A 288,358-nucleotide genomic window follows, 5' to 3' on the forward strand; every position below is an offset into this window, starting at 1 on the left:
ATGCTTGGTTAAGTTCCTTAAAGAGAGCCTATGAGGACAGTTTTGAATCTGTCAGCTAATGAGCACTTTTGGCATTGAGATGTCAGCATGGCCTCAGGTTAGGAGCCAGCTCTTGGCCGGTAGGCTATAAAGTTACAGGCAGTACTGATGAATCCATACATTTCCCCACATACAGATGGATTCTCAGATGGCTGGCCTTTTTCCCACTTTAAAAAAATAAAAATTTTTAAGTTTTTTTATTTTGAGAGAGAGAGAGAGAGAGGCAGGAAAGTGCAGAGAGAGAATCCTAAACAGGCTCCACACTGTCAGTGCAGAGCAGGATGTGGGGTTCAAACTCAAGAACCGGGACACCATGACCTGAGCTGAGATCAAGAGTCGGATGCTTAACTGACTGAGCTGCCCAGGAGCCCCTGCCCACTTTATATAGTCCCCATGCCACTCCCTCCTTCTCTCTTGGCCCCTGTTGAATGTGAGCAGTCTTCAGTGGACTCCTTCTCACTTTCCCCTTCTTTGGGGCAGGTGGGTGGCCATCACCCCATTTGTACACCCAAAACTGCACCTGTTCCCGTGTGAGCACAACTTCCAGAATTTGCTTTGTAGGGTTTTCACTGTCTTGTCAGCTACTTGATCGTGCTTCTCTACCAGCAAAACTGCACGCTGACAGCGCTTGGAAAATCCCCTGGGTTACAGCCACCTCTGCACCCGTTTTCTTAGGACAGATGGTATTTTGTGACAGCTGCCAGATTTACCAAGACCTTCTGAGTCTAGGAAAAAGATTCAAGTAAAGGCAGAAATCTTACTGGGCGGGGGGTGGAGGGGGGAGGGGTGCTCTTGGGTTTCAATTCTCTTTTCATTTGACTGCAGATTGCCTAGATTTACTGCCTGTTGCCCCTCCCGTGCCCAGTACAATCTATACATATGCTCTTAGGGAAAGGTCTTTGAAAAAGGCCAGTAACAGTTTTTATTGAGAGTAATTTTCTTTCATCATGCTTATTGTACATTTCCTCTGTGGCTACTTGATTTGCTGTTCTCAAGATAGATCCTAGCAGTTTTTGTTTTTGTTTTTGTTTTTTACTTTTGGAAATAAATGGACCACTTCATCTCCATTTTAGCCTTTTTCTGTCCAGGTGGGAAGTATTCTGAAGTATATTCCAGTTTGCAGACTGTCTATCTAAAGTACTGTATTAGAGGTCATGATCATTTTCACTCAGACTATCTATTCTTCTTGGAGAATCTCTGACTGTAACCCTATTTGAGAGTTCAGGTGACCATGTGACATTGTCTCTTCTCTCTTAAGCCACCTGTGATTAGACCAGGATGGACACCTGTCCTAAAGCACGTCATGTATGTTGTGGTCAACTTCTGTTCTTTCACAAAAGTATGGGTGGGACCGATCAGACGTAAATGGGAATATCATAGGCACTAACAGTTGATAGTACAAGCTGCACCTGCCACGTACTATAGACTTGGGAACTGGGAATGCCATGTGGAGTCATATATGAGGCAGGTAGGTAGAGGAAAGGGAAAGTGGAGGTGAAGGTAATTTGTGCCCCATGAGAAAGCATGATAATGAGGAGCCTCAGGCCTTTTTATTTTCATTGCAGACCACATGAAACCAGAGCATGGTATGGTTTCATTCCCACCCATGAGATCGCCTGTAATAGCCTTAAACTAAGTCTTCCTTTTATATGACCTTGTTCTTTTTACCATCAACTTCCCCAAGAACATGTGCTTTTGGACTAAGACCACTAGTTTCATTCTAGTATCTCTTCTCTTCCTCTTCTTGGGTAATAGAACCCTGATTCTTAGCCAGCCTATTGATACTTGGCATATAGGCTGAATTTCCCATTTTCCCTTAGGGCTAGGAGTGGTCAGGTGATTCTCTATCGGTAAAACAAAGACATCATTTTATATAACTTCAGTACAAATATTGCAACCAAGAAGGTAACACGGATACAATGCTATCATCTAGTCTCATCTACAGATATTCTTATTTTGCAAATTGTCATACTAATGTGCTTTATAACAAAGGAAAATTTTAAATCATGTATTACATTCAGTTGTCTGTCTCTTTGGTCTTCTTCAATCTGGAATAGTTCGTTCCTCAGTCTTTGCTTAATTTTTATGACCTTGGCATTTTTGAAGAATGGGCCAGGTATTTTGCAGAATGTCCTTCAGTTTGGGTTTGGTGTTTCCTCACAAGGAAGTTCAGATTGTGCATTTTGGGCAGCAATATCTAAAAAATGATGTTGTGTTCTCGGTGTATTGTATCAAGAGGCACAGGATGTTGATTTATTTCATTATTGGATTTACTTTGATCCCTTGATTAAAGAGGTGTCTTCCAGACTTCTCCTCTATACAGTTACTATTTTTCCACTTTTATCATTTTAGAGCTGCTGCTATCAGGGGTTTGTCTGTGCAGCTGTTCCTTTTTTAATGACCAACAAATAATAAAGAAAAGAACATGCAAAGATAGTTTACTCCGTGAGATCGTTTTGATGAGCTGGTTGAGCAATCATTTAAGGACTTTGGCTACTTTGTTAAATAGTCCTTTTTGATGCGGTGCTGCTGGCAGTAATAAAACAAGCAAGAAGCCAACAGACCTTCACTAAACAACTCTTTATTTTTGCAAAAAGTACTCTGAGCTAACTGTATACTAGGCGAATGCAACATAAATGTGTAGAAATAGAATAGAAGCAATTATGAAAGGATGATTCAATAATCCAAAGGATCAAAATTAATAAGATGGACTGTACCCACTTCTTTATTTTACTGGGTCTTTTAACCATCAAAAAGACACTTGATAGGAGTTTGCCTGGATTGAAAGTGGGTGTAGAAATACTCGAGGATTAACACCATGTCCAGTTATGATTTATTGCTTTTTAAATTCTGACTCTGTCAACTTCGAACCTCTTAAGTCTCAAACCCCATTAGGGTGAAAAGAACCCATTAGAATCTAGCACTTGATTCCTAAAAATGGGTAACTCTTGTGATTAAAATGGGCAGAGCTCATGCAAGAAGCAGTGCCCAGAAGGTATTTTTGTTTTTAAATCCTTCATCTAAGTCAGAGCAGAGACAGAAGCAAATGAGAAATATTACTCCATTTATAATCCAGCAAGTCTGACTCCTGTGGTCCAGCATGGGCTAAAATGATGAGATCTATCAGGCAAGTCCATTTAGCAGACCTCTCTGCCAGTATGACATTCCACAGATCTTTTAGAAGTCTGCAGCAGTTTTTAACCTAGCCAGTTATTTGAAGGTGATGAAAAGTTTAAAAAAATCAGTAAATATGAAATTCACAAATTTCACAAGCCTAACTGATACAAATGCAAAAAAAAATGCATTGTCAGAAATAATAGAGTGACATAATCCAAGTGTAGTAATAACTAGACAAGAAAAGTGATTGTTAAAGTACATTTAGTGTTAGAAAGAAATACATTTTAGGCCATTTTGACAGCGTATTTATCTACCACAATCCAATATATTTATTTCCCTGGTATGATCTTACAAAACTAATGCAGACTTGGGTTAATATATTTAAAAAAATATGCCAGATTGCCCAAAGTGACTTCATTTCTTTATAGTCTCCTCAACATCAGAACCATTTTTTAAATTATCAGATTCATTTCTTGCAATTATTGGATGCAAAATGTGGCTAAAGGAATTAGACAGATACTTTTGTACACTGCTGGTCAAAGTAAGATTTGCCAAAAATATTTTCAGATGACAATTTAGTAATATGAAAAAACAGTCTCTTAGATTTTCATATCTACTAATGCTGTATTTCTGCTTTTTAAATTTTATTCTAATAAGAAAAGGATTCCCACCATCATTGTTATTATTCAACATTGTTCTGGAGCTTCCAGACAATGCAATAAAATAAGAAAAAAATATGAGTTTTAAATACTAGAAAAAAGATACAGAACTTTAGAGGTTTTTTTTCCAGATGGTAAGCCAGTATATTTAAAAAAATCCAAAATAGATGAAGGCAAACTGAAAGAACATTTGAACTAATGAAAGACTTAGCAAAGTAATCACTCATAGGAACAATGTTTAAAAAAATCAGTATATTTTCCATAACAAATAACCAATTGACCATGTAAAGAGAGAGTAATTTACTGTAAGAATAAAAACTATGAAATCTTGAGAAATAAACCTTGTAAGAAACCTTTATCAAGAAAGTATAAAGCTTAATGAAGTACAGAAAAAAATTAACAAATGGAAGGATAGATTATGTTTAAGAGAAGACTCAATATTTTAAAGACAGGTATTTTTCCAAAATCAATATATAAATAATGCAACATCAATTAACATAATGGCAGGATATTTCATGGAAAGTAGTGAGTTGATTTAGAAAATTATCTGAGGAGGTGGTTCAACGTGACAATGTAGGAAGATCCTGAACTCATCTCTTCCCATGGACTCACTGAATCTATAGCTACATGTGGAATAATTGCTTCTGAAAAAGACCTAAAAAGTAGCTGAACAGCTTCTTCACATCAGCAAAAAAGAAAAGGGCCACATTAAGGTGGTAGGAGAGGCTGAGATATGGTCTTACCATAACTGCCCCCCCCCCCCGCCTCCATCTGCATGGCAGCTCACAATTGGGAAAGAACTCACGCATTTGGAGCTTCTCTCTGAGAAGCAAAGTGTTTATACCCCACATCAGGCACCTCAACCTTTAAGACCTGCACCTGACAGATGAGCCCCCAAAACATATAGCTTTAAAAATCAATAGGATTCACATCCACAAGATGCAAATGGATTTAGTGAACAGAGAAACTGCTCTTAAAGGTTTGTGTGCACTTATCCACCCTACAACCCAGTGCAGAGACAGCAGTCTATATGAAAGATATTTCTTTGCTAATCTAAAAACATCCACCAGAGGGGAAATGGGATACCCTCTGGGAATGGAGGCACTGATGGGCAACATTTCTGTGCTCTCCCTCTACTTTGTTAAATCTAGTAAGCACCACTTTTTTCTGGTGGATATCATCTTTACCATCCAACATACAGACACCATTTTTGTACTTTCCTTCTGCCTTGCGTAAGCTGGCAGGTACCACTTTTTTTTTCCCTTGGTGACTGTGAAGTGTGTCATCTTCATGCCCTCCTTTTGCCATGCTCCAGAGTGTCAGTATCCTCTCAGAGGGGCACTTTTACACACATCTGCTGCCTCAGTTTTTGTGGCTGTCACGCAGGGGACATATCTTGATCTCCTAGTTCCAGTGGCCAGAAGGGCTTGTGTTCCTGGGTCCCATGAGATTGTAACAATTCAAGAGAGAGTTCTTGTCAGGCTACAACCCACAAGGCACTACAAAGACAACAGACTGAAACATACCCCCAGTCTTTCTGTGAAATTAAAAAAAAAAACTATTTACTTGGCCTGGAGCTTTGGCATGAGGGGCAGGCTTCAGGTTTGCCTATGGAGCTGCTCTAGGAATCATAGGCTGGGGAATGCCATCTCTGAGTTCCTCTTATGCCTTATTCCAATTTGCTGGTGGATACCAGAAATTTACCAGAAAGTAAATTATACACTCATCTGGAGCCCTGATTTTTGTAGTGGTTGCCAAGAGGATACCTCTAGGTGGCCTGGTCTGGAGGCTGGTAGGGTTTACAATTACTGTCCCACAAGATAGTATATATTTACATACTTTAAAAGTGGCAGCCTGAGGGTCTGGCTTCTTTTCAGCCTAAAACTAAGTGCTGACTGAGATTTCCCCCCCACCCCACTTTGGGACACTGACAGGTTTTGACAAGCACTCAGAACTGGAAGTTATTGAAAATATGATCAGCTGTTTGGACAATCACAAAGTTTTGAGAGACTAAAAACTGAGGCAAAGTTGAATAATAAAGTTTATCTTCTACCCAAGGCCACTCCTTCAAGACTGGGAGAGGTGGCTATTTTATCCAATACATAGAAACAAACACAGAGAGCCAAGCAAAATGAGGAAACAGAGGAATATGTTCCAAACAAAAGGACAAAATAAAACTTCAGAAAAAAAATACTTAATGAAACAGAGGTAAGTAATTTATCTAACAAAGAGTTTAAGAAAATAAAATGGCTTACCAAACTTGGAAGAAGAATGGATGAGAAAAGTATGAACTTCAACAAAGAGGTAGTAAATATAATAAAAAATCAAATAGAAGTCACAGAGCTAAAAAATGTAACTAAACTGGAAAATTTATTAGGGGGTTCCAAAAGCACACTAGATGAAGCAGAAGAAAGGGTCAGTGATTTCAAAGACAAAGCAGTGGAACTCACCCAATCAGAACAGCAAAAAAAAAAAAAAAAAGGTATTTTAAAAAGTGAAGATAGCTTAAAGATTTATAGGACAACATGAAGAATACTAGCACATTACAAGGGTCCCAGAAGAAGAGAGAGAGATAAAGGAAGAAAACTTATTTGAAGAATAATGGTTAAAACCTTCCCTAACCTCAGGAAGGAAACTGACATCCAGATTCAGGAAGCCCAGAGAATTCCAAATAAGATGAAGCTACACAGATCCACACATAGACACATTATAATTGAGGTGTCAAAAGTTGAAGACAAAGAGAGAATCTTAAAAGGAGCAAGAGAAAAACAACTTGTTACGTACAAGGGAACCCTAATAAGACTATCAGCAGGTTTTTCACCAGGAACTTTGGAAGCCAGAAGAGGAAGCATGATATATTCTGTGCTGAAAGGAAAAAAAATAATGTCCAGCAAGGAATACTCTACAAAGCAAAGTTAACATTCAGAATTGAAGGAGAGAGAAAAAGCCTTCCAGCCAAAGAAGAACAAATAATCCTCAAGGTTAGTAGAAGGAGGAAGAAATAAAGATCAGAGAGGAAATAAATGAAATAAAGACTGAAAAGACAATAGAAAAGTTCAGTGAAACTAAGACCTAGTTCTTTGAAAACACAAATAAAATTGACAAATCTTTTGCTAGATTCACGAAGAAAAAAAGAGAGGTCTCAAATAAATAAAACAGAAATGAAAAAAGAGACATTACAATAGATACTCCAGAAATACAAAGGATCATAAGAGACTACTATAAACAATTATACACCAATGCATTTGACAACCTAGAAGAAATGGGTAATTTTCTAGAAACATAGAACCTTCCAAGACTGAGTCATAAAAATAAAAAATCTGAATAGTAATAATACTGCCAAGGAGATTGAATTGTTAATCTAAAACCTCCCAACAAACAAAAGTCCACAACTGAATGGCTTCACTGGTGAATTCTACCAAACATTCAAAGAATTAATAGCAATCTTTCCCAAGCTCTTCCACCCTATGTTTATTGCAGCATTATTTAGAATAACCAAGATATGGAAGCAGCTCAACTGTCCATTGATAGATGAGTGAATAAAGAAAATGTGGTATGCATGTGTATACATATACACATACATACACACACATACATACACACAATGGGATATTATTCAACCATAAAAAAAGAATGAAATCTTGCCATTTGCAACATGGATGGAGCTACAGAATGTAATGCTAAGTGAAAACATCAGTGAGTGAAAGACAAATACCATATAATTTAACTCCTGTGTGGAATTTAAGAAACAAAACAATTAAGCAAAGGGGAAAAAAGAGAGGGAGAGAGAGAGAGAAACCAAGAAACAGACTTTTAACTATAAATAGCAAACTGATGGTTACCAGAAGAGAGGGGGATGGTGGGATGGGTTAAATAGGTAAAGCAGATTAAGAGTATAGTTATCATGATGAGCACTGAATAATGTATAGAATGATTGAATCACAATGTTGTCTACCTGAAACTAATATAACACTGTATGTTATCTATACTGAAATTTTAAAAACAATAATGAATAAGAGCACCTGGGTGGCTCAGTTGATTAAGTCCAACTTTGGCTCAGGTCACAATCTCACAGTTCATGGTTTTGAGCCCCCTGTTAGGCTCTGTGCTGACACCTCAGAGCCTGGAGTCTGCTTAGGATTCTGTGTCTCCTGCTCTCTCTTCCCCTCCCCCACTCGTGCTTTGTCTTTCTCTGTCTCTCAAAAATAAAGAAATGTTAAAAAAAACTCGTAAAAAATAATAATGAATAAATAAATACATAAATAGGATGAGATTTTGCTAATTGTGACAACCTGGATGGACCTAGAAAGTATGATGCTAAGTGAAATAACAAATACCATATGATTTCACTTATATGTGGAAACTAAAAAAAACAAAAGAATAAACAAACAAAAAGCAGAAAGATACCCCAAATTATAGGGAACAAACTGATATTGCCAGAGACAGGAGTGAGGAAATGGACAAAATGGGTGAAGGGAAGTGGAAGATACAGGCTTCCAGTTATGGAATGAATAAGTCATGAGGATAAAAGACACAGCATAGGGAATATAGTCAATGGTGTTGTAATAGCGTTGTATGGTGACAGATGGTAGCTACACTTGTGGTGAGCGTAACGTTATGTGTAGACTTGTTGAATCACTATGCTGTATGCCTGAAACTAATGTAATGTAACATTGTGTATCAACTGTACTCCAATTAAAAAATGCATTACTGAAAAACTGAAAAAAGAAAAAAAAAAACGTTTCCAAAATACAGAAGCAAAGAGAAAGATTTCAGACTTATTTTATGAGGCCAGAATTACCCTGAAACCAAAGCCAAAGACACCACAAGAAAAAAAATTATAATATCCCTGATGACCAGAGATACAAAAATCTTCCACAAAATATTGGCAAACTGTATTCAACAATACAAAGGATCATATACCATGATCAAGTGGGATTTACTCCAAGGATGTGAGGATAGTTCAACATATGCAAACTAATCAATGTGATACACTGCAATAATAAAATGAGGGATAAAAATTATGTTATCATCTCAATAGACAGAGAAAAATCACTTGACAAAATTCAACATCCATTTATAATAAAAAAAATCTCTCAACAAAGTGGGTATACAGGGAACGTACATCAACATAATAATGACCTTGTATGACAAGTCCTCAGCTAACATATTTCAACAGTGAAAAGCTGAGAGCTTTTCCTCTAAGGTCAGGAACAAGACAAAGATGTCCACTCTCACTACTGTTATTAAACATAGTATTGGAAGTCCCAGCCAGAACAATTAGGCAAGAAAAAGAAATTAAAAGCATCTGAATTGCAAAGAAAGATGTAATACTGTCACTTTTGGCACATGACATGATATTTTGTATAGAAAAACCCTGAAGACTCAACCAAAAAAATCTGTTAAAACTAATAAACGAATTAAATAAAATAGGTTATAAGATAAATTTACAAAAATCTGTTGCATTTTACATACTAATAACTATCAGAAAGAAAAATTAAGAAATCAATCTCATTCATGATTGCATCAAAAAGAATACCCAGGAATAAATTTAAGAAGATAAAAAATCTGCACATTGAAAACTAGAAGACATTGATGAAAGAAAATGAAGAAAGCACAAACAAATGCGAAGATAGTTCATGCTGACAGTTTGGAAGAATTAATAGATAAAGTGTCCAATTTACAGATTCAATATAATCTCTATCACAATTTCAATGGCATTTTTCAGAGAAATAGGACACACACACTCCTAAAATGTGTATAAAACCACAAAAGTCCCAGAATAGCCAAAGCAATCTTGAGAAAAGTACACTGGAGACATCACACTCCTTTATTTCAAAAAATATTACAAATCTTTAGTAATCAAAACTATATTTTATTGATATAAAAACAGACACATGGATCAACAGAACAAAATGAAGAGCCCAGAAATAAACTCATACATATACGGCCAATTAATTTATGACAAAGGAGGCAAGAAAATGCTACAGGGACAGGACAATACATGGTGTTGGGAAAATGAGAGACAACCACATGCAAAAGAATGAAACTAGATTACTGTTTGCACTTACACAAAAATTAACCCAAAGTGAAGGCTTGAATGTAAGACCTGAAACCATAAAAATCCTAGAAGAAAACAGGCAGTAAGTATCTTGATATGGGTCTTAGCAATATTTTATATCTGACTCCAAATGAAAAGGCGATAAAGGTAAAAATAAACAAGTAGGACTATATCCACCTAATAACCTCTGTACAGGAAATGAAACCATCAACAAAATGAAAAGGCAACCTACTGAATGGGAGAAAATATTTACTAATCATATATCTGATGAGGGGTTAATAGCCAAAATATATAAAGAACTCATACAACTCAACAGCAAAATCATCATCATCATCATCATCTAATTAAAAATGGTCAGAGGATCTGAATAGACATCTTTCCAAAGAAGACATACAGATGACCAGCAGGCAAATGAAAAGATGCTTACCATCATTAATCATCAGGGAAATGCAAATCAAGACCACAGTGAGATGTCACCCCCCACTTGTTAGAGTGGTTATCTTCAAAAAGACAAGCTATAACAAGTGTTGGCAACAATGTGGAGAAAAAGAACACTTATGCACTATTGGTGGAAATGTAAATTGGTGCAGCCACTATGGAACACTGTATGAAAGTTCCTCAAAAAATTAAAAATAAAACTACCATATGATCCAGCAACTTCATTTCCAGGTATTTATCCAAAGAAAATGGAACGCTACAGTTGATGCTTGAACAACACAGGTTTGAACCGTGTGCATCCGGTTATACACAATACACTATTACAAATGTATTTTCTCTTCCTTATGATTTTAGCTTACTTTATTATAAAAATACAGTGTATAATATTTATAAAAACATGTATTAAGCAACTGTGTTATCAGTGAGGCTTCTGGTCAACAGTAGGTTATTATTAGTTAATGTGGGGGGAGTCAAAGGTTATACATGGGTTTTCAACTGTGCAGGAGATCAGCATCCCTAACCCCTGTATTATTCAAAGATCAACAGTAATTTGAAAAGTTATATACACCCCGTATTCATTGCAGCATTATTTAAAATAGCCAGATATGAATGTAACCTAAGTCTCCATTGATGCATGGATGGATAAGGTATTTGGAATAAGAGAATAAAATCTTGCAATTTTGCAAAAACATGAATGGAACTTGAAGGCATTAAGCTAACTGAAATAGGTCAAACAGAGGAAGATAAATACCATATGATCTCATATGTGCAATCTATAAAAACAAAATAAGCAAAAAAATTAAAAAAAAAAACAAGCTTATAACAAATTTGTGGTTGCTGGGGCAGGGGGTAAAATGGGAAAAAGGAATCAAAAGGTACAAACTTCCAGTTATAAAATAAGTCATGGGATGTAATGCACAGCATGATGACTATAGTTAAAAGTATTGTGTATTCAAATTTGCTAAGGGAATAAATTCTAAAAGTTCTTATCACAAGAAAATATGCAAATATCAAGTCATTATATTGTGTACCTGAAACTAATATGTTATATGTTATCTATACATCACTAAAAATGCATACATACATACATCTTAAAAGCAAAAAAAAAAAAAAAAAAAGGCCATCTGACCTACCCATTGTCCAATGAACTAGATCCTAGGTTTCGTATATCTAAATTCATGTCTTTCCCAATATGCTATGCTGTCTTGTAGTGTCCCTGAGTATTATCTTTTATGTCGCCAGTATAGAAATTGTCAGAACAAAAGAAAGCCTCTGAAATTAGCATCAGGGTATGTGCATCAAACTAGGTGATGAAAGAAAGCAAAACTATATGCAGAAATGTTTTATTTAATTTGTATTTAAAATATTATATCCCTTATAAAAACAAAAAATATAAGACCCAATTTTTAGGTTATAAAAATTACATACAAGGGGCACCTGGGTGGCTCAGTCAGTTGAGCACCAGACTTTGGCTCAGGTCATGAACTCATGGCTTGTGAGTTCTAGCCCCACATCAGGCTCTGGGCTGACAGCTAGAAGCCTGGAGCCTGCTTCGGTTTCTGTGTCTCCCTCTCTCTCTGCCCCTCCCCCACTTGTGCACTCTCTTTCTGTCTCAAAAATAAGTTAAAACAACATTATTTTTTTTTTAAAAATTACATACAGTAATTATTTAAAAACATTGAAAATGTAAATTAGAAATAAAAATCAGCTAGATGCTAAAAAAATCATCTCCAAAAGTAAATGAACAAGAATTGCTATAATAATTTTAAAAGAGAAGAACAATGAGAACTGCTCATATGGCATGAGACAATGTTAATAGATCTGTGGAAAAGTAAAATAGAACTTTGGATAGAAACACAGCCACATGTCTATCTGGAAATTTGGTCTCTGAGAGCAGTCATACAGTCACTGTAAATCAACAGAGAAAGAAGAAAAATTCAACAAATTATGTTGGGACACTGGCTCTATACTTAATGGAAAAAAAAAAAAAAACAACAATTTCTATCCCCCACCAAAGCCAAAGTAAATTTCAGATGCAAGGTCCTAAATATTAAAGGCAAAATTATAAATTAATAGAGAATTATTTTGTAACTGAAATGGAGAATGTCTTTAAGGCAAAACACAAAAGATTTATAGATATGAACCCATAAAATTAATATCTCCTCTATTAAAAAGACACTTAAAAGTTAAATGACAAATTATAATTAGATGAACGTAAGTAACAGTTAAGGAATTAATAACTATAATAAATACAGACTTACAGTGACTAGTAAATAAAATACAAACAACCAATAATAGATGGACAAATGATATGACATATAATTCACAGAAGAAATATTATAGTTTAATTAAATACATTAAAATTTGCTTAGTTTCACTGATGTTGAGAAATTAAAACAATTAGATTTACTTTTATCAAAACAGATATGATTAAAAATCTATTTGAGTTTGATGGTATGTTCTGATGAAACTATAGAGAGACCAGTATTCTCATACCATGCTATTGGAACATAAGTCAGTGTGGTTATTTTCATGGCCATTTTGGAAATAATTTATTAAAGTGAGAAATATTCATTCTCCATGATCCTTCATTTTCTCTTTTCAGTATCTGTTTCAGAAAAAATTGTTTTGTGAGGCAATTTTAAGCACACAGCAGAGCACCTAGCCCATAATGGGCACTCAAAAATGTTGATTGTTTAGGAGGATTTATTTCACTTTTAGACACATGAATGTGAAAATGAAAATGAAATGAATGCAGAAAATGAAACATATTTTTCTCTATTACTGAGCTAATGAGGCTTCAGTTCTTACGAATGGAAGAAAACAATAGTCAATTCAAATTGAGCTTTCCAAAATAAATTCAGCTTATTTTTGGTGAGCACTCAGTGGATTTACATTTTTTTTTCTCTTTCTCTTCACCTTTCTTTCTCCCCATAGATGGAGCTTATTCATCATCTGGGAATCAATTACCTGACCTGCAGTCATGAGCGTATAACATAAGCTTCTGGGAGATGTAGGATTCCTACAGGTCTTTGGTAATTGGCAGCATCTACTGCAGCTACATCCCATAGGACATAATTTCTAGGCAATAGTGATGGCATGGCATCTCTACATGGCTATTCTCCCTTCCATTTTCCCCTGTATGGTTGATGTGGGTTTTTACCTTAAAAAGTATTATAACACTTAGAAACCAAATTAAAATGGGGCCCAGATAAAGGGAAAATGGTATAGAAGCTTAGGCCAGCTGGTTTGGGGAAGAATGGCTTGTTTTCCACCACTGGTTTTGTGTTTTTGTATCCTCCTCTCTCCACAGAAGGAAAGATAAGATCCAGAAGGCAAGCCTAAGGTGTAGTTTCAAGGAGATGGAACAAAGAACGGGCTATTTGGTTGGCTTCCAGTCTGTCTTAGGATGACGGGATAAACATAGTGTTTGAGGCTTACCTATTTTTTTAGCTTAGTTTCCCAGGATAGAAAATCAAATAGGAACTTGAGACCCAAGCCTCAGGTATGCCGAGTATGTGTTTTCATGGATTATTCTTGGTATGATGACTAAGACTCTGGAAATTTCCATCCTATCGCTGCACAGAGACATGAAAAACAACAGGCTCTCACAGTCTCATTGCTATGATCTGAAGATTCCTTGTTTAGTCAGATGTTGAAGCAAATCTCTGCTTTGGACCTCTGTTTCAGGTCTGGAGATAGAGGGTCTTGACTATATGATCTATAAAACTGTCTTTAGTTCTAAATACTGCACATCCGGCTTTTAAATGAAATGAAATAATGGTTAGATAAGAACACTTTAGGTAATCTGTCAGGTTCAGTGGTTTAATTTTATAATTTCTGGAGTAGTCATTCCTAGAGGTATAAATTCCTTTCCATGGAGATTCTGAATTCTTCCTTGCATTGATGAGCAGAAACTTCTCTATAAAGAAGACCAACTACTTGATTTTCAGCAAAATTAAACATGGGTTTAATTATGATTCTTGAAGACTATATGACAGCCAAAAAAAAGGTTTTATAAAAATGACTTGTGAGACGTCTGGGGAAGATAGCAGAGGAGGAGGACCTCCTCTCGTTCCTCGTTCACCTCGTTCCACAGATACAACTAGATAACACCCACATCAGTGTAAATAACCCAGAAAATGACCCAAAGATTGACAGAACAAACTCTCCACAGCTAAATGTACAGAAGAGACGAGGTCAGAGAGGGTAGGAAAAGCAGAGACACAGTTGGGAGCTAAGTGGACCAGTGGAATTGCCCACAGAGGAAGGGATGGCACAGGCACAGAAAGGGGAGAAAAATAGGCTCTCACACCAGAGAGCCCACACAGGGCATCCACCCAGGAGAGGCAAATCCCCATATTTGACTTTGAAAACCGAAGGGGCTGAATTTCATGAGTTCTTACAATCAGTGGAGCTTCACACTTGGAACTTTAAAAAATCAGCAGGCTTGGCTCTGGGAGAGCTAGGAGGGTAAGAGGAAACCTAATCCTCCCCTTATAGAGACAACACAACAAACAGCCCTACAGATATACAGCATAGAAGCAACAGTTTTAAAAATGCCTGGGGTATATGGGAGGGAGATTTGTTTACTAATCTTAGAGCATGTGCTGGAGGGGCAGGGATGTTAGGAGTCTTCTCCATGAACAAGGAGTTGGTGGACACCATTTTCCTCTCCTACCTCTAGCATAAACACATGGATACCTACAGGAATCAGCTCAGTGCCAACACTTGCTACTTAACTTACTAATAGCATGCCCTGTCCCCACATTCTCCTGTGGACCTGCCCCCTCCAGCCAGGCCTCTGTTCCATGTCCCTTCCCACAGCAGATCCACCAAGCCTTATTAGTACTGCTGCCCCACAGCCATCTGCTTCTGCAGATCTTCCCCCTCTAACATGCCCTGCCTGGTTCCCACTGTCTGCAGGTCTCCTCCTGCAGTGGACCAGCAAAAACATTGCTAAGGCCACATGCCCTGACCTAGCCAACACAATCTTGGCTGAACCCTATCTAAAGCAGTGCCATGAGCCTGGTGGTATGTAAGCAGCCCCAGTAGAGGCCAGCACCACTCCAAAGTCCCTGCCCATGGAGAGGGAAAAATAACCACACACAACAATCAGATTAAGGCTCTAACAGTGGGCTGAAGGTAGACAAGTAGTTTGACTGCAGGTCCCACCCACCAACAAAAGTTTTTCAGGGCAGAACATTGTTTGGTGCTACTGCATCTCTGGCAAATGCCTGGTCTGACTCATCTCAAGCCCAGGGTGACCCTAGACTGGACCACTAACAACACAGGGAGTAAACCTTGCCCATAACACACAAAATAAATTATTGCAGATGACTGGACTGAAGGCAAACATGGCTCAGCCACAATAGTAGGGTGCACACAGCATACATAGGAGATACCCCAGAAGGGTCAGGTTCTAATGAACAAGGGATGTTGCACTGCAAGGCACTACTAAACTTCTTCTTTATAAAGCCACTATTTTCAAAAGCAGGAGATAGCTGATTTTCCTAACACATAGAAACAGACACAGAGTATTAGGCAAAATATTGGGACAGAGGAATATGTCCCAAATAAAGGAATAGGACAAAACCACGGCAAGTCACCTCCTGGAAATGGAGATAAACCTTATAGAAAATTTAAAGTAATGGTCCTAAAGATATACATTAGACTGGAGGAAAAAAGTGGAGGATCTCAGTGAGACCCTTAACAAAGAGATGGAAAACATAAAAAAGAACAACCAGAGATGAAGAGCTCAATAACTGAAATTAGAAATACACCAGAGTGAATAAATAATAGACTAGAGAAAGTGGAAGAGCAGATTGGTGACCTGGAGGACAGAGTAATGCAAAATAATCAACTTGAACAGAAGACAGAAAAATAATTTAAAAAAATAGACTTAGGGAACACAGCAACATTATGATAACATTCACATTATAACATTCACATAATAACATTCACATTGTAGGGATACCTGTACAAAAGAGAAAAGGGAGCAGAAAATTTATTTGAATAAATAATAGTTGAAAACTTCCTGAGTCTGGGGAAGGAAACAGAAATCCAGATCCAGGAAGCACAGAGAGCACCCAAAAAAATCAACCCAAGGAAGCCCACACCAAGACACATAGTAACTAAAATGGCCAAGGGTAGTGATGAAGAGAAATTTTTTTAAAGCAGCAAGAATAAATGAAAACAGTTACACCAAGGGAAACCCCATAAAGCTATCAGCTGATTTTTAAGCAGAAACTTTGCAGGCCAGAAGAGAATGGCATGATATACTCAAAGTACTGAAAGAAAAAAACCAGCAGTCAAGAATACTCTACTAGCAAGGTTATTGGTCAGAATAGAAAGATAGATAAAGTCTTTCCCAAACAAAAGTTAAAGGAATTTGTTCACTACATCAGTCTTACAAGAGATATTAAAGGGGTCTCTTTGAGTGGGAAGTAAAGACCATAAGTGACAGTAAGAAAAGTAGAAAGTGCAAAAGCAGTAAACTAAGTAGATCTATAAAATTAGTCCAGGGATTCATAAAATAAAAGGAAGTATGAAACCACATACTTAAAACATGGTGGGGGAGAAGATTATAGAATGGGTTCAAACTTAAATGACCATCAATTTAAAATAGACTGCTACATACAGAAGATATTATATACAGGGGTGCCTGGGTGGCTCAGTCAGTTAAGTGTCTCACTCAGTTTCGGCTTAAGTCATGATCTCACAGCTCATGAGATCAAACTCACACTGGGCTCTGTACTGACAGTGCAGAGCCTGCTTGGGATTCTCTCTCTCTCTCTCTCTCTCTCTCTCTCTCTCTCTCTCCTCCCCACCCCCTGTCCTTTGCACACACACTCTCAAAATAAATAAATAAACATTAAAAAAAAAGATGTTATATACAAACCTAATGGTAATCACAAATCAAAAGCCAGCAACAGATACGTAAAAAATAAATAGAAGGGAATCCATGTTTATCACTATGGAAAGTAGAAAGGAACAGAGAAGAACTAGAAAAACAACCATAAAACAAGTAACAATGGCAATAAATATGTATCTATCAATAATTATTGTGAATATAAATTGACTAAATGCTCCAATCAGAAGATATAGGGTGATGGAATGGATAAAAAAGTGGGACCCATCTATATGCTGCCGACAAGAGCCTCATTTCATGTCTAAAGACACAGGCAGATTGAAAGTCAAGGGATGGAATACCATTTATCGTGGAAATGGAAGTAAAAGAAAGCCAGGGTAGCAATACTTATATCAGACATAATAGGCTTTAAAAGTGACATGATCCCCCATTCATGCTCTGTCTCTCTCTGTCTCAAAAATAAATAAACATAAAAAAAAATTTAAAAGTGACATGAAACAAAGAAGGATACTATATAATCATAAAGGGAACAATCCAGGGGCGCCTGGGTGGCGCAGTCGGTTGAGCGTCCGACTTCAGCCAGGTCACGATCTCGCAGTCCGTGAGTTCGAGCCCCGCATCGGGCTCTGTGCTGACAGCTCAGAGCCTGGAGTCTGTTTCCGATTCTGTGTCTCCCTCTCTCTCTGCCCCTCCCCCGTTCATGCTCTGTCTCTCTCTGTCCCAAAAATAAATAAAAAACGTTGAAAAAAAAAAAAAAAGGGAACAATCCAACAAGAAAACATAACAATTGTAAACATTTATGCACCCAACATAAGGAGGGAAGAATAGGGTAGAAGTAGGGAGATAATAAAAATTAGAGACAAAATAAACAAAATAAATAAAATAGAAACTTAAAAAAACAACAATAGAATATATCAATGAAACCAGGAGCTGGTTCTTTGAAAAATCAACAAAACTCGTAAACCTTTAGCCAGACTCATCAAGAGAGAGACAGAAGACTCAAACAAAATCAGAAATGAGAGAGGAGACATAATAACCAACACTACAGAAAGAAATACAAAGAATTATAAAGGAACAATATGAATACTTGTAACAAATTGGACAACATAGAAGAAATGGATAAATACTTAGAAAAATATAACCTCTCAAAACCGAACCAGGAAAAAACAGAGATTAATTACCAGCAATGGAATTGAATCAGTAATCAAAAAGCTCCCAAAAAACAAAAGTCCAGGATGAGATGGTTTCACAGACAACTTCTACCAAACCTATTCTTCTTACAATATTCCAAAAAATAGAAGAGGAAATAAAGCTTCCAAATTCATTCCATGAGGCAGCATTACCGTGATACCAAAACCAGATAAAGACATCATGTAAAAAGAGAACTACAGGCTAATATCTCTGATGAATATGGATGCAAAATTCCTCAACAAAATATTAGCAAACCAAATCCAGCAATACATTTTAAAATTTCATTCACCATAATCAACTGGGATTTATTCCTAGGATGCAAGCGTGGTTCAATATTTGCAAATCAACCAATGTGATGCATCATATCAATAAGAGAAAGGATAAAAACCATATGATCATTTCAATAGATTCAGAAAAAGCATATGACAAAGTAGAACATCCATTTATGATAAAACCCTTAGTAAAGTAGGCTTAGAGGGAACATACTATAACATAATAAAGGACATATATGAAAAACCCACAGCTAACATCCTACTCATGATGCAAAACTGAGAGCTTCTCCCTTAAGGTCAGGAAAAAGACAAATCCACTCCCATCACTTTTATTCAACATAGTACTGGAAGTCCTAGCCAAAGCAACCAGACAACAAGAAGAAATAAAAGACACCCAAATTGGTAAAGAAGAAATGAAACTGTCACTATTTGCAGATGACATGATACTATATATAGGAAGCCTGAAAACCCCCCACTAAAAAGCTACTAAAACTGATAAATGAATTCTGAAAGGTCGCAGGATATAAAATTAATATACAGATATGCATTTCATTTCTATACACTAATAATGAAGTAGCAGAAAGAGAAATTAAGAAAACAATCTCATTTACAATTGCACGAAATAATAAATAATAATAAAATAATAAAATACCTAGGAATAAACTCAACCACAGAAGTGAAAGACCTGTATTCTGAAAACTATAAAACATTGATAAAAGAAATTGAAAATGACACAAATAAAAAGATATATCATGCTCATGGATTGGAAAGACAAATATTGTTAAAATATCCTCAATACCCAAACTGAACTAAAGATTTAATGCAATCCCTATCAAAATATCAATAGCATTTTTTCACAGAATTAGAAAAACAATACTAAAATTTGTATGAAACCAGAGAAGACCCTGAATAGCCAAAGCGATATTGAAAAAGAAGAACAAAACTGGATGTATCACAATCCAAGATTTCAAGGCATACAACAAAACTGTAGTAATCAAAATAGTATGGTATTGGCACAAAAATAGACACATAGATCAATAGAACAGAATAGAGGACCTAGAAATAAACCCACACTTGTATGGTCAATTACTATTCAAGAAAGGAGGCAAGAATATGCCATGGGGAAAAGACAAGTCTCTTCAACAAATGATGATGGGGAAACTGGACAGCTACATCCAAAAGAATACAGCTGGACCACTTTCTTAAACCATGCACAAAAACAAACTCAAAATGGATTAAGGACCTAAATGTGAGACTTGAAACCATAAAAATACTAGAAGAGGCAGTAATTTCTCTAACATTAACCATAGCAACGTCTTTCTAGCTGTCTTCTGAGACAAAGGAAACAGAAGCAAAAATAAAATATTGGGACCACCTCAAAATAAAAAGCTTCTGGAGTGTCTGGGTAGCTCAGTTGGGTAAGCTTCCAGCTCCTGATTTCCACTCAGGTCATGATCTCATGGGCTTATGAGTTTCAGCCCCATGTTGGGCTCTGCGCTGGCAGTGTGGATCTTGCTTGGGATTCTCTCTCTCCCTATCTCTTTGCCCTTCCCCTCCTTGTGGGCTCTCTCTCTTTCAACAAAATTTTTTTAAAGATAAAAATAAAAAGCTTCTGCCCAGCAAAGGAAACAACCAAGGAACTAGAAGATCTATTGAATGGGAGAAGATATTTACAAATGACATACCTGATAATGATTTAATATCCAAAATATATAAAGAACTTAAATGACTCAACACCCAAAAATCAAATAATCCAATTAAAAATGGGCAGAAGACATGAACAAACATTTCTCCAAAGAGAAATGTGTCTGTATGGCCAACAGACACATGAAAAGATGTTCAACATCACTCATCATCAGAGAAATGCAAATCAAAACCACAATGAACTATCACTTCACACCTGTCAGAATGGCTAAAATCAAAAACACAAGAAACAGCAAGTGTTGATGAGGATGTGAAGGAAAAGGAACCCTTGTGCACTGTTGGTGGGAATGCAGAACTGGTGCATCCACTGTGGAAAACAGTAGGGAGATACCTCAAAAATTAAAAATATAATCTTTATCAAATTAATTAATTAACTAATTAAATTAATTGATTAAATTAAAAAAGAATTACCATAGGATCCAATAATTCCATTACTGGGTATTTACCCAAAGACTATGAAAAAACACCAGTTTGAAAAGATATATATTAACCCCTATGTTTATTGCAGCATTACTTACAATAGACAAAATATGGAAGCAATTCAAGAGTCTATTGATAGATGAATGGATAAAGATGTGGTATACATATACAACAGAATATTACTCAGCCATAGAAAAAAGAATGAAATCTTGGCCATTTGCAACAACATGGTTGGATCTAGAGAGTGTGATGCTAAGTGAAATACTGCAGTCAGAGAAAGACAAATGCCATATGATTTCACTCATATGTGGAATTTAAGAAACAAAACAAATGAACAAAAGAAAAAGAAGACAAACCAAAAAAACAGACTCATATAGAGAACAAACAGATGGTTAGCAGAGGGGAAGTGGGTAGGGGGATGGGTGAAATAGGTGAAGGAGATTAAGAATATACTTATCTTTTTTTAATGTTTATTTTTGAAAGAGAGAGAGCGCAAGTGGGGGAGGGATGGAGAGAGAGGGGGACACAGAATCTGAAGCAGGCTCCAGGCTCTGAGCTGTCAGTACAGAACCCATGAACCCATGAACCGTGAGATCATGACCTGAGCCAAAGTCGGACGCTTAACCGACTGAGCCACCCAGGCGCCCCAAGAGTACACTTATCTTGATGTGTACTGAGTAATGTATAGAATTGTTGAATCATTATATTGTACACCTGAAACTAATTTAATACTATATGTTAACTATACTGGAATTGTGAGCAGATCTCATCTAATATAACTTTATTGCTTATTGAAATCCTACAGCTGGAGACAACAAGGTCATACCTTCTGATTATGTTCAGCTATGTCTGAGGACAACTGTATTGCAGTTGTGAGCATATTACTCTGATCTTTAAAATATGTTACTCCATACTTTCAAGTACTATTACTAACAAAAACTTTAGAACTGTATCTCAAAATGGTCCTTTCTCTTGCAAAAGTTTTTCATCCTCAAATCTCCTAGCAGTGAAATCATCTGAGAAACAAGGAGGAGTTGGTCATGTTTAAACTGGTCTGCAGCTAATCCAGAACATAGATTTCTTTTTTCTGTTAACTTCTTCCTGATAGTGTTCCACCCTGTGTTATGGAGACCAATTATATTAAAGGCTTCTTAATATAGTTTCATTAACCAGAGACTTTTCTTGAAGGTCAAATTTGATTCAGCCCAGAAGTACAAGTCACTGAAGCACAATTTCATCTAAGAAATCTACCAAATGTTGACCTGGTTATAGAACTCAAATATCTATCCAATGATTGTCAGACCTATAGAGACATATACTTTAATAATCTTAACAAATTTATCAACTGCCTTAGTTTTAGAAAACAGAAGAGCTACCAGAAGCTATTATTATTTATCATCATTATCATCATTATTGGAAACCTTTACAAACTGAGGATCTCTTTGTAAATTTCTATTCAGGACCCTCTATTTAGTTAGCTTTAGGATATGATAAAATTCTTTCAGTATATGAATTCCAAAAAAGTGACTGATTGATAGCAATTTCTTCACATGCTTCAAAGAAGCCACTTAAAAAAAAAAGGTTTAGGAATTTCACTTCTTGTAATGGATGAGGAGCTTATGTAGATCAATTCTTCCTCAGGAAAGAAAAACAAAATACAAAATATGAACAATCTGAGATCCCTGCGGAGGGACTAAAGCAAAAACTGTAGGGGAGCCCATGCTTGGAAAAATGATATGGCAGGAAGTTGGTTTCTTGTTTTTCTCACCTAAGTACAGGCCCCAGTCAGTGACCTGGAAGGCAGCTAGAATTAAGATAGGAAGCAGCCATTTTATGATTGAGAAATCAGAAGACCAGAGTTTTGGTTTTACCCTAGCCACCAGAAAGTGAAGGGAGAAATCTTGGAAAGGAAAGAGCCATAGTGGGAAGCTACAAATTCTATAAATAAAATCAGTCCACATCTTCAGCATGCATGCAAAGGGTAGATCCCAAGAAGCCCATAAAAAACTGGAATAACTAGAGATTTCAGCCACTGCCCACTGAAAGGGAGACAGAATTTGGACTTTGAGTTCAGTTAAGTTAACTGACTGCCAAGACAAACAAACAACAAAGCAACGCTGTGTGGAGGAACACAACACAATTCATGGTCTCTACAATACATTATTCATACAATATCCAGTATGTAATCAAGGATTACTACACACATAAAGAAACAAGCAAAGATGATCTATGCTCTAAAGAAAAGAAATTAATGGAGACTAATTTTGAAATGACTCAGATATGGAAATTACTAGACAAGAAGTTTAAAGTAGTTATTATAACCGTGTTCAAAAACATAAAAGAAAGTACGGTCATATCGAATGAACATATAAGATATCTCAACAGAGAAAAGAAACTATTAAAAAAACCTAATGGAAAACTTGTTAAATAAATTTTCTGAAGTAATAAATTCACAGATGGATTAACAATGAATTGGAGATGACATTAAGAAAGAGATCAACAGAAACTAATCCAATCTGAAGATTGGAGAGAAAACAGATTAGGGGGGCAGAAATTAACAGAGCCTAAATGATATAATATCCAAAGTCTTAACATGCATGTAATTGAAATCTCTGAAGGAAAGGAAAGAATGAGTCATAAAAAAAAATATTTGAGGAAAAAGAGACTAAATTTCCTAAATTTGGTTTAAAAAACCCCCACAAAATATGTAAGTATGTTCCATACTGGAAACTATATTCAGTTGCTTCCTAAAAGAACTAAAAAGTGGATTGAAACACTAACTTGTCAGGTTAGACTTCTTTGAAAAAAGGATATTATTCTTAATGCCAGATGACATTTTATTTGGGTAGCATAAAAAACAGGCAAGGTATGTGCAGTCTTGCAAGATACATGATTTGGTGCAATAAATAAAATTTAAACCAGATATAAGTAAACAATTAGAGACACCTAAAACCAGAATAGTAACAACAATAACAATGACAATAACAATAGCAAACTAGTACTATAGAACCATAATGGTCTTTCTGGATATATCATATTTTATTAGGTTAAATTTCAAATTATCGCTGAAGAACTACGGGAATGAAGTCAACTGAGAGAATGTGATTTGTTAGTGAACTTCTATCATATCTAAAGTAGACTCTGAATTTGAGAGATATAAGGGAATTTTAAAGGTCATTGCAGTCAACAAAGTTAGTGAGGATGTTGAGGCCAGTGCAGGTCTTGAAGACATAAATCTCAATTTTACTTCTTGGTTATGTTACCCTGGGAGAGTCAGTTAATTTTTTCTCATTTAGAAAACAGATTTTTAAGGACACTGCATGAAGGATTTTAGCACCTCCCAGTATTTGGCCCATTGTCCACAGTTAGCACCCATCCCTAGAGATTTTTACCAAGGCCACATAACTAGTTGGGTACTGATCTTAGACTCTACCATTCAGTGCTCTTCCTGGCCACATTCCCCACTCTTAAAAGATTCCTTCATTTCTTTATCCTTAGGGCCTAGGAACATAGTGTATTCAGAAGGCTCAAATGAGACATTACCCCTTTCTCTTTGGAATCCAGAAGTGGTTCCTCAAAGAAACTACTACTTAACCTGAGACTACGTTATAATTATCACACTTACATAATTATGATATTTATCATAGTATCAACTCTAATTATCTGGAAAGACAATTGTAAGATCAACAGGAGGCATTACGTGAGAGTTACATCAAGATATAGTGAAAAGAACACTAGAGATCTTCTAATGTTACTCCTTACTAACTGTGTGATCCAGTCAGATTCCTTCACCTTTTTTAGCCCTAGGTTTTCTCATCTGAAAAATGTGGATATGAGTCCTTGGCTCATCTATTTTACAGAGTTCTTGTGAAAGACAAATGAAATAATACAGGTAAAGGGGTTCTGGAGATGATGAAGTGATATGTAAATGTGATTTCGTGTTGCTCATTTATGAAAATTTTTGAAAAGTTAACAGCACAAATCAAAGACTGATTATTGTTGAAACCAAATTTGTTTACAGTGTGCTTCTTTCATGTCGGCACTCTTAGCATCTTTGGTTTATGTATGATAAATCATAAATGTGGCACCAGATGTTCCTTGGTCCCTGAGTTCTGGGAAGCATGTCAGAAAATGTCAGGGGTGACCACTGAGAAGCATTCAGAGTGCCTTAGCCGAGCTGTTGGTATCTAAGACTCACAGCAAAGAAGGCAGATGGTTTACCTATTTAGGGCTTGATTTATAATCCAAATGATGTTTAATCCAATGTGCTTATTTGTAAAAGTCTCTATTATGGTACAAGGCTTTCCAAATGAGTATAAAAATCCTTCAAGGATAATTATCTAAACACACATCTACAAAAATAGCATGGTTTTTAATTCAATTAATACTTGTTATATTCTTTCGTCTTTCTGTCTTGTAAAGTATGGTGGACTGTAGAACAAGCTCATCTTCTCAATCATCTGCCAAGTACAGACTAAGGTCTATGCTACCATATTTTCCTAAGTGATCTAAATTCCAAAGAAGAAACAAAAGTTAAAAGCTAGGAACGGACATGTGACAATGTGTCCATCATTACTAAAAAAATGAAAAGATTTCTTTCAATTCGTGAAAAAACTCATCTCCTGCATAACTCCAAATTGTCTCATAACAGAAAAGGCAAAATTCCAAATTGACCTTTATTGTCTTCAAGCTTTATTTTAAGTTATACGTCCTCTCCATTTAACCATCTCCAAGTGAAATTCAAATTGGCCACCCTCCTTTATTGAGCCACATAGAATAAGGCATGTACTTACTCTTTCCTCCATTAGGGGTGAAGGGTATTTGTGAGATGGCTGGAAAAAGCACAAGCACAGTCTGAAGACATGGCATAGATTCTCATGGTTATGCTACACAACTTCATATGTTAATTTGTCTTATTTTCATAAAAATGTGATTAAATATATATGTCTCCATATACCCATAAGTGGAAGAACCGTAATTGACTGCTCTCTCTGCATTGGGTGAACAGATCAGGAATGTGTCATCAAACTTTCTGGAGTCACAGACTCTTTATTCAGAAAAAAAAAATGCACATATATACAAAATTTTTCATTCCACTGATGAATGGAATGTTATCCATAAGATAGCAATTGATCTCAGAGTCAGAAACCCAAAAGAGTGAGGAAGGCAATATCTTTGCTTCATTTTTAAAAAAAGATCCATTATGTTCTCCTCTTACCCTGTACATGCCGTGTGCATGAAAGATCAATTTCCCATTAGTGTCTGACAGATGGGTGCATGATCAAGACCAGTGGGTCCCAAACACATTCAATAAGGATATCATTTTCCATATTCCTCAACATGTGAGAAAAAATGAGCACAACCAGAGGGTGTACCTTTTGTAGGGTAGAATTTTTATTCTTTCTCATCTTCTCTTTCCTTCTTTTTCCTTTGGGGAAGAACAAGATGTTCTTAATTAACAAAATAACACCTGAAGCTATTCCATAGGAAGTTACCAATATTGGCTAAAAGAGATGGGTTTGATGTGGTTTTTATTTATTTTTTCTGCAGATGCTCCCCTCTAAGGAATCTGAAAGACTTCAGGCCTCCTCCCTCAAAGCGTAGTAAGGACATGGCTTTGGAGCCAAGAGCAATGCTCAGAAATTTGGGAACCCAGTGAGACTCACCTAGGGTGGACCTGGACCCTGGGAAAAGTAAGCAAAGGAGGGGAAGCAGTAAGGAGTGTTTGGGGAAGTGAGGTGAGGGATAAGGGGAAGCAACATCAGAGAGAGGGGGGAGCCCCCAATTAGTTCTTTATGAGCTGAGTAGCAGCTTGAAAGGAATAGCTAGAAAAAAATGCTGTACACCATTATAGAAACTCTCTATATATGTGATTATCACATAGAGAACAGAGTTTCCTTTCTGGTAATGAAATGAACTAGCACACTGTCCCAAACATGGCTTTGTTGGTGAGAAGATGGCAACCTATTTCTTGAGGAAGACCCACTGTTATTTGGGTAGTATGAATGCTTTCTTCACTGGGAAAGACTTCCTATTAAAGCAAAATCATCTGAATTAAATGGTGCAAACAGTTTGCAAACTTGTAGTGGACCTGAACTAGAAAACATCTAAAGTAGTTGAGGTCAAAAACAGGGACTTGTTTGGTCCTAGACACAGGCTTTGGTGCAGACATGGCCAAGGCCAAGAACCACACCACACACCATTGATCATGAAAATGGCACAGAAACAGCATCAAGAAACCCCAATCACAAAGACAGGAATCTGTTAAGGGGGTGGACCCCAAGTTCTTGAGGAATACACACTTTTCCAAGAAGCACAAGAAGGGCCTGAAGAAGAGGCAGACCAACAACACCAAAGCCACGAGTGCATGTGCCGAGGATATAGAAGCCTTTGTCAATCCCAATGGGGTTAAGTCCAAGATCCCAAAAGGCAGCAGCCACCAGCTCAATCAACTTGCTTATATTGCTCACCCCAAGCTCAGGAAACCTGCTTGTACCCACATTGCCAAGGGTCTCAGGCTCTGTCAGCCAAAGGCCAAGAGCAAGGCTCAAACTAAAGCCCAGGCTGTAGCTCAGGCTCTGTCCACCAAAGGCCAAGTGCAAGGTTCAAACTAAAACCCACGCTGCAGCTGCCACTCCAGCCCTGGCTCCTAAAGGTTTCCAGGTTCCCACAAGGGCTCCAGTCCAGAGGTCTCTGTTAGTTGATGTGAGGACAGATGGACTGCAGTGACCCTTGGGCTTCTTTCTGCATTGAGGCTGGTGCTCTCCTGTGCTATTTGTACAAATAAACCTGGAGCAGAAAATAAATAAATAAATAATAAATAAATAAATAAATAAATAAGAACTTAGGCTCTGAAATCAGGCAAGTTGATTGAAATCCTATGAGTGCTCCTGGGCAAGTAACTTAATTTTTCACTTTATTTGATTAGTGGGAATAATCATGGTGGCATGGCATCTGATTGGGATGTGAACATCTAAAAGAAACAATTGCTTTCTGTGTTTTGGCAAGTAGTAAGCACCCAACAAATGTAAGCTGCCAATATTATCTTTTCTTATTCATTCATGACACGTGTATTAATTGCCTACTCCCTTGTTAACTTGTAAGGACACAAAGATGAATGAAATGTAGTTTCTCTGCATTACAAACTCACAGCTTAGGTTCTTTCCACTGCTGAGATTCTAGACCAACTGGACACTGCTGGTGAGTCATTCTTAATACTTCCTCCACAGCGTGCTGCATGAGTACAGAGGAAAGACTAGCATGAATGAATATTTCAAGTACAATGAAATGAAAATTTCAAATGTCTGTCAGTAGGAACCAGAGAGCACCAATTCCAACTGGCTAGCTCCAGTAGGAAATGTGTTGGCTCATGTAACTTTAAGTGCAGAGTAGGGTCAACTTCAGTGCTAACTTTATCCTAGGTTCTGGGTCCATTTTTCCCGGAAGTCCTTTGACTCAGCTTTTCTCAAAATATTGGTGTCACTTCTAGAGTAATAGGGAGATCAGATTTGACATTCTGCACCCAACCAGATCCAGAGAAAGAGAGCAGAAGTTTTCTCAGGAAAACAAGTATAAACTTTCCCAGAACTCTTGATTTTAATGTTCCCAACTTGAGTCACATGCCCATTTCCGAACTGATCACCAGCAAAGGACTCTGATTACTCCTAGATCTGGGGACCTCATAGAAAGGATCCCAGAGGTGAAAGCAATGGTCCTTCCAATAGGTGTAAGGAGAAAATGACAACAAAAGCTTAGAATTCCTAATGGGAAAAACAGCTGCACATAGCCATAGTAAATGTCAGATGTTGAAAAGCATTTAGAGTTAATCTATTTAAATTCCTCAGCTATTGAAAAGGAACTAAGACAAAACAAACTGAATTGTCCAAGGTTGCACAGACAAAGGTGGCCCAACTGTGACTCTAACTTAGGCATTATTATTTCAAATTTAGAGTGCTTTCAACATCAGCCTATTTTTTTCCCACCTTAACTAATAAAAACAAAAACAAAGCAGCAATTCTGATTCTTTTCCCATTGCTTAGGGATTGCAACAGCTGGTGGAAACCATAACTTGGACTGAGGAGAAAAGTAAGTGTAGCTTATGTGTTATAACTTGTTTACAATACCTTTTAGTTTCTTTTGAGAATATAGATTATCTTTCAACAGTCTTGTCTTGTGTAGTTATTTTTCCCTTTATCAGTAAAATCTTAAAAGGACATCCACTGTTCTGAAAAAGAACTATAGTACCTGTGGAGGAAAGCTGTATTAATTTGTGAGGACTACTGTTTTGTATCATAAACTTTTGTATCCTATTGAACCAATTTTATGCTGGCTGGATTCTTTGAGTTTCATTACTTTGTTGTGCAGAATTTTAAGAATGTTAGAAACAAATTTCTTAATTTTAAGCTTTTGTTGAGTGTATTATTTCATTGTATTTGGGATGGATCCCAGGGTAACTCTTATTCTAGTGGTTGACTTCACATACTAAAGGCTTTATCCTTTAATTATTCTAAAAATAGCCACATACAATTCGGTGGACTCTTTAAAATCCCTATCTCTGAAACAGTCTGGGGAGAGGAATCAATGCATGCGGGGAGCCTCACTGGTATTCTGTTTTAGGCCAGCCACTGAACCTTTAATGTAAATCTTTAACCCTAAATCCTTATTGTAAAAAATCAGTCACTGGACCAGCAGACCAAGTGACTGGCCTGTGACCATCAGGCTTCTTCCATCCTATAAAATATTTAAGTGGGATTTTAGTGTTACCACTATAAAGACATATGCAAAACTTATAATATTTTTTGGATACACAGTCCCATTGACTCTGCCTCAAATTCCACTAAGAAGGTTCTTGTTTTCATAGGGGAAAAAAGCCAGTGTTTTAATACAGTTCTAGCTTGTGCATATTTAAACCATAGAACCTAAAAATTCCTTTCTTATCCTTTTAGTTCCTTCCAATGAACATTGTACCATTTCTAAATATTTGATGAAGGCAATAAAGTGGATTAGCCCTTCACACTTCAGTGACTTGTGGATTTACTCCCAGTTGGAAACATTTCTGTCCTAGGAATATCAAAATCAGTGACCTTTTATATGTCAACTTGTTTCTCCATCTGTCCCACAATGTAGATGTGAGAAATTGGGTTAATGCTATTGAACCATGCTTTCCTCCTTTTAGATGTCAATGTGATGATTCCTATATATTGAGCTTTTTTGGCAAGTTTTCATACATGCTGCTTGCCTTCATTCAAGTAAAGATGCTGCCCAAGTGAGGAGTATAAGGATAAACTCTAAGATTTGTGATTCACTCCTAGCTCTTCTTTTCAGTGCATGTTCTCATAGTATCTTCCTTTTTTTAATTTTTAAAAATGTTTTTATTTATTTTTGAGACAGAGAGAGACAGAGCATGAGCAGGGGAGGGGCAGAGAGAGGGGGAGGCACAGAATCAGAAGTGGGCTCCAGGCTCCGAGCTGTCAGCACAGAGCCTGACGCGGGGCTTGAATTTGCACAGAGTGTGAGATCATGATCTGAGCTGAAGTCGGACGCTCAACCAACTGAGCCACCCAGGCGCCCCTCATAGTATCTTCTAATATTCTAGTTCTTTTGTGATATCAAATGAAATTATCTATTTTTTTTCCTAGCAAGGTAATTAATTCAAGTACAGTGCTATGCCTGGAAAAAAAATGTTATAGGAAAATGTGTTTTAATTTTCTGAATTGTCAGCTTTTTCATGCGGGGTGTTGGACCATGTAGCCTATCTTAACCATAGTCTATGAAATACTGTTGTATATTTGTCAATAACCAAACTAGAGACTGAAGGGAGCAGATATATTCCTAATAATTTCTAAGATCATACACTTATTTAAACTAAAGGGGATTTGGACCAAGTAGGTCATTAACTCAAAACTTTGTTAGTAAGTCTTTTGTTAATTATTAATTATTTGTTAACTATTCTTTTAAGTTCATTTACTTATTTTGAGAGAGAGAGAGTGAGAGTGTGCACATGCATGCATGAGTGGGGGGGTTGCAGAGAAAGAGGGAGAGAGAGAATTCCAAGCAGGCTCCACCCTCAGCACAAAGCCTGACGTGGGACTCCATCTCACAGCCAAGAGATCGTGACCTGAGCTGATATGAAGAGTCAGTCACTCAACCAGCTGAGCCACCCAAGCACGCCATGATTTTATGTAATTATTTTTGAGCCTTGTATTTTTGGGTGGGTAGATGGGAAGAATGACTATCAGCTTATCAGTCTGTTTCCTGCATATTTTCCTTCCTGAACTTAACCCTGACTGTGGTACATATTACAGGTTACTTTTTGTCATATATGCTTCAAAAGACTGATGGTTCTGTACACTGTGCACCTTGAACATACACAATATTATATGTCAATTATAGCTCAATGAACCTGGAAAGGAAGAAAAAGACTGATGGTTTACTGTTTGGATTTGAAACTCTAGTTTTGAAAATTAGGTATCTCTGGATCCCAGCTTGGCTGTGTACCTCCTTCCTTTCTATCTAGTACTTGGGTTTTGGTGTCTGATCTGGATCATTCCCTTAGCTCCCATACCTCATACCCAGTTCAAAAGTAACCCTCCCAGATTATAACTCCTGATCCTAATGAGGCATTCCAGTGTCTAAAAGTCAACATGCAGACAGAAATTGTGTTCACCCATCTTACCTTCCTTCCCTTGATTATAAACCCCTTTGCCGCCTGAGCATGTCTGGTCCCAACAATGGAATCTACTATAATCCAAAACAAATGTTGATCAAAATTTACCAGAGGCACCAACTTGTAGCCCAAACATCAGACCAGCTCACCAGTGTGTTTTATTTGGTCAGAAGCATGTTTCAGAAAAAGGTGAGTGTGTTCAGGCCAGGCATGGATTCTCAGGTTTTGAGTATGAGTTCCTGCCTGTCCAGTAGTCTTAAATCACACTGCATTTATACAATTTGCTTGTCCCTGAAGGTATTTGAAATTGAGATTGTGAAGCCTGGCTTTTACCATCCAAATATTTTATGTTAATCCTGTTCTATTTTTTTGTTTGATTATTCTTTTTTTTCTTTTTTAAGAAAACTCATTATTTCTAACCTGAAGCTTTCCTGATATGATGATGTCATCACCGCTTCCACACTTGACATGACGTTATTTTATTCTTGGTGATTACATGAAGACAAACATCAGTGGCTGGATATAATGACCTCTCTTTTATCTTGTGTATATAAGCAGTTCTAACTCATTAAAGACTGTGAGCATGGTGGCAACTCCAAGAAGAAAGCTTTTGGGTCGATTTAGAATGATAAAATATAGAGAAGTCGTGTGTGGCATAAATGTTCTTCCCATCCTTTAAAGAACAATGCAACATTATTCTTTGCTCTTTGATTATTTTGGTGTATGTATCAATTAGAATTGGGTTTGGTTGCCAAGGTTTAGAAAACAATAACAAAAATAACAGTACTTTAAACTGGACGCCTGTTTATTTTACTCTCACCTAAGGGTCTGACAAGGTGGTCCAGGACTAGGAGCCATCAGAGCTCACGCTTTTTCTAATTTGCTGCTTCTTTCACTATCCTTAAGGCTTCTGCCTTATTCATGAGGCTGCTTTAGCTGCAGCCATAGTGTTCACATTCCAGCCAACAAGAAGGAAATTAGAATAACAGAGGATGCACTCCACCTTTAAGGACTCACACCAGACATTTTACACACATTTCCATTTATTTCCTATGGTCCAGGGTTCCATCACCTGGCCATAAGTAGCTTCAAGAGAAGTTGAGAAAAAAAAAATACACATGCCCAAACATACTCAGCATGTCTGAAGTCAAAACTGAAAAAGTCCTACTTTCCAGGTGTATTGTTTATTTTAATAATATCTGTGTTTATTGTAAATGATAAATCTTTGCTATGGAGTTTTTAAATGCTAAAATATTTTACATTGAGTGTTTAGGGCCATTTTAGCTTCCTGAATTAATTTAATTTGTGATGGATTTACCTGTTGAATTTTTCCATTAGTAATGAATTTAAGTGCAGCAAATAAGCAATTCAGAGAAAAAGTGAAAAGATGGCTCAACACATGGGCTTCACTTAGAAAATTTAATTAAGTGCTCACAGCTCACTAGAGATCCTGGGACCACATCAAGAGAGTTTCAGAGAGCAAATGAAAATGGGATAAAGAAACAGGGTTGAGCCACCTGCAGAGCAGAAAGATGGCTAAAAGATTATGGACCATCATCAAGAAGCTGGTCAAGAAACCTGAAGGAAGGACATCTCTGCTGGAAGATATGAATTGGTAGGCCAACTCTGAGGCCAAAGCAGCAGCAGGCAGATGGTGAGAGCAGAGGGTATTCCCGCAAAAGCTCAGCATGATGTCTAGGAACTGCTGCTGTGGAGCCTTTTTAAGTACTTGCCAAAAAAAGAGATGACCTTGCTCAGTTGCTTGGGACCTGCAGGCCTTGTAGGATGTTAGCTTTGGCAACAAAGGATACCAGGCTGAGTTTCCACTTCCCTCCATCAGCAGAGGAACCCGGGCCTGCAGCCACGTGCCTCTAACAAGAATCCGCAGCACTCCCCTCTGTCTGGAGACTTGGAAGCTCCTGCAGAAAGCGCTCAATTGTCCTTTCACATGAGGTCCAGGGGAGAACTGTGACCTTTAGTCCTTGATGCCTCCCCAGAAGGCTTGGCATCTCTGCAGTGATACAGGTCATAGCTTTCACCCAGTGAGCAGCAATGCAGCTCAAAGTTTGGGCTTTACTCAGGGGACCAGCATCTTCTCCCCCAGAAGTTTACTCATTATCTAGCTGAGGGGTTATAGAATACTTAGAACACAGAAGGGGCTCCTCAGTGCTCAGGAAGAAAGAAAAAGAAAGAAAAGGGGGACTCATAAGTCACCAGTGAAGTGGACTGAGGCTACAAGCCCACATTCCCAAAAGATGAATGGAAAAAAAAAATGAAGGGATGGATAACATCAGGAAAACCCACAAAACCCTAAAGTATCCAACTTGAGAGACTGAATATACAAACAGACAATGGCCAGACCATATATAAAAATAGAGTTCTGACCCGTGACCAGCAGCAACCTACCCAGGAGACCAATGTCCTATGTGCAGAACAGGCATACTTTGAAGATACTGCAGGTTTGGTTTCATAGCACTGCAATAAAACAAATGTGGCAATAAAGCAAGTAAAACTCATTCTGTGGTTGCCCAGTGCATAGATAAGTTATGGTTACACTATGGTCTATTAAGTGTTCAATAGCGTTATGTCTAAATATATATATTTTTATATATACACATATATACATACTTTAATTAAAAATACTTTAAAATAAACTAAACTAAAAAATAAACATCATTTCAGCTTTCAGTGAGTCATCATCTTTTTGCTGGTGGAGCGTCTTGTCTCCATGTTGAAGGCTGCTGACGGATCAGGGTGGTGGGTGCTGAAGGGGGAGTGGCACATACAACTTCTGGAATAACACGGCAATGAAGTTTGCCACTCTGACCCTTTCTTTCATGAGCAATTTCTCTGTAGCAGGTGACACTATTTGATAGCATTTTACTCACAGTCGAACTCCTTTTAAAATTAGAGTCAGTCTTCTCAAACCTGCCACTGCTTTATCAACCAAGTTATGTAATATTCTAAATCCTCTGTTGTCATTTCAACAATCTTCACAGCATTGTCACCAGGAGAAGCTTCCATCTCAGGAAACCACTTTCTTTGCTCATCTGTAACAAGCAGCTCCTCATCTGTTCAAGTCTGATCACGAGATGGCAGCAGTTCAGTCACATCCTCAGGCTCCACTTCTAATTCTAGTTCTCTGGCTGTTTCCACCCCATCTGCAGTTACTTCCCCCACTGAAGGAAGTCCTGAACCCCTCAAAGTCATCCACGAGGGTGGGAATCAACTTCTTCCAAACTCCTGCTCATGTTGATATTTTGACCTCTTCCCGTGAGTCACCAATGTTCTGAATGTCATCTAGAAGGGTGAATCCTTTCTAGAAAGTTTTCAATTGACTTTGCCCAGATCCACTAGAGCAATCACTCTCTATGGCAGTTCTAGCCTTACAAGATGTATTTCTTAAATAATAAGACTTGAAAGTTGAAATTACTCCCTGATCCATGGGCTGCAGAATGGATGCTGTGCTAGCAGGCATGGAAACAACATTCATCTCATTGTCCGTCTCCATCAGAGCTCTTGGGTGACCAGGAGCATTGTCAATAAGCAGTAATATTTTGAAAAGATTTTTTTTTTCTGAGCAGTAAGTCTCAACAGTGGGCTTAAAATATTCAGTAAACCATGATGTAAATAGATGTGTTATCATCTAGGTTTTGTTGTTTTCATTTATAGAGCACCCACAGAGTAGATTTAGTATAATTCTTAAAGGCCTAGAATTTCTGGAATGATCAATGGCCACTGCTTCAACTTAAAGTCACCAGCTGCATTAGCCCCTAACAGGAGAGTCAGCTGGTCCTTTGAAGCTTTGAAGGCAGGTGTTGAATTCTCTCCAGCTATGTAAGTCTTAGATGGAATCTTTTTCCAATAGAAGGCTGTCTTGTCTACACTGAAAATCTGTTGTTTTGTGCAGTCACCTTCATTAATGACCTTAGTTACATCTTCTGGATAATTTGCTGCAGCTTCTACATCAGCACCTGCTGCTTTGCCTTGCACTTTGATGTTATGAAGATGGCTTCCTTCCTTAAACCTCATGAACCAACCTCTGCTAGCTTCAAACTTTTCTTCTGCAGCTTTCTAACCTCTCTCAGCCTTCACAAAATTGAAGAGAGTCAGGGCCTTGCTCTGGATTAGGCTCTGGATAATGATGTTGTGGCTGGTTTGATCTTCTATCCAGACCCCTAAAATTTTCTCTATATCAGCAATAGGACTGTTTTACTTTCTTATTATTCATGTATTCATTGGAGTAGCCCTTCTAATTTCCTTCAAAACCTTACCTTTGCATTCACAACTTGGCTAACTGTTTCACGCAAGAAGCCTAAACTTTTTCCTGTCTCGGCATTTGAGACAGGCGTCCCTCATTAAGTTTCATTATTTCCAGCTTTTGCCTTCAAGTGAGAGATGTGACTTTTCCTTATACTTGAACACTCAGGGGCCACTGTACGGTTATTAATTGTCCTAATTTCAATATTGTTATGTCTCAGGAAATAGGGAGGCACGATGAGAACAGCAGTTGGTGGAGCAGTCCGAACACACATTCATAGATTAAATGTCTTATATGGGGTGCGGTTCGTGGTGCCTTCAAATAATCACAACAGCAACATCAAAGATCACTGTTCACAGATCATCATAACAAATATAGTCATAGTGAAAGAGTTTGAAATATTGTGAGAATTACCAAAACATGACCTAGAGTCATAAGGTGAACAAACGCCATTGGAAGAATAGTGCCCAAAGATTTCTTCAATGCAGGATTGCCACATACCTTCAATTTGTAAAAAATCAAATACTTGCCAAGCACAATAGAATGAGGACTGCCTCCAGCCAATCCAGAAAGACAGCCTTCTGTAAGTCGGACTGGCAGGAAACCTGATTGCCATCTTGAGTAACATCCCAGAATACGAAACAACGACTTTAACAATCAGCCCCAAATGGTCAGGACCTAATTAATGACAGCTTCTCTCATTTTTGTCCCTACCCCCAACTTAGGACTAACAAAAGCGAATCAACTATGTATCCCTAACAAATCACACACAATGCCTTATGTTGTTAGCCTGTCTACAGCTTCCCTAAGCCAACAGCCTCCAATCAGGGCACACCTGCTAGCTTCCCTTTATTCCACTAGAAAGCTATCCCCCTCCTCTGCTTGCCTTTGAGTCTCTCCTTGGCTGACTCCCTCAGTATAGCAACATCGGTATAAGTGACATTTTCTTGTTCTTATTTGTTAATCTTTGTTTATTTTCACAGAACTATTGTTAAATAACAAAAATTCAACCAACTTAATTTTAAAGATCTAATTGACCTTATTAATCAGTGTATGAATCAGACAGCATCCTACCTAGCAAGTAAAGGGGAGTTCCAAAGGTCTACAGAAAAGAAAGTGTTGTTAAAGGCAGAGAGGGAGTGGAAAAAAGGAAATTATTAGCAAAGAATCCACTGTTTTAGGCAAGGTCATCCTCTTAGGGGAAATGGAAGGGATCTATCAGTAAATTTCCTGTACTGACCAGGAATTTCCTATGTTGACTGGTCTTTAGTTCCATTTCTGGGGGGTTGTAACTGCAGTTAACTCAGGTAGCAATTCTTAGTTTACTGACTTGGGCCCTTAACCTATGTGATGCCATTTTGGGTTTGTGAATTTCTTTTTAAAAATCCCCACCACGCCCCCCGCCCTTGGATCAGTCTCAGCTTAACTGAGAGACGTGATCAACATTTAAGGCATTAGAGCTACACTCAGCTACACTCAGTGGTTTTGCAGCTCTTGATGCTCCTTTGTGTACTCGTCACAGGTCATGCTTAATTTCTGTGATAATCACAGGTTACAACTCCAGGTTCACATGGTTTGACTTGGTCTTTTCTTTTTCTTTGATGTTCTGTATAAGGAAGATCATTTACTCGATGGTTAGTGGCTGCAAAATGCATTTAAAGCTTTTGAGAGACTATAATGCACCAGGGAGATTATTGTGATTGCTATAAATAGGATAATTCCCAATGTTTGGCATGCACTTTGAAGCCATGGTCCCCAACACCCAAACCAATCAAATCACTTAAGTCAAAGAAAGACTCTACTGAAGGAGTCACCCTTTTAAGCCAAGTGGCTTGCTTGGTGATCTTCTGTAATTGAGTTTTAACTTCCCCAGAAGTGTTAATCCAGGTATAGCAGGTGGTTTGGCCAGAGCAGACACCTCTTTGCTCAACTGAAAAATAATCAAGGGCTTTCTTATTATCAAGAACTATTTTGGCCAGAGTGACTAAGGATCTTTGTTGGGCAGCTATTGCTTTAGCAGCAGGTTGTGCAATAATTTCAAGAATTAAGGAGAAGCTCTTGATCAAAGCCTCATTTATTCCTAACCAGGGAACTAGGGACATACCAAAAGGAGTGAATCCTAAATCATGAAACCTCCTGGTAGATTATTTGTAACTCAGTGATGTAAACTTAGGGGAGTTGACTCATGAGATGTCTTAGTTTCTTATGAAAAGTTAGAGGCACACTTAGATTTTCTCCTAGCATGAAATAAAAGATTGCTCTAAATTCTAGAGGTTACCCTCCTTGGCTATAGCCTGGGAAACACAAATTAAGGTATTATCTTTCCAGGCCAATGCCAGAGTAAAGGAAAGGAAAAGGGGAAAGTTTTCATGTTTAAAGTACGAAGTCTTAATTTGTTACCTTGGGTGGAAGTAGTCTACTCTAACATCAGCTGCTTCTCTTCTCGTCAATTTGATTCAGAGGTTTCCAGTGTCAATACAGGACCAAATTTCTTTAGCTGTGTGATATGTACCCAAGGCTCAATGTCTTCTAGTTTTGCAGCAGTGTTAGACATCAAGAGTACTTGGTAATGTCCTTTTCATCTGGCCTCGAGGGTTGTCTTCCTCTGATGACATTTCCAGAATACTCAGTCAGGCTTTACACTGTGAGTACCAGGATCCTTTGAACTGGAGATCTGGGGAGTCTTCTTTAACCTGTTGATGACATGCTTGAGCATAAGACAGTAGAAACTTACAGTAGCTGGTTAGATTAGCACCAGACAACAAGGAATCAGCAGAAGTTTATATGTTGATAGAATTCCAAGGTGTCTGCAAGGTTTTTGTTAAGGCTGGTGTGATTGAGTGGGTGCTCTATTCACCAAAGGTTATAGAAGGTATATTCCAAGTAGGAAATATATTTTCTAACAGTTTTTTTTTCTTTTGTGAGGGCATGATTACTGTGGCAGGAAAAGGCTTTAACCCATGAAAAAAACATATAAACAGTAACAAAAATATATTGATAACCTATGCTAACTGGCAGTTGAATGAAATCCAGCTGCAAGAGTTCAAAGGGCCCAAAAGGAGGAAGTCTGAAGCCTCTGGGGACAAAAAAAAAAAAGAGTTTTCAGGGATTATGGACCTGACAGGTTAGACATTGATGGTACACTGTTTTTGCAATTTTATGAAAGTCTCCTCACCAATGTTAATTATAATCTGAGTCATCTTAAATGTACCATGGTAGGTGAAGGAAGGTAAAAATTTTTAAATAGGATTTTCCAGGGAGCTGTGAAGAACCAAGTAGCCATCCTGGGCTTCCCATAGCCTGGACTATTCATTAGATTTACAATCATTATTTACCCATCTTAATTTCTCTGATTCAGGAGCAGACTGTTGCCATGTTACAAGGACATAGGATGGCAAAAGTCTGGCAAGGAGGGGCCATTTTTTTGTAGAAGCAGAATAGACTTTATCCACATGTGCCATATTCTTATTATACAACATAAAGAAAACATAGTATTGATTTTTTATTTCAAAATGCTTTCCATGTAATTTAACATATCAAATAAGCCTAACTAGTTTAATTAACAAATCCTTTGGAATATTCCACGTCAAAAAAACTTAACCAGACCCAAAATCCACCCATCCAAAAAAAGAAAAAAAAATGGAAACGTTTGTCTTTCTCTTTTTTTTTTTAATGTTTATTTATTTTTGAGAGAGAGAGACAGATCATGAGCGAGGGAGGGACAGAGATAGAGGGGGACACAGATTCTGAAATGGGCTCCAAGCTCTAAGCAATCAGCACAGAGCCCAAGAAGGGGCTTGAACTCACAAGTTGTGAGATCATGACCTGAGCCAAAGTAAGCTCAACAGACTGAGCCACCAGGGCAACCCCCCCCCTTTGTCTTTCTAATAGAGAAAACATCAAATTCTAATTTTGTACTAGCTTACTTTTGATATTAAAACTTACTCATTTCAATCTTAGTCAGTCCTGATCAGGCATAAAGTTCCTTTCCAAAGATCCCTTTGAGCAAATCTTCTACAACTTTCTTTCTCTCTTTTTCTTTGTTTCTCCCTCCCTCTTTCTTTCTCCCTCTCTGTTTCCCTCTCTTCCTCCCTCCCTCCCTCCTTCCTTCCTTCCTTCTTCCTCCTTCTTTCTCTTTCTTTCTTCTTTCTTTCTTTCTTTCTTTCTTTCTTTCTTTCTTTCTTCCTTCAGATTTTGTCCTGACTTCTCCCTCTTTAAATAACCAGCCCCACTTTAGGACAAAATTACTCTTTCCTTCAAAGAATGTATTTCCATTTCTCACACTATTTCTTACCAAAACACACATCTTACATTCCTTGCATACAGAGTTGTTTCCCTTATTATTTCCAATAGTCTTAATTATATTTACTAGAATTCTTAACTATTAGAAAGCTTAATTTCTACTAAAAAGTAATAAGTAAGCAGTTATGAACTGTCTATTACACCAACATTCTTTCAAATGACAAATTTATGAATACATTTCAAAAGTTCTAGAAACTATAAAGTATAATCTTTTAATAAAGCACAAAATGTGTTTGTTAACAGATGCAAATTTATCTTCACTTACTCCATAATAAGAAAGAGAAAAGTAGATAAATCCATGTTCGGTAATTAATGTTTCAGTATTTTATCTTATTTGGAAATGATCTTGATATTTAATAGATTTAATTTAATTTATCATTTAACCTAACTCAGCAAAACTGTAAGTTTTTAAGTTACCAAATAAATTTGGAAGACTGTTTAAAATTTACCTAAACATTTTAATTTTATACACACCTATTTATTTTACTTGTTCTTAACAGTTATGCTTAAATGACCCAATAAAACCAATATTGCACTGTATGTTAACTAAATAAAATTTAAATAAAAACTAACTAACTAAATAAAAACTTTATGAGACATCAAAGTCAGTTATTCTCCCACGCTATTAAAACAAAAAACATTTTATAACAGAGATCATATCAACTTATTTGACTTTAGTAAACCCAGGTGGAACAGAAGTTTGAACTTCAATGCTGATAATTCTAAAGATGGGTCTATTCAAATTAAACCAACAGCTAAATATTTTCCCAGATCACATGAACTTGAAAAACATTTGAGTTAGTTTCTATCATTTTGAGTTTTAAAATGCTCACTCCTAGGGTTCCTGGGTGGCTCAGTTGGTTAAGTGTCCTACTTTGGCTCAGGTCATGATCTCACGGTTCATGGTTTCAAGCCACACGTTGGGCTCTGTGTTGACAGCTCAGCGGCTGTTGCTGCCACCAAAGCTGTTAAATAACAAAAAATCAACCAAGTGAATTTCAAAGATCTATTTGCCCCTATTAATCGATTCATGAGTCTGGCACCATCCCATCCAGCAAGTAGAGGGGAGCACCAAAGGGCTACAGGAAAGGAAAGGTTTTTACAAGTAGAGAGGGAGTGGAAAAAAAGAAATTATTAACAAAGAATCCATTGTTGTAGGCAAAGCCACCCTCCTAAGGGAAAGGAAAAGGTCTATCAGTAAATTTCCTATGCTGACCAGAAAATTCCCATATTTACTGGTTAAAGGTTCCAATTTGGGTTGGGGGAGTGTGTTGAAACTGCAGTTGGGTTACGTATTAAGTCTTGGTTTACAGACTTGGGCCCTTAACCTAAGTGATGCCATTTGGGATTTGTGGTCTTTTTAACACTGCGTACCTTGAGAAACTAATCTCATCAACTGTCCGTGCAAGCTCCCCATTAAATAATCACTTTTATTACCATTAAATATCATCTTTACTTTCCTGTCCCAGACAGCCTTCCCCTCTTCTCCACTCATCCATGTTATGCCCTTTGTTCAAAACTGCCACCTCCAAACTCCTTCCTCAGGCTACTGGCAACTGACCGGTCTGATGCCTTTGGTCCACATTGTTCTCATCACCTTCTGAAGGCACTTGGCATTGTTTCTCTCTAATGTGCATTTGAGAACTTGGATAATTTGATTCTGAATTATGGGTTGTCTTATTATCTAATGTGAATATGTTTGAATGTCTTCCCACAAAACCCTGCAAATTCATTGAGGAGTCTATCACAGCAATGCTATTCAAAGGAGGGTCCACAGACCACATCAGCATCCCTTGGCACTTTTTAGAAATGCAAATGAATGGGAGCCTACCCCAGAATGAATAGGAGACCTATGTGATCAGAAGCTCTCCAGGTGATTCTCCTTGCGCACACCAGCATTTGAGAAGCACTGCCCTACAGTGCCTTATGGCACTGTTCTTAGGTCATAGGAAGTGTTCAATGAATGCTTGCAGAATTGAATTGATTGCTTCCCTTTGAATGAACCAAAGCTTCTAATGGAAGCACTGCCTTCTGCCTTCAAGGACTGAACAAATGCAGCTGAACAATACTTCTTTGCCCTGAGAACACAGGGTAAAACAGACATTAAAAGGCAGCTCCTCCCCACACATTCAGCTTTCACACACTTGAGAGACTTCAAGGAGCAGGTTTTTATGGTCTGTGATGAGTGAGTTAAATACTAGCAAATTCAGACTTAACAGTGGTGCAGAGGCTGTCTAGTAGATGGGAAGATTTGCAGAAGAAAGGAGGCTAATGACCATGGAGAGTGCGGTTTCTAACTAGGACCCGGATCAAAAGCCAGACACTCCAGTGAATGAAGTCTAGGTAGCTTCGAGCTGCTAGCACACAAGACAGGGGATATCTCCAACACAAATCCAAGATACCCTCGCCATGGGGAGCAGTCAGGAAACTGGGAAAAGTGCCATCAGGGCAAAACTGCCAAAAATGAAATGTTAATGCAAAATCTAGGCTTTATAAAAAGTTGAAAACGATTGGGGAAGTCAAGGATAAGGGATTAAGTTTCAGGGGAGTCTTGCATGCATTCCACCAGGGTGTGTAGCTACAATCACTGTTGGAAGAAAATCAGCTGCAGTAGGCAGATCCTGTACATCTCTGGTAACTTCCCTTTAGGGAAGTAGGGCCAGATGACCACTTTTTTTCTTCTTATTTTTTTAAATGCTTATTTTATTTTTCAGAGAGAGAGAGAGACAGAACATGAGCAGGGAAGGGGCAGAGAGAGAGGGAGACACAGAATCCGAAGCAGGCTCCAGGCTCTGAGCTGTCAGTCCAGAGCCCAACCTGGGGCTTGAACCCATGAACCACGAGATCATGACCTGAGCCAAAGTCGAACACTTAACTGTTTGAGCCACCCAGGCACCCCATCTTCTTATTTTCTGAAAAGCATTTGCAGTTTGGTAGAAAGAGAACATCTGAAGTTAGAAAAAGATATTGGAGTTCGGGCCTTGCATGTAGACCCTTGGTAACCAGCAACTCTCCAGGCCTCTCTTCTCATTTTTACAGGACTGTGTTTTCTAAAAGGGCCCTGAGGTCCTTTGCTAATGGGGGCCACAAAGAAGGTCCAGGGACAGGCTGTGAGAGCCACTAGCTGGATGCACTAAAGGATCCAGAGACAATTTAATACAAAATCAGGCTGCTGCTCTTAAGGGGAGTGAAGATGCCCCCTCGGGCCCAACTGGCCTCACATCATACATCACTAACCACATGAGTGTGTTTTCTACCAAGAGATTGTCTATTCCTTTGAAATAGGCCTTGCTTTTACTGCACAGATTTCATACTCTTCTTAAAAATCAAACTGAAATTAGAAAATAGAGTCTGAGGTTTGTTGTTGGCAATGCTCTGTATGCTATGCCACTGATGTGAAAAATGATAATAAAAAGAAAATCTATAAATAGCCCAATAATTCCTCCTTCTCTCCGCCAAAGGAAAAACGTGATTAACATTCCACACAGAGATGTGAGCTTGCCTGCAGATGGGAAGGCTGGTAAATACATTAAAGCCACCTTAAAATGTGAGCCTTATCATGGAACCATCTCAGCAATTAGACACGACACGCAGAATAAAGAACTAAAAGCCAATTACTGGTCTCCTGGGTCCTAGAGAGATTTCATAAAAAATTAATGCAGAGTAAAATAGAAACCATCTGAACTACAGCTGACGAACACGTGCAATGCACTTTGATCGCCAAGTCCCAGAAACAAAAGCATTTTCCGTTATCATTTGTTAGACTGGAAAGTTCTTCTGTCATATTTCCTGCCTGTGGTGAAAGGCATTTTTATATTAGAGAAGAAGTGAAGGCTGGAGCGAGGATGGTAATGGCTGAAGTACTTGGTGGTTCTAACCTTCTCTGGGGAACCAAGGTGGTACACAATCCAATGAACAAAATGCCATAAGACTGAGCCATGCGAAAGAGCTCTCAAGGGTGGGAATATCAGGGTTGAAGTGTCCAGGATGGATGATAAATGTTGCTCTTTTCCTTCATTGATGAGCATAGGGGCTGACTAGTAAGCCCTGAGGGAAAGGCCAATCTCTCAAGCTTGCTGCTGAATTCCCTACAGCCACCAGCAGAATCCCTGGCCCATACAGATGTCCGATAAAAACTATACTTTATTGCAGTCTCTTGACTGACAAGGGTTGGGTAGAGGTGTGACCAGCTCGGGTCCTTGGGCTCTCTAAGCAATAGAAATTGACTAGAGGCCAAATGGGAGTTCCAGGCAAGGCTTCACTAGGGCTTATGCTCAAGCACAAGGGAGATAGCACAGAAGAAAGAGTCCTTTGGGCTGGTTCTCAGAACAAAGGCTGGGAGAGGTTTTAAAGGGACAGGAAAGAAGAGACATTTGAGGATGTCCAGGTGGAGATTTCCTGGTGCTTGTGCACTTACAGGTCATGCTTCTCTGCATCTCATGTCTCATGTTAATCTCCACCCTTGGGTGTGGTTTTTAGTATAGTGAGGGATAAGGTTGGTTAAAGGTCAGTGCTGGGGTCCACCTTGACGCAGACTTGATTTGGTTCGGTCTTCACCGGTCTTCCTAGTGGAGTCCTTCCTTCAGGTGAGCATCCCGCTCCCGCATTCCTGCAGGATAGGTTACTCAAGAGCCACAGGGTTTCAGTCAAGGAATGCTGGGCTTTGTGGTCAGGGTTGAGGGGACCCAAGCCAGTCCATGCTCTGTCCAAGGGCACTCCACCCACGGAGATGGGGTCCACTAGGTATAGGCTAGCCACCTCATTTCATTGTCTCCTACTTACTCTACTTAAAAAGCCCTGAGCAAGTGCCTACTTGCTGACATCACCACTCAGAGGATTTGGATAGAAGCAATCAATTGTCTTCTGAGAGTAGCATGAGTCCAAACCTACAGGAATCTTGGAACATGTAGGTTTGAAGAGGAATTTTGAGTAAGAAAGTGATGATGGCTTGACAAAAGTATATTTTAGCTGAGACACTGAATTTTACTTAAAAAAAAAAAAACTCAAAACTTTAGTTCAAGTCCCAGATGTATAACTTACCAGCTATGTGATTACAAACAAGTCCTTTTGCCACTTCAAGCCTCAGTTTCCTTGTTTGTATTCAGAGATACCGCAGAGGACTGTTTTGAGGCTTAAATAGCAGTCATAGAAGTGCTTTGTATGATATAAGTTATTACAACTAGAAGGTATTAATACTGAGCAATAAATTATAACTGTGTTTTTTCTAATCAATCCCAACTTAAAGAGTAATAAGTACTTTTTAGTATCTATTGCCTTTTTATTTTATTTTTTAAAGTTTATTTTATTTTTGACAGACAGACAGAGAAAGAGAGAGCACACACTCGTGCCTGTGAGCAGGATTGGGCAGGGAGAGAGGGAGAGAAAACCAAGCAGTCAGGGCACAGCCTCACTTGGGGCTCCATCCCATGAACTGTGAGTTTATGACCTGAGCCAAAATCAAGAGTCAGATGCTTAACCAAATGAGCCACCCAGGCACCCCCCTTTTGCCTTTTTGGTTTAAAACATTTGGAAGGCAAATGTTAAAAATCAAAATAATTTCTAATTTCTATATCTTTCTGTAAGATGTTCAACCCTATGATATCTATTATACATATATATAAATATATATATATATACACACACAGTATATGCTTTATGTATATATAAACATATGCTTTATATGTATGCAAATATATGTAAATATATCATAGAACTCCTACATAATAAAAAGATAATATTCATATGAAAATTTTAAATGTGCACTAATAAATTATATATATGTGTGTGTATTATATATACATATATTAAAATGTGTGGTAATAAATTATGTGTGTGTGTGTGTGTGTGTGTATAAAGAACTTAGTACTATGGAAAGCTATATAAATTAGTATTCTCATAGGACAAAAGACTTGAAAAACATCGGACCATGTTAGTCTCAAGTTGATTTAATTAGCTAGATTGTGTTCATCTGTGACATACTTTATTTTTTCTTTTCCTGTAGCACTAGCTCCCTCTCAAAATGAGATCTTGCCTGAAGTTTCCAAGTTTATACAGTTGATAGTAATGCAAGCAGGGAGGGGAGAGGTTGGCAGAAGTGGCTCAAGGTATTGAGGAGATTTACCACCATTCATGGATACCAAGTGGCTCTGCCAACATTTCCAAACTCGGAACCTATCTGGGACCCCCTCTATTTGTTCTCAGATTCGGGATGGGCAGTTGTCACCCAGGTGTGCATTACAGGTTCCCAGGAGCCTCCTGTGCTTCCCTTTGTACTGGCTCCATGATTAAAACAAGTTTGATTTGATGGACATGAAAGCCATGGGATAAGTGGCCAAAAAAGTGGGGGGGAAAGAGAAACATCATGAATTAGAATGTAAATGGGTAGTTGGTTATTATCTGTGGGGGAAGGGATTGGGCACATAGCACTTAAATAAGGACTCCTATGTTTGAGTAAAGCATTTTAGGAAACACAAATTATTATTTACACTTGTAGTTATTTGATGCTTTCTTTTATGTGGCTCTCAGATTTGGACACCCAGGTTTAAATGAGGGGCTGACTGTTTAAGGCTTTTCATACATAATTTACTAAAAGCCCTCACTTCCCATTTTTTGTCAGCAACCCATATTGCTTTCATCGATCAGATCATCTACTGACTTTAATTCATTAACTAATCAACACGTATTTGAATATATATTATATGGTAGATTAAGTCCACATGACAGATACTTGTCATGGGAGTGAAAAAGAAAAAGTCTATGAAATTTGTAAGTCTATGAAATCATTGAAACAGACTTGTTGACTAAAGTCCAAAAGACTAGCTTTTAATATACTTTCCCACTCTGGACTGTATGCCATAAAGGGGACATTTCTTATTCATTGTGCATTCTACCAATGGTAGGTATTAGGTAAATATTTGTGACTAATGTGTCTCAGTTATCTATTGCTATGTAACAACTATCCCAAAGCTTAGTGGCTTAAAGTAACAGTCATTTTATTTAATTGCTCAAAAGTTTATGATTTGGGAGGGGCTCAGCAGAGTAGGTTGTCTGCTCCATGTGGCATCAGCTGGAATGTCTTGCTTGGGGCCAGAGGATGCATTTTCAAGATGGCTGCTCACACCAGTGGTAAATTGTCAAAGAGGTGAAGGTTGGACTCAGTCGGGACACTGGGACAGCCGGGATCCTCTTTCTGTCCACGTGGCCTTTCCATATGATCCCTCCACATAGTGGCTGAACTGCATGAGTGTGTATATATATAAACTGTTTTTATTTAAGTTAAAAATAAGCTGTGGGAAATATTTTCAGTGGATCATGATATATGTCCATATGGTGCAGCTAATATTTCAGATGCCACCTTAACAACTTCTCCCTACCATTGCGATTGCAGAAATGCACTAACAAGAAACACATTCACAGGAAAGACTCTGCACCTCACTGCAAGCCTCACTCAGAAATTGCTGAGTGATGGTCCTTATTGTCAATGCAGTGCCTGCTTGGGATTTTCTCTCTTCATCTCTCTCTGCCCCTCCCCCCCTCAAAATAAATAAATAAACTAAAAAAAAAAAAAAAGAAATTGCTGAGTGAGCACCAAAGGAAAGAGAACTTGTCCTCTTCTTTGCACCCACACATGATTATGCAATAGCCTTTGGCTTGCTTTGGAAATTCATAGATCCTTATCCAGAAGCTCTGCTGCTAGGAAGAACCTGCAGAACATCACGTTCTCTCCATTTCCGGCCTGCCCTCACTTGAAGGTCCTCTTCCGGTTTCCAACTTTCAGTGTTTGTCTCTGCTTTTGCTCCCCTTCAGAAGAGTCTTGCTTGCCTAGGTCCAGTGCTTTACCTCATCAGCAAGAAGGCAGTGTTGTGTGACAACAGGGAACAAAAGGGCCATGGGCATAGTGCCTGCCATAGACTGGGGCACCCTTGCTGGCTGGCAACCACGGGCCTTGTTAGAAGAGTTTGATGCGATGCCCAGACAGGTCTGACCTTTGACCAACTTGGAAGCCAGCTTCCAAAGAAAGTTGAGGACCTCACAAAAACTGGTCCATTCGCTTGGCGTGCTCTATCCTAAATCCTTCTCTGACCCACTCCCCTGATGGCTTCCTTGTGTTGGAAGGTTTTTCATTCTCTTCAGTTAGAAGTAGACCCACATGTATCCTTACATATGCAGTTGCAACCTGCCAATTACCAATCTCCTGAAACTCCCAAAGAACTTCTGGACTGAAAATTGTTATGATAGGACCTCCTTTCAAATATCTGAAATTATTAGCAAGTTAAACATTCACTTCCCTGATAATGAGAAGGTACAGATGGTATCAATTATTATAAAAAGTTAAAATATTCATCGTGGTTGGGACAGGGTTGTTCAGCTCACACCTGCCATCTTTGGTAACGTTGTGTTGGCTTCCTGCCAATAGTGCAGTGTTTCATGTGCATCCTCTTCTTTGACCTTCATAACCTGTGAGGTAGACACTATTCTGATCACACTCTACAGGTGAGGGAACTCTACAGGTAAGGAAGTAATTTGCCCAAGGTCACACAGGGTGCACGGGAGAAAGCCTAGATTCTAACTCCAGCTGCCATATTACACTTGGGGACACTTGCAAGGTTCCTGCTGAACTTCAGCACACGAACATGCACACATTCTGGCAATTTTAATGGAGCAGGCATTATTTGTAGTGCCTTCCCATTATCCAGAGGTTGTTTGTGGCTTTCAGTTGCTACTGTTCTTTCAATCAATGCATTTGTAACAGATTTGTGGAATTACAGTTGGGTTTCACTTCTGCTGGTCAGTTGGTTTATATGCATTGCTATGTTTCCATTTTAATTGCTATTTTTTTCATAATGCTTTGTTATCACTGAATGCTTTTCCTCCTGAAAAGTGAGGTCGGTGGGATAGGAGGATGTGGGGTCTCTTGCTTTGCTTCTGTGGTCGGTAGGATCTGGCACCAACAGAGTAAGGAGTGGAATCAACAAAACCAAGCAGGCCTTGTCATGTGTCTGTGTGACATGTTGGTAAGGCTGGTGATAGCCTTGTAAGGGCCCCTCTCCCAAGTCTGGATGTCTTTAATTAATCAACATTTTACAAGATCTCCCTTCAACTTTGAAAGCCTTCATCTGTAAGAGATCCAGTTCTAGGTAACTTCTGTCATATTTTATGAAGTCTTTTAAAGTTTAAAAAGCTCTTGGAGTCTCCTTAAGTCCAACCAGAACTCAGGAGGTGTTGTGAAGCCAGGGGAGAGTGTTGACTGAAGCTAAACCCATCTCCAAGAGTCCACATAGCTGAGACAGCCCCTGGGCAATTCTTCTGTCCTCTCTTGTCCCTGTGCACACACTCACAAACACCCTTACATACACACTCAGACTCATACCCACTTACACAGACAGGCACACACTCACAAATACCCTTACACACACACACACACACACACACACACACACACACACACACCTACAATTATTTAATGGGTATAGAGTGTCACTGTTGCAAGATGAAGAAATTCTGAAGGTTAGTTGCACAGCACTGAGTATACTTAACACTGTTGAACTGTACACTTAAAAATGGTTGTGGTGGTAAATTTTCTGTTATTCGTGTTTTCCCAAAAAGAAAAATAACAATAATAATAAAGACAGAGATGTTCACTGTGAGCTCATGAGTGCATTAGTCAAATCTTGCTTTCCTCCATTTGTTTTCCTGGAGGACCCTGCCATGAGGAGATTGAGCCCAGCAATGTGCTGCTCCAGGGAAAGTAGATTAAGGAAGATGGCAGAACACTGGCAAGGTGGGGGGGTCATGCCTAGGGAAGCTTGAGCAACAAGAAGGATCTGCCATCTGGAACTGTCACTGGTGTGGATTTACATCTCTCCTAAAAGAGGAGGGAAGAGAGCCATTTGAGGAACGATCCTCTCTCAGGATCCAAGCCCTATTGCAGAGGTGCTTTATAAATTCCTTCTTGATGTTTTAAATGTCATTGTCAGACTTCGTGAAACTCCCCTGAGGCTTCTACAAGACATGAATGGATGCAGAAGGCCACTCTCTACCAACTGCTCACTCCGGTGACTGGAACGTGATTATACACTTTCCACCCAGCCTCCCTCCCATCCTCTCCCCAACCCCACATCCTCTGGAGTGGAAAGTTCCCCCCAATTCCTAAGGCTCAAGGTCACTGGAGGAGAAAGTCTTCCCCAAGAGATAGACTTGGATCAACTTCTGTTGGAGGGTATGGCATCTTTGTAGGAGGTCAGTTGTTATTTATATCCACTCCCTGTGCTACTACATCTATAACCAACAAACTCCAGGTCCTGTTTCAACTGGAAAAACCCACTGGGTCCAGACGTGACTGAGGTTTTTGTTTGTTTGAGACGTGATGTTGTGCATGTAAATCAAATAGAGTTTGCTGGAAAAGTCATCCCCTGAGCAAATACCGTCTGCTTTTGGGAATTGCCAAGAAGGAGAGAAATGGTAGTTTATCTGAAGAGGGGAGTGTCCATACTATAGAAATGAAAACTCAGAAAGAGTCAGAGAACTTGGAATCCTTCCTCCCAGGCATCTTCTGTTTACCTACAGCTCCCAAAGCTCCTACATATTTCTGGCAGGGGCCAGGATCCCTAAGTGATGGGTTTAGGCATCCTTGCCCTGCCCTTTGAGTAGGCAATGAAGGGTTTCTGTTTCAATCAACAGTACCCTGGGATCATGGCCCCTCCAGCTGTAGAGAAGTGAGAATATGTGTCTGGGGCCATGCACTCTGAGAGAATGCACATGTCCTCAGGTCCCATCCTGAGCCAGTGAGGTCAGGGAAAGTGGGGGGCAGACCTGTATCACCCCAGTCTGGGACCTTCTCCTTAGAGTTTCCTATTGCTCAGGCCACTGCTATGGCCCCAAGAGCAACATCTGCAAGAGAGAGTGAGATACTGGCCTCACTGGAACTGTTTGCCCTGAGACCCACTCTTCACTTTGTCCCTGCTCCCCTCTGTCTGGGATGACAGAGGGGTGAGAAGCAGGGAGGGTACAGAGAAAGGAGTCAACCCAACGGACCTGAGACTGCCCTCCTCAGAAAGACTTCTTTGCATGGCTGGCCCTTGGCTGGCATCTGGGAACTTGGACTTCAGGAGTCCCACTGTTCCCTAAGTGATGAGCATGGCTCTGCTGTGTCCACTTTGTACAGATGGTTTATGCTGAGCACCTGCATTCCTTCTGCAAGGCTGGAGTCTGGTACGTGCTCAGCACAGTGCCTGTGTGACCAGCCTCCAATAAAAACCCTGGACACTGGGTCCTTCATGAGCCTTACTGGTGGACAACATTTCACAGGCATTGTCACATTCATAGCTGGGAACTTTGCATGTGTCTGACTCCACTGGGAGGGGACTGTTGGAGGTTTGCTCCTGGCTTTCTTTGGACTTCACTCCATGAGCCTTTTCCTTTGTGGATTTTGATTTTTATCTTTTTGCTGTGATAAATCACAGCTGTGAGGATGACAGCCTGGTGAATCATTCAACCTGGGGCTGGTCTTGGGAACCCCTTCTTGACACAGGTGTGGTAGTGCCAGCTTTGTGGACAGTGTTGCCCTGACTCCTTTGTCAGCTGATTTTCACTAAATTGGACAAATGCGAGACAATGGAGGGAGAGTGAAAAGAGAAGGAAGAGATGAGCAAGGGTCATTCTTCTCTCTCTCTCCTGACCTCAGACAGGCAGTGTTTCTGGTGATGATCAAATCTCAAGCTGTTCCAGTCCCGGCCACATAACCCCAGCCCTTGTGCTGTGATGACACCACTCCTCCCTGCTGCCGCTAATTGCTGAGTTGACTTGCTTTCCCCTTTTTGGCTTCCAATCTCTTCCATCACCTGTGTAACCAATCCCCTGTGCTATATTCCCCCTTTTAAAAATATCCAACCTGGTTCTTGTTTTACCAGCTGGAAACATTCCTTACATACATATGTTGTGTCACCTCCATGCCAAGCAAGAAACATTCAGAGACCAAAGACACCACAAAGTTCAGAGTCTATTCATCCTGCTGCTTCTATAGCAGTCACATTTTCTGGCATGGCTCAAGGTTCATTGTATGGCCAGAAAACTTCCTTCTGACTTCTAAGCCTCAGAACTGTGAGGAAAGTCTCTGTAACATGGCTAGGCTTTAACCATGTGCTAGGAATTGGTGCCTTCAGACATTCTCTTATGGACACTATCTTTTAGGTACAAGGAAAGCTATTGCATTTTCTTTAATTGAAAAATTTTTTTTGATGTTTATTTATTTTTGAAGGAATGAGAGACACAGCACGAGTGGGGGAGGGACAGAGAGAGAGGGACACACAGAATCGGAAGCAGGCTCCAGGCTTCGACCTGTCAGCAGAGAGCCCAACGCGGGGCTCAAACTCATGAACAGCATGACCTGAGCCGACTTTGGAGGCTTAACCAACTGAGCCACCCAGCCTCCCCTAAAATTTTTTTTAAGTTTATTTATTTTAAGAGAAACAGAGAGAGCCTGAGCAGGGGAGGGGCAGAGAGAGAAGGAGAGAGAGAATCCTAAGCAGGTTCCACATGAGAGCAGAGCCTAATGTGGGACTGGAACTCAGGAAACTGTGAGATCATGACCTGAGCCAAAACCAAGAGTCAGACACTTAACCTACTAAACCACCTAAGTGCCCAGCCATTGTGTTTTTAATGCTTCTGGGTTGGTGATTTGGAGAAGTTAGGAAACTAACCAATATGTCTGCATGTGCACACAATACTTAGTGAGTCCAAAAGTGGCACTGAAGTGGTGGTTGTGAGGCTGACAAGCCTGTTCTGAATGCATAACACAACCAGGAATCACAGGACCTGGCAGCTGTGCAGCTGAATCTGGAAGGCTCTTCTCCAGACCCACACAGGCAAGGATATCTCTAGGAATCCGGAACACCAGGCTTGATTTTTGCCAGGACAACTAATCAGAGTAGGATGGTCCTTCTCTAGCACTCAACAAAGAATATGGAAAGGATGGACATTTTTTAATGTTTATTTATGTTTGAGAGAGAGAGACAGAGAGACAGTGTGAGCAACGGAGGGGCAGAGAGAGACGGAAACAGAATCTGAAGCAGGCTCCAGGTTCTGAGTTGTCAGCACAGAGCCCAACACGGGACTCAAAGCCACAAACCATGAGATCATGACCTGAGCCGAAGTCGGACACCGAACCAACTGAACCACACAGGTGCCCCAGGATGGACTTTTGAGTAATTGAATGGTCAGCAGACTCTCCCTGGGAACTCCAGTTGGGGTCTCTACCCTCATGTAGTCTAGCAGTGGTACAAGTGTGAAAGTCACTGGGCTGGAGCATAGCACAGGGGGTGGGGGCAGGGTTCAGGTGGAGGGGGGGTCCCCGGCAGCATGCAAGAGAGAGTAAAGAGATAAGAATGGAGAGAAAAGCAGGGCCAACATGACAGAGGCCAGTCAACTGAGGTTTAGAATTTATTCAAAGAATTTGATCTCAGATTTGAGCCCCACTGAGCTGCTTCTCACTGCAGTGTGGAGAATGGATTAGAGGAGTCAGGATCAGAAGCAGTAGGTGGCTCTTGTGATTTTGACAAGAGACGATGATGTGGAGGTCTGAGCCTCCACAGTGGGAGTGGGAGAGAATGGGTAGATTCAACAGACATTTAAGAGGAAGAATAGAGAGTATTTGTTGAGGGATTGGATTTAGGGATGGGGTGGGGGGAAGGAAGTGTCAAGAACAACACCACAAGTCTGGCTTGGCAAAGGAAGGCGGGGTGGTGGCATTCACTGGGACGGGGAACTTCTGACATGGACCAAGTTTCCAGGGGGAAATTATACATGCCATTTTAGATATGATGAGTATGAGTTATCCCTGGGACATGACAAGTGAAGATGGCTGGGAAGCAGTTAAACTGGGGAGTCTGAGGTTATAGAAAAGATCATGGCTAAAGACGTAGATTTGGGACATGTCAGGACACAGATGTGTCCTGAGACACATGGGAAATGAGGGCAATGAGAGCCCTCAGATGGGAAATGAGAGCAAGGGGGACATAGAGTTTATCCAAGGGGGTGTGTGCAGCACTGGAGGAACCCCCCCCCCCAGAGTGTCTCAGAGGTGGGAGGGGGGAGGGGAAGACCTTTCAGGCAAGAGTGGGCAAGTTCAATGTCTCCAAAGGTCAAGTAAATAACTGAATCCTGTCCTTTGGATTTGGTGCGGGCCATTGGTGAGCTTGGGCTGGTTTCAGTAGAATGATGGGGGCAGATGCCAGAAGCTTGCAATGGTGATGAGAGAGAGGAACAATAGCTGGTGACAGGGGGGTGCTGGGCTGAGGGAGAGTTGTAAAAAGTATTGAAGAGACTTGCCTTGAAGTTGTGTAAATGCTGTTGGGAAGCAGCTGCAGGACAGTGAGAGCTTGAAGACAGAAGAGAGAGAACAGATACACAGCAAGGCCCTGGAGAAGAAGGTGGCATGGACCACAGGCAAAACAGCAAGGCCCAGGGCACTTTGCCATGAACAAGGGATTAGGTAGGAACCTTCCCCACTTGAATGAGAGGAAGAAAGGGAAAAGATGGGTAAGTTTGCAGGCAAGTTCATAGATCAGTAGCAGAAAATGTAGAGAATCCCTAACCAATGGCATTTTTTTTTTACCGTGCTCTCTATGAAATTAGATCAAGGGGCAAGGTCAGAAATTTGAAGACAGTAAAGAAGGTTAAAAATAGGTTGTTTGAAAATAGGACTATTTAGAGATACAAAGACTCAGAAAAAAATATATACATAGAAGACAAATTTTCTATTTCTCCTGTTATTTGAAGATAAACCAGAATGGTTTTCAGGGGGGAAAAAAAGATGTTATTTTCTAATTTTTTTGACACTCTAAGTTATTTACTCGTCCCCTCCTGTGGGAAGTCTTGCAGTAAGGTGGTAGCTGAAGTCCCCATGGATGTTTCCAGCACTTAGACCAGGCTCCTCAGCCTTATTTACACAAGAAGGGGATGCTTCATGCATGGTCACGTTTGTCTGTGACCTGTCTGCAAGAGGGCAGAGGCACCCTTCATCCGAGCCGCACCAGTGGCCCTCAGAATTCCGGAGGGCAGAGACATTGCCCTGTGCAGAAAGACATTTCCAGCCTCTCTGACCAAATGGCAGAGGCAGGGTCAGCTTGGCACTAGAGAGGGGCTGCAGAACCGGAGGTGGGGATGGCGAGGAGAAGCAGGGCTGGACACTTGGGAGTCAGGGGGGTTGTGGGTTGGAGGAGGGGCTCACTCCGGAATAACACAGCAGGGTGGCAGAAGTAAATAGGAAGTCCTAGAAGCTGCTTGGTTTGCTCCAGCTGTCAAGAAGGGGGAGGAGAAAACCCTGTGGGACGGGGGAAGAGGGTGGGGGCTGTTAGGAGGTTATTTAAGAGCCAACTTTCTTGTCCTTTTAACTGCGTCCTTTTGAGGAAGTGTCCCTGAGCAGCACAGCGCCAGCCTGAGGCTAGGCCACCTCGGGAGGGGACCGCAGGTAAGCAGCCCGGCAGCTGCAAGCCTGCAACCAGGAGCCAAGGGGCCCCCGCTCGGTCTGCCCCCTGCCTGGGGTTTCCGGAAATCCTTCAGAGGGCTGCTCCGGGTGTAGGGGGCGGGGGAGGGGCAGCCTCCTTGTCCAGTTCTGTTCCTAGTCCTTATCTCCGGGCCTACCCAGCGCCACTTCCATCAGAGGGGGCTCCTCAGGTTCTCTTCCAAGTAGCCCTGAAGGCACTGCTTGCAAGAAGGCCACTAGCTGGGAATGAGGGACTTGGGAGTGCTCCCCCAAGGGAGGACTCTGGAGGGGTGAGACAGAAGGATGGAGAGAGATAGGGAGATAGAGCTAGGTAAGAACACCTACTTGGCTAGGCTTTCTGTCCCTGTGCATCCTCTGTTCCCCTCCCCAATTCGAGAGCTGAACTTGAGCGCCTGCCTAGCCCCCTACCCCCCTCTCACCTGTGAGAAGGGAGTGCTTCTGCCCACCCAGCCAGGCCTGCACAAGATCCTCTTACTGGCCAAGCACCTGGGGATCCCCAGCTCTCTGCTTTCTGGGTTCTCTCTCCCAACAGGCCAGTGCCCCGCTGGGCTCTGCTCTGTGCTACCCCCAAACCCTCTCTCCCCTAGTGATCCTAAGCCCACCCTTGTTATTCCCTTGCAGAGGACTGCTTTTTCCCCTGCGTTCCCTCCATCATTAACCCTTTCTCCTTGTCCCCTGAATTCACTGGAGACTTTGTGTAAATATGTCTGTAGGTATTTATGGAAACCTATTCAGACTTTATACTTGGAAACATTGCTATCTCCGTCCCAGACCAAATACCCTAGTAAGTGATTATCTTGTCTCCAGCTGTGTTGCCTTTGCTTCTAGAACAGTCTACTCTGGTTTGCCTCTATAGTGGAGGCTCTTCATCTTTGGAGGGTGTGCTTGGTTTTGAAAAAAAAAAAAAAAGCCAAATAGCCAAGAGTCATGACTGGGTGATCCAGGTGATCAAGGTGAAAGCTTCATTTGGGTCAGAAACAAGGGCTCCCTTTATTTGGTCAGTCGGTCAACAAGTACAGACTGGGGAGTGACAGTGAGGTGTGTGGTATTTGAGCTGGCTCCTTGCCTGCACAAACTCCGGAGGAAAGGGAAGTAGGCTTGGAGCTAAGGCACTGTTAGCACCACTGACCAAGTGTACATTTAGAGAAAGGCTATTTATAGCCTTATTTAAAATTGCCAGTGTACCCCCCACCCACCCCCACCCACCCCCACCCACACACACACAGACTCCATCTGCCTTCTCCTCTGTGTGGTCCTGGCTCCAAAGTAATGGCCACCTTCTTATACCCCTTTGTGTTTACTTCTGGAAAGTGTGGGCTCCACCCTAACCCTCACTAGACTCTAGGTCAACAATCCTCGGTTTCGTTCTCCGATGTATCCCAAGTGCCCACATCACAGCCTGACACATAGTAGGCCCTCATTAAACATAGGTTGAATTACACTGCAAACATGCTTTAGAGGATGCTGCTTATCTAAACACGGCTGGATGAGGTTGTTCTTAAAAGTAACTTAGGCTTCCTAAGCCTGTATGAAATGGACATACATACAGGCATATGACAGTAAACATTTCTCACAAAGATATAGCCTTTAGAGGTAATGAGGGGATTAAAAAAAAACCTGCTTTCTAAAATCGTTTACATTTTTCATTTCTTCAAATAACCCCCTTTTCTTCTGCTTTCCATATGTTTTGACAAACAAGAAATCTCCCCAAGATCCTTGGGGAGCTATACTCCGTCATTAGACTAATCCTTACTGCCACTTCGCAAGTTTTATTTATGAGAAACTCAAAATGTGTTGCTCCAGTGCTATCTCACACAGATATGTCTGTTTCTCTATTTTTGAATCCTTGTCTCCAATGTAATTCACCTCACATTCCTTTTCTGTGTCTCCCTTCCCCCCCACCCCCCATCCCTCCTCCCAAGGAGCTTGTGAAGCTAAGAATGTCGGAGACCTCCGCACCTGCACTTGGAGGCAGGCGAGCCCTGCCCCGAAACGCCTCCAATGCGGCAGAGGATGACCTCCCCACTGTGGAGCTGCAGGGGCTGACCCCCCGGGGCTTCAACCTGCAAGGTACAGGCACAGCCACCTGCTTCTCCCTGCAGGTGCTGGCTGGGTCAGCACCCTTTGTCTCCACTAAGCTCCCACAAAAGAGGTGCCCCTGCCAGTGTCTGGTATTAAAGAAAAGACTCCCAGGCCTTCTTTGGAGTGGTCAAAGGACCAAAGACTCAGATTCTTGTCCCAGTTCTGCCACTTAATAGCTTTGTGATCCCAGGGAAGTCACTTTGTCTTTCTACCTCTTGGCTATTTCCTCTATAAAACAAGGGCGCTGACTTAGCGGGTGCCTCTTCCAGGGCTACCGTTCTGTTTTAAAAATACTCTCTAGCTGGAAGTTTCCACTTCCAAAATATTGTGGCTGTTTTGATTGTCTGGCTTTTGCCTCCTTCCTTCTCCCTCCTCCCTCCTCTCTCCATCACTGTGAATTTCAGAGCTGGAGAAAGATGCCAGACTCTGACAGTAATGGAGATGGAAACCCTCTATTTGTCTCCAGAGCAGCCTGCTGAGCAGGTGAGGCAAGCTGCTTCCCCTGCTCTTGCCTCCACTGATCCCCAGGGACCTGCTCTGGGAGTAGCAGCCAGAAGCTGACCTCCGCTCAGCCCTGTCAGCTGTGATGGGACCCAGGTGCCAGCAGTGGCTTGGTGACACAGGTGCCATTCCCTTGGGCCATGGCAGGGACATTCAGACTCATGTCCCTGAATGGCATCTAGCAGGGAGCACTTTTTGTCAGTAGCACACATGCACCAAGCCCATTTTTGCTCCTGAGGGGGCTCTGTGCTAAGTTTCATTGGGTGTGAACACCCACTTGCTTGGGTAGGTGCCCACCATCACCTTGGGGTGTGTGGCTAATTTGCCTCATCAGAAAGAGGTCAGCAGTTGAAAGCAAAGAAAAAGAACAATGCCGATCACTAACAAGTCCAGCAAATCAGAACTTCTCGACATTGTGGACAGATTTGATTGTGTTACTATCACATCTAGCCGGTTGATATTCAATTGTGAAAACAGAGAGAGATCTAGTACCATCCATTAAGGTACCATCCAAATTTGGAGGAGAGAACTCACAGAAGGCCATCTTCAGTTTAATAGAAGGGTCCAGACAAACTTGTGAACTTGTAGTTCTGAGCTATCTCTCCCAGCTGGGTGCCACATTCTCTACAACTTCATCAGTAGAGCCACAGAACAGAGTTAAAAAGGACTTGCTAATCCTCATGTTATAGGTGAGGAAGATTCAATCATCTAAATTCCCATGTTACAGGTGAGGAAACTGAGGCCAAAGCAAGTAATTAATGTCCACTCCTTCACGGACCAATCTAAGATAGGATGCTTTCTTCCTTCCTTTCTTCCTTCCTTCCTTCCTTCCTTCCTTCCTTCCTTCCATCTTTTGAATGTAAATAAAATTGGAAAGCATGAGCATGTAAAATTATCAAGCAGATTACCTTGGTGTATTCAGTTTTCTAGAAAAATTCCCCTCTGGCAGAGAAGACTCTGGGCCCTGGGGAATGGTGGCCAAGGTGCTAAAAGAAGAGGGCAGGAAGAACAGAAAGAGAGAGGGGCACAGGATCAGTGAAGAGAAATGTGCACAGAGACAGTGAGATGTAGCAAAGAACACCCCGGTCCGAGACTCAGAAGACCTGGGTTCTGTTTCCAGATTTGCCACTTGCTTACTTTGTCACCCAGGGGAGCTTCATTTTCTCCATCAGGAAAATGGAAGCAATACCTACTTTACAGTTGCCATTGTGATCAAATGACCAGTGCCCATGAGACGCCTGATCCATAGGACGTGACCTACAAATGCTCCTTGATTCAGAAGCAGATTATCATACCCTACTAGGTTAGGGGCCCACCACAGTGAAAGGGGCCCACCACTTCCAAGGGGAATGTGTAACCACCTGCAGGGTCTGTCTACCTGAAATCTGAACAAAATGTTGCTAATAAGAAATCAAAACTTCCAGAAAACTTGAGCAGGTGGGTTGATTTAAAAAACAAACAAATCTGGGTTTACTGTTTTTTGTTTATTTTTGGAGGCACAGGTGGGGAATTATATTGAAGAGAATTATTTGGAAAAATCAGTCATCATGTATCCACAGCCCAAGTGACATTCTGGGATACCTATTACAGACCTTGGCAGACGTGTGTGAGTGTCCAATGACTATTTGTACAATGAATGAACAGTCAGTCACTGGAGAATTGAATGACTCATCAGTCCTAGAGTCATTATAATCTTATTATTAATAGCATGTTCCAGATTTCATAAACATGCATGCATTTAATGTGAACTAATTGCTACTCACTATGAGAAAAGGGTCTCAGAACCCAGGGAGCATAGAGGAAAGTCCTAGATGAGAACAGAAGAAAAATACCAGCATATAAACCACCTGATCAAGGAGGACTGTCTCCTACTTATCCTTTATATTTCAAATTTCTCTGACACGAAATACATCAACTTGTTCCAAGTTATCCCCTGCTAAAGCAGTCACGGTATTTAACTTCTGTCTTCTTGCAGCTTATGCAGTGACCACTAGGGGCGTCCAAGAGGGCTTGGATCTCCCTGAGCCCCTGCCTGAGGACGCTTTGGCTCTCAAAGTCGTAAGGCAAACTCTCCTTTTTTCCAAAAGCGTCCCTTTAACAAGCTACTTGTACCAAGCTGACTGAAAAGGCAGAAAAGCAAGAGGAGGAAAGGGGGAAATGGCAGATTTTTCGCTTCAAACAGCCTTGTGGCAGTCGATGTATATAATATACACTGAATGTATACCCTTAATTCATAGCTTTTGTGAGAATTTGGTTAAGAATGACTTTAGCCGGCATTTCAGATTGTATAAACTCACATAAAGTTCCTCCCATCCAGCAGCACACTATTTACAAAAAATTGAAATATTTGAGGCGACAGTGAAACCCCAGAGATAGGACCAGCTAGTCTCACTGGTGATGTTTGACATCTTCATGTGTTTTTAGGGGTCCTTAACGCCCTCTTCCAAACTCAGTTGTAGCTGAGAATGGTATGTGAAAATCTCCTCAGATTTCTAGATTTGCATCTCTTCCTATTAGACTGTTCTGCATGCTCAGTGGTTATTTCTGAAAATCTCTTTACAGCTTTCCTGGTCTCAAAGGTTATTTTAGGAGATGTAATGTTCGGGAAGATAACCTTATATTCTTGCTCTGGTTTGACTCTGCATTGTTAACCATAGTGATCATTTACAGTGATGATTATAATCTTTATTGGATACATCTAATGTGATGAATTCAACTGGAAAGCAAGTCTGGATTTCTAAAAAAAAAAAAAAAAATCAAATGCAGGAGAGATCTCGAATCTTTCAAGCTAATGGAGTCTTGTACCTTTCTGAGCATCTCCTCCTTCCCACCCCATTCCCTGTCAGAACCAGATCAACTAGTTAACTAATTAATTATAAATCTCTCCTTTGTGCAGAATAAACCTCTCTGGGTTGAAGATTTTTAAAAGAATAAGAAAGACATTTAATGTATGATTCAGAAATGAGGTTGTATAGAATCAATTCATTCTTTCATTCGGTTTGTGTAAAAGCATTTAATGACTGCCACCTGTGTGTCAGGAACTATGCTAAGTTCTCTCTGGGGACACAAAGATGAGTAAGCCAATCCCTGGCTTCAAGTGGCTCTCCATTTAGTAGATGATATAGACACAGAAAAGATCATTGAAATTCCATGCAAAAATAGTGTAACAGAAATTATGCCTATTGCAGCAAAAGAACAGAGAAAGGGATAACTTGGTGTGGGTACAGTGAGAAAGAGGACAACTGAGTTGGGTCTCAGAGGATGAATAGGAGTCTTCCAGACAGGCAATGCATGGGAACTGCATTTCTAGCAGAGAGAACAGTATTTATCAAGTAATGGGGATATGGTGGGGGATAAGCCTGGGGAAAGTAGGCAGGGACCTATTGTACACTGAGGTACACTGAGACCTTACCTTTCCTCCTTGCAAAGGATTCTAAATAGCAAAATTAAATCATCAGAATTATGTTTCATGAAGGCAATTCTAATGGTGAGGGGAAAATGGAGAGAAGGAAATATACTTGGAGGCTGCTGTTGAGATACTTCCAGCAAGAGGAGAGGTAGGCCAGACAGATTTCAGTGTCTGGAGAAGATGCTGGTCTCACTTCTTACTCCACCTTGCTCTGGGCAGCTAAGCATTTCTTATACAGTTTACAGTACAGGACATTTGAATAGCAACAGTTGAAAAACAATAAGCTTCTTTTTAAGAAAATGTTTTTAATCATTCTAATTAATGATACTTTAAAACTTGAGGTTTCCAAAGGAAATATGAGAAAGGAACTTTTATCCTGTTGTTTCAACAATAAACAGACCTACTTCCCCATGGACAGTACTTATGCCTACATTTTGGTAATAATATTACCGAAGATTGCATGGAGATTTCATTTCACTAGGGAATTCCTAGGATATGAACCTAAACATTTAACTTATCTCAAGATTCCATCTGTGACAGGTATAATCATTCTCCAAAGAATATTTTTACAACCTAAGGAGAAAATAATCTACTTTTTTTCATATTAGGGAAAGGGTAGGAGGACCAGGAAGCAGCTGGCTCATGAGGAGAGATTTTTTTTTTTTTAACCAGTCCATTTTCTGATGTGTTTGGAATTAGGCTAAATTGTGTTAGGTAGACTTTTTGAAAGCTGTCACTTTGAAAGAGCAAGCTGCCAACTTTCCAGCTACAATATCTCTCTAAAACAAAAACAAAAACAAAAACAAAGTAGCTTAGCAATGAGTGGCTCTATTTTGCCAGGAACCCGGCTTGGACAGGGAAAAGCAAATTCATTTCCTGTTTATGGCGAATGGAGCCTAGATGAGAAGTCTCCTTCAGTCTAAACTATGTCTCATTAATCCAATAAGCAAAGCAGAAATCAATATGCCAGCTTAATGAGTGTTTACTGTTTACTACATGAAGAGGGACAGCGCTGACCAAAATGGACAAGAGAAAGAACTATGATGTTTTTATATCTATGCTCAGATTTTACAACCAACATCTATAGACCCCTTGCTATTGCTAGGTATTGTAAACACCAAATACAAAGCTTGATCTGTGGTGACTGTCCATGAGCAATGAAAGAAGTGTTGTTTAATCAGTGGTTTGAGGACCTCACCTTATTCCCCAGTGCTCAGGCCAACCCCTAGCAAATCCATAGAGCTATGCTGTCCTTTCCTTCTCCCTCTAAGGATAAACAACTCTGCTGGTTACCCTTCCATATGTCTTGTCCATTTGACTAAAGTCTACAACATTAGTTCTTTAAACTCTTACTTTTAATGTCGCTTTTAATCTTCCGTGTCTTGGTCAAGTTTTATTTTTTAAATGAAATGTTTTCATTGGTTTAAATTATTTTAATATGCAGTTTTATTTTAAGAGATTACAAAGGGAAATCTTACTAATCATTGCCTTGGTTTTTCCCCACATAGAGTACAACCGTAGTTTTCCATGATTTTTTTTTTCCTTTTTTCCTGTAGGCACTGACCTGTTGGAGGATTGTTGCAGTAAAGAATGAAAAGATCATTTAGAAAAAAATAGAATTTTTTAAAACTCCATACTTAGAAAAAGCATTATCAAAATTATAACTTTGCAGACTACATTATTTTAAAACAAATTCTTCATGTATATGCTAACATATGTTTATTTCATATATTATTATTTAATTTATATAAATATATTTAATATATATTTATGTGACAAATATAAACATATTATATATATTTTTGCTTTCACTATGAAACCGTAGTGGTTTTTTTGGCTTATGTTTTATAGACTCAAAAGAATCTATTAGTACTCTTATTTACCTTTTGTTATAAGTAATATATGAATTATGCACTATCAAGGCATGGAATCTTTATTCCTGTCTGAAATGAAAGTGCTACTCTGGGGGCCTCATATTATGAAACCACAGATCACTACCTTCAACGCTGTACAATATATAATATACTATACACACATATATACAATATACTATATATAGTCCTGAAATTGGTATCTGTTAAGAATGAAATTGTCTGATAAATAACATTTAAAGGACTCCCGTGATTAATCTTCTGATAAATAGAATATCCATTTTATGATGAATAACCAACTCTAAGTTCCAAATTTTCAGGCATTACATTTGTTTAAAGTAAAAAGTGGCATATTTCCCATGGCGTCTTTTCACGTCTTCCCAGGTACAGTGAAGATGAGATCTTGTCCGCAAAGGCTTATAGTTTCATAGATAAATGGCCTATATTAAGATGACACAAAGTGCTTCATGATAATAAATTTTTATTAAAAAAAGGAAAAACATATTCTGGGAATATGGAGGGGAATAAGGAGGGGAAATTTATTTCATCCACTTGTGGAAATGCAAGAAAAGAAAAGCAAGCCTGTCTTCTCAGAATACACCTCCCCATTTTGCAGATGATAAAACGGAGGCACAGGAAGTTTGTATAACTGGTCCAAAGTCATGGTGATAGTGCCAGAACTGGGATTTGAGTCCAGAAAATCTGCCTCGAAAATCTATACTCTTATCCACTATGCTATTCTCCTCTCTTAATAATAACAATGATAATACAATGAAAATAATTTGTGAGAATTTGCTAGGGCCAGACACTGTGCTAAAGCAGTTTACATACATTTTTTCATTTAATCTCTACACGAACCCTGTAAAGCAAACATTCCATTATCTTTTTAAAGGAAAGAAAACTGAAGCTCAGAGAGATTAAATAACTTCTCTGAGGTTGCACAATTAGTAAGTAGTGAAGCATCACCCGGAACATATTCTGCAAAACACTGAACTCCACAGAAAATAGTCCCCATGAGCATTTAAGTTTGGAAATCATGGCACCTATAGGATATTTACAACGCACATCAATATATTAAAGTCTCCCATAAATCCTGCAAGAATCCTGATTGACTTTGGTTAAGCAGCATTTTCCCAAACTGGTTTAACCGTGGAACTCTTATTCTTCCAATAGATATCAGTACCCCACAGAAGTAGTACTGTGTTTCACTACTTCAGGGATAGACTGACTTTAACCAGACTCACTAGACATTAACCAAATTCATTAGACAAGCTCATGGAACTAGAAAGCCAGAGTTTTCATTTGCAATAAGAATAAAACCAGTGAGAGCCAGATACTAAAACAAAACAAACAAACAAACAAGAAACCTTGAATTTGTCTTTCTAGCTTTATATTTCCCTTTGGTGAGGCTGCTTGGGAAGCCAAGGCATAAAGCCAATATACTTATTTTCAGGGGCACATTATCATGGAAGAGGTGGTGGGATGAGATGAGGCAAGTCCTGGCAGTGCTCCAGAACCAGTGCTTTCATCACCTGGAGGCAGATTAGACTCATCCCATCCTTCACCTGGAGTGCCACAGCAGACTCTCAGCCAACCCTCCTGCCTCCAACACTGCCACCATCCATTCCTTTTCTTACTCTGTCACCAGAAGCAGTTGAAGCTTATATACATAAATCTAATCATGTCATTTTGCTGTATCAGATTTTTCACTGGATCCCCAGTGCCATTAAAATCCAAATTACTCACATGGTCTACAGGACTGGCATGAGTGGCTCCGGCTTACTTTTCCTCTGTGGTCCCACTAGCACATTCCAGCCAACCAATCATGCTTCAATTTCTTAAGTAAACTACGCACTCTCTTGCCTCAGTCTTCACTCATCCTCCTCTCTCCCTGAAACATCCTTCCCCACCCCTTTTTCTACCTGGAAAACTTGCTCACCTTTCTGACCATTGTTTATATACCTCCCTTCCTCCAAGGAGCTTCCTTAATCCCCCCTGCCAAATCTTGGTTACAGGTTCCCTATACCTTCCAGATACCCTCCTCCATCAAATACCCTGTACCACTTTATCAGAATATTTATGGTGCCATGTCATAACTATCTTTTCAATTTTTAGTATCTACCACTGTTCATTTATCTAGGTTGTATTTACTAGGCAGTGACCTAAATCAGCATTTATATTCATGTCTTGAATGGCAACATAAAATGACACACATAAAATTCCTGGAGGACAGCAAGTTGGGGAGAGTATTAAATACACTGAATATATGCTTAGGGTCTAAAATTACATTAAAAGCTTGGACCAATTAACCAAATGCAGTAAGATGAAATTCAACATAGATACATGTAAAACCTTAACACTGAGCTACAAAGAAGAAAATCTTTGCATAGATATGGCTAAATAGCAACATGAGTGAGTGGTTTCTAAGGGTCTAGATTGAATCCTAATCATAGAAATGACATCAGAATGTGTTTTTAAGGGTTTCTCTTTATCAGGTGCTTCACGTTGATCAATAATAAGATAGAACTATTTAAAATACTAATGATATCTTAGACTGAAATAACAGAAATATACTTTTTATTTGGAAAGATGTAGTGGTCTCATTGTTTTTCATTGGGAATTTATAAAATGGAATATATTCCAGAACAAAGTAGTGGGTAAAACGTCTGGAAAAGAACAGTGGAAGAAATGGTGAATGTTTTAGTCAAAGGAATAGAAGCTTTTACATACCTAAGGAGTACCAGATGAAATGAATAGAATGCATTCTATATTTATCCAGAAGTCAGAACCAGGATCCATTGTTAGAAAAATTGCAAGGAAGCAAATGTCAGTTCATCTTACAGGAGTTTTTCAAATAATTAAAATTGTTTAAAAATGGACTGTTTGCCTTGCGAGATAGTGGGTTTCCCATTCAGATGAAGACAAAAAGCCTAAGCATTTGGGCTTTCAAGATGTTTCATGCAGTACATAGGTCTGTCAGATGCTCTAGAAAGTGCCTTTGCCCTCGGAGATTCTGTGAGGCTCTATCAGTGCATTCCTTCCAATCATGCTGATGGAGACCTGATTAAACCCATTTCTGAGGATTAAGTTTTTAGACATTTAAACAAAATGAAACGTTATGGAAAGGTACAGTGTGAAGAAAGATGACCAGATGAGTTGATTACTAAGTTCCTTTTCAACTAAGACATTTATGATTCTCTAGCTCTTTCTGAAGTTGGCTTAACACTGGGGACTGTAACCTTAATAAGGTCAGAGAACTTAGGGGGGAAAGGCAGCTTAGAAGAGAGAGGTCTAGAGAATTAAACATCTTCCACCCACAGCATAATGGAAGGAAAGTGCCCTTCAGGGGACCATGTTCAGGGTTCTGCGATGGGGTAAAAATAAAACTGTATCTTGCACTTTCTATGTGCTGTAATATCACAGTCACAGTAACCCACTGAGCATCACACCGACCATCAGAGTTTATATTTAAGCTCTCCACAAGTAAGACTATGGCCCCACTATATGCCAGGCATAGTATGAGAGCCGTCGTCATGTTATGTCATTGAATCTTTGTAGAAATTCTCAAAGTATTAGTATCCTCATTTGAAAGGTGAGAAAAAACTCAGCTGCTATGAGGCAACATCCCTTACCTAAGTAATTAAGATGCCTGAGATTCAAACTCAGGATTACCTGGACTTTGAATTAATGAAGAATGTTTCAGGAACTCCTAGACTTTTGAACTGGAGAGTATCTTAATGAGTCCAACTTCTTGATTTCACCTATGAGACAAAAATGGGTTCAGAGGGGACCAGGTGTCCTTTTACACAGGATTCCTGTGTCAAAGCAAAGGAAGGCACTGGAGTCTTTGAGAGTGATGCTCCAGCATGATACAGACTCAGCAGCTGTGCACCCTGTGTTCACAGCCGTGAGGGCAAAGCATGCAACAGGTGGGTTCAGGGAAAGGGTGGGTGGGCAGGAGGCTAGTGTACCCCCACCAGCCTCTCTCATGAATTCCCCTTTAGAACTCCAAGTGTGCACACAGAAATCTGTCTCTAGACTAGATCTTGCAAACTACAATGTAGATGGGTAGAGTGACCTCCACATTGAGTGATCATTTGCAGAGGGAACGGGAGAAAGGTGGGAGGGGATCTAACTGTTACCTGGTGCTATCATGTCTCAAATAAGTGTATAACTGACATATACTCTCCCAATTCCAAAAACCAAAGGAAAAACCTATAGATTTTTTCAGCATACCATGGTTTGACTTCCAGACTGGTCATTTAGGAGCTAGGGAAATGTGAAGCTTGTTCCTGCATGTTCAAAGTGGAAACCGTTATATGTATCTCAATGAAATGTCAGTATCCTTTTTCCACACTTGTTCTTTTCTTTCTTGCCTTTGAGGAATCAGATCTACTTTTAGAAATAACAAAAGGAGGGGTTTTTGACCCTTTCTAAAGTAAGAGGAGAATTTTGGATTAAAGGTTAACTTTGTCCTTGTAACATCTCTTTGAGGGTTTATCATATTTGATTCTTCCCTTTTTAAAGATAAGAAAATTGAAGTGGCTATACTCTGCTTATCCCTAGTTAGTGACATAGTGAGTTGGTAGTCATGATGGTGACCACCTGCCATCATGAAAGAAGTGTGAGTGTAGGAATGTGAAGACTTGAACTCTGGTCCTAGTTTCTCTGTACCTAGACATGTATGGGAGGCATCATCAACACTGCTCTGTCTATCCTACAAAAGTGCCCTGTGGTATAAAATGAGATTAGAGGGGGGAAAGCTTTTAAAGTCATCGTTAGAACAAGAATGTCACAAGAGACTGACCCCCAAATCCACAAGCCCCCTGTAGAGGGTTCTATCTAACAGGCCTCATTAACTTGCTTCTTCAAGAAAAAACAATCTATTTTTTTTTGAGTTTTGGTTAAACCAAAGTTACTCAATGGTTTCCCTTAATTGTTTTCTATGTGTGTAGACTACCTTAATGTCACAAATGTTCACCTGTTCAAGGAGAGATGGGACACCAACAAAGTGGACCACCACACTGACAAGTATGAAAACAACCACCTGATTGTACGTAGAGGACAGTCTTTCTTCATTCAGATTGACTTCAATCGTCCATACGACCCCAGAAGGGATTTCTTCAGAGTGGAATATGTCATTGGTAAGTGCCACACACAAGTCATGTCATGATAGTCCATCTATGTCATCACATCATAATTGTCATGATACCATGGGTTGCATAGTAGAAAGGGATACAGGTGCAATTGTGTTATTTCCTAGAATTATACTGTGACAATTGGCTGGACCTGGGACCATATCCAGCTCCAGGACCACCTTATATTCTAAGATGGGTCTGTATAATGCCAATAATACCACCAATAATTTGGGCCTACCCTGGTAAAATTCTTACATACTAAAAGTGAGTATAATTAATACAAAATGTTAGTTAATTAAATTATTTTTCACAAATGGTTTTGCAATCCTATAATGTGGCTTTTAGTTTATCAGCTCTACTCTTATGATTTATTTGGTTTTATGTACCAAAATTATTTGCAATTCTTAGTATTATTTGAAATTCTTAGTATATAATCTCCATACAAGCATTTCCCAAAGTTTGCTTTGCTCTAAACTGCTCCCGTGTAATGGCTCATAAAATATAGACCATCAAATAAAGTTCACTAAACATTTATACTCTAATCTCCTTTTGTAGGTTGACAATACACATTAGCTTAACAGTTCAGGAAGGTACCATTTAAGTCTGTTTGGTTCAGTGTTTCCCCAATTAATTTTATCCTGGAATCCTTTATGTTATAGCTATTAACATTTGACACATTTTAGTAAATATTTATCTAGACATTTACAAATATAGCAAGTAAACACATGCACAAAAAAGCAAAAATGGTTCAATATCAAAAAAGCTGTCCATATAATCCTATATATAAATAAAATAAAAACCAAGCAATCAAATTAATACTCACTGAAAGGAACATATTAAACTCAGCAGCTGTTTTTTTTTTTTTAAAGACTTTAAATAAGATAAAAGTAAAAGAAATCTCCTCAATGATAATAAAGATTATTTACCCCAAACCAACAACTTTTGGTATCCTAAGTGGCAAAAAATTCATTTAATTATAATCAGAAATTAGGCAGAGATACCTGTGATTGTCATTCTTTTGTTGTTGTTGTTGTTGTTGTTGTTGTTAAGCATTGCTTTAAGGATTCAGCAAATGAACAATTTAAGAGAAATATCCTATAAATACTGGGAAAGAATAAAATTACATATTTTGCTAATGCTATGATAGTATATCTATCTATCTATATATATATATATACCCAACAGATTCAAGAAAAAAAGCACAGTATTAAGAAAACTGGTAAAATGGCTGGATATAAAATAAATTTTAAAAAGTTAGTAGCCTTTCTCTTTAGCAGTGAGGACCTAGAAATAGAAATAAGAAAAAATATTCCACATATAAAAGTTACTAAAACTATGAAATGTAAAAACAAATTTTAAAAACCAAGACACACAGTGCAAATAAAGCAGCTATTAAATCTTAAAAAAAGACATGAAAAACCAATGAAAAGACAAATATGGTTTTGGATGTGATATCTCCATTTTTTTAAGTCTCCCCAAATTAGTATATAAACATAGTGCATTTCCAATTGGAATCCCAACAGAAGATTTTTTTTGTCTTGAATAAAATAACAGAGTTCATTTGTAAGAGTAATTACTTGGCAATAATCAAGAAAATGATACAAAGAAAGAATGAATAGTAGAGCACTTTCTATAAGAAGTATCTATTAGAACATACTATCAGAAGTGTTTCGTGGAACAGAATAGAGAATCCAGAAATAGATCTCAGTATGTAAGATTATTTAATATAGTTGTTGGTTTCATGGAGTAAGAAAAGTACATGGGCTTTTTGTTTTTTTGTTTGTTTTTTTAATAACGTATTTTACATCTCGGTATTTTAGTATATATGTATATTTATATTGGGTGTATATATTTGTTACATGTAAGTATATGCACTTGACATATTTTTGTATTTAATATATTTATCTATACATGTGTAATTATATATATTATTTTACATGTATATATATTTGGTTTATACATACCAAAATACCATAAGTGACCATATATATGAACAAATGACCAATCAATGGATAAAAGATAGAGCTGGAAAAATATTCAGAACACACATATGAGATAAAAGGTTAATGTAGAAAAAAATCTCTTACAAATTGACAATCTGAAGACAAGCAATAGAAAAATAGACAAAGTATATGAAGAGACAATTCAAAACAGAGAAAATCCAGATAACCTGTAATCATATGAAAACATGCTCAAATTCATTAGGATTGGGAAAGCCAAAGTCATTTGTATCCAACAGGCAAAAATTTAGAAAAACTGTAATATCTGTTGCTGACATGTATGTCTAGAAAAACACACATTGCTGATATAAATGTACAATTTCATAACCTCCTTAGAATGCAATTCGGCAGGATCAGTTTTAGGATTATCAGTTTCAGGATATTAAGAGGACATATGCCTTTGAGCTAACAACTCCACTCTTAGAAATCTATACCATAGGTATTTAAAATCTAGTTTATAAAGATGGCTATTATTTACTGCAGCATTATTTATAGTGGCAAAAAATTTAAAAAAATCTCTTAATAATGGAATGGCGGATATATTCACACAATGAATTGTTACTTTTAAAAAAATAATGAATTAGACCTATGCCAGATGATTTCAACAGAGGTGGTATTGAGGAAGCGAAATATGGAGGAGTACCTATGATCTTCTCTACATGCAACTGTGTTCATGCATAGGTCAATAGAGTGTTGTGAGTGCAGAAAACAGTAAGAAGCACACACATAGGTGATGATATGCATTCCTTGGTGGGAGGGTAGGAAGGAGGGAGAAGCAAAAGGAAAGGGGAAACTAGTGAGGAAGAGAGAAAAAAAGCAAGCATGATATCATTATATGTACGCATCTAGATAAAATTATTGATCTATGTGGAGATATACATATGTGTATATATGTATATGTGTAATTTATATACACATCTATATTTATACATATACATTATATATATAAAGAAATTACAAATAATACAATCAGAACTAAAAATAAACAGCACTTCCTTAGAAAAAAAGTCTCTGGCCCCTAACTACTCAAGGTATATGGTTTGTACTCACTTTCATTTACAGTGCAAATTCACACATAAATGTGGGGAAATTGGTTGAAGCCAGAGTGGAAATGGGAAAGGGGGAAAAGAGATCCCTGAGTCAGAATGAACATCATCAGTATGACGTGTGGGTTCTGGGCAGAACTGTTTATTATCCCAATTGTGGGGTAAGAGAAAGAAAAACTAAATCACTATTTCTCTATGTTAAGTGAAATGTAATAACCACAATTTCATTACATTTAGGGAGCAGACTATTATTGTTCATATTTTTTAATACAATTACTTCAGGTGAGAAAAGACTCCACAGCTAATATTTTTCACAGTATTTTTAAATCTGATGAAAATTTATTTTTATTTCTTTCCCTAAGTGCATTTATCTCTTTCAAGTGTGGGGTGTGTGTGTGTGTGTGTGTGTGTGTGTATGCACATTTGTTTGGAGTAGAGTCGATTAAAATGCCCTTCACACCTTTATAATGTAATGATCACTCCATGCGAGTCAACAAACACACTTTTGAAGTTCCGTCCCCAGTTTTGCTCCAACTACACAGGAATTTTATCTCCTTCACAGCCAAATGTTTAGTGCAGCAAGGAGGGAGGAAGACTTTGTCCCTGAAGTGGACTTGACTGAGGTCTGAGGCTCTTTCCACAGACCGTTCAGAAAATAGCTACGATAATGGAAGTTTTAGGAAAACTGACACGATGAGTGTGAGGTCGGGTTCCCAGTGAGAGCTGGGAGCCACCGGGACAGCATGCCTTGTCCTTAGGGAGGTCTGGGCACTACCACAGCATCCCCCCAGCGAGCATGTGAACTCTTTTACAAAGGACTTTTTTCCTTCAGTAAAAAGGTGGGATGGGGGAAGCATAGCAAATTTGCCTTTGAGATAAAAATCTATATATTTTAAAAACCAACACGTATTCTAAATCCTTCTTAGAGCCCATGATGTGTACTTTCAGAGTTAAGCTGTATTCCAATGCGTGTAGCCCATAACAGGCATCATTACATTTGAGGATTTTGTATTTCCAAAATTATTGCAGAAACAAGGAAAGAAAACTAGCAAAATTCCAGAGTCTACTATTTAGTGCATGAGAATTCAAACACATTTCTAAAGGGCTGTAAAAGACCAATGATAGAGGATTTATCCAAGGCAGTCTCCTTTCTGCGTCCCGGGTCATTCAGAGAGTGCCGTGACTGCCCAAGGTTTCACCACCAGTGGTAGGACCAAGAGTGAAGAAAAGCACATTGTGGGACGCTCATGGAGCTCAGAGATTTTTCTCTTAAACTGCAGTATTTCTTTCAATAGGATTGAATAAAACCATGAAAATTGGATTTTAAAAGTGATTACTGTAATGAGAAGAAATGTGTCAAATGTGCACTGGAAATGAAATTAAGAGCAAAGTCTTATACATGTGGGTGCACCTCCATTTCAGGAAACATAGAAAGTGGAAGTAGTGATTTAAAAAACAGAAAAGAGATGGGCGCCTGGGAGGCTCAGTCATTTAAGCATCCGACTTCAGCTCAGGTCATGATCTCACGGTCTGTGAGTTCAAGCCCCACGTCCGGCTCTGAGCTGACAGCTCAGAGCCTGGAACCTGCTTCAGATTCTGTGTCTCCATCTCTCTGCCCCTGCCCCACTCACGCTCTGCCTCTCACTGTCTCAAAAATAAATAAACATTTAAAAAATTAAAAAAAAACAGAAAAGAGAATACTTTGTAAAAAAATAAACAACACATAACAAATCTCAAATATTTATTTTAAAGTGTTTATAACACGATTAGATTTATCAGCACAGATCAATTTATGCACTACTTTCAAAGAATATAACCATGGCCTAGAGCTAGCTATTATTATGTTAAAAACACATAAAAAAAGTAACTTTACACTTAATTGTTTCCAGTTTGCATTCAGTTCCTTATTATTGTTCCCTTCTCTTCCCCCGCCCCCCCCCCCCCCCGTAACTTTATGTAAAATGAACTGGGGTGTGTAAACTCACGGGAGTTTCCTTTTTAAATGTTTATTTTTTGAGAGAGAGAAAGCTCAAGCAGGGTAGGGGCAGAGAGAGAGGGGGACAGAGGAGCCAAAGGCTCTGAGATGTCAGCACAGAGCCCAATGTGGGGTTAGAACTCACAAACCATGAGATCATGACCTGAGCTGAAGTCAGATGCTCAACCAACTGAGCCACCCCTGTGCCACTGAAGTTTCCTTTTGTTACTGTCTTCAGAACCTAAGGCATATGATTTATTTATAAGTGATTCTGCCTTTAAATCAAGTTTTTTTCTTTCTTTATATTTATTTTTATTTTTTTAAACATCTATTCATTTTTGAGAGACAGAGAGAGAGACAGAGCATGAGCAGGGGATGGGCAGAAAGGGAGGGAGACACAGAATCTGAAGCAGGCTCCAGGCTCTGAGCTGTCAGCACAGAGCCCGATGCGGGGCTTGAACCCATAAACCGCAAGATCACGTCCTGAGCCAAAGTCGGATGCTTAAACGACTGAGGCACCCCTTTCTTTATATTTAAATATTTAAATAAATAGACTCTGTCAGATGGTCCCAGCTTAATCCTTTGCTGGATCCTCTGGTTAGAGAAAGTGAACAGGGGAATTAGTGCATCTTCTTGGCTAGGGCTTTCCATGCATGAGCTACAGATGGTCTCCATGCTTTGATAACTGTGTCCATTAGTTGCTGGAGGAGCACAGCCATCTCTGTGAGTTTGGTGGGATGTGTTAATGGATTTGAGGAGGTGGGGTGTGGCTGAAAAATGTTCCCAGTAAGGTCTATGGAACCTTTTCTTTCTTTCCACCTCTGAGCCTAAAGCCATGACATATCATGAAAGGAATGCAGCAGGATTAATTATAGATTTTGCTAACCTGTAGCTGCAGCCATGAAAATTTAGGAATAGCTGATGGTGACACTTTGTTATACTTTAACATAGGGTCTCCTTCTTGTTTGATACTCTGTTGAGAGAAAGTCATTCTGAGGAAAGAATTCTGAGCTGGATTCCTTACCAGCCACCCGCCTCAAAGCAGCCCTACCCAATTAGCCCTCCAAGGAGAAGACAGGGTTCATGAGCAAGTTCCTTCCTCCCTGGGCCCAATCACACAGCCCAAGGTGTGCAGGCCAGCACCTGGCAGATCTTCTTGCCTTTTCCTCAGTCCTGCGGTGGCTCCCCCAGCTCCAAGCTTCATTTTTCTGGTGATGACAGAAAGAAGAGGGGAGGCATGGCCTCAGCAAAGCCTGTTCCTCCCATCAGGACAATGAAAGTAAACTGGTTCAGCAAACTATTCATGTCTCATTTGCCACCGTTATCTGTAAGAGAAACCAGTAGATTATTTCATTTTTTCAGTCTCTTCAGAGGAGAGGGAGAGGGAGTGCTAAGAGCGGATACTGGTGGACACCCAGTGGTGTGTGTTAGCAAGCCCCTTCCAGCTTCCCCATCCCGTGAGTCTGAGAGTGCAGCTCACTGATAGCACACTGAGGGTATTCATCCTGAGCCCAGGTGTTTACAGGACAATATCAATTGCACATATTCTGAATTTTTTTTTCTTTTTTAATATTTTTTATTCATTTTTGAGAGAGAAAAAGAGAGATAAAGAGAGAGAATGAGCATGGGAGGGGCAAAGGGGGGGAGAGCAAGGAAACAGCTGCAAGCCCGATGTGTGACTCAAACTCACAAACCGTGAGGTCATGACCTGAGCCTAAGTTGGATGGTCAACTGGCTTAGCCACCCGAAGCCCCTATATTCTGCATTCTTAATCACATAAACCATTGAAATATCCTCAATGCTTCAATATTTCTCTTCCACTCATTTCTTGAATAGCATTCATGGAAAGCCAGTCTGGGGTGTCAGACTCTGATGCATCTTAAGGATGGGTGTGACATCAAAATTTCTCAGTGGGGGGTTCAGGATTGGAGAGAGGGTTAGAACCTGGATTAGGGCAGCCATTGTAGCAATGGAGAGGTTGGATGGGATTTGAGCAACATTTGGGTGGCAAAATCCACAGGACTTGTGATTGGCAGTCTGTACAGGCAGAGGGGTAGAAAGAGTCAGGTACAACTCCCAGGTTGCTGGGTTGTGTGACTATGACAATAGAGGCTGGCAACTCCAAATGAGATAAAGAATGCAGGGAAATTGGGAGAAAAGGGTGAGTGTGGGAAACGGTAATGATGATAGTGGTTCCCACTGATAATTCACTCACCAGCACTGGGAACTGTGCAGAGGTTCTGTGTACTTTCCATTTAATGCTTTAGGCACCCCTGTGGGCATGGGACTAAGGTCATCCGCATTTGTCAGATGCGATGAGTGTTGGAGGAGTATAAGTAACTTACTCAAGGTCACATCTGGAGAATGCTGGGGCTACAATTCAATCCCAGACATTCTCTCCTAATCACAATGCAGACTACCTCCACCAATGAAACAGTGGAGGCATAAATGGGATTCGGTTTGAACCTGCTGAGTTTGCAGTACTTGAGGGACTACCAGATAAACATGTCCAATAGACAGTCGCTGAAGCTTAGGGACTTGGTTTGGATTTCATACATTATAGATGAGTGGCAAGATCATTCAGACAAAGTAAATCAGGTAAGAAGCAGACTGAGGCTCAAATCCTGAGAGCAAACAACTCTTAAGGAATCAGTCCAGGAACTAGAGCCCCTGGAGGAGACAAAGACCACATGAACAGATAAGTAGAAGGGAAAATCAGGGAGTGCCGTGTCACCAAATCCAAGAGAGTTGGGTAGAAAGCATGACCAGCTTTATCAAATACAACAAGGAGATGCAGAGACATAAGAACTTCCAAATGGACTCAGCAATTATGGGGGCACTGGTTACTCAGGGAGAAACCAAATTTTAATGGTTTGAAAGTAAATGAGATGTGAAAAGTGGGCATAGAAAATGTGGACTTATCCTTTTGGATGAGAAGAAAAGACAATTTGGATAGTAACTGGAGAAGAATGTAGGTTAGATAAGGTGGTGTTTTGGTTTGGGTGTTTACGATTGGAGGTACTTGAACATGAAGGGAGCCGTGGGTACAGAGCCAATAGATGAGGAATCCTCAAGAATCAAGAGAAACTCTGGTGGCTGATGGAGAATGCTGGAAGAAGTGAAGAGACATGGATGAGGGATTGTCTAGGAAGAAGAATCTGTTTCCTCTGAGGGTGTTGAGAAAAAGATATGGGAGAATGTGACTGCATTAGGCAGAAAGATAGGAAACTGATCATGCCTGATAACCTCAAGTTTCTCAAAGATGTAGGAGGTGAGCCCGTATAGCAGGAGCTGAGGAGTGCAAAGAACCACGTCTTATATCTGAAAGCATCATCCAGACCGTTTAAGACTTCTGGTTGCCTTTAGATTTTTGGCTCAGAGAATCCAGATAAAGTCACCATCCATTGGGCACCTGGGTGGCTCAGTCGGTTGAGCATCCTACTCTTGATTTCTGCTTGGGTCATGATCCCAGGGTCGTGGGATTGGGCCCCTTGTCAGGCTCCATGCTAAGTATAGAGCTTGGGATTCTCTCTCTCTCTCTCTCTCTCTCTCTCTCTCTCAATCTCTCTCAATCTCTCTCTCTCCCCCTCCCCCACTCATACTCTCTCTTTCAAAATAAATAAATAAACATTAAAAAAAATCACCATCTGTGGTTTTCATAGACATAGCGCAGTTTCTCTGCCAAGATATTTCTTGCCCCAAATCATGTAGCTGGTAAGATCTAGAGAATTATTTCTTAGCCTATGCTCTCTCTACTATCTCATGCTGTGTTTTAATAAAAATAGGACACCCATTCCATCATTTTGAAGCAGCATTTATATGGGATGTCATTTCAAATTTTTCCTTCTGTGTGTTTCTGCATTGACGATAAGTATGTTCATTTTTAAGCCTTTGTGAAGTGACGAATAATGGCATCTAAGAAACTAGGACAATGTTTCCCAGAGTGTGTTCTCTATGAACACGTGTCATGTGAAAGACTCCTTAAAAAAGTGGTCAAATGCATTTAGGTCATGCTGTGTTTCATACCTTTTCTTGGAGAGTCCCAGCACACATTAGTATTTTAAAGTCTCTGGGGATACACAGCATTAAAAAGCAAATCTTCTTTAGCCTTTAGCTTCCCCAAATTGTCTTCCTATAAACACTACTCTACCATGTTTTTATTTTCATAACACCCTTCAGTAAAAATGCACAACTCAGTCTAGGAGAGGCTGAACTACTGTTACAAATTACCTTAATTCTACAAAATACTGTAGTTTATGGGTTATGGTAAGTTAATATACTATCTGCTTTTTTTTCTCTCTTTGATACTTTAGATTTTGTGCCAACATTAAAATAACTAATAAATTTGGCACTTCTGTTCACCAACTTTTCTTTTCATAAAGGATTACTTTACTTTTCTTTTTACATTTGTATATATTTATTTGCCAGATTTTTGTTTGGCTTCTGTTACCATAAAGTCAATTTACTTTCCTTTTTAATGTGTTTATTGGACTCTTACTGAACACCTTTCATGTGCAAAGCACTATATTGGGGTTGGAGTAGTAATATATGTTCATTTTCTGCTCCCAAAGAGTCTGGAGGGGACAGCCAGCACACTAAGAGTTGAGCTGAACGCCAGTATCTTGAGCACAATGGTTGGAAAGCATCTTGGAGAGAGAGATTGACCGTGTGACTAGTTGGAAGAGTCCCCCGGAAAGTGCTGGATCTCAAAGGATGAGTAGGAGTTAATGCCATGAAATGGGAAAGTATATATTCTAGAAAAAATAATGTGAAGTTCAGTGGGGAAAGAAAAGTTGGAAACATATTGATGACCTCCTATGCCTTGACTTGAAGTTTAGATATTATTCTATAAACAGTCTCTGTGGAAGATTTTTTTAAAGGAGTATATTAAAAAGCTGTAAGTGTCTTCTTTTTAGATTACTGTAGAAGAGCATGAAAGATAAATTGGAGGGCTGAGATTGTTGTCAGGGACAGCAGTAAGAGACTTGGGCAGGGTGGGAGAAAGACTGTTACTATTGGATGACAGAGTAAATGTGCAATACATCATTCTATATGATTTTTTCCTCTTTAAAAATTTACCTTATAACAAGAAGTAGTAAAATTGTGGGTTTGTTTGTTTTTCTTTTTCTTTTTCTTTTTTTTTCATGGTCAAGTAAGACTCACCTGTAGTAAAGTAATATACTATGGTCTGAGGTAAAAGAGTGTGCTACAGCGACTGATACTTTGCCAAGCATGGAGTCACATCAGGGATGATAGCTCCTCTGATAAAGGGGGTGGGAACCAGCACAGTGGATGGGGAGGCTTTGGGGTCAGGCAGACCCAGTGAGAGTCCCAGTTCACCACTTAGAACAATGACAAAATCACTGAACCCCCAAGTGACTGTTTTCTTACCTGAAAATATTTACTTCTGGCAGCTATTTATGGATTAAAGGAAATAATGTATATGAAAGCATTCTTCTTACTCTCACAACAACACTGGGAAGCAGGAAGGGTAGGAGTAAGCCTCACTGAAAAATCTGGAAACTTAAGTGCACAAGAATTGAGGGATTGACCCAGGGTTAAGCAGGGGAGGGGAGATCCCCTGTCCCTAGCTTCCCCTCAAATGATCAGAATCTTAGCTCAGTGGTCTGTCCACTTCAGCCCCTTTAGAAGGCAGATGCATGGCCAAGATTGTAATCAAATAGTAAAATTAATCCTAGTTATGTTGTTTGGTATATTAATCCATTTATTCTCCTCTAAATTCCGTGATTGTCTACCTGTAAATGGATACTTTTGCTGAGGCACTAGCTTAGCTTGACTCTAGATTCAGGTGACTCTTCTGCAGCTTTCTATGGGATCAATTTCCCACTATTCTGTATTCCGCTGGTAATGCCCCACCCTCACCCTGGGTCTGAAAAGAGGGCAGTGAGAGAGAAGACGGTAGGGTGAGCCCTCAGAGACTATGTAGTCAGGACCAGTGGCACTGAGTGAGGTTCTCCAATGAAGGACTATTACCAAATAAGAACATGCTGTCAAAAAGGCAATAGGAGGCCATTGCTCTCTCTTTTCTTTCCTGGTAGCAAAGCAAAGGTAATGACCATTGAACCTCCAAACAAAAATATCCAGTATTTACAACATCCATGCTGACAGCTTAATTAATCAAATAGAAAGCCTGACAACCCACAGGCCAAGTTCTGCCGGGAATTATTTGCCTACAGTTCCAGCTGAAGTGACAGAGGTCGTTTAGTCTCAAAGTAGGAGGAATCTATATCCATATTCTAGTGCAAGAGACCTGCAGGGAGGCCCCTCGGCCCTGCCTTGTGACCCACATCCCATCCTGCAGAGCTGGAGATTCTAAGTGAAGCTTGGGATCCTTAGGGCAATAGAGTTGCCAGTGCGTTTCATAATATCAAGTGTGCTGTGTGGCACAGTCGTAAGGGACTGTGGAGTTTAGAACGAGAATCCCACACAGATGCCTGGCTTCTTCCTCCTCTTTCTCCCTCTTTTTTATTCCCCTAATTTTCCATTGCCCTCACTCTCCTCTGTTTCTGTCTTCATGCTGTGTCTTACATTGACCTCTTTCACTTATGAGAATTCATAACCTTGACTAATTAGCACCCACATAATTGAAACTGTACATGACCAGAAACCCATGGTCTGAACTCAGGGATGATTCAGTGTGAGCACTGCCGGGCTTTTCCATATAATTCTAAGTCTTTCTTGCAGTATGTGAAGTTAGGGGTGAAAAGGGAGAGGGGAAAACATTTAATGAAAACTAATGTGCCCACTGTTAGACTTTGCTCTTAAGTCTCCGGTTAAAAGAGAGACAGTGTCCAAGTGGAATGAAAATCCACTGAGGAAAGGGTAAAACTGAGCTAATTGTTCATAATCAGTGCCCTCTCATTACTCCACAAGTGTGTTACATGGACTGATGAGGGACTGACTGGAAAGCTCTTGGAACTCCTTAGTGATAGTTGCTTGCTAATAAGATGACCCAATTACCAGCCTTATTTTGAATATTGCAACTGTATAGGAAAGCTAAATCCTTATTGTATTCCTTAAGGCAGTATAACCTTCATACAACATTACTGTAACAGCAGCCAGAGCCAGACAGGTGTTAGATGACCACAAGGCAAGCTATAAATAGCTCTACCTCTCTTTTGCTTTCCTTTTCACCTTTTGTTTCTTCTCGGTATCTCAGCCCTTGTGAATTTCTACCTTTTCTTGTGATTTCTCTTAACTCTCCGTCTCTTTCTCTGTTTTTCTCTTGCTTTGACTCTTGTTCTGTCTCTCCTACACACATACACACTGTCCTGTGGGTGAATGTTTTGGCATTTACCCATCAGTTAGGGGAGTTGCAAGAGTTATAGCAATTTGTGCATGCGTTCACAGGTTTTCTTCAGCCTTCAGGAAGCCAGGTTGGATTCTCTGAATGCCCTGGACTGTCTCTGGCTAAAGTGTATCTTAGTCCCCTAAAGCCTCCTTTGCTGTACTGTTGGAGTTTCTTCAGGGGGTCTTGATGTAGCTTCTTTCATTTCCCTACTTCTTTTCCATTTCTGTGTAGGTGACTTTATAATATCTCATCTCATCACTGGTTCAGTGAGTTTTTGATGCATAAACTTTGCTGTGTCTGGCACTGTGTGAGATACCACAGAGAATTTAAGACACCATTCCTGTCTTTAAAGAGCTTGCTATAGTTGAGGTGGGAAGAATTCCACAACTGATAAACACAAACCATATAGTATAAAATCAAGGGCTGAACTGACACAGTTCTCTACCAGAAATGTGTCACAGAGGCAGGCAGGCATTGCACTTGTCAGGCAGGAGGGACCTAAGCTAGAGTGGAAGGGTGAAGTCTTGGACAAAGCAAACAGGTCTTGAGATAGACCTTAAGGAATTGGGAGTGTCACAAGAGGGACAGGAAGTGTATACCCTCCAGGTTGAGAGAAAAGCATTCTTTGAAGTCCAAGAGCATAGTTTTTGCTGATGTACACATGTTTCTAATGAAAAAGAAATCCTGAATGGAATCAGATCTCATGGCTATATCTAGTTTGGGTGCCGCTGGTTCTAGAGGACCCTGGAGCTTCATGGAGCTTGCAGGGTAGTATGGAGACCCAGCTTGACAAGCCCATAAGGAATGTGTTCACCCTATGGAGTCAGCCTCCACTTATTGTTTGCTTAGTGAATGTTTACACTAAATAGAATTCAGAGCCCTTCTACTGGGTTTGTAGAGGTGAGGCTTGTAGAGGCTTCTCAACACAGCAGAATCATTATCGTCCCTAAGCAGTCCACTTCATCATGTCAGATTAAAACATGAGCCCTGAAAAACTATCTTTTGTCAAAGATCAGAATCTCATTAACGTGATCGAATGCAATTAAGTCACCATCAGCTTTCAAGAGCATTTTAAAGGGGGCTCAATAAGTGGTGTAAGTCTCGGGTCATAAGAGACTTGAATGATATCCACATCCTTTTTACTTACTCACCCAGTATGCCTGTAGGGGGAGGAGAGACAGGGATATCTACAATCCGTGCTTCCTTGATAATCTAGAGGTGCTCACTATCTCACACTTCAAACTGGTAAACCAAATATGCTTTAAAAATAAAGGCTTCTGGGGAGGAATGTGTAGAATGAAAATAAAATGGATTATAATAAAAACAGATTTTCAATCACATTCACTCATTCATACATTATGTTCACCAACATACGAATGCCACCTGCCAAATCTGCCACTTGCCAAATCTATAGCCAGGTAGAGAGACAGCTGCCTATATGATGAGACATGAAAAGTGTTCCAGTAACAGCATATTGAATTCCTCTATTATAGTTACTCCTTCAAATTAATGCATAATATCTGAAGCTCCCCTAACGAAATGAAAATGCTCTGTGAGGATAGATAATACTATCCAACTGACCCGTTTATAAATTTGCACAAATTGGCTTTGCAGAATAACTAGCTGACACTCTGCAGAGAGCAATGTCTTGAGGACATAAGATATTCCAACAATAAATATTGAAAGAAAAGATGAAAAGCATGGGGAGTCAGGCACAAAGAGATGCAGAAAAATAGGGTGCAATAAGTTGAAAGTATGTGGAATTAAAAAGGCTGAGGGTTGAGCTTATATTCAAGGCAGAAACAGGGAGCTGAAGGAGGAGAATTGCCCAGGACTAGTGCCCACCAAGCAGTTAGGATTGGCTTCTCTGAAGAGCATACCTGCTCCGCTCATTGTTAAAGGTAAAGCAGTCCAAAGCTTTGTTCTTTTCATAAAATCACAGACTCATAAATATTTGGGCACTGGAAAATATCATAGCCATCTTGGGCCAACTCATTTGTCTTACAGGTCTTGAAACTGTTCATCCCTATAAAAACGTTCAAATGCATTCTTGCACAAGGTCAACCAGGACTTAATAGAGCTCAGTGGATCACAGCTAGGGTGACCTATAATGCATCCTCCAAGCTAGGACACTTTTGGGAGAGAGGGAGGGAGTGACTAAATAGAGGATGTGCTAAGAAAACAGGCATAAGCTGGACTGTCCTTAGCAAACCTTGGATATATGATTGCCAAATCAGAGCTGAAGCAAGAGGAAGCTACTAGAAAATAGGAGGAATGTAGAGGGAGAAGGGGAGCAATCTCATGATGTTAAAAAATGGAATAAGTGTCCAAACAGGGCACAGAAAAACCATTTCAGATGGGGAAGACATGATGAGTCAAGAGCATTGGATTGAGTGGGGTGCCAGGTTGACCTGGCTTTGGAAGTGCAGATGTGGGATGATGACTTCCTCCAGCATAGGTGAGGTCAAGCAGAGACATCCATTCAAGATGAGGGAGAGCAAAGGGAGAAAGACCCAGAGGCAGGAAATCAGCAAATAGGCACAGAGCTGGAAGCAAGCCCCAGTGTGCCATCTGAGGCATAGTTTGGGCTCCTTTGTACTTCCTCACTGCAGCAGCAAAGAGACCCGAGCTACCCATGGGGGCTGAGAGGGAAGGCAGCCACCTTTGCCCTCTACCAGATAAGAACTAAGCCTCTCTCCAGATCTCTTTTGGGAGTGTGCAAGATACTGCTACAATCCTCTATAACCTCTCAGGATTCTGAGTGGCAGTGACAGCCTTGAGTTCTATGGATGTTTAATCAGATTACCAGGGAGCATATTAGGACTGGACATTAACAGATACTGGGAACAAATAGTGGAATAAATGGGCCAAAGTCCATGTGTGGCTTAACCAATGTGGAATCCCAAGTCAGGTCTATGATCATTCTCTGTGCACGTGGTCTAGCTCCAGGAGGTAGTTACAATTACAGTCTACCTTTTGCATATGAAGAAACTGAGGCAGTGGTCTTCCAAATGTATCAAGAATTTTGCACTGCCCATCAAGCAGCTCAGAAGTTCTCATGCTGACATGCTGACACTTCCTTTGCACCTGCCTTCCCTGGCAGCAGCTGATCACTAAACATCTCCATACTGTGTCCCATGAAATCAGCCTTTGAAAACTCATTCTAAGGGAACTGGTCCCAGCTAACAGCTAATGGCAAGATTCTAATAAACCCATTCTTGCTAAATTTGAAATATCTGATAAGACTAATTATGCTTCCCCTCACCTCCATATTTACTCTTCATAGAAATAATACCCTAATGTTTTAAATTAACAAATTGCCATATTTTAATTTCATTAATTGCACACAATTTAGAGAGGAGAATGGGTTTCTGTCTTTGTTTCCCATTCAATGAACCTTTTATCCTTCCAAGACCTTTCTAGATCCCAGGTCCAGCATCAGGTGAGAAATGCTAGGACAAGCTAGTATTCAGAATCTGATAAATTCTACTGATTCTTCCTTGAGGGAAGAGACCAAGTATGAGGAGCTCGGCTAAAAAAAAAAAAAAAAAAAAAAAAAAGTCCTGGAAGGACAACCCTAAGGTCTTTAGTAAGGGAGAGGGGACAGACATTGCTATGGGCTGAATGTTTGTGTCACCCCATCTATCCACCAAATTCCTATATTGAAGCCCTAGCCCCCATTGAAATGATCTTTGGAGCTGGGGCCTGTGGGAAATAGGATTAAATGAGGTCACGACCGCGGGGCTCCATGATGGGATTTGTACCCTTTTAAGACGAAGAGCAATCAGAGCTATGTCTCCCCACCACCAAGTGAGGACACAGCTGCCATCTGCAAGTTAAGAGAGTTCTCACCAGGAACCAAGTCTGTGCCCTGATCTTAGACTTCTCAGCCTCCAGGACTGTGAAAAATGAACGTCTGTTGTTTAAGCCAGCCAGTCTATGGCATTTTGTTAGCTGCCCCAGCAGACTGAGACAGACACCATAGAATGAGAATCTGTGGGGTTGACCCTTCTTGCAGTCCAGCAGCTAATCAAGTGTGTGCAACACTGTGCGCTGTGGTGTTTCCAGGGAGAAACATATGTGCAGGAATTTCTTTTGGAAAGTAGCAGTCAGCACAATGATATCAACTCTTCCATTAAAGGTGTTATGCTTTCCATTTGGACTTATAAGAATGAATGCTATCTCAAGTCCTGTTTCCTTGACTGGGAAAATACAAAGGCAAAATATCTTTCCCTCTCAATCCCCTAAGTGGCTCCCAAAGAGACAAGCCACATTTGATGTCCAGCATCTCAAAGTTAGGTTCACATATATGCAGTAAAGTGCACCAGAAAATTAGCACACAGGGTAGACAAGAGCCCTTAGTATTCTGAGGCAGTTAATTCCACAGGAAGAGACAAAAACAAAGTTCTTATGACTAAAATGATGGAAACGAAGCAGTGGAAACAGCTAGATTGGCATTTTCCATCAAACAACTTTTTTATTTGTGCAACATATTTCTAAGTGATAGAAAATGACACACTGTCTCCATTACTTCATTTCCGTCATTTCAATTTTTTCTAACTTTCATATTTGTGAAACAAATTGCTTTAAACATGTCAAAGACACTTGAGTGGAGTGTTAGCCAAATTTTAAAAATAAAGATGATTCATAAAGACAGCATTTGTGTTTATAACCACCAAGATAAAACTTCAAGAAAAAGAATTGCAGTCCTGATTATTTAGGGCACAACTCTAAGGTAATCATCTTCAGAAGTTAGAAAGAAGTCTGTTATTGCTCTCTGCTTCATTTCCCCTAGATTTATATGACACAGTATACCTGGCTTTATGGGTGCTCCATCATCCCTATTTCATTGATTTACTGAGTAACCACCCCCAGATTGATTGTTTTGGACTTGGACTCTGGTTGCATTATTATGCAATGGGCTGAGCCCGTCATTGATATTTTGCTCCCAATCACTCAGTTCTGTATTCTCCTAGAGCCGATGCTTCTTGAGGGAAAGGCTGTATTTTGCCTGTTGCTAAAGATAGGCTTTAACAGGGTATAAGGCAGCCAGGAGGGTATTCCTTCAGCGCATACTTTTGGAGAATGAATATTGGTGTTCCAGAGAAAGAAAGCTTCACAAATATTGCTCAGTATAGCAAACTGGAAGATCTATATCACTGATGGCAAAAAAAGAATAAGAAGGAGACGGAGAAGGAGAAGGAAAAGGAGAAGGAGGAGCAGAAGGAAAAGGAGAAGGAAAGGAAGAGGATGAGGAGGATAAGGAGGAGAAGATGGAGAAGGAGAAGGAAAGGAGAAGGAGGAGAAGCAGGAGGAAAGGAGAGGGAGGAGGAGAAGAAGGAGAAGAAGGAGAAGAAGGAGAAGGAGGAGGAGAAGGAGGAGAAGGAGAAGGAGGAGGAGAAGAAGGAGAGGAGGAGAAAAAGGAGAAGGAGGAGGAAAGCAGAGGAAGAGAAGGAGGAGGAGGAGAAGGAGAAGGAAAGGAGAAGGAGGAGGAGAAGAAGGAGAAGGAGGAGAAGAAGGAGAAGGAGGAGGAAAGCAGAAAGAGGAAGAGAAGGAGGAGGAGGAGGAGAAGAAGGAAAGGAGAAGGAGGAGGAGGAGGAGGAGAAGGAGGAGAAGAAGGAGAAGTAGGGGAAGGAGGAGGAGAAAGAGAAGGAAAGGAGAAGGAGGAGGAGGAGGAGGAGGAGGAGGAGAAGGAGAAGGAGAAGAAGGAAAGGAGAAGGAGGAGGAGAAAGAAAGGAAGAATGTGTATAATTGTGCAAACAGTGGATACAACATGTTCTGTTGTTGCAATTTTTTTTTAATTTGGAAACAAACACTGCACAGAAAATTTACAATAACACTACAAAGCACTTTTTTTCAGAACCATTAGAGAGGTGTCAATCTGATGTCCCATGAACAAAGACGTTCTCCTATATAGCTATCAAAATCAGGAAATTAACATTATTAAATTGTGATCATCTATTCTTCAGAACCCATTTGAGTTTCACCAGTTGTCACAATAATGTCCTTTATAGCAAGAGGATCCAATGCAGAATCACATATTGAATTTTGTTGTCATGTCATGTTTTTTTTCAGTTTGAAACACTTTCTTGGACTTCCAAGGCAGTAATTTTGTAGAACCCTTCTCAATTTGGGTTTGTCTAGTGTTTCCTCGTGATTACAATCTGGTTATGCATCTTTGGCAGTAATACACAGAAGCATTTTGTGTTCTTCTCAGTGAATCCTATCTGGTTGCATGTAATGTTTTTACACGTCCCATTACTGATGATGTTAACTTTGATCACTTGATTAAGGCACTGTCATAGGTTGGTGTTTTAGTCTATTTGGGCTGCTCTACAGAATGCCATAGGCTGGGTGGCTTATAAACAACAGACATTTATTTCTTACAGTTCTGGAGGCTGAAAAGTCCAAAATCAAGATGATGACAGATTTAGTGTCTGATAAGAACCTACTTCCTGGTTCATAGACAGCTGTGTTCTCACTGTGTCCTCACATGGTGGAATGGGTAAGGGAGCTCTCCAGGATCTTTTATAGGGGCACTGTTCCCATCCATGAGGGTTCCACCCTCACGGACTAGTCACTTCCCAAAGGCCTCCCTCTAGATACCATTACATTGGGGTTTAGATTTCAACATAAGAGTTTGGGGGTTGGGAATACCAGCATTCATTCTATAGCAGTTGGGTTCCACAAGAAGTAGACTTTGGAATCAGTATGAAAGAAATTAGGGAGTGCTCTTGGGTATACTTAGACAGAGGGAGAGGTTGAGCTGTGAGCAATCCTAACAAAGGCCACAGCTGATCCCATGGAGAGATATGGAGCTGAAACAGGTCTTCATAGGCAGTTTTTCTCAACTTAGGCAATTCCCAAAGAGACCTGACCCACCAAGGATCATTTTCTGGCATCACTCCCAGCAACTGAAGATATGTCTGTCATTTCTGAAGGGACTCTGGGCAGCACATCTCAGAACCCAACACTGTGGTGTCTGTCAGGGTTCCCTGCTGCAAAGTTCTTGTTTTTTCTCTTTGTAGTTAACAAGTAATTTACAATAAAGTACCTTGAGACTACGAAATGTTTTCTATTCATCACAATTTCTATTGATACAATGATTGATTGATGTATGTATGAATTCATGATTTCCTCTTTTAACTAAACAGGTTACTTAAATCTGTTACTATCATTAATTAATTTGATGTTCAAATTGTCCTAGATTTTGCCAGTTGGAAGCTCTTCCAACTGGCTTCAGTATCCTTTCTTCCTTCTTTTCTGGCACAACAAGATGTCTCAAGCTCATCTCATATTTTCCCTGCCCCAGCCCTGAAATCAACCATTTCTTCAAAGAGCTCTGCTTCCTTTTAATAGAAAATAGTATTTAAAAATCACAGCCTGGGTCCTGTGTATGCTCACTGCTATTTTACCTCCTGTCAATATTTTCCAATTGAATCTAGGTTTATCTCACTTATTGTTTTTGCTTCTATGATATACCTATGATGACCCCTGGCCCCTGACCCCTGCGACCTTCATAGTGTTTCTCATCTTTGAGGTTTCTCCTATTTCATACCCAAGGATACCTGAGTAAGTATGGTGTAATACAGATAATAATACCACTCATAAAATGAAGCTCAGTGAATCTTCACAAAATGCCAGCTGTGTACTTTGTGTTTCTTTTAGCTTTCTATTGCTGATTCAAAACATTATTATAATTTTAGTGGCTTAAAACAACACAAATATATTATTTTGACATTAGGCATAATGACAATGACTGAATAAGGTGTATTAATATCTTAACCAAGCTCCTTTTGCCTAATCTCTTCCCTCAGGGAGGAATCAGTAGAATTCAGATGACAGGCATAGATTCTGGAAAGGTCTTGGAAGGACACAGGATCCACTGATTGGGAGGTGAAGACAGATAACCATTCCCTCTCCAAATTGTGTGCAGTGAATGGATTTCAACCAAGGGAATTATTTCCATAAAGAGTGATTATGGAGGTGGGAGGGAGTGTAATTAGTTTTATCAGATATTAAAATTTTAGCAAGAGTAGATTTATTAGGCTCTTGCTATTTACTGTTAGCTGAGACCAGATGCCCCAGGATGAATGGCCAAATGGCTATTTATTGGGTATAGCATGGAGATGTTTGGCCACTAGGAGCTGCTGGGGAGGCAGGCTCAGAGGAAGTCCCAAAGTGAGGATTTCTTGGCCATTCAGAAGACAGTGTGAAACTTCAGAGCACATGCCCTGAGTTTCGGGTTAAACTTTGGAGTTCGAGAGCAGACAGATGTTTTAGACAAAATTCCCTCATTGCGCCATTTTCCAAAGGATGGGTGTCATTCATGGAAGACCAACATGTACACCTTCAGTCCACAAATGAAGAGATACTTGACAATTACCTCTATTTAAAAATTTTTAGGTAAATCAGTAGGTGACAAATTGCCAGAGGAAATGAGAGAAGACTGGTGTATCTTGGGCCATGGGGAGATGTCAAGAACAATTGCCTTCTTCCACAGGCATCTCTAGGCGGGGCTCCAGTATTCCAACCTGGAATGTGGTTCCTTTACATCCTTGTGTTTAAACATGGTTTTCTTCACAGTCACTTATGTAGTTGATTTATGTCATTGTCATAAACACCAGGCTTGAGTGCAATTGTTTTTATGATGCTTTTTTGTAAATAATTTTTTAAGTTTATTTATTTATTTTGAGAGAGAGAGAGAGAGAGAGAGAGAGAGAGAGAGCACAGGAGGAGGGGAAGGGCAGAGAGAGGGAGAGAGAGGATCCAAAGCAGGCTCTGCTCTGTCAGCACAGAACCTGATGCGGGACTGGAACTCACGAACCATGAGATCATGACCTAAATGAAACCAAGAGTCAGATGCCTAACCGACTGAGCCACCTAGGCACCCCACTTTTATGATGCTTTTAAATGTAAGCAGTGATTAACTCGTTACACAACTATGAACATCTCTAGTAAGCAAATGATCATCCACCTCTAAATGTACATATGAACTAATAATTATGCAACGTGCATGTCATTCTTTTTGCCCATCCCTCAACTTCTATTTTTGTTGTTATGTCTTTAATAAAGTCGTTCCTGACTCCACCATTGATCCACTCCTCTAGGTCTGTTACCATCATGTGGCATTAGTTTTCTGACTTAAATTACAGCCTAAACTTGGACGTTTGATTATGAACTCACTGAGCGCAGGAAATGTATCATATACATCTCATATACCTACCTTTGTCACTCCAGTAAAATGATATTACTTTGCTCATAGTAAGCAATTTATAAATATCTGTTTGAATAAACATTTATTGAGTATGTACATCCACCTGCAGACTAATACCAAATGGACTGCATCTTATTGCCTAGAATATTTTTCTATGCTGATTTTTGCTCTATCAGCAATTGGTTTAATTTCTGGTAATGCAAACTCATCTAACACTTGCTGTTATGAATTGCATTCATATATTTGCATTCCAAAGACAGGCAAATATTTTGTTAGATTACCAATGATTTGTCCTTATTCCCATCATTTTTGATATTAAATTATTAGCAAGAATTGACTGTTTTAGTGGAAATTTCTTCAGAGGTCTGCTTTCCTTGGAAGATATTCAGCTAAACTTTTGATCTTATCCTTGTTGGCTAATGACAACTGCTTTTTAAGCCAGTTGCCATTATTGTAAATAAGTAAGTCTTTCTGATAAGGCTCACAAGTCTCAGTCCGCTTACATGATGGATACAACTCAAACAAAGGGAGCTTTGGCTCCATGCAATTGCCATTTGCTAGGGAGATTTAGTTCTTATAAGAGAGAATTCCTTCTGGCCTGCTTCCTGAAGTTGATTGAGAATGTGAAGGAGGTTGGCACTGGAACTGCTAGCTGTCATAAATCTGGTTAGTGATCCCCACTTTCAGGTCAAAGTGTGTTTTCTGCCCCCTCCAAACCTGTACTGGGCTTCCAGAGCCCAGCTTGAGGGTGGCAGAACCCTAAGAAATGTGGAAACATCCTTTTTCCCCTGAAAGTGTTGCTAACAGAGTGAGGACAAAAACTGGTATGCAGTTTGGTTTATAAACCCTGAAATCCAGCACAGTACAATCAATTAAACATTGTGACATCAACATCCTATCTCTGTCCTTGACATCACTAGAATCTGAAGGATTTAAACCTCGATGAATTGGTAGAGCAACAGAGCCTTGTTTAAACTCATGCCAGGGAAGGACTAGAAATTGCCCTAGAAACAGTTGTTATGTAGACAGACTTTGTACTTCAAGTACTTCCACATTTTTATACCATCTTCTATGAGCAAGTTTCCCTATTCTTAACATCCGGTTCTCTTCCAGCTGTGAAACTAGTTTTTAGGAAAGGTACTTTAATCAGGTTTCATATCATACAGTCATGAATTTAAGCAAATGTCCCAGGGATATAAACATTTTTAGCATTATCTCTAATTTGTCCTCTCTTGGAAGTATTTTCATGATCAAAAAGCAAAGTGGGAATATTTTGAGAAGTCAAGAGGTCTTTCTATCATCTTGATTGCTCTCCTACAGTCTTCACAGAGCAGCCAATGTGATTTTTAGGAATAACTTAAGGCAGACCATGTGTCTTTTCTAGTGATTTCTTTTCTCAGTCAGAGTCAGTTCTAGAGTCCTGACAACAGCCTTCAAGGCTCTATTTGATCTTCTGGCTCGCTCTCTCTCTCACCCCATTTCCTATGATTCTCTCCAATGTTCCGTCTGCTCCAGGCACATAGTCTCCTCAAACATGCTGAGTATCACGTTCCTCAGGACCTTTGCACTTAAGGTAATTCTCTTCTCCAGATGTTTGCTCGGCTCATTTCCTCACTTCTGCATCTCTGCTCAAATGTCACCTTACCAGAGAGTCCTACCTGGTCACTTTCTCCAAATCAGCACCACCACCCCATTACACTCTGTCTCCTTTAATTGCTTTATGTTACTTTTTCATGGCATTTACCTCCATTGATGTAGTATATATTGATTTGCTTATTGTCTGTTTATTCCTACTAAACTGTATGCCCCATGAACCTGTGTTGACATCACTGTTCTCAGTATCTACTATCTAGTACCTGGTACCTAAATGGTGCTTGGTAAATGCCTGTGAATAAATCTCTGAACCATGCCACATCAGCAGTCACCTTCTTCACTACCCATGTGGTCATGCTCAGAAATAAAAATAAAATATAAGTTTAATGAACTTCATTTTCTGTTGTGGCCATCAGACACTATAGAATAATGAGAAAAATAATAATTTGTTCAACCCATGGCATGCCCTTCACACACATTATTATTTAAACCTCATCCTGTATAAAGCTAGTTTACCAATGGAAATTGATTGAGAGGCTGATTAGCTTCCCCGGGCCTGAGTGCTAGACCAAACAGACCTGGGTTCAAATCATTGTTCTGCAATTGATAGCTAGTTACTTAAGTTCTCTGAGCCCCAGTTTCCCCAGATATTACATGGACATAACTGTTAAAGCCCATACAGAGTGTTAGTGCAATATCTCACACAAAGCAGAGTCAGGGTTCAGAGTGCACAAGAGAAACTTCTCTAGATTTTATAAGCAATGGAAGTTTAGTCAAAGGAATTGGTGACAGTAAAGTCACAGTGAGGCATCTTGGAAATTAGTGACAGCAGAAACCTCCCCCAACACCTGGGGCTGGAGGCACATGGAGGAGGAGGAGGTCTTACCAGAACCCAGAAGTCATCCCTGAGAACTGGAACCATGGCAGTGCCCAATGGGAGCTGAGAGCCTTTGAGGGGATTCAGCAACTCCAGAAGCAGAGAGAGAAGGGGGGACAGACCTACTTAAAAGCCAGAGGGCAAAGGAGCCTGGGAATAAGATTTTCTGTAGAACCAGAATGAGGTGGGGTGGCATTGGGTCTGAGAACAAACAGGTGGTCAACAGCACAGTAGATAAGAACAAACAGTAGTTCTCTTTCCCACGTGGACAACCTGGAACTCAAATCCAAGTTCTCTGATTTCTAATCCTCCTGTTCCTTAGAAATTGGATCAGCAATATGAACAAATCTTACAAAGTGTTATGTTCTATAACCTACCTCATTTAAATTGTAGAGATTTTATGTTCATGATTTTTTTTTCTCAAAGACTAAAAATATTCTGTCTTCTCTCAGATGAGGCAACACATCCATGTGGTTAAGGGAATTTCCGGAAAACTAGTTATTGAGTAAGTCTATATGGCAGTTAACCACACCAGGCCTGATTTTTGGAGCAGACCCTTATAAAGCATCATGCTCATCAAGTCTTGCAGCTTAGTCATGAGTCAGGGTTAGAGGGGATGATGTTTTACTCGTAGCTGTATGCCCAGCAATGAAAACAGTGCCTGGCACCCAGTAGCAGTCAGAAGCTCTTGAGTGAAGAATAACCAAAACCTAGGGTCACCTTTCACTCCACCCATCTCACTCTTGGCTAAGCCTCTGTTGCTTTCTCCTGCTTCTACCTTACATCCATCCACTTATCCTCCCTCTTTAGGTCATTAGCCAGAGCTAGACATTATCACCCTGAGGACACCATCATGTTTTACCTAAATACTTCAGCAGCCCTCTGCATGCTTTTCCTCCATGCTTGTCCCCTCCAAACCATTCTCCATCTGCAGCCAAACTGATCTTCCTACTGTGAATATCTCATGAGGCCACTTAGAGCTTCTCAATGGCTCCTGCCCCATCTCCTGGGACACAGCCTAATGTTTTTGCACAGCATCAAAGGTCCCTTTGGCTCTTACCCTGCCCAAGTCAACTGCTTCTACTGCCACAGGGGTTTCATCATTCCCTTATGCCTCGCATTTTCCTTATTCCCTCTGCCAAGAAGGCTCCTCCCCACCTTGTCCATCTTTAAGATTCCATCCCAAAGCCACCTTCTTTGAGGGATCCTCTCTTACTTCCATAGCACCTTCAGCCCCTTCCTCTTCTGGGTTTCCAATGCACCCAACAGCTGTGAAGATTATGTTTCAGAAGCTCTGCCACTCACTGTTCCTTATGGCTAACAATCCTAGATAAAGCCTGGCGTACTGTAGGCACGTTTACAGTGAGTGTCAATACTTTGTTGCAGGACCCCTGGAGTCTTATTTCATAGATGAGGAAATCCTTATATTTCAATACAATTGAGTTTTCTCTGATTTTTTCCTCATGTTTTTTGGCTCCTCTCTGTGTTGTTGGCAGACCCCTGGGCCAGGCTCTGGCCTTGCTGGACCATCTAAGATATGTACTTCTTAATGCTGGTGGTCTGCATCAAGAGGTAGCTTTTATTATTATTATTATTATTATTATTATTATTACCATTATAATTATCATTATTTTAGTCACTCAAAGATCCTAACACAGTCCTGGTTATTTCACAAAATTTTATCTTACTCCCAAAAAGATTGTAAAAGATGTAGGAAATAGTGAAAAAAACGTAAAATAAAATTAAGGTAAACAAGCCTCCTTGAAGAGTGTATCTATCTTCAATTTACCAAATATTTATTGAGCACCTACTATATTCCAAGCGTCTTGCATGCCAGTCAGTATATGACATTAAGTATAACTCAGTCTCTGTCCTCAAGAAGTTTCCTCTTCCTTCCCCAGTTTACTGGAGCCACAGAATAAACATTGCCAGGAAGCTTCCTTTCTTTAGGAAATATCTGAAAATATATGTATAAACTCTCCCACTGACAAGATATGAAATAGGGCAAATTCCTGAGGTCCTTGATGAAATGATTTGATTTTGAACAAAAGAATCTGTGCCATTTTTGATTGTTTCTTTCTTTCTTTCTTTCTTTCTTTCTTTCTTTCTTCTTTCTTTCTTTATTTCTTTTTTCTTTCTTTCTTTTTTTTTTTTTTTTTTGTGGTGGTGTTTTGTTTTTTTAGTTGGTAACCTGATGTTTCTAAAAGTACATCCCAGCCCTGTGTGCTCCTGTTCCATCCCAAGACTGATAAAACAAGGTTTGCTTCCCTCTGCAAGGCTACTGTATTCTTGCTTCCAGCTCTGCCACATACACCATGTTGCCACAGCAACACTTCCAGGGCCCATTTGGAAATAGATTGATTATTTTGAGCATGAAAGGTGCGTCTTGGGAAAAACAAATGAATCAAATGGAAAAATGAATTAACATCATGAAATTTACCTTCCCAGCTGGAGACATGATATATTCATATGTTCCCTGGAGATAATCCTCTTCTAAGAATTCACTATTAAAGAAAGTCTGCAGTTAGGTGGAGTCAGAGCTCAGCTTAAAACATATTTGTATGTGAATGGAAAACACCCTTTGAAGGAAAAGGTTTTGGACTAGAAATTTTTATTTTTTGTGAAGGATGCTTGAAATTGACACCTGGCTTGCTACAGGAGTCTCATTCCAGAGCTTCTAAAGTCTCTGTGATGTCCTTAATGGGACCTGACATTTGTGAAAATGTTCAATTCAGTCCCAGGGACATTTATTGGGCACCTATTTGGTGCATGGCATTGTGGCATTCTATGGGAGCTTTAAAGACAAGTAAGATAATATTTTAGTTGCATAAGAAAAATAGATATCTAAGTGAATATGAATAAAAAGGTTTTTCTGGGGTTTTCAGGTGATTAATTAAGCCTTGAACGACCAGAAGTGTCTTACTATTTGCTACTACTAAGTCTAGCATAGATGGAGCACAACTATGGTCACTTGACTCACAGATGAGCTTCCCAAGAGATGAGAGAAACAGGGGTGTCCTGAGATATGAGCTTCATTTCAGAGCGTCAAGGGCAAATAGCTGACAGGCATGTCTTCTTCAGTGAAAGGTGCCTACTCCTCCTCCTGGCTGATTATGTTCTTCCCGGTTCTAGATCTGAGCAAAGTGAAATCAGAATAATTCTATTAGCAATAATTTTCAACCATACTGACCATACTATATGCTGATTAGTGGCCTTCCTGGACTACCTGGGAATCTAATTACCACATAGTACATTGTGTTTCAATATAAAATATTCCACACCATTAACTTACTAAAAAATGAATTTCTAAAATGCAACTTGTTCCTCCTTGGAATTTTCCCTATGCAGTGCTTTGCATGAAGAGGGTTCTCTGGTCTGTGCAATGACTAGTTGAGAGCAAATTTTCCCCAAGGGCACATAGGACTGAGTCTGAGCTGGAGGTGGATTTCTCTTTGTCTTTTATGTGAATAACACAAATATGACAAATCCATGCAAAAAACTCAGAACCAACAAGCCAACGTTAGTAAAAAATGAAATCTTAAGGAACTAAATATGTTCACCCTCTTCCTCCTGGCTTCAGAATGGGGGTGTTAAGTTAGGTGCATCTCTCTGTGTTCACTCATGTATATGTAAGGAGAGAGTGAGGTTAAAGAATCCACAGGGACATTTAAATCTAGACATATGGTCCAAGTGAATTTTGCCTTACAAATAGTATTGCTGTGGCCTCAAAAACAATTTACAAATGAAAACAAGCACTTAAACTAAGAGCATGTGTTAATTTCTAGATCATTTGGGAAGATGGCACCAATTTTAGGTAAGTGTGAAAAAATGCAATTGGTAATTGTATTTTTCATGGTTGGGTAGTCCAATTCCAAAGATTATGTTATTAGAAGAAAAATTAGAATAGTGCCTGTGATATTTTATTTCCACTTCTATTTTTCTTGCTCAGGTATTTTTCAACAGAGAAGTCACAATTTGGAGGGGTGTGGGAACCAACTCTCTGAGCATTACACACTTTCAACAAATGTGCATGGGGATCACCTGTGTAAGGCTGAGGTTCACATCCAGATTTAGCCAAGGATAGTTGATGGGCAGTCATGGATGTTGATGGATGGGTGTTCCGGATTGTAGCCTGATTGTGGTCTCTTAAACATGCTACCTCCTGGGGGTGAGAAGGGCTATTTAGTGAAATGAAATACTACTCTGTCACAACTTCCTCACTCACAACTCAATCATAGAAAATTCTCCCCCAGAGCTGTCATCGAAATCATTACATTTAGAATTAAACATGTTGTATAGAGCAGCCGACAAGACCCTGCGGTACTATTGACATGTCAGGTCTCACATTAATAATCAGCTCTCCCATACAGTGAATAGGAAAACGTCTGTGAATCTGGGCTCTTTTTTCCTTCCTTTGGGATGAATGTACTCACTACCTGTTCCAGGTTTGCTTCCATACACTGGTCCGGTGCCACCTGGCCTGACTGTATCAGCAGTATTGTTTACCCTTTGTCTTTCAGTCGCTAACACCACTGACTCAAATCCATTATAGCCTGCAGCCCCTCTTTGCAAGCAGGTCTTCTTTCTAATGATCAGTTGGTTGTTAAGCCCTTGGATCCATGTTTCGGTCTCACGTCCCTTCTCTACACCATGGCATATTCCCTCACTGTCCTTTGACCTCATATCTCTTCAGATGTTCCAATTTATTCTTATCTTTCTTTCATCTTTGTTTTTAAGCAGTTTATTTTAGAATACTCTTGGGATTAAAGAAAAACTATGAGGATAGTACAGAGAGTTCTTATAAACCCTGCATCTAGTTTTCCTTTGTATTCACGTGGTACATTAATATGGTGCATTTGTCACAACTGATGAGCAATAGTGATACATTGCTATTATTATTATTTTGTAAGACCTTCAGTATCCTCCCCCTTAGCTCCATGTAGGCGACATGATGCAGAGAAAAGAGAATGGGTTTAATGGTGCAAATATCTTGGTCTGAGCCCCATGTCTACCTCCGCCTAGTTATATGGATGTCTTCCAAGTGACAACCTCATAGAGCCTCAGTTTCCCATCTGCAAAAATTCCCTCACAGGAAAGGACCCCAGGAAATAAACCTTCTTTCCTGTTACTTTATTTTCATCATTATATGAACTGCCTTAACAACTCTAAACAACTGGTACAGTAATAAAATTGGACTTTAGCTATGTCTAGTGAAATCAATAAAAAATCACAACCAGCTTCCTATGTCTTCAGCACCCTATAAGACTGTGAGGAATTTAACTACGAGGTGTTAAGGAAACTAAATGTTGACCTAATAGTAGTTCAGATGCTTATTATTGGTTTAGTGATATATTTCTCTTTGGAAGGAAAAACTAGGTGATATTTTTTTCTTCTTAGATCCCAGTATTAGACACTGAGTGTCTATAATAAATCACTCCTTAAATAAATAAAATGTAAAATTCTCTAAGTCACAGGTTGGCAACCATTTACTGTAAAGGCCAGATAGTAAATATTTCAGGCATTGCAGACCATATGGTCCCTGTCACAGCTACCCTACTCTACTGTTTTAGCACACTAATACTCAAATGAGTGAGAGTGTGACAGTGAAACTTTATTTATACAAATAGGCCATAAGCTACCTTTGACCTGTAGACCATCGCTTGCCAGCTCCTGATCAAGGCATGAATGAATGAAGATGACAGTGACCATAAATGATTTGGAAAATCACGAGTTAGGAGTGAGGGACAAGGTTCAGGTGATTCTTATATGATGATTCTGGAATTATTAAGGCTTTTTGGTTAATAATGAATGATGCTACTTTTTTTTAATTGATTGTGAGAGTGAGCTGTATGTATTCCCCTGACAGAAAAATTACTCAGCTCAATGTATTTTACTCAGGAATGAACTGGCCTTTGAAAGTAGATTTGGGTTCTATAGGTTGACTGTCCATGAACCCAATCCTGGCTTCCTGCTCCTGGAGCAAAGGAAGGATCACTTATAGGAATAAGAAAGCCTGAGGCAATGGGGGAGAGTATAACAATAGCTGCCATTTATTGAGCTGCCTTCCCCATCACAAACGATGACCACTGTTATCCCATTTTACAGAACAAATGAGAGACAACAAGTAAGTGCCATGATCACACAGCCAGGGTCTAAGCCAGCTGCATTGCTCTCCTTGGCCACAACACTTCCCTCCACAAAAATAACTGGCATTCCCTGGAACATTCACATTTCTTCACATTTAGAACTAGACAGGGAAGGAGGGTGGGAATCACCTCTTCTTCTTTCTAGCTTTACTCTCCAGTAGCTGTTATATTTAAACACAAACAATAAATGTCTCCTGAGCCACCCCCTACCGTGCGCCAAGCGTAAAGCTTTCACTATGTTGTAAAATCTATTTTTTTTTTCCATTTCCAGAACTGCAGAGACAAGGAGGTGGAGGCTCACAATTAAGCAATTGGCCCAAAGGGATGTCTATAGTGAATTGTGGTGTCAGAATCTGAACATAGTTCTCACCAGCTCCAAAGCATTTTCTTTTTTTTTTTTTTTTTTTTTTTTTCAACTTTTTTTTTATTTATTTTTGGGATAGAGAGAGACAGAGCATGAACGGGGGAGGGGCAGAGAGAGAGGGAGACACAGAATCGGAAACAGGCTCTAGGCTCCGAGCCATCAGCTCAGAGCCTGACGCGGGGCTCGAACTCACAGACCGCGAGATCGTGACCTGGCTGAAGTCGGACGCTTAACCGACTGCGCCACCCAGGCGCCCCTCCAAAGCATTTTCTACGCATACAACTGCCGTACAGCTTAGTGATTAAACTCCCAGGCTCTAAAGCCAGACTGGTTGAGTTCAGATCTCAGCCTGCTACTTGCCAGCCACATCACCTGGACAGATTGCTTAATGGCCCTGTTTCTTGATTTGTCAAGTTAGGATGATGATCATAATTTCCTTCTCATAGTCTGATATAAGGAATAAAGCAGTAACAGGCATATAATAAACAGCGCGTTGGCTTTTTCCATAGACTACAAGCTCTAAGAGCAAAGGAGTCTGTTTGGTTCACTGTTGTATTCCTAGTACTGAGAATAATGTCTAGCACATGGTAGGGGATATGGTTGCATGAATGAAAAATGTTGAAACAAATTAGTCTTTACATTAGGTTGTGACTGCATTCAAAGCCAGGAAGAATAAACATGGCTCCTCTTTTTCTTTACTTTTTTTTTTATGCCGTGAATTTGATAGGTAAAATTTAATATGAGTCTTAGGGCACCTGGGTGGCTCAGTGGGTTAATATCCAACTCTTGATTTCAGCTGGAGTCATGGTCTCGTGGTTCATGAGTTTGAGCCTTTCATTGTGCTCTGTGCTGACCGTGCATAGCCTGCTTGGGATTCTCTCTCTCTCTCTGTCCCTCCCCTACTCACATGCACTCTCTGTCTCTCTCAAAATAAAATAAACCTTAAAAAATTAATATGAGTCTTCAAAATCATAATTTCAAGTGTAATAATGGAAATAGTGATCGTCTTAGTTATTTCAATGTTCCTAACAGAAGTGTGTGTTAGCGCAAAGTTGAGGCTCACAGCACACAGTACATGGCTTCAGAGACATTCTCCTACTTCGTTGCTATACTCCTAAAGGAGCATTCTTATGTAATACATTTTAAAGTTCCTTTTATCATTTTTGTTTGTTTGTTTGTTTGTTTGTTTGTTTGTTTTTACAAAACTTAAGTCTGTCATTGTCATATAGATTTTATCTCTGAACATTTATTTTTAGTGAGCTTGTATGGTATTTGATACTGTGTATTCTAAATCCAAGCCAGTATTTAGTGACAACAGCTTCCAGGAGCCCCTGTAATGAATGAATTATGGTTCCACTTAGCTGGTGAAATTGTGTTTGATGTTTGCTCTTCAGTAGTGATGGGGTCTCTAGGGAGCAACAACGCCTTCAGAGAAAAGGGCAGCCTCAGCCTCCCCACCACCCCAGTTTGAGCAGGCACAAAGAGGAACCTACCCAGGAAATACAGAGATGGAGGTGCCTTTGGAACAAGCAGCTCTGGCAGGATTTATGAGCAGGATTCCCATAGACTAAGCTCCATATATTCCCAAGAACACCACCTCGACACTGTTACATCTTGGCAGCAAACCATGTTTAAGACTTTATTGAATTTATGATAATATCCATCCTGAGTGGTGATTAACTGATAACCCCTAACACATAGCAAAGCACTGGGGTTCTAATCTTTCTCCCTGGCTTGCACTGGGTAGAATATTATTTTCATTAAGATTAAGTATCTCACAAAATTACACTGCAATTAACTTATGCAACCTCCTCCTTAGAATGCTCTGTCTTTGACAATATGCCTACCAAAGAATCCTTTAAGACCTCAGTAGCTGGAGAGGCCCAAATGAAGCGTTGGTTTTGTTCATTTTAATGTAGAATCCTCTGCATGTTTTCTATAAAGCAAAGTAAATAGGTTTTTCTCTTAAAGATTCTTCTGCTTGCAATCAAAAAAAAATTACAGACTTAGTAGCCTGATTTGTATTTTTCTTCAAGTCATGAAGAATTATATATCTAACACATTTTGGAAAAGTTTGTAAATGAAAGATTTGCTCTAGTTTAAAATATCTATATGTTTGATTATCTTGTAAACTAAACTATAAATTAAACTATAAGCTAAAAAGCTAAAAAATGCTGTCACCTCCATGTTTTTCAGGAGCCCATGGTGAAATTTAGTTTTGAGGTTAACACCATGAAATAACAATTTGGTCTAAAATGACAGCAATAAAGAGAAATAACATTTATGCTGAGATAACTTATATATAAAGTGTGATGAGCCTCAAAATATGGTAAAATGCCCCGATGCTTAGTCTTCTATTTATTTTTTAATATAAAATTTATTGTCAAATTGGTTTCCATACAACACCCAGTGCTCATCCCTAAAGGTGCCCTCCTCAATACCCATCACCCACCCTCCCCTCCCTCCCACCCCCCATCAACCCTCAGTTTGTTCTCAGTTTTTAACAGTCTCTTATGCTTTGGCTCTCTTCCTCTCTAACCTCTTTTTTTTTTCCTTCCCCTCCCCCATGGACTTCTGTTAAGTTTCTCAGGATCTACATAAGAGTGAAAACATATGGTATCTGTCTTTCTCTGTATGACTTATTTCACTTAGCATAACACTCTCCAGTTCCATCCATGTTGCTACAAAAGGTCATATTTCATTCTTTCCCCTTGCCACATAGTATTCCATTGTGTATATAAACCACAATTTCTTTATCCATTCATCAGTTGATGGACATTTAGTCTCTTTCCATAATTTGGCTATTGTTGAGAGTGCTGCTATAAACATTGGGGTACAAGTGCTCCTATGCATCAGCACTCCTGTATCCCTTGGGTAAATTCCTAGCAGTGCTATTGCTCTATTTTTAATTTTTTGAGGAACCTCCACACTGTTTTCCAGAGCGGCTGCATCAGTTTGCATTCCCACCAACAGTGCAAGAGGGTTCCTGTTTCTCCACATCCTCTCCAGCATCTAGAGTCTCCTAATTTGCTCATTTTAGCCACTCTGACTGGCATGAGGTGATATTTGAGTGTGGTTTTGATTTGTATTTCCCTGATGAGGAGAGACGTTGAGCATCTTTTCATGTGCCTGTTGGCCATCTGGATGTCTTCTATAGAGAAGTGTCTGTTCATGTCTTCTGCCCATTTCTTCACTGGATTATTTGCTTTTCGGGTGTGGAGTTTGGTGAGCTCTTTATAGATTTTGGATACTAGCCCTTTGTCTGATATGTCATTTGCAAATATCTTTTCCCATTCCATTGGTTGCCTTTTAGTTTTGTTGATTGTTTCCTTTGCTGTGCAGAAGCTTTTTATCTTCATGAGTTCCCAATAGTTCATTTTTGCTTTTAATTCCCTTGCTTTTGGGGATCTTAGTTTTCTATTTAAGTAACAGCTGAGATTGGTTATGCATGAGAAATTATGGGCAAAGCATCATACATGGGTTATTTTATTTCATCCTTAGGTAATATTGTTCTCCTCATGTACCAATGAAGAAACAGAGAAGGAAATAGGGATTTGTAAAGGCCAAGTAACTTGCCAGAAATTGCCAGGGTAAGGAAGTAGCAGAGCCAAGAGTCAAATCTAGACAATTTGCCTCTGGAGCCTGAATTCTTGCCCATGACATAAGCCTAAATCACTAATGAGACTGGCAATAAACACATGTTTCATTTGAATGTGAAAATGGCTACATGTGCAACCTATAAATATAATCCTGTTATAGGTAATATAACAAATTGTATTGAGAATAAACCCAAAAACATTTGCCTATCTCCCTAAAATAGCAATTCTGACTTTTTAGAGGGTAGCATTTTAGGCAATGGTAACTTCACAGTACCCTATAAGCTCTGTTATGTTTTTGCATCCCAAATTACTATTGCTACATCTTATTTGAATTCATCAACTAGCCAACGAGCAAAAATTCCTGTAATTATCATTATTCTTTTTTTTTTTTATCTAGACATGACAAATCATAGCGTCAAAGAAGTTCAGAAAATCAACTAACATCACATAGCAACTTGGTAGCAGAAATGAAATTCATACCCAAGTCTTATGATTTCAACTCTAATTAATTATTTTAGCCTTCAGCCATAATATGACAGAGTCAGAACAAAAATGGTTTGTGAAATTATCTCAATGCTTCTTCCCACAGGTCGCTACCCTCAGGAGAATAAGGGAACTTACATCCCAGTTCCTGTCGTCTCACAGCTGCAGAAAGGCAAGTGGGGGGCCAAAGTTGTCATGAGAGAGGACAGGTCTGTCCGGCTGTCCATCCAGTCTTCTCCAGAGTGCATTGTGGGGAAATTCCGCATGTATGTTGCTGTCTGGACCCCCTACGGCATTCTCCGCACCAGCCGAAACCCAGAAACAGACACATACATTCTCTTCAATCCTTGGTGTGAAGGTAAGGAAGGGGCAAGCATTTTTCTCATAAAAAAAATAGTTCGTATTTTTCCAGTATATCTCTTTTTGGAAGGAGAGCAGAATTATTCTACAAGATATGTCCCTTTGCTATACACACAGTTTCGCATTGTTGAAAGACAGAAAAAACTATGAAATTTGTCCTTAATGTATATAAGGACAAAACCTGTGTATATGAAGTTAATGCTGCTACACATTTATTCCAGGACATAATTGAGGAGTGCCTGAAGTTGCACAATTAGTTAAATTGTGGAGTGATGTGTCGATGGTGTCACTTCTGTGTATATGCTATTACTCTGTAAACAAAATAGGCTTATTGATCTTGACTTTCAAAACTCTTAGGATCTGTGTAATCTGGCTTCAGAAAAATAGGATAAAGTTGATCTTGCCTATAGTAAAACTAACTTCTTTCTCTTCCTAATTTAAGAACAGAAAGCCTGAATGTTAAAAGAATCCCATAAATTTGTATATATTAAGAGTGGGTGCAGATTTCATAAGCCATAACTTTGGATGTACAAACATGTAACTTTAGTTTAATATAATACAACTTAATCTCTACTACTATTTGGAGTATTCCTTTCTGTCTGTTACAGAAGCTTAATCCAGTTATATTCAAATAAAATAGGTCAAAGTCCAAGGATTTCTCCCAATTCCATTTAAAAAACTTAGTTACACACAGTATTTTCCCCCCATGACCATCTCTGCCCTTCTGTATCTGCCCCCTGCTTCATATTTGGTATGGAGCTGATTTTCAGTTCCAGAGGCAAAAGCAAACATTGCAACAGCATTAAGGAGAGAAAGTGCACTTTTAGATCTTAAGAAATAAGGTAATGAAACTTATAAAAGCTGATATAGGACAGATTATCACATTATCTTACTTCATGTGTATTGCTCTCCAATGTCTTCCCAAATAAGTCTACATTTTTTGCTGATTTTGAATGACCATTGTTTGTGAGAGTTGCATTTGAATAAGGGTTGAGCTGCATTTACGGGTAGATAATAAGTGAACAGCAATGTTGTCTACTCGTATATAACATAAATCTGGATCCTACTGCCCTTTTCTTTGAATTCTCAGTTCCAGTGTCGTTGGCAGATGGCACTGAGCTAATCCTATACTCCCTGCTCACCACCCCCATCATCTTGTCCCTGATAATCCTATCTATGAGACAGATGTCCAAGGTTGATGGTAATAGGAGATGTTACTGGGGCCATGTGCCATTCAGAGGTGCACTCCTATTTACAGTAATCTAGTCAACCAGATATAAAACATTCTGTGATGGAGGGGATGCGGTGCTATTTATAGAGATGAGGGGAGTGAGGTTGTAGAGACAAACTAAGATTTTGAAAATGTTGAGTTGGACATAACTGTAGATGCCTGAGCAGAAATGGCAAGTAGGTATTTCAATATGTGAATCTGAAGATGAGAATCAGAGATGCAAATCTGGGAGATGTAAATCTGAACATAGGGAGGAAATACAGGGAGGAAAGAAGATATAGCATCTAGCCCTAAAGGACACCAGCATTTGGGGGTGTCTAATAGGCAAGGAATTAGCAAAGGAGACTGAAATGGAGGAGTATGTGGGAGATGGCCAATTGTAAAAAAAAATTGCATTTGAAAACTTCATATTTGTAAAACAAATAAACTAGGAATTTGATATTGACTTTCTTTGCATTACGAAAAGAAAATCATATAACTTCATGTAACTATCCAGCACCCTAAGGGGTTTATAAAATGATACGATTTACCCCAAATTTGGTATGTTTGCAGATTTTCTGGATTATAACACCTGTGTATCAGAGGGTACGTATTTACATGCATTTCAACTTATGTTGCCAGTTTTCCAGAGATAAAAAGGGTTAGTCATATGCCTGATGTATTGAGTTTATAGGAGAATTATTCAGGAGGTGTAGAGTCTAATAACTTTCTACTGCCTGATCACTGCCTTGGTCTTCAGTTGTATCCCTGGTGAGCAACTTCCAGGTTTCCCTGTTCAGAAGGAGTCACCTAGTCCAGAGATAATGTAGCTCCAGAACTCGATGCTGCATTACAGAAAAGGAGCAGAGGGACTTTCCCTAGGTATCACTGATTTGAGGCAGGTGAGAATAAAACTAGACAGATCAATTTGGAAGCTGTGACCCAGGACAAAGATGATGATGGATGGACTGGACTATGGTGGTGGCAGTGGAGATGAGGAGGAAGGGATAGGTTGGAGATCTACTTTAGATTTAGAACAGAAATTGCAGAAGGGTTATCATGAGAGGTGAAGGAAAGGGAGAAGTCCAAAATAGCTCTAGGTGGCTGGTATATGACCAGCTAGGTTGGTGGTGGTGCCATTTTCAGAGCTGGGAAGACTGAGGGAAGTGGAGAGGAAGATCTAGGGATGAAACTAGGAATTATATTTAGAAATGTTAATTTTGTGATATCTGTGGAATATCTAAGTGAAAACATCAAGTAGGCACTTGAATAAGTGAATCTAGAGCTCTAAGGAAATGAGTGAGGTTGGTATGTAAATATGGGCACTATCAGGAGCTAGCAGGGAAATTTAAAGAAAGAACAAACATGGATTTAGTATCATCCACAATTAGAGTCTAGACAAAGGAGAAGGAGACCAAGAAGGAGTAGCCAGGGGGTTAAAGGAAATCAGAAGAGCCTGGTGTCACAGAGCTGGATGATTGATTAATTCAAGAAAACAGTAATTGGTTCTTTGGAATACGGCTGATGAGTTAAATAGGATAAGGACAGAAAGTGGCCATACATTGTGGAAATATGGAAGTCGCTGGGGAACTTGGAAAGATTTCTTTACCACAGTGATGGGGACAGAAGCCAGAGAGATGGGTGCTGGCTACAGTATAATGGGAGGTAAGAAAGTGGAGATAACAGGTGTTGCCATTTTCTGCAAAACTCTGCAAAACAGAGGTGGGATATGAAGGTCAATGAAGAATTGTTTTAAGCATAGAGTAGGCACAATTTTCTGGAGATGGAGACAAATCAGGAAAAGATGAGTTTACTGCCCAGAGAGAGGATAGTGGTCCACAACCTTGGCTGCATATTGGAATCACCTGAAGATGTCTCAGACTTCCTGGTTGGTCTGCACATAGCATGGGCTTTAGGGTTTTTGAAAAAGTCTGCAAGTGATTTTTAATTTTTTTAAGTTTATTTTCTTATTTTGAGAAAGACTGAGAATGAGCATGAAGCGGGGAGGGTCAGAGAGAGAGAGGGGAAGAGAGAGAATTCCAAGAAAGCTCCATCCTGTCAGCACAGAGCACAATGTGGGGTTTGATCTCACAAACTATGAAATCATGACTTGGGCTGAAATCAAGAGTCGGATGCTTAATCAACTGAGCCACCCAGGTGCCCCTGCAGGTGATTTTTAAAGCCAAGGTTGAGAAGCACTGACTTAAGGAATGAAATCCTTGAATGGGTAGGAGCCAGGGAACAGGTGAAGAGCCCTTGATAGGTAGAGCTGTCCATCCTCCACTGTGACAAGAACAACGTGGAAGATGGATGAAGTGTGCCACTTTTCTAGATTCAGTGGAAGGAGGATGAGGTTGTTCACATTTTGTGATTCTGTTTTTCCTGGCAATGTGAAAAGCAAAGTCATCTGCTGAGAACCAAAAGCAAGGAGGGGAGCATTGGAGGCTTGATAGAGAAAGTCTGAGAGTTTGGAGGTGAGAAGCGGGCTTATTCCAGGGACAAGACAGGTGGGTCCTCCCTGCTCCCCAGAACACAGGGAAAACCACCACGGTTGCCTTAGTTCCTTGGCCTGTGAATGTCCAAACATGTCTGCAAATTACTTGGGGATATCCTTGTTGGTATCTCCACCTCCCAGAATCTGATTTCTCCCAGTGCCAACATCTGTGCTGCCTCTGAAACATCAAAAAAGGTCACATAGGACATTTGTGTGTCTACACATTGGCTGCAGTTTGGTGTGGAGGATGAGAGGAGGGAAGACTGACTGCTTCTCAAACTTGGAGCCCATTGGAATGGCCTGGAGGGCGTGTCAAAGCATTTCTGCCCAGTACCCACAGATTGAGTATGTCTGGTGGGGCCTGAGAATTGCATTTCTAACCAATTCCCAAGGGATGCTCGTGCTGCTGGGCAAGGACCACACTTAGAGAACCATGGGTTTACAGACCAATCACAAAACAGTAATGACAAAATGTAGGAGAGTGTACTTACTCCGCCTAAAATTTCACCAACTCCTCCCCAAACCCAATCCCAGTCTCTCCTCGCCTTACTGCCTCTTCTCTTTCCCCTCCCATTCCTCCTTGTTTCCAAATTCCTCTTGCATCCTCTCTTGGGAGCAGATTGTCTTTCTTCTCTCATGCAGAGCGGTTCAGCAGGCTTTTTAAATTTTGTTGTTTGGGCTCCACCAACGATGAGACTTTTGGGAACTACACACTTTCCCAAGACCATTCCCTCCAGAAAAATTCCGGTGCCAGTTTTTAAAATAATACCTTTTACATTCTTATATTAATACTCACAGAGGTCTCCAAGGGAATTTTTATGGAATGGGAGAAAGACGTCACCTCCTCACGTCACTCGCTGGGTGGTTTTCCCAGCCTGGAAGCGGAGGCATAAAATCCAAAAAAGGAATCCAGTGATGGACCTCACGCACAACCAAATGCACTGTAACCTGACAACCAACCAGTTCTGTGCTTGCATGTGCTAATTCACAACAAGGGACTCACAGAAATATTGTCTGGTAATTGGGTAGTAGGTAAAAAGAGAGCCATTGCCTAAGTGGAAAAGATAAGAAAAGAGGAAATCAGAAGTTGACAAAATAGAGCATGGTGAGCAAGATGCTGAAAACACAGCGCATTTGATGTGGAAGTGACGTCCCAAGGTGGCTTAGGACACTGGGTTGAAAATTACAGGCACATACAGTACTTACTGATAAAAGAATGTTCAGCTGGGTTCCTGGGGGCCTTTCAGCTTGCTTTGCATTCATAGGCAATTTATTCTCCTTAATCACTAAATCATTAATGGGGATCAATAGCAATACCACACTAGTGAGGGCAGGGGCGGATGCAGGGAGAGTTATTGGTCAGTTTTTTTTTTTTAATTTAATAGTGGTAACCAGGCTTCAGATCCATTCCATGAGGAACCCTTCTCCAGGCTGTTGGAGAGAAAACTGTACTCACAAAGGCAGCAGGAATGAGTTGGGCATTTATTGTGAACTCATCTTATTTTTCTAATTGCTCAAGAGCTCTGGATAATGGAATGTATTTCCTTATTTAAATTCAGGGTGTTCCAGATTGGTAGTCTAGCATTAGTGCCACATAGTGTGTTCTAAAAGATTTAGGTGTCCCATACCTGTTCTTAGTGCTCAGGGTCAGTATTTGATTGCTCTGTTTGGTTGGACACCAATCATTTCCAGTGAGTCTTCCTTCTTTTAGTAACTTGTTTCTCCCCACATTCCCCACTGCTTATTTTCCCTTCCCTCATTCAACCTTGTATCCCAGCACCTAGCATAGTGCCTGGTACATACCTAATGTTTAATAAAAGTTTACTGCACTGATATAATAATTCTAACTAAATGCTTTTTTAGGTTCACTGAACCTACCATCAGATAAGTTGTAAATGTAATCTCACACCTTACCATCTTGAAGAAAGTCAAAAACATATATGGTGTGTGTGGGAGTGAATTTGTGGGCAAAGTGTATGTATATTTCTCTCTCTCTCTCTCTCTCTCTCTCTCTCAGCATCTGACACCAAATTAGCATCTGGTATTTCTGACCTTTTATTCAATATGACTTTTCTATTTTCCTTTAAACAAAGAAATCAATTAAATTTGGTGTAAAGATATCAATAAGTTTCTAATATCTGGATATGTTTAACACACAGTAAATAAATATGACCAGCTTCTATTTTATTATGACATTCCTTTTTACACTATATACTTTGTAATTATACATGGTCTTTTAGACCCTTGAGTACAGAATGTAGTAATGGACCAGATCTGGTATTCCTAGAGTAAGAAAGAGCAACACCCCTTTATTTGGAGTCCTTTGTGCTCAGGGTCTCAGAATTTATGCCCTCAGACTAGAGCCATTATCCATCAATCCACAAATATTGATGGTATATTTTTCTCCCATGACAACAGAAGTACTCATAGGTAGCACAACAATATTAATTATTCATCCACAAATATTAAGGGTCAATGTTGAATTAGGCAGTGGGAATATGGCAGTGAAAAAGATGACAATCTTTGACCTTATAGAGCTTCCACAAATATTTCACAAATGAATTACTAATAAACATGAATTACAATTGTGAAAAAATACTAAAATAAGTCATGGCACAACAAATCATATCATGGGGCACTTGGCCTAGTCGGAAAATGGGAAGAGACGGGTCAGTAGCTTATCTTTGTGCCCTCCCAGCCTCTTCAATAGTATTTGCATCAAATAGCAATCAGATAGTTGCTTAACTGACTCCTTATGAAGTTTTATTAAAGCTTATGTGAAAATTTTAAGCCTTTATTTATTCAAAACCTCTATTTAATAAAATAGCATACATCACTCTTGCAAGTGTCTGAAACATCGGAGGCTTATTCATCCTTTCTCCACCAAGTGAGTATTACTCCGTATGGCATTGTGGTCAGAAGGGAATTTGCAGTAGACATTTTTTATGATGACATTCAGATGACTCCAGAATCAAGGTCCAAAGGTGTTTATGAGATGCTTCTGGAAGGAGCAGAGTCAAGAGGGTCTAATCCAGAATCACACACATCTGCCAGTCTTTCTGTGCATAGTTGTTTCTACTCTTCAAAGCTGGTATCTCTCTGCCTCGTGTAGCAAAGAAAATAGGATTCTTCTCTCATTCAGCCCAGCATGGTGCCAGGCACCAAGTTCATGCTCAATGAATGTGTGCTGAATTGAATTGATAACAACCACTCTGGGAATAAGGAAGAGAATTATGAGCCTCACATTTCAAGAGAGAAAATAGACTCTGTGGCGTTAGATAAATTTCTCAAGGTCCTGTAGAAAATTAGGAAACACACTTGGGGCTAAAACTTGGATATTCTGATGTGGTCAGGATAAGCTCTTTTATTTTGAAAACCAGAACCATTGGTATCCCATCTTGTGTAACAAGAAGTAAGTGCCAGCTGGGAAGCTTCTATGATGTTCAACACTGGAAAGTCCTGCTGTGAAAAATAAATAAATAAATAAATAAATAAATAAATAAATAAATAAAAATAAAACCAGGATGATAGCTATAAGATCAAACGACAGTTTTCTTTGCAAAAAAAAAAAGTAAGCATGCCAACAAGGGCACAGACTCCCTTTGAGGATATGTGCTAAGTAACAAAACTCTGACATTTTCTTTGTAGAACTGCTTTATGAATAATAGTCTACCTTCTGAAGATATTTAAGTACCCTGAAAAGTCCTTAACCAGCAAAACTAGCAAATTAGCACAAATCAAGTAAACTTCCCAAGCTGGTCTGAGCTGTAATGTAATGCAACATATTTGCAAGGAACGAAATGGACCCAATTGTTGAGGAACTACTTGCCTGTGTTTCATGGATTCTTTTTATTCCAGACTTAATGGGTACAAAGGCAGGTCTTGAAATCGTCTATATTGAATCATTTTAGGAAGACAGTGGCTTTGGAGCCTTCCCCGGGAAGAAAAACAAAAGCACAGGCTCTGGAAATGCTGTTCTTTCATGTGATTTACTATTTCCTGACGGGAAGTGATTCCTTAACATGCCTATAGAGCGCAGAGCCTGCTGGAGTTCACCACCCCTTCTGATCTACTTTGAGATGGAAAAGGTATCATGATGACACCAACCCAGAGTCACATTTGCTCTGCAGATGAAGTCAGTCCTTTGAAGAGTGATTACCCTCACCCAATATGGCTTCCCTCTTCCTTCAGTGATGCTCAGCTTTTATAGAAAGAGGAGGCAAGTAAAAGTTATTCCTAATCCCCTCACTTAAAATTACTCTCTTCTCTAAAAAGGTGACACATTTTGCCCTTTTGAAGGGACTGAGCTATTATTTCTTCCGAAGGGTCAGAAACAAAACCAAACTCTGATTTAAGCTGGTAGGTAGTCTTTTGGGAGAGAACTTGTATGATAGCATTCCTGGCACTGTAGTTTTCTTTGATCCGTGAGTTCGCTTTGTGGAGCTTGACTTTAATGACTTTGGAAATGGGACTTGCTTAAACTTTAAAATAGCATGTAAATAAGCAAAAGAAATTTTCAGCTCAGGCAGTGATGAATAGCCCTCCTTCTCCCAAAGAAGTTACACAGATACTAAAATCAATAGGCTTAGCATTCATTTTTACCTGTTTGTTATAAATTCCTACTTTCTTTGGGTATGGGGAGGTGAGTGGTAATTTCCAAGGGGGCCTGAAATCAGCCCTATAAATGAATACCAAAATTTCTCAGCCCACAGTATTTGTTTTTTTTTTTTAATTGCTCCATTATTCCCATCAAAGGAATAGTAAAATAAATGAGATCATTCTTCTTTACTACTTGCTTCACATTAGTCACCCTGGAAAGTTATTTACAAAGCATGTTGAAGGTCTGGTCTGGTGGCAGAGCTATGGATAAGGCAGATGGAGGTATCATGCCACATTCACCAATGACACCATGTGGAATCTGTTTTCTTCTTGAGTTTTATTTGCCAGAGGTCACTTAGGATCAAGAGGTTGTCAGTAAGTCCTTGGTGCTGCTGCTAACTCTACAAGCTATTTAGACCTACTTCCTCCTACCTGGGAGATATAGCTCTAATCCCTACACTTATATACAAACATACACACACACACGTGCTTTCTAACAGTTCAAACTGATGGGTTTCTAGAATAGTGAGTTATTTGTCACTGTTTTTACTTTTAGTAGCATTCTCTATTTTACTAAGGTAGAGAACCAATTTTCACCCCAGGATCTGGTAAAACCTCCTATGCCTCTAAAGCATATTAAAATTTCTTTAAAAAAGTAAATATAACTCCCCCCAAAACAACAACAGAAATCTCCAGAGACAAATGATTAAGTTTTCCTATTTTTGTTAGCCTATCAAACATAGGGAGTTTTTTGGAGTATCCATGGTGATGTATTTTTTTTTTATCCTAGCTTTGGACAACTATATTTTAAAGTGACAGATCTGAATAAAAACGGGGGAAAGAAAGCACCGCTTTCCACCTTCAATCTTCTTTTAAAATCATAAATAAATTTAAAATTAAAATCAAGGCTTCCCACTTGACTTCCTTGCCTTGCTGTGGATTCATGATTATGCCTTCCGGTTGTGAGGTGAGATTTAATTCACCTGCTGGAAGGAAAAGGGTAGCCTAATCTTGAGCTCAGAACTCCTCCTTATTCATAGTTTGCCATTTAAATTTATAAGTGCCCATCAATAATAACCCAAAGCCCAAAACTAAATCCTTCACTTTCTTCTTCTCTCACTCTCTAAGCTCCAGATATCTGTCCCCACCTCTCAATCTTACAGGGCGTATTCATTGTGCCACATTCCCAGGCACTCTGTGCTGGGGATACAGAGACCTGATGCCTTGGACCCAAGAGTCACAGTCTACCTGGGAGACAGCTTAGTATTCCTGACTTCACTTCTTACCAGCACTATGGTCCTGGGAAAGATACTTTACTTACTCTTCCTTAGTTTCCTCACCTGTAAAATGATGCTTTCCTCTCAGAGACATTATGAGTTTTAATGAGTTCATTGGTTTCTATACCACACTCAGTAAGTTCCTAGCACATGGTAAATACTAAAAACATACATTTTCATTTAATAACTAAATCACAGAATAATCTCCATATGAATGGATGTTAACTACAGCATCCACAGGAAACTGAGCAAACAAGGCTTAATCTAGCTTGTGCTGGGAAGAAAAGGGTGCAGGGACACTTAAAGGGGGAAAAAGTGTGGTTATATGATGGTTATTTAATAAGAAGAAAAATTGGTACTTGAAAGTTGATCTTAACCTCTTATTAAATAGCTTCACTTAAATGCAACATTTAAAACTAACTTTTTAAAAACTTTCTTTAAATGTTTATTTTTGAAAGTGTGAGCAGGAGAGGGGTGGGAGGGTTGGTGGTGGGGGGGGGGGGACAGAGGATCCAAAGCAGGCTCTGCACGGACAGCAGCAAGCCCAAAGTACAGCTTGAACTCACAAACCGCAAGATAATGACCTGAGCCGAAGTTAGATGCTCAAGCAACTTAGCCACCCAGGCACCCCAAACTTAAAAAAAAAAAATTTTAGGTTTCAAAACTAACTCTTTTCTGATGATTAAAGCCTTATAGAAATTAAAATAATGAAAGCATAAAAGGAACTCAGAGATCTACATATCACAAACATTTTTGATTTTTGAGTGGCATTTTTGAGTGGATTTAATTTTAATTGACAATTAATTGAATACATTACCCTTTTCAAATATATACATGTAGTCATATATATGGTAAAACATTAACTTTCCTTTTCACCTACTCTCTGATCCTTGAGAACCTCCACAGAAAACCCAACTTTAACTGTGTGTATTGTCTGGATACTTTGCTATAAGTATATATTTCTATAGAGTTTGGATTTTTCTAAAACACAAGTGGAATTGTTTGTGCATGTTACTCTATATTTTACTTCCTTGCATAATATATCTTGGAGAATTTTCTATATCAGTACATACATATTCTTTTTAATAACCATTGGGTGTGGTTGTACCATAATTGATTTGGTCTCCTGCTTACAAATATTTAGATTGCTTCCTATTTTCACTATAGCATACCATGCTGTATTGAATGTTTCACATAGATGTTAAACAAATGTATTTCTGTAGAATAAATACATAGAAATGTCGTTGCTTGGTCAAAATCAATTCACATTTTAAATTTGCCTTGATGGGGCGCTTGGGTGGCTCAGTCGGTTAAGCAGCCAACTTCGGCTCAGGTCATGATCTCGCGGTCTGTGAGTTCGAGTCCCGCGTCAGGCTCTGTGCTGACAGCTCAGAGCCTGGAGCCTGTTTCAGATTCTGTGTCTCCCTCTCTCTCTGCCCCTCCCCTGTTCATGCTCTGTCTCCCTCTGTCTCAAAAATAAATAAATGTTAACAAAAATTAAAAAAAAATAAATTTGCCTAGATACAGCCAAATTACTCTTTAAAAAGACTGCTGTAGTTTATAATAAAGCCCTAGTACAAGAGAATATCCTTGTCTTCATACCTGCATCGACTCCAGGTGTTATCAATTGTTTTAATATTTGCTAATATTATAGGCAAAATATGGTATTACATTGACATCTCATGGTTTAGTTCGTATGTCTCTAATTATTAGTGAAGTTGAACTTTTTAAAATACATTTATTGATTGAGTATTGCATTTCTGGACCTGTTCATATCTGGGACAATTTAGGTGAGTTAAGGGATGGCAGGAAGAGATGTACATGAATCTTTTAAATCTATCGACAAATTTTCTATTAGTTCGAAAAAAGGTCTTACTGAAATTTTTTTCCCACAGGAAGAGCCAGTTGTCAAAATATCATTTATTGATCAGATGTATCATTACCTGTTGATTTTAATGCCATGTTTACCATCTACTAAGATCTAATATACATCTAGCTCTATGCATATGTTTTTCTATTACTGCGTCCAAATCCGTTTTCATTCTAACTTTGCTTTAGTAATCATAGTAATGCATAGTAATGCTATATATATATGTATGTATATATATGTGTGTGTGTATATATATATATATATATATATATACACACACACACATATACACACACACACACACACACATATATATATATATATATATATATATATATATATATATGGCTGTTATATAAGAAAGAACCAGAAAGAGGCACCTGGATGGCTCAGATGTTTAGCCATCCTACTCTTGGTTTTGGCTCAGGTCATGATCTCATGGTTTATGAGCCCTGCGTGGAGCTCCATACTGACAGAGCAGAGCCTGCTTGGGATTCTCTCTCTCTCCCTGTCTCTCTGCCCCTTCCCCACTCGTGTACACACGTGTGCTCTCTCTGTCTCAAAATAAATAAAATCGACTTAAAAGAAAAGAAGATTGCAATAAGTTTTAAATGTAGACCAGAAAATGTCATTGGTCTATAACAACAAGCATTTTGTCTCATGGATCCTGGACTTGTCTGTGGTTGAGCTGGGCTGAACTGGCCAGCTCTGCTTCAGATGAGAATAGCCAGAAAGGTCCCACTCCTCACCACACAGCTATATAGATGTTCTGCTCCATGTGTCCCTCATCCTTCTGTGACTAGTGGGCTTGCTAGGACAGTTTTTTTCTCATGATGATGGCAGAAATGCAAGAGCATATGGTCAAGTGTGCAAGCACATTTCAAACCCCTGCCTGCATCACTTTGACTAACACCCTTTAGCCAAAGTAACCTCCAAGGTCCAAAGGGGGGTATTCTAATGGAAGCTGAGTGGCTCAGTCGGCTAAGCGTCTGACTTCAGGTCAGGTCATGATCTCACTGTTCATGGGTTTGAGCCCACATCAGGGTCTGTGATGACAGCTCAGACCCTGGAGCTTGCTTCAGATTTTGTGTCTTCCTCTCTTTCTGCCCCTCCCCAATACATACTCTGTCTCTCAAAAGTAAATAAATGTTAAAAAAAATTAATATAAATAAATAAATAAATAAATAAATAAATAAATAAATATTTTAAAAAGGGAGATGTTCTACCTTTAGATAGGATGACTGGTTACATGGCAAAGGGCATGGATATCAAAATGGATAAATTAGAGCCAAAGTGAGAAAAGTTTCTCAATATTTCTTCATTTGCAACATTTTATTTTTTGACTATTTTTTCACATTGCTTTTTTAGATGAACTTTTAAAATGCGGAATTCTCAAAAAATCTGAGTAGAATTTTCATTGGGTTTTCATTGACTATATCAACTAATTTGAGTAGAATTTATATCTTTACAATATTGAATCTTTACAGGAATTAGAAACATTTTGAAATTTTTTTCTTATTTATTCAAGTTTTATTTTATGCCCTCTGGCAAGGTTTATTTTTATTATTAAAGTTTTCAAACAAGCTCAAAAATAGAAAGAATAGTACAGTGAATATCTATTTATATATCTCCCAGATTCAATGATTATCAAGATTTTGCCACATCTTAGGCTATCTCCTGATGTCATGTAACATTTCTGTAGCCCCTGTATTTTCTGTTAAGCAGTTAGCTTGATCTGAGACTCAATCAAATTTATCTTAAAGAGAAACATTTTCTTTTTGTGGCAGGGGCGGGGGTTGGGGAGGTAGAGCAAGAATACTATGTAAGTCATGCTGTATGCTTCTCAGGGCATCCATCCCATCAGGAGATACATAATGATTGGTTGTCACTTTTTTAGTGATATTTAGATTTATCAATAGGATTAGGTTTTGTCAATCTTATCCATCCATTATGAAGTTCCCCACTAGCCATTTAACAAAGCCTAGATTCATTATTTCATTAGCGATTGCAAAAATGGTGATATTCTAATCTTACCATTCCTTCTGCATTTATTAGCATCATTTATTTTGTTGCCTTGAGGTAGTTTTCATATAAGAAGTCTAGATATGTGTCTCTTTCCTTATTTCTAAGTTATCAGAATAATGAGTTGGTTTTTAGCACCCTGCAAAGATAACCAATTTGTTTAAATTACTATAAATTTATGAATATTGAAATTTTTTGTGTTTTAATCCTTTGCAGTGACTTCTTTTTCATATTCGAATTGTCTTCTTTTTGGACAGTGAATGCCCCTTCAAATTTATTTCTGATTCCTTGTCGTGACTCTTAGAATCTTTAATAGCCTCTTTATTTTCTGGTAGGAGGAAGTATTTCAAAATGGTCTTGTACAATTCTTGACCCAGATTTGTTATGAGTCATGTCTCTTAAGGAACCTGGGTACTTTCTAGTAAGGAGAGGGGAGAGAAAAGAATGATACTTAGAGACCATAATCTAGGCTCAAGAGACTCACTGCTACTGCAATGGTTGTTTCTTCCAGTTCTTTTCAGTGGACAGAAGTTGAAAACGTAGTTTTTAAAGAGAAAATGCATTATGAGCTATTAAGGATATTTTCAACTTAAATTTATTTTTTATAAATTCCTTTTATTTGATATTTTATTATAATGGAATTAGATTTCTGACTATCATAGTATGCTTTGATTGAAACACTTCATAGTATTGCAGGGACTAGTAGAAAGAGAAAAAAAATATCTTAATAATATTTGTTGATGAAAAATCATGGTGAAAGCAAATCTCCAAAAATGTGTTTGAAGGCCATAAAAGAATAAATACAAAAATATGGGAAAAGATAAGCAGTATCTCCCTTCATATATATATTTTTTTAATTTTCTTGTTATGTCTTCCTAAAACAGAGATATTTGACAGCAGTTAGAATGTCCACCTTTCAACATTAAAAAAAAATCACACTCCCCAGTGGGTGAACAAAGTGAAGAGTAGTCACCTATAATTTAGCTGAATAAGCCACTTGGAGTCTTAAGTGAGGAGTTCTTCCAACTCCAGAGAGTGCCATCAACTTGTATCATCATTTTAGTGCAAATACAATTTAATTTTGGTGAAATGAGATTCATCCCCCCCAATAAGATTAGTAACTGCATTCACTGAATTTCACATTCTTCATTTGTGAACTGTGAGGAAATGAATGGTAGCTAGAAGATCAATGGGATCCCAGCTATAGCAGCAGGTGGAATGATGATGTACTAGGACAAAATTACCTATACTTTGAATTACAAAACTAACAGTGGTTTTAGATTTGCAATTTAATTACAGACCAACTACCTTTCATATGGAACAAATACCAAAACAAGTTAATTATTACAAAATATTTCAGAAAAAATACATAATCTAATAAAATAAAAGCACTGAAAAATATCTTGCTAGAGCAGGGTCAGCTTGGAAAAGTTATTACCAAAGCTAAATATTTTTCCTTCACACAAACTATACTCAAAAATAGCTTTATGAAACTAATTTCTGGCTTAAAACATCAAAGGATTTCTTAGAAACAAATATCTTAACTGACACGGATGGACAGAGAAGAAACAAAGAAGCCGCCTAACCCCAAAGTTCATACTCTTTAAGACTTCTGAAGTATTACTGCACTGATTTACATCTCTTTTTTTTTTTTTTTTTAAGATATTCTCTGCCTAGTTTTTTATTTTTATTTTTTTTTTCAATGTTTTTTATTTATTTTTGGGACAGAGAGAGACAGAGCATGAAAGGGGGAGGGGCAGAGAGAGAGGGAGACACAGAATCGGAAACAGGCTCCAGGCTCTGAGCCATCAGCCCAGAGCCCGACGCGGGGCTCGAACTCACGGACCGCGAGATCGTGACCTGGCTGAAGTCGGACGCTTAACCGACTGCGCCACCCAGGCGCCCCACTGATTTACATCTCTTAATGGAAGAATGTGGTAATCATGGAATGAATCAATGCTAAAGTCATTTTCAAATGAAAAACAAAACAAATTAAACCTGATGCAATCCGACCAAACACGTGTCAATATATAGTTTCAAGATTATTTTACAAAACACCTGCATTTACACAGTAGGCTCCAGGCAGCATTTTCAGACAAGTTCTTTGGCTTTATCCTTGACATGATTAAGTTACACTTTTAAAAGAATTATTTAATAATTTTATGTATTAAATTTCTTTATTCAATACATTTTTCTTTCTCTGGAGTCAAAAAAAAAAAAGACTGTGCATATAAGATTGAGAGAGGATGCACAAGCAGATAGGGAACTTCTAGAAATGGATGGCACTGGGAGGGTCAGCAAGCATGTGAACCTCACTCAGTTATGATGCTTTCCAAGGATGAGTCAGTCTTGTAGCCATTTTACAAAGATTTTGAAGAAAAATTTCTTTTTGAAGTCATATTTTTTTTAATCCTTTCATTCTTATTCAAAATCGGTCCAGCTCTTAGTCTGCAACAGCAGGAGTTATGATACCCATTTCTGGAGGCTGCAGTACCGTCAGAGCATGCCTGTAAGTCACTAAAAAAAAAAAAAGAGAGAGAGAAAGAAAAGAATGCCCTTCCCTCCAGATTAAAAAAAAATTAATAAAACAATTGAGGAAAGATAGCACTAAATCTAAAATGATTTGCAAAAGAATACTAGGTAAGAAGTGGCTTGAAATTAAAATATGAGGTTTCAAATTCCATTTCTTTGATTTTACATATGTATTTTTTCTCTTATCCTGCAAATCTTGGCTTCTAATGCCATTAACATGATTGCTTATATCATATTCATTTCAAAATAACAATATCAATATTATCAGTAACAACATGGTTACTAAAACAGTTTACTTTCTCTTTTTTTTGTTTGTTTATTTTACAGTTTTTCTTGTCTTTATGTTATATTCTACTGCAGATATATAGTAAAATTACTCTGTTTTAAAGTGACTTGAGGGGTGCCTGGATGGCTCAGTCAGTTAAGCATCCGACTCTTGATTTCAGCTCAGGTCATGATCTCAAGGTTCATGAATTCGAGCCGTGCCTAGGGCTCTGTGTTGACAATGCAGAGCCTACTTGGGATTCTCTCGCCGCCGCCCCCCCCTCTATCTCTGCCCCTTCTCTGCTCATTTGTGTGCACTTTCTCTCTCAAAATAATTTTTTTTTTAAATAAAGTAACTTGAAACATGGGGCACCTGGGTGGCCTCACTGGGTTTAGTGTCCAACTCTTGATTTCGGCTCAGGTCATGATCTCACCATGGGAAGATTGAGCCCCAAGTTATGGGGCTCTGCACTGGGCATGAAGCCTTATTAAGATTCTCCCTCTGCCCCTCCCCAACTCATGCACAAATGCCCACTCTCTTTTGTGCTATCTTGCTCACTCTCTCAAAAAAATACATAAATAGGGGCACCTGGGTGGCTCAGTTGGTTAAGCATCCTACTTCAGCTCAGGTCATGGTCTTGCAGACCATGAGTTCGAGGCTTGCAGCAGGCTCTGTGCTGACAGCTCAGAGCCTGGAGCCTGCTTTGGATTCTTTGTCTCCTCTTTCTGCCCTTCCCCCACTCACACTCTGCCTCTCTTTTTCTCTCTCAAAAATAAATAAATAATTAATTAATTAATTGAAAAATAAAACCAAAGTAACTTGAAATAGTTCTCTTTGTTAAAGCCACTAATCTATTAGAGCCATATTCATTTGTTTCATGTTGGCTTCATTTATTTAGAAACTGCTTTGTCTTTTATTTCTATTTAGTTTTGTTTTATAACTTTACAAAACATTTACATAACCTCAAAGTCAAATTAAAAAACAATAAAGATACTTCAGAAAGAAAGTCTAACTCCTACCCCTCCCTCCTACACTTTAGATAATAACTTTGTTAATTTTTGGCTTATCTCTACATTTAAAAATGTAAGTACATATGTGTATTTATATAAATATGTATCTACCTACTTACCTATTTATCTCCCTTCTTTCTTAGATAAAAAGTAGCAAACTATATACATATTTTTCCACTTTTTTTATCTAACAAGAGATCCTGGATATCCTTCTGTAGTAGTATATAGAGATCTTCCCAATGCCTTACTATAGTTGCCCATTACATGGATAATCAAACTTCATCCAACCATTTTTTATTCCAGGAATTCCCCAATTCTTCTGGAGATGGTATTCTTTCTTGCTCCTACCCCTAATACTGTAAAATATATGGAATAAAATATATTCATATTCTATGCACCTTATCATACTTTCTTATATACTGCATACATATTTTTGTGTACACACACACACACACACACACATAGATATAGATAGATATAGATATAGATATATAGATATACAGATATATATATATGTATATATACGTATATATATATACGTATATATACATATATATATATACGTATATATACATATATATATATGTATATATACATATATATGTAGAGAGAGAGAGAGAGAGAGAGGAAAGTATGATAAGAGGCATGGAAGACATCGGGAAAATTTAATATCTGCCTAAAGGTCACTTTATTATAAGAAAATGCAGAAAAATAAAAAGAATAAAATAGTCAAAGATAAAAGGGAAAGAAATTCCCAAAGCTGAAGAAAGACTTACATTGTCAAACTTTAAAGGATCATAGTGCATCAAACCTGGTAAATGAAAAAAAAAAAAAAAAAAAAAAGACCCACACCTAGATGCAAACTGTTTAAATGTCAAAACTTCAAAGAAAAATCCAAACTTTAAAGTCAAGTTAAAAAATATTATCTGTAGAAGAATGAAAATAGATTGAAATTATATTTTTTGTGGATAAAAATTTATTTGTAAACCTTTGCAGTCCTTGGGTTACTACTCAGTTAAAATTGCTTTTATACATTTGTTTTCTATGTGCATTTTCTCTTCTGTGAACTGGTTTTCCTTTTGCTGACTTTAAATGCACTTTATGACTTTCTCATCAATTTATTGAAATTCTTTACATATAAGGAAAATATGCTAACATTTTCTGTTGTTGGACATATTTCTCTAGTTTTTTATGTACTTTAAATTCTATTGTATCTGAAATTCAAGTTTTATATTTATACTAAAAAACCACATTAGTTATGTCCTTTTTTACCTTTTCTATTATTTTTGCTTGTATAAAACTTTTTCATCTAGAGACCAAATATTCAATTTATTTTTTTCTTTTTGTAAGTTTTTATTTACTTATTGTTTAATAATTTAATTTTTTATTTTAAATTTCCTATGCATTCTATTTTTTAATTCAGATTTTAAATTAATTTTCAATTTATTTTGATGTACAGAAAATTTACCTTTCCCACACAGCCAATTTTCTCAGCTGAATTTAATAAACACTCCAGTCATCTTCTTTGATTTATAATATTTTCTTTACCACATATTAATTTCATAGAAACATGCATATAGTAACATCTATTTCTAAGCTCTCTATTTTGGCCCATTAATCTATTTTTATATCAATCGTTTAAATTACAGTGGCTCTATAATACAATCCAGTTTCTAATAGCTTATAGGACAAGGCCATAAACATCTCATATTGTAATGACATATTAAAAAAGCATTCCCAAATGGCACTTCTAGACCTCAGTGATCTTAAGAGATTTCTATCTCAGTAATAGGCATTTGAAACCCATCTGACTACAATGTTATCATTACAATGGTCACAACAGTTAAACCACTATCATAAAAGAATGAAAACAAACGTGGCCTTTACTTTTCAGGATATTTTGATTGCATTTGGTGGAGGACTTCGCATGTAAATGATCATTGCCCCTTCAAGCACACCCTCACATTATTTTCCTTTAAAAATGTTCTTTTGTGCTTCTCTACTCAGAAACATTGACCTCAGACTCCGTTGGCACTCCTTTATGTACTGTCCCTGGTTTGTTCCACTTGGAAATGAAGCTCTCATTTCAGTTTAGGGGCCTTTGCCTAATTGGAGATTGCTGTAAAACCATGGCATTCTGCCTCCAGACCTGGGAAGGCCTGTGTGAAGCATCAGAGCTCACATCTGCCAGGGTGGAGGGAAGCCCGTAGCACATTTGTCATGTGACTCTGATTGTTCTGGAAACATGAAATGGCTTTGGGATGCATGAGCCATTGATACATACGACATGGATGAATTTCATATAACTAGCCTAAGTGAAAGAAGCCAGAACCCCCAAAAAGTAGACACTGGATTCTTTTTGTATAAAATCTTAGGAAATGCAAATGAATTTACAATGACCAAAAGCATATTCGGGGTTCTCTGGCAGGAGTGGTAGGTCAGAGAGAGAATCCAGAGGGCAGGATTACAAAGGGACATAAGGACATTTTTGTGGTGATGGGTGTGTTTACTATTTTGATTGTGAAATTGTACACTTTAAATGTGTGCAGTTTATGGGATATTAGTATCCACATAAATATGTGTGTGTGTGCATATTTGTTTACAGTTGCATGAAACCAGGCAAATAGTAGGCAAAAGGGAGAAGAAAGAGGAAGATAGAACAAAGTATTGGAGATAAGACAAGAACAAGGATTCTCCAAAGAATCAAGCAAAGTTATAATGTAGCCCAGAACGGGGATCTAAGCTGGTTGGACTGAACAGTGCTTTGCAAACCTTAATGCATAGGTAAATCCCCTACAGGTGTTGTTACTATGCAGATTCTGATTCAGTAGGTCTTGAGCTGGGGCCTGAGACTGGATTTCTCATGAACTTCCAGGTGCCACTGATGCCACTGGTCTTTCAACAATTTTTTTGATAACAAAGGGCTAGAGCATTTGTTTTCAGTTTGGGTTGCATATCAGAATCACTGACGCGTGAAATTAATTAATTAATTAAATAAATTAAAAAAAAAACACCTGATGCCTGGATCTCCCCTACCCCCAGAGATTCTGATTTAATTAATTTAGAGTTCTAAGAGGAACCAGAAGTTTTTGAATCTACCCAGATGATTCTAATGTGCAGCCAAGCTGACAGCCACTCCAAAGAGAGTGGTAAAAGTCTTATCATGGAATGAGGAGGAAAGAGTCCCCAAAAGGTAATAGGGGTGGCAGGTATGACCTGGGCTAGAGAAACATAATAAGTCATGTCCCCAATCAGAATCAAACATGCCCCTGTTCCAGACATGCAAATTGACTTGAGTATAACTTATATCTGCATTGCCCTGCCTTTATTAATGATGCTTTTGCCGCTTTCATACCTGGCCTGGGAATAAGTACCAGGCTGATTACTAAGTATGCAGATGGGGAGCATGGCCTTTCTGAGATTATAGCCACAGGGAAGAAAAGTCCTTGCGATGGAAGAAGCTGACTCAGCAGGCCAATCAGGCATACACACTTACCAACACATTCACAAAGGATTGTTCATTGATAGGAGATGACCCCCAGCCTGCCTCCTGTTAGTGATGGGCCACACACACCAGGCATGACAGACCATGCTGTATTCTAATATGCCCCACACTTGTTTTAAAAATCATTTCAGTTCGGCTAGTTTTCTATTAACGTTAATAGCTTGGAAATTATTCTTCGCTCTGTGTTATAGATTCATATCTGCATCATGGAATTTTGATTCTGAAACTACTGATGTCCCAGAATCTTAAAAATGTTTAATGAGACATGTCAATTTAATTGTGCTGCTTGGAACTTAAAGCCAGAGTTTGTCAGCATTTTGCTGACAAATGCCATCCTTTACATGCTGATCTCGGCCACTGATTAGGTTCACCATTGCTGAAATTACATATTGGGAAATGAGCTCTCTTTAGTGGAAACAAAAGACATTTTTTTTTTCATTTAGTTGATTAAATTGCAGTTTAGGACCAGAACACACTTACAAGTCTATAAAAACAGTCTGGTTTGGTAATTATCATTATGTTTAAATTCTGACACAGAGGATGCTGTGTATCTGGATGATGATAAAGAAAGAGAAGAGTATGTCCTGAATGACATCGGGGTTATATTTTATGGAGACTTCAATGACATCAAGACTAGAAGCTGGAGCTATGGTCAGGTGAGGCATTTACAATTTGTCACTGTCAAGGACATTTTTCCTCAATATTTTTTGTCACATGTTTCACTGCAAGGCACCATATGTGGATATTAGACATGAATTTCCTGCTTTTCAGGATCTGAGGCTCCAAGCAGCCTAGGAGCAGAGACTTACAAAGGCAACTGCATAATTTAGCCACTGCAATCACGTCTCTTCAGGTATTACAACATTCCAGAGATCAGAGATTCTATGGATAACATGGCATTCTAGTGAGAAATGCTTGTCATCCAGTACAGAGAAGTCTCATTAGCTCAGACATCATTCTTCAACATCGAATAGACTAAATTTCTCTTTTTCTTATAAGGAAAAGTGTTTTGATAATGATAACTGCAAGGTGTGTGCTCAACTCAAAGAAATCACCTTTTTTAAATGTTAGTATAAGATACTAGAAAATTGGAAATTAGAATTAGAAAAGACGGTCACCATTTCATCAAAGGAGGGCCCACTGGACTTTTGCCTTGAGACATTTTATCAACTGCCATCTCACATGACTGCCTGGATATAAAATAGCAAATGATATTCCATTTTAGATATTCAATAATTCAAACTATTTCAGCTTGGTATCTTTAACAGTGGAACAAGTGACTGATATTTCTACCATATTACCATAAATGAATGCATTGTCCTGTGGTTCAGCAAAGGTTCCTTCTTAGCAACATGAGAAAAGGTGAATGTGTTATTTCGTAGAGAGTTTTGGCTGAGCTGATGGGAATTGTGCACCATTGTTCTGGGTATCTAGGGGGCACATTTCACGGAACCCGGCCTCACCAGGTCCCATGATACTTTCTTGGCTTCTCATGTCTTCTTTTGACTTCCATGTGGGCTCCCCTTGCATCCCCTACCCCTGCTCCAGCTTGGCCACTGGGACCTGTGTCATCACTAGTTCTTGCCTTGTCTGCCTGACTTTATGTCCTGCTCATTCACCCGGACTCCTGAGAAATCACGTGCCCACCTGCATTTCTGATGTCCTGCCAAGAGGATCATCTGTGTGTTCTTCTGCTTTTGCAGCCCCACCTTGCTCCCTGGTTACAAGCCCTCCCTTCCTGAGTGACATACAATCCATGATATTGCCTATTGTCTAGTGTTCTAAATCCTAATGTGTAGGTGTGATTCTATTTATGTCCCCAAAGTGACATTATGTAGAGAACTAATAAGAAAAAATTCACCAAGGTGGGTAACAAGTAGGACTAGGAAAGAGTCCCAAGCATGATCAGGACACTCCTCAGCCAACATGCCGAGTAGTTTTTGGGTATACCCCCTTGAGCACAGCCACCATCTGTCTGTTGTCACCAGAGTCCCATGAATATGGGTCTTTCAGTCCAAGTAACCAGCCAAGCCAGTAGTTTGCTGTGATGCAGAGAAACAACTAGTCCTATAACTATTTCTTTACCTCTTCAATTCACTGCTTCATGTCCCACAGACAGAGAAATGGTGCTTAATAAGAACCAGAATAATGAGTTCTTTATTATATACCTGAAGAACTAGTGCCCTTACTTTACTGCATCCATCCCATCAGTTCAGGGTGCACACAAAGTTGGTATGCTAACTGGATTTAATAAAGAACTACATGGTTATTAGCCATTAAGACTATGGTTTCTGTCACAGGTATGTGGGTGGATAATATGCAAGGTGTTTATATTCAGGGAAGTCTCTTGTACAGTGAGGTGCAGTATAGGTGAAATATCCCCATTTTGCCATTTTATTACTATTTTGTCCTTGTCCCCCTCCTTTTCTTTTAAAAGAAAATCGTGGTGTTTCATGGGGTCAGTAGTTCTTTCTAAGGAAATCAACTATGAACAGCCTCCCGTGCTGCTCTCTGTAGGGGATCCTGAAACATCTTGAAGAACACAGAGATTCTGCAATGGAGCAGACTACCAGGCTGTTCCCTTGATAATATAAACTTTCTCCAGGCCTTCTTGCCTGCCCTTTGACCCTAGAGTCCACTTTGTTTTAAAAGAAGGGAGACCTTGGGCAGACATTTGTGACACGAGGTCTCCTACTACTTCCAGTGCAAGGTATACAGGCCCAAAGTACCTCCCTGTGATGTACCTGAGAGCCATTTGTTTTCAAAAAGCACAAGGATTCATGTTACTTTTGAGGTCTCGAGGCTTTGGCCTTACTTTGGTAAATCATTCATTCCTTTGCCTTGGTAGCTGGAGCCCACATGCTGGAGAAATCTTCTAAATTAACTTGTACAGTTTTCTGAAGAGCTTCAAGTTGGTTCATGGTCCTTGAGTATACCAGCTCTTTAGTAGTCCTGTTTTATGTTCCTAGCTTGCTTGTATGTTTTTATCCATTTTACTGAAAAACAAAAGAGGATGTCTTCTTCCTTCTACTTTAGTATTTCATACTAAGGATTATGGATAATGACTATATAGGAAATACACATTCCTGAACATTTTGTTGTGCTTTCTTTTAATTTTTTTTTTGGCATAAAATATCAGCTTTGCAAAGTGGATATTAAGAAGTTTCTCTTTTTCTTTTTTTTTCATTTTATTTTTTAATTTTTCCCAAATAGTTTGAGGATGGCATCCTTGATGCTTGCCTGTATGTGATGGATAGAGCAGAAATGGACCTTTCTGGTAGAGGGAATCCCATCAAGGTCAGCCGTGTTGGATCTGCAATGGTAAGCGAGTACTGATTACTAATATTGACTACACATGTCATTAGCCTCAGCCTAGATGTCGGTTCATTAAGAGCTATTGAAATGATGACTGACACTTTAACTTTTATTTCTTAGAGTCTTAAATTCCCTGAATTTGTTCAGTGCTATAGAACAAAATCTTATCTCAGTACTGTATGTTTCTTTGGCTTCACACGAATGGTGATAGATGAAATGATACTATAGACCACTTATTCTTAAGAATCTCTTGCTTAGGGACTGAGGAGTGACTGTGACAAAATGTCAGTGACTATTATCTATTAATCAAACAAACAAACATCAAGAAGCACCAAAAAGTAAAAAAAAAAAAATGTGCAAGACACTGCTTTTCTCCATTTTCACACCCATAGTGAGAGTAAAGAAATAAATGACTCTAAATCCTAGCTTCTGTTATAATGATACCTCACCATAGGGCTTTATAGTTTACAAAAGGTAGTTTAGCTTACAGTTTATAGTTAATTCTTCACATTAACTGCATGAGATAAGTAGGGTGGGCATTACACATACCATTTTACAAGTTAGAAAACAGGATGATAACAGTTTGTCAGCGATTAAAGCCTCAGCTGGAACCCAGGTCTGCTAACTCCAAATCTAGACACTTTCTACCTCCCATGCTGCTCTCTGTAGGAGATCCTGAAGCATCTTCAAGAATATAGAGATCCTGCAATGGAACAGCTTCCTGGAGAAGAGATAGAATCACCATGAATGGGAAGGTTGGGGGTCAGGCGTGGAAGGCAGATTAAATGTGTTGCTCAGGTTCTGTGCAGTCCTAGACTGTCCTGATAAAGACAGTACATACATCCTGCCCTTGATGCATTAAAGCATACCAAATCTGGTTCATGCGTGGAATATTCCTGAGAAACATTCAGCTAGGTGCTATTTCTTTTACTCAAAGACTGAGCCCTTCCCCCTCAAAATCCTTTATTATCAATTTCCTTAAGTTTTCTAAAAAAACCAAAATTCTCTCTTTGGAAAAATTTTGTCTTTGAGTTTGGTTTGAGTTAAATAAAATCAATATTGTTCATGTAAACATATTAGAATGAAAGTGATATGAAATTTAATTTCTGGTTAGCTTTTAAGAAGCTGCTTTTTTTTTCTAGAGAGAGAAACAGAGAGAGTGAGGGGGAGGGGCAGAGAGAGGGAGCGAGAGAAAGAATCTCAAGCAGACTCCACACTCAGTGCTAAGCCCAACTTGGGGCTCAATCCCACAACCCTGTGAACATGAGCTGAGCCAAAATCAAGAGTCAGATGCCCAACTAACTGAGCCACCTAGTAACCCCCAAAGGTTGTTTTTTTTATTAGTACTTAAGCTACATGTAAATTTAGAAGATCATGGACATAAAAAGAAGGTAACAGCCAGTATCTAAAGGCAGTTTTGTTTTCTGTTGTTAGTTTACGTATGACACAATGAAAAGATGATGAATTCTAAAGAATTTAGGAATTTCTTTATAACTATTTATAACAACATACATAAGACCTGTAGTTGATCACTGTTTTTCCTGCTTCCTAGACAAGATTCCCATTTTTCTTTTCCTTTGAAGTTACCATGGCAGGTTTGCAGGGAGAAGGAGGCAACAGCTCTCATGGTTGAATATGAACTAATGCCTTCTTAAGCATTCTGAAATGGCATGTTCACCAGCCTAAGCTTACCTCATACGTTGTGTGTATTTTTACTAATCTAGAAACCACTGTCTAACACAAGCAATGCGAGAGGGAAGCAAACATGGAGGTAGATGCACCTGGCCAATGGAAGCAGTGTAGTCTTGTTTTAAGCACACAATCCTAACGCAAATTGCTCTGAATGTTATTAATCACAAAAAGCCTCCATAGAGAACTCCATAGAGTTCTAATTTTGAAAGCCTATAACCCAATGATAAGATTTAGAACTAAACAGAATCTATGGGTGGGCAGGGAGGGATAGTTTGGTTTGGGTTGCCTTTATTTGTAGAGGGGGATGTCTTTCTTGGATGTTAGGGGGCAAAGGCCCCACTGTGGGCCATTTTGGACCATATTTCTGTTTCCACCCCCACCATTGTTTACATATACAGAATATATGTTTGATAGCTTTCAAAACCCTTTCATAACTGTTTTCTCTTTTAATCCTTAGAAGAGTTCTGCAAATCTTTCTAAAATCTATTCTGTTAAAATGATTTTAGAAACTGAAATATTGAGCCTCTGAAAAATCAATAAAAAACATGATCCTTCAAAAAAAAAAAGTCAACTGTTCTCTGGTCATTCAGACAGTTCCTCTCCTGTTCACAAATTCTGGATATCTATCCTGAAATTGCTGAGTGAAGTTAAACAGAGACTGAAAGAAAAGCAAAACAAAGACCCCCCCAAATTTCTCAAAAATTTGCCTTAAAATAGGAGAAGATGCATTTATTTATTTTTTGAGAGACCCTACGTGTACATGCGCATGAGTAGGGGAGGGGCAGAGGGAGAGAGAGAAGCATAAGCAGGCTTCATGCCCAGCATGGAACCTCATACAGGACTCCATCTCAGGACTGTGAGATCATGACCCGAGCCAAAATCAGGAGTCAGCCACTTAACCAACTGAGACACCCACATGCTCCAAGGTGTACTTAGAAAGCCCAAAAAGAAAATGTTCTGCAGTTGCACGAGTCCAGCCAGAATGTTGATTCCCAGGCAAAGGAGTCTGTGCCCATTTTCTCAGGGGCTGGCCCAGTCTGTTGGAAAACAGAAACTGCTGGGGGGCTGTTTTAGGAATTCTTCCTAAGCATCTCCCCAGCCTGGTCACTGAGGCTGGAAATCCCTTACAGTGGATACAATACTAAGACAGGCATACACCATGACATGCAAATTCTCTGGGAGGGGCAACAACAATGATTTCCTGAGATCAACTGCTACCAGGAAGGAGTGGAGATGAACAGCCTGGTCCTGGCTGGACACCTGGAGAGGGCCAGGTAGGATACAAGAGGCAAGAGAAGATGATTGGGGCCTCAAAGACAAATTTGCCTACTTTGTCATGGCAAAGTCTAGCACTGAAGATTGGCAGGGAATTTGCAAGGAGTTGGTGAGTGCACCATGCTAAGTGAGTACAGACAATAACTCAGGTTGTGCAAACTTTCTAATGATAACTATGATAATATAAATCTGGGTGTTAAGTGCGCAATCCCCAGATAAAAATCCTTTATTGTCCAGTGTCAATGATCTTGGCATGTTCTTTGTCATGGGGGCTGGTCTGTGCACAAGAGGATTCTAGCAGCATCGCTGACTTCTACCCTAGAGATGACAGTAGCACCTTCTACCCTCCAGTTGTGATAACCAGGATTGTCTTCAGATATTTCCAAATGTCCCCTGGGGGTCAAAAATCACCCCCAAAGAGGCCACAGCACTAACCTCCTTTGTGGTTCAGTTTCCCAGTCCATGCAATGGACACATAACCCTCTCTTCTCACCCGCATAGACGATCTGTCTTCTTAGCTCATTCAAAACTTGCTGGTTTTCATTCCTCTACTGAAGCAAAAGTGGAGGCAGCATTGTGTGGGAAGGGCCCTGGCCCTTGTCAGATCAGACCTCTCAGCTCTGACTCTACCACTAACTTACTGTGTGACCCAGAATAAATCACTCAACCTCTGCAGGTCTCACTTCATCCTTAAAATAAAATTTTGTGTCTCTGCTCAAACCACGTTAGTTATTCCCAGTGGTAACATGGATATCCTTTTATTCTTCAAACCAATGCTTTTCTTTCTTCTATTTTTTTTTCCTTATAAATTCAGTATCTTATTTTCTTCTTATTTGGAGTTGCTGTTACTTCACTTTGATGTGAAAACTGGAAAAGTTTATGACAATCTGGACAGCCTTGAGCTGCTGGATTTTCCCTAGAGAAAGAAAGTCTAAAAATCCTGTAATCTCGTTGTTGGGGGATTGGGTCTGAGATGTTATAACCTTACATAAGATAACTTTTATTCAGGCTCTTCTAAACACTGAGGGGTACATTTTACCAAAGCGACACTGCAGAACAATTTGAGAGACAAAAATTTAAATAGAGGAAATTAGAAAAAAAGAAGAATGTTGCCCAAAGTTACACTTTCTCCTTTAAATTACATTGTTTGATTGCTGTTTTCTTTCTACATTATATCTGATGTGACAGTCCCCATCAGGACAACTGCCAAGTTCTGGGCCAGGGAAAATTGTAGAAGGATGCTTTGTACCACCTGAAAATTTATTTTGCTCACAGGACATTAATAAAGCATTCCATTACTGGCCTTGAATTACTGGGAAGAAACCAGACGTGGACTCTGAGCCGCTGTCAGACTATCAAAACAGTTGTGCTATGCCATCTGTGACAAAAACAACACGGTTCCGGGAAAGAGGAAAGGCACTGACAATATAGCCTAGCATTACTGCTGGGTGGCTACCTGTCCTCTGACTGATTGGATCTGGCAGCAACTATGGGCAGAGAGGTTCTCCAGGGAGACACACTGCTGCTTCAGTGGCCACTGTTGCGGATGCAACTTGCTTATTCACTGAGAAACCCCTGAAATCTCACCTCCATGGCAGGTTTTCTCCTTTAGGTTGAGACTTTATCAACAGAAAGTCTATGTTGAAATGCACACAAAACCGATTCATGAAATCTGCAAGACCCTCGGGGATCTTCTAGGTGAAGAAGCCCTTGGAAATGATGTCACTCAATGTCACATAGCAAATGAGGGGCTGAGTTGGAACTAGATAGTATTTTTGCTGTCAGATCATATTTCCTAGGAAGGTCACTACCCACACATTAGTACGAATAACACAATTACTACATCAAATTACATAGCTGTCTCCTAAAGAAAACAAACACACACACACACAAAGGAATGGCATCCAGAATAAGTGTACTTTGAAATAGGGGATAAGCGAAAGAAGATGGATATAAAAGAATTCTGACTAGCTAGAGGCATTGGATCCCTGAGGAAAGAGTTCCAAAAGAGGGTGAGGTACTAAATATGGCTTGATGGTGGTATTGGTGGTAGTGACTGCTATAATGACACCGATGGTGGTAAACCACCCAATATTAACTCATGCATTCAACAAGTATTTGTTGAGAATCTACCAGTCTAGATAGTGGGATACAGGGGCGCCTGGGTGGCTTGATCGGTTAAGCGTCCGACTTCGGCTCAGGTCATGATCTCACGGTCCGTGAGTTCAAGCCCCGCGTCGGGCTCGTGCTGACAGCTCAGAGCCTGGAGCCTGTTTCAGATTCTGTGTCTCCCTCTCTCTCTGCCCCTCCCCTGTCCATGCTCTGTCTCTCTCTGTCTCAAAAATAAATAAACATTAAAAAAATTTTAAAAAAAGATAGTGGGATACATCTGTAGGCAAAACATAATTTCTGCCTTCCAAGAGCTTATGGTTTAGTAGAAAAGACAGACTGATGAATAGAAAATTTCAACACAGCATGGCATATTCTCTGATGAAATAAGCATGGGGTTGTATGGGAAACCAAATCTCTTGAGCTTTGCTTGGAGTTTTCCCAGGACTAACCACTGGCCTGACAAGTGTTGGGATATTGGATAAAGAAGTAAAAGCATGGCTGACAAGGGCCCATAGCAATAGTAAACCATGCTATTATTCATGGAAACCCTTCTCCATGGTGGAAATTATGCTCAAAGAGCCAGTTGCCAAAAGCAGTGCAGGAAAATGTAGTTGGAGCTAATTTACTCTTTTAGGGGCTTAATTCAATGATGATGATTATGATGATGATGATGATAATGATGATGATGATAATAAAATTGTGACATTTTTGGGAAATTTTAGAAGGAAGGAGAGGAAAAAAATTCAATATAGTTATATATTTTAAAATTCCAGTCTTTATATGATGCCAGCCTGGACTTTCCTGCTTCCCTTGAGGTATGCACATTTATTTTTAGCCCTGGTCTTTTGCTAATATCGAACCACAGTGCCATCATTAATCCCCATTAATACCCTGTTCTGATGGTGCCTTTTGGGAACTAACTCAACACTGAACTTTTTTTAACCAATCGATGTTTGGTATACTCCTTTGTGTTATAAAAAAATACCTTGAACTCCAGTTAGTAAATCAAACTGACCACAACTGGAGGGAGGTCCTAGAGTTTCATAGGGCCCAGTACAAGATGAATGACTGCAGGCCTTGTGGACGAGACGGACTTCAGGGCTTCTGATGCCTCAGTATACATGATCTCATGGATAAACTGAAAATAGAGTTATTTTTTACCTTACCCATTTTGCGTCCACTCCTCTTTGTCCTGGTATTTAGAAAGTTTTTTTTTTCTTTCCATGTATGTAAAAAACAGTAGTGACATCACTACTCCTTTCATATTTTTCCAAGGAGTTCCACAGGAGGCTTACTACAAAACCACATTTTAATTTTTCTCTAGTTGTTAACTTTGGCATCTTACTGGAAACTTCATGTTGAGCAAACCTCTTCAAGCAACAAACTAGCATGATTACTCAGTACATTTAAAAAATTCACTTAGGTTAGAAATTCCACCCCTCAGTCATCCCAGCTAAACTATAAAGTCATAGATGAAAACATGAGGTCTATTCCCCTAATCATTCAGACCAACCACAGCACAGTTCCCTAACAGTTTTACTTACTTATTTTTTTTAAATAAGATATAGGGGCACCTGGGTGGCTCTGTTGGTTAAGGGCCTGATTCTTAATCTTGGCTCAGGTCATGATCTCACGATTCATGAGTTCAAGCCCTGTGTGCTGTCAGCACAGAACCTGCTTGGAATTCTCTCTCCCTCTGTGTCTGCCCCTACCCCACTCGTGCTTGCTCTCTCTCTTTCAAAATAAATAAATAAGCTTAAATATTTTTTTAATAAATAACAAATAAAAATAAATAAAATACAAATTTAAAAAACACCATCTAGCTGAGTCTTTGGCTTATAAGCAACTAAAACCCTCTTTATTGGAGTGAACTGAGGACCCATGTACTCAATGGCTTATTGTCCCCATCTTGCCACCACTGTGGAGCTTTTTCACATTTCCCTAGGTGGATCTTATTCTTGAAAAAAATTCATCTATCAAAAAAGCATGATTATGTAGTAATAATTAGTTTCCCCCATTTCGGTGTCAAAGATTTATATAATTGCAAATCAGAACTTCTAATGGCAGTAGAGGTAATCAGTGAGAGCACACTGAATGTTATTTGCTGCCATCTTTGCAAAAGTAAAGATATCACTTCCTTTTGATGTTTTGGAAGAGTGGCAATGACACACACACACACACCTGCATTACTAACTCTACAGATGCCTAGGAGTTAAAATTTCCAGGCTGTTGACCATTGCCAGAGGTAGGCTTCATGATGGATTTGAGTCCCCACCCAGAGTTTTTAGGTTGAAAATCTATTTGGATTTTGTATTTTAATTCTTTCTCTATGATTCAGGCCCAGGAATGTCAGAAATAACATTCTTCACTTTGGGATAGCAGGAAAAGTTAAGAGCCTTCTGTGCCTCTTTATAACTTTTCTAATGGTGATGCACCTCAGTCAGTAAGAGCCCCCAGTGATGGCAACTTTCCAGAATCTATAGGTTAGAATTAATGAAAAATGTGATTGTAGTCCAAAAGCATAAAATACTAAAATACCAATTCTAAAAAGATTGTTTTAAACCCTTAAATTTGGAGTTGAGGGTTCCCTAAGCATAGGAGGCATTTCTATACTTCAGGAATGAGGGAGGCAATCCAACAATGATTTTAAGCCAAACATGCTACCTTAATGTCACCTTATTCACTAGGGATTTTCATTTTCGCTTTTTGAAGAATTTTGACAGTTAACAAATACATTGGAAACCAGTAGGAAAGTGGAATTTACCCAACAGAATTGTTTTCATAGCCACTTTTAAGAAATTGTATTCATTCTATGAACAAGCAACATGCAGATGAAGAAATGAGGTATCAGGAAGTTAAATGACTTGCCCAAGATGACTGGTAGTACTGCAAATGGATCTCCAGGTTGCCTGACCCCAGCTTTCCATACACAATGTTATATTTCCCTAGGTTTGTCCTTTCCATCTGTCTGCTTTCCATATCACATGAGCTCCTTGGATACAAATATAATACCTTTTACAAGCCCTGTCTGATTCAATCCTTCCCTTTTAGGTGAAGGGGTGGTGGGGAGAGGACAGTAAACCGACATCATTTTTTTCTCTTATAAGTCAGCAATGTAATGAAGTTTCCATTTGTGGGCAAACAGCTTGATTTCTCAATTATTAAGATTACATTTCTTATGCCCGTTCTCCCCATATTTTTGGAGAAAAACAGACATTTATTACAAACCATCTCTCGAATGTGATAATCATAGTCCATCTAAATGTCTGCTGTCCCTGAATTGCTTCCTGGAATGAGGTTTCAATGCTGCATCTATTTTGTAATCACATAGGCAATTTCTGAAACACAGGGATGCTTTTCAGAGCTCCCACCAACTTGTGCAGTCGGGGCTGCTCTGGTCTCCTGGGACAACCACCGCCAGGATGGACAGATAAAATGCAGGAAAGCCTTTAGGATACACCACACACTATTATGCACTTTGCGTTCTTTTCTAACCCTTTCCTTCTCCTCTCTCCTCCATGACAGCTTTCTCCTTTCCTGTTTCTACTGATTTTTTGCCTTTCTGGTTCATCTATTCCTTTCATTCAGATGTTTTTGGAGGCTTATCTATACCAGCTCTACACCATACAGCAGTGGGATAACAATGTAAAAAGCAGACACTTGAAGAGTTTAAAATCCCAATCTCTCTCTTTGCCCACATTTGGTTATTTCTCTCATGATTATCAATTAGTAAAATATGTTTTGGCCAAAGAAGAATCCTCAGTTACTAAGGGAGACAAGGTTAATAATCTCTAGTTGTAAAAGATTTCATGAAAAATGAAACTAATTACCCACCCCTGTCAGAGCTTGTGTTGAGTAAATATACCAAAGGCCATTTGCATAAGAGTGATTATATGCTTCACAATATAGGGTAGGGTTGATTTATTTTTTTTCTTTCTTGAAGTAAAATTTACGTACAGTGAAATGCATTGATACTAAATGCAAATTTCAGTGAGTTTGGATTGAGGTAATCTCTAACACCAAAATATAGACATTATCTTCATCCCAGAAATTTCCCTTGTGCTTTCTTCTAGTCAATCCACACCCTCATAGGCAATGGCCATTCTGTTTTTTTGCAATAGGTTAGATTTGCCTGTTCTTAAACTTCACATAAATGGATTTATACAGTATATACTTTTGGGGACTGGCTTATTGTATTCAATTGGTTTTTGCACGTGTCTTTAATGTATCCTTTCTTATTGCTAAGTGGCATTTCATTGTATTCTGTGTCATAATTTGTCTGTCCATTCACCTGTTGATGGCCATTTGAGATATTTCCAATTTGGGTCCATTATGAATAAAGCTGCTATGAACATTCTTGTACAAGTCTTGTACTTAATCTTTCATATCTCTGGGGCAAGTAGTTATAGGTGGCATGCCTATGTCATAGGGTCTGTATAAGTTTAACTTTATAATAATCTGCCAGTTCTCCAAAGTGATTGGTCCATTTACATGCCTGGCAGCAATACAGGAGAGTTCCAGTTTTTCCACAGCTCCACCTTTTCTTGGTGTTTCAGCTTTCTTAATTTTTAACCATTCTAGTGGGTGCATAGTGGTATTTCATTGGGATTTTAATTTTTATTTCTCTGATAACTAATGATTGAGCATTTTTCCATGCATTTATTAGCCATTCATATATCTTTTTCAGTGTAGTATCTTTTCAAGTCTTTGCCCACTTCTTCATTGGATTGGTTGTCTTTTTATTATTGAGCTGTAGTTCTCTATATATTCTGAATACATGTCCTTGTCAGATGTGTGTAGAAGATATTTTTCCCAGAATATGGTTTTCCATTAAATTTTCTCAATAATATGTTTTAAGAAACAAAAGTTTAAAGTTATAGGTAAAGATTTCCAGAATGAAACCAACTGAGTTGCAAAGAATTAGTAGACATGCGCTATGTAAAGAAAGGGTTTGAGAATGGAAGGGCATTCCAAGAAAAGAGTATGACATTTCTAATAGTACTGAGTCAAAAAAAAAGCTTATTAAGCCCACCACTATGAAAAGCCAAGGAGATAATTGACGGCTTTCTCACTCAAAATCCCAGCTGTTAGAGATGTTATGAAAGCCCCAAAAGGATCAGAGATGAAAATCCAGGCAAGGGAAGAAAGAGAGTTCTCACTACCCTGTTTCTTTCATGTATTTGCTCATCTCCCTTTTTACACTCACCACATGACTTGACAAACAACAGGACAAATACAAGTAACAGATCTCTACATTACAAGATGAATGAATTTTCAAAGTTTACTTTTTGGAATGATTTTTTAAGCAAATATCACTTGAACCCAAGTACAGGAAGGAAGGAAGGAAGGAAGGAAGGAAGGAAGGAAGGAGAAAAAGAAAGAAAGAAGAAAGAAAGAAAGAAAGAAAGAAAGAAAGAAAGAAAGAAAGAAAAAGAAAGAAATAGAGAGAAAGAGAGAAAGGCAGAGCTGTTGTCATTGCAGAGAGATGGTGCCTGAAGCCACCACCACTACCACTCAATCATCTCCTTCTCCACTCCCCCCAACACAGTGACCGCTGAGCTACTTTTGCAAATCCCTAGAATGTCATGGGTACTATTTGACATCCACTATACCACTTCCACCTACAGCTAAGATTGATCACCACCAGATTGTAGCTGGGGGCTGTGGTTCACAAAAATCTGGAAAGAATTTTACTCAAGGAATAATTATTTTCCTGCCCAAATTTAACTCTCTATCTTTGAAGCTAGTTCATGTAACCCAGATTTTATATCCAGAGGTCTTCCAGAAACCGTCATAAACAGGATTAGGTATAAAACTGTATTCTACAAGATTTACAGAAATCCTAGCCTTTATGAGAACATAACTTTTAACAATGAAATTTAACAAAATATAATAGGTTTACAACAAACAAAAGTCATTTCAGCATAGCCATATACAGTGTGCACACAGGGTAGGAAAAATACCTTTATATAATTAAAAAGAAGCAGAAAAAAAACTGTAATTATACAAAATGTAAAAGTATAGTTTTTGGAAATTGGAGAATCAAGAAATGTCACTTCTCTTTATTGTTCAATATCAGTTAAAAATCTGTCCAATTCTCCAAGACCAAAATTACAGAGAAGTCCAGTATTGGTTATGCTTTAAGTCCCTCCCTGCCCTTTGAATTGTACAGGAACCCAGGACTTATTCTGACCCTGGAGTGGAGGTCTACTGTGCAATGCCAGCACCAGGCCCTAACATCACAGTAGCTGATCTACTGGCAATCTCACTTCAGAACAAAGCATAGGCCAGTCCTGCTGCAGCCACACCATTCAAAGGGCCTCTCACCCAAAAAGCACTATTTCCTGACTGGATTTCCCACAGTCTCCAGTCCCCGATGGCTCAACTCCTGAAATGTTGGCCTCAAAGAGCACTGTCTTTGCCCTTTGCCATATATGAACAAACCCAGTGTAACCACACCCCATGGGCCTAAGCCTGGGATTCAGATACACACACACACACACACACACACACACACACACACACATATATATATATATATTTATATATATATATACCCAAGTACAGAAAATGCCTTCCTTAATACCCATCACCCATCTAGCCCATCTCCCACTCACCACCCTCCATCAACATCTCAGAGCCTGGAGCCTGCTTTGGATTCTGTGTCTCCCTCTCTCTCTGCCCCTCCCCTGCTCACACTCTGTCTGTCTCTCAAAAATAAATAAACATTAAAAACAATATAAAACAATAAATGGCACTATACTGTAGATGGTAGTTTAAAAAGTAGTACACTTACTTTTTATAGCCTTGTTAAGATATAGTTAACTTACAATAAAATGCACATATTTAAGGAATGCATTTTGATAATTTTGACGCACCCATGAAATCATCTCTAAAATGAAAATAATGAGAATATCTATTGCTCCTCAGACATTTACTTTCTAATTTCTCATTTTGATGATTCTCTGCTTGGTCATCCATCCCCAAGCAATCACTGTTGTGCTTTCTGTCATTACACATTGATTTATATTTTCTAGAATTTTACATGAGTGGAATCATGCAGTTATCACTCTTTTTTTTGTCTAGCTCAGGCTTCTTTATCTCATTCTGAGATTCATTCATGCTATTGTTTGTATTCCTTTATAATGCCGAGTAGTGCTCCATTCTATAGAAGAACCACAGTTTGTTTATCTACTTTCTTGTTGATGGACATTTGGGCTGTTTCCAGTTTTTTCCTCTTACAAATAAAGCTAGGATTGTTCATGCAAAAGTCTTTGTATAGACATAAGCTTTTATTTTTCTTAAATACCTAGGAGAGGGATGTCAGGTCATATGATAGGTGTATGTTTAATTTTTAAGAAACTGCCAAAGTGGTTGTACCATTTTACATCACCACCAACAGGGTATGAGAGTCCCGGGCATTCACATCTTCCCCAACACTTGATATCATCAGCCTTTTTTTATTTATTTTAATTTTAGTTAGCTAACATATAGTGCAATATTGGTCTCAGAAGTAGAATTCAGTGACTCATCACTTACATACACACCCAGTGCTTATGACAAGTGCCCTCCTTAATACCTATCATCCGTCTAGTGCATCTCCCACCCACCACCCTCCATCAATTCTCAGTTGTTCTCTATTGTCAAGAGTCTCAGATATCACCTCATGCCAGTCAGAGTGGCTAAAATGAACCAATCAGGAGACTATAGATGCTGGAGAGGATGTGGAGAAACGGGAAACCTCTTGCACTGTTGGTGGGAATGCAAACTGGTGCAGCCACTCTGGAACAGTATGGAGGTTCCTCAAAAAATTAAAATAGATCTACCCTATGGCCCAGCAGTATCACTGCTAGGAATTTACCCAAGGGATACAGGAGTGCTGATGCATAGGGGCACTTGTACCCCAATGTTTATAGTAGCACTTTCAACAATAGCCAAATTATGGAAAGAGTCTAAATGTCCATCAACTGATGAATGGCTAAAGAAATTGTGGGTTATATACACAATGGAATACTACATGGCAATGAGAAAGAATGAAATCTGGCCTTTTGTAGCAACATGGATGGAACTGAAGAGTGTTATGCTAAGTGAAATAAGTAATACAGAGAAAGACAGATGCCATATGTTTTCACTCTTATGTGGATCCTGAGAAACTTAACAGAAGTCCATGGGGGAGGGGAAAAAAGGAGGTTAGAGAGGGAAGGAGTCAAAGCATAAGAGACTCTTAAAAACTGAGAACAAACTGAGGGTTGATGGGGGGTAGGAGGGAGGGGAGGGTGGGTGATGGGTATTGAGGAAGGCACATTTTGGGATGAGCACTGGGTATTGTATAGAAACCAATTTGACAATAAATTTCATATTTAAAAAAATAAAAAATAAAAAAATAAAAATAAAGGGATAAAAGAGTCTCTTGTACTTTATTTCCCTCTCTTTGTTGAACCCTTTCCCATGTGCTCATCTGTTTTGTTTCTTAAATTCCATATTTGAGTGAAATCATATGATATTTGTCTTTCTCTGATTGACTTATTTCACTTATCATAATACATTCTAGCTCCATCCACATCATGTCAAATGGTAAGATTTCACTCATTTTTATGGCTAAGTAATATTCCATTGTGTGTGTATACCACATCTTCTTCTTCTTCCATTCATCAGTTGATGAACATTTGGACTCTCTCCAGAGTTTGGCTACTGTTGATAATGCTACTATAGAAATCAGGGTGCATGTTCCCCTTTGAATCTCTATTTTTGTATCCTTTGGGTAAATACCTAATAGTGCAATTGTTGGATCATAGGGTAGTTCTATTTCTAGTTTTTTGAGGAACCTCCATACTATTCTCCAGAATGGCTGCACCAGTTTGCATTCCCACCAGAAGTGCAAAAGGGTTCCCCTTTCTCCCATCCTCACCAACACCTGTTGTTTATTGTGTTGTTAATTTTAGCCTTTCTGACAGGTGTGAGGTGGTATCTTATCATGGTTTTTATTTGTATTTCCTTGATGATGACTGATGTTGAGCATCTTTTCATGTGCCTGTTAGTCATCTGGAGGTGTTCTTTGGAAAAGTGTCTATTCATGTCTTCTGCCCATTTCTTAACTGCATTGTTTTTTCGGTGTTGAGTTTGATAAGTTCTTTATAGATTTTGGATACTAACCCTTTATCAGATATGTTATTTGCCAATATCTTCTCTCATTCTATAGGCTGCCTTTTAGTTTTGTTGATTGTTTCCTTTGTTGTGAAGAAGCTTTTTATCTTGATGAACTCCCAATTGTTCATGTTTGCTTTTGTTTCCCTTGCCTTCAGTGATGTGTCTAGTAAGAAGTTGCTGCAGCCAAGGTCAAAGAGGTTGCTGCATGTGTTCTCCTCTAGGATTTTGATTGTTTCCTGTCTCACATTTAGGTCTTTCATCCATTTTGAATTTATTTTTGTGTATGGTGTAAGAAAGTGGTTCAGTTTCAATTTTAGACTTTCTAATAGGTGTATAATGTTATCTCATTGTGGGTTTAATTTGCATTTCCCTCTGACTAATGATGTTGAGCATCTTTGGTTGTGTTTGTTTGCCATCCATGTATCTTCTTTGATGTGGTATCTGTTCAAATATTTTCCCCATGGTTTTAAATTTTGTTCTTTTTCTTATTATTGAGTTTATAGTGTTCTTTACATATTCAGAATACAAGTCCTTTACCACATATGTGATTTGCAAATATTTTCCCTCACTCTGGACATACCTTTTCATTCTCTTAATGATATCTTTCAATGAGCAAAAGTTCATAATTTGATGAATTCCAGTTAATTTGTAAGTATACCCTTATGAATCATTTTTCTTTTCTCTCTTTCTTTCTTCTTCCTTTCTTTCTTTCTTTCTTTCTTTCTTTCTTTCTTTCTTTCTTTTTTGTATTATATCAAAGAGATCGTTGCTTAACCAAAGGGTATAAATTATTTTTCCTGTTTTCTTCTGGAAGTTTATAGTTTTAGGCTTTATATTTAGGTATATGATCCACTTTGAGATAATTTTTTATATGGGACAAAGTATGCATCAAAGTTCATTTTTGCATATGAATATCCAATTTTTCCAGCACCATTTGTTGTAAAGATTATACTTTGATCATGAAATTATCTTTGCAACTTTGTCAAAAATTAGTTAACTATATTGCTGGAGTCTATTTCTGTGTTCTATATTGTGTTCCATTAATCTGTTTGCTTCCCTTTATGCCAAATAGTGTTGTGCTATTTTATTTAAAAAAGCATTACATTTAAGTGTACTCAAATTCTATTTAATTTTAAGTCTTATTTAATCATTAAGTTTTGCTTTCACAGAAAGAAAACTCTGAATTGCAACAGAAGACATTGTTAAACTTCAAATAAATGTTTCTTCACTACAAGAAATACTGTTTTTAACAGATCCCTCTAAGATTATTTAAAAACTATTAAAACCATTAAAAGAATAATTATATATTTTTAGATTATGTTTTAATTTTAGATGATGTTAATTATCTAAGAGAGACCAACACATTAAAACATCAATACTTCCATTCTCCCTCTCCTCTTTCCTCCCTCATGTCTAATCTTTTTAATATTGTTATCATTATATTATCAAATTTTAAAATTCATATTCATTCTGATACCATAATTCCCAAAGGTTTTTAAACATACATGAGTTTTTCTCATCACTAGATCTCTTACCACAGTGTCTCTGTTCCTGGGTTCTTTGTTTGATTCAGCCTTTAATTATCTTGATATCATTTTTCAAGTAGTTTGGTTATAATGGATGGTGTATTCCCTGAGATTCTTCATGTTTGAAAATGAGTGCTGGCTGCCTTTATACTTACAGAAACTCTTAGCTGTGCATAACATTCTTGGGTCAACCTTTCTTTCTCTCAGGACTGTGTAAATATTGATTGACTGTGTTTTGCCAGTGAATGGTGTTGTGGAGAAGTCTAAAGACAGCCTAATTTCCTCCCTTGTTGCTAGTTTGCATTTTCTGTCTATATGACTGAACAATTATTTCTTTATTCTTGAGTTCAAATAGCTTAATTAATTAAAGTTCCTAAGCAGTGAGAATTCTACATCAAGTCACCTCAGAGCACAGATTGTCCTTTTATTTATTTATTTTTAAATTTTTTAATGTTTATTTATTTTTGAAAGACAGAGACAGAGCATGAACAGGGGAGAGGCAGAGAGAGAGGGGGGCACAGAATCCAAAGCAGACTCCAGGCTCTGGGCTGTCAGTACTGACCCTGACATGGGACTTGAACTCACTGGCCATGAGATCATGACCTGAGCCGAAGTCAGACTCTCAAACGACTGATTCACCCATGCACTCCTCAGATTGTCCTTTTAAAGTATAAATTCAATTTTTCCTCAATTAGGTAAAATTTTCTTATGTCATAAATACATATTATGCTTCATTTATTGGGTTCTCTGTTTTAAAGATAATTATTCTTATGTTGTATCATCCTTTTTTCAATAACTATTACCTCATCTCCAAATAACTTAATCTTATTATATTTTTCATAGTATTTCCTTTATCTCAAGCTTTTTTCTATATCATTAATTTTATTTTTTAACAATATCTACTCTGTTCCTTATAGTTTATACTTTATTTTTAGTTCCATGATGATGTCATTTGATCTTCAATTTGTTCATTTAGATCTATGATCTCCTAAGAGATTGTGAGAAAATTCCTTGTTTCCTACTTCTACTTTCTTCTATGTATTATTTTTTTTCATATTCTCTCTCCCTCTCTCTCACCCTCCCTCTCTCTCTCCCTCCATCTCTCTCTGTGTACCTCTTCCTCCCTCTCTGCCCCCCTTTCCTTCCTCCTTCTCTGCCTCCCTCCCTCCTTCTCTTTCTCTCTCCCTTCCTTTCTCTCCCTCTTGCTCTCTCTCCCTATATTTCTCCCTCCCTTTCTCCCTCCCTCTCTCTCCTTCCCTCTTTCCCTATCTCCCTCTTTTTTTCTCCCTCCCTCCCTCTCTCCCTCTTTCTCTGTCTCCCTCCCTCTCTCCTCCTCTCTTTATCTCCCTCCCTCCCCCTCTGTCTCTCATCCCCTCTCTCTATCCCTTTCTTCCTTTCTCTCCCTCCCTTTCTCTCTCTCCCTTTCTCTCTCCTCCCTTCTTCCTTCTCTCCCTCCCCCTTTACGAGTATAAATACTTGCATAACTTTCTCCAAGTGTCCTGTTTACTCTAATATACTGTAGGTGAAATGTTGACACTTCCCAATCTAAGACTAGTTGGATTTCTCCTCTGAACTACAGTTTAAGGCAAATGTATTTCATTCTATCTACTCTCCAGTACGCTGAGAAAAGCTGGAAGGGGGAGGGAAGGGAAGCTGAAGAGATGGCAGAGTCTGTTAGAATACTAGAGCTCTGCTCTTCCTTTTAAGGTTCTGTTAAATTTCTCATCCAAGAATCCACCCCATCTAATTGGAGATGTAGGTCATGAAGGGCAGGGCAACTTTCAGACTCTAGGTCATTTCCCCACTGTAGTCCCAGAATGTCTCCCTCTTTAGAGGTGCAGACCATTTCTCACCCATTTCTCCACAGCAGTTGTTTCCACTGTTCTGGTCAGAACAAGAAAAAGATCAGCATTTTAATTTGGTTAGTTTCTTTACAGATTTTGAAATACAACTGAGAAGTCTCAGGATTTTGTGGACTTGACAGTAGGGCTTCTGAGAAACTGATGAGGGTCAGGTGCTGAGTCATGCTGCTTCTCTAGTCCAATATATATTCCTCAATTTTTCTTGGAACCGGGTTTTGTAGTTTGCTGAATTATGTTATGCCACCGGGTTGCTGATAATGACTTTGGGGGGTGCTGGTTTTTCACTTTTCCCATATTATAGATATTACAGGAGGACAATTTAGTGCAAACTCAAAGTAGTTGAATAACACTCCCTGTCCAAAATCCTTGGCTCATAATGTCTCCTAGACCACCAATGATACAAGTCCAAGACATTTCATTCTGACACTGGTCAAACTCTGAGTTCATGACAGGGTATTAAAACAGTCAACTGTGGCATGAAGAAAGACCAGCATGCCCTTGAAGTTTCCCCCCAAACGTATCTTGTTGTCTATGGAGGGAGATATTACTTTAACTCTTTACATGTGTCACTAAAGACTTACCTCTTTCAGTGTCTGGGCTCCTCAGAAATCAATATTCTAATTAGAAAACAGTAGCTAATCCAACCAAATGCTAATAAATGAGAGTTGTGATTTATCTAGCAACAGGGAAACAGCTCAGCATTCACAATTATAAGGTCTGTAAAGGAGAGAGCTTTTTTTTTTTTCTCTTCCCCTTAGCTGACTGGGTTCAGCCAAATGCTATAAATAGTCCTCCTAATTAATAGCTATCTGTTTGAAAATCAGTCATTAGAACCATAATTTAGGAACTTTTTTTCCTCTGAGATTCATAGGCCCTATTCTATTTCTCAAGGATAAGGATAAGGCAATGGTAATGTGAGTTAAACCTGAGACTGCCTATCCACAAAGACCAAACTACATCATAGCCTACCAAGGCACTCTTCAGGCTTCATTATAACAGACACAGATTTTTAAATAATCAATTCAACTGCAAAGAGAAATGTTGATCATAAATAGAGCCAAAATGGTTGACTAAACCCAGTTGCACCCCAGTCATTTCACAGAGTTACATGATAAAGTCAAAGTTTACATCAAAGGCATGAGTTTGCAATTAGCTGAACAAGGTCCTTCAGAAATCTTGAAAGAATTACTTTTTTTCTACATTAAACAAATCAACCAACTTTAACCTGACCAGACAGAATCAAGGAGGAGAAATAGTTTATCTAAATCAAATTGAATGGTGATCTAGAGAACACTTTCCAGAAGGACCCTCTTTGGGAAATGCCAAATACTCAACGCTAGAGTAAATCTCGTATTTTAGTGGAAGGTTTGTCATTCACAGTAGAAGGTGTTTGCGCATTTTACATGTTTTCTTCTGATATTTTATATTTATTTCATCTGCTATTGTTTATTTACATGATACCCATGCAGAGCTCCTAACAGGTGCCTGAACCTGCCATATTGTTTCATGTCACTAAGCATTTATTCAAACTGTTTCCACTATGTAGATGGTCTTGTCTGGCTCTCAGCCACTCAAGACCTAGCTTTCATGTAATTTCCTCTATTCAACCCACAACGACCACCACCCTCCAACCTGTTGAAACTGACTACTACCTCCTTTGGGCCTCCACCTTACCTGTACATCTTTCTGTCTTAACATTAGTAAACTTTACTTCCACTTGATTGTTTTCTTGTTCATTTCTCTCCTGGGAGAAGGTCTTATTCCTATTCAGATATACAATACCTATATGCTTGTTGAATATACAAGTGGTTATTCAACCACTATTGAGCACCTACTCTTTGCCAATTCTTGCTAAAAGTAAAAAGACATAGATTTTTTTAAAATCTCTATTCCTAATGAACTTATGACCTAGTGAGGAGAATAGACTTCTATACAACTAAACTCAGCAAGCCTAAAGAGAGGGCTCTGAGCAAGTGCTGAGGCTGAGCTGTTAACTGGCAAGGCATTGAACACATAAAGGCACTATATTTTAATGTATCTTCCATGGTTTTCATAATCCAAACACACCTGCTTCAATCATATGTTTCACATTGCTTGCTAATATCTTCTCGGCATAGACTAAACCTAATGATCTCAAGCTAATGTGCACGAAATCACCCTGGGATTTTGTTAAAATGCAGACTCTGACTCAGTAGGTTTATGGTGGGGACTGAGATCCTGCATTCCTAACAAGATCCCAGGGGGGATACTGCTGCTGGTCCACAGACAACATTTTGAAGAGTAAGGCTCTAACCCCTTGTCAAGTCACCATATAACCATTGTTGAAGTGGTACCAGTTTTTAGAAAAGCTCCCTCTGCTCCTTACCTAGACGATCTTCTAACTATAATTAAACATGATGAAAGTAACACCAAGAGAGGTAAGATTCAATAGTGCCCTCCAAAAAACTGAGGCCATGAAAGGGTTACTTCTTAACCATTTTAATGTCTAAACACACAATGTCTTTTTTCCTGCTCTCGAGGTCTGCTGCTACCAGAAAACTGTGGTCTGAATGTGCAGTAAGATTTTCCCAAATATTTAAGAATGCCATTTTTAAGTCTCCCCCATACTTACACTATAATACCCAGGCCCTTCCTGCAAATGAAGATATCTTTTAACATAACTATAAACCCCAATCATCTTTTTTTTTTAATTTTTTTAATGTTTATTTATTTTTGAGAGAAAAAGACAGACAGAGTACGAGCAGGGGAGGGGCAGAGAGAGAGGGACACATAGAATCGGAAGCAGCTCCAGGCCCAACGTGGGGCTTGAACTCACGAGCCATTAGATCATGACCTGAGCCAAAGTCAGACGCACAACTGACTGAGCCACCCAGGTGCCCCTAAACCCAAATCTTAAGCAATCATAAAGGAAATACTTTTTTTATTGCAACTTGTTTAAAACAAACATTGTAAGGTATTCATAAGAATTTAATGTCTTACTAACTGTTAAGGGTTCCTATGACATCTGCTTACTTTTTCAGTTCATTAGAGTCTACAATTTATCATAAAAGTCAAAAGCCACTAGACCATCAGACTTTAGGCCCCCACTCTCCCTATCTGTCTTTTGTCATGTGTCAGTTTCGAATTCTCCTTCCACAAAGTCAAGGTCCCTCTTTGATCCCTATTTGAGCTGTCTTCTTTTGTGGGTGCTCTTCCTCTCTTCCTCACTACTCCAACCAGACTGTGTCCTAGGCATATCTTTTCCTAAGCATGTGGTGAAGACATTACAACTCTTCCTAGCTGCTATTCAATACCACCTTAACTTCGATAATATGTTATTTGAGAGGCAGCCTTGGCTATTTGGTTTTCTCTTGCACAGTTATTGTGTCACTTTCCCTGATGACACAACAGTGAATGGAACAGTAGTGGAATTGTTTTTATCATGAAGGACATTTGGAAGGCACTGGATGCCTTAGCTTGCTTGATGTCAGAGACTAGAGAGAACTCTTCTAAATGTTCCTTCTTCCTTCTTACCACTCATGGTCTCATTTAGGTTAATGCCAAAGATGATGAAGGTGTCCTTGTTGGATCCTGGGACAACATCTATGCCTATGGTGTCCCCCCATCAGCCTGGACCGGAAGCGTTGACATTCTGTTGGAATACCAGAGTACTAAGAATCCAGTCCGGTATGGTCAGTGCTGGGTTTTTGCTGGTGTCTTTAACACATGTAAGTATCCAATTGAGTAACATTTTTTTAATGTAAAGGGAATTTTACTTGAAGACATTTTATCTATAAACTGGCAAAGAGATCTAGCAACCCCTGTTAGCTCTCTAGAATTTATGGATGGCTATTCTGGGATGTAGTCAATGCATAATTAAATTGTACTGGGCCAAATATGCTCATAGTTTCTCTTTGACTGCAGAATCTTTATAGAAAGGATGATGGACTATTTCCTACATAATCCATCACTCAACACCAAGAGAAATGGGAGGAAGAGGCCCAGGGGCAAAGAAATTTTGTGAGGGAAAAGATATGCCATTTTCTTTTCAGTAACCACCCACCCCCCGCATTTTAAAAAGACTAAATTAACAAAATTTTAAGTGATAAATAATAAAAGATATATACTGTTTATTTGTTATTGAAAATGTTATAAATATGCTTATTACTCTCCTATTGTTTATCACTGAGAAGTTTTATAAATATATGCACTTAATTTTTACCATAACTGTAGTAGGGATTGTGACAGGTGGTCTCATCTCCATTTTTACATGCAAATCTCAATGCCCCTGAGCAATTAGATATCAGAACTTAATGAACAATCTTTACTCCCTAGTTTCCCTTTTAGTTTTTAATCCACCCAACATCTAATCTATAGGGGAAAACATATGAGAACAGAATTATTCTCCTTAGCCTCATGCATCATTTTTTGAAATGGCATTTGCTTGTCTAGATCTGGACAACATTATTGTTAATTCAGTGAATATTTTTAAAAATACATTTATCTCAGTATGTCTTCATCATTGGTAATGATTTCCATTCACTTGCCATTTCTACAGCCTTGGAGAAAACATTAAGCTCAAGTTGGAGTGTCATTTCTGCTTGCTCGTTAATAAAAAATGTTTTTTACCTAGTTAGCATTTTTTCTTTTAATCAGAAAAATCAAGGAGGGACTGGTGGCTGGAAGCCAGGATGAGTCCATTTTTTATAAATGATCATGGAGCCTCACAGTTTTAGCTCAAAGTTGTAATAGTCCAAGATTAGTCAGTGATAGCCAAGTGGAAAGAAATTGTGAGTCTTGTGTTGTGTGTTTTGGTTTTCTATGGGATTCAACTAGGTAAGACTATTTTCTTAGTCATTTGCATATATCCAAGGGCTAAAGTAATATATTTAGAAGAAATAAAGAAATAAAGGCCAGTGTATCAGTTTTGTAAAAGTGCTGGTCTCTGATGTTCTAGCAGAAGTTAAACTTCATGATGGAATAACAATTAGAGGTAGCCCCCTCCCTCACCGTTCCCAAGCCCAGACCATGTGGAGGGTACCCTATGGGAGAAGCTTCTCATAGGAAATTCCTCCAGGAACACAGAAAGGACCCTCTCTCCCTTGTGTCTTCCTGCTGTCTACAATTTCACTATCCCAATGTAATTCCTTCCAGCTTAGAACCAGATAAAATAGTGAACACCTTCCATCCATTTATGCTTTTTTTATTTATAATTTGTATATTTGTTACTTTATTGCTTAACAATGCTAAACATTCACATCTTCAAAAATAATTATTTTTTTATTTTTTATTTTTTAAAATTTACATCCAAATTAGCATATAGTGCAACAATGATTTCAAGAGTAGATTCTTTAGTGCCCCTTACCCATTTAGCCCATCCCCCCTCCCACAACCCCTCAAGTAACCCTCAGTTTGTTCTCCATATTTACGAGTCTCTTCTGTTTTTTCCCCATCCCTGTTTTTATATTATTTTTGTTTCCCTTCCCCTATGTTTTTTTTCTCTTAAAGTCCTCATATGAGTGAAGTCATATGATTTTTGTCTTTCTCTGACTGACTAATTTCACTTAGCATAATACCCTCCAGTTCCATCCACATAGTTGCAAATGGCAAGATTTCATTCTTTTTGATTGCCAAGTAATGCTCCATTGTATATATATATACCACATCTTCTTTATCCATTCATCCATCGATGGACATTTGGGCTCTTTCCATACTTTGGCTATTGTTGATAGTGCTGCTGTAAACATTGGGGTGCATGTGTCCCTTCGAAACAGCACACCTGTATCCCATGGATAAATGCCTAGTAGTGCATTTGCTGTGTCATAGGGTAGTTCTATTTTTAGTTTTTTGAGGAAACTCCATACTGTTTTCCAGAATGGCTGCACCAGCTTGCATTCCCACATTTATGCTTTTTGTATGAAAGAGTCATCAGGTTTATTCCTGAAAACAGGCTTTGGTGGTAAGTTAAGGCAGAAGCACAATGTGAAGAAGTCACAGTAAGAATAAACCCCAAGAGGGAAGTTGGGAGGAAGGCGCTGCTGGTGCCCCAGTATCAGGCTTCACCTGTCCTTAACATTATGAGTTTGGCAGACTCCGGAATAAGCCTCATTTTGGGAATTAGTGGTCAGCCTGAAATAGAACTAGGGTGCCAATCATATTACTGGTAAAACTGTGCCTTGAATAGGGTCTGTGAATCAATAGAGGAAGACAGAAGCAGGAAGCGGGTGGTAAGTGCCATCATTTTTGTTTAGGGTATTAAGATTAACTCCATTAATGAGGACACTTGAACGCTACCAGACTTAAGTTTGGACTTCCAAGGTTGTTCTATTGAAGGAGGTGGATAGTCTTTGGTTAAAAATGCTAAACTATTCTGAGGGGGAAAAAAGGCAAGCCAAGTCATTAATCTTAAAATTGTCAGCTGAATTATTTTCAATGAGCCCTGATGTCTGGCATCCTGGGAGCCAGGGAGGGCATTTGGATTGAGTTTAATCAATAGGTACATATGGCAAGAGATGCATCCAAGTAATTTATTATCTAGCAATTAAAATGAATCTGTAGTGTCGCCCTCTATCAAGTGTCACAAGAGCAAATTCCAACCAGGAGAGCTAACACCACTGAGGCCCTCTTTCATAGCTTCCTATTAGCTGAGTTTTTTTTTAGATTATTTTCAGCAACATAGTCCCATTAGATGAACTAAAATAATATTACTTTAATGACTGTATGATTAGCAACTAAACAATTGTAACCCTGTTATTGGGATTTTATTCCTTTTATTCCACTTATTCTGAATGATCACACAGCAAGATTTCTCTCCATAGTCCCAAAGCTTGACAGTAGTCCCCCTTCTTCAGTATGGAACATTTGAGGATAACAAGTGCAAAGAAGGAAGTCCCTTATGAGAAGGGATTGTTCACTATGTATTTATTAAATTTTGGTGATGGGTTTCATTGTGGTCTGTCCTTGCTTCCAGTTTTGCGATGCCTTGGGATACCAGCGAGAGTTGTTACCAACTATTTCTCAGCCCATGATAATGATGCCAATTTGCAAATGGACATCTTCCTGGAAGAAGATGGGAACGTGAACTCCAAACTCACCAAGGATTCGGTGTGGTGAGTTTGATTTACAAAGGCATTTGCTGATATCATATTAAAGTGATATTACACATTTACCACAAGACAGGCTAGGCCTAATGTTTCTTCCCATTCTATTTTAAGGATTGTTCAATACCATAGTCAGAAATGTCTGATTGGCAGAGATTGTTTTCAGCTAATGAATGAGAAATGTTACTGAACAGGCAGTTTGCGTTTCTAGTAATAAAGATCGATCATTGCATTATGACAGCAACCACTGAAAAAGCCCATAGTTTTAGCTATGCCTTTAGGCCAGAGCCCACAGTTGCTGCTCTCTACTTTAGTATAAGAATATTATGGTGAATGGCAGACATATGGGAACCCAGCATTCTCTTTCTCAATACTCTAAGAGTAATATATCTAACAATTATTAGGCACCTACTATGTACCAGTATCTGTGTGTAGTCGATCGTATCTTATTCTTTGAACAGCTTTATCATGTGGGTTCTTATTATATCGCCATTTAGAGATGAGGAAACTGAGGCCCAGAAAGGTTAAAGTAATTTGCTCAAGGTCAAATACTTGACAAGCCGAGAATAAAATGCAAATACACCTGACCCTTAACCACATTTTTTTTTTTTGCCTTTGCAATATGGGATTGCTCTTGGAATGTAAAGACGTGGTTCTTCTTGATTTGTGATTTCATCTTTCAATCAGAAATAGAAATGGGAGTCTGGGGCGCCTGGGTGCCTCAGTTGGTCAACCGTCTGACTTCGGCTCAGGTCATGATCTCATGGTTCATGAGTTCAAGCCCTGCATCGGGCTCTGTGCTGACAGCTCAGAGCCTGGAGCCTGCTTTGGATTCTGTGCCTCCCTTTCTCTCTGACCCTCCCCTCCTTGCGCTCTCTCTCTCTCTCTCAAAAATAAACATTTAAAAAACGTTTAAAGATTATTTTAAAAAAAGAAATAGAAATGGGAGTAAAGTTGAAATTGTTACTAATACCAACCACATAGTTCTTTCGCTGCCCTGAACAACTTCATCACAAGCTGACTATGGGGAGTTTAAGATCCCAAAGAAATTTCCTTAGTCCACAGGACCTACTCAGTCCAAAACAATATTCTAAAAGGAGGGGAGAAATCCAAATGTAAAAGATATTTATGGAGGTCTGCATGGGGGAAAACTGCCAGGCATTGAACTAGTTGGAATTTCCAAGCCAAAAATGTGTCTCCTATGGTTGTTCTTTATAAGTAATAAAGCTAAAACACTGTCAGTTGTAAAAGCATCCGATTGGGGATAGGAGGAAGTTACAAGCTCATTTTAAGAGAAATTAAAAGTTAGAAGCGCCTTAACTCCCCCGTGTTACAGGAATGAATCCCAGTTGTAGGAGCAGCGTTAACTTGCCAGTGCTGGTAAACGCTCATTTGAGGATGTTGCAAGGAGGAAATCGCCGAACTAGTAGCAGAGTGCTACTATGAATAAAAAAAAGTGCAGTTCATTTGAAGGGAATGATCTGAGCAATGGTAAGCAAGAGAGGACAGGCAAGACAAAACCTCACCTCTATAAATTGAACAGCAATTTAAAGCATCATTTAAGCCCTTGGAATTACAGTATAGCAGCCCTGAATGTATATGGAATGACAAAAACAGACCAAAATAGCTGCCCCAAAAGCCTGTTGTCACAGTTGAAAATGGCAAAATGAGAATTATTTGGTATTCTGTACTGCACACCTTTTCCTTAAATACACACACACACACACACACACTCACACACACACACACTTAATGACCTCGTAGCCAACTGTGGCTGGAAATGATTCCTCCGTGTTCCTTGGTCTAAATGTCCCCATCATAAATCTCAGTGGGCATCCTAGCAAATAACCCCATGTAGCCCTAAACAAAATTGATACAAAATTGTGAAGCTGATAGATTTTGTTCTTGGTAACCCTTTCCTCTTTCGGCTTTCTACTTGAATTCCTTTCCCTGTCCCTGTTGCCCTTTGCTCCCTCATTGCCTTCCACAAAAGTCCCATCACCCTGGGACTATGATTCCTGATTGGAGACCCTTGCCCATCCTCCACCACCGGACCACTGCCCTAGGCTCCTCTTCCCACCCCATGCTTGGTGCATGGTGGGTTTTCAATATATGGTGACTAACGTCTCACTAACCCAACCTGGGACACAACGGACCACGGAGCACAAAGATTAAAGGCTCAGTAAGGTCTGAGTCCAAAGCTTGGCTCTGCCATTGACCAGCTGTGTGACCTTGGGCAAGGCATAACCTCTCTGTGCCTCTTTCCTCCTCTAAAGCAAATTTCCTATTTCATTCAGCACAGAGCCAAGCATAACAGGTGCCTAATGAGTGTTAGCTGTTATTATTGCCTTCATTATTAGTCACACAGCTGGAATTTCTTGGAGGCGGTATGTTGCCATCAACCTAAGCACATTGAAGCAGTCTGAAAAAGAGGGGTGTGTCCCATGTCCTAAGATGACTGAGCTATTTCTTTCACTTTGGAATATTTTTAAAACAAAAGCAGAAATCTGTGTCTACCCCAACCCTCCCAGTGCAAACACTAGTGGATCCTACCAACTATAGATGTTCCATAAAACCAAAAGTATTTCTGAGACCCTCTTTGATTGAAAAAGCTGGTAGGGACTTTCCCTGGACACATCAATCAATACATGGTCCCCACCTCCACACACCCCCACAGCAAGCTCTCGCTTAGACAGTTACTTGCTGTGTGACCTTGAGAAAATGACTTCACCTCTCTGAGGCTTCAGTTTCTTCATCAGAATGAGGATAACCATTTCCTGAAGGGGTAGCTGTGACAATTCAATGAGGTAATATAGGTAAAGTACTTACTGTAGTGCTAGGCCCAGACTTCTCAGTGCTCCTCAGTGCCTGCTCCTTAGATTAGTAATGGCCACTGGTAAGAAGCAGGGGCTGCCTGAGCTATAGTTTGGCGGGGGGCAGAAGGCTGACAGAGGCTGAGGTGAGGGCAGGGAGGATTTGGTGGTCATCAGCTGACCATTCAGAAGCCAGTACAGCATAGCTGACAACACACAGCCTAATGAATCTCCTAGCAGGGATCTCAGGAGTAAGTGCCGTCCCCACAAGGTCCTGGACCCACTACCCTCCTCAGCCTCCAGTCAGACAAACTTGACCCATCTACCTCCTGATTTGTGTGTGATTCCTGCCCTCCTTGCCCTGCCCCCTCCTCTCTTTCTAAAGGCAGCCATGAGAATGACTTCTTGGTATCTCTGTCTTGTGCCTCCATCATCTCTTCAACACTGAGGTGTCTTGGTGGTACACTGTTTGTGGTGAATTAATTTGTCCAGTGGGCCCCAGTGGCCCAGGGTGTCCCCTTCCTTGTGACTCAGCCAAGCCCAGCGTGCCCAGAGAAGTAAGCCAGTGTGAAGGGTTCAGAGGGAGAGTGCAAGAATGCTTTCAAGGGCATATTATCCTCAGCACTCCCCAAGACCAAGGTGGCTGAAGTGTGGGGTTTCAGCCCATGCTTTGACTCTTCTCCCTCTAGCTCCACAGACTGTGGAGGGCTGACTGCTTATTTTCCTGCTTCCTGGTTTGCCACCTCAGATCCCTGAATGGTAGACGTTCCTCGAAAGTGCCTCGCCTCACAGGGAGCCGTTTTGCACAGAGCGGACACACCGCTGATGCCCACAGAGGGAAGAGTCCCCTTCTTAGCAATTCAGGAGAGGGAGGGGCCAAGGCTCCTTGGAAGGGCACAGCTGGACAAAATAATTGGACCTCACAGTAGCAGATGAAATTCTGAGAGGGCCAACGCAAGGTAACATATCCTGGAAGGAACAATTTAAGCCTCCTGTCCCCTGTGTGCCAATGGGTTTTGAATTATGTGTAACCTCTGGAGGAAGGCATCTATGAATCACTGCGGACAGTTTAATGAAGATGCTTGTGCGATGTTTAGCTGCAGTGCAAACAGTGAATAGGGATATGAGGGCTCGTTGAGGAGGGAGAACACAGCTCACTCTGATGGGCAGGGGTAAGGTGACGGTTTGGCCTCACCTTGAAAGAGCTCAGTCTGATCACCTCATTATATGACTATCACAGTGGAAATGGAAACAATTTTCAAAGAAAGGGATGGTGGCACTTATTAGTGTCATGAAGGTATTTCCGTGAACAGCTCTTCTCCTTGTAAATGAAAGCGTTTATCCTGTGTCCTTTTTGCTGGAGAGGATGTAGTCAGATTTGATGATTCTGGGTGAAAGAACTATGCCCACCTCATGGCTGGCCCCCACCAGACTGCAGCCCCCACAGGGGGAGCAGTGTCTGATCTAATTTATTTTCATTTGTTTTGCCAGCATGTAACAGGGTGCAGGGCACAGAGCAAGGACTTAATAAATAGAATTGGTTGGAAAACATTTTTAATGCTCATTTAACTGAATAAGTGTCATTTAATTCATTTAACAAACACTATTGTGCACTAATATGTCCAAATACCAGATGCTAAGGATTCAGAGAGAAATTAGTCAGCCACTACCCTTGAGGAGCTTGATTCAATGTTCGTGGATGAGACAACCATGTATAGAACTCTATAAAATATAACACCAGACAGCATAGAGATGAGGGAAAGGGGCTTCCATTCTAAGCCCAGGGGAGCAAAGGCAAAGGCTGTTCACCTGGGAAGTGGCCATGGGCTCAAAGTCATTATCTCCCTGTAATCATCTGGCTGTGCTGTTCACAGATAGAATGTCAGGGAAATGACCTTGGCCCACAGATGAAACTCAAGGATATTCCTGTAAAAGTCTAAAGCGCCGAGATGAGACAACCAGAGATCAATCTGCTTCAAGAACCAGGCAGGAAGGAATGAAAGCTTATGCAGAGTTAGCCTGTGTTCGTATGACCACAGTCGTTGAATATCCAAACTTGCTCTAACTCACCTTCCAGCCCCTTGCCACTCCTTTCCTCTATGCCATCAAGAACACCTGGCTCTTTGCCTGCCTTCCTGAAGGAGCTGATACCCCCAGGCTGTGCATTCAGTGAGAAGTTGGATCCTTGTTCCACCTTTTCTGCTTCTCTACCCTCTAAGTGTCTAATCCCTGCCTCCTTTAAGGACAAACCCACTCCTCACTCTCTTAGTTTTAGAGGTCCAACAGCCAACAGTGTCCCAAATTCCCTCTGGAAGACAACAGCTCTCTAGATCCCATGACTTCTTTTTGTTCAGTTTCTAAGCCACTCCTCCCCATGTCCCTTTCCATCCTGCTCACATTCCCAGGGAAGTTGTTCAACTCCTGACAATGGAGCTTCAAGAGAGGTGGGCGGAAGCTCGTGCTATCCATGCCCTCAGGATGTGAAGAGAAGGGGGCTGAGCACATGCGTGTACGCCAAGATCCATAGCTGACCCGTCTGCTTCTCGAGGTCCAGCTGATTGGCCAATTGGCAGATGTAGAAAACATCCTAACTCGGAGTTTTAAACATTTTATATGATATTAAAGATAATTGGGAAAATGGTGAACACTAAAACAATCAGCAAGTCTTTACTTCCTTTATTGCCTTTTCATTTGAAATTCAGGAGGTTTGATTAAACTGGCGTTTTCAACTTAGTTTTTGAAAATAATTGTGAACAAGCACATTTGTATTTATCCGTTTCTGCTCAAAGTTGCAACAATCTAAGCATTAGTCAGTGATCCAAGTGGAAAGTAATAACAATTTTATTTTGTTTTTCCCCAAGGCATCATGGAAAAACAGTATATCAAGTCAGACTATTCTTGTAATTTTTTTCCCTCCCTCTCTTCTCTCCATGGTTTAAGGTAATACAATTAGCTCTGCCACTAATTAGCTGGGTCACTTTGGGCAAGTTGCTTGATTTCTCTGGGCTGTAATGTTCTCATATGTAAATGTATGAGTTTGGTCTTAATTATCTCTAGGGACATTTCTAGCTTCCCCCTAAAAAAAAAGTTTTAATAAATTTCACTGTTCTTCCAGCAAGGGCTTTCCTCTCATAATTCCAGAAAGTTCTAGAAAGTAGAAGTACCATATGCTTCTACAACGGTAGAGCATAGTTCTCTACCACTTGCTCTCTGTGAAGACCTGTTCATCTGCACAGGGCCAGCTGTGATCCACTCACTAGGTGCTGCTTTGCAAATTGACTTCCCATCAGCTCTCAAGGAAGGAAAAAAAAAAATCAAACAGACACCACAGAAAAATTTTGTAGTTTTTGGCATCAGTGAATCTCGTTCTTTTACAAAAATTCCAACTTCCTTCAACACTTGTTGGAAAGAGTACAGTTGTTATTGTTTTATTTTTTTTCACTCTAAATGCAAAACTCTCTGCTGCAATGGGAAGTATTGACTCTATCAATAAAGCTCTTTGGAAACAAGTTTTAGAGCAGAAATTAAGCAGCCTTCACACCTGGAGGCCAGCACAGGATATAATACTGATCCTAATTCTCATTGCAGTCTCTGCACTGGGCATACTGGTTTGCATATTGTAGGTGTGTTTTTGAAGTTTAGATTGATCTATCTTGTACATTGCTTTAGAGACTCAGTGTGTTCCAGCTAGTTGGACTTTCAGATTCTTGTATAATACTAAGCTTTAATTACTGTATGTGCAAAAAAGGATTATACAAAAACTAATTCCAGATGAAAAAAAGTAGAGAAAATTTTCTGAATATAGACCAAACTGCTTACAGATGTTTGTAAAACTAACCTGTGATACATCCAGGCTACCAATTCCAAACATCTAAGAAAGACATTCTTTTCAAAAAGATTATCTTTTTAATGTTACCATCAGCCAAATTGTCTTTGAGGGACTCCTCTAGAGCAAGATCATGAGTTCTGTCACTAGAGAACTAAGAATATGCACTCTGAATCTATACCAGAGCCTTGAAGAAAGGATGGGAAAAGTTATTTGCCACCTCCAAAGAATCAAAATAGCTCATGCTTATGGAGTGCTTTCATTGTGCCAGGTTCTGATCTAACTGGGTGACACATAATAACTTGTTTGATCTTTTTAACAACCTGTTAGGGTACTTGCTATTATTGTCTCCATTTATAGATGAAGAAACTGAGGCACAGTAACCTAAACATAGTCAGCAGCCAATAAGTGGCAGAGCCTGAATTACAAACCCAAAGGGGTTGACTCTAGAGCTCACTTTTTAAATAATACTTTTACTGAAATATAATTAACATAACAGTAATTTTAAAATTACAAGATTTTATATTGGGCTTACAATATAGAAAGATATAATCTAAATTATAATAATAGCACAAAGGACAAAGGGAATGGAACAAAGTTTTTGTATGTTATTAAAAATAGGTTGGTATTAATCTGAACTAGAGTTTTCAGTTAGAATGTTAATTATAATCCCAGGGAAACTACTAAGGAAAAACTGAAAAAAATATATAGTGAAAGAAACAGAGAAAGAACTAAAATGGCATACTAGAAAATATCTTTTTACACAAAGTAAAGAAGGAATGAGGAATAAAGAAGAAAAAGAACATAATACATATAGCAAGGAACCAGTAAAATGGCAGATGTCAGTCCTACTTATCAGTAATTGGATTAAATGTCAATGGATCAAATATTAAGATATGCTTTATGGCCTAACATATGGTTTATTCCAAAGAATGTTTCATTCCCATTTGAGAGATGTGTATTTTGTTGCTGTTGGGTAGGACATTTTGTAGACATCCATTAGGTCTGGTTGGCTTATTGTGTTGTTCTAGTCTTCTATTTGCTTGTTAATCTTCTACCTGCTTGTTGTGTCCATTATTGAAAGTGCAGTATTGAAGTATCCAACTTTTATTTGTTAAGTTGTTTTTTTTTTTTTGTTTGCTTGCTTGTCTTTATTAAGGTACAAGTGACATTGGTTTTGGGTGTACAACATAATGATTAATATTTGTGTATATTGCAAAATGATCACCATAAATTACATAGTTACAAAATTTGTGTGTGTGTGTGTGTGTGTGTGTGTATAATGAAGACATTTAAGGTCTCAACTACCAACGTTCAAATAACTGGAAGTTGTATCTTTTGACCCACTTTACCCCTTTTGCCTCCCCCCTACTCTTCACCTCTGGTTGTTAAATTGTCTATTTTTCCCTTCTGCTTTTAGATATGGGTATGTTAATGATTATTATGTTTTCCTAATAGCATTACCTTTTTGTCATTATAAAATTTCCTCCTTTGTCTCTAGTAACAATATTTGTCATAAAGTCTATTTTGTCTGACATAAATATAGCTGCTCCAGTTATCTTTTGAGTCTATTTTCACAGCCTGTTTTTCCATCTTTTTACTTTCAACCTATTTGCATCTTTGAATATAAAGTGTATCTCTTGGATAAAACATGCAGTTTTGTTATCCATCTTGCCAGTCTCTGCCTTTTGACTTTAGTGTTTAGTCTACAAGTGTTTAATGTAAGTACTGATATATATCTGCATTTTACTATAACCTTTCCATATGCATTATGTCTTTTTCTTCCCCTATTTCTCCATTACTTTCTTACTTTGTGTAAAAAAATATTTTGTGGTATAGTATTTTAATTCTTTTTCTGTTTCTTTTGACTATATATATTTCACTTTTTTCCTTAGTAGTTTCCCTGGGGATTACAATTTAAAACAATAAATTGAAACAACCTGGTTCATACTAATACCAATTAATTTCAATAGCATTCAAAAACTCTGTTCTACTCCTCCTGCCTTTGTTCTATTATTGTAATACAGATTACATCTTTCTACATTATAAGCCCACCAACACAATTTTCAATTACTGCTTTATGAAGCTGTCTTTAAAATCTGGGGTGCCTGGGTGGCTCAGTCAGCTAAGTGTCTGACTTCAACTCAGGTCATGATCTCACAGTTCATGGGTTCGAGCCTTATGTTGGGCTCTGTGCTGATAGCTCACAGCCTGGAGCCCGATTCGGATTCTGTGTCTCCCTCTCTCTTTGCCCCTCCCCCACTCACTCTCTGTCTCCCTCTCATAGATAGATAAATAAATAAATAAATAAAATCAGAAAGAAGAATTAAAAGCAAATATACATTTATACTGTTTTGTTTATTTCTCTATGTAGTTACCTTTGCCTTCTTGCCTTCTTTTTTGAAGGATACTTTTCTTAGATATACAGTTCTTATTTAACTTTTTCTTTCAGCAGTTTGAACATATCATCCCACTGGCTTCTAGCTTCCATGGTTTCTGATGAGTAGTCAGTTTTCATCCTATTAGTGATCTCTTATATATAATGAATCACTTTTCTCATACTGTGTTCAAGATTTTCTCTTTATTTTCATCATTCTTCAGTTTGACTCTGAGGTATTTAGGCGCGCGCGCGTGTGTGTGTGTATATATATATCTATAAATGTATGTATACACACACACACACACACACACATATATATATATACATATATATATATATATATATATAGCTTTGAGTTTGTCCTATTTGAGATTTTTTGACTTCTCAGATATATACATTAATGTCTCATCAAATCTGGAAAGTTTTAGCTGTTATTTTTTTCAATATTCTTTCTGCTCTTTTCTCTCTTTCCTTTTCTTCAGGGACCTTCACTATGAGTATGTTTGTACACCTGCTGGTATCCCACATGTCTCTGGGGCTTTGTTCATTTTTCTTCATAGTTTTTCTTCTGTTATTCAGACTAGTCGTTTCAACTGACTTATCTTCAAGTTCACTTACTCTTTCTTCTTTGTGTCTACTCAGATCTGCTTTGGAGACCCACTAGTGAATTTTTGAATTTTTCGTTCTAGTTATTATATATTTCAGCTCCAGAATTTCTGTTTGATTCCTTTTCATAATTGTTATCTTTTTCATTGATATCCTCTATTTGATCAGACATCATTCACATGGTTTTCTTTAGTTATTTGAACATGTTTGTTATACCTTAAACTTTTTGTCTGGTAAACCCAATGTCTTGGCTTCCTTGGTGATAGTTTCTCTTCATTTTTAATTTTTTTAAATGTTTATTTCTTTTTGAGAGAGAGAGAGTGTGCATAAGTGGGGGAGTGGCAGAGAGATGGAGATACAGGGTCCAAAACAGGCTCCAGGCCCTGAGCTGCCAGCACAGAGTCTGGCACGGAACTCTAATTCACAAGCAGTGAGATCATGACCTGAGCCCAAGTCAGACACTCAACTGATACCCAGACGCCCCAGTGACAGTTTCTCTTGATTGTTTTTGTTTGTTTGTTTTTCTGTATATGGACCATACTTTTCTGTTTCTTTGCATGTCTTCCATTTTTAAACAGTACTAGACATTTTTTTAATGTTTATTTATTTTTGACACAGAGAGAGACAGAGCATGAACAGGGGAGGGTCAGAGAGAGAGAGAGATGCAGAATCTGAAGCAGGCTCCAGGCTCCGAGCTATCAGCACAGAGCCCGATGCGGGGCTTGAACTCATGGACTATGCAATCATGACCTGAGCCCAAGTCAGATGTTTAACCGACTGAGCCACCCAACAGGTGCCCCAACAATACTAGACATTTTAAATAACATAATGTGACAACTCTGTAAATCAGATTTCCTGCTCCCCAGAGTCTGTTGTTGATGTTTGTGTTGTTGTTGTTGTTGTTGCTGCTGCTGCTGTTTGTTTGTTTGATGACTTTCCCAGACTAATTCTGTCAAGTGTCCATTCTTTATCATGTGTGGCCACAGATGTCTCTGCTGGGTTAGCTTAATGGTCAGTTAACAGTTGGACAAAAATTTATTTAAATACCTTGAACTAACAAGGCCTCAGTCTTACTAAGGAGCTCTCTGTTTGTTGGAAGAAGGTCTTCAACACTCCATCAGCAAATTTATAATTCTGCTGGCGCCTTTACTTCCTGCTTGCACAGTACCTCGAGATCAGCTAGAAATGAGAATTTAGAACCCTCTTAGGGCTTTCTTGGGAATGCTCACAGCCCTGCATATGTGTGTGGCCACCTAGACTCAAGAGTATGTCAAAGTTGTTCAAAGCCCCCTGTGAACATTTCAGTCCTTAGGGTTTCCTTTTAAGTTTATTAGAGAGCCAGCCTTTTATTATCACCAATTGGTGTCACCCCTTTATGCAACCATGATTTTAAACAGTTGCTTCTAATTATTTGTGAAAAACATCCTTTGGATAATGTAATTTGCACAGAGTGAAGTCTGAATCAAATCAAATAAAAAGAAGTCCTGGGAATGGAGATTTTCAGAAAACTGCCAAACAAGTTAGTGACAATTCTTTGGAGATGGCGCTTTTAGGGAGTTACAAACCCATTTTCTCCCCTTCATTGGTTGCTAGGCTGGAAGTTTTTATAGCTACCATATTTGTGAAGCTGCTGACTTTCATGACTACCATGGAGCTATGGAGAGGGGGAGTGGGAATAAGGCAAATTCAAATGCTACAAAACTTACTATTCTTAATGAGATCCATTTGTTTTTGTTGACTAAGTCTTCAGATTGTTGTAAGTCTTCAGTTCATTCACAGAGTTCTGGAAAAGTTGGCTTTCATCATGTTTGTTAGTATTCTCATTGTTTTTGTGAAGGAGCACTTTCTTGGAAGTCCTTACTCTACCATTTTAGAAATGTTTCCTTAGAGCACATTTTTAACCACTACACAAGTGATTTCAAATTAGGAGTCTACCACACTCCTTCACAGTTTTACATTTTGTAGGAATATTTTAGTATCTAGTATCATCTTCCTGACACATACCTGTTGAAAGACGTGTTATTTTATGTATACCCTTTTATTTCTCTATTTATTTTGTACATTATAGGGCATTATATTGCTCTTTTAGAAATTGTGTGTAAAAAGCTATCTATGGTCTTAATTTCAGCATAATAAAGGAATGTTATAAAATATTTGCTTTAAAACTAGGAAGGGGCATTGTTTTTTGAAGGTTGAAAATCATTTCCGTAGACTTCCCTTTCCTATGATAGTCCTATAAGAGAATATCTTCAAAGAGGACCTGAAGTCCCCAATATACTCAACATCCACTTGAGAGAAAGCAAGGAGGGAGTTTGAGAAGTTAAAAAAATCAAAGGCTACTACAAATACATCTCAGAAAATTAAAATTCAAGAGAAAGTGAGAGCCATCTGATAAATCACATAGAAAGCACTAAGATATTTTCATTAATAAGAAAAATATCATGTTTTGGTTACTCATAAATTCTGCCTAAGAGAGTCATCATACATACCATTCAATATTTACCAGTTTTTACATAATTAAAAGCTAATAAAATATAGGGGCCTCTGGGTGGCTCAGTTGGTTAAGTGTCAGACTTCAGTTCAGGTTATGATCTCATGGTTTGTGAGTTTGAGCCCCACATCGGGCTCTGTGCTGACAGTTCAGAGCCTGGAGCCTGCTTCTGATTCTGTCTCTCCCTCTCTCTCTACCCCTGCCCAGCTCATGCTCTGTCTCTCTCTGTCTGTAAACAATAAACATTAAAAAAAGAAGCTAATAAAATATACACCACAAAGTCTATACTGAATGTATTAATTTCTTTTGATGATTAATAAGACCTCTAGAAAACCTTGTATAAATAAGAGCTATCAACCTTAGAATTTTATATTCATAAAGAGCTTTATAATGCAAAATGATAATTGTGGTACCTATTGAGACTGTTGGCTGTATTTTTTTTAAATCCCTTCAATGATTATGGATAAACTTAGGCAGGATTTATTATAGGCATTTTTTATACATTAGAGTTATCCAAAACAAATCTTCTCAAAATCCAATTTTTTCTTCATTTTCAGATGGGATATCAATTCCTAATTTTCTATGCCAGAGAGAGTAGTAAAGGTGGACAGGGCCTTATGTTCAAATTGAATCCAGCACAGGGAACCCAGAAGAGTTACAGAGAGCCTTCTGCTAAGAAGTAATGGCAAATGCGGGTCATATGGACAGATGACATCTACTTCCTGAGCATTTTAAGAGTTGTTTGTTTTGTTTTTGCTTTGTTTTTGCCAAATTTAGTTTTATTCTCTATCTTACCCTTTTTCTGGGGCCACAATGAGAAAAGTAAAACAGATAATCAAAACAGGGGAAGGTATCAGGGCACCTGGGTTACTCAGTCATTTGAGCATCAGCTCAGGTCATGATCTTGCATTTTGAGAGTTCAAGCCCCTCATTGGGCTCTGCTCTGGCAGTGAAGCCTGCTTGGGATCCTCTCTTTCCCTCTGTCTCTACCACTCCTATGTTTGTGTGCTTTAAATAAATAAATAAATAAATAAATAAATAAATAAATAAATAACTTTTTTAAAAAAAGAGAGAGGTGCCCAGGAGGCTCAGTTGGTTAAGTGCCCGACTTTGGCTCAGATCACGATCTTGTGGTTATTGAGCTCAAGCCCCACTTCGGGCTCTGTGCTGACAGCTCAGAGCCCAGAACCTGCTTCAGATTCTGTTATCTCCCTCTCTCTCTCTGCCCCTCCCCCACTCGTGCTCTGTGTCTCTCTCTCTGTCAAAAATAAATAAACACTAAAAAAAAGAGGGGAAACTATCAAAAGAAGAGAAAAAAAGAAATCTATGTGATCATCCCCCAAATTTTAAAAAAATTATTATTAATAAAGCTGCTATAAAATGCTCTCAATAAACATGCAAGAAACCAGTACCTGGAAGCTTAAGAAGGGAGTGGAAAGGCTAAGGACTAAGGAAAGACACACTCCCAGAAAACTTCATAAATGGAAACAAACTTCTTAGGTACTATGGTACAGTATACCCAATTGAATACATCTGAGCTGGCATTTATCCTATACATACTGCTAGGAACATACAGTATTTAGGCTGAGTGTCCTTTCTGATTGGTTGCAGCTTCCAGTTGATTCATGTCTGTTTCTGAGCAGTTATTAATTATTCTGAGCATCACCTCTTCTATAAATGCACCTCATAGCTTCATTTTGGGAGTTACAGATCATTCCCAAGCCCACCCCCCATCTTCAACCCCCCTCTAATGGCATCTCTCATGCTACATCAGACTGTGCTTAAACTACTTTCTCATCGGAGGACCCCTCCAATGCAAAGGACATGCAAAACAAATACCTTCATTACTTCTCTTTTTTCTTGGTGGGCAGTTGGTTTCTTTGGGGAGATGGGGGGGTGACACTAGCCTGGTCTCCCCCTGATTGGACCTCTGACTTTGAATGACAACCCCAGCAAGATTTTAAATGTCCCTTCCTGGTTTTAGTATTTCAACAGCCCCTAACTATGAACAGCTGCATTCTAAAGTAGGGTAGTGCTCCCAGCTCCCAGCTCCCAGCACCATAAAAGATTCTTCCAGCATGCCTCCCTTTCTCTGAATAATTCCTTTTTGTTGTCTTGCTTCATTACCTTTCCTAACTGACAAGTTTTTTCTTGGTCCAAGCTTTCATTTCCTCTTTGGAATGTCTTGTTAAACAAGCCTCAGAACCCACCAACTTGTCCCTACTTCTTTCAACAATTCCCACCCCACCCCATGCCTACCGCCATTGGAATGGCCAGATCTAAACAATTTCAGGGTGTGCTGTCATTTCTGTCACCAATCTCATTGCCTGGATTAAGAGTATAACAAATGAGCCAGGGAAGTGGGGCTGTGCCCATCTGCTACAAATACACAATTTGCAAGATAGATAAGTATCTGTCTTCCACCCCCTGTCATTTTTAAAATAAAAGAATTCAAATATTTGGTTTACACTTGAAGTTGGTCCAACACATCTCCTCTAGGGCTTTCTCTCGATCCTATTTGTACCTTCCCTTGAACCATAATAAAGCTGCAAAAACAGGGTTACAAGCCCACAGCTCTTTCTTCCCTTTTAGTGAAAACTTCCTGGACAGATTGTAAATGAGATGACCCTGTGGAGTGTTTAAGCAGTTAGCCAAGTTAAAGGCGGTAAAGGTCTCCTTGTTAAATTATCCACTTCATTGTCTTTGAACATCTAGAACACAGAGCCCCAAAGCCCATCTAGATCTCAGCTGTGTTCTCTATGTCTTCAACATCCCATGGGCTCTAGCAACTGTAGATATGACCTGAGCCAGTGGTTAGAACCAGAGCAAATTTTGAACTGTGCACTTACATTTTTTTTTTTTTTGGAGGGGGGAAGGGGGCACTAGTGCATATTTATTATAAAAATTTCAAACATTGCTGAAAAAATCATACAGAAGTCAGTCATCCATATTCTAACTGCCCAGAAAATTTCCAGTATCTCCTTAAGTATCCTTTGATATGTCTCTTTGCATATCATATTCATTTTTTTATTGCTGCATGACAAATTACAAAAAACTTAGCAGTCTAAAACAACACAAGTTTATTTTCAGTTTCTCTGGGTCAGGAGTTTGGGCCAGGTTAACTGGGTCCTCTGCTCAAGGTCCCAAGTAATGGCAATCAAAGCGTAAGCTCGGGCCGTGGTCCCATGTGATATTCCGGGCTCTCTTTGAAGCCCTTTTAGTTTCTTGTAAAGATTCAGTTCCTTGCAGCTGTAGAACTCATGGAAGCTTCCATCTTTTACAAGGCTAGTAGGAGAATGTTTCTGCTGCTTCAGGTCTCCACCTTGCTCTGTCCCTGACCTCTACACCCAGATTTAAAGAGTTTACCTGATTAGGTCAGGCCCACCCTGATATCTCCCTTTTAATTAACTCAGAGTCAACAGATTAATTACCTTAATTACATATGCAAAATCCTCTTTGCCACATAAAGTAACATAATCACAGGCATGATACACCATTCTATTCATAGATTTCACCCACATTCAAGGGGAAGAAATTATACAAGAGTGAAGGTCATTTAAAATTCTGCCTTCCACGCATATCTACATGTACAATGAACACATACACTGTGTGTGTTCTGGAGTATGATTTTTAACATTTAATATGCCATAAGTATCTATCCTGCCTAATAAATGTAGATCTGCATTTCTGTGGCTGAATAAATTCTGTTTCATATTTCAAAACAATCACATATTGGACAGTTAGGCTGTTTCTGATTTTTCTGCTTGCAAATTACACAAGGATGAACATTCAGATATATTTGTCTTTGCACCTATGCAAAGATTATTTGGTGCATATAAATTCCAAGGAAAGGGGTTTACTGAAGGGATAAACTAAACCAATGCTATGACAGTCCCTCCGAAGGTCCCTCAGCAATGCATGATGCTATTTTTCCAGTGAGGATCTGCCTTTGGTGAAGATTCTGTGGGTCCTTTGTACCAATTCTGCTGAGCTATTAGCATCCTTGAAAGAAGTTCTAGAAATCACTAGCTGTCACTGCAGGAAACAGACAAAAAGTAACATAAAGCACTTGTCACTTGTCACCCCCATCGTTATTCTCCCTCAAAAAAGTTATTTTCAACTTGATTAAATAGCTCTCAATGAAATGAGGGCTTTATTTTAATTTCCACACCACTTCTTTAGAAACCAGCAACAAGAAAACTAGATCACTTTGAAGGTTTATAATTTTCTTTTACCTTTAAAGTGACACTGTGCATTCTGATTGTAGAGTGAGAAGTCAGGTTTCAAATGAAGCCTCTGAGAAAATATAAAACCGTGAATCTTAATAGCTAACAAACAAACAAGAGTTTAATTACACCTGCCTTGGAGATGTCCTACACTTACTAAAGGTTGTCCTTGCTTTTCAACCAAGCAATTCCTAAGGGCTAGCTTTAGTGCTGGGAATGTGACGGTGAACCAGACAGAACCCCAGAAGTGAATCACTCATGTTACAAATGCATAATGAAATTACAAGATGAAAACAGAAAGACCATGACAGATCTAGATAAAGAAACTTTAAAATAACCTTTCAGGAAGCATATGTATTTCCCAACCTGCAGAGCAAGGAAATGGAATTCAGAAATGTCTGTAAATATTAGTCCCTTTCACGGTGGACCTTGAAATCAAAGACAAGCATGTGTAACCAGAAATACTTAACATCCAGCCCAAAGTGAACTCTCATGGCATGAGTTCTCCCTGGCTATTCTTCAGCAGAGAGAATGGCATGATTTTAAAAAAGCCCCATGGATGGCTTCGGAGGTAGCACCCTCCCACTCTGTTCATGGCCGGCCTGAGAGCACAGCCATTGGCTTACCACCCACTGTCTAAGGCCCAGCCCCAACCTCAGTTCCTTATCTGAGATCTGAAACTCAAAGCATGTTTATCTTGTTCAAGGCTAACCTGGCTCAGGGTATTTGAATTTAAATAAGGAGATTCTGGCATCTATTAATCTAGGGTAGTGGTGTAACAGTGGAATCTTAGCAAGAGCCAGGATTGCTAAACACAGATTGCCCACACGGATTGTGTAGGAAGCAGGACTATGTCCATTTGGGATTTTGCAAATGTTTCATTGCTGTTTCACTGGATCTCTCTGCCTAATGATGCACTTTCACTGTTCTGAAGGGAGGTGAGCAGTCGTGTTTAAGCTCACAGTGACCTTCCTTCCAGCTTTAGTGCAAAGATGCAGGCTCTCAAGTGGGAACCAACCTCATGTGCCTGTCCAACACCTCCACACCTTGACCTTGACCTACATCTACATCTCCCTCCCCCTGCAGACAATGCCTCCACACCCATGCATGGTCTGGCTCTCCACCTCATCCTCCTGTGCTCTTTGTATTCCCATCTTTTATTCCATCTCCTATTCTCTGTTCCTGCTTCCTGTCCACTTGTTCCTCCTCTGTAGGCACAACAATCTCTTCTAATGTGAAAATCACCAAAACAATCCTCCCTGTGTTGCATTACCTTCTAGCCACTGCCCTATCTTCACAACCTAGATCACTCTGAGGGGAGAAACCTGTGCTCCCCGTGCTCCCCTCCTCTGGCTCTGTCCTCACTCTCCTCCACCAGCAGTGCAGACACCAATAACTTGTCCAATTCCGAGTGTCACTTGTGCACGGAAAAATGTCTCTAGGATTTCACTTCCTGGGTTTCTCATGGGCACCCGAGTTCATCACGTCCAAAATTGAACTTGTCACCCACCCAGTACACACACCCCAACACAAACCGTCTTCTCTTCCTCCTTCATTCAGTCTTGGTAAATGGAGCCAGCATACTCCCTGGAAACATGAAAGTCTTCCTTCCTTCATCCATCTCCCTCACCACCACAAGCCTGTCGGCAGTACCCGCCCATGGCTCCCTGCCCTCCCAAGGGATGGAGGCCACCTCAGCTCTGTCACCCATCCTGCCACCCCACCCACCTTCCACAAAGACAGATCTGCAAATTTAACTTGCCCAAGAATAGAGCTCAATTATTTGATTTGTGATAAAAGGATCTCACAGTCTCATCCTCCCCTATGGCATAGCTCATGGTTTAAGAGCATGGGCCCCAGAGCTCCACAGCTAACCAGCTGTGTGACCTCAGGTAAGATTCTTAACCTCTTTGTGTTCCCGTTTTCTCCCATGCACACTGGAGTTAAGAATAATAGTACCTTTCTAATAGGGTATGGGAACATCAGATGTACCAATGAACATAAAAGTTTGACAACAGTGCCTGGCACACAGTGAGTGCTATGCTATTTGTCAGTTTTGTGACTTCCTGCCCATGCTTGCCTCCCACCCCTCCTTCCCCCATGCACACAGAGATGGGAGCATGGCGCCCTCATGCCACAACAAACAGTGTGCAGTCCCCCAGACTTGCCGTGTGGGCTATTTCATGCCTCCACAATTTTGTTCTTTCATCTCTTGACTTTCTAAACTCCCACATTTTTCAGGACTTAGCTCAAATATCACTCCTGCTGTGAAGCTTTTCTTCACACCCTGAGAGTTGCCCCACTGAGACCTCAGTGCATCCCAAACCAATTTCCACTGTAGCTAAAACCACTGCTACTAATTATTTTTAAAAGTCTGAGACTTAACTATTTTGGGGCACTTATTGCATTCCAGGCATTTATATGCATTATCTTGTTTAAGCCTCACAGAGGTTTAATAGGTTTACCTATTTGTCACTCATCCTGGATCATGAGGGTCTTTATGGGCAAGAACCTATGTGTTGGTCATTGACACATCCCCAGCACCTAGTCTGGTACATAAAGGGCACATCGTTAAATCAATAACTCTGACTTGAGCCAATCAAAGATGAGCCGAACTCAGGGATGGGAACGTGTCCGAATTCCTGACATTGAAGGACATTTAGGCAAAGGATAACTGTAGTTGGATTTGAAATTCAACAGTGCTATAAACAAAGACTGCAAGAACTACCTCACCCTGTTAAATTGTTAATACTATATGAATATTTTCTATAGCACGGACGGGTTAACGTGCTCTCATTTTTTTCTATACTGTCATATAATTTCAGGTCTTTCCAAGGACATAACAATATAATTCGTGATACCATTTTATTCCATGGTTTTGTCTTAAGGGTCACATGCGAAGTTCTGAAAAGTTTTGCATGACCCTCAGCTCGTAGACTGACCACTTTGATAAAGGGTAAAGAGATACTTGTTCTGACATCTTTTTATTCTTGTTGGACACCAAATGGAAATTTACCACAAATTTGAGACAATTATAATCAGGAGTTAATGTTATAGTTTCTATGGCAATGGCCTAAGCCCATAAACACAAGCATTTTATTGCTTAATTGTTACAGGAAATATGCTTTTTATAAATCTAATATGCATAAATATAAATATAAAAGAAATTCAAACATATATGTATTTCTATTTCAATTAACTTTTCTTTTCTACCCGTTTAGCACATAGTGCTTTCTGTTTCATTAAAGCAGAGAGTGGTTAAAATCAAAACTGTTTAGGGTGCCTGGATGGCTCAGGCTGTTAAGTATTAGACTCTTGATTTCAGCTCAGGTCATGATCTCATGGTTCATGAGATCGAGCCCTGTGTCAGGCTCTGTGCTATCAACACAGAGCCTGCTTTGGATTCTGTGTGTGTCTCTCTCTCTGCCCCTCCCCCATGCATGCATGCTCTCTTTCACCCTCTCTCTCTCTCTTTCTCTCTCTCTCCCAAAAATAAACATTAAAAAAAAACCTGTTTAATGCTCTGGGTGGTCTTGAAACTGATATTAGAGGGAAAGAGCCATGTTCAGATACCTGGTGCCCTCCATGGTGCCAATGGAATGCATCTTCCCAGCAAACTCAAGGCCAGAATATCTCTCAGAGTCTTCAATTTGGTTTAAGCCATTCCAGCAATTTGTATATAGCATATTTGCAGGAGTTTTGGTCAACTTTTTATTGAATGGGATGGGAAGTTTAATCTCACCAGAGTGGTGTTTTCTCAGGAACTACCACTGCTGGAATGAAGCCTGGATGAAAAGGTCTGATCTTCCTGTTGGATTTGGAGGTTGGCAAGTCGTGGACAGCACCCCCCAGGAAAACAGTGATGGTAAAACTGCATCTTCCCTCTGGGAACTTCTTTCACTGCCATCTTTATTTTGCTGTTAGGATTGCTTTTGATGTGTGGGAAACACTCCCTTTGGGAACCAACATCAAAAGTGTGCTTCCTGGGCACATGTACAGTATTAGCTGCCTGTCAATCAGGTTTAATTTCCTGTCAATGGCTGGCTTTCCCCTGATTATTCTATAACTGGTAAAAAAAAATTTTTTTAAAAAGCACAAAACTTAACATATATAATTCATCTACTCTTGCTTTGATAAGCAGTTTTGAAGACAAGAGAAAAAAATATATCTGTGTAAGCATTTTTGCTAGGCTCTAAAATATACCTCAGCCCTCTGTGATATACAGTTATAAGATATAAGGCAGTAGAGAAAATAAGGAACTCAAAAAATAGTTACAGATCATCCTTTAAATTGTTGTTTTCCCAGAACCTGATTTCTTTTTATGTTGTTTGATTTCTTCCAAAACTTAAGTATGTGAGTATTTGTCATCTAACTTACAGGCTATGCTAAGCAATGAGCGGCAGCTGTGACCTCCCCCAGACTTTTATAAAATCACATCATAAGCCTCCATTTCTCTTTAATATGATGATAAACATCAGTGGCCCGGGGACATTATGTTTACTTCCTCAGGTGTTGATATGAGATATTGACGTATGTATATATACATATATGTCCATAAACATTCATTACTTATTCATAAGAGTCTCTTATGCTTTATTTATGCTGGATTTTGAGGAAGAATGTTCAACACTTTCTGGTGTTCTGGATCATATATCATGAGGAGACATCAGAGATGACTAATGGCAGTTAATTTCTTATTAACTAGAGTTAGCTGGTTAAAATAAGGAACTTTATCAAAGTATTCATATACCTACTAACTTCCTGAATGCATGTTGGGCATTGATCAACATGTGTGGTTAATGTCCAAATTTCCCTATTTAACACTTGACATATGTCCATAATGTCCAAAACCAAAAACCAAGAATCAAAACAAATAACAACACAACCACTAGGGACACATTACCCTTTCCAACATTCCAAACACCAGTTGGTTGTAAAAGGATCAAGCCTATGTAGGCAAACAGCTCGGTACAAACACACTTGAGTATGTGTTGTAGGTGGAAGAACAGACACAGAAATAGTGATGCCCTGTATGCTTCTCATGGCTTCAAAAATTTTTTTTTGAGGAGGCATTTCCAACAAAGCCATCTTGATTACACATGTTGGTCATTTGCCCTCTCTGACCATGGGAAGCATTTGGGCTAATTCAGCAATGAAGTTGGGAACACTTGCCTCTACAGAGCCTGTATCTGTGTCTGGACAGAATTGAAGATGACAAACTCATACTTCCCTTCCTCTGTGTGATGCAGGGATGTATCGGTGTGGTCCAGCCTCTGTTCAAGCCATTAAGCATGGTCATATTTGCTTCCAGTTTGATGCACCCTTTGTTTTTGCAGAGGTAAGTGAAAAACTGTAGAAAAGTGCTTTCTTCCCCAACCTGTTAACACTTGAAAAATAATACACCAGGTTGTTACTTCTAAATTTCTCAGGTACATGGCATGTGTTTCATGTCTACAAAGTTAACTAGACATCATTCCAACCTCTAGGCTCTTAAATTAAAATGCAGTTGTTACTTCACTTTTTTCTTTCTTTGATATTCTAGGATTTTCTCCTTGAAAAGCAATTGCATTACTAACCTTGCCTTAGTTTTTCATGCCCATGAAATAGGTATCAACTGCTCCTAAGAAATTAAGTGGCTAAGTGAATCTTTCAGCTAAAGATTGGTAGAGACAGTCCATGAATTGAAATTTCAGAGCATACTGCTTCACTCCCAGACTAACCTAGCTATTCATGTAAAAACAAAATCAAATGCACGCCAGACATGGTGTTAGTCTGGGAACTGCAACCCATTTTCTGCCACTCCAGGCCATCCTCCGTCCACAGGGAGGGAGAGCCAAGTTGCTGGAATATGGAGGGGAGGGAAAGGCAGCCTGGAGGCAGCACACTTAATGGGTTGATGGGGACACTTTGGTGAAGGGTCTGAAATTCTGGAAGATGTGGATGGGGACTAGAAGCAGATGAGGTGGTTGGAGATTACTCCAAGGAGATCTCTAAAATTCAAATTAGATATAAGAGGTGTTGGTAAAGAAGAAGGCTGGGAGGCTGCTGAGGGCAGGGAGTAGAGAGCAGAGAAACATGTGACAGGCTGAGAGGCAGGATTTGCCCAGAGTGTAGTTTCACCAATAAACTCAGGGGAGTAATGTCTGTTGTATACTGAGTTCTTACTATGTAATCACTTTGCCTACCATTTGAGGCTCTTAGTCACCCTTTAAAGTTGGTATTATGGGAACGCCTAGGTGGCTCAGTAGGTTAAGCATCCAATTCTTCATCTCCACTCAGGTCGTGATCTCACAGTTTGTAGTTCAAGCCTCTTATCGGGCTGTGTACTGACAGTGCAGAACCTGCTTGGGATTCTCTCCCTCCCTCTCTCTCTGCCCCTTCCCTGCTTACTCTCTCTCAAAATAAATAAATAAACATTTAAGTAAAATAAAATAAAATCAGTATTATGATTCTTCCCATTTTACAGAAAAGAAAATTGAGGCAGAGTGGTTAAGTAACCTTTCTACATTCATTGAACTAATGAATAATAATGCTAAGATCTAAAACCAGGCAGGTACTTATGCTCATGCCAGTAACCATCACACTCTATTACTACTCAGGAATGAATAAATACCTGTTATAAATATGTGGCAGGCACTGTCCTGTGGGGAATTCAGAAGCCTCTTCCCTTAAGAATATAGATTCTTGATGGGAGGTGACAGTACACAAGGCACATCAAAAGTTAAATAACAGTAATACGAGAGACGGTGGAACTAATTGTCAGATAAGCAATGTAGGTGATAAATGATCTATATTTAATACATGCAGATTTGTTAGTTGAGAAATATGGGTCAGGAACTGAGTAGGACAGTAAAGGCCATAAGACATGGTCCAGGGAGGGAGGGTGATATGAGGGCAGACAATAATGACACCTGTGTGATAGCCACAGTGGATGAGCAGAGCATTGTGGGAACACACGGAGGCCAAGGGGGTAAGAAAGATGACAGAGGAAGGAAAGAATTTTAGGCAGAGGGGACAAATTGAGCATCAGGATGGTGTGTATGGGAAATTACAAGCTGTGCAGACTCACAAAAAGTGATGCATCAGGGGTGTCAAAGATGAAGGCAGAAGGAACTGGAAGTGGGGACTTTATATCCTCAGAAATGTTTACTCCCCTCCACCACAGGGGAGAGACATAAGCCCGAAGGAGCCTGGACTTGAAGGTGGTGCCTCGGAGGGGTGGGGGAAGGGGAGCTGGGAGGCTGTGCTTTCTCCATTCCCACCTGAGAAGGCAGGGGCCTGAACCCCCCCCAAATGACAACAGCACAGCAGGGAAAGTGGAGGCAGCATCCAGAAATGTTTAGGAAGTAAACATTTAGGAAGTAAACATTAGGAAGTGTGAATATTTAGACAACAAGATCGGGCATTTGAAATACGCAAAGGGAACAGTATTTCTTCCACGGAAACTACCATTGCAGTTGCTAGAAGCCTGGGGGAAACAGGCAGACCATATTTAGAATTTCATCCCCTCGATTTCACTTTGGGATTTGAAGATTTCTCCCAACCTCCCCAGCTGCCAACTGATAATTTACGATGCTGGGAGAACCTCTTAATGGGAAATCACTCTAAAATTCACAAAGACTTGTTTTCATATTTTTATTGTGCTTTATTGCTGCAAAGAAGGAGACCTCTCTCCAAGAGTGCATTGCCTAATAGCTGTTAATGCAAACGCTTTTTGCTATTATTAAATATAGATCGGGGTGTTATGCGTGTCATCGGGATTCACAGATCATAATTACTCTTCTCTCAGCCACTGCAGACTTGTCTGACAGAGCATACAATTTGTTGCTTTGGCACGGGCTGAGCCCCAGGGCTGAGCCATTTATAAGAGACACTCAAGCTGTTCAAAGTGTGTGAGGAATATTTTCTCAAGGGTACCCAGAGTAAGGCCGCATGGGGGGCATCGTATTTAACTTTAATGAGAGTGTCCGTGACTCAGGTTCATTCTACATCCTTCCTTCCCTTTTCCATCCGCTGGCTGCGGAAGCCTGCCTGTTGACACCCCAGGCGGTCGGCCGAGTTTGCCTTTTCTTGCCTCTCGCTTCGCTGACTTTCTTGGTCATTCCTTACTCACTTCCGGGCTGGATTAAACATCATGTTCGCTGACGTGTTTTGATCTTCTCAGAGCCATGGTCTCCTTCAGTGAAAGCAGAATCCAAAATAAGAAGTGAAGGGGAGCAGAGGATACAGGCTTCCAGTTTTAGAACAAACCACAGGGATGAAAGGCACAGCACAGGGAATGTAGTCAATGATGTTGTAATAGCGCTGTGTGGGACAGATGGGAGCTACACTTGTGAGCGCAGCATAGCGTATAGAGAAGTTGAATCACTGTGTTGTACACCTGAAACTTATGTAATATCATGTGTCAACTGTACTCAAATTGAAAAAAATAAAAAAAGAGGCATGTGCATGGGAAGCATTCCACCTCTGCCCCTTTCCCTCTCCTCCTCCATTGTAGAAATGTATTCTTCATGTGTCTGGATTTCTTCCAGGGCTTGATGCCATGCCCACTTCTCTGCCCTCCTCCCTTCTCATGCTCTGAGAAGGCCTCCGTTTTAGAAGCCCATCTGCCTTTTCTCTCCCTCGCTCGTGGTGGCCTACAGCTTCTAAAGGGAGAGAGCAGAGCAGTCCTAAGTCCAGAGTCCCCTCCTGAGTTCCCATGTCCACTGAATGCTTGGGAGTTGCTGCTTCGCTTCTATCTTAGCTTCTTACTGTCTCTGTCCTCCCCTTCACACCATTCCATCCCAAACTTGCACATGCATGCACATTCCTGCACATGCATACTCCCCCTTCCCTCCCTGGCACTGAGCTGATGTTTGCAGCAATGACAGCTAGTCCCCCGGGGCCAGGATAACTGCTCCATTGCTCAGAAGCTACGTTGCATCTTCCTTTGCTCTTGGTCAGCAGTTCTCAACTCAAGGTTATTTCACTACCACTTGTTAGTCCATTCTTAGGGTTCCTATTTGATCTAAAATAATTTTTCTATTTATTCAACTACCATATATGATTTGGGAATCAGATTGGCTTCTCTTCTTAATCTTCCTCATGCATCTTGCTGGAAATACCTTCCAAAAACACCATGTGTCCACCCAGGTCTGTGATCCCCATTGTTACCCTTTGGGCTCGGTACAACACTGAGCTCTATGAACTTGACCCCTAGCCCACCTCCCTTCTGCTTTCTTACCCCTCTCTTGTCTATTCTCCATAAATCAGCCAGAACTGTCCTTTAAAATTGTAAATAAAACACATCACTCCCTTGCCCCCAACCTTCTAATGGATTTCCACCACTGTTATAATAAAATTTTGCATAATAAGTCTTTATAAGATTCTGTGTGATCTGGCCACTGGCTTTCCTGCCACCCCTATCCCTTCCTCATTTCCTTCCAGCCATCTTGACCTTGTTCTTCTGGCAACATGCAAACATACTCTTGTTTCTGAGTCTTTATATATACCGTTCCTTTTGCTAGGAAAGCCCTCCCCAGCCTCCACCATACTTTGCATGCCTGACCCCTTGCTGTATCCAGGTCTCTGCACAGGTCACCTTCTCAAAAAGGCCTTCACTCCCCCCACCCCAACCCCACCTAAAATCTCACATCCTGCCCTTTTATCCTTCTATCCTGCCTTAGTATTATTCCTTCTCTCCCTTCTAGAATATAAGCTCCACGAACGTATCCTCATCACTGAAAGCAAGTTCTAGCACACTGTAGTCATGAATAAATACTTGTTGAATGAATGATGGATGGATGGTTGGGTCAGTGAACCAAGCCAGCAAGCTAACAAAATCTGATGCAGAGTACACTGCTGAGAACAGTCTCAGAGTGATAGGATCCAGATGGTGCCCTCAGGTGCTGGCAAGTCCTGGCGGGAGATGAGGCCCAGGGATGGGGCAGCAGAGAGCACACACAGGTGCCTGAACATGTAGCCGACCCCTACAGGCTGAAGGAATGGCAAGCACAGGGTAGACGGATGGCAATTGTGCCAGAAAGGCTCTCCAACCAAGCAGGTACCCAGTGCCTCCATATGCCCCTAGAGGAGCATCACTTTCTCTGCACAGCCTATTTTGTAGTTATCTCTACTTGAAAGTGAGTGAACAAAGAAAATTTTCCTGGACCCTGAGAAGAGTTTCCATCCTTATTGGTAAAAATTGTAGCTTCTGCCAGCAGTAGACATATGCTCACATTCCACGGGCACAAGCAGAAGTTTGTAGAGAGGGGACCCTTAGCCCACTGCCCCAGCCCACCTTTGCTGAGTCCCTGGGGCTCAGCACCTCAGCAGAGGCTGACTAGGAAGTGCCTGTGTGACAAGGAGGCAAAGGTGTGGTGTACTGAAACCAGCACTGGGTTTCACGGTGGGATGCCCACATTCTGCATAACCACATCCCTTCACATGTAGGGATAGGACTAGAAGGCCACTAAGACTCCTTTCCATTCAAAAGAAATTACCCTTAAACATAGGACTTTCTCTAGCAGTACTAATCTACCTTTCAGCCCTGCAAGAATGGGAATTTTAAAACCAAGCTCAGAGATATTGAGTAACTTGCCTAAAGTCATACAGTGTAGGTCCAATATTCTTTACAGCATCACCTGTATTTATAACAGTCTACCACAGACATGCAATTGGCCTTGGATGGGGGCCTATCACTGGTACTTTTTTTTAAGTTTATTTATTTATTTTGAGAGAGAGAGAGAGAGAGAGAGAGAGAGAGAGAGAAGGGGAGGAGCAGAGAGAGAGGGAGAAAAAGAAAATTCCAAGCAGGCTCTGCCCTGTCTGCTTGGAGCTATACTTGGAGCTCATGAACTGTGAGATCACGACCTGAGCCAAAACCAAAAGCTGGATGGTCAACTAACTGAGCCACTCAGGTGCCCTAGGTTATCACCAGTACTCTTTTAAGCACTCAGGGGCTCATATGCAGCCGAAATGGAGGACCATTACACTGGTGGCTGAAACCAAAAAGAAAGCTTGCTAATGTCGATTGGAAAGAATACTTTCCCTCCACACTCCCCCGACATACATATGCAATAGCCATTTCAAATGTGGGTTTCTCCTCTCCTCTCTCCACAAGGGACAGTACTGCTGGGCTGGCCTGAGATTTTAGCCCACATAAATTTCCTAAGCTCTATACTCCAGAGGAAACAATGAGTTAGCCACTTTCATATTTAGCCTTGTCTCACTGGAAAACTAAACTGTTGTAAGAGCTGTTATTAAGAGGATATTTATCAGCATTGTTGCTATAATTAGCAAGTGGAGGAGGGAGCTGTTTGGGCTTGTATGGTCTCCTCCAGAGGGAAAGCCAAAATTCTCAGGAAGCTCATTTAGTTTCCTTAACTGCCCCCCACCGCCCCCCCCCCCCCCCCCCGCCAAATGATAAATATTCCTTAGGTGTCTGCTCTGTCATTGCCTATTTCTGATTTCATATTTTGGCCTTTCATATTCTATGGCTGGTGCTGTGAAGCCATGGTTATTCTGCTAAAGAACAAGGCCACCATTTATCACCCCTCAGACCTCTGAGGCCCATGGAACCACCTGAACCCCAGGCATGAAACCATCTCACCATCTCATGGCAGCACTCATGGTCTGGCAGGAGCATGTGGAAAAGGCAATGCACGATGAAGGTCAGGGAATGGGTGAGCCCAGGTTGAAGGTTAGGGAACAGGCTGTGGGCCAGCCCAGGATTTTCATTCTCTAGCAGGAACCAACTATGTGACTACACACACTTTGCTGACAGCTTCTTGACCCACTTAGCAGCCTCATCTGTAAAGTAGGGATAATAATATATATTATTATCAGATGCCTATGGTTGTGAGGTTTAAATTACATAATTTGTAAGTGTCCCGGAAACCTCATGGTTATTCAATAAATGATGGCTACTTGTTTTCTCCTTAGTAGAGGTCAGATTTCATGTAAATTCAGAGCATTTTGTGAGAAAGCAGCAAAAAGTTGTTCTTCTTAACCTCAATTTGGAAAGTTAGGGTTCTATCATCAAGTTCCACATTACCTAATAAGAACCATTATATTTTTACTCAGTTTTAAAGTTTATATGCCATGCTCACATAGATCCTATCTCACTAAAACGTTCTTATGAAATTGGCAGAACAAGTATAATTATTTTCATTTTATAGAAGCAGGAATGTAAGTTTCTAAAAGTATGCATTCCAGATCAGAACCCAAGGTTCTTGCAGCTGATCCAGTGTGTCTCTCAAATACCCTCAGATATCCTGGCAGTGGCCAATCTCTCTATCTGTCACAACCTTCCTCTCTCCATTCTGTTTTTTTCTTCTTTTTTTTTTTTTTTTTCTTTATTCTCTTTAGCTTTCTTGGGGTATGATTAATGTAAAAGATGGCACACATTTCACATATGCATCTTGATGAGTTCAGACATACCCATACACATGTGACACCCTTCCCACAATGAAGGAACTACACATGGCCATTCCCTCCCAAAATTTCCTTGTGTTCTTTTGTGAGTTTTGGTTGTTTGGCTATGAACACTTAACATGAGATCCTTTAGCTTGCTAATTCCTATGCATCTTCCAGCTTTCAACTTGGCTGTTACTTCCTAACCACGCCCACCCTGGCCCACCCCACTGACCCAGGTGCTCCCAATGTATCTTAGACATTCCCCCACAAGGTACTTATTGTACCATATTGCTGGGGTGCTCAGGTCTGGTTGTCCAAGACAATATTTCAGAACTTCTTTTAAAAATAATAGATGTAGGATCACCTGGGTGGCTCAGTCAGTTGAGATTCTGGCTCTTGATTTTGACTCAGGTCATGATCCCAGGGTTGTGGGAGCATGGAGCCTGCTTAGGATTCTCTCTCGCTCTCGCTCTCTCTCTCCTCCTCCTCCTCCTCCTCCCCCTCCTCTGCTTGCTCTCTCTCTCCCTAAAATAAAATTTAAAAAATTAAATATAAAAAAATAATAGATTTAGGGTCCCACCCAAGACCTCCTTGATTGGGCATCTATTTTTTTAAAAGTTCCCCAGGTGATTCTAATGCACAGAATCTCCTTTAGTAGAAAGTAAATCCTACAAGGGCAGTCAGTGACCAAATGTATTTTTTCCATCTTTAAGACTATAGCACTACAGTATTTGGGCAGTACTACTTATATATTAATTTATGATATTATTATTATTATTATTATTTATTGACTGTTTGATCCACTCCAGGCCCTATGATAAGTAATTTACAGACATCCTTTTAGTTAATTCTGGCAACCACCCTGAGGAAGGTGCTATTATCGCCCTATTTGAAAGAGTAGGAATCTGCAGCTCAGAAAGCATTTTGTGAACACATCAGGGACTGTTTTCAGCTGGAGCTTCTGACAGTGCACCATAGTTGGTATTTCCTACCCACTCCCATGCTAGTAAATGGGATCCCAAGAAAGTGGTTGTAAAGAATATAAAAAGAGACACTGTGGGAATCAGCCTTCAGGCACAGCTTTAGACATTGTTTCTGAAAGAGTATAAGGCAGAATGTCATAAGAGTTTGGGGGTCAGCCAGCATGGCCCCAAGATGCTGTTTCCAAACACCACAAATAACATGGTTTAGTTGCTGAACCACTGGAAAATTACCTGAATTTTTCCTGATGGCCTAAATTTTCTAATTTTTCAATTAAAATGCTTTTAGCTGCAAGTAACAGAATTAAAATGACTTAAACAAAAGGAATTTAACTATAATTTTTTCTCAGTCCTAAAGGAAGCAGTCCCAAGGTTGGCTCAGATATTTAACAGCACTGCTAAGCCCTCATGTGCTTCTTATCTTTCTACTTGGTCATCTTTGTATTGTTGGCGGTATTTCTCTTCACTGTCCCAGGGTGGCTACAGAAGCTCCAAGCATCATGTTGCTTCTTGTGAAAACATGCAAAAGCCAGAAGGAAAGGGCAAACTCTCTCCTTTATAATGGAGGAGAATCCTTCCCAGAAGCCACCCAGCAGACTTCCTCTTCTTCCTGGCAGTAGGTCACATAGCCACTGCTGGCTTAAAAGCAGTCTGGGAAAGCAAGTAACAGGCTTGGTGCTTTTGGCTCATTCTGAGGAGGTGGGATTCACCAGGAAGAAAAAGGGAAGAAAGAAATGGTTGATCCTTGAACAATCAATAGTCCAGATACTCTTAACTTATGACACCTGGTGGCTAATGGAAGCTAGACTGCCCTTGAGATTCATTTTAAAATGAGTCCAACCCTGTGAATCCAATGTTGTTGAAGAAAGGAACATGTCAACTGTAGGGATCCCAGATGACTACATCCCTGAGAGAGATTTTGGTGACAAGGACATTGAATGATGGCTAATGCTCTGCCTCTCCTGTTTTTAGGTCAACAGTGATCTCATTTACATTACAGTCAAGAAAGATGGCACTCATGTGGTTGAAAACGTTGATACCACCCACATTGGGAAATTAATTGTGACCAAAGAAGTTGGAGGAGATGGCATAAGGGATATTACTGATACCTACAAATTCCAAGAAGGTAACTTACTGCCACTGAATGAAGATTTCTTTGCCCAAGCTTGTTTGGTACTTCCCCACTGTCACTATGAAATGTGTCCTGCAAAATGAACTATAAACTCTCATGAGGTAAACACACCACATCCACAATTTTCCTTGTAGTTCTCTTTGTTTGTTTGCTCTGAGCAAAATTCCCTTTCACATGGCCTGTGAAAATGATTTGGTTTAAAGTCATGTCTATTTTCATACAATATATAGAATGTATTCTTGCGCACAAAAACACGAAAGAATCTTAACTTCCAATAATAGAAAACATTGTCTAACTAGTATCATTTTAGTTCAATTACAGAAATTTAAACAACCATTCACATTTGTTTAGTACTTTATGAACTATTTTCACATACATTGTTCCACTGAATTATCACAAAAGTCCCTTGAGACAGATAATACAATATTAACAAGACAGTGTATTCTCACTAATTCAGGCCCATTAGGTTTCAGTTATAAAATAATGTTAATGTTAATAATAGTTATTGTGTAGATGGTTTCAAATGGAGCCGTTGAGTTCAAGTCCATTTCAATCAGTACCAGGTGCCTACTCTATGTCTGGAATTGGGTTTGGTGGCAGGGATCCCCATGGTGAGCAGGACCCAGTTTCCATTCCTGGAAAAGTGATAGGATCATCATGCAGAAGGAACTTGGGGAACAAAGAAGGAGGACACTCTGTCCAACCAGGAGATCCAGAAAAAGCAGACTAAGATAAGAAAAGTCACAGACCACAATTAAAGAAATATAGACAAGGGCTTCCAGGCAGTGGGAACATCAATGACTAAAGGCATGGAGGTGTGAAGTAGTGTGTGTTTAGGGTCCTGAAGACATTACTAAGCCATCAGTTCAGAATGCCTAGTGACTGGAGACAAAGCCACCCAAGGTCAGGTGTAGAGAGGAGGTAGAGGAGCTTGGGTGCCTTGATGGAGAATGTGGAGTATATTTTACAAATGATTCACCAGCAGAGGTTCTTAGGAGTGGCATTTATTTTACTGAATGGATAGAAATGACAAGTAATTAGCATATACCTAAATATTCATCAGTATTCCTGAAGTGCTAAGAAGTGCAGAATTTGTTTTAAATATTTTAGACAGTCTCTCTGCTCTTATTTAAAAAAGCAATTTGCACTATAAAGAGAAAGCTTGCTGAATTGAGAACTCTCATGCATTGTATTAGAAATTCAGGATTTTTGTCATCTGAACTAGTGAGATTTTGCTGCATTTCTGAAATGGTTCATTCTCTTCTATTGGTTATCATCCATTGCACAACATAGATACAAAGTTGGGTTTTTTTTTTTTTCTTTTTGGCTTTTTCCTGAAATGAGAGTTTTTTTCAACCATAAGTACAATGAAACCAAACAAACAAGTAATGCCCTCTTGTAATAGAGTTACAGGCAAAGAGGCCGGGAAAGGAAAACTAAAAGTCCATAGAAAAAGAGAAAGAAACTAGCAGCAATATACACACATTTATTCGCTCATTCATTCAACAACTTGCTATTAACCACCCACCATATTCCCAGCACTATGTAGGAACAAGATGCACAGTCTAGCTGGAGAGATTCTCGGAAGCAAGCCCTCACTGAGTTATGCAGCAGGTCCCTGGAACAGGGGCGGACAGATGCTGCAGGGCACAGAGAGGGGACTTCCAAGCCAGACTCAGGATCCTGGAGGACATTAGTGATGGGCTCACTGAGACAGAAGGATAAACAGGAATCGGCCAGCTGAAGCATGAGGAGAGAGTTCTCCAGGAAAAGGCAGCCCAGTAGGGACTGTAGATAAACTCCTGGTGTGGAAGAAGTCCTGAGCAGACAGTGTTGAGAGCAAGAGGCAACCCTGCAGGGAGCCATCCAGACAACAAGCTGTCTTGTCTAAACCACACAGCAGAGCACCATTTTCATTAGCTGTCATCTATGGAGGTGGCAGTGAAAGCCAAATCAGGGTCAGATGTCAAAAAAGAAAGACCCCCTTCCCCCCAGAAAAAGAAAAAACTCCACAACAGAGTCAGGGGCTTGACCAGGGGTGGACACAAGATTAAGAGAAATAAAATGTCCCAACTCTGAATGAGAAAGACCTCTGAGGGTCAGGCTTCCAGAATTTGGCAAGAAGGCAAGGCTCAGAGAGGTGGGCGGTGTGGGGGTCTGGTCCAAGCAGAAGAACCCCTAGATCTTCACAGAGAGCTGTAAGAGACTCCCCATCCTGCTTCTGGGCTGGAGTTTGATCCCAGGAGGTTAATTAGCCTCTTACTCAAGAATGGCAGATGCATTTTAAATTCTGACTTTAGGAATGACCAAGTTGGATGCTATTTACAGAAGGATGCAGAGACTGTGCCGGGATCTGGCGGGAAAGACTGAGTGATTATAGACATCGCCACGGGCCCCTAGGAAAGACTGCTGGCATCCATGGTCATGCATTTGTCACTCTGATTCTCATTATTGAATCTATCATATAATTTCTCTCCCATAAATGCTGAATGTGGCCACTAAAATGTGGAGATGAATAAAAACAGATAGAAATTATTACCAGATTTAGGAATTAACTATTTTAATTAACTAAATTGTGGAAAGATCATTTTTCACTTGGATGAACTAAAGCTTAATATTAATTTTATACCTCTTTTCAAATATATAAGATTAGGAAACTATAAAATTTTGAAAACCAGAATTCTTAAAACTTGTGTGGCAATCTATCTTCTTTTATGATGGTGTCTGGATCCCATTTCCTTTTTCTTCCATCAATTATTCCCTCTGTCATTCGTATTTTTGTCTCTCCTTCCCTGTTAGCTCCTTCCCATTTGCATTTAAGCAGGATCAAGTGTCACCTGCGTTTAAAAAAAAGTTACGAAATTCTTTTTCAGCAATATATCCCCCACTGAACGTACCCTGTTCTTTCTTCCTCTTGGCCTCCATGGCCAGACATCTTGGAAGAGCTGCCCGCCCTTGGCGCCCTATCAGGGGCCTTTTCTTTTCATTTCGTGCCTAGCATACCTCAGTTCTGCTACTGGCAGCAGAACCTTGAAGTTCCTCTTCCCAAGTCTGCCAAGACCCCCTGATCACGAAGTGAAACAAATGTTTGCAGATCCCTGCTTGCCTCAGTTTCCTGTGCCTTTTGACACCACTGCTCAGCCCTGGACCTTGAACTTCTCTCTTCCCTTTCTTTGTTCCACTCTGGTTCCATCCCAGCTTACCTGACTCTTTCTTCTATCCCCTTCTGCAACTCTAAACTCCTCTTTTTTCCCCTATCTCTGAAGGTTACTTAGTCTAGGCTCAACCCTTGGGCTGTTACTACCCACTTTACATTCTTTCTCCAAGGCTGATGTTAACATTTGCATATCTACCAATCGCCCCCAGCCCAGTCGGTGTCGTTGGCCCAGCTTCTCTGTTCAACTCCACATTCACTTAAGTCTCCCTTAGAAACCTGAAACAGACCCTTCCCGTATGCCACCTTCTCTCACTCCTCCGTTGCCCAGATGTTTCCCCCACTCCCGACCCCAGTGAAGAGAACACAGTCCCCCCTACCCAAGATTTAGCAATGTAGTCAAGCAGCAAACCTTCTAAACGTCCTCTTTGAAATAGTTCAAATTCACCTCCTGTCCTATCTCTATACCATGGCCACGCTCTGAGAATTTAAAGGTATCAGGTGTGGAAAGCCCTTAGCATAGTGCCTCATTCAGAATAAGTGTCCAGTAAGAGTTAGTTTCTGCTCCTGCCAGTAGTTCTATCATTATCACAATACTACTACTCTTAGCTCGGGCTTTGAGTATTTTTCTCCCAGCTACCTGCGGGAGCTTCCCAATTCCACCTTCCCCCCACATCCTCTTTCTTTCTGTCTAATGCATGCATTGCTGCCAAAGTGACATATCTAAAATATAAATTTGAGTCTGCTGCTTAAAAGCCCTTCCTCTCCCCTGTTGCCTGAAGGGCATTCCAATCAGAGCTCGCCAAGCCTCTGCTAGTTGCCTTTAGGGCTCCCTCGCTGCACCTCCCGACCACATCCACAGGCATCCCAAGCAGCAGCTAGGAGAGCTGCTGACAGTCATCCACAGAGCCAGGCTGCCACTGTCTTCATGCCCTTGCTCTTACTGTGGAAAGAAAAACCCTTCTGAGAAGACTTCCCGGCCCCCAGGAGGTGTTGAGTCTGTCCCCCCTGTTACTGCCCCACACACAAATGTCTGCCCCAGAGTCTGTGATGGACACATGTACAGTGATCTCTCTGCACTTGTGTCCAAGACCCGTGAAGGAAGGGCTGTGCTTCTCTTCGGAGCCTAGTACAGTGCCTGGACGTTATAGTGGCTCAACTCGCACCAAATCATCAAATGAATGGTAAGGCAGGTGACACTTTCACAGGTGAACTTACATGCACATCACATGTCCCAAACTGGACTATTTCGTATCTATTATAAAGATGAAAGTTTTGTCTCTGGATAAAAGCAATGTGCCTCTCCAATGTGCTTCTCCATCCTTCAGAACCTCTGTTCCAGGCTGGATCGTAGGTCCTGGGGACATGTAGATGGGTTCTAGTGGGGAAAATAATGTCATGCAGAGTCAAGTACTGGGAAAAGGACAGAAAACCAGGCAATGTGTCAGTGAGAGCTGAGAGAGCTGGGTTTGGGGACACGTTACACAGGGTAATGGAGGGGGGTGCTCTCTGAGAAGGGGACATCTGAGCTAACACCTGAACAATGAGAAGAAACTTCCACAGACATAAAAGGGGGCTTTCATTATATCTGAGCTAATGGAAAGCTGCTTTTGACCTTGCTCCTGGAGGCCACAGAGGAATCTCAAAAAATGTAATCTGGCTTTCGATCATTCTCCCACGGCACTGAATTCATGGCCCTGAATTATGGAAGATGTCAGATCATAAAGCACAACCGCAGAGAGACGGGGATTCTGCAGTGCTCTGGGGAGACCCTGACGTCCCTGCCTCCTATGTGGGCCTGGCTTCCTGCTCACAGGGCCGGCTGATCCTCAGAGGGGGGCCAGAGGCACCTCTGTCCATGACCCTATAGAAAGTCTCTCGTGGCTCACCACAAGCCTTCCGCAGCCCCTTCTCCTCATTGGGACCAGCTTGGCCTCTCTCCCCACCAAGGTGGCACTCTCTGACCAGGCCCCGGCTGCTGGGGTTCCCCTCCTGCATTTTGCCTAAATGCATATCTGGTGGCCATCCAAAGCAGTAATCAGTAATGCTCTCTCAAGGAGCTGTTTGCCAGGTGCTCTCTGCTAAAACATTTCCCTGAACTTTCCTTTTCATGGCCCCTCATTCCCCTTATTATTATCTCCCTCTTATTGATCTGTAAGCATGTGTGCTAGCCAATGCTTGTCCTACACCAGTTGTTCCTGGCACATTCTTGCAATCTTGACAATGAGAGAAATTGTTAACACACACACACACACACACACACACACACACACAGACACACACACACCACACTCAAGCTTGTTTGCAACACCTATTGTCATTTTCTGTCTTTGCAAAGTACTGGTAGCTGCTGATTCTCATGCGCATACTGCCTCTAACCTCCTAACAATCCTCTGACGAAAGCACCCTTTTTTTTTGTTTTTTACAAATAAGGACATGGATAGTAACAATAGTGCATGCCTTGTAGAGTTGTCTGAGGAGTAAATGAGACAGTGCCGAGCACACACTTAAACACAATACCTGTCACATCGTTATCAGTGGTAGATATTGTTATTGGCTTCTTCATCTGCATTGCATCTCATTACTAAGGTAGAAGACATTATTTTAAAGTTAACAAATTTAGAGACACCTGGATGGCCCAGTCTGTTAAACCTTTGACTTCAGCTCAGGTCATGATCTCACCATTCAGTAGTTTGAGCCCTGCATCGGGCTCTGTGCTGACAGCTCAGAGCCTGGAGCCTGCTTTGGATTCTGTGTCTCCCTGTCTCTCTGCCCCTCCCCAACTCGCACTCTGTTTCTCAAAAATGAATATACATTAAAATATAATTTTAAAAAATTAATGAATTTAAAAGTTTGCATTTTTATTTCAAAGTGATTTTTTTTTTTTGCTAAACATTTCCATGACTAGTTTTCACAAGTCAAAGAATTTGCTTCTGTGTCTTCCACGATGCACAAAGATACACCCAAAGGTAGTCAGGTGGTAAAGAGAATAATGACTATCTTTCCATACCTCCTCAAGCCCTGTCCCCTCAAGCCAAGCACTTTGTCCAGGGCTCTGTAAGGAAATATCAGCCCAGCTGAGCCAAGAGGAGCAAACCCTGAGGCTTGACTTGTACCTGTATGTTTTGCTTCCACACCTGCACAAAGCTATTGTTTGATTCTTCCAGAACTTACCCCTTTTCCTCCCTGCCCCACCCCCGCCTTCATCTCCTCCCCTGCCACCTTGGAAATCCCAACAGAAGACATTTACCTAAAAACAGCACACACATCTCAAACTGCATTAGAAAATATGGTGCACCACCAGATGCCAATAGGTGCCCCTCAAAACAAATGTGTTCAGTGTCAGATGAATTTGGGAAGTCTTGGTTAAATAAGTCTCCTCACCTTAGGGCTCAATCTCAGAACCTCTGACAGGCTCTAACGAACACAGTGAACATCCGGAGGCACTAGAGAACCCAGTGCTCCCCACGGGAGATTGGTCTTAGAGCCCTTTGGCAGGGAAGGCTTGTTAACAATTGGTCATGTCTGAGTGGATGGGGCTGTGCACTGCTTGGGAAAAGTGATCTCTGCACTCTTTTGGGGCCACCTGGCAACAGGGGAAGGAGTAGAGGGCAGAATGGCAGCTGCCCAGGGGTCAGCTCAGCAGGAGCAAAGGGGAGAGACCCAAGTGGAAAGAGAGATGAGGAATACAGGTCTTACCAGAAAGATCCATGAATAGGAGAAAACTCGTATAGCACCAGCTGGAGTGGTTAGATGTAGCTATTGCCAAAATCTTTACTTAGAGATCCCCAAATTCTAGCTAAGATTTGGGGAGAGAAGCAAATTGATGCCACTATTTTGAGAAGAGGTAGATTGTGCCACTCTACCTGCTGAACCCCGTAGTAGCAGCACTGGGGAAACAGCCCTTAGAGCAAGTCTGTTAGCATCCCCCTTGCAGGTAAGCCCTGGTCATGCCACCTAACTCAGCAGCCTGGTCAGACCAGAACTCTGACTTTGCAGAATTGGTAACATAGGAATAATGGTGACACACCTGTCTTGAAGGGAAGTTGTGTGGCTTATGGAGGCTACCCAGCAAGGACAACACTGTGTGTTTATTAATTTCTCTTTGATGGATTGCATTTATTTTTTTTCCTATCATTATCTCTGCCTCTTTCCTAGGCCAAGAAGAAGAGAGGCTGGCTCTAGAAACTGCACTGATGTATGGGGCTAAAAAGTCCCTCAACACAGAAGGCATTGTCAAACCAAGGTCTGACGTGGACATGGATTTTGAAGTGGAGAAAGCCGTGCTGGGAAGAGACTTCAAGCTCACCATCACCTTCCAGAACAACAGCCCCAACCGTTACACCCTCTCAGCTTATCTCTCAGGCAACATTGTCTTCTACACGGGAGTCTCCAAGACAGAATTCAAGAAGGAGACATTTGAAGTGACGCTGGAGCCCATGTCCTGTAAGCTAATGAGGGGGCTCTTCTCCTTGGGAATTGTTCTCTGCCTCCCTGTCTGTCTTGGTGGTATCACTCATTAATAACTTCCAAAGTTAAAATCCTGTCCCAGAGCTCAGGAGCATGAACCACATGGGAGAATCCCTTTCTCCCAGGGGGGCCTCAAATGTCACCTTCACCTCTCATGCATAGAAGTGAATACTGAGGGGTGCCTGATTGGCTCAGTCATTTAAGCCTCCAACTCTTGATTTCAGCTCAGGTCATGATCTCACAGTTTGTGAGTTCAAGCCCCACATCAGGCTTTGGGCTGGCAACAAGGAGCCTGCTTAGGGTTCTTTATTTCTCTCTCTCACTCTCTCTCTCTCTCTGTCACTCTCACTCTCTGTCAATAAATATTTTTTTTTTATTTTTTTTTTATTTTTTTTTATTTTTTAATATATGAAATTTACTGTCAAATTGGTTTCCATACAACACCCAGTGCTCATCCCAAAAGGTGCCCTCCTCAATACCCATCACCCACCCTGCCCTCCCTCCCACCCCCCATCAACCCTCAGCCCGTTCTCAGTTTTTAACAGTCTCTAATGCTTTGGCTCTCTCCCACTCTAACCTCTTTTTTTTTTTTTTTCCTTCCCCTCCCCCATGGGTTTCTGCCATGTTTCTCAGGATCCACATAAGAGTGAAACCATATGGTATCTGTCTTTCTCTGTATGGCTTATTTCACTTAGCATCACACTCTCCAGTTCCATCCATGTTGCTACAAAAGGCCATATTTCATTTTTTCTCATTGCCACGTAGTATTCCATTGTGTATATAAACCACAAGATAAATATTTAAAAATTAAAAAAAAAAGAAGAAAACACCAGAATTGTCAAAGCCTAGAGCCCCATGAGTCATGAGAATTAAATGTAATTTCTTGTTACTTGAAGTGTGGGTTGAAGACCTGAAACATCAGCATCCCCTGGGAGGTGGTTGGAAATGCAGACCATTAGGCCCCACCCCACATCTGTCAAACCAGGATCTACATTTTAACAAGATCCCAAAGGGATTTTAGTGCCCAGGAAAGTTTGTGATGCACAGGTGTCAGACAGCAGGCCACCCACTGGTAACTCTCCCTGAGTCAGGTAAAGTTTTGCAGGCTACCCCAGTAGGAATGATGTGTTTTGCTTTACCATTTAGGAGGCAGGAGATCTAAGCTCTGCAGACAGGCCATTTCTGAAAACTCATCTGCTGATGTATAGGGACAGCGATGAGCCCACCCTTGAGAGAGGACGCTAAAGACCCAGGATGTGCTGTCCAGGAGCCTTTGAAGGGTTTTGTTCTCTCTGCTGTCTCTTCTGGGATCTCTTTCTCATCCTTGATCCTAGACAGCCTCTCTCAAATGCATGGCCTTCCAAAGCATCTCCTTCACTGTAAAAGTTCAGAATATTTTAAGCAGGATTGGGCTGGACAGGCTCCAGCTTGCATTGGAGGTTGCAATTTCAACCAGTCTTGAATAGTACCCATTTCTTGGGGTACTAGTATTTAGGGGGCACAAAAGTTGGTCACATGACTGGTAGAATCAGTTAACCAGGAAAACCTGGTCTCTAGGCCAAGCATGTCGAATTAGAGCAGGCTAGAAAGGACCTGAACGCTTCAAGGCACTAGATTTCTGTTGATCTGACATATGGCCCAGAAAAAGAAAAAAAAAAAATTAAAGGTGAACAAATAATAAGTTTTTACAACATGGAGGCAAGCAAGACTAATATGCACCCCCAACCCCAGACAACCAACTCATACACCCAATTGTTTTCAAGCTTTCTAGATTCACCAGTCGTCCCAAGCCACTGTGAATATACCCTTCTGAGGCTTTAGAAAGATAGCCCCAGGAAAGTGGGGAACTGTTCTGAAAAATCCTAATTCCAAGACTGAGCTATTCCATAGCTGTAATAATGTGGCTAACAATTAGGAAATCACCATAGTATTTGGGGGCGGGGGGGGGGGTAAAACTGGGAGATCTAGCACTTTTCCTATATCCCTCGAGGTAGGGAAGGTAATTATTAATGAAAAGAGTAGTCAGTATAAAGGATTCAAGAGAACAGGCATCCCAATTGGTTAGAACAGGCAGACACAGTGGAGTTTACAGAAACTGGATCTTGAAATTAGGTAAATAGAGATTTAGGTAAATCAAGACTACCTCACCTACTAGCTGTGTGTCCTGAGGCAAGTTACTTAAGTGATCTGATCAGAGCTCTTCTGTTCCTGGGAACAATACCACCCACATCACAGGGTTGTAGATTCATTCCCCAAACCTTTATTTCATGCTGAATGTCTAGATACTGTTTTGGAGGCACAGCAGTGAGCACAACAGAAGTGCCTACCCTCATGGAATTTGTGGTCTTAAGGGAGTGAACAATAAACAAACAAGCACTATATAGTATGATTATGCATATAATAGGAAAATATAAAACAGGGTAAAGCAGGGTGAGGGATGAAGGGGATGCTGTGTGGGTAGGGTGACCAGGGAAAACCTCTCTAACCAGGTAACATTTAACAGAAACCTTACAGAAGGAAAGGAGCAAGCTTTGCAGCCAGAAAAAAACTGAATGCAAAGGCCCTGAGGCCAGAGCATGTCTGATGTGTTCAACGAGTAGGCAGGAAGCTGGAGTTGGGAGCAAAGGTGGCCAGAGAAGAGTGGTGGGTGTAGATTATGTAAAGAACTGTGAGCCCTTGTGAGGACTTTAGCTTTGATTCCAAGTGAGTGCAGGAGCCCATAGAGGGTTTTGAGCAGAAATGAGGCATAATCTCACTCAGGTTTAACTATGCACCATCCTTTTCCCACTTCACCGGAGACCCAGAGCTCCATCTTCTTGCCCTTTTCTCCCTAATCCTATGAGATAAGAAGCTTATATGATTTCGTAGGCTAGAATGGCATGATCCATTAACCCTCTCAGTCATTGATCTAGGGACAGCTGGCCAGGTGGCATTGGCTGTAGGCAATAGGTTGCATACTGCAATTTAAAATAAATTGCAATAAAATAAAACAAAATAAAAGAGTATAAAATAAAATAAAATAAAATAAAATAAAATAAAATAAAATAAAATAAAATAAAATAAAATAAAAAATTGCAGTATATTGCAAAATGCCACTTGACTCTAGACCTTGATCAAGCAAGTCGGAGTACAGTCCTAGGAGGCTGTGTTACAAAGAAAGTTTTCCAAGTAGAATGGGAGGCATACTTTCCAGATTGATGATTAAAGAGAATGTGTGGGCTAGAATCAGCTTGGAAGATTTGAATAACTTAAACCTTCCAGTACCTTCAAAGGTGCTATCATTTCCACTTGGCTATATTTAGTTTTCTTTGCTTTTTGGAAAAAGAGATGAGGCAGCTCCTGTCTGTGTCTCCCTTGGCTTTCCCCAGACACAGTAAATGATATTGGCAGGATCCCAGCTCCACCACTCATAGAATGAAAACCTATTCTTCTTTCTCTTGCCACGTTTAATAAACTTTATCTAGAACAATTTCTTGTGCAGTGGCAAAACACAGCACTTATATAACATACTATTTCAGGAGCACTGTTCTCTGGGGCTTGGAAGCACAGCCCAGTTTCCTTAGTGCTATGATTTAGAGAATGTTCCAGCCCCAGAGAATAATGCCCTGGTGCCAACATTATAAAGGTAGCCAAAGCCACCGTTAAGATTGGTAGAAAGAAGTCAGGCACATCTCGCCTGCCTAAAGGAACCCAGTGGTCAAACACAGCCCTCCAGTAATAATTAGAAGGAGTCCAATTTTTTTTTATTATTACTGGAGGCAGCTAGAGACAAAATGCATGTTCTTCAAGGCATACCATTTTGCCACTGCATGCATCCAGATCTGGGGGAGTGAAAAAGAGGCCCTTTGTGTTCATCTGAGGTTGTAGCCAGTCAAGGGATGGAGTCTTATGTGTCTGGACAATTAATTACCAGGGGAGCCACAGAGGAAGTAGGGTCCAGGCTCAGACCCAAAGAAGGCAGTATGAATGGGTCATTCAAAAAAGCAGAATTCAAGGGCCAAGGTCAAGCCAAGGTCATAGATTCTAAAGGCTGATTCTAAATGGAATAGGACTGGCCCAGAAAACCTAGCCACATTGTTTAGTACTTGTCTGAGATGGACCAATACATTCTAGTAACTCGGCATAGCCTAGCGGAGGGTTTCTCAGCCCGGACACCACTACCATTTCAGGCTGTTGTGGGGGCTGTTGTGTGCATTATAGGATATTTTGCAGAATCCTTGGCCTCTACCCACTAGATGTTGGTAGCAATCCCCAGTTGTGACAACCAAAAATGTCTCCAGACATTACTAATCATTCCCTTAGGGGCAAAGTTACCCCCAGTTGACAACCACTGGCCTAGAATGACCAACCTGTCCAACTTACCAGGAATTGCATGGGTTCCAGGGTGCAGGACTTTCGGTTTTAAGATTGAGACTGTCCACCCTAATTCTGCCCTAACTCCACCCCTTCTGTTAGAACCTCCTTCCTATCTCTAGGAGCTTCTCAAAGCTGAATATGTGTCCTATGGACACTTATTCAAATGCAGATCCTAATTCAGTAAGCTGGGGTGGGTTCAAAGAACCTGCTTCTCTAATGAGCTACCAGGTGATGGCTGTGCTTCTGGGGTGCAGACCACACTGGGCAGCAAGCAGCTGCACTGGAAGGGCCATACCTTCTGGTAACCCGAGGCTTCTATAGAGCTGATTCCGTGGGGATCCTCTGGGGGGTTGCTAGAGCAGTGCCTCCCCACCCCAACTGCACATTAAAGTCAACTGTCCTGGATGGAACATTTAAAATAATGCCTGGGCCCCAGCCCCCAAAACTCTGATTTAATTGGTCTGTGGTGGGACTCAGCAGGGCAGGTTTTTAAATGTCCCCAGGTGATTGTGATCTGCAACCAGGATTGAGAACTGCAGTCAGAGGCTCAAGACCATCACAGCACCTTCTCATCCATGAAGAGACTTTGACATAGATGATGAGCATGGCCTGATGTACCCTCGCCTGTGGGATGACAAGTCAGGGGGCCTTCACTGTGCCCTGGCTCACCCCACACAGAGTCCTGTCCTCATTTCAGATTTCTTCAACTGGGGACTGTCCCTTGCACTTCAAGTATGGAGCATGGGAATCATTCCTTTCAATAACTTCCACAGGGAGAAGGAATCTTGGGCCAAAGGCAGACATAAGGCAGGGAAGCAGTGGTGGAAATGTTCAATTCCGTAAACATTTACAGAGCCTGTGTTCTGGGCGTGGGGATGGGGGCATGAGCCACCCATTTCCCCGTTGGGCCTGCCTGCTGGGCTGATAACACAAAAGTGGCCTTTGCTCTCTTGAGTCCTGGGCAGTGGCAAATGAGAATGATAGAGAAAGTGGGCAATGCTGCCAAACAGAACCTCACTGTTTTACTCAGAACCACAGGAGAGTATTCCTGTCCTCAGCCCGGATGGTGAGCAGAATGGATCCCAGACCACCCCTCCCCCATTTTCCAAATGCTCTCCTCACTGTCCTGTCCTCAACACCTGAAAGCTAACAGCAGTGACTTGAGGAAACAAGGATTTGGCAGAGGTCTTTTAAGTTGCAAATAGAAAGGGGGTGGGAGAGAGCTGAATGCCTAGGGTAAAAACTGGTTTCAAAGGCTTCTTTCTCTTAAATAGAAAAATCATGTCAGATTGGTACATAAAAGGCTGGAAAGAAAATGTGGAGCACTACAAGGGAAGGGTTTAAGTAGTTGACAGTTTTGCCTAACGGTGGCCTATGGCCTATGAGATATTTCTTGTTGTATGAAGTGGCCTTGGGTTTCACTACTCCACATCTGCCATCTTGATATTGTCCTTGGTCAGCTCAAAGCAGCCCCAGTTAAAACCCCTTGGTCTTTGACTTTGAACATCTCTGTTGCGGCTTTGCGTTTCTACAACAGCAAAAGCACTGTTGGGAGCAAATCGGCTCATTTTCTCTAGTAAGGCTTACTGAATATTAAATTTTCTAGCACATTCCTGTTTTACCTGAGAAGCAGGAGGTTTTGTCCTTGATTGACTCTGTTCCATTTGCCCCTGACCTTTGCTGTGTTTCTGGTGGATGCTGGGCTAGTATGGGAAAGATGGGGCACTTGGGGCAAGTCAAGCAGGTCTCACTCCGGCCTAATGCTCTGTATGTTTGTTTCTCCCCCACCAGTCAAGAAACAGGAAGTGCTGATCAGAGCAGGCGAGTACATGAGCCAGCTGCTAGAGCAAGGGTTCCTGCACTTCTTTGTCACAGCGCGTGTCAGTGAGACCAGGGACATTCTGGCCAAGCAGAAATCCACCGTGCTGGCGATCCCCAAGCTCATCATCAAGGTCAGTTTTACCATCTCAGATAAGGGAGAAGGAAAGGTTGTTGATCAGACAACTAGGCTTAGTGCGTGTGTGTGTTTGTGTATGTGTGTGTGAATGTCCTGCTTTCAAAAAAAAAAAAAAAAAAACATGAGGAGGGGGGAGCTAAGCTCCTCCTGTTCTTTGAAAGAAGTAAACTGCCCTATATATAGACACACACATAGAACACTTTTTTCCCTTCTCCAGATTTAAATATATAGATGTGGCTGCAGATATAAATATAACCTATGGGTATAAACATACTTGTGGAGGAAGATAAAGATGTGTAATGGATACAGATAGAATTTCAGTATCTCCAGAATAAAGTGGGTCAGGCGTGGCATGAAATGGAAACCACTGGGATCATCTCCCACCTGTGTTGGGGCAGTAATGTTGTTCATGGAGATATAACTGTATACCGTAGAATGCACACACTGAGATGTCAGCTTGGTGATGATGACTTTTTATATACGTATACACCTTGCAACCACTAGTCAGATAAAGGCATAGAGGATTCCCAAAATCCCAAAAAGTTCCATCCTCGTGTCTTTCCCAGTCAATAACCCCCTCCCCATCCACCAAGACAACCACCTTTCTGACTTCTGTCACCATAGGGTTAGTTTGACTGTTTGGCTACTAGTTTTAATGTTGTCTCTCCATTTACCACCAGAAATCTCTGCCCAAGTGGTTCAAAGGAATTTGGCAGAGGAGGGCTGAGGATGGGTGGGAATGGAAGACAAATATAGCAACCTAGTCGCTCCCTCTTTTGGGGGAGCACTGGCAGCATCTGTAACCACATCCTGAGACACCTTCCTGCCCTATGAGCAGAAATCCACGCCTCCATCCATGTCCTTGGAGTATGACACCATTTGTGAGCCTTACCCAGGGATTAGAGGCCTTCCCAAGTTGCTGAAGAACATTTTTCCTGAAGTGATTAAAAGAGTTAGCACAGGTCTTAAGCTTCATTCTTCTAAAGTGATAATCAAAGTTTACCAAGTTGTGCATATTTTAAATGCCCCTAAAGGTGGTGGGGGAGGGGAGGCAGCACTCCTTGTGTCTTATGAATCACTTGCTGTGAATCATTTGTAAAGCTAATGACTATCCTGTAGCATTCAGTGGGGCTGTCACTGAGTCTTGGCACCCGTGTGGATGGCACTTGAGGACCGTGACATGAGTCACCCTAAGCGGCTCATCCAAACACAGACCCGTCATGCCCATTGAGACAGAGAGCCCAGGCCCTTCATTTCAAGGAAGGCTTAAGTCATCACGTGTCTTTGAGCCTTTCCACTCAGGCACCACCCACAGCTGTCTGTCACAGCACCGTCCAGGAAAGAGGCCTTAGGAGACAGAGGGAAAATGAGGGTGTGTAGTCTGCAGGCAGAAGAGGAAACAAATACATGGAGGGGTAGCAGAGGGCTCCTCCAGAGGTGTGTCAGTGCTGTGAGAACACAAATTCAGTAGCATCAGGTGCCGGTGCATAACCAGGGCGGGGCCCCCCCTCCCATGGTAGGTGCTCCCTCGGGGGCAGGGCCGCGTGCTCCACTTCATTATGAACCCATGCCCTGTGCCTGTGAAGGGGCTCAGGAGGAGCCCCTCCAAGCTGTGGAACCCTCAAACCACAGCATAAGATAGAATTTAATTGCACTGCTGTCAATAAACTGGATGTATAAAGGCAACTAATCCTTTTCGTCTTTTAGACATTATTTTTTTAAGTTTATTTATTTATTTTGAGAGAGGGAGAGAGAGCATTAGTGGGGGAGGGGCAGAGAGAGAGAATCCCAAGCAGGTTCCACAACACCAAGGCAGAGCCCAATGCAGGGCTCAAACTCACCAACCATGAGATCATGACCTGAGCTGAAATCAAGAGTCAGATGTTCAACCAACAGAGCCATGCAGGTGCCCCAATCTTTTAGACATTATTTCTGTGAAGGATTATTCGTTGGCTATCTTCTGGGTTGACTTGAAAAGCAGTGTGATGGAAATGCCTTCTGCCACAAGTTGAGTGACCTGGGCAGGGCAAGTGTCCTTTAAAAGAGTTGCAAGCTCAGTTTTCCTTTTAATTTTTATTTCCAGAAAGGGATGGGGCATGCTGTTCCTGGAGGAAACTTATTTAGAGGCAGGGTCATTGAACCAGGACTCCAGCATGAGCGAGATGGAAATCCTGGTTCCTGTCCAGTGCTGTTTATGCAGGAAAGGAGGCAGGAGCAGCTTCACATCAGCTGCCCCTAAACCACTAACCTATTACCATATCAGCCCCAGGGATGCACTAAATCCAAGCAAGGGAAGAGGTGCTCCTGGATAAAGCACCATACACTAAAAGCCATCCAAATGTCCCTGAGCTGTGAGAGGCCCTGGTTCCAGAAACTCTGGCTCACAGGCCTGGGCCCTAGGATGCTGCTTAGCCTACTGGAGAAATAAAATACGGAGTTGTGTGTCCAGGTAGCCATTCCTACTCTGAGAGTGACCAACAGAGGGAAAGAGGACACAGAGAACAGGAGAGAAGGGGGGAACAGGAGAAAGGGAGAGAGGAGAGGAGAGGAGAGGAGAGGAGAGGAGAGGAGAGGAGAGGAGGGGAGGGGAGGGGAGGGGAGGGGAGGGGAGAGGAGAGGAGAGGAGAGGAGATGAGAGGAGAGGAGAGGAGAGGAGAGGAGAGGTGAGAAGGCAGAGGGGAGAGGAGAAAGAAAATGTTATGTTGAAACATTGCCCAGGAGACCTCAGGGAGAGGGGTTAGACAATTTGTCTAAAGCAGGAGTTGGCAAGGGAGTCAAACACCATGAAAGCACAAAAGCACAATAGCTCAGGGGTCCACAATTACTTAGGACACATGTTCCCAAATTCTAGGAAAAATCTAGAACCCTTTGTTGATCTCTTTGAGCCTGGATCAGGCCCAGAGCAGACAGACTTTCTCAAAGTCACTGTGATGAATATGCTGGGCACAGGGTGATACCACATGAGACGCAAAGGGTTAGGAGGACATGACTGTCCAGCCCATCCAGTTTCATTTGGGACACCAGCATATGGTGATGACAATGACAGCAGCTAGGAGCCACTGATCTCTAGATTATTGTACTTCTCTTGTATTATATTAGTTAATCTTCATGACCATCCTATGAGGTGGGTATCATTGCAGTCCCCATTTTATAGATGAGAAAACAGAGGCCCCAGGGGGGTGGTAGCATCTTAGTAAAAGGGCTCTGGAGCCAAATTCTCTGAGATCAAACCTGCTTCTCATGTGTGTGAGCCTGGACATGTCACTTAACCTATCACAGCTTCTGTTTTCTCCTCTGCACTAGAGCCATGCTCACCTCATAGATCGTTGTGTATGTGTAATGAGTTGATGGACACCCAAGTCCCATGCAGAGTAAACACTGAGCATCTGGGGGCATTGTTAGTTTGGTTGCCATTCTGTCCATAAAGGACTTGCCCATGATCACGTGCTGATCAGGGAAGGAGTGGAATTTTTCTGACCATGCAGATAACCACAAGGCTACACTTCTCTCACATGGGAACTTCCACGGAAAGTGCCTGCCTTAACGAAGGGTCTGTGTTCTTCAGGGGAAGAGAGATCACATTGGGTTGAGGCATCAAAACTCAAGGCTGCAGAACAATAGGCCATCCTCAAGGAATGGTTAACATCTCAAGCAACAGGCAAGGAGAGAGATGGACAGCCCATGGAAAGAGCTAGAGGCCTGCCTTGACTGGAGTCGAGGGTGGCAACAGGAGACTAGTGAAGATAAACCTAGAAAGGCAGCTCAGAGTCATTTTTGCCTGAGAATTTATAATAGGCTGTGAACAGAAGCTCCAGTGAAGATTCCAGAGCATGAATGTAACATTATTGTCAGCTCTGCCCTCCCAATAGAACCCTGTTTTCTTTCTCCTTTTTCTTCAAAGCCTCTGTCCAAGGCACTGCCTTCTTCCATGAGTCCCCAGCCTCAGCCTTGGGACTGGAGCAGCCTGGCAACCAGTGTGCTGCTGTCCCTACCTTGCTCCGTTTGTAGAGTAAAGATCAACCTGGAACAATATTGGCCCACCTATCTGAACCCATGTCACTGTCAACCAAAGCAGTTAGCTCAGTGGACACGTCCTTACATCCTAAGGGGCCCCGTCTGGGACTACATTTGTCCCTGTGAAAATAAAGATTGAGACTAGGTTAAATCATGCTCCCAGTTAGCTATCCCCAGCACCCACCGTGTGTGGCCTTAGATGATCCTCATGTGGAAAATGGCAGAGAGAGACACCCAGTAAACTTTAATGAACATGTATCTCTTTTTCCGTGCTATCAAAAAATATCTTGTTGGGGCGCCTGAGTGGCTCAGTCAGTTGAGCGCCGATTTCAGTTCAGGTCATGATCTCACAGTTTTTGGGTTCGAGCCCCACGTCCGGCTCTATGCTGACAGCTCAGAACCTGGAGCCTGCTTCGGATTCTGTGTTTCCCTCTCTCTCTGCACCTCTCCTGCTTGTGCTCTGTCTCTCTCTTTCTCAAAAATAAAATAAACATAAAACATTTAAAAGAAACCATTTTGATGAGAAAAGTATATTTTGTTAAATCAGACATAGAGTTTTTCTCATGTGTTGATGGTTGTAAGACGCTGAAAGTCAGGAAAAGACTTCACAGTCTTGATTTTTAGTGAACAGCCGCTTTTGGAGAGAATGGGGCTATGGAGGGAGGCTGGTTGTTCTCCAGGCTAACAACTGGCTTGCCTGCAATCTGTGGCGTGTAACATGGGGACAGCATTCTGGTGGGTTTCTCCCACTCTCAGCAGGGAAGGCTTCGGTTTTCATGTCCTCTAATCAACTAGGGTGATAACACCCAGAGGGACACTGGCAGGCCCTTCAGCAAAGAGGCAGAACAGCACAGTGGCTTCAATGGCTGGAGCTGGATTTCCTGGGTTCATTATCCTATACTAATTGAGCTAATTACTCAACCTCCTCACATGTAAAGTGCTGACTTGGTTGAGTTTCTGGGAGGGATTGTTGAAATAATCCCCGTAAGGGACCTAGAATGGTACCATAATCATGTACTCAACCATTGATGCCTAGCCACCACCTTATTTTCTCTTCTCCTCCTCTCCCTCCTTTCTCTCTCTCTCTCTGTCTCTCTCACACACATCCTCTCTCTGAACTTCTATGTCCCCTTTTGCAGAAAGTGTAACACATTAATAATTATTACTCTTATTATTCAATACAGCCACATGCAAAAATTCACAGTTGTGGGGCGCCTGGGTGGCTCAGTCGGTTAAGCGTCCGACTTCAGCTCAGGTCACGATCTTGCGGCCTGTGAGTTCGAGCCCCGCGTCGGGCTCTGGGCTGATGGCTCAGAGCCTGGAGCCTGCTTCCGATTCTGTGTCTCCCTCTCTCTCTGCCCCTTCCCCGTTCATGCTCTGTCTCTCTCTGTCTCAAAAATAAATAAGACGTTAAAAAAATTTTTTAAAAAAATTCACAGTTGTGAGTATTAACATCAATGATGGTTGTGAGAATGCTTAGACCACACCAAGACCTAGTAGTTGCTGATAAATGTCCCCTGCCTGGTCACATCCATGCCTGTGAATCCAGCTGGCGCACCCCAGAGAATTGCTTAGGGTAGCATGTGGCCGTCTAGCCTATAGTGAACATGACCTTATTTAGTGACATCAAATTTGACCTCTGGGTGTTCAGCACATGCACTGTTCCCTGTGGAACCCTCACAGGAGGGGAACGACCCTCAAAGTGCCTGGGGTAAGACTGAGAGACGAGGCATTCATCTATTCCTCAGACGACCTCCATTCAGTATCTGGGAAATAAACTCTTCCAAGTGCCATTCTAAAACAGTTCTTTAGTATTATCACGTGGAACACACCCTGCAACCTTTGCAGAACGTCAGGAAACAGCAGAACTAATTTTCTCCTATGAACTGGGAACAATTTTGTGAGAAGAAAACATAACCACTTTCTACTCGTGTGACTTTAAAAAAATTACAACCATGACCCCTATGTTTATAGCAGCATTATTTATAGTAGCCAAGATACAGAATCAGCCCAAGTGCCCATAGATGGATGAATGGATAAAGAATATGGGAGAGGGGTGTGTGTGTGTGTGTGTGTGTGTGTGTGTGCAAAAGAATATTTTTCAGACATAAAAAAGATTGAAATCTTGCTATTTGCAGCAACATGGATGGAGCTAAAGAGTATAATGCTAAGCAACATAAGTCAGAGAAAGACAAATACCATATGATTTCACTCATGTGGAATTTAAAAAACAAAACAAACAAGCAAAGGGACAAAATAAGAGAGACAAATCAGGAAGCAGACTCTTAACTCTACAGAACAAACTGATGGTTACCATGAGAGGGGGGGTGTTGGGTGAAACAGGTGATGCGGATTAAAGAGGACACTTGTGATGATGAGAACAGGGTGTTATATGGAAGTGTTAAATCACTATATTGTACACCTGAAACTAATATCACACTGTATGTTAACTAACTGGAATTAGAATAAAAACTTAAAATTAAGAAATAAATTTTTAATTACAGCTATCAACACACAGGTGTCCCCAAATTAAAAAAAAAATCTTTTAAACATTTAAAATGAGAATGATTGACTGTTTCCAAGCTTTTTAAAAAAAATTCTAATGTTTATTTATTTTTGAGAGAAGGAGAGACAGAGCATGAGCAGGGGAGGGGCAGAGAGAGAGGGAAACACAAAATCTGAAGCAGGCTCCAGGCTCTGAGCTGTCAGCACAGAGCCCGATGCAGGGCTTGAACCCACAAACCGTGAGATCATGACCTGAACCAAAGTCGGACTCTTAACCGGCTAAGCCACCCAGGTTCCCCTCCAAGCTTTTTTAACAGCATTTTGACCTGCCTCACCTCCTCCCCCACCCTGAGGTTGGGCCCCGCCCCCACCTGTATAGGAGTTGGCCAAGAGTGACATGAGCAAGATTTTATTTTTATCTTTTTTAGTTGTTATTTTTAAATTTAAATTCAAGTTGGTTAACATATAGTGTAATAATGATTTCAGAAATAGAATTTAGTGATTCATCACTTACATATGACACCCAGTATTCATCCCAGCAAGTGCCCTTCCTAATGCCCATCACCCATTTAGCCCATCCCCCGACCCAACACCCCTCCAGCAACCCTCAGTTTGTTCTCCATATTTAAGAATCTCCTATGGCTTGTCTCCCTCTCTGTTTTTATCTTATTTTTGCTTCCCTCCCTCTATGTTCATCTGTTTTGTTTCTTAAACTCCACATGAGTGAAATCAAATATTTGTTTTCCTCCGACTAACTTATTTCGCTTAGCATAATACCCTCTAGTTCCATCCACCCATGTTGTTGCAAATGGCAAGATTTCATTCTTTTTGACTGCCAACTAATATTCCATTGGTGTGAGCAATAATTTAAACGTTAAATTATTTTTGAGAGAGAACATGAGAAGGGAGGGGCAGAGAGAAAGGGAAACAGAGAATTCCAAGAAGGCTCCACACTATCAGCACAAAGCCTGATCTGGGGCTCGAACCAACTAACATGAGATCATGCCCTGAGCTAAAATTAAGAGTCAGTCACTTAACTGACTGAGCCACCCAGGCATCCCAGCGTGAGCATATTTTTTCCATTGGATAAAAGAATTTTCTTCCCTCTGATTTTTCCCTTTTAGCCATTCACTCATTTATTCATTCATGTATTCAGTTCATTCAACAAATAGTTATTTGGTGCCCACTCCATAAACAGGTTTTAGCAAATGCTCTTAAAAAAATAACCAGAGAAAAGGTCAACACCAAGAACATTTTTATTGACTTTTTCTTTGAAATAGGGAGAGATTGCTGATTTTCCTTCTAGCAGTGGCTGCCCTAGGTCAGAAGCACAGTTGCTGTTTTCTCGCATGGGTTGGCTACCGTATATACAGAGCCTGCGAAGGGAGGGAATTCACAGAAATCAACAGGCAGAATATCAGCAGGACCAGCACTGACCAGTGGGGTCTCAGCTTTCTGGGCTTGTAGTCATAAGGATAACACAGGTCACATAGGAAATGTCTCCCCAGCATGGGTGCCAAGACCTTCCTCTGAGTGGGCCCCACTCCAAGCCAACACCCACGTTGGGGCAGGCTGCACCCAGCCTGGGGATGGGGGAGGTAGAGAGGGGACCAAATCCATCCCACTCTCCACCTGCCATGCCAAAAAAGGAGTGCCCTTTTCCTAACTTGCACAGATAAACCCCAGTGCTGGCCCCACATCCACATCTCTTCTGACTTGAAACACCATCAGTTTTTCTTAACTGGCACTCAGCATTCTTACTGAGATTAAGTGTAGAATCCTTTTTGCTCCTTCTCTGCTTGTGCCCCCCAAGCTCCCATTTTAACCAGGGTAGAGCAAGGCAGAGGGTGGTTGTGGGGAGTGCCCAAGCCCTACTCCTCCAGCATCCCAATGTATAGACCTGTGCCCTGGAGGGGAGGGTAAAACTGGGAAACCACTTGAGAAATGAATGTCACCATGACGGTTACTGGGTAAATTGTGAGACGTTCCTATAGTTGCATTTTGTTCTGCGACCACCTAAATATTGATACCTTCCAGCGAGGCAAAAAAAAAATGAAAACAAAGACTTGGTGTTCTAAATGTCCCCGAACCCCGACCCATTTTTCCTTCCCTTGTCTCCAACCAAGCACGTTTTTCCCTTCCAACCTCCCTTGGGTTCTCCATGTCTCTTCCACATGTCTGGGTCACCAGGACCATAGGTCACCAGGCAGGCTGGCACAGGGCCGAGGGGACCTGGGCTTCTCCACTTCTCTTTCAAGTGTTGGTGGAGGCTGGCAGCTTCTCTCCTTTGTGACTCTCCTCTCCAGTACCTGAGAAACTATATCCGCATCATTCCACATAAGAGAACTCATGGGTGAGAAGGATTTCATGGTCACTCTGGCAACATGATCTCCCTTTAAACCTCAACTGCGTTTAGATTCAATAAATTCTATGTTTCAGATGCTCTGCCAGATGATTTAACATATAATATCACATTGAATCCTCCCAGTAACCACACAAAAAAACAAAGGCCCAGAGAGTTCAAATGACTCAGTCCAAAGACATACAGTGGCAGCCCCATTGTCTTTAGACCCTGAGTCCAGCACATTCCCCTCGGTTTCCTCCAACTGTGGTCACTTTCTGTGTCCCAACCACTACAGTTGTGCCCCTTCCCACTGTCCTATCAATCTGTGGAGAAAAACAAAGACGTCAGCCCTGATGGGCTGTGAGCATCCCCAGAGGGTCCCAGGTGGGGCACCATCAGCCATGACTTTACATGCTTGGGGAGCTGACTCTCCACCCAACCGTGGCTGTTGGTCACAGAGGAGCAGACAGTGGATGTGCTCCGTCAGCCAGGAGAGAGCATCCTAGAGTACGTCTGTGAGTGAGCCCGGCCACTGTAAACTGAGCATTTGCATCTCCCCACTCAGCACAGCCATCGAACAACCTAGACTTGGGAATGCAAATGAGAAATTGCTGCTAACTGGGATGCCTAAAACATAATTTCTTCTCTATATTTCCTGTTTGCTATTTTTTAATCTTAAAAAACACACACAGACACAAAGTAAAACTTCAAGAATAACGAATCTTACCTACCTTTATATGATCCCACTATGTTCTAAAATGATATCTCTATCTTTACCTTAAATGGAAAATCCTATTATCATCAAGTAATATATCAAGGCCCCAAGGCTACCCTGTCACATTTTACTCTGGCATAGGAATCAGATTCTTTTCCCATGAAGTCAAACACAAAGAGTTGGGTTGTACATATATTTTCAAATTTAGTTCAGGTTCTAGTATAATCATCGTGCTTACCTGGAAGTTTAGTGGTAACAGAAGGTAATACTGAGAATGATTCTTCAGTGGATTTCAGAAAATGAAGAAGCTATTTTCATTTTTAAAAATTACTATTTTTGCCTCTCTGCTGTCAGAGATGACAGTGTACGTAATGTTTAAAGATGAATATTTCGGAGTCAGAAAGACCTAGATTCATATCTGTGTTCTGCCAATTTACTAGCTCTGTAACTCGGGTCCTTTGATTATCTTCTAAGTGTCAGAATGACATCAGTTGAATGAAGATGATGATAATGTTTGCCCCCAAGCCCATAGGGAGGGCTGGAGGGAGGACTATGTAAGTAAAATTATGAGTACAATGCCTGCATTACTAAGTAAACACTAAAAATAATGTGAGGTGCTATCGCTATTGCTAATGACTAATTAGTAATTACCAATTAATTAATAACTAATTACTATTATTGCTATTATTGCTATCGGTACAGGGGGTGCGGTTAAGCCAAGATTCTGGCACCAGATTCTCCATATTCAAGTCTTACTTCCCCTACTATTGTCCATGTGACCTTGAACATGTTACTTAACTTCTCTGTGCCTCAATTGCCTCATCTATAAAAAGAAGATTCAATACCTACCTCATAGGGTTGTGAGAATTAAATAATAAATAGAAGTAAATCACTTGACAAAAATTGTCCAATAGAACTTTCTATGATTATGGGAATATTCTAAATCTGCACTGTCCAATATGATAGCCACTAACCACAGGTAGTTATTGAGTACTTGAAATGTAGCTAGTACAATTAAGGACTGAATTTTTAATTTAATTTAATTGATTTTAATTTAAATAGCTACATGTGGCTAGTGGCTACCATATTGGATGGTGCAGACTTAGAACATTGCCTGACTACCATAAAACCATTAGTATTATGGAGTAAATGCGAAACTCAGCAGTGGTAGTGCTGGTGCTGGTAAGCAGAGTTCACAAATAAGAAGCTACTTATTACCAGCAAGGCTAGAGAGAAGAAAAAATGTATTTTCCAATAATACATGTAATACATTATTGATGGCACTTGAAGTAAGTGTTGTGAGGTGAACTAATAATAAACTGTGTGAATTATATTGCTACCTAAACTACTTCTTTCTCAAACTTTTTCCCTCATTTCATTTCAATTTTGAATACAGTTATGCATATTATAAAGCATATGCTCCATGGAAGAGATCTTGTGACTTCCTACAAAGTAATTCCCTCTAAAAGTTTACATGTATGTGTGTGTATCTGCGTTAGTAACTATCTTGTTCACAAAGAATCAAAATAGCTAGTCATTATCATTAAGCAGTATGATAGACAAGAACTCAGGATGTCAAAATTGGAGAATGGTATTTAACTTGGAAAATCATCATATTTTATGTCAATATTTAAAACCATATTTTCATTGGAGTGCCTGGTTCAGTCAGTTAAGTGTCTAACTTTGGCTCAGGCCATGATCTCATATGCTCGTGAATTCGAGCCCCACATTGGGCTCTGCACTGACAGTGAGGAGCCTGCTTGGGATACTCTCTCTCCCTCTCTCTCTCTGCCCTTCCCCTATTCATGTTCTCTCTCAAAATATATAAAAACTTAAAAAAAACAGATATTTTGGGGGCACCTGGGTGGCTCAGTCGGTTGAGCATCCTGTCATGATCTCATGGTTTATGAGCTCGAACCCTGGGTTGGGCTCTGTGCTGATAGCTCAGAGCTTGGATCCTGTTTCAAATTCTGTGTCTCCCTCTCTCTCTGCCCCTCCCCTGCTTGCACTGTGTATCTCTCTCTCAAAAATAAATAAAAACATTTAAAAATTTTTTAAACAGATATTTTTATTTTTTTTAATATTTATTTACTTTCACAGAGAGACAGAGAGCATGAGCAGGGGAGGGGCAGAGAAAGAGGGAAAGAGAGAATCCTAAGCAGTCTCTGTGCTATCAGCACAGAGCCTGACACAGAGCTCAACCTCACCCACCATGAGATCATAACCTGAGCCAAAATCAAGAGTCAGACACAATTGACTGAGCCACCCAGGTGCCCCCAAAACATGTATTTTTAAATGGGATATTGAAAACAATCAGAGCCATCAAACACATGGAAAAGACTTTGATGTCATGCAGTATGACATAGACTTTATCTTTTTTCTTTGGCCTGAGTAATGGCTACCCTTCTCTAAAGTAAGTACACATAAAAGTTTCTCCCTGACCTAACTTTCTCTGGATTGCTTAGGGCTTCTTTTGTTTAACTTTTTATGATAGCAAGAAAATCCAAAATATAACTACAATGATATGGAATTATTTTTACAGCATGAAAGAGAAGGGACCGGTGAAGATTCCTTAAAAAATTAGATTTGGACAGACATTTTCATCCACCATGGCCTTCTCAGCATTTCGCAGATACCATAGCATGCTCCTTGCTCAAATCAGCACATACTGTGAAAATACCATGTGTGTGTTCCATTTTCCTCAAAAGAAGGGAGGAACATATCTCCACTTAATTTCCCTAAACAGAAAACAGTGATGTTAAATGTTACACAGGCTTTTGTATTTGGTTTGGTTAGAGTCTCTAGGGTTCATTATCATCTCAGTAGTCAGGCAAAGGAAGTTTAAATTCTGGGTACAGAAGATGAATGTCGGGAAAAGGAAAATGAGTGTTCATTAACTGCAAAGGAAGCACTCTACAATGTGAGAATAGCCCTCTCCCTTCATTGCCCCCACTTCTCTCTGGCCCACTCCATTGTCAGGAAAGCCTGGGCAGTATTTACATGCCCATGGTAGCAGCTGGCTACGATGATGACATCTGAGGGGAAACTGGTTAGGCATGAAGATATCTGAGAAGGCTTAATCTTCAAGTCATGGTCAGATCTAAAGCCTATCCGTGAAGGCCTGAGCATGGGCACCAACCTCTCAAACACTAAATTTCCCCATCACTGTCAAGAGTGACCTGGAAGGATGCACTTGGCTTTCCACAGTGCAGGAATCTTCCTGCAGAGGTAGCATGGAAATTGGCGTATGGAAATGATTCTTCACCTGGAGCCCACAGACCCAGGGAGGGCCATAGACAGACCTTCTGAGTCTGTAATGAATCCTCTAAAACCACATGTGAGAGGTGTATGTATCTTGTATTCATCACTGTGTATGTCTGTGTTGAGGAAGGGCCAGTAGCTATTATCAGATTTTTTGCAAGGGGCTTATGTCCATACTTGTAATAGCATGCCATGAAGATGGCAGATGGCTCTAAAATAGTTCTTCCCTGAAGTTAAAGGGATCCTAGCAGACTTCTACCAACAGCATCTCTGAAGTAGCCCCACTTTCTCCAATTCAGTTTTTGTAAACATTATCTTTATCTTGTATTTTTTTTTAAATGTGAAAGTTTCTGAAATTTTTTTCCCAACTTATGAGAAATATGTCAGCCACACTTGAGAATTAAGCCAAGAACACTAAGAGTATTCTAATAATGCACTTCTGTACTTCCAGTATCTCTATCGATAGAGTCAGGGCATCTGGGGAAGACAGTGAAAATTTCAGCCTGTCTTCCAAATGTGTTGTCTGCATCAGAGATTTTCAACTGGGGAGCAGTTTTCTAAGTTGGTTCCTAGAAATCAACAGGGGTGCTTAAAATAAACTTATTACAGGCTCTGCCTGAGATTCTGAGTTAATTGCTTGGGAGTGGGCCTACACCTCTGTGACTTTTAAAGTCCCCCAGCTGACTCTTTGTGCATGCCAGGCTGAAGACCACTGGTGACAGGCTAGACACACCACTTGGCATGCAATCTGTGCTCTCTTGGTGACACCTGCCATGGTCACCACCATGATTGTTGCTCTACCCCCTGATCCCTCTGATGGCAGGATCCCCCACCCCCACCCCAGCGGGTGTGGATTTGAATGTACTAAACACAGAGCATTGGGCTGCAATTTTCATTTTTCTCATAGATTTTTAAAATCCCATAGACATAAATTTAGACACAAATTGTGTCTTAAACAGTGAAGCAATGAAGATTTATTCTTTACTGCAGATTCAGTAAGTGAGAGTCTTTTTCCTGGGCATTATCCTTCCTCTTTCCCTCTATTCATAAAAAGGTTCATTTCCACATGATTTTTTTCTATATTATATGTCTGCTTAAAGAAATGGGGTATAACAATGGCTGGGCTGTTATGTAGAAAACTCAATAAATTCCATTGTTAAACAGTGAAATTAATTTCACAAATGTTTGCTGGGCACTGGCTACATGTTGGAGTTGAAAGTGCACTAAAATATAAATATAAGGTGAATAAAACAAGCTACCTTGAACATTGCTATTCCAAAAACAGTATGAGCCATAAGCTATGGAGCTTCTGTCTCATGCTATGCAGTGTTTTAGCTATTTTACATGCATTTTCTCATTCTACCCTTTTCTTAGAAAGGAAGAACTACTATTATTATTCCCAAGTTGTATAGAGCTTATGCAGATCCATCCATTCAGCATACATACCTCTGAAACAAACAAGCAAACCCCATAGCCACCTGGCCATTTTCCAGCTCACTGGGTTGGTGTTGGGAAGGCATACCATTCCTGGCACCTAATAAACACAGCCAAAGAGCCAACAGTAATAGCATTCCACGTCAGCAACCCCATGGGAATGTCAGTCCAGTCTTAGAGACAAGAAAACTGAATCTCAAAAAGGTTAAGGCCCCACTACTAGTAAGTGTTGAACTGACACTGAACTCAGGCCACCTCATGTGACGCTTTGCCAAATACCCAATCCTTCTGAGACTTGTCATAGATAAACTTACTAACAAAGAGCCTTACTCTCTCCTGGACTCAGGTGTTGTAGCTGTGGATGAAAAGTCTTTTTGGCCTATTTTAGCGTCCAGATTCCTTTTCTTCAAGTTCCACAGTGATGACTCCCTCTTTGGCCATATTTCTTCGAAGTGTGCCTAAAAGTAAGAAGGCTCAGTAACCCTGGAGCCATCTCTTCCTCTTGAACTTAGGAATTCCTCCACAGACACCGCCCCCACCCCCGGTGTCCTGGCAGGAAGCTTGAGTCCTGTCCAGAAGCAGAGTTTGCCTGGCCACCCTCACCATGGAAATGTGTTGCTACACCAAGTGCACTTCCATCTCCTGCTGATAGAGAGCAGCTGGTGGTCACGGCTATTAACCTGAGCTCTAATTAGGGTGGTTTTCCTAATGAGGAAAAGAGTGTGATCCTAATTAGTAATTTTCCATCTTTGTCTCAATAGGTATCCCCCAGTCAAAGCAATCAGCTAGCCTCATCATCCTGGTTCCATTGCCAAAGAATAACCATTCTGTAAAACCAGCAAAAGTGAAGATGGTTAAGGACACAGGAGAGCAGAAAGCTTTTACGTGCTGCTAATGAACTGCATTTTCCTCCCCCAACTCATGTCTTAGGTCCGCGGCACTAGGATGGTTGGTTCTGACATGGTGGTGACAGTTGAATTCACCAATCCTCTAAAAGAAACTCTGCGAAATGTTTGGATATACCTGGATGGTCCTGGAGTGACAAAACCAATGAGGAAGATGTTCCGGTAAGGCCTGGGGTGGGGACTGAGAAGGTGAGAAGTGAGTGGGCAGGCTTATCTTTCTCTGTCGTTTCCCAACTTACATATAATGCCGAAGGAATGTGTCTGAGAAGCTGCTGCCTTCTTATTGGCCATTTCTATGAGTCATGGGGTACAAGTAGGGTTGACTTGACTGGCACTTCCATCATTTAATCCATAAAACCACCCTAATGAGGATGCTATTAGCATCTCCCTTGAGGTAGTAGAGGAGTTTGAGGCTTTGAGGGGTTGGCTGATTTGGCCCGAGTTTCACAGCTTATAAGAGTAGTGTCGGGTGCCTGGGTGGCTCAGTCAGTTAAGGGTCCCACTTTGGCTCAGGTCATGATCTTGCAGTCCATGGGTTTGGGCCTCACGTCAGGCTCTGTGCTGACAGCTCAGAGCCTGGAGCCTGCTTCAGATTCTGTCTCCCTCTCTCTCTACTCCTCCCCCACTCACACTGTTTCTCTCTCTCTCAAAAATAAATAAATATTTTTTTAAAATGTAGTGCAAAGATTCAGACTCAGGGTGGCTGATTCAGAACCTAAGTCTCAAGCACTGTGCCCTGCTACCTCCTCATGTAGCAGTGATACTAATATCTATTGAGTACCTACTATGTGGTAGATATGATGCTGAAAGATGTCCCTTTGCAAGGGTCCTTTCTTCCCAACGCCACCCCCCAGATTTTGCCGACACATGCACTCTAGAACTGTTCCTTTCAACAGAATAAAGGTGAGCCTCAAGACTTGCAGACTGTGTTCTCAGGGGACCTCAGGCTCTGTGATAATAAGAATGAAATCGCTTCATCCATGCCTAGTGCAATTGGGTTGTGCGCTGCAGTTTCTGGGACTTCTACAGACAAAGAGTATCACCCAAAACACAGCCCATTTCATGGTCAGGTAGCTCCAATTGTTAGGAAAAAATTCTACCTCTTGATCCTACCCAGTGATCCTGTCATTTGGATTGGCACAGAACAAAGCCCAACTCTCTTCCACCTGGTGCCCTGCAAATGTTTGCAAACAACTGTCACATTTCTTCATACCTCCCCTGACTTCATCCCTCTGACCCCTGATGGGGCTTCAGCTTCCCTCATCTCCCACCTAACTCCAGTTTGTCAGGGCTCCTCTGAAATTGTGACACCCAGAATGGATCCCAATCTTTGAGGTTTATTACTTTCATTTCTACCACAAATAAGTCCCTGTCAGCATCAATCAATCTAGCATATTTCCTGTGGGTGACCTTCTAAAATAGAGAAGGGGAGGTGGAGGGCTGCGGAAAGTGCCTGATGATGTCAGGAATATCTTCAATGCGCTTTCTGAAAGTTACCTCTGAATCTGTGGGACCAGGCCAAGGCCTCCTTCACCCCTTCTGGGATGCCTTTAAAGAACACTTTGCCCACTAAGTGCTCTCTGCATTTCTTTTAAGTTACAGTGCTCACAGCCTTTGCAATCCCATTGTCCAAGAAATGCCTGCTGCCCATGAATGCAATAAACAACAGAGAAAATAATTTGAGTGCTTTTTAAAGAAGGCAAGCACAAAACATAACACCCTTCCTGTGCTAATAGGAAAGTTGCAGGGAAAAAAAATTAAATTAGAAATCATCTTCAGCCACAGGGAGAGGTCAGCAGTGGTAGCCTTGCTTTTGTCAGAACCGATAGCCTTACTCACCCCTTCTCACACCTTCCCACTTGAATCAGATGCAAGAATCACTCAGACAAAGTGAAACAAGTTTCTTCTTCAAAACAGAAGAAATCTGCATCCAATTTTTCCTTCTCAGACGGTATACCCCAGAAGCTTCATCTGAAGCTACCAGAACCCCCTGGTCCCTGTACACCTTGGTTATGCCCCAAATCCCACCTTGATCACAGGCCAATGCATGAAAAAAGACCATCTGTGTGTTAGAAGAAAGATTAATCATCACATGGTGTAAAGACCCACCATTTGGAAGGCATAGGGCTCCAAGTGGGTTGAGTGTCTAGGCATTTATTGTTACTATCTTACATTGGGGTAGTGAAGTGGAGTGAATCATGGAAAGGATGGAAGAGTCCAGTCCCTACATGGACACAAGGCAAATGCCCTGCCCACACTCTTTTTTAAGGTACTATTGGTACTTACTTCCAACACACTGGTCTATTGCAGATAGATAACAGACAGAAAGCCAGGTCCTCAATCTGTTTTGGGAATCCAGATCTATAGGGTGGATCTCTCAATGCAAGGGTAGCTTTATTTCTCCTAGACTGTCAAACATTGGAAAGAACTTGAGAGAGAAAATGTTTAATACCTAGGGTGGGCTTGAGACTTTGGAAAGAGCACTATTCTCTCTGTCTCCTCCTGACTCCAGCACACACATTCACAACTAAGACCTGAGCCAGCCAGCACCCACATCCATATTGTCAGAAAATTACAAGAACTCCAGGGTACCCTCTCCTGCCAAGATCTGATCTAGAGTGGCAGATCCATGTAACAACTTGGACCCTTAAAAAGAGCAATTCTGCAGAATCAGAATCCTTCATAAGAGTGTATTCCTTTCTAGGATACACATCTTGAATCGTCAAGAGAATCACTACCCCTACCTATCCACCCACATTCCTGCCAGGGCCCTAGAAGGCAAGGGGTCTCAAGCTCAAAGCAGGGAGCCTGGAAGGCAGGAGCCAGAAAACATGCAATTGAACTAGGAACAAGGAAGGCAGTGCTGCTTGTTCCTTGTTCAGGGTAAGACCCAACTGTGCTCCGAGATGGTTTACCTGTCTGCCTTCTCCCACCGCCTCCCTCCTATCTCAGATGCTTGGAAGTGCTTGCCCCCACAGACTCTCAGCTTTCAAGTTTCTGCACTTGATCCTTCCAGAGCATCAAATAATTCATCTTCCAGATTCATTTTTCTCTTTAAAAAATGATCAGGTTCAGTAAGTTATTTCAAGAGAAAAGTTCCCTGACTTTGTAAATTTTGTTTTAAATTTTGAGTTTCTCAAGTAGGACAGAAGCTGAGGGCTAGACACACAGAGAACAACCCATAGATAGTTGCAGTTTATTGTAATAATAATCCCATTTGCCTGCGTGCGTTCAAGATGATAAATGGCCAGCATATCCTGATAGCTCAGCACATTAACCGAGAACCATTTATCACAACATCTATCCCCAGGCAAATAGGATTATTCCAGTATTACTCCACTTACCAATATGGGTAAATGATTCTTTTCTCTTTCTGTACATAGTTATCTGTAAGTAAATGCATACTTAGACATGCAAGTGTATCTTCATTTATGAGTATCTTTGTATGATTCTCTTGAGTAGGCATGTATACATGTATGAGATACATGTACAAATATCATTATGGGACTGAGTATAAGAGTAAGAACCAATAACAAAGTGAAGCTTGGGGATTATAGTTTCTGTTGGAGGTAGTCACCTGCATTACATGGCCCCAGACCAGATCCTTAAGCAGGATGACTATTTTGCTAAGTGTTTCTGATTGATCACTTGGGGAAACCAGGGAAGAAAGAATGAATGGACCAGGGTAAAAATAGCACAGCTCTTGAGAAATAAATATCTCAAAACATGTATTCATATTGAATTAATCACTGTAAATTAAGGACAGAGAACTGTTGCTCTGCAAACAGGCAGGGGGAGCTTACTTTCCTAGTTACATTACAGAGAGTTCAGGCAGAGGAAGCAATGACCACAAAGGGGGTTGTGGTAATAATAATAACAATAACAACAACAACAACAGTAATACTTTTATAAACAACATTGGGCACTTTACCATATTTTGCCATGTTTCCAAGTGCAGTACAAATAGTAATTCACCACCACCCTCCCCCCACTCTATTCAATATCCCACAGTGTCTGCTTTTTATAGGTGAAGAAACCCATGGTGAGGTCAATGTTTTTCAAACTTTGAATCGTAAAATCAACTTACTGAGTTTGAACAATACCTATACAGGTGACGTGTGTGCACTTTTCACATAATTTGCCTATTATATAAAGGATGGAAACAGTGTATAGAATCACATTTATAAAGAACAAAAATAAAGAAAATAATTAGCAAATACCAAATTAAGTAACACATTTAGACCAGTAGTGTCAAAGTCAATGCCTAGAGCAGCTCCAAAGTGAGGAGTCCCCAAGGACTTAGATGCCTTTCCCAATTCACTGGGCACAGAGATAAGAGTTTGAAAAGAATTTCTTATTTAGTGCCTAGATTTCTAAGATTTGGGGCATTTCCCCTTTTTATTCCAGAGGATGTACACCCACAGCCAGCTAAAATACATAGATTTTAGCTCTATTTAAGGAAATTTGGGGGTTCTAAGTTTACATAGAATAGGTTAAACACAGGTATGGGGCTCCATATTTCTCCTTGTACTTTGGCTCTGCTTAAAGTGATGCTCTATGGCCCTGGCACCCAGGGACAAATGGGGGCTTACATAGCTGAGGTCTTTGAACCACTCCAGACTTTCCTTGACAGTTCCCCTTCCTTGTAACCACTCCAGTCTGAAGCTAGAGAATCCCCAGCTCTTTTGGTCTCTCAGCCCCTTCATGGTACTAGTAATAAGTGCCATCCATTAGGGATGTATTCACAGAATGCCTCTGTACAACATGTTCCTCATTTCTGAGCATGAGCACACTCTTCATGTCCCCCAGCATATCTTTGTTCTTCCATGGTCTGGTCCATCAGATTGTGACTATGGAGGATTCCATAGGATCTAATCTTCCTTGCCTGTAAAATGAAGTCACTAGACTAAATGATTTCTAAGTCCTTTCTAATTCTGATGCGCTGTGCCTCAATAATCCCATGAAAGCAGGTCCCTTTTCTAATATACACATGGTGGTATATTCATCTCCCCAGTGCTCTCCCAGAGAAATGTTGGCCCAGGATTCTCTGCAAAGACACCCTGCACATACCCTCCCTGAGGGTCAGAGAGCAAAGACCAGGAATCCTCCATGAACAACACTGTAAGAAGCTCTTAATATTGAATAAAAGGGCATCTGTCTTGCTTGTGAAAAAAACAAAAAAACAAAAAACAAAAAAGCAAGCACAGTGGTCAGAAAACTCATCTTTTGGCAGATATTGTATGAAATACAATAGTAGAAAGAGTATGAATTTGGGAACCAGAACATCTTGAGTCCAAAGCTCACCTCTGTCCATTAATAGCTGTGTGATCTCGGAAAATTGCTTTGCTTGTTTATCCCTCCACTTTTGTTCTTTTCTTTCTTTTCTTTTCTTTCCTTTCCTTTTCTTTTCTTTTTCTTTTCTTCTTTGATAGAGAGAGAGCATGAGAGCTGGGGAAGGGGCAAAGGGAGAGAGAGAGAGAGAGAGGAATCTCAAACAGGCTCCATGCCCAGTGCATATCCCGACCTGGGGCTTAACCTCATGACCATGAGATCATGACCTGCATGGAAAGCAAAAGTTGGACCCTTAACCAACTGAGCCACCCATATACCCCTCCCTCCATGTTTCTTAACTATTAAATATGTTAAATAGTATCTACCTCAAAGGACTATCATGTATATAAAACCTACATGTAACTTCCTCCTGAGGCTTCAATAGGGTGATATATGTGAAGCATCCAGAGAAGCCTAAATCCCCTCAACCCTGATTGACCTCAGTCATTCACTGGAGTGAGCTTGACCATGAAGCTTAGGAAAACCTCAGAAATAGGCTGCAAAGGAAGAGGAGAATACCATAACTACTAAAGGTCAGTCCCATTATCAGGATGGATACAAATGAGTAGCAGAAAAGTGCATGGTCAAAAGGACCCATTTTGTTGGTTAAACAGGATTATGAATTATAGAGCATGCAAATACTCCATCAGTTGGCAGCAGGTAAGGTTATGTTCTAGATCTTGGGCCTGGGCCTGGGAATAATGTCTACTCCAAGGGAATTGGCAATAACTAATTAGATTATCGGGACCTCAGCAAAGGCAGCTGGAGATTCAGCTAGGAGTCTAATCCAGGAGAGAATCAGAGTGGCCCAGAGTGAGCCAAAGGAGATTAGTCACATCCATGAGGTTGCTGTGGAGGCTGGAGGACAACCTAGAATTCAGTTGGCTCATGGCTGGTGGGAGGCTCAGCCCCAGCTTCACCACACATCTACTGGGTGGCTGGTTGATGCATTCAAATGGAAGGAACCATGACCCAATGGGTCTGTCTCTAGCACATGCCCATCTAGAGGCCTTATTTGCATCAGAACTTTTGGAATCAGCCCTTTGTCTTCTAACCACCATCCACTGAGAGAAGGAGAGCGTATGAATCAGGCAGGTGTTCTTACTGCTTCCTGATCAAGGTGGGAACCGAATCTGCCTCTCTGAAGAGTAAAACCTTTCCTCTCTTTTCCATCCTTTCAGTGAAATCCGGCCCAACTCCACTGTGCAATGGGAAGAAGTTTGTCGACCCTGGGTGTCTGGCCCTCGGAAGCTGATAGCTAGCATGACCAGTGACTCCCTGAGACACGTGTATGGCGAGCTGGAGTTGCAGATTCAGAGACGACCTTCTGTGTAAATGCGCAGGGGGCTGAGATGGACCCAGGCACTGAGCCCCTTGCAGCCTTGGCTAAGGAAATTCTAATGCAAAAAATAGCTCTTGCTTTAACTTAGGTGTGAAGACCCAGCCAGGATTGCATGGGGCTCCAGAGTGGAGATGCCATGTATTTCAAACACAACTTTTCAGTATGACTATTCAATATGGAAGTTAGTTTTTAATCACTCCACCTTCCAAAGAATTCTGAGCATTAGCTTTAATTAAGCTCTAATTAAGCTCTCATAGCTCATAAGAGTAAAAGTCATCATTTATCATCACAAATGGCTGCAGCTCCAAATATCAGAGGACTTCATTTAACAAGGGGATTTGCTCAATACCTGGCTTCATGTAAAACAAGACTCTGATCTCCCACTCAGCCTTTTGGAGGTAGTATACTCCCCAAAAGGGAGAGAAGCACATGATTTGGGCCCTAGAATTCTATTCCCCCTTTTTGGAATTAGATTCTACTCTCTGTGTCAGAATATTTTTCCCAGGAATTGAGTACAACATCATTTTTCTTCTTGGCAAAGCCAGGGCAAGGTCTTTCATGTTGCACCTGCAGCAAAGCAACTGCCTGCCAAATTTCACAGATTTACCTTCTGAGAAGATGTGGCCCCATATTAACAAATTGCATTTGTGGGAAACTTAATCACCTATGAGGAGATAAGATAGCAGGTGCAATACTCAGATCTATTAAATAATGTAATTTTATGGTGAGTTCTATAGGAGGTGTCACACTGTGGCCTGATCAGCAGGAACCAATATCCCTTACTTTAACTCTTTTGGGACCACAATACTGTAAAGTAACAAGGCTGATTTGGGACAGGGAGAATGATGAATTAATCTCCTTAATTAGTGATTATACTTCATGTGTCTCTCTGGGATCCTTTCCTTCACACAATAATGCCAGCCCAAGTACATTTTTAGAGATAGAATAAGCCCTAGAAGTTGGAGACTCTGGCAGATTTGGTGGACAGACATGTGGAAGGATGAACAGCCACTAATTTCCTGTTGTCCTTCATATCGCTCATGTTGAGACATCAGCTCAGGACTCAAGCACTGAAAGGTAATATGGACTCCATTTTGCAAATAGCCAGTGCTGCCACAGACCCAATGACAGAGGATGCTAACAACATTTGTATTATGCTCCAAGATGCCAACAGGCAAGGCTATCTACTATGGATTTGCAAGCCTGATTTATGGCCAAAATTACCCATCGATAATGCCTAAGGTGTGATTCTTAACAAAAACAAAAGCAAAGTGGGAAAAGCCATAGTGGAATTTTCTGATCTATATAACCACATTTATAAGCCTTTGAGACTGTTCCCAGCACCAGGAATCCATGAAGAGTAGGGGTCACCTCTATAGTTGCATCATACCTAATTCTATTAAGTAATCTCCCAGCCTTCCAATACTCAATTTTAAAATGAAATGCATTTTGCTATACTGTTAAACTGGCTTCATAGAGTGTATTCTTATTAACTAGAGTGTAATTGAAGCTTCAAATAAAGTTCATCTGATTGTGTTTGCATCTTCACAGAAGTGAACACTTTTTTTATTTTCTTAATTAATTAATTTATTTTTGAGAGAGAGTGAGAGGGGGAGGGGAAGAAAGAGAGAGAGGAAGAGAGAGAATCTCAAGCAGGCTGTGCACCGTCGGCACGGAGCCCAATGTGGGGCTCAAACTCACAAACCATGAGATCATGACTTGAGCTGAAACAGAGTTGGACGCTTAACTGACTGAGCCACCCAGGTGCCCCCAGAACTGAACACTTTTAATTTTCAATACAACATACTACTCACTACAAGTGCTCAAGAAACCACCCTTCCTTAGCAGTAGATAACTGACTCTGCAAGGAAAACAAGCATCTCTCCTTTAAAGGAAATTACTTTAGTCGGTACTCATGTCAGTTAGCTTTCCTTACTGCTCTCTTTACATTTTATTAACCGCATTCACCAAAGGAGGAAGTATACGTATTTAGTTCAAAACCAGCTTCCAGAAACTACAAAATCTCTGTAGATACTTTTTCATGAATGCTCTCCTGCATCATTATGGTGAATCAGTGGACAAACCAGCATGGATACCTATCATAATGAATACCCTTTTTGGTCTTAGAACAGAGGTGGAAAATATATGGCAAGTGTGTATGGGAGATCTTACATTCATGGCAAACATCACTGAATAATTGCAACTCAGATAAGACCTCAGAATTCTCCTCCACACAGTACTCCAGGCAGCTATTACCAACTGATTTAGAGTTGGCACTCAAAATAAAACCTATTCATCATGCCTAAGAGCCAGCCCATCCCCTCTGACAACTGGGATTCTACACTGTATAATAATGTTGCAGCTCTAAAAATCATTTTAGCGGTGGTAACAAGCAATGAATCTCAGCACCAGAGACTCTGAATTCTAGACTTTGCCTGTGCTAGTCCCCTGTGCTTCTGAACAAATCTTTATTTGTGTTTATAGCCTCAATAACCAAAGAAGGATAACAATACTTATGTTATCACAAGATTCTTCTGGGGGATATATCAAGCAAAACTTCACAACAACACATGAAAAACTATAGATAGATGATAGACAATGAAATAGGTAGATAGGTAGATGAGATAGATAGATAATAGATGATAGATGATAGAGAGATAGATGATAGATAGATGATAGATAGATAGATAGATAGAGATAGATAGATAGGAGAGATTGTATGAATACATATAATTACAAGTAATTTCACTTCATCAACCCTGTAAAAGAAGTAAATGTAATTATTTCCAGCCTGTTGTTGCAGAACCCAGAAAGGCCTAGGAAGCCATGAATCATGGTAAATCAAGGTATGGATAGGAGCAATTAGTGAAATCTACCCCTGGTTTACTATATTTTCTTTAAATATTTTGTCTCCCAAAGTTTTTAAGAATATTGAGTTAAAATCCCAGGGTCATGGGATGGAGCCCCACTTAAGATTCATTCTCTCTCTCTCTCTCTCTCTCTCTCTTTCTCTCTCTTCCCCCTTCCCCACTTGCACTCTGTCTTTAAAATAATTTTTTTTTAAAAAGGTGAGAAAGGTAGCATGTCAAGGGAGCTGTCCATTTCAAAGACTGATACAAGTATATTACAGACAACTTCCTAGAAGCTGAAATTTGGGCAACCAAGTAATTACCATTGGTAGAGACTGATGAAGACCCAGGATCTTATTCTTAGGGCCATTCTCACTGCTGTCTTAAAGACAAACTCTCCAAGTGAGTCAACTGCTTCTACAGATACTCCTTCCCACTTTAGGACAAGTGTTTCCTTTGTTTTCAGCATTTCAACTGTTTTACCTTCTTAAGTCTCTGTAGAAGAATGAAAACAAGATAACAAAAACATCTTTTGAGTATGTCTCTCAGAAATCTCTCTATAAAAACAAACATGTGAATAACTGAGAAGAAAAAAAACAAAGACCTCCACTGCAGCAGGATGAGTGACTAAGAGACTGTGCTCACCTCAAGTGCCAGGAGTTACACTGAGCATTTTTTAGCTCCAAAGACAATAGACATTTTTTAAAAGATGCTTGGTCAGCTTGCTGCTGATACAATTAGTGAACCCCCATTAATTTTCACACTAATCATTGTTCTAGGACTTAAGTAATTATTTAAGCAATGTTTCACCAGCCCTGAAACTAATTCAAACATAAGGGGTCCTAATAAGTATTTCCTATTAGTGAAAACAAGTACCCAAAATACAAAAAAAGCATACTTTCCTCTTCTTTTTGGTTTGAGCAAGTTTAGACAGTGAGGAAACATAGCATGAAAAATAATTACAATCAGACTTAGAGTTTGTTACCTAAAAATGGTAGATTATAGAATACCATAAAATTGTCATCACTGCTCCTATTGAGTGGTGGTGTCCACCTTCCCTCCCCTCAACTCTAGGTGGTCTCTATGATTACTTTGACTGATAGAATGTGGTAGAAACAATGTTACCAGTTATATGGCCCAGGCCTTGGGAGACTGGTGGCTTTAATTTCTTCATTCCTGAAATCCTTTCCATAGAAGACCTAAGCTGCCATGTAAAAGCTCAACTACTTTGAGACTGCCATCCTAGAGAAACTACATTCAATGCTCTGGTCAACCATCATAGATGAACTCAGCCTTCCAGCAACCTCCACCAAAGCACCAGACAAGATAATGAAGCCATCTTAGCCCCCACCCCCATCCCAGACCAACTCATCCACCAGCAGAGTGCCACTGAGTAACCTTTGTCACTTAGAGCAGAATAATCACTCTGCCAAGCCTTGCCCAAATTCCTGACTCATCAAATCATGAGAGATGACAAAATGGTTGTTGTTTTACATCACTGAATTTGAGGTTATCTGCAATGCAGTAAGATGAAACCAGAGCACTTAACCCAACAATCTCAGAAAGGAGAGCAATTTACTGATTAACAGCTTTTTTTGATTTGGGGAAATGCTATGTTTTTGAACTTCATCTTTTCTTTCCAAAAATATGTAGTGATATATAGTTTGCTGTTACTCAACAGCTTCCATGTATTGGAAGAGACCTAAACATGTATTCTTCCAAGTTTAATAATTTAAATATTGCCAGTTCCTTCAACTCTTCCTTTTAAGCTATGGTTTTCTGGGACCTTCATCAGCTTCATCAGGGATTGGTTAGATGCTGTAACTTGAAGATGAGAGAGAAGGCACAACAAAAAGGCTGATACTGCTCTCTCACAGAGACTTAGGAAGTAGGACCATTCCACTAAGAACCTCAAAGAGCAGGTCAAATCCTCTACTACCCCCATAAACCCAGCCTCCCCATGAGCCGAAGTACTGGGAAACAGTCTGGTCATGAACGTACGTGCCATTGTTTTCTCCTTGAATGTTCAAAAATGCCTTGATTTGCATATAGGTCTACACTGATTTAGCTCTAAACTACTTGAAACAAAATGGAATGAAATAATTTATTTTTCTATTAGTTATACCTAAACCCAAAATTTGTGGCTGCTATTACAGGTGAGCTGGATAATGGCCTGAAACCTGAAGTTTCTGGTTAAAGATGAGAAACTAGCCAATTGATGTTAGAGCAGTCTTACCCTCTAGAAATGTGTCCTCAGCACTCACTAGTGGTGATAATGAGTAGCTATCCTCCTGCCCAACCTCTCATCTACAAGGGCCTTTCTGCCACAGTGAGGCTCCCCATTTTTGTGCTGTCTTTCACCAAAACATCCAAAACCCACAGAAGGCCTATATCCAGGTGGCTCCCTGAGATCCCTGACAGAAGGCACTGGGAGTAGTCAATCCCTGTTGTTCTTGCCCATGCTCATCAATACCACACAGCCCTCAGAAAGCAGAGGGGCACCTGCTTTTCCATTCTATACTTTTTCCTCAAAAGAGAGATTCCTAAGCTTAGTAGAGTATCCCTTCATATCGCAAACCATGACATTTAATATGGATTGTGAATAGTTTCCTACCATAATGACATTGATCACTTTTCCTTTACTGTTTCTGGGGTAGTTTGTTAAGGCTAATGTTACCCATATTTCAGATTTGGACAACTATATCATCTGGGGATTTTTAAGTGAGAAGTTCACCCTCCCACCAAGTATTCCCCTACCCAAACCATGCCTGTCTAGGCTGAAGTGCCCATGGTATTAGCCTGGTGTTGCCAAACTTGATTTTTGTACATCTCTTTTGGTATAGACACAAGGCCAAGCTTATGAGTATTTTTTCTTTTGTCTTGGCTATAACCATGAATTCAAAAAATATGACTCTAATAAAGGAACCTGCCTTTTATGCTGATAATTAAAATGCTAGGTATCTTCAATAACATTCTAATTAACTTTATTGAGTATACAATGCTAAAAGCCCATATAGATCAACAAAGTGTTATTACTGATATAAAATTGAAAAATAGGTGTAATACAGCAAAATCTCTATGTTGAAAAACAATAGGCCTCCATGATATCTTCACTAGTAATGTTAAGCAGAAAGTGACAGCTATTATCTGGGAAAGGTATGATAAAAAAAATAAATAAATAAAAGCATGGGCTCACCTAAATAACCCAAATAGTGAAAATATAATATAAAAGTACTCTACTTCCATCATTTCTTTTCGTTAATCCTGCTTATCTCCAAAAAAAATCTAATTTAAGCAGAGCCACGGTATCTATGTATCCTAACTTGTGCTTAATGTTTTGTTCTGTTAGTACTCATTATATGTAAAATAATAACACATAATGAAATCCTGGCTGTATGTTGCTTTTCAAAAATTAATACATTAGATAATTAGGTATCCAAAAGGTTACCTTCACTGTTATTTTTTCATTGGTGTTATTACTAATAAAACATGCTGTTTATATCCCATGGCACCCTTGGTCCTGTGCTGAATTGAGCAGCAGTGAAGAGTCCTGTCCTGCCAAAAATAGTGACTGATCCAGGGTTCTTCTGGTGACAATGTAGAATTTGAAAAACTACTTGGCAGTATCTACTAAATCCAAATACATGTTGCGACCCAGTAATTCAACTCCTAAGTATATTTCTGATAGAAATGTGTACATATATTTATCAATAGATAAGACCGTTTAAGAATGTTCATAACATTCAAAATAATCAAAACATTTTTCAGGAATCCAGATGATCCTTAACTGGGTGCTCCAGCTTGGGATTTCTCATGAGGTAGCAGTCAAGGTTAGCCAGGACTGTGGTCTCATCTGAAGATTGCTCTCAGCTGTCAGCTGCCGGTTCTCTGCAGACTGGTGCACCAAGGACTCGGTTCCTTGCTGGCTGTGAGCTGGTGGCCTCTCCCAGTTCCTTGTCCTGCTGGCCTCACCATAGAGCAGCTCACAAGTTGACACTGGGCTTGCATCACAATGAGGAGTCAAGAGAGAAAGACAGAATCTAAAATCTTTTTGTGACCTAACCTCAGAAATGACACCCATCATTTTTGTCATACTCTGTTAAAAATGAGTCACTGAGTCGAGCCCTACAGTCAACAGAAAGGAATTACACAGGGCATGAATATCAGGACGTGGGAATCATTGGGGGATATCTTAGTTATTCCTCAAGGAAATTTGAGTTAAAAAAATTGTTCTTAGAAGTGCTAAGATGAAGTCATACGTTTTTGGTTTTATGTTGCCCTCCTTCCAAGGCCTAAGAAGCTATCCATGCATACTAAGTGACTTCCAATTAAATTTTTTGAGGGTCTTTCCTCCATAACAGAAGACATCAAGCTTGAGGATTTACTTCTTGAAAGGCCACCATCTGACCAGAACGAAACGAGTCTCTTTGACCAACTAGTCTAGTTTTCTAGCTAAGAGGGTAATATCTGGATGCCAGAGAAGGAGGAGTTGGTGTTTTCACTTCAATACCACATAGAAACAGAACGCAAAAAAAGCCAACAGTCTTCACCGTTGATATTCAGGCTACCTCAGCTAGGGTTCACCTTGTTGTATTTAAAAGCCAGTAAATGCAGCAGAGATTGTGTGGCAGACCATATGTTAACACATGGAGAAATAATACCCTTTAATCTTAAAGTTGATTATCTCTTTCCATCTCTGCTGTGCCTTGGCATGGCTCCCCCTGACAATTTCTACCAAATGTTGAAAGAAGTTGTAGTATCTGGCTGACCCATCACGATGATTTCCTTTGCCAAAAATGACTAACAGTTTCAAATGACTAAAATAGATCCCATTTAGGCAAGCATCCACTTTTCAACTTATAAAAGGTCTGTGGTTCTGGTGTATACATCGCTATGTACCTGGTCCAGAATAGTCTGTCAGTAAGCGTTGTTGAATGAATGAATGGTGATAATGGCCACCTAATGGAGCAGGGAAAGTGTTACTCTCCCTGGTACTTATAGTTCAGGTTGGTCCTGTCATTTTGGTTACTCTCATTCAAGTATTTCCCATATGCCACTAAAATCCCAAAGCACTTTGTCTCCAGGCAATTTGTTTCCTTTTTACCATTCCAACCCCTAGAGTTGGCCTAAGAATTAAAGCCTAAATAATATAAAAAGGAATGGGAGTCAAGATGGGGCAAGAATGACAACTCCATCACTGAAAACAGCTCATTTGAACAAAACCTACTGACTTTCTGCTTCTCCTTGGAAATGGAACATCCTGAAACATTTAACCTGAATTATCCTAACCAAATTTTCCCAGAACCCTAGCTCCTCTTTTCCCATGACAAACGCCCTCAAAAAAATAGAGAGTCAGAAATAGTCTTTTTCTCTGCTCAGACTACTGCCAACATGATTTTAAACAATTCTGCAGATAACATTAGTCACTCTAGAGCACCTTTGGTTGCTGAGATTGGGGTTCAGGGTGAGGCTGGGTTTAGGGAACTTAGAGGTGAAGACAACAGAAAGGAAAGAAGCTAAGCTTTTATTTTCTATCTCCAAACTGGATACCACGTGCTGACCTTCCCACAAATACAGCTCTCACCATGGACTAAACAACCACCCAAGGTAGTGAGTCCTCAACCTGGACATGCCGAAGCAAAGATCTGGTGGCAGCCCATCTGTTGGGGTTGGTTTCATGAAATTCTGCACTAGACAAGAGAATAGAGAAGATGATTTCTAGAATCACTTCCAAGTCTAGGGATCTATCATTTTAAGACTGCATTTTCTATAATACCTAACACTTCCACATCAACACAGTCAGCTGAAACACTCAGTGTGTCATTCAATCATTCTGTGACCAAGATGGCTATCATGGATCATGCTTGCAGCATGTGTCCATAAACAAGAATTTTGCTACCTCACTCATAATTCATAACTGGAGCCTCCTGAGTATGCCATTGTAGCCAACTGTGTTTATCAGATAAGGACAACATGCTCTTGGACTGCTAGTAATGAAAATGTAGAAGTAACAAGAGTTAGAGACTTCCCAATTTATTAACTAGGTTCCCAGTCTTTTTCCACAGCATGTGAAGCCCAATTTTTAATGACAATAGCCTTCCAATTAACAACCATGGAATATTAGTTAAAGCAGGTTAAAATAGAGGTCTATAAGTAAATTGATGTTAAGGACTGGGCAATTAATAACAATTCAGGTTCCAAAAATGTTAACTATATCAGTAGTTTGGAGGAGTTCAAAATTTCAAGAAATACTACATACATATGGAGGCACAAATTCATTGAAAAGCGTGTGGTACTCTGCGTTGTACAGACCCATTGCTAGCTAGCTACCATCCAGAATGTGAATAAGCTTTGAGATAGCTGGGAATCAGAAGACAGGTCTGGGAGGAAAAACTATCAGCAGCAAGACAACTGAACAGTGTATGATGAGATGGAAGCTAATCTTCCCTCGAAGCTGGCTGGGAAAGGGACTCCTCCTTTAACATGGAAATGTTAGGGACCTCTGGGTAGGAAGAGTAGGCTAAAGTCGTGGGCCAGAATGAATACAACAGTGAAGGACCTGGGCCCAATGGTGGGCCCTACAAAATAAGGAGAGAGAACATTTAAATAAAGGAGTTACCAAATTACTGCCTACTTCACAGGTCCACATACACTTAATACTGCTGTTCCTTTCCTCCAAACCCCCCTCCAAGAATTAACCAATTTGCTCATTCATTGGCCTTGGACCTTGGGGATCTTGTTTCTCTTACTTTATCCACCAGGGAGTGGTAAAAAGTCTTCTACAGTGCAGATCTGACTGGGCTGTTAACTATGAAGTCTCAGCCTTTCCGTCTATAACACTACTTAAAGTAGAAAATTTCATAGAAAATTGGGATTGTCTGTTCTGTAAAGAATCAGGCATTAAGGGCTGATGGTATAATTGCCACTTTCTGTGTCCCTCATCTTAACAGACCACAGGAAAGCAGCCCTGGAAAGAGTAGCATTCAAATCCACTCTTGTGGAATAATTTTCCTGGGAAAGTAATTTAAACTTCATGTTCCTGAGTAATTTTCAGGGAAAGAAAAAGCCTATAATTCCAGATATAGAGATGTCTCATTTAGAGTGAAATGTAGATGTCTGTTATTTCCAAATTCTTAGGGCATTAAATGCACGAGAACTATGCTTTCAGGAAAATCTGAATTAACAAAAATGATGCTGTGAGAAAAGGGAAATTTCATGTCTCAAAAGACCAAGTGCTGACACCATATATCCTGTTAGTAAGTGCATCGGTCCTTGTCCTAAGAAAGGGTGGGAGAGGCTGAGCAGACTGGGAACTGACACACCATGACTGAACACCACTTCTTTTTTTATTTTTTTGAAGGTTAATATTTCAATTTTTTTTTCTATTTTAATTTATTTAAATTCAGGTTAGCTAACATACCATGTAGTATTGGTTTCAGAAGTAGAACCCAGTGATTCATCAACATTACTTCCATATAACACCCAGTGTTCATCACAAGTGCCCTTCTTAATGCCTATCACCCATTTAACCTATCCCCTCCCACCTGCAGGCCAGCAACCCTCAGTTTTTTCTCTGTATTTAAGAGTCTCTTATTGTTTGTCTCCCTCTCTGTTTTTACCTTATCTTTTCTTCACTTACCCTATGTTTACCTATTATGTTTCTTAAATTCCACATATGAGTGAAATCATACGATATTTGTCTTTCTCTGACTCATTTTGCTTAGCATAATATAGTCTAGTTCCATCCATGTTGTTGTAAATGGCAAAATTTCATTCTTTTTGATAGCCCAGTAGTATTCCATTGTGTGTGTGTGTGTGTGTGTGTGTATGTGTGTGTGTGTATGTGTGTGTGTGTATATATATATATATATATATATATATATATATATACCGCATTTTCTTTATCCATTCATCAGTTAATGAACATTTGGGCTCTTTCCATAATTTGGTTATAGTTGATAGTGCTGCTATAAACATTGGGGTGCATGTGCCCCTTTGAATTAGCCTTTTTGTATCCTTTAGATAAGTACCTAGTAGTGCTATTGCTGGGTCATAGGGTAGTTCTGTTTTTAATTTTCTGAAGAGCCTCTGTACTGTTTCCAGAGGGGTTCCACCAGTTTGCATTCCCAACAGTCCAAAAGGGTTCCCCTTACTGCACATCCTCACCAGCATCCGTTGTTTCCTGAGTTGTTCAGTTTAGCCATTCTGAAGGGTGTGAGGTGGTATCTCATTGTGGTTTTGATTTGTATTTCCCTGATGATGAGTGATGTATGTTGAGGATTTTTTCATGTGTCTGCTAGCCATCTGGATGTATCTATTCATGTCTTCTGCCTAGTCATTCACTGGATTATTTGTTTTTGGGGGGTGTTGAGTTTGTTAAGTTCTTTATAGATTTTGGACACTAACCCTTTGTCAAATATGTCATTTTCATAGACTTCATCTCAGATTCTCAGTAACTCTCTCCCCTTGCCTTCTCCTGGCCTCAGGGAAGGTTTACAGCATCTTTGTCTCCCCTATGCATCCCTTCTCTACCTTGACTCGTTTGCATATGCATGTGAAAACCGTTAGATTTTGGAATTCTAGGAAAAGATAATGAAAGTAGATGCATGGCCTCATTATGGCTGATCCTTAAATGGATCCAAATTGAAATGTGGACAGTGCTGAGCCAAAAGCAATATCAACTACAGAACTCATCCAAAGGATTCTATATTTGGGTACTAAAGAAACTTAAGATAAATACAATAGTTTTTCTCTCTCAGAATATCATGAGTTTTAAAAAAGAGGTAATACACATGCAAACAATAGCATAGAAATAAGGATAGCTTGAAGTGAACACGGTCACATCTCAAAAACAATGTTTATGTGAAAGCAAGTTACAGAATAACCTATATATTATAACTCTTAATTAAAATTTAAGACCTTTCAAAGTAAACTCTACTTTGCATATGGCTGCATATCCATGTAATACACGTGTGAAGCATTCATGAGTAGCATGCACACCAATTTAAAGGCTGTGATTATCACTAGCAGAGATCAGAGAGAGACACATAAAGAATTTCAATCTGGGTTGTGGGTACACAGATTTCCCAGACTATATATTTCTGTATATTTGAAATATCATAATAAAGAGATCATTTCAAAATTTTATAAAAAACAATAGCCTTTCTTTCTAAAGACGCAGTCACTCTTAGCAAGACCTAATTTCATTGATTTTTATGATAATTTCCTTTTAATTCTATTACAATTCTTTGTCTCATATATGAAGAGAAAGGAAAGATATGAAAAAGGTGAGTGAAAAGCTATTTCAAATTTAAATAATAAAGAAATGCTTTTTGATAATCTCTTGATGGTCTGGGTAGCCTACTCTATAAACCAATAGTGATGATTTCATTATATCTTGGTTGCTGGAATGCAGTATCATTTTAGTCTTAAAAGGCTAAATCATTTTCTGCTCTTTGTAAGTATTCATGTCAAGGACATAGGCACTAAATTCTAAGGCTTACAAGTGCAAAGTTACACTTCCTGATTTGCAAAATAAATTATCTTTCTCACTGAATCACCTATGCCAGGCTTAATTAACCATTTAGTAATGTCATCCAGATAAGATTTAGCTAATTCATATGATTTGTCTAACTTCCTATTTTTTTAATATTTATTTTTGAGCGAGCGAGACAGAGGGCAAGCGGGGGGAAGGGACAGAGAGAGAGGGAAACCTAGAATCTGAAGCAAGCTCCAGGATCCGAGCTGTCAGCACAGAGCCTGATATGGGGCTCAAACTCACAAACTGCAAGATCATGACCTGAGCCAAAGTCGGACGCTTAACTGACTGAGCTACCCAGGAACCCCTGATTTGTCTAACTTCTATGTTTTCCACATCATCTATACAATGCTTTATATGTATCAAGTTCTCAATTAAATGTAAGTTGAATTTAATTGCATGTTTATTTGTTAAACAGGTTCATAATCCATATGAAAAAGACTGTTTAAACTCTCCTTTACATCAAACTAGAAACAAGGCTTTTTTAGTTCTCTTTCTTTATATTCCTCTCAAAAGCTATGGATTAATGAGAATAAAAACTATTTAAGGTCAGATTCTCATGGTGTGTCAAAGTGGCAAAGCCCCGGAAATATAAGATGAAGGTGGTTCCAATGATGTGTGTGTGAAGAACAGAGACCCTACTGCAGCCCCTGCCCAGGCAGATTGACCAGAAAGCTAACGAAGCTTATGTTTCTTCAAGCCTTTCCAAAGCCCTGGAGGGGTCCTGACTTGATTGTCATATGGTCATAAATATTACAAAATTTGCAAAAGGAAAGATATTTTAACATCAATCAATGAAATTAGCAGTTTTCCCTCTGTCACACCTCTCTTTGTGTTAGGTGACATTGGACCATTCAAGGCATTTTGTGGATGCAGATAAGGGAACGATGAATTGAGAATAGATCCACTCTGTATTTAGTTGGATACATTTGTGTGGTTCACTTCCCTTTTGTGTATAGGAAATTTATTGCTAGTTGTCTCAACATGAGAATGGTTTCCAGGAATATTGCTATCTCTTCCTCACAAAAGGTGCAGGGAACAGAAATATGCTGTGGTATGACTTTGACTTAGGGTGTTTCTCACTGGAAGTATGTGGGAGAAACGAGGTTTCAAATGTAAACAGCTGGAAGCTAGTCTGTGTATTTATAAACTAAGAATTCACTCCCTATCAATAACAAATGAAAAAAAAAAACTGTTCTATCAGATATACACTAAATAATACAGCATATATAACTTTAAATATACCATGTCTGTTTTTGGGGGGAGGATAATGTAAAATAATATTTTGATTTTTTTTTTAGGTTACAGCACATAAGCAATTACATCAGCATGTGGACTCACATGTTTTATGCATCCCAAAATATCAGATCACATCTTAGTAAATTTGATATGCCTAAACGTAGCAAAGTCTGATAGTTCCAGATGAAGTACCATGAAAATTTTCACTGATGCAATGAAACAGGCTGAAAAAACAAGTATTCCAGTGACAAACTCTTATGCATGTTCACCCATAAGTCATAATGTATGTCATAATAGTAATTTGACTACACAATTATGCTTCTAGGTGTAACATGGGAGTAATTTTAAAATGCATTCAAATTGCACTTGTTCATGCCCACTACCAGATAAATTTTGAGATATTTTCAAAATTCTAGATCATACTAAGATTCAAATGTGACTAGAAGGAAGAATCCTAGTGGGAGCCAAAAAGTAAACAAAAAGACAGAAGACTTGCAGAAGTTTCAAAATGTTAAAACCTTCTTCAAGCATTTCTGTTTGCCTTGCCTCTTCCTATCATTCTTTCTTCCAGAATAATTCAAACAAAACACCTTTAGATGGGGCCAAGCAAAGTGGTGGGGTGACAACATCCCAGCAGAGGGTGTTGAAACCCAGGCAAATTGAAGAGGGGACACATCTGGGGGGTGGTGGTAATACAACATGGGCTGTCAGAACCTGAATGAGGTGAGAGAGAGGTTCTCATAGGATGGAATAATGACAGCAATGAAGGAAATAGTATCAGAGCCCAAACAGGGTGAGGGGCAGTCTTTATAGGAGTATGGCATCGGCCCAGCACAGACTGTTGGATCCAGAACCAGGTGAAGAAGAAGGAGGAGGAGGAGGAGAAGAAATAGAAGGTGTCCATGTAATGGGAGGGCGGTGATATCAGCAGCCTAGCACGGGCCAGTGGAACCCAAACTAGGTGGGAAAGTAGCACAGTGCAGGTTGTCAAAGCCCCAAGTCAAGTACGGAAGGCATCTTCATTGGAAATAGTGGTAGTGGCAGCCCAAGGCAGAGTATTAGAGCCCAAGCTAGGTAGGTGAAGTGTCTTTGTGACAGAAGAGATGGATGGATGCCGGCCAGTATTGGTGACAGGAGACTGGTAAATAATTATATTGTAGATAGTTACAAATATGAAAAGGAAAAACACTAGAATGTTTTCAACACCCTGTAGTGTTAAATTGAAATTGTAAGTATTGGTGTGACCTCACATGATAGATACATAGATAGATAGATAGATAGATGATAGATAGATGGATAGATAGATAGATAAAAATATGTGTATTATGTCTATAATGTACATACATGCTTACATTCCCTCATTCTGTCCACTGTTACTGATACCTAATAGCAATGAACACACCTAACATACACATCATGGTTTCTAAATACCATTTTCCACAGAAGGGAACCAAGACTTCTTAGAAAAATGGCTAATTCTAGGGCTGGGGCAGGGAAAATACAAGATGAGCCTGGATTATCTTGTGGCAGAAAAATCAGGAAGTACTCAAAGAATGGTGGGAATATGTAAATAGGACACAAAAGCCAGCTTGAGGGGACAACCACTGACTAAAGCTAAGAACAATTTTAGCACTGGAATAAATAATAGTAACAGATTATAACTGATTGAATAAACCATGGGTCTTTGCTAATATAAATAAATAAACAGAAGTGTCTATCTTATACCAACTCATGAATGTAAAAAAAAATAGTTGAATTAGAAACTAACCATTTAAACATTATGCTAAGAGAAATAAGCCAGACAAAGAAGAACAAATACTAGAGGCACCTGGGTGGCTCAGTTGGTTAAGCAGCCAGCTCTTGATTTTGCCTCAGGTCATAATCCCAGGGTTGTGAGATCAAGCCCTGCATTGGGCTCCATGCTGAGTGTGGAGCCTGCTTAAGATATGTGTGTGTGTGTGTGTGTGTGCGCGCGCATTAGTAACTTTCTTGTTCACCAAAGAATCAAAATAGATGCTCCTTATCATTAAGTAGTATAATAGATAAGAACTCAGTATTTCAATATTGGTGAATGGTGTTTAACTTGGAAAAACATCATATTTTATGTCAATATTTAAAATCATATTTTTATTGGGGTGCCTGGGTGGCTCAGTTGGTTAAGCATCTATCTTTGGCTCATGACTCATGAGTTCAAGCCGCACATTGGGCTCTGCACTGACAGTGCAAAGCCTGCTTGGGATTCTCATTCTCTCTCTCTCTCTCTCTCTCTCTCTCCCTCTGCCCATCCCCTACTATCTCTCTCAAAAAAGAAGAGGAAGAAGGAGAAGAAGAAGGAGGAGGAGGAGGAGGAGGAGGAGAAATATTACATGATACTATTTATATGAGGAATCTAAAATAGTCAAACTGATAGAAACAGAGAGTTGAATGGCGGTTGCCAAAGCCTGAGAGGAGAGCAAAACAGGGATGTAGTAGTCAAAAGATACAAAGTTTCAGTTATGTAAGAATAAGTAAGTCCTAGAGATCTCCTATACAGCATACCGCCTATAGTAAATAATATTTTATTTATACTTAAATATTTGCTAAGGGGGTAGATCTTATATTAGGTGATCTTGTCACACACACACACACACACACACACGTAATAAATAAAGAGGATGGGCGGAAACTTTTAGAGGTGATGGATGTGTGATGGCATAGATTGTCATGATTGTTTGATGGTTGTATACTGTCTCTAAACTCACCAAGTTATATACATTAAATATGCACAGATTTTTGCACATCAATACCTCAATAAAGTGTTTTTTTTTTAATTTAAGAAAATAACCACTTAACAAACATCATAGTTCATTTAGTCAAGAAATATCGACGGATACTAAAACTAGTAGGTGAAAGTTTGACAACAAATGGGATAGTTAAATAGTCTCCCAAAATTTCCCCCACAAAGCATGTATTAATTACAAAAGGAAAAAAGGTAACATGGCAGAAACCTGGCAGACACTACCAATAATGGGATAAATCAAAATCATGTGCCACTTAATATAACACAACGAGAAAAAAGCAGCGTGATTACTGTGATACTGTTGTCATAGATGCATAACCTGAATATAATCATGAAGGAATATTGGCGGTATCTAAAGGAACACTTTCAAAATAATGGGTTCATAATCACCAAAGATGTCTTGATCATGAAAAAAAAAAAAGTTAGAGAGGGAGGGAGCCAAACCATAAGAGACTCTTAAAAACTGAGAACAATCTGAGGGTTGATGGAGGGTAGGTGATGGGCATCGAGGAGGGCACCTGTTGGGATGAGAACTGGATGTTGTATGGAAACCAATTTGACAATAAATTTCATATTACAAAAATAATAATAAAATAAAATGAGTAGGTTAAAAAAAAAAAAAAAAAAAAAAAAAAAAAAAAACAAGGAGAGAGTGAAGAACTGCTCCAGATTGAAAGACTCTAAAGACACGATCCTTTAATCATAAAACACATTATTGGGATCAATGTAGAATTTGAAGGGGATCTGAGAATTAGATAATAATGATATATCAATGTTAAGTTTGTGGTATTGATGGTTCTATTACAGTTATGTAGATAAATGTCTTTGTTTGAAAGAAATGTATTCTAAAGTGTTCAGTGGTGAGGTATCATATCAGCAGTTTACATTGAAAAGGTTGGGGAAGGAAAGTTTCTGCATTGTACTTTCAAGTTTTCTATAAGTTTGAAATTATGTCAAACTATACAAAAAATGTCAAAAACTCTTTGTTATTACAATGGAAAAAAACTATGATAATCAATTTTAGAAATATAAGGAAAATAATAATAGTCAAGAATATATAAACAATAAAAATAAATATGAGAATCAGTACACTCACAACCTGGAAACAAAATTTTTAAATAATTACAGGGGTGCTCAGCGGCTCAGTCAGTAAAACATCTGACTCTTGATTTTGGTTCTGGTCATGATCTCACAGTTCCTGAGTTGGAGCCTTACATCGGGCTCTGCACTGACAGTGCAGAGCCTGCATGGGATTCTCTGTCTCTCCCTCTCTCCCTGCCCCTCCCCCACTTGCGCCTACTCTCTCTCTCTCAAAATAAATAAACCTTAAAAAATAATAAAAATAAAAAATAAAAATAAAGATAAATAAAACAAATAGAAAATGATAGGAATACTTAATAATACATGCAATTTTACACTCAGCAGAGCACGTATGGAAGTCAGTGGCAGCTTCATTTGATGAATTTGTTGATTTCAATTTGTATGGTGTTCTTTCCAAATGACCTGTTATAGTAAGAAATAATTTCATTTGACATTCTTTATTAAAAGACAGTTTGATTATTAAAATCATGTATACCATACTGTTTAGTGAAGAATTGACCTCGCCCAAAGAGAGGTCTGATCTTTGTCCTCAGCTTTTGGGAAGTGACCTATAAGCCCTTGGGATTTCCTGTCTGCTAAGAGTATCTTTCTTACCTGGAGGCCTTGAACCATACCAGGGAGCTTAACAGTGTGATTTATGGTGGGGCCTTTGGGCCACCTGCTATCAGCTTGATTTCCAGAAGGGTTGGAAACTAAGGTCAGCCACATCTATACAGACAAACCACAATAAAAGCTCTGTACACTCAAGGTTTGTATGAACCTCCCTGGTTGGCAATATTCCATGTGTACTATCGCCCATCACTGCTGGGAAGAGTTAGTCCAATCTACAACTTCTGTAGGAAAGACAACTAGAAGTTGGCGCTGGAAATCCCCTGGATTCTGCTCCAGGCGAATTGTTCCTTGGCTGATTTAACATGTATTTTTTCCATGTAATAAAGTGTAACTATGAGTAAAATAAATAAATAAATAAATAAACGTATACATACATACATACATGCATACATACATAATAAAATCATGTATCCCAAAAATGATTAAAGAATCAATCATACTAGACAATGAAGTTTAACATTTTTCTTTTAAAAATATATTTTAGTAGTAAAAGTTAAGTTTCCAAACTATTATCAGATCTGTGGTAGCCTATTACAAAACTAAAAATTTTGTTATTGTTTTGTCAGTGTGTTATTCATTTTATTAGTGAACTATTTTCATCAAGACAAACATTACTTAGATCAAATGGGCTAGATAAATATATTAAAATCTCACAAAAGTTATAAAAATTCCACAAAGTATAACAAGGATCTGTTCGCTTGGATTACATTTAAATAAAAGAAAAATATACAGAACCAATATATTAATAACAGATAAGAAAAAACATTATTTTGAGGTGCTATAAAAAGAGTAACAGTTACTACGTTACTTACATGATAGAGGTTTTCTCTTACATGCTGAAAATAACATTTTTCATATATTAAAAATATGATTGAAACTGTCACACTAATTACTAAATTTCATCCACTTTTCATGATCATTTGCTTGGAAAGAGGTGAATAAGAGAGAGCAAAGTGATTAATTTATGTTTAAATTAAATATAAAAATATTTCATAAAGAATTGAAATAATAGGATATGTGCACAAAATTAATTCATAAACTAAAACTACTCTAGTATGGTAGAGTCTACAATATATGTAACAAATATTAATTATCTGGAGATTATTCTGTTCATGTATTTTAGTGTAATATGCTATGAATGATTTTTAATTTTTTACTAACTGAAAACCATCCATCTGTGAGTTTATTTTTTTATGAAACAGTGCTTTTCTTTTCTTTTAAGTTCATTTATTCTGAAAGAGAGAGAGAGCAGGAGAGGGGCAGAGAAAGAAGGAGACAGAGAGAATCCCAAGTAGTCTCCATACTGTCAGTGCAGAGCCCGGCACAGGGCTCTAACTCACCAGCCTTGAGATCGTGACTTGAGCGGAAATCAAGAATCAGATGCTTAACCAACTGAGCTACCCAGGTGCCCCTGTGAGTTTATTAAATAAACTGAAACAGGATCCGAAGGATTATAATGGGTCACGAAACAACATTTGTGACCTGTCAGCAATGAAGCTATTGTGAATTGTGAGAACAAAGGACTCCCAAGTCATTTTTCAAAACATTAGTTAGGGACTTCAACTTCTGATCATGATGGAAAAGTGGTACTATACTAGATCTTCATCCAAATAAAATTTAGGTAACAAGTATTTCAAGATGTTGAATATCTGGTAGTACAAAACTGTGATCCCTGAGAGAAGGAAAACAACAAAATGAGCTCAGAAAACTCCATTATCTCTCCAACTTTCTGCCTGGAACTTCTTCTCAGGTTGTAGTGCAAGAAGTTTGAGGTCAGGACACTGTTGGGGGGTTCCGGAAGATGGCGGCGTAGGAGGACGCGGGGCTCACAGCGCGTCCTGCCGATCACTTAGATTCCACCTACACCTGCCTAAAGAACCCAGAAAACCGCCAGAGGATTAGCAGAAGGGAGTCTCCGGAGTCAAGCGCAGACTAGAGGCCTACGGAAGAGGGTAGGAAGGGCGGCGAGGCGGTGCGCGCTCCACGGACTGGCGGGAGGGAGCCGGGGCGGAGGGGCGGCTCGCCGGCCAAGCAGAGCCCCCGAGTCTGGCTGGCAAAAGCGGAGGGGCCGGACAGACTGTGTTCCGACAGCAAGCGCGACTTAGCGTCTGGGAGGTCATAAGTTAACAGCTCTGCTCGGAAAGCGGGAAGGCTGGAGGACAAAGGGAGGGAGAGCTGCTGAGCCCCCGGACGGCAGAGCTCAGCTTGGCGGGGAACAAAGGCGCCAGCGCCATCTCCCCCGCCCATCCCCCAGCCAAAATCCCAAAGGGAACCAGTTCCTGCCAGGGAACTTGCTCGCTCCGCGCAAACACCCAACTCTGTGCTTCTGCGGAGCCAAACCTCCGGCAGCGGATCTGACTCCCTCCCGCTGCCACAGGGCCCCTCCTGAAGTGGATCACCTAAGGAGAAGTGAGCTAAGCCTGCCCCTCCAGCCCCCGTGCACCTTGCCTACCCACCCCAGCTAATACGCCAGATCCCCAGCAACACAAGCCTGGCAGTGTGCAAGTAGCCCAGACGGGACACACCACCCCACAGTGAATCCCGCCCCTAGGAGAGGGGAAGAGAAGGCACACACCAGTCTGACTGTGGCCCCATCAGTGGGCTGGGGGCAGACATCGGGTCGGACTGCGGCCCCGCCCACTAACTCCAGTTATACACCACAGCACAGGGGAAGTGCCCTGCAGGTCCTCACCATGCCAGGGACTCTCCAAAATGACCAAACGGAAGAATTCCCCTCAGAAGAATCTCCAGGAAATAACAACAGCTAATGAACTGATCAAAAAGGATTTAAATAATATAACAGAAAGTGAATTTAGAATAATAGTCATAAAATTAATCGCTGGGCTTGAAAACAGTATACAGGACAGCAGAGAATCTCTTGCCACAAAGATCGAGGGACTAAGGAACAGTCACGAGGAGCTGAAAAACGCTTTAAACGAAATGCAAAACAAAATGGAATCCACGATGGCTCGGCTTGAAGAGGCAGAGGAGAGAATAGGTGAACTAGAAGATAAAGTTATGGAGAAAGAGGAAGCTGAAAGAAAGAGAGATAAAAAAATCCAGGAGTATGAGGGGAAAATTAGAGAACTAAGTGATACACTAAAAAAAAAATAATATACGCATAATTGGTATCCCAGAGGAGGAAGAGAGAGGGAAAGGTGCTGAAGGGGTACTTGAACAAATTATAGCTGAGAACTTCCCTGACCTGGGGAAGGAAAAAGGCATTGAAATCCAAGAGGCACAGAGAACTCCCTTCAGACGTAACTTGAATCGATCTTCTGCACGACATATCATAGTGAAACTGGCAAAATACAAGGATAAAGAGAAAATTCTGAAAGCAGCAAGGGATAAACGTGCCCTCACATATAAAGGGAGACCTATAAGACTCGTGACTGATCTCTCCTTTGAAACTTGGCAGGCCAGAAAGGCTTGGCACGATATCTACAGTGTGCTAAACAGAAAAAATATGCAGCCAAGAATCCTTTATCCAGCAAGTCTGTCATTTAGAATAGAAGGAGAGATAAAGGTCTTCCCAAACAAACAAAAACTGAAGGAATTTGTCACCACGAAACCAGCCCTACAAGAGATCCTAAGGGGGATCCTGTGAGCAGAGACATCACTACAAGCATAAAACATACAGACATCACAATGACTCTAAACCCATATCTTTCTATAATAACACTGAATGTAAATGGATTAAATGCGCCAACTAAAAGACATAGGGTATCAGAATGGATAAAAAAACAAGACCCATCTATTTGCTGTCTACAAGAGACTCATTTTAGATCTGAGGACACCTTTAGATTGAGAGTGAGGGGATGGAGAACTATTTATCATGCTCCTGGAAGCCAAAAGAAAGCTGGAGTAGCCATACTTATATCAGACAAACTAGACTTTAAATTAAAGGCTGTAACAAGAGATGAAGAAGGGCATTATATAATAATCACAGGGTCTACCCACCAGGAAGAGCTAACTATTATAAATGTCTATGCGCCAAATACCCGAGCCCCCAGATATATAAAACAATTACTCATAAACATAAGCAACCTTATTGATAAGAATGTGGTTGGGGCGCCTGGGTGGCGCAGTCGGTTAAGCGTCCGACTTCAGCCAGGTCACGATCTCGCGGTCTGTGAGTTCGAGCCCCGCGTCAGGCTCTGAGCTGATGGCTCGGAGCCTGGAGCCTGTTTCCAATTCTGTGTCTCCATCTCTCTCTGCCCCTCCCCCGTTCATGCTCTGTCTCTCTCTGTCCCAAAAATAAATAAAAAATGTTGAAAAAAAAAATTAAAAAAAAAAAAAAAAAAGAATGTGGTCATTGCAGGGGACTTTAACACCCCACTTACAGAAATGGATAGATCATCTAGACACACAGTCAATAAAGAAACAAGGGCCCTGAATGATACATTGGATCAGATGGACTTGACAGATATATTTAGAACTCTGCATCCCAAAGCAACAGAATATACTTTCTTCTCGAGTGCACATGGAACATTCTCCAAGATAGATCATATACTGGGTCACAAAACAGCCCTTCATAAGTTTACAAGAATTGAAATTATACCATGCATACTTTCAGACCACAATGCTATGAAGCTTGAAATCAACCACAGGAAAAAGTCTGGAAAACCTCCAAAAGCATGGAGGTTAAAGAACACCCTACTAACGAGTGAGTGGGTCAACCAGGCAATTAGAGAAGAAATTAAAAAATATATGGAAACAAACGAAAATGAAAATACAACAATCCAAACGCTTTGGGATGCAGCGAAGGCAGTCCTGAGAGGAAAATACATTGCAATCCAGGCCTATCTCAAGAAACAAGAAAAATCCCAAATACAAAATCTAACAGCACACCTAAAGGAAATAGAAGCAGAACAGCAAAGGCAGCCTAAACCCAGCAGAAGAAGAGAAATAATAAAGATCAGAGCAGAAATAAACAATATAGAATCTAAAAAAACTGTAGAGCAGATCAACAAAACCAAGAGTTGGTTTTTTGAAAAAATAAGCAAAATTGACAAACCTCTAGCCAGGCTTCTCAAAAAGAAAAGGGAGATGACCCAAATAGATAAAATCATGAATGAAAATGGAATGATTACAACCAATCCCTCAGAGATACAAACAATTATCAAGGAATACTATGAAAAATTATATGCCAGCAAATTGGACAACCTGGAAGAAATGGACAAATTTCTAAACACCCACACTCTTCCAAAACTCAATCAGGAGGAAATAGAAAGCTTGAACAGACCCATAACCAGCAAAGAAATTGAATCGGTTATCAAAAATCTCCCAACAAATAAGAGTCCAGGACCCTTATTCCTGGCTTCCCAGGGGAGTTCTACCAGACATTTAAAGCAGAGATAATACCTATCCTTCTCAAGCTATTCCAAGAAATAGAAAGGGAAGGAAAACTTCCAGACTCATTCTATGAAGCCAGTATTACTTTGATTCCTAAACCAGACAGAGACCCAGTAAAAAAAGAGAACTACAGGCCAATATCCCTGATGAATATGGATGCAAAAATTCTTAATAAGATACTAGCAAATCGAATTCACAGCATATAAAAAGAATTATTCACCATGATCAAGTGGGATTCATTCCTGGGATGCAGGGCTGGTTCAACATTCGCAAATCGATCAACGTGATACATCACATTAACAAAAAAAAAGAGAAGAACCATATGATCCTGTCAATCGATGCAGAAAAGGCCTTTGACAAAATCCAGCACCCTTTCTTAATAAAAACCCTTGAGAAAGTCGGGATAGGAGGAACATACTTAAAGATCATAAAGGCCATTTATGAAAAGCCCACAGCTAACATCATCCTCAACGGGGAAAAACTGAGAGCTTTTTCCCTGAGATCAGGAACACGACAGGGATGCCCATTGTCACCGCTGCTGTTTAATATAGTGCTGGAAGTTCTAGCATCAGCAATCAGACAACAAAAGGAAATCAAAGGCATCCAAATTGGCAAAGATGAAGTCAAGCTTTCGCTTTTTGCAGATGACATGATATTATACATGGAAAATCCGATAGACTCCACCAAAAGTCTGCTAGAACTGATACATGAATTCAGCAAAGTTGCAGGATACAAAATCAATGTGCAGAAATCAGTTGCATTCTTATACACTAACAATGAAGCAACAGAAAGACAAATGAAGAAACTGATCCCATTCACAATTGCACCAAGAAGCATAAAATACCTAGGAATAAATCTAACCAAAGATGTAAAAGATCTGTATGCTGAAAACTATAGAAAGCTTATGCAGGTAATTGAAGAAGATATAAAGAAATGGAAAGACATTCCCTGCTCATGGATTGGAAGAATAAATATTGTCAAAATGTCAATACTACCCAAAGCTATCTACACATTCAATGCAATCCCAATCAAAATTGCACCAGCATTCTTCTCGAAACTAGAACAAGCAATCCTAAAATTCATATGGAACCACAAAAGGCCCCGAATAGCCAAAGTAATTTTGAAGAAGAAGACCAAAGCAGGAGGCATCACAATCCCAGACTTTAGCCTCTACTACAAAGCTGTCATCATCAAGACAGCATGGTATTGGCATAAAAACAGACACATAGACCAATGGAATAGAATAGAAACCCCAGAACTAGACCCACAAACGTATGGCCAACTCATCTTTGACAAAGCAGGAAAGAACATCCAATGGAAAAAAGACAGTCTCTTTAACAAATGGTGCTGGGAGAACTGGACAGCAACATGCAGAAGGTTGAAACTAGACCACTTTCTCACACCATTCACAAAAATAAACTCAAAATGGATAAAGGACCTGAATGTGAGACAGGAAACCATCAAAACCTTAGAGGAGAAAGCAGGAAAAGACCTCTCTGACCTCAGCCGTAGCAATCTCTTACTCGGCACATCCCCAAAGGCAAGGGAATTAAAAGCAAAAGTGAATTACTGGGACCTTATGAAGATAAAAAGCTTCTGCACAGCAAAGGAAACAACCAACAAAACTAAAAGGCAACCAACGGAATGGGAAAAGATATTTGCAAATGACACATCGGACAAAGGGCTAGTATCCAAAATCTATAAAGAGCTCATCAAACTCCACACCCAAAAAACAAATAACCCAGTGAAGAAATGGGCAGAAAACATGAATAGACACTTCTCTAAAGAAGACATCCGGATGGCCAACAGGCACATGAAAAGATGTTCAACGTCGCTCCTTATCAGGGAAATACAAATCAAAACCACACTCAGATACCACCTCACGCCAGTCAGAGTGGCCAAAATGAAGAAATCAGGAGACTATAGATGCTGGAGAGGATGTGGAGAAACAGGAACCCTCTTGCACTGTTGGTGGGAATGCAAATTGGTGCAGCCGCTCTGGAAAGCAGTGTGGAGGTTCCTCAGAAAATTAAAAATAGACCTACCCTATGACCCAGCAATAGCACTGCTAGGAATTTATCCAAGGGATACAGGAGTACTGATGCATAGGGGCACCTGTACCCCAATGTTTATAGCGGCACTCTCAACAATAGCCAAATTATGGAAAGAGCCTAAATGTCCATCAACTGATGAATGGATAAAGAAATTGTGGTTTATATACACAATGGAATACTACGTGGCAATGAGAAAAAATGAAATATGGCCTTTTGTAGCAACATGGATGGAACTGGAGAGTGTGATGCTAAGTGAAATAAGCCATACAGAGAAAGACAGATACCATATGGTTTCACTCTTATGTGGATCCTGAGAAACATAACAGAAACCCATGGGGGAGGGGAAGGAAAAAAAAAAAAAAAAAAAAGAGGTTAGAGTGGGAGAGAGCCAAAGCATAAGAGACTGTTAAAAACTGAGAACAAACTGAGGGTTGATGGGGGGTGGGAGGGAGGGTAGGGTGGGAGGGAGGGCAGGGTGGGTGATGGGTATTGAGGAGGGCACCTTTTGGGATGAGCACTGGGTGTTGTATGGAAACCAATTTGACAGTAAATTTCATATATTAAAAAATAAAAAAAATAAAAAAATAAAAAAAATAATAATAATAAAATAATTAAACGGAAATTCTAGATTCAAAACAAAAACAAAATTCACTGTATTTGTTTGACAATTTGTTGAACAATTGAAGACAGGTCAATGGAAAATATTCAGACAAAAATACACAAAGAAAAAAGACTAAAAAATGAACTGAGCCTCCATGATATATGGAACAATATCAAGTGATCTAAAAGATAACAGAGTACCAGAAAAAAGGCAGGAAGTAGGGGAGAGAAAGAGAGAGGAAGAAAATGTATTTGAAATAATAATGTTTAAATTTTTCAATGTTTGATGAAGAACTGAAGTCCTGTGTGCTTATTTAACCTGCTCAACAAATCTCAAGCAGGATAAACAAAGAAACTCACACCAAGGCACATTATAGTCAAATAGATAACTAGGGGTAGAGAGAAAAAGTGTTAACAGCAGCTAAAGAAAAAAGGCATATTTTATACAAAAGTGGAATGGGTTTTTTTGCTTTTGTTTTTTTAAGCAAAGCAATAATGTAAGGAACTTCCCACAACCTGAAAAAATTCACACTGAACATAACACTTTATGGAGAAAGACTTCAGAAAGACTGAAGTCTCCACTGTAATGACTGGGAACAAAGTTAGTTTATTCTTTCTCACTACTTCCTTTTTTTAATATTTATTTATTTTGAGAGAAAGAAAGAGAGTGAGTGAATGTGAGTTGGGGAAAGCCAGAGAGAGAGGGAGAGAGAGAATCTCAAGCAGGCTCTGAACTATCAGAGCAGAGCCTCACACAGGGCTCCACCTCACAGACTGTGAGATCATGACCTGAACCAAAATCAAGAGTCAGACACTTAAAGCCACTTTCTCACTACTTCTATTCAACCTTGTAAATGGAGATCGTAATCAGGGCAATAAGAAAAAAAAAATAATAATAGGCATAGAGATTAAGAAAAAAAGAAGTAAATATGTCTTTATTCACAGTTTACATGACTTCTACCTACAAAATCCTACGAAAGCTGCATAAAAACTACTAGATCTAATAAGTTTAACAAGGTCATAGGATACAAGATGACCTGTATACTAGAAGCAAGAAATTAACAAATCACATATTTTAAAATTCTATTTATAATCACATTTAAAGCATAAAGTAAATAAAAATTTAATAAAATGGTGCAAGACTTCTACCCTGAAAACTAGAAATCATTACTGAGAAAAAATGTTTAGACCCAAATAATGGATAGATATACACTGCTCATGTTATTGAATTCTTGATGTTGTGAAATATTAATTATCTTCAAATTTATATATAGATTCAACCCAATTATAATAAAAATACCGGCAGGCATCATTGTAGAGATTGAAAGGCTGGTTATAAAATTTATATGACAATGCAAAAGACCTAAAATACCCAAAACAACCTTGAAAGAGAAGAATAAATTTAGAATATACATCTATATAACTGGATTTTATTCTTTTATTTTTTTTGTAAGTTTTATTTATTTATTTTGAGAGAGAGACCAAGAGCGAGAGATGGGTAGACTGAGAAGGTGAGAGAGACAGAATCCCAAGCAGGCTTCCCACTGTCAGTGCAGAACCTGATGCAGGGCTGAAACTCACAAACTGCAAGATCATGACCTGAGCTGAAATCCTGAGTTGGACACTTAACTGACTGAGCCACCCAGGTGCCCTTGGATTTTAAAGCTACTATATAACTACAGTAAGTAAGATATTAGTGTAAAGATAATCATGTGGATAAATGGAATGAAGTACGGGAATCCAGAAATAGACTCACATTTATAATATAAATTGATTTTTGATCAAAGCACTAAAGCAATTCAATGAAGAAAGAAAATCTTTACAACAAATGGTGGTGGAACCACTGGATTATTCACATGGGGGACGAACTGAACCTTGACTCATACCTCACAACATATGCAAAATTAATTTGGAATGGATCATAGACCTAAATGCAAAAGCTAAAACTATAAAGCTTCTAGGAAAAAAATATAGACTATCTGGAACCAACAATTCGACTTCTAGGCATTTATCCAAGAAAAATTTTAAAAATATGTATATAAAAAGAGTTGTATGTGAATGTCAATACCAAAACTTATGTGTTGCAGCAAAAGCAGTTCTAAGAGGGAAGTTTATAATGATAAATGACTATGTTAACGAAAAAGAAAGATTTCAAATAAACAATCTAACTTTACACCTCAAAGCACTAGAGAAAGAACAAACTAAGTCCAAAGTTGGTAGAACGAAGGTGGTAACAAAGATCAGAACAGAAAATAAATGAAATAGAGAATAGAAAAACAGCATAAAAGATCCACAAAACTAAGAGGTGGTTTTTGAAAAGAAAAATTGATAATTCTTTAGCTAGACTTAACAAGAAAAAAAAGAGAGAGGACTCAAATAAATTATAAATGAAAAAGATGTTAAAAATGACAACCACAGAAACAAAAAGGATTATAAAAGACTACTGTAAGCAATTATATGCTAACAAATTGAGCAACCTAGAAGAAATGGATAAATTCCTAGAAACATACAACCTCCTAAGACTGAATCATGGAATAATAAAAAATTTGAACTGATCAATAACCAATAAGGAGATTGAATCAGTAATCAAAAACTTCCAAATAAAATTTCAGAAAGAGATGGATTTGCTAGTGAGTTATACAAAACATTTAAAGAATAATTAACATCAAAAGAAAAAATAATAATAATTAACACCAATTATTTCCAAACCCTTCTAAAAATTGAAGAGGAGCACTCCCAAACTCATTTGACAAGACTAGCATTACCCTGATACCAAAGTCAGATAAGGATACTACAAAGAAAGAAACCTACAGTCCAATATTCTTGTTGAATATAGATGCAAAAATTTTCAACGAAATACTAGCAAATTTAACTCAACAGCACATTAAAATGACTATATACCATAATCAAATGGGATTTATGCCCAGGATGCAAGGATAGTTCAACATACACAAATTAATAAATGTTATACATCACATTAATACAATGAAAGATAAAAATCATATGGTCATCTCAGATACTGAAAAAGCATTTGTCAAAATTTAACATCCTTTCATGATAAAAACTCTCAAAAAAAAAGTTTGTGTAGAAGAAACATAATAAAGGCAGTATATGAAAAGCCCCAGCTAACATCATACTCAATGGAGAAAGGTTGAAAGCTTCCTCTCTAAGATCAGGAATAAGACAAAAGTGCCCCCTATCACCACTTCTATTCAACATAGTCCTGGAACTCCTAGCCAGAGCAATTATGCAAGAAAAAGATTTAAAGATATTCAAATTAGAAAAGAAGTAAAATTGTTTCTGTTTGCAGATGACATGATCTTGCATTTAGAAATTCTTAAAGACTACACACACACACACACACACACACACACACACACACACAGAGTTAGTATAACAAATAAATTTGGTAAACCTGCAGGTTACAAATCAACATACAAAAATCAGTTGCATCTCTATATATTAACAATGAACAGTCTGAAAAGGAAGAAAATAATCCCATTTACAATAGCATCAAAAAAAAAAATAAAATACTTAGGAATAAATTTAACCAAGGGAAAGATTTATACACTGAGAACTATAAAACCTTGATGAAAGAAATTGAAGATGACACAAATAAATAGAAAGATATCTCGTGATGTTCTAATCATGTATCAGAAGAGTTAATATTGTTAAAATGTCCATACTACCCTAAGCCATCTATAAATTAAGTGTAATCCCTATCACAGAAAGAGAAAATGCAATCTTAAAATTCAAATGGAATTACAGAAGTCCCCAATAGCCAAAGCAATTTAAAGAAAGAACAAAACTAGAGGCATCAGTCTTCCTGATTTCAAACTTTATTACAAAGCTATAGTAATCAAAATAGTATGATACTGAAATTAAAAATAGACACATACACCAATGGAACAGAATCAAGAGCTCAGAAATAAACCCATGCATTTGTGGTCAACTAATATTTGACAAGGAAGCCAAGAATACTCAATCTATTATTGAGAATTAAATAAATAAAGTATTGGGAAAACTGGATATTCACATGGGAAAGAATGAAATCACACCCTTATTTTACACAATTCATAAAAATAAACTTGAAATGGACTAAGGACTTCAATGTGAGACCTAAAGCCATAAAGCCCCTGGAAGAAAACATAAGGAAAAATCTCAATATTGGTCTTGGTAATGACTTTTTTTATATGACATCAAAAGCACAAGCAATAATAGCAAAAATCACAAATGGGACTACATCAAACTAAAAGGCTTCTGAGTGGTGAAAGAAACAATCAACAAAATGGAAAAGATAAAGCAGAGAAGGGGAAGAGAAAGGCCAGAGCCCAGTGGTAGATGGGTATTACGATTTTAGGTGGAATAGCCAAGGAAGTCCTTAGTGAAGAGGTAACATTTGAGTAAATACATGAAGAAGTGTGTGAGCCAAGCACATCTCTTGGGTAAATGCTTTTCATGCAAAGGGAACAGCAAAAAGCAAAGTATTGTGGGAGGAAAGTATCTACCGCAAAGAACAAGGGAACCAGGTGGCTGGAGCAGAGAGAGAGCAGGAGAGTCTGATAACTGAGATCAAAAAGGGTGACTCTGGACTTGATCATATAGGGCCTTAGAGCCATTCCAAGTCTTTTGCTTACTCTGAGGTCAGAAGCTTATCTTAGTGTGTTTGAGCTGCTATAACAAAATACCATAAACCATGCAGCTTATAAATAACAAAAGTTTGTTTCATACCATCCTAGAAGCTGGAAGTCCAAGATCAGGGTGACAGTGTGATCCAATGAAGACCCTCTTCCAGGTTACAAACTTCTTGTTGTATCCTCACATGTCCAAAGGGGCACTAATCCCATCCATGAGCGTTCTGCCCTTATGACCTAATCACCTCCCAAAGGCCTCACCTCCTAAGACCATCCTTGGGTGTTAGGATTTCAACATATGAATTTGGGGGGACACAAATATTCAACCTACAGCAAAGCTATCACAGTGTTTTGAAGAAGGAAGTCTATGACCTGACTTCAGTTTTAACAGAATTACTCTTGCTGCTCTGTTGAAAATGACTGAAGGAAGTCAAGGACAGAAGCAGGAAGACAGGTAAAATCCACATGAAATGCAGTGAGATCACATAGTTTGACTGGAGATTTCTTTGCCTCAGCCTCTGACCCTTAAGTCTACATATGGAAGAAGTTAATAAATTGTCAGATGAAAGGAACAACTAAAGAAAATTAAAGTCTATCCTGTTTCTTGGCAATAAGACATGCAAATTTTGATAGATAACCAGAGAAAGAAAATATGAAGAATTATTTTTTCTCTTTTTAGTGAAGCACATTCACCTAAACTGGTTAGAGAAATGACTGAGATGAAGGAATAACTCAGTGATTTGGTAGGACTCCAGCTGCCTTCTATTAATCTATGAAATAAAAAGGAAAGAAATGTTTCCTTAAAAGGACCAAAGGGAGTTAGGAAAGGTGAGTTGTAAAATGGGAGAGCTCCTTCCAGAAGGGTGTAGAAGGGAGAAAGAAAACCCAATGGCTTGATTCCATTAGGAAACTGACCCTAGAAAGATGGGCTTCATGAAAATCATTGACCCATTAGCTATAAGGAAGAGAAAATATATAAGTAGTACATATTTTTATAAAAAGGTGGAAAGCATTTGACCTCACCATGTGACTTGGAAGGGTCTTCAGGATTGAACGGGATCTTGAAGCTTGGGGAAGTAAAGCACAGGGGACACCCCCATAGTTCCATTGCTGTGATTTTATACAAAATTAATAAGGAGAAATGTGGGCAGAAGTCTCTAGGAGGAAAAGAGTTCAATTATCGCAGATAGCTTTAACCACATGGGAGAAAGCATCTTTACAGCTGTAAGAACATGGGAGAAAGTGTCTTTATGGCTGTAAGATCATCACAATATTTCCTACAACTGATATGGTGACTGCTCATTGAAAGAGCTCCTATGAAGATAGTACCAGCAACCTTCTTGCTTTTGTTATCCGTGGAGCACAAGTGTGGCACTGCTGGTGCTTGAGGCAGTTCAAAAATCTATCGTGAGTGGGTTCTAGGGGTTGGCCAGAAATATAAAGTAGCATGAAATATGCTAGGTACTGGCATGAGGCCATGAAGAAAATGCAGAAACACTCTCATCCCACCTCATTGTTTCACACAGCATGATCAGAGTTCAAGAGGGGAAATGCTCAAATTGGAAATAGAAAGGTTTCTCTTTTCCCTGGATTCCATCCAAATGCAGTGTCCCAGCAGTCATTTTAAGTGCCCCACAAGGGCTGAACCTTAAAGACTTGGTGCCTACCATCCAAGCTCCTTATACACACATTGGTGCTCATTTTATCCTATGAACACTGCACACTGTTGGGAATTGTTTTAGGCATTTTTAGTTGTTGAACAAAAGTCCTTTGACTCACAAAATGGCTCCAAATGTTATCAGATTCTCCAAATAACTCCCTATACTTCAAATCTAGAACCATTAACATTAATCTTGAAAGTTCCCTGTTTCTCTGCCATACCCTAGGTATTATGTCTTTGGAAGACAGCATGATTTCATGGCAAAAGAAACAGAGCTATATTTTGAGGCTCTTTTCCTCAGTGTGTCACCTTCTCCAATTTTTCTTTCAAAGTATTCACTGGTGTGCTTGAGGGCAAGAAATGGCCCATATATCCTAATGCAGCAAGGACTGGTGGTTCCTGTCCTGTTGTGGCCCCTCAAGAAGCCTCTATTCTGCCTCTTTCACATTTCTCTTGCCAAGAAAGGGTGCTGAGCAATTAGCCCTAGATTTTACTCTGATTTTATTCCTATTCTCCCCCCTCCAGACACTGTAGGTTGACTTTTCCTCTTACAGATTTACTAAAAGCAAAAGCAACCATCCTAACCACCTAAGCATGAAAATTATTATCTGAAAATAAAAAGACACTTGTGACAAAGAACAAACTTGTCACTCAAGAGTCTGGCCTGTGATGGTCTTGGTGGCTTGGCAGATCTAGTCCATACCACCTTCTTACTGTGGTTGCACTGTTGTTGAGGGAACTCAGGGAATCATATTCTGATGGGAATGGGCATATTGAGCTCTGCTCATTTCTCTCAAAATTAAAACTCTAACAATTTATTTGATTGGGCCAGTTTCACAGTTTCTACAAACATGGAAAACTCACTCAAAATGACCTCTGACCACTTATTCATTGGACAGTTCAGGCATGAGACACAATTTCTTCTCCTTTGACCAGCAAACTAGAAGGTGCTGAGAAGATAAACTCTTTTTAGTTTTCCCAGAAATCTTCATAGAGGTGGATGCTCTTCTCATGCTCACTAGTGTCATATCTGCTGGAGGTAGATAGAATAAGTCATCTCCTGTATCATCCAAAGGTTGAGAGGGTCTAGAGAAGCACTGTCCAATAGAAGTGTAATGCAAGCCACACAGGTAATTGTATATTTTCTAGTAGCCACATTAAAAACAAGTAAAAAGAGACAGGTGAAAATACTTTAACTAATATATCTTATTCAACCCAATCTGAAAGATTATTATTTCAATACATAAGGCGGTAAGATTTATTTTCTATTGCAGCTATAATAAATTATCACACATTTAGTGGATTAAAACAAGACATTTATGGGTCTTCTGGGTGGCTCGGTCGGTTAAGCGGCCGACTTCGGCTCAAGTCATGATCTCGCGGTTTGTGGGTTTGAGCCAAGCGTCGAGCTCTGTGCTGACAGCTCAGCACCTGGAGCCTGCTTCAGATTCTGTCTATCCATCTCTCGGCCCCTCCCCTGCTTATTCTCTGTGTCTCTCTGTCTCGCAATAATAAATAAACGTTTAAAATTAAAAAAAAAAAACAAGACATTTATTATGTGAGATCAGAAATCTGAAATTTGAAATGGGTCTCACTGGGCTAAAATTAAGTTGCTGACAAGACTGTTTCTTTCTGGAGGCTTAGGGAGGGATATGTTTCCTTGCCTTTTGAATCTTATAGAAGCTGCTCACATTCTTCAGCTAGTGGTTCCTCTTCCATTTTCAAAGCAATGGCTGGTCAAGTCTTTCTCTCTGACACTGACCCTTCTGCTTCCCTGTTTCACATTTAAGGACCCTTGTGATTACTTTGGGGTCACCTAGATAATCCAGAATTATCTTTTTATTTAAGGTCAGCTCATTATCAACCTTAATTCCATCAGCAACTTTAATCCCCTCGCCATGTAACATAACATATTCATAGGTTCTGGGGATTAGCACTTGGACACCTTGGGGGAGGGGGGAGGGGGGAAGGGGGGGAAACATTATTCTGCCTACTACATTCAATATAAAAATTGTTGAGATATTATTTTACAGTCTTATTTTCATCCTGTCTTCAAAATCTTCCAAATTTGCTGCATATTTTGCACTTGGAGCACATATCAATTCCAACTAGCCACATATCAAGTGTCCATAAGTGTTTAATAGCCACATGTGACTAGTAGCTGAAAAAACTGAACAGCAGAGCTATAAAGTAATGGTTCTTAACTTGAGGTGCACATTAGAATCATCTAGAGAGCTTTTAAAAACCCTGACTCTCATCAGTTCATACATTGTTCCAAATAAATCAGAATCTAGACATCAGTATTTTTTAAAGCTCCTGAGATGATTCCAATGTGTATCCGAGATAGAAAACCTCTGGTGTGAACAATAGTAAACCTCATTCTTTCTATGTTGCTGAGACATTTCCTCAACCTCTCTTTCAAGAACAAGAGCTATTTCCCTGATGTCAAAGGTTTGGTGGTTGTGGCATCCTGGACATTCAAAATGGTAGACACCAAATCAGTGTGTGTGTGGGTGGGGGAGGTACATACAAATGCAACATGTATGCCCTTAGCTTTCATCATTTGAAAATATAGTACTCCGTTTGATTTCTGAATCTTCTGATTGGTTTTACGAGCCATTCACACATGTTTATTTGTTCACCAGATACTTACTAGATACCTGCTGCATACCAGGAACTATATCTTCATTCTGGCAACTTCTAATGGTTGGTAGTAGAAACTGCTATGGAAAAACTATAAGGTCAAAATGTCCATCCCACAGTGCCTGTTGGCTCTCCTGGGGACAGAGAACACACACACACACACACACACACACACACACACACACACACGTAGTTTTGATAACACAACATCAATATTGCTGAGATGGATCTGGGCAGTTAGTTTCTATTCCTGGAAAAATTGCTCCAGATAAACTCATGAAAGAGAGAGACTATGAAACTCTAAGTAGTGACTCTGCTACTAAGTCCAAATGATGAAATGGTCCTTGACCCCTGAAACACAAAACTTCCTTGAAGTCTCCTGAAGACCTTCTCTCTCAACCTCTGTGCCTTCATTTCTGCCATTCCTTTCTCTCTCCTCTCTCCTTCATGTATTTCTGGGTCTCCCTTTCCTTCTCAGGAAGATGGTCCTACATGATCTGGCTTTCCTGCCTTCTCTTTTCCTGATTTCTTAGGTGACTAGATTATATCTGTTCCTTCAGTTTCTAATTCTTCTTCAACTGTCCTCTCCTACCATTTAAATATAAATCACACTAAATGCTACCAGAATGCTCTTCCCAAATAGAAAGCTGTCCTCTCTCTCTTTTTCTTCTTTCCATACTTATTTCTTACAGAATAAAATTTAAACTCTTTATTTGTCCTCCACCATTGTCTTGATTACATTTGCACCTGCATCTCCCACTGTCCTCCTTCATGGCCAGGCCTCCAGGCAACAGCTGTGCTATTCCCTGAAAAGATCTTGTATTTTGCTCATTTCTCTGCCAGAGGTTCTCTCTCTACTCACATCATGGATGGACCTTCCACCCACACTTCCTGGCTTTTCTCAGCAAATCCCACATAACTGTCCCTACACTATATATGCAATGATGCAATCTACTTCATGTGTTTGCACAAATATGTGTCTTAACCTCTGTATTAGTAAGGGTTTTCCAAAAAAAACAAAACAGATAGGATGAATGTGTACAGAAAAGAGATTTATTTGAAATAATTGGCTCACGTGGTTATGGGGGCTACCAAGTCTAAAATCTGCAAGGTAGGTCAGCATACTGAAGACCCAGGGAAGAGCCAATGCTACACTTCAAGTCCAAACGCCACCTGCTGCAGAATTCCTTCTTTCTGGAAGGAGGTCAGTCTTTTGAAGTATTCAGAGCCTCAGCTAATTTGATGAGGCCCACATTATGGAGGGCAATCTGCTTTTTTTCAGAGTCTACCAAGCTAAATGTTAATCTCATCCAAAAATACCTTCACAGAAACATTAAGGATAACATTTGAACATGTATCTGAGCACCATGGCCCAGCCAAATCAACACATAAAATTAACCATTACCAACTTTCTTGAGACCTAAAGGGCAAAAGTTATGACTTTTTCATCAATGAATCCCCATCTTGTGGCCCCGTCAGTGTGTGTCATGATGATTCACCAGTAGCAGGCCTTCAATAAACATAGGCTGAATTGAGTTCAACCAAAGCACACCTAAAGGTCTTTACTGTGTCCAGCGCTGTATCAGCACCTGAAGAGCAAGCATTCTGTCAGCCAGACTAGGTTTGTGAGACCTTGTCCTTCTCCAGAACTTCTCTTGCCTTTGATGTTTTCTTCTCTCTTCTCATGGCACTTGCCTATCAGTAGTAAAAAATGGGGGAGAAAGCCCTCAAATCAGAGTGGTTACAAGTATCTTTAATCTCTCTGATACTAATGAAAATGTCAAAACCGCACCTTGGGGGAATTGGAATGAGTGAATATGCCCTTGGCCAAGTTAGCCCAAGGATATTAAATAAAGAGAGAGTTACTTCAAGGAGATCTGAGTAGCCAACCTGGGAATTTCTACAGGTTTGTAGCCCTCTTAACTTTCCAATGCAACAGGCCAAGGTCCAGGATGGTACACAAATGTATATATGCACAGACTCAGAGGACAGAGGTCTCATCAATGAAGAGTTTAATAAGAAAATAGGGGACTCCACCCTCACCACATTCCAGCATGCCTGGTCTGCAGGGCAGAGCTGACTAAGCAGTTGGCCTGACAGCTAGAAAGCTCTGGAGGATTGTAGCCAGTGAGAGTCAGAAAAGCAAATGCTGCCAGATTTCCGCATCCATGGAATGCCTTACTGGAAGAGATGGAGCTCTGAGAAATTCATTTCCTTTTTTCTCTTCCACTAAGACCTGTATGGTTTTATAATGGCATTTTAAGCTAGCTGTTAATGTGGGTAATGTAGTTTGGGAAAAGCAAAAAGGCCCAATTATATGAATCAATATATTGTGTGAAGGGAGAACAAAAGCCTCTATTAAATATGAAGCAGGGCTTCAGTTCCAACTAGAAGTAGGCCAAACAAGGAAACCAAAACTGTTGTGTGAGATTGATGTGAGAAAGGAGTGCTTCTCTGATCTCAGCTTGTTCATTCTCCCTGCAGGTAGAAATGCTGTGGATTCACTGGGCAAATTAGTAGTCCCAGACCCAACCAGCACCTGCACAGACCACACAATAGGTCCTTATATTTGTTGAATTCATGAACAAATGAATGAATAAAGAAGGTGACAAATGGCCCCACCCTCCCTTAACCATGTTTTTTAGGCCAATGCTTTCAAAATGATGTCCTCTGACCAGCAGCATGGGCATCACCTGGGCACTCATCCATAAGACAAGGCTGCCTCCCCAAAACCTCAGCAGACCTACAGAATCAGCAACTCTGGGCATGGGGACCCAGCAATCTGTGTTTTATGAGGCCCCACAGTCAGTTCTGATGTGCACTCTACAAGTGTGAGAACCTCTGCTTTAGACAAAGCCCAGGTTTCAAGGAGAAGAATTACCACTCAAGAAATATACATTGTTAGCACTCCAGGGGTGAAGATGAATCTAACATATTTCCTATCTTCAAGGAGTGTTTTGAAGCCATTTCTTGAACTGGTCGCACTTCCAGCATTCAATCAGAAAACTTTATTCTTCCCTCCAACTGTTCTTTCAAAGACAGTTCTAATCCAACTGTGGGCTCCCCGAGGTCAAAGAGGTAGGAAGGGATGGGAAAGGAGGAGAAGCAAGGAATAAGAGAGGTCTTACTTGACTAAGATAGAGGGAACGGGCACCCCCAGGGAAATCCTCCAACTTCAACCTCCTGTATATGGGCACTGCCTTGCAACTTGTGATTGTTCACCCAGCCTCAGTATCTGCTAACCTTAACTTTCTTTTGGGGTCACCCTCACCCTCATTCTTGGGTGGAATTGCAGAACTACCCCTAAACTGGCATCAGGCACTACTCCTTTCCAGGCAAAGCATGCAGCTTTGGCCCACCATCTTTTTGAGTAATGTTCCCATCCAATGAGTCATCTTGCTTCATTCCCTAACCAGGCAGGTGGAGTCCAGGACACCTTTTACCTTCAAATCTGGGTCCTACATATTCCAGGAGACAAAGGTCAGATACTCCTGTCTCCTCTTGAAGACCCTATTGTGTAGCTTCAGGGAAGGAAAATCCTTCTTGCTTATTTATAGGGTCTTTTCCTAAATTCTTAACTTCCAAGGACTTGGCTGGAACGTGAATGATGGGTGGATAGTGACAAGCTGATTTCCAGAAATCTCGTTGACCAAACCCCCATGAATTATCTCATGCCTCACTTCAAAATGTGTGCTTCATTGGCATCTAAGTTTGTGAACTCCCAGCAATTGAGACTGTTCTATTTTGACATCCTTTTATACTATACACATAAATAACTAATATTTATATGGTGCTTCCCAGTAAATAAAGTGCCCCCTGGTTTGATAAGATATGTAATGGCGTTATTAGAAACCCGTAAGATCCATATGAAACAAAGATAGGGTTAGAGTTTAGAATTTTATTTATTTATTTATTTATTTATTTATTTATTTATTATTTTGGGAGAGAGAGAGCACGTGCATGCAGGAGCGTCAGAGAGAGAGGGAGAGACAATCTCAAACAGCCTCCACACTGTCAGCACGGAGTTTGAGGCGGGGCTTGAAGTCAGGAATAATGAATGAGATCATGACCTGAACTGAAACCCAGAACCAGATGCTTAACCGACTGAGTCACCCAGGTGCTCCTAGAGTTGAGAATTTTAAAAGGGAGAAAGATCATTCTTACCTGGAGGGTCAGGTAGCCCTTAACAGCTATTCATAACAATACAGGATTTGTTAGTGTTTATCAGGAAAGGTGTTTCCCAAAGCTTCAACAAGTAAGCCTTCAAGGTGGCTCCATCAATTACTTAAGTCTCTGCCTGATAAAGCCTCCCAACCTCACCCCTTGCCTCTCCCAACTGCTCTGATAACCCTGCTTCCACCACATAATTTCCTTTTAACACTTCTCAAAACTTAGAATTTACGCAAGACCCTGTTTGAGACCCTCTTAAAACAAATACCAACTGCCAAATTATCCATCTGGGGGAGCTGTACTGATACACAAGCAGTAGTCTGACTACATTTGAATGCTGCTATAGTCTGCATTAAACTGCAGAGAATGGAGGGATTTGTTCCCAACTGAGAAATGACCACACCTGGCCTGAAAGCTTTCTGCCACACTCTGGCCTTCATGCCCTGACCAAACTTCCATCTAGCTGAGTCCTACACTCCTATAGAACAGAAAACCCCGGGGGATTTAAATCTGTTCCCAAGACCTCATCCTTTTACTGGCCCATTTCAGACAACACAATTAATTGCCTTCTTCAAAATAATTCAAACATAATCTCTTACTCAACCAGAACTCAGGAGAATTAGTTTCTTGAACTAGTTCTGTGGATACTAAAAAGTTCATCTGTCCATTTGCATGTCAGGTGTCTTGCCTATAAACCAATCTCCAATATGTCATGATTGTGATCTGCTGTTAAGCAGACATCAGCAGAAAGTAATGCAGAACTTCTATACTTAACCAGAGATTTCAAATATTGATAAAGCTTGCCCCTTGCTGCCCAGAACATGGCCAAAAAACATTAAGTATTTAGGAAAATGCATAAAGCTAATTGCTAAACAGCACTCTAGAGCTGGGCTCTCCATAAGGGACCAGTAATGGAGCATGTAAATAATTTTACAGCGCAAATCACACTGCCTGCTATTGTATAGTATATGTCCTCTACAATGCTTATAAATGCGCTGACCACACCTCCTTCCTTCCTTCTTCACAACTGGCTTGCAACTTCCCTGGAACTATTTTGAATGCCTAGGATAGCCAATGCTGAACTCTTAATTCCAAAGACATTGATATTTTCCTGGTGCTTATAACCTTCTCCCACACTTACACCATGCCACTCTGCAGACACTCTCTCTTGCCTAACTTGTCTGATGCCCCTTCTTTCACTCTCCTAGCCACCTAAATACCATTTTCTCCAGATTTCAGTTCTCAGCCATTATCTCCCCCCATCATGCTCCAGACCCCCTATTTTGGGAAACATCCCTTTCCAGAGCTACAGGAACTCTGCCCTGAGCTCCAATCCAAATTTTCTAAGCCCCTGATTGGGACTTGTACTTGAATGCTCTTTGGGCTGCCTCGCATATGACCCCTTTTTCTTACTTTGGGAGACTTCCGAGAGCTAATGAGCATTTGTGGAGGACAGAGGCTGCATCCCACTGGAAAACTGAAAAATCCAGACACTACTCTCCCAACCACCCTTGCAGCCAGCTGCAGCGTGAGGTCTGTGCCCATCAGCTGCACCTGTCTCTCGAATCAGGCATTTGTGACATAGGGAATCAGAGACTGAACAGCATGGCAGTGCTGCTCACTGAGGCAGTGGCCAAGAGACCAAGAGGCTAGGGAAGCAGAATCCACCATCTGGCAGTCTATAGTGCACAGTGTCCAGACTCAGAGGCAGTGCCGGGGTAACTCGTGGTTTAAACAGGGCATTGTTCCAGGTGGGTAGCTTTGAGCCTGATTCTGTAGAGCCCCTGAAGACTCTGCAAACTAACTACCCAAGCTCCTTTACGAAGTTCCCTTGCTGCTTAAATCGGAGATCTTCATTGCTTCCAACTAAGAATCCTAACTGATGCAGTTTCTAATCCATCATCTCAAATTCAACTGGTCTAAAATTGAATTCTGCTTCCCCCCCCAAAAAACCTGTTATTTACTGTAAATTTCCTTTTCTTTCCAATGACATAATTCTCTCAGTCACCCAGAATGTAACTTCAGTTATTCTTAACTTTCCCACACATCGGGTGTTACTGATTTCTCTGTGACAATGCCTTTCTCGCCCATCTCTTCTGGTTTTTGCATGGCCACAAACCTTTGCTTCTAATTTAATCTAACTTTATCTAGTGTTGTACTAATGCAGCAAGCAGCATTCTAACTGGTCTCCCTAACTTCGAGCTTTCCCATGTTTCATTTCTGGCACACGGCACTAGAAATGCCCATAATGCTGTTATTGTTGTATCACCCCCTACTCAAAAACTCACAAAAGCCTCCCTGATGTCAGAGTAAGTTCCCAAGTGTTCAGTGTAACCAGAGACCAGTGGTCCTTTCCCCTGGGGTTCTTCCTTCCACACATGCAGTCCCTATTTTTGCCCTATATCATGCTAGATTGAGAGCACAGCCCTTCTTTGTATTTCCCCAAACATTCCAAAGTGTTAGTGATCCATTCAGACCTTGAAGATTTCATAGGAAATATGGAACAAGAGTTCACCCTACACACCTCTAAGCAAACATGCTAGAAATCCATATTAGGCATCTCTGTTTGTGAAGTGCTCTTTTGACCATAAACATGAAGATACAAGTTGCTTCTCTCAGTGTTCTGTTTACCTCCCTGCATGTTTGCTCATCTGCAAGGTGAGAATAGTAACAGAACCCACCTTCCAAGAGTTTCTCTGAGGATTAAATGGGTGGATAGATGTGAAACCCTTAGCCTAGTGTTTGGCACCACACTTTTATTATCACCCCTGGATTTCCTTTGAGCCAAACTTCCTACTTTACTGAGGCAAATTTGAGCTGGGTTCCTGTCACTTGCCATGAATGATCATAAAAGACATAGAAGACACAACTGTACAAAGTACATTTTATTTTTCTCATTTTATAAGGAGTCAGTGAAGCCAAGCAATATTCTTTAGCAGCCATTTGTCTTTGGCCATAAGTGCCACTTTAACCATGAGAAATGAGAAAATGCCTATTTTATGGTTATCACAAATATTTTGCAACTTAGATTTTCTGAAACTCCCCCCCGCCCAATGGGATAATTACCCGAATATCTGGTTCACTTACTTTTTTATTTTTATTAATGTTTATTTGTTTATTTTTGGAAGGGAGAGAGAGAGTACAAGTGGGGAGGGGCAAAGAGAGAAAGAGAGAGAATCCCAAGCAGGCTCTGTACTGTCATCACAGAGACCAATGCAGGGCTCAAACCCAGAAACCATGAGATCATAACCTGAGGCAAAACCAAGACTTGGATGCTTAACCAACTGAACCACACAAATTCCCCTCACTTACTTTTCTCTTAAATGATTTTTAACTATGAAATATTTTAAACATATAGAAAAGTACTAAAAATAGCAGTCATCTTGGGTTTATTTCTAAAATGCTTATAGTTTGTTTTTCATGATAGGTTTTTAATCTACTGAGAATTTGTTTTTCTGTATAGTGAAAGGTAGGGATTTAACTGCATCTTTTTCCATATAAATAGTCCATTGTAGCTATATCATTTATCAAAGAATCCATCCTTTCCCCAATAATTTATAACACTATATCATTTAAGTCACCAAATATTTGTGCACCAGTTTCTAGATTCTTTATTCTGTAGCATTATTTGTCAGTCCTGTGGCACTCCTTACATCACCATCTATTTTAATTATTATAGCTGTGGACTGTCTTTATACCTCTTGTACCTCCTTTTTCCTTTTTCAGCTTCCATTGCTTCTGCTTCCATTTTCACCACTGACACTACTGCTTTTCAAAACATTTGTTACTGTTATTAGCTCTTTATTGTTTCATTTCAATTTTAGGATAAGCATATAGAGTTCCATGAAAAATTTTATGAGAATGTTATGATGATGAGTGAGATTTGTATTGGAATTGCATTGACTTTCTAAATTGTTTGGGGGAGAATTAGAACCATTCCAATATTGCCTTTTCATCCAGGAATGTGGTATGTTTCAACATTTATTTATATCTTCTGTTATATCTTAAAGGTTTTTAGTTTTTTCCATGAAAGTATCATATTTTTTGTAGCTCTACTACTGATAACCTTACAGTGTAGGGTAATATTATAAACTTCACATTTTTCTAAATTACTTGGTCAATTATTTGATACTATTGTTTAAGAATGCTACTGGTTTCTGTATATCAATCTGTATCTAACGATTTTGTTGAATGTTCTTATTAGTTCCCACACTTTACCTATAGAGTTTCTGGAGTTTCCCATATGGACATTCATGTCATTTGCAAAAATATATATAATAGTTGTTTCTTCCTTTCCAGCTCTTATATGTTGTGCCCTGTGTCTGGTAAGGAACTTCAGCCAATATTCAGTAGTGATGGCAGATATCCATATCCTGTCACTATCTGATTCTAAGGTATCCTTTGAAGGAAATAGCCTTCTATTCTTAGTTTATTAACAGTTTTACCATGGATGATTGTTGAATGTTAACAAATGTTTTTCCTACATCTTTTGAGATGACCATACATTTTCTTCTTTAACGTACTCATGTGGTAAATTGCACAGATTTATTATGTTAAGTCATTAATGTTAGATGACTTGACCATTCCTCAATTTGGAGTACTAATATTTTATTTAAGATTTTTCCTTTTACGTTGATGAGTGAGAATTGCATATAACTTCCTTATTCATAATTGGTCATTGCCCTTGACCAATTTTGCAAAAAGTTATTACCAGCCTCATAAAAGGAATTAGAGAACTTGCCTTCTTTAATTCTCTGGAACACATTCTATAAAACAAGTATTATTAATTCCTTGATATTTGTTAGAAATGACTCATGAAATAGTTTGGGCTAGTGTTTTTAGGGACATATATGTTCACTATTCATTCAATGTTTTAAAAGTCATAAGACTACTTATATTTTCTATGTCCCCTTTAGATTTGGGAGAATTATATTTTTCTAGGAAATTGTCTATTTCCACTAAGTTTTTAATTTCCTGGCATAGATCATCTTATAATTTTTAGAAGTCTACACAGTCACTACAGTTAAAGGTCCTTTTTTAAGTGTTTTCAAGATGGTGGCAGAGTAGGAAGACCCTAGGTTTGTCTTGTCCCACAAATCAGATAACTATGAAATCATCCTAAATGCCACAGAAATCGACCTGAAGACTGACAGAACAAACTCCACAACTAAAGGGAGAGAAGAAGGTAGGAAGTTCAGAGACTTGGTTTAGGGGAGAAATGAATCACAGGTGCTGGTCAGAGGGGAGGGAGCCATACCCACAGAGAAATGTAAGACAGAAAGAGAGAGGAGCAGACATGGAAATGTACAAGAATCTTTCTCCAAAGCCATTGGCTTGGAAAACAAGAGGGGCTAAATTTTGTGAGTTCTTGCAAACAGTAGGACCTAAAGCCTGGAGTTTTAAAGGTCAGTGGACTTGGCTGAGATAGAACCCCAAGACACTCTGTGCTCCTAGAAAGAAGGCAGGCAAACATTCCAGGGCAGAGAGCATGGAAACAGCAAGCTTAACTCAGTTCCAGGGTGGTGTGCACCAACCCCCCTCCACCCGCCAGAAGACCAGCCTGTACTCCTGTTGTTTTGTCATGTTTCTGGAGATTTTCTCTGATCCTTTTTTGTCTTTGTCACTTTTGGTCTCTCTTTTGCACTCAAAGAGTCCTCTTCAACATTTCTTGCTGGGCAAGTTTAGTGGTCATGAACTAATCATGTGTACCTCTGCCCACACCATATCTCCCAACCAGAGTTCTGCAGAGCCTCAGTTCTGGTGGAGGTGGAGTCAGGCCTTATTTCATAAGCAGACCAGACCACAGGTAGTCAAAACTCACTACATTTAAGCCAGGGACCAAACACTGCCCATAGCAGGCAAGAAGAGCCTCTGCAGATGATGGGCCTGAAGGATAGAGCAGCCAAAACACAACAGCAGAGCACATGCAACACATAAATGAGACACTCCCCAAAGTACCAGGCCCTGGGCACTGCATGAGTGCCTTCTTCATAAGGCCATTACTTTCAGGAGCAGGAGACATAACTGATGGCCTGATGAAATGAACAGCAGGCTGGACAGAGCAGAAGAATGAATTTGTGACCTAAAAGATAAAATAATGGAAAATTATGAAGATGAATAGAAGAGAGAAAGAAGAATTATACAGCCTGAAGATAGACTTAGGGAACTCAGTTGACGCCATCAAATGTAATAACATTTGCATGACAGGATGCCCAGAAGAAGAAGAGAGAGAAAAGGAGACAGAAAATTTCAAGAAATAATAGCAGAACTCCCCACCCCCAACCTGGGAAAGGAAACAAACATCCAGATCCAGGAGGTACAGAGAACTCCCATCAAAGTCAACAAAAGCAGGCCAAGACCAAGACAAATTATAATTAAACTTGGAAAATACAGTGAGAAAGAAAAATCTTAGAAGCAGCAAGACAAAAAAGTCCTTAACTTACAAGGAAAGACCCATAAGGCTAGCTGGATATTTCTCAACAGAAACTTGGCAGACAAGAAGGGAGTGGCATGATATATTCAAAGTGCCAAATGGGGAAGATCTACAGGCATGAATACTCTATCCAGCAAAGCTATCATTCAGAATAGAAGGAGAGATAGAGTTTCCCAAACAAACAAATATTAAAGGAGTTCATTACCACTAAACCAGCCCAGCAAGAAATGTTGAAGGAGACTCTTTGAGTGCAAAAGAGTGACCAAAAGTGACAAAAACCAAAAAAGGATCAGAGAAAATCTCCAGAAACATGACAAAACAAGTAATAAAATGATAATAAATATATATTTATCAACAATTACTTTGAATGTAAATGGACTAAATGCTTCAAGTAAAAGACATAAGGTTTCAGGATGCATTTTTAAAAACAAAACAAAACAAAACAAAAAAACAAGATCCATCTGTATGCTACCTACATGAGACTCATTTTAGACCTAAAGACACCTGAAGATTGAAAGTCAGAAGGTAGAAAAACATTTATCATGGAAAATGATGTCAAAGAAAGCCAAAGTAGCAATACTAATATCAGACAAACTAGATTTTAAAATACAGACTGTAAAAAGAGACAGAAGGGTATTATATAATCATAAAGGGCACAATATAACAAGAAGATAAAACAATTATAAACATGTATGCACCCAACATGAATCATCCAAATATATAAAACAATAAACAAACATAAATGAACTAATTGACAAAACACAATAATAGTAGAACACTTTAACACCCCACTTGTATCAATGGACAGATCATCTAAGGAGAAAATAAACAAGGAAACAATGGCTTTGAATGACACACTGGACCAGATGGACTTAGCAGATATATTCAGAACATTTCATCCTAAAGTAGCAGAATGCACATTCTTTTCAAGTGCACATGGAACATTCTCCAGAGTAGATCACGTATTAGGTCACAAAACAGGCCTCAAAAAAATACAAAAGATTGAAATCATACCATGCAACCTTTCTAGTTACACACTGTAAAACTAGAAGTCAGCCACAAGAAAACATTTGGAAAGACCACAAGTACATGGAAGCTAAACAGTGAATGGGTCAACCAGGAAATCAAAGAAAGTTTTTTAAAAAATATATGCAAACAAATGAAAATGAATACACAACAGTCCAAACACTAAAGAAAGAAATTGAAGATGACACAAAGAAATGGAAAAACATTGCATGCTCATGGATTGGAAGAAAAATTATTGTTAAAATTTCTATACTACCCAAAGTAATCTACACATTTAATTCAGTAGCTGTCAAAATACCAACAATATTTTTCACAGAGCTAGAAAAAACAATCCTAAAATTTGTATGGAACTATGAAATACCCCATCTAGCCGAAGCAACCTTAAAAAAAGAAAAGCAGTTAGAGGCATCAGAATTCCAGACTTCAACTTATATTACAAAGCTATAGTGATCAAAACAGTATGGTACTAACACAAAAATAAATACATAGATCATATAACAGAATAGAAAAATTAATCTTCAACAAAATAGGAAGGAATATCTAATGGGAAAGATAGTCTCTTCAACAAATGGTGTTGGGAAAACTTTTGCAACATGTAAGAGAATGAAACTGGACTACTTTTTTACATGAAACATGAAAATAGATTCAAATGCGTTAATGACCTAAGTGTAAGGCATAAAATCCTAGAGAATGCAGTCAGTAACCTCTTTGACATCAGCCACAGTAACTTCCTTATAGATATGTCTCCTAGGCAAGGGAAACAAAAGAAAAATTAAACTATTAGGAATTCATCAAAATAAAAAGCTTCTGCACAGTGAAGGAAGCAATCAACAAAACTAAAAGGTAACCTCGGAATGGGAGAAGATATTTGCAAATGATATATCTGAAAAAAGGTTAGTATCAAAAATATATAAAGAACTTATAAAACTTGACATCCAAAAAACAAATAATCCAATTAAAAAATGAGCAGAAAAGTGTCTATTCATGTCTTCTGCCCATTTCTTCACTGGATTATTTGTTTTTTGGGTGTGGAATTTCGTGAGTTCTTTATAGATTTTAGATACTAGCTCTTTATCTGATACATCATTTGCAAATATCTTTTCCCACTCGATCAGTTGCCTTTTAGTTTCGTTGGTTGTTTCCTTTGCAGTGCAGAAGTTTTTATCTTGATAAGGTTCCAATAGTTCATTTTTGCTTTTAATTCTCTTGCCTTTGGAGATGTGTCAAACAAGAAATTGCTGCGGCTAAGGTCAAAGAGGTTTTTTCCTGATTTCTCCTCTAGAGTTTTGATGGTTTCCTGTCTCACATTCAGGTCCTTCATCCATTTTGAGTTTATTTTTGTGTATGGTGTAAGAAAGTGGTCTAGTTTCATTCTTCTGCATGTTGCTGTCCAGTTCTCCCAGCACCATTTGCTAAAGAGACTGTCTTTTTTCCATTGGATATTCTTCCTGTTTTGTCAAAGATTAGTTGGCCATACATTTGCGGGTCCAATTCTGGATTCTCTATTCTATTCCATTGGCCTATGTGTCTGTTTTTGTGCCAATACCATACTGTCTTGAAGACACCAAGATGGCCAACAGACACATGAAAAGATATTCAATGTCACTCCTCATCAGGGAAATACAAATCAAAACCACACTTAGATACCACCTCACACTGATCAGAGTGGCTAAAATGAACAAATCAGGAGACTATAGATGCTGGCAAGGATGTGGAGAAATGGGAACCCTCTTGCAATGTTGGTAGGAAGGCAAACTGCTGCAGCCGCTCTGGGAAACAGTGTGGAGCTTCCTCAAAAAATTAAAAATAGAACTACCACCAATAGCACTGCTAGGAATTTACCCAAGGGATACAGGAGTGCTGATGCATAGGGGCGCATGTACCCCAATGTTTATAGCAGCACTTTCAACAATAGCCAAATTATGGAAAGAGTTTAAATGTCCATCAACTGATGAATGGATAAAGAAGATGTGGTTTATATATACAATGAAATACTACTTGGCAATGAGAAAGAATGAAATCTGGTCATTTGCAGCAACATGGATGGAACTGGAGGGTATTAGGCTAAGTGAAATAAGTCAGGCAGAGAAAGACAGATACCATATGTTTTCACTCATATGTGGATCTTGAGAAACTTAACAGAAAACCATGGAGGAGGAGAGGGGGAATAAAAGTTACAGAGAGGGAGGGAGGCAAACCATAAGAGACTCTTAAATACAGAGAACAAACTTAGGGTTGATGGGGGGTGGGAGAGAGGGGAAAGTGGGTGATGGGCATTGAGGAGGGCACTTGTTGAGATGAGCACTGGGTGTTGCATGGAAACCAATTTGACAAATTATATTTGCAAAATTAAAATTAAAATTAAAATTAAAAAGATAAATAAAAAATAAAAGTCCAAAAATGAGCAGAAGATATGAACGTTTTTCCAAAAACACGTACAGATGGCCAACAGACACATGAAAAAAATTCTCAAAATCACTGATCATCAGGGAAATAGAAGTCAAAATAACAATGAGATATCACCTCACACCTGTCAGAATAGCTGAAATCAACAACACAAGAAATAACAGGTGTTGTTGGCAAGGATGTGAAGAAAGGAGAACCCTCTTGCACTGTTGGTAGAAATGCAATCTTGGGCAGTCATTCTGGAAAACAATATGGAGGTTTCTCAAAAAGTTAAAAATAGAACTACCTTATGATCCAACAATTGCACTACTACGTATTTACCCCAAAAATACAAAAACACTAATTCAAAGGGATAAATGCACCCTGATATTAATAGCAGTGTTATCTACAATAGCCAAATTAAGGAAACAGCCCAAGTGTCCATTGACAGATAAATGGATGAAGAAGATGTGTTATGTATATACAATGGAATATTATTCAGCCATAAAAAAAGAATGAAATCTTGCCATTTGCATCAACATGGGTGGAACTGGAAAGTATTATGCTAAGCGAAATAAGTCAGTCAGAGAAAGATAAATACCATATGATTTCACTCATATGTGGAATTTAAGAAACAAAATAAATGAGCAAAGGAAAAAAAAGAAGGAGAGGCAAACCAAGAAACAGACTCTTTACTATAGAGAACAAACTGAGGGTTACTAGAGGGGAGGTGGGTGGGAGGATGGGTTAAAAAGTGATGGAGATTAAAGACAGCACTTGCTGTGAGGAGCACATGATGTTGTATATAAGTGTTGAATCACTACATTGTACACCTGAAATTAATATTACATATTACACATATAGTGTACTATTAATTTCAGGTGTATAATATAATGGAATTTAAATAAAAACATATTTTATTAAAGATACATTTTTTAAAAATTTCTAATGTTTTTGTTCCTTCACTAATCTTAAAGCTTTGTCTATTTCATCAAGGATTTTTTTCCTCTTCAAAAGAATAAATTTTGATAGAGTTGTTCTTCTCTATGGTAATTTTCTATTTCTTTAATTTATGTTTTCATCTTCATTATTTTATTCTTGGATTTGCTCTGTTCTTATTCTTCTATCTCCTTGAATTGTATTTTTACCTTGTGAATTTTTCTATTCCTTCTCTTTTAAATTTTGTGCATTTAAGGATATAATTTTTCTCTAAATACTATTTTATTTATAGCCTCAAAGTTTTGATATGTAAGGATTATGTTGTCATACATTTCTAAAGATTTTTAAATTTACATTGTGACTTCTATTTGACCCAAATCAGAAGTGTGGTTTTTACATTCTAAATACATAGGGTAAGATCCAACATGGTGAGAAGTAGGGGGACCCAAAGTTCCCTTGTCCCTCAAACACAGCAGTGTTGAAGCCAAAGGACTTTGAATTCCAGGAGTCCAGGCTGCAGAGTTACAGAGTTATCTCCAAGGGCCCACAGAGACAAGCTGGTGGGCCATAGGTGCATGACTGAGAACTGGGAGTGATAAAACGGGCAGCACAGCACGGATGGGAGGGATTCCCTTCTGCAGAGAGACAGGGAAGAGAAAAAGAGGCTAGAGAAGTATAGGACTCCATCTGAACAAGAGAAAAACCACGGACCAGGTTGGACAAAGATCCAATCTCTAACTAAAGGGGCTTTCTCTGGACTGGGGCTGGCTTCTCTGTTCACACACCTGGGGAGGAAGGGAGCCAGCCCGGGCTCGGTACTAGTTCAGAGGCACAGTCCACAGTGGGAGAAAGTAATCCCCTCCCTGGAGTGCAGTGGGAAGAAGGTATATAACCATTCAAAGATCAAAACTGCCTGTGCCCACCAGCCAGAGGCCATATATTATTGGTTCAGAACAGCACTTCCCCAGAACTGGTGTGCAGAGTGGGATTCTTTAAGACATAGGGGTTTAAATCCAAGCCAAGCACCAGGGAGGTGTGGAATTTGGTGCACCAGGATAAACTGCCTCGTTCACACATGCAGCACTGTGAGGATGGCCTGAACAGAGTGGTTTGGGACACCCGGTCCATGGGAGGAGAGACTGGGGTGTTGCCATTTTTCTCCCCATCAACACCAAGGTGGGGCTTCAGGGAAGGAACAGTGGGCCCACAGTGGAGGCTGGACCTGCCTACACCAAACCACTCCCCCTGCCCTGCACTGGATAACTGCATATCTACAGGAGCGGGATTGATACTGACCAACCAGACAGTCCTCCTCCAGACCAGCTCTGCCACTGGTTCCAAGACACCCAGCGGTTTTGCATTTCTGGATTTAATTCTTGGTTAATTCTTATTATATATTTTTTTCTTCCTTTTCTCCTTCTTATTTCTTCCCTCCTCTAGTCTGGTTATTCAGATTCTTGGTTTGTTTAAGTAGACATATTTAATCTATTCTCTTTATACCTGTTCTATATCTTCTTCTTTATTTTCCTCTCTGTCTCTCTGGATTGTCATATACTTTCTCTGGTCAATTTTATTTTATTTTATTTTTCCCCACCCCTCTCATTTCTCTCTTTATATGGGATAAGGCCTCTTCCATCAACAACACCCCACCCCATTGTTTTTCTGTTGCTGGTGTTTTTGTTTTATTTTTGTTTTTTTTATTTTTGTTTTTGTTTTGTCTTTGTTTTTTTGTTGTTGTTTGTTTTTTGTTTCTTTGTTGTCTTTTCCAGGGCTACTTCAATGAACAAATCAAAGCACACCTAGTGGAGGGTCCAAAACATCACTACAAGTAGGGAGATGACGCAACCAGAGTCACAACAGAAAGCAAGTAACACACTCCAAAAAACACCTCCTGAAGGGCCAGGCCCTGGACAGTGTATGACCCCTCTTTAATATCGTAATGCTTATATGTGCAGGACATATAGCAAGCTTTTAAAACACATAAGGGACAAAAAACTAGCCAAAATAACAAAACAGAAGAATTCTCCTCAAAAGAATTTCCAGGAAGAAATGACAGGTAAGGAATTTATCAAAACAGATATAAACAATATAACTGAGTAAGAGTTTATAGTAATAGTCATAGGATTAATAGCTGGGCTTGAAAAAAGCATAGAAGACAGCAGAGAATCTATTGCTGCAGAGATCAAGGAGCTAAAATATAGTCATGATGAATTAAAAACCTATAATGAGGTGCAAAAAAACTAGAGGTGATACAGCAAGGATTGAAGAGGTAGAGGGGCAAATAAGTGAAATAGAAGAAAAAATTATGGAAAAGGATGAAACTGAGAAAAAGAGAGATAAAAATTTTCTAGACCACCAGGGGAGAATTAGAGAACTAAATGATTCAATGAAACGTAATAATATCCATATCATAGGAGTTCCAGAAGAAGAAGAAGAGAGAAAGGGGTGGAAGGTGTACTTGAACAAATCATAGGTGAGAACGTCCCTAATCTGAGGAAGGAAACAGACATTGAAACTTCAGATGTAATTTGAATAGATCTGCACAGCAAATCATAGTGAAACTGGCAAAATACAAACATAAAGAGAGGATTCTGAAAGCAGCTAGGGACAAATGGGTCTTAACCTAACAAGGATAGACACATACGGGTAATAGCAGACCTACCTACTGAAGTTTGGCAGGCCAGAAGGGAGTGGCAGGAAATATTCAATGTGCTGAATAGGAAAAATATGCAGCCAAGAATCCTTTATCCAGCAAGGCTGTCATTTAGAATAGAAGGAGAGATAAAGTTTTCCCAAACAAAAACTGAAGGAGTTCATCACCACTAAACCAGCCTTAGAAGAAGTCCTAAGGGGGACTCTGTTAGTGGAACATTGCAAAGACCACAAAAGAACAGAGACATCACTACAAGCATGAAACATAAAATGATGACTCTAAATCCATATCTTTCAATAATAACACTGAATGTAAATGGACTAAATGCTCCAGTCAAAAGACATAGGGTATGGATAAAAAAACAAGACCCATCTGTCTTCAAGAGACCCATTTTAGACCTCAGGACACCTTCAGATTGAAAGTAAGGAGATGGAGAACTATCTATCATGCTACTGGAAGTTGAAAGAAAGCTGGAGTAGCCATACTTATATCAGACAAACTAGTTTTAAACTAAAGGCTGTAACAAGAAATGAAACAGGACATTATATCATAATTACAGGGTCTATCCATCAGGAAGAGCTAACAATTATAAACGTTTATGCACCCAATTCATAGCACCCAAATATATAAAACAATTAATCAAAAACATAAGCAATCTTATTGGCAAGAATGTGGTAACTTCAGAGGACTTTAATACTCTACTTACAATAATGGACAGATCATCCAGGCATAAAATAAATAAAGAAACAATGGCCCTGAAAGATACACTGGACAAAATGGACTTGACAGATATATTCAGAACTTTTTATCCTAAAGCAGCAGAATACACAGTCTTCTCGAGTGCCCATGGAACATGCTCCAAGATAGATCACATACCCTATCACAAAACAGCCCTCAATAAATACAAAACAATTGATATCATACCATGCACATTTTCAGATCACAATGCTATGAAACTTGAAACCAACCACAGGGAAAAGGTTGGAAAACCTCCAAATGCATGGAAGTTAAAGAACATCCTACTAAAGAATGAATGGGTCAACCAGGCAATTAAAGAAGAAATTTAAAAATATATGGAAAGAAATGAAAATGAAAACACGACAGTCCAAACCCTTTGGGATACAGCAAAGACAGCCTTAAGAGGAAAATATATTGCAATCCAGGCCTATCTCAAGAAATGAGAAAAATCCCAAATACAAAATCTAACTGCACACCTAAAGGAACTAGAAGCAGAACAGCAAAGAAACCCCAAGGCCAGAAGAAGAATAAAGATCAGAGCAGAAATAAACAATACAGAATCCAAAAAAACAGTGGAACAGATCAATGAAACTAAGAGCTGGTGTTTTGAAAAAATAAACAAAATTGATAACCCCCTAGCCAGACTTCTCAAAAAAAAGAGAGAAAGGACCCAAATAGAGCAAATCATGAATGAAAATGGACTTATCACAACCAATCCCTCAGAAATACAAACAATTATCAGAGAATACTATGAAAAAAATATATTGCAACAAACTGGACAACCTGGAAGAAATGAACAAATTCCTAGACACCCACACGCTACCAAAACTCATACGGGAAGAAGTAGAAAATTTGAACAGACCCATAACTAGTGATGAAATTGAATAAGTTATCAAAAATCTCCCCACAAATAAGAGTCCTGGACCAGACTGCTTCCCAGGGGAATTCTACCAGACATTTAAAGCAGAGTTAATACCTATCCTTCTCAATCTGTTCCAAAATATAGAAACATAAGGAAAGCTTCCAGACTCATTCTATGAAGCCAGCATTACCTTGATTCCCAAACCAGATAGAGACCCCACAAAAAAGGAGAATTACAGACAAATATCCCTGATGAATATGGATGTAAAAATTCTCAACAAGATACTAGCAAATCAAATTCAACAGCATATAAAAAGAATTATTCACTGTGATCAAGTGGGATTCATTCCTGGGCAGCAGGGCTGGTTCAATATTCACAAATCAATCAACGTGATACATCACATTAATAAAAGAAAGGATAAGAACCATATGATCCTGTAAATAGATGCAGAAAAAAACATTTGACAAAATACAGCATCTTTTCTTAATGAAAGCCCTCAAGAGAGTCGGGATAGAAGGAACATACCTTAGCATCATAAAAGCCATATATGGAAAGACCACAGCTAATATCTTCAATGGCGAAAAACAGAGCTTTCCCCCTGAGATCCAGAACACGACAGAGATGTCCACTCTCACAGCTGTTAACATAGTGTTAGAAGTCCTAGCATCAGCAGTCAGACAACAAATGAAGTAAAAGTCATCAAAATTGACAAAGAAGTCAAACTGTCACTTTTCACAGATGACATTATACTCTACATGAAAAACCCAACAGACTCCACCAAAAGTCTGCTAGAGCTGATACATGAATTCAGCAAAGTCACAGGGTACAAAATCAATGTACAGAAATTGGTTGAATTTTATACACCAATAATGGAATCAATAGAAAGAGAAATACAAAAACTGATCCCATTTATAATTTCACCAAGAACCATAAAATACCTAGGAATACACCTAACCAAAAATATAAAATATCTCTATGCTGAAAACTCTAGAAACCTTATGAAGGAAATTGAAAAAGATACAAAGAAATGGAAAAACATTCCATGCTCATGGGTTGGAAAAATAAATATTGTTAAAATGTCAATATTACCCAAAGTAATCTACACATTCAATGCACTCCCAATCAAAATTTCACTGGCCTTCTCAAAGCTAGAAAAAAACAATCCTAAAATTTGTATGAAACCACAAAAGACCCTGAATAACTAAAGTAACATTGGAAATGAAAACCAAAGCGGGAAGCATCACAAACCCAGACTTTAGCCTCTACTACAAAGCCTCTACCACATCAAGACAGTATGGTATTGGCACAAAAACAGACACATAGACCAATGGAATAGAATAGAGAACCCGGAACTTGACCCACAAATGTATGGCCAACTAATCTTTGACAAAGCAGGAAAGAGTATCCAATGGAAAAAAAAAACAGTCTTTAGCAAATGGTGCTGGGAGAACTGGACAACAACATGCAAAAGAATGAAACTAGACCACTTTCTTACACCATACACAAAAATAAACTCAAAGTGGATGAAGAACCTGAATGTGAGACAGGAAACCATCAAAACCCTAGAGAAGAAAGCAAGCAACAATCTCTTTGACCTCAGACGCAGCAATTTCTTACTCAACACATCTCCAAAGACAAGGGAATTAAAAGCACAAAAAGGAACTATTGGGACCTCATCAAGATAAAAAACCTTCTGCACTACAAAGGAAACAATCCACAAATCAACAATCAACCGACAGAATGGGAAAAGATATTTGCAAATGACATATTGGATAAAGGGTTAGTATCCAAAATCTATAATGAACTTATCAAACTCAACACCTGAAAAACAAATAATCCAGTGAAGAAATGGACGGAAGACATGAATAGACACTTTTCCAAAGAAGACATCCAGATGGCCAAGAGACACATGAAAAGATCCTCAATGTCACTCCTCATCAGAGAAATACAAACCAAAACCACACTGACATACCACCTCACACTGATCAGAGTAGCTAAAATTAATAACTCAGGAAACAACAGATGCTGGCGAGGATGTGGAGAAACAGGAGCTCTCTTGAACTGTTTGTGGGAATGCAAACTGTTGCAGCCACTCTGGAAAACAGTGTGGAGGTTCCTCAAAAAATTAAAAATAGAACTACCCTATGACCCAGCAATAGCACTGCTAGGAATTTACCCAAGGGATACAGGAATGCTGATTCACAGGGGCACATGTACCCCAATGTTTGTAGCTTTCAACAATAGCCAAATTATGGAACTAGCCTAAATGTCCATCAACGGATGAATGGATAAAGATGTGGTTTATATATACAATGGAATGCTACTTGGCAATGAAAAAGAATACAATGAAAAAGAATGCCATTTGCAGCAACATGGATGGAACTGGAAGGTATTATGCTAAGTGAAATAAGTCAGTCAGAGAAAGATATCATATGTTTTTATTCATATGTGGATCTTGAGAAACTTAACAGAAGTCCATGGGGGAAGGGAAGGAGAAAAAATTAGTTACAAACAGAGAGGGAGGGAGACAAACCATAAGAGACACTTAAAAACAGAGAACAAACTTAGGGCTGATGGGGGGATGGGGAGAGAGGAAAATGGGTGATGGACATGAGGAAGTCACTTGTTTGGATGAGCACTGGGTGTTGTATGTAAGCGATGAACCATGGGAATCTACCTCCAAAACCAAGAGCACATTTTACACACTGCATGTTAGCCAATTTGACAATAAATTATATTTTTAAAAAATACATTGTAAAAAAAAATAAAAAAAAATAAAAAAAAATACATTGTGTAATTAGTATCTTTAACCAAATTTTAATTTAATGCATTGAGATGGGAGACTATTGTTATCATCAGACATCTGTATGGTATCAATTTCTTAGCATTTTTGAGACTTGTTTTATAGGTTGTTAAATATCTAGTTTTATTATAAATGTTTCACATGTGCTTAAAAAGAATGAATTCTCTAAATAGTGGAGTCATGGTTCTGTGTATACAACTCAAATCTTCTATATATTTATTCATTTTTGTACTTGACATGCCAGTTTCTAGAGAAGATATTAGAGTATTTGACAAATGCATGCATCTGTTTATAACTTCCTATCATTATATCAATGTTTGCTTTATATATTTTGGAGATATTTTGTTAATGGCATAAAAGTTTAGGATTATTCTGTTTTTTTTAGTGAATTATTCCTTTTGTCTTTGAGTAATGGCTATTTTTATCTCAAGTAATGCTTTTTCCCTATAAGTACATTCTGTCTGATAATTCCTGGTCCAACATTGATCTGAGACATTTTTCCATCCATTATTCTTCAACTTTTTTTATCTTTAATTATACTTGGGTGTACCTGGCATGTAGTGTATAGCTGGATTTGGTGGGATTTTCTTAATCTAATCTAATAACATCTAGTTTTGATAGGTATGGTTTATCTTTTAGTTCACATTTTTCTAATTATTAGTTTTATTTCTATCATTTTTTTTCTACTTAAGCATGCTTTTCATTTTTTTCTTATTTTGATCTTCTACTCTTTATTTTCATTATTAATTACATTTTTAATTCACTATTTTCTTCTACTGAGTTGAAAGTTATATATTCTATCTTTAACACTTCTGTCGTTTCATTTTAAATGTGTAATTGTTCAAAAAAAGGGAGATAAGAGTTAATATTTGTAACTTCCACTCAAGCAATACAAACATTTTAGACCGTCTTTACTCTGATTGTGATCATACCCTTCCAGCTTCTTTATTATTGTTTATATTTTCAGTTTCACATTATTTGTGTTCCTGAAATGGTCGTGTTAGTTTTGTTATTGTTTTTGTTGTGGTGGTGGTGTAAAGGGTTTATATTTAACCTCATGTTTTCCAATTTCTTTATTTGTCATTGCCCTGGTATACCACTCCTAACTTTTGAGTTCAGTTTCTTTTCCCAGAACTGGTTCATTTTGTGAGTATCTGTGGGTTGCAAATCTCTCAGTTTTTGTCTGAAGACTATCTACATTTTACTCAACACACTTAAGCAGTTGTTTCTCTGGGCATAGGATGTTAGGATAAGCCTTTGAATTTATTATTCCATTGACTTCAGACTTCTATTTTCCTCTTGAAAAGCCTGTTGACAGTCTGCTATCATTATTTACCAGTAAGTTCCTCTGGTTGCTTTAAAATTTTTCTTTAGATTTTAGTAGTATGCAATTTCACTCCAGTATTTCTATATGTGAGTTTATTTTCATTTAACCTGCATGAGGCTGAATTTATTAAATCTGAGGCTTATTGTTCTTCAATTCTCGTAAGATGTCTACCATTATTACATTGTATGCCCCATTTTTTTTTGAAATCCTATTAGACACACCGTACCTCATTTTATTCTCCATGTCTAGTAACTTTTTCTTTGTGTCTTCCATTTTTTATCTCTTTTCTTGTATTCTGAGTAACTTTTAAAGTATTATATATTTCATTCTCTCCTCAAAATTTTGATCATTGCCCTTCATCATATACAAAGAGTTTTATGTTAAATGGCTATATCTTTCAATTCTAGAATTTGAATTGGTACATTTTCAGATCTGTTCTTCTCTCAAATTTTATTCTTTTTTTTTAGGGTACCAATTGCTTTTCATGTCTGTTATCATTGTAAATATATTTAACTTGTATTCTCTCCCAGGTGATCTATTATCTTAAGTTCTTGAGAATTCTAAATCTGCTATCTATGTCTACTGACTCTTGCCCATGGTAAATTATTTCCTTATCAGTTTTGTAATTTTTATGTGGACTCATTTTAATTTGGACTTCTTTTTCCTGTGGAATGCCTTGTGGTCTGGGCTATGGATGCACACTTCCAGAATGATTGGGGTTTGGCTCTGACACAATCCTAGGGGTATCAGCATCCCAGGATAAATTTCATATTAATATTTCTTGGTTTGGCCCAGGGTTCTGACCACAAGAATAGTGAAATTCGAATCCAAAACTTGTGTAATGTTCAAGCTTGGGTTTTGGAAATCTCAGAGGAGACTTATTTTTTCCACTCAGAAACCATTAAATGCAAACAAGTTTTATTTTCTGTTCTGATTCACTTCTAATGGAAGATGCTGCCCATCAGAAGTTCTAGCATTATATCAGGGCTCCTCAGTTCCAAATGTCTACCTCATGCAGACCCAAGCCTCCATTTTTTGTACCCATATGGACAATAACACCCAAGCACCTAGGTTAACAAAACCAATATACCCCTCATCCAAGCGCTAGGATGTCACATGTATTCACACCACATCTCTCTTAGTTTTTAGTTGCCTCCCTTTTCTGGCACTGGAACTGGGGCTTTCTTTTCTCTTTTTTGAGATACTTAAAAGATTGTTCATTATATTTTTATTCACTTTTTCTAGGTGTTTGTGGCAGGAAAGCTTCAGGCTGCCTTAGCTTATCATATGGCCAGAGACAGAAGTCCCTCATACATATATCTTCTTAGTTGCAACCATCTATAAAAACAATATTACAAAAAAATTGAGATTAACCCAAAGAAAAGCTACAGTTAACAAACTTTTTCACTCATAGTGCTCTACCAAGCTTTGCTTAGTTTAAATAAAATCACATAGACTTTTGTTAGGAAACAACAGGTACATTACACATGGATGCCAAATTGATAAAGAGCCTGCAGGCTGTCATTTGAAACAAGCTTCTTAAACAAAGTTTCTAAGGAAGAAGTTAAATGAGCAAAAATACCTTTGAGAAAAATAATTTTCTCATTACCAGATGTGAATTAGTGGCAGAGTAAACATCTAGGAGTCTGTTGCAATGATTTCAGTAATTGAAAGTTACAGAAATGAGAAAGCATATCATGTCACCATCATGAGAGATATTAAAGGTGATGCCTAGTGATTTGGACAGATAATTCTTGACTTTTCATATTAAAATACATTCAGCAGGATCACATCTTTCTTTGAAATTCCCTAAGCATATACCAAAATAACAAGTTTTTCATAAGAAAAATAAAACAAGCAAAAAGAATATTTTATCCACCCTGTCAGACCATCTAAACTACTTCAAAGTTGAGAGAGCCTCAAGGTGATGAGGGGCCCCTTAGGTCAGATCTGCATAAAGCCTCTTAACAGCACTGTCAATAGCAATATAATTTGAGTTGCACATGCAAGTTTGAGTTTTCCAGTATCCACATTAAAAGAACCAAGTGAAATTAATTTTAATGATGTATTTTATTCAACCTAATATGTCCAAAATATTAGCAATTCAACATCTAATCAATATAAGAAACATTAAGGAGATACTTCATATTCCTTATGTATTTCTCATATTTCTTTTCTGCATAAAGTCCTTGAATTCTAGTCAATATTTTATACTAACAGCACATCTCAGTTTGGATTAGTCACATTTCAAGTGCTCAATAGTCTCATATGACTGATGGCTATCATATTAGGTCTAAACATCCATTATATACATACTTTGTTCTACAAATCTATTTTTTGCAAGAACTCTTATTTTATTAGAATAATTTTTGGAAGTGAAATTTTTGGACAAAGATAATACCAATATCGTATTTTGGCTTATTGCCAAATTGATGTCCAGATGTGTGTGTTAATTTAAGCTTCCACAGCAGTGCCATTTCTCCATGATGGTGTTCTTTAACTGGGAGACAGAACAACATGCAACTGAAGCTACCAGTGGTAAAAAAGTTTGATAGTCAGGATATGTTATGTATATTTAAAAATTATGTTGTCCCTAATTTTTAAAAATGATTGCTTTCACAATATATTGAAATTATTAATAAAAAAAAGAAATCACTTAAAATCCAACAACCCATGGATCCCTGCTATGAATGTTTAGGTTTCTCCCTTTACAGATTCATATCTCATCCCTTACTTATATTTAAATAAAAATTCTGTCATACTGATAAAAAACACAAAAACACAGATTATAAACTAATGAAAACAAAACACAGGTATGAAAGAGATTTTTAAACTACAAAAGGACACAATATCCAATTCTACAGTAAAAAAATTAGAATCGCAACAAAATAGACCACTTTATGAACAAATAAAAGCTGCCAAAATGACTCATGAGAAGGTGAAACTAGGAAGATTAATAACTTTGAAAATACATGGGAAGAAGAAATATCTCCCCAAAAGTCTTCAGGATTAGAATGTTTTACAAAGAAGTTTCTCAAACATCTAAGAAATGGTGTTCCCAATCGTTATAAGCAGTTTTTTAGAGCCTGGAACGGAAAGAGGGGAGAATCCAAACCGTTTCAAAAGCAAGAGACTATCAGAAAAGTTAACTTTGAATGTGAACTGCCTCCTGACATATGTACTGTCACTATTATTCTATACAAACTACTCATAAAAACATCATAGATTTATTATCTCATAATTCTATTTTATCTATTAGGTTTGGAATTTTTAAACTCTCTAATAGCCTGGCTCTTACTTTTGAGGACTGAGTACTACTTGGATATAAACTTAGCTTTCAAGATTCTATTCTTTGTAGTTAATAGAGCATCACATGACACAATGAAGAAAGAGATTGTTAAAGTATGACTTTCATTGAAGAATAAATTGGTTCACATTTACACTCATTCAAAAAAAAATCTGACTACTTTCCCATAATAGTAGAAATTCAGCAAGCATTTTTTTCTTTCTGATTTTCAGAAGTTCTGAGTATATTGTGTCATCTAGTCAAAGATGATTAATCAAGATTATTGAGTCTTGTTCCATTTCTTTCTCTTTTCTAAATCAGACTGTCTGATAAAATTCCTTATGTACTATGTAATAATTTATTTTAGTTATATGACAATCGCCTAGAGAACATAGATTGCTTGTGTCCTTCTACAATGTCATTTGTCTAACTCAAATATTATTTACACCTAGTGGGTAAAATATGGCATCAAGACTTCACACTACTAATAATCTTGAAATGTCCAGCAGAAGAATTAACTCTATGCCATTGACTTTAAAGTTGTTCATAATGCCAAGCAAAAGCAAAATCCTTTGTAAAATGTACATTGTCTCTGAGTATTATAAAGGAAAATATTGTAATGGATGAAATTATCTACCTCTGAAAAAACCCTAAAAGATTAAACTGTTTTTACTTCAAAAAGCATTTTATAAAGTTAATATTCTATCTTGAAATTTTAAAATAATCATATCTTTTATACATATAATAAATATTTAGTCTATTAATGCTTCAATGTTGTGATAATATATGCTCTTTGAAATCTAGAGATGAAAGGCATTCAGCAGAGCAAATTATATTTTTTATTATTTTTTTGGCATATAGTGTTACTGTTACTACTTCTGCTAAGAATGTTTTGAGACACCAAAAATAAAATTCAAAAATGAGAAGAGATAAGAAGCTCTTTCTTCTTTCCTCTTTTCTACCTAACTATACGTCTTGGAGATCATCCAGTGCAAGTAGATACAAGTCTACATTTATATGTACTTTTTAATTGCTCAGTATTCCTCCATAACATAGAGTGGTCATTAATGAGCACTTCTAGTTATTCACTATTACAAATAACCCTGCACTGAACAAAAGAATATGCATATATTTTTACAAATGTAAGTATTTCTGACAAAGAAATTTCTAGAGATAGAATTACTTGTTCAAAGGATATAATGAAATTTTGTTTTGATAGATACTGACAAATGGGTTATAATAAGGCCATATAATGATAAACAATATGAAAGCTCAGTAAAATATAGGAAACGGTAAATTTGTTACTGAGCTAGCACTCACACACACACACACACACACACACACCACACACACACACACACACCCATAAAAAAAAAAAGCAAGGAATCTACAAAGGAAAAAAGTCAATGTGAAAGTGAGAACCTTAGATTAAAAAGAAATCCAAACTGGCTTTTGCCCCAAAGTTGACCTTCAAATCCTGGTGATCTTGTGCTTTCATTGTCAGGGCTACATGAATCATGGGCAACAGGCAATAAAACCCAGAGTGGAACCACAGTAGGATTCAAATAGAAAAATCTCTTAATGAGGTCCCAATAGTTCATTTTTGCTTTTAATTCCCTTGCCTTTGGAGATATGTCAAGCAAGAAATTGCTGCGGCTGAGGTCAAAGAGGTTGTTGCCTGCTTTTTCCTCTAGGGTTTTGATGGTTTCCCATCTCACATTCAGGTCCTTCAACCATTTTGAGTTTATTTTTGTGTATGGTGTAAGAAAGTGGTCCAGTTTCATTCTTCTGCATATTGTTATCCAGTTATTCTAGCACCATTTGTTAAAGAGACTTTTTTCCATTGGATACTCTTTCCTGCTTTGTCAAAGATTAGTTGATCATACATTTCTGGGTCCAATTCTGGGTTCTCTATTCTATTCCATTGGTCTATGTATCGGTTTTTGTGCCAATACCATACTGTCTTGATGATTACAGCTTTGTAGTAGAGGCTAAAGTCTGGGATCATGATGCCTTTCACTTTGGTTTTCTTCTTCAATATTACCTTGACTTTCAGGGTCTTTTGTGGTTCCATATAAATTTTAGGATTATTTGTTCTAGCTTTAAGAATGCTGGTGCAATTTTGATTGGGAGTGCATTGAATGTGTGGATTGCTTTGGGTAGTATTGACATTTTAACAATATTTATTCTTCCAACTCATGAGCATAGAATGTGTTTCCATTCCATTGTATCTTCTTCAATTTCCTTCATAAGCTTTCTTGAAGAAGTGGGCGGAAAACATGAATAGACACTTTTCCAAAGAAGACATCCAGATAGCCAACAGACACATGAAAAGATGCTCAATGTCACTCCTCATCAGGGAAATACAAATCAAAACCACACTGAGATACCACTTCACTCTGATCAGAGTGGCTAAAATGAACAAATCAGGAGACTATAGATGCTGGCAAGGATGTGGAGAAACGGGAACCCTCTTGCGTTGTTGGTAGGAAGGCAAACTGCTGCAGCCGCTCTGGGAAACAGTGTGGAGCTTCCTCAAAAAATTAAAAATAGAACTACCACCAATAGCAATGCTAGGAATTTACCCAAGGGATACAGGAGTGCTGATACATAGGGGCGCATGTACCCCAATGTTTATAGCAGCACTTTCAACAATAGCCAAATTATGGAAAGAGTTTAAATGTCCATCAACTGATGAATGGATAAAGAAGATGTGGTTTATATATACTATGGAATGCTACTTGGCAATGAGAAAGAATGAAATCTGGTCATTTGCAGCAACATGGATGGAACTGGAGGGTATTAGGCTAAGTGAAATAAGTCAGGAAGAGAAAGACGGATACCATATGTTTTCACTCATATGTAGATCCTGAGAAACTTGACACAAGACTATGGAGGAGAAGGGGGAAAAGAAAGAGAGAGAGAGGGAGACAAACCATAAGAAACTCTTAAATACTGAGAACAAACTGAGGGTAGGTGGCGGGGGGGTGGAGGGAGGGGAAAGTGGGTGATGGGCATTGAGAAGGGCACTTATTGGGATGAGCACTGGGTGTTTTATGGAAACCAATTTGACAACAAATTTTATTTAATAAAAATTTTTTTTAAAATAAAAGGGACTTCTAGGAGACAAGAAAAAAAGGAAAGAGGAAAGAAAAGAAAAGAAAAGAAAAGAAAAGAGAAAAGAAAAGAAAAGAGAAAAATCTCTACAAAATGCTAGGACTCCCAAAGGCCTAGAGTTTCACTGCAAGAGTGAAGAAGAAATAAACCTTTAGCTGGAAACTTTCTTCTCTTCACTCTTATACTAAATGGAAGGCAAAATAAGTTGCCTTAAGAGTTTGTAACAACAGCCTCTCTGCCCTTCCTACTCTCTTCCATGGGCCTCTTGTCTATACTTGGCTCCAGAGAGTCCGTTCTGCTAGTCTTCTGGCGGTTTTCTGGGTTATTTAAGCAGGTGTGGGTGGAATCTAAGTGATCAGCAAGACAAGGTGAGCCCAGCGTCCTCCTAACCCGCCATCTCTAACCTGTTGGGATGAGCACTGGGTGTTGTATGGAAACCAATTTGACAATAAATTTCATATTTTAAAAAAAAGAATTTGTAACAACAGAGGCGCTTGGGTGGCTCAGTTGGTTAAGCCTCCATCTTCAGCTCAGGTCATGATCTCACAGTTGGTAAGTTTGAGCCCCACATTGGGGTCTTTGCTGTCATCACAGAGCCTGCTTCAGATACCCTGTCCCCCTTTCTCTCTGCCCCTCCCCAGCTCGTACTCTTTCTAAATTAAACATTAAAAAAAAAAATTTTGTAACAAGATGATCCTTACATAGGTTTGGGAACTAAGTTCATACCACCTGTGCAGTCTAAAAAAGCTTCAAATGGATAATTTAATGTATTGTAATCTAGGATAATTAGTGCTCCAGGAACTAGCAGAAATAAATGCAAATTCTCTATGAAGAAATGTAACTTCACTGTAGGCCTCAAAGAATTTCCAAAGATAAAATTCCACGGAAATGAATTCATAGCTCTAAGCCATGTATCAAAAGTATACATGCAGAATAAGCACTATCAGTAAGAGCCAGAAGAAAGAAAAGGAGAGAGTAAACTCAGAACCACTAATACTTGTGAATAGAAAATTAGTTTGATATGTAATGTATGTTTAATACCTAACAAGAAATGAAATTAAAGTTCAAAAATATGAGCAAAGAATATAAGATCTTAAAACAACTAAAAGACTTAAGAAAGAATGCAACAGAACAATTTGAAATATAAAACTGAGGGACAACATACAAAAATATATACACAATTGAAAATAGAACCACAGAACTGGACAGGTTCGAAGAACCACTTCCAGAATGCATTCTAGGAAGGCTAAGAGATGAAAAATATAATGCAGAGATTAAGAAACATGGAGGATAATATGATAAGGTCTACCTTACATCTAATTGAAATTCAAGAAGAGATAATAGAGTGATACCACATGGAAAACTGATATTCACAAATATTATGACAGAATTTCACATAACTGTTGAAAGCTTCCAAGCCTCGGATCTATAATTAAATAATATCAAGCATGATAAATAAAAAGGAATGGACACTTTAATCACATTGTCATAAAAGTAAGGACACCAAAGATAAAGGAAAGACCTTCAAAGCAGCTAAAAGAAATTTTACCCAAAATGAAAGATAAACTAATGTATGATAGAATACACTGGAAAATCTCTCCAATGAGTTAACCTAAACTACAGAGTGCAAACGTGGAAAAATTTATGCAGTTGAACTGTCTTTCAAGGAGACAGAGTGATATAAAGATATTTTTCAAATAAACAAAACTAAGAGAGTTTGCTAAGAGACCCTCACAAAGGAAATTATAATATTTTTAAGAAAAATTCCATATTTGAAAAAAAAAAAGAACTGCTTGTCTAAGGTACTGTGTAAAACTAGTATTTTAAACTACTAAATAGATTATTCCAGGACTACCACAGATAATTTTACAAGTGATTTAAGAATACTCAGACTTTGGGGCACCTGGGTGGCTCAATCAGTTAAGTATCCAACTTTGGCTTAGGTCATGATCTCATGGCTTGGAAGTTTGACCTCCACATTGGGCTCTATGCTGGCAGTGTAGAGCCTGCCTGGGATTCTCTCTTTCTCTCTCTCTCCTCTTTCTTTCTCTGACTCTCTTTCTCTCTCTCTCTCTCTGTCAAAATAAATAAATAAATAAATAAATAAATAAATAAATAAATTTTAAAAAATAAAACAATACTCAGACTTTAATCCACAAACTGAAATATTTGAAATATCCCAGAAATATTTTTTTGTGATTTGGTTCATTTAAAGCTACAGAGCAGAATCTTGATTGTACATTTAAATTTATAATTTGCTTAGTCAAAATTTGGTCAGTGCCGAAAAACTTTAAGTGTGTATGATCTACATCAAATGTATGCATGATTTTCAGCATTTTATAAGTATTTGTTGCCCCATTTAACAATGGGGAGGAAATTCTGAGGTTTATCAAAATGCAACATGCCTAAGAAGCCTTTTTTATTACTTGCTAAAATATGCTTTTACCCTGACAGTTTCATAAACTTGATATTAAAATCCCTATTATTTTTATGTTTATTTATTTTTGAGAGAGAGAGAGAGAGAGCACTAGTGGGGGAGGGCCAGAGAGAAAGGGAAACATAGGATCTGAAGCAGGCTCTGGGCTGACAGCAGAGAGCCTGATGCAAATCCCGAACTGACAAGCCGTGAGATCATGACCCGAACCAAATTTGGACACTTAACTGACTGAGCCACCCAGGCTCATGTCAAATCCCCTGGCCTTGCTAGTCGAATGTAGTCCAAGGGTTCAGAAATCATCATTCCCACCCTCACAACAACAATAACAACAACAAAGCTGAACAAAATGAAAATCAACTAATTTTCTTATATCTATCAAACAACTGAGGTCACAGGGAAAACTACTGCCCAAAAACTGACTGGAGAAACAGCTAAATACAAAGAATCACAACTTATTGGGAGAATAAGCCACTGTTGGAGCCTGGCAGGAACACTTTAAAAATAATTGACTAAAGGGGTGCCTGAGTGGCTCAGTCGGTTAAGCATCCAACTTCGGCTCAGGTCATGATCTTGTAATCTGTGGGTTCAAGCCCCACATCAGGCTCTGTGCTGACAGCTCAGAGCTTGGAGTCTGCTTCAGATTCTGTGTCTCCCCCCTGTCTCTCTCTCTCTGCCCCTTCCCCTGCTCATACTCTGTCTCTTGCTCTCTCTCAAAAATAAATAAACATTAAAAAAAATTGACTATGATTCAGCAACTATATATGTGTATATGTGTATATATATATATATATATATATATATATATATATATAATGAAATTTAATGACAACAGAATATCTAGAGATACCTACACCCCCATGTTCATTCCAGCATTATTCACAATAGCTAAGATATGGGAACAACTGAAGTGTTCATGGATGCATTAACAGGTAAAGATGTGGTGTGTGTGTGTACAAGCACACACAATGGAATATTGTATATATGTATGTGTGTATACAATGGAATATTATTCAGCCATGAGAAAGAAGCAAATTCTTCCATTTGCCACCATGGATGGATCTTGAGGGCATTATGCTAAATGAAATAAGCCAGTGAGATAAAGACAAATACCACATGATTTTACCTATATGTGCAATTAAAAAAAAGTCAAACCCATAGAAACAGAATGGAAAAGTAGTTGCCAGGGGCAGGGTGGTGGGGGAAACAGGAAGAGATAAAAGGGTATAAACTTTCAGCTATTGGATGAATAAATTAAGGATCTAACGTATAACATGGTGACTATAGTTAATACTATACAGTTGACCTTTGACCTTATTGGGCTTATCCGTGGATAACACAAGCAAGAGTCAGTGAGGTTGAAAACATGTCAGTAGAAACTTCCAAAACTGAAATGCACAGAAAGAAAAAAACAGAGAGAGAACAGAGTATCTAAGAATTGTGGGACAATCACAAAAGTTGTAACATACATGGAATGGACATACAAGAAGGAGAAGAAAGAAAGGGACAGAACTATTTGAAGTAATAACGATTGCCAATTTTCTAAAATTAATGAGATACATCAAACCACAGACCCAAAAAGAACAGAAGGCACCTAGCATGGTAATTACCAACAAATCTACAGATGGGTGTATCATATTCAAACTGCAGAAAACCAAAGACAGGGAAAATCTTGAAAGAAGCCAGAGGGAAAAACAGCTTCCTTAGAGAAGAACAAAGATAAGAATGAAATTATACTTTTCTTCAGAAACTGCACAGAGAGTGGAGTAAAACATTTGAAGTATTGGAAGAGGGGTGCCTGGGTGGCTCAATTGGTTGAGGGCCCAACTCTTGATTTTGGCTCAGGTCATGATCCCAGGGTCATGGAATTGAGCCCTGCATCAGGCTCCATGCTTAGCATGGAGTCTATTTAAGATTCTCTCTCTCTCTCTCTCTCTCTTTCTCCTCCTGCACACTAGTGCAAGAGCTCTCTCATTCTGTCTCTCAAACAAATAAGTAAATAAAGTGTTGAAAGAAGAAAGCAAAACCCACCAACCTAGAATTCTGTATCTACTGAAATCACCCTTCCAGAGTGAAGAACAATAAAGATTTTCTCAAACCAACCCACCAACCTCACCTGCTTCCTGGGCTCTGCCCTCTCTAAGCTTTGTCATACCGCCAGCTTTGACTGCCCCACCTGAGTCTTCACCATGCTCCCTCCAAGGACAGTGTAGGT

General features: G+C 39.6%; 2 protein-coding genes and 1 long non-coding RNA gene across 6 annotated transcripts; 2 read left to right on the plus strand and 1 right to left on the minus strand.

Annotated features, from left to right (window-relative positions):
- The first annotated feature begins 26,942 nt into the window (after positions 1-26,942).
- On the plus strand, positions 26,943-27,501 carry LOC122220632 (60S ribosomal protein L29-like). Its single transcript, XM_042940354.1, is given in 2 exon segments — positions 26,943-27,317; positions 27,364-27,501. Coding segments are annotated over 2 exon segments (513 nt in total).
- Positions 27,502-55,364: 27,863 nt separating this feature from the next.
- Positions 55,365-220,454, plus strand: F13A1 (coagulation factor XIII A chain). Of its 2 annotated transcripts, none has more exons than XM_042937988.1 (15): positions 55,365-55,467; positions 57,426-57,573; positions 68,322-68,510; positions 103,223-103,474; positions 124,798-124,916; positions 127,474-127,581; positions 148,722-148,896; positions 152,139-152,277; positions 172,372-172,475; positions 173,860-173,948; positions 182,959-183,112; positions 190,431-190,718; positions 196,890-197,050; positions 212,259-212,395; positions 218,746-220,454. In XM_042937988.1, the coding sequence occupies exons 2-15, from the start codon at positions 57,444-57,446 to the stop codon at positions 218,897-218,899; spliced, it is 2,199 nt and encodes a 732-aa protein (XP_042793922.1). In that variant the 5' UTR covers positions 55,365-55,467; positions 57,426-57,443; the 3' UTR covers positions 218,900-220,454. The 2 variants fall into 2 exon arrangements, with proteins under 2 accessions (XP_042793922.1, XP_042793923.1); XM_042937989.1 differs by lacking the exon at positions 55,365-55,467 and adding an exon at positions 55,672-55,813.
- On the minus strand, positions 204,903-225,728 carry LOC122219598. 3 transcript variants are annotated; one of them, XR_006202461.1, is made up of 6 exons: positions 225,544-225,728; positions 222,079-222,250; positions 217,538-217,681; positions 211,659-211,786; positions 211,341-211,428; positions 204,903-205,891 (listed from the first exon to the last, which is right to left on the minus strand). It is a non-coding gene; the product is annotated as an uncharacterized LOC122219598 (long non-coding RNA). The 3 variants fall into 3 exon arrangements; XR_006202463.1 differs by lacking the exon at positions 204,903-205,891 and adding an exon at positions 209,185-209,371; XR_006202462.1 differs by lacking the exon at positions 211,341-211,428.
- Positions 225,729-288,358: the final 62,630 nt, after the last annotated feature.

Source organism: Panthera leo, chromosome B2 (assembly GCF_018350215.1).
Source record: "Panthera leo isolate Ple1 chromosome B2, P.leo_Ple1_pat1.1, whole genome shotgun sequence".
Classification (NCBI taxonomy): domain Eukaryota; kingdom Metazoa; phylum Chordata; class Mammalia; order Carnivora; family Felidae; genus Panthera; species Panthera leo.

Coding starts and splice junctions, on each gene's coding strand:
- F13A1 (XM_042937988.1), top strand. CDS start 57,444: ATGTCGGAGACCTCCGCACCTGCACTTGGAGGCAGGCGAGCCCTGCCC. Junction 172,476..173,859: donor CCCCCAGGAAAACAGTGATG/GTAAAACTGCAT, acceptor TGTGTGATGCAG/GGATGTATCGGTGTGGTCCA. Junction 197,051..212,258: donor TCCCCAAGCTCATCATCAAG/GTCAGTTTTACC, acceptor CTCATGTCTTAG/GTCCGCGGCACTAGGATGGT.